Source organism: Homo sapiens, chromosome 1, assembly GCF_000001405.40.
Source record: "Homo sapiens chromosome 1, GRCh38.p14 Primary Assembly".
Classification (NCBI taxonomy): Eukaryota; Metazoa; Chordata; class Mammalia; order Primates; family Hominidae; genus Homo; species Homo sapiens.
This window is the reverse complement of record NC_000001.11, coordinates 221795820-222084177: the sequence shown is the minus strand read 5'-3', so window position 1 is coordinate 222084177 and position 288358 is coordinate 221795820. Positions and strand designations below refer to the sequence as shown.

The window sequence follows — 288358 nt, the reverse complement described above, 5'->3', positions numbered from 1 at the left end:
AAAAATGTTTTGGACTACATGTTGAAAAAACATATTGCATACTTAAGGATATAATCTCAGAATGACAAACACCAACACATATTCTCCTAAAATTACTTGAGGTTAAAGTGAGACAAACTAAAAATTTTCTTTAGGCATCTTAACAAAAAAAGAAAGTGATTTATAGGAAAAAATAATAGATTCTTATCAGATTTTTTCAACATCACTTTGTGCTAGAAGAAAATGAAATAACATAGTTAATATAATCAAAAAAGAAAATGTGAGTCCAACGCTTTGTATCTATCCAAACTTATTTTCGAGTATAAAGGGCATAGAAAAAATGTTATCAACATGAAAAAATTCAGGGAGTATTGTTCTTGTCTGGCATTCTTGGAGTACCTGCTAGAGAGCAGATTTCAGACAATCAAAATGTCTAGAAAAACATTAGCATAATTAATGGTGGTGAGCATTAAATATATATTTACTTATAGAATTTAGACTTAAGAAGGACTGAAAAGGGAGAGAGTATAATATGTAATGACTATATGCTCCTATAATGTAGAGATAGTAAAATATAAAAAATCAGGAGAAGATTGGAAGATGGTAATGCAGAAGATGTTTTGATTGTTTTAGTATTAGACTTGTTTTATTGGGACTTGTGAGTATTTAAAATGGGATGAAGCACATGAGTAACTATAGGCTAAGTTTATCATTCCATGTATTTATGAAAACCAGGAATCTTGATCTGGAAGAAAGGAGACACAGATGTTTTATCACAGAAGGAGTTAAAACAAAAGCCTACAGATATGTGTTTGTATATAGATAAATATATACACACATATGTATATATCTGTATATATTTATTAGTATATAAATATAAATATGAAATATCAGTATGGGTTCGTGAAGCACTTTATTTCTAAAAATGTAAGTATAAATGTAAACTTTCTAGCTTTGTCTACTGCAAAGGTCTAGAAACAATGACTAACCAAATAACACTGATCTCCCTTTGTGAAAGACTATAATCTTGATAGAAATCAGCGATTCTTGGAGATTCCATTTCTGGTGCAAGAAATGTACCAGATGAGCTCAAAACATCTTGTCATGCCAGATCACAGAGAAACTATTAAAGACTAATGGAGTTTGTGTTAAAAACACATAGGAGATAATTTTATGAAGCTTCCATTAGCCAAAATGAGAAAACTTGAATGACAGTAAGAATGATAACGTCAATTGATTAAGACTCAACAGTTATGTTTGAGTTCATGAATTCATAATAAAAATTTAACTCGTCATTTTTGAAGGATGATATAGGACAAATTTATCATCTTGAAAACTGCAGAGAAAAGGATGAAGCATTTTTCATGCTTTCCCTGCATGAAATATAACCTACTGGGAAATCAAAGAGTAGATGACAGGAAGGGTTTTATTATTATTAGAGTATTACAGCTAATAAATGGAAAAATTAATGATAGAATTAGGATATCACAATTTATGGATGTAGTCATGAACATCAAAGGCTTCTAACATCAGAAAAAAAAAACAACCAGAGAAAATGGGGCTTCCTGTTAAAAAACATACCACCACCACCTACATATTTGCCCAGAGAATTGAACATGAGTCTGACCCATTTTCCAGATCCAGCTGCCCATTTATATAAAATACTGAGGACAAAGGAACATATTGAACTGCACCATGGGTTATCAAAGAAAACAAGAGCTAGTCACTAGTTAAAGCAGTAAAATCGATTTATTCAGAAACTACTACAATCGAAAAACAAGACTGGTGTTGAGCTGAACTCAATTCTGAATACCAGAAGGAAAAGTGAGAATTTAAGCTCAAAGAGCAGGGTGAGGGGGCCAGTGGACGAAAAATAACTAAGAGGAGTTCTCCAGAGTAGGAGGATTCTAATGACTTCACAAGATTCTTGCCAAAGATAGGCAAGAGTGATTAGGTATTGTTACGGATTGAGTGTGTCCCCTTCAAAACTCATGATGAAATTGGATTCCCAATATGGTAGTGTTGGGAGTTGGGGCCTCGTGGAAGGTGTTTAGATGATGGAGGCATTGCTCTTATGAGTCACAGAAGTGAGTAGTTCTCACTCTCACAGGAATGGATTAGTTCCCCACGAAAGCAGGCTCTTATTAGCAAGCCCAGCCTCTCATGCATGTCTCTTTGCACACACCCATTTGTCTTTCTGCTTCTGTGCCATATTGACACAGCATGAGGCCCTCATCAGAAGTAGAGCATATGTTGGTGTCATGCTTTTGGACTTTTCAGCCACAAGAACCAAGAGATAAAGACATGTCTTTTCTTTATAAATTATCCAGTCTCAGGTATTCTGTTATAGCAACACAAAACAGGCTTAAACAGATATCAAGGATGGGGGATATGGAATTTAATCAGATATCAAGAGTGATCAAATATCAAGGATGGGGGAATTTTTGCTAAACTGATTCATCAGGACTCTTGCTGCAATTTGGACTGGCCAGGCCAAAGACAGGCCCAAGAACAAGGCCTAGTCAAAACGAGGGCTCAGAGGCGCCTATCTAAAGTTTGGTCAAGGAAGGAGTCTTAGCATATGCAAGCAGCTGTATCAAGGTGGTGGGAAACAGGTTAAAGGGCTTAGCCCTTTTAATAAGCTGTTACAAAGCACTAATTTGTAACATGAGAGTCTTAGAACAGCTTGTTTCCTTTTCTGAATGTAATTGCTCATCTCACCTCTAGTTTTATTATTCTCTCTAGACTACCAATGTATTGCAATGAAAGTGGTTTGTAGAGACCCTTAATAAATCAATACCAACAGATTTTCTTTACTGAAGAAAAGAAAGGGATGGAGGGAGACCTGTAGATTAAGAGAGTTAAATCATATAACACATTAAAAATAATAAATAGGCACTATTGAACTATTGAGACAAAGGATATACACATGGTCTAATGGTTGGGTAATATTTCCTAAAAAATATATCCAAGTCCTCACCACCTAGTACCTGCAGATGTGAAATTATGTAAAAATAGGGTCTTTGCAGATGTAATTAAGTTAAAGATCTTAGGATGGTATCATCCTGGATTTAGGCTGAGCCTTTAATCCAATTATAAGAGAAAGGAGAGTGAGATTTTAGACACATAAACACATAGGAAAAGACTATGTGAAGTCAGAGACAGAGATTGGAGGTAGAGACAGCTACACATCAAGAAATGCCAAAGATTGCCAGCACTCACCAGAGGCTGGGAAGTAGGCATGAAATGAATCTTCTCTTAGAGCCCCCAGAGGAACCAACTCTGCCAATGCCTTCATTTTGAATTTCTGGCCTCTAAAACTGAGAGGGAAAAAATTTCTGTAGTTTTAAGCCACCTACTTTATGATAAATTTGTTATTATAGCCCTAGAAAACCAACAGACATGGATATATCAAAAAATACGAGGAAGTGATTACCATGCAAATAATAATTATTCCCTGTCCAAAGAGGAGGCTGAGATTAGAATGAGGTACCTGAAGGTCTTCTGCGGAGGCTGAAAATTTCTGTTCTTGACCTGGATGGTGAAGGCAATGGTGTTCACTGTATAATTCTTGAGTTCCACAATTGTTTTATGTGATTTGCTGTTTCTGGGTCTTATCTTCCATACAAATGTTTTTAAAGTCCACATATAATCCTATGGCTCCACCCCATACAAAATTCCCAACATTTTTTTCTAGAAGAAAATTACATTTGTCTGATAATTTGTTCTTGACAAATCCATGTTAATTGCATCTTCTACCCTTTCTTTCCATTTTTGCCAATCAATATTTTGTCTTTTTAAAAATCCTCCCATTATCAAAAGCATCGTTACTGATTTTGTTTACCAGTTGTATATCCTCATCTACCTTCTTTAAAGAAGTGCCTTTTTACTGCTGGGTTTGATTGAAGCAATCAGCCTAGCAATGGGTATCATTGCTCTTTACTGATTTGAATACACTACTTTAAAAAGCAATCTTGAACCACTTCCCTCCCAAGTCCAATTTAGTTTTTTACCTTCCATCATAAATGATGCATACTCTATATCACAATTGACCTTTTAAAATACGCTATGAAAAGAGAGCCTAAAAATAGCATTAAGCATTTCCCCTTGGGTTTTTAATATTTTCTATTATTTGTTTTTCATTTTTCTACCTGTTGAGTATGGAAAATCCCTTTTGGTCCCCCCAGTCTCTTCTTTTGGGTGAAGAAGAAAGCAAAGGTTTCTCCATTGTCTTTGTGTATCTGATTAGATATACTGCTTATTGTTTGTCTATACCATAGCACTGAATCACAGTAAAAATCATATTCCATTTCCCAGGAACCCTACTGAACCTTAACAAGTAATTTTCCAGCTTATGACTTATTTGTTGGGCTTCTGAAATAAAAAATCTCTATGTATCATGGAGCTTCCTGTGCTTACTTACTAATATGCTGTACTTTTTTTCCCTTGGGAGGACTTTTGAGGATTGACTTAAATTGAAATGGAAAAGAGTAAGTAAAAACACAAATAATTCCAGGGCTAGATATATTACACAGGCTTGCAAACTGGCTTACCTTTGATTCCTGAAGCACCTTTCCTTGCCCACTTTCTATCCTCCTGCCCCTATCTCCTATCGCCATCAGTATTGGAGAGACACCAGATTGGGTTTGTTCTAAATTCTTGCTCTGAATTTCCTTTACTTGGCTGTGTAAAACTGAACAATTTGCTTCAACAATCTTGATCTCTGCTTTCTTGAATAAGTTTTTGTCAAAAAACTTTTTGTTCAAATTAACCTTCTTCAGAAAAGTCCTACAACTAAAATAGGTAAAAGCAGAAATATTCTCTCTCTCTCCCTCTCTCTCTCTCTCTCTCTCTGTGTGTGTGTGTGTGTGTGTGTGTGTGTGTGTGTGTGTGTGTGTGTGTGTGTTTATCATTTGAAAGTGGTGGGGAAAAGAGGCAAGGCCTGGCCAATAGCTTTTTTGGCCCATGGCCCTGGCACAGTATAGAGCCATTGCTTGGGCTGACTAATTTCTTGAGTTCCTGCTATTTGAGGACATCCATTTGTAAATTAGTTTTCAGGCTTAGTCATGGATATGAGTAGTGAAATACTAACTTAGAAAAATACTAGTGTGTTTTGGTTTTAAATATATTATTTTAGTATCTTAGAGTAATGTGTCATAAATACAGGAGCTAGGTTTATAGATAAGATGAAAGATCTTAATGTATTAAAAATATGTATCTATATATGTTCCATATAATGCCAATTTACAGACAACTTTTCAGAATGTGATGGTACAATTATGTGGTCCAAACTTCACCAGGAGGATCTCTTTGGCAGGGACACCATGCTTCATTGGCCAATCCCCAGCATTCCAGGATCAAAACTTGATTCTATCTTTGTACCCAGAATTAGGCTGAGGATTGTGAAGCCACCCTTTTAAGGGAGCACTGTAGAGCAAGAATGCAGATTTACTGATTTACAATGAGAAATATAACTTCCAGTCTAATTAGGCAGTCAAGCCAACTGGTCAACATATTCTCTTCTCTTTTGGAAAGTAATTTTTGATGAAGCCAAATTACCTTCACAAGATTGATTATCAAGCAGAGAATCTGAGTTGGATTTCTTTAAGAACTGGTGACATCAATTTATGATTGCTTGGCAAGCCCATCTCTCTATAAATGTATGTCTATAAGAGAACTGGTTCCAAACACTTTTAGTTATTAGACAAGATAGGACTGCCCATTATATAAGCAGGTAAAGACAGAGCTACTCTTGATTGAGGTTGGGGACCTGGAGTTCTGCCTGTTGGGCCCCTATCACATCAAGCATCCCCTGAGGCACCCCCAAAGAATTGCCTGAAATCTGAAGAGCCTTAGTTTGCCTTTGTTCCCTATTCAGGGCTCTTGGGCTTTCATTTCTCACACTACATGGAGATAATCTCTTAGTTAATGCATTTTTCTTCAGATTCATTAGGTTAGTTATAAGTTGTTTAAATGTTAATAGTGCTAGACTTTTCTGATCCTTTGGATTTGGGTATTATTATACAGCCTCTGTCTCATATTCACTATTTTTTTAGGATTAGATTCTGCTTTTTAAGGAAAGTTTCAGGTACCTAATATTATCCATTGCCTAGATATTCCTCCTCCTTACTTTGCTTTCAAAATATCATTTTGTACTCATAAGGGTGGTACCATATTCCATCCTTATGTAATGAAATACAAGGTAGACCATACCATCTGATTTCACAAATTCTTTTTCCTGGGACCTGATATTTACAGATACCATTTGCCAATTTTTCTATTTAGTTACTGGTACCTTCCCACCCTGTTATATAAAAGATCTGAATGATATCCCATGTGAGGGATATTAAAATTTTTTTGATATGTGGGATTACGGAAATAATTGACAAAACAAAAACAGAATATAACAAAACAGTGGAATAGAAGTCAAGAAACAAAATGTTAATCCTAAGTTTGCCACTAATTTTGCTTTGTATCATGAGAGTCTTAGAACTGCTTGTTTCCTTTTCTGAATGTAATTGCTCATCTCACCTCCAGTTTTATTATTCTCTCTAGACTACCAATGTATTGCAATGAAAGTGGTTTGTAGAGACCCTTAATAAATCAATACCAACAGATTATAATTTTTTTGTTAAACAAGTACTTCTTGAATTTCTTTCTTATGCCAGGCTCTAGGCTAGGTGCTATGTTGGTACTTAATTAGTCAGCTTAATTATAATAACAACCCCCAAATCTCAGTGGCTTCCAACAACAAGCATTTATTTTTCATTCATGTTATGTGGCAGCAGCAGGAGGTTGGCTGCTGTATCTGTGCTCCATATGCGTCCTCATTCCAGGACTCAGGTTAAAGGAGCTGGCCTTATTTGCCATACTTTTGGCAGAAAAAATGAGCAAGAGAGACAGAAAAAAAAATCCAGTGCTGGTTCAGTGATGGTTAATATGAGATAAATTGAACGTCCTTGATCCAAACTATTAACCACACAATGGATGGGTTTGATCACTTGGCAGGTGACAGTCCAATGACCACAACCAAGCGGATTTAACCAGGGGATTTTGTTACTTGCAACAATTAATAAGAGTAAAGAGGACTTAAATATTGAAAATATCTTTTAAAGCTTCGGCTTGGATGTGATATATATCATGTTAGCTTATAGTCCATTGGCTAAAACTTATCACTTAGCCCACCCACCATCACTGGAATGGAAAAATATGTCTCCTCCTTGTGGGAAGCATTGCGAATTCTATGGCAATGGCCGGGATATAAATTCCTCTTATAATGAAGGGATATAAATTCCTCTTATAATGAAGGGTAAAGGTGAATAATTGGGAAAAATAATATCATCTTTCCCAACTGCAAAATTATTCAGACAGCAATCCTGTCTGCTAGGTGCTTCTAGTCTAGTAGGGGGACTATGTAGGTCATATGGGATCTCTCTCTCTCTAGGCAATTCAATGGTAACCTACTTCTATCCAGAATCTAGTGGCTGTTTTGAAAACAATTGTTTCTATGCATTTATATAACCCATTCCTTTTCCAGATGTCTTCATGCTTTTCCGATAATTTAAAAAAAAATTTAGTGCTGCTGGGCAGAGAAATAATAATTGTGACCCAATGTTGTCAGTGAGAAACAAGGTAGAGGGGATTTTGAAGTTGCTCAAAATTGCTTGAGACTGATGCTGATATGAGAAGCTTCTTCTCTAGAGGTTTGCTGCTTGATCAGATATAATCCAAGGGGATTTAAGCATTGCTACATCTCAGAAAGAATAATGATTTTGGTGTTGAGTATATTTGGGTTGAAATTCCAACTATGCTACTTAATAGCTATGTGACCTTGAGCAAATTATTTAACCTTGTTGTGCATCAGTTTGCTTATGTATAGAATAAGAATAAGATGGCTGGGTGCGGTGGCTCACGCCTGTAATCCTAGCACTTTGGGAGGCCGAGGCGGGCAGATCACAAGGTCAGGAGATCGAGACCATCCTGGCCAACATAGTGAAACCCCATCTCTACTAAAAATACAAAAATTAGCCAGGCATGGTGGTGCATGGCTATAATCGCAGCTACTCGAGAGGCCGAGGCAGGAGAATCCCTTGAACCTGGGAGGCGGAGGTTGCAGTGAGCCGAGATCACGCCACAGCACTCTAGCCTGGCGACAGAGCAAGACTCCGTCTCAAAAAAAAAAAAAAAAAAAAAGAATAAGAATAAGAAATACTTCGCTATAAGATTATTGTGATGAACAGAGGAAATGATGGGAAATGATGTATATACAGTGTCTAGTTTAGAGCTTTGCTGTGGTGGACACATTTCATAATACTAATTACCTTTTCTTTTAGCAAAGACCTGCTATATGTAAGCAACTGGTTCTATGAGAGTTTCCTTCCCAGGATACAAAAAAAGGTGTTTTTCTTTCTGACTACACATTGTTTTTATGTCAGTGGAATTATTTGCTTTATAGAAACTGTGATTGATTATTCATTCCTTAAGGGCAGAGACCAATTCTGTTTTATGACACAGTTTTTAAATGCCTGTAAGTATAATCAGTTTAGTGGATCTGGGAGTAAAGATCACAAATAACTGGTTGAATGTTTTCAATATATGGAGGCTCTCCAGTTTACAGAAGTCATATTGAGAAATAAATAGTCAATGTGGTTTCAGATCCAGGGCTGCTGCACCAAGTCTAGGGGTACCTTCATGTACACTAGGATGAGAGAGCTGCCTTCAGGAGTATGCAGCACAGGAGATCCATCCAGACCTAGCTCACTCTATACCCTAATACCTTACTGGGTCTGTTTCTTACCTGCAAACTGGCAGTAGTAATAACTCTTTTGCCTACTTCCTTGGGTGATTAATCATGATAATACAGTCCATCCTCATTGTTTGTGGATTCTGTATTTGCAAATTTGCCTACTCACTAAAATGTGTTTGTAGCCCCAAATCAAGACTCACTGTGCTTTCTTGGTTATTCGCAGATATGTGCAGAGCTCTGAAAAATTGGAATTCCTGATGTGCACATTTCAGCTGAGGTCCCAACAAGGAGACCGTGTTTTCTTGTTTCAGCTCTCACACTATAAGCAAGTATCCTTTCCAGGGTCTATTTAGTGCCACGATTTTCATATTTTGGTGCTTTTTTATTGGTGATTTCACTGTTAAAATAGCCTCCAAGTGTACCGCTGAAGTGTAGTCTAGCATTCCTGAGCAATAGAAGTCTGTGATGTGCCTTATGGGAAAAATATCTGTGTCAGATAAGCTACTTTTGTAGCACTCTTGGGCTGTGAGTTCAGTGTTAGCGAACGAGCAATGTTTGTAAGTGGAAAAACACATAAGATAAGGTTATGTATTGACCAATTGATGAAAATATTGTTAACAGAGGCTCACAGGAACCTACCCTGTATTTCCCGTAGGAGTGATGGTTCAGTATTCACTAATTCAGTTTTTGTGGCAACTTTCTAGAACATAAACACCTACTGTGAATAACAAGAATCAACTGTATATATACCATCTTTATTGAGCAGTGTGTTTAAGAACTTTACATACCTTTTTCTCTTTTAACTATGAAAACAACCCAATGAGGTAGGTACAATAATTATTTCCATTTTACAGGTGAGAAAACTAGTTCAAAGAGGTTAAAAATCCTGACCTAATGTTATTCAGCAGACCAGGGAGCTAGGGCAAGGACACAGGTCATTTTGTAACCCAGGGTCGCTGGGTTTTTTTAATATTTACCCTGTGAAAAATTACCCACTTGTAACTTTTGCACCTTCAGTTGTTGTTTCAAAAAGTTCCAGGAAGAAGAGATGCCAGAGCTAGAGATAAACTTTGGCAAACTCTCCTCATTACCATTGCTAAAAACCTCCTCTGGGGGAAGCTTATTCACCATTTTTTATACCTACAACATATAGAGAAGCACGATCAGAGATTGCCCGTTCTGCCCTCACCCCACGTCTGCATATAGAAGCCTCGTGTTCACCGGTGTTCAGAGAGGCAGCACTCTGGAGAACTATCCCCAGTGTCTTCCTTACTTCTTATTAATTGTTGCAAGTAATAAAATCCCCTGGTTAAATCCTCCTTGGTTGTGGTCATTGGACTGTCACCTCCTAAGCAATCGAACCCATCCATGGTGTGGGTAACAGTTTTGCTCAAGGATGTTTAAGATATTTCATATTAACTGGCATTGAAAAAATCCCCAAACAATGCATAGTGGCTGTGAAGGTCCACCCAGCTTGGCCATCAGGATGATGGTGTTGCGATTCTATGACTAGAGTCATCTAGACCAGACAGACACTCGGGACTCAAATCATCTCTTAGTCCTTGAGTTGGAGAAGTTGAAATGCCAATGGCATGAGAGTCAGTCTGAGATCCAGTTGTAAAATGGCTGCCTTGTGAGGAAAAGGAATAAAGATAGGAAAGCACTCCTAATCCTGGCTTCAAGGGTTACTCATTTCCAGAGAATGTCCCTCCCTCCCACTTCCACCAGAGGCCTACCCATCCCAAGCTTTTCAAAAGCCACATGTTGTCAGCAATTTATAAATGTGAATAATGTGATTTATACTCCTTTGATTTAATATAATGATTAAGCTTCTTTGTACTCTGTTCCAATTCACTGAGAATGAAACAATACATTTTCTTTAAAATCCTTTGCCCTTTATTAGTAATTTTCTCCTTCCAAATTTGCTCAACTTTGGCAAATGAAAGAAAGATAAATTTTGCTTTGATTTGGTAGCACAGAGTGCAAAGGGGAATTAAAACATTACTTTAAAACTCAAGGGAATTGAACAGGGAACAGAAATTAAGTTAGTTGAAGCAAATTACCTTATGGTTGTAAATCAACAGAGGTTCAAATAGATGCAAGGAATTTATTACTGCTTCCAAATAATTATTTTTTTTTTCAATAACAGTGCTCAGCTGTATTCCTATGGGCATTTAGGCACTCCATAGACAACCTTTAATTAAATGGAGGGGGCTCCTCTGACTCTAAGTATAACTTGATCAGTTTATGATGGGCTGGGATTTGGGGATAATCACAACCTTTTCCTCTTCCTCCTAACCTGTGAGTGACCCAGGATTCACCCCCTAGTGAACATCTTGTTTAAGAAAATATTAAAGCAAAATGATGTAAAGAGAGGCTTTAGAAAAGCCCAATAAAAAGACTCAAAAAGTTTTATTACAAGGGATGCTTTGAAATGGAGACTGGGAGGATTTAATTGGTACCTGGAAAAGAAGAAATTGGAATAGTCCTCCAGAAGTAAGGCTTCCTGTACTGTAGCTTTTTGGCTCTAGGAGAAAGGGGAATGAAAGGATGGAAGGAGAGGGAGGGATTCTTCAGGGCTTGTATGCCTGTGCACAGTGAGGGTGCAGGACTGGATTTACCCAAAAAGGTGGAACACTTCTCCTTCTCTCTGTTCATTCCAGCCAGATATACCAGAGAGAAGCTGGACACAGCTACAGAAGATCTAGGTCTAGTCCCAGTTTTGTGAATCTGGGCAAAGCGTGTTAACTCTCTGACGTCCATTCCCTCGCCTGCAAGATGGGATTCGTGTTTTGTGCTTTGAATCTTTCAAAGGATTTTGGTGAGGATCAATTAAGACAACATGTGTAAAATACTTTGTGAAAATGTAAGATGTTTAAAAATGCAAGAATATCAAATATCCTAGGGAATTCCTGAACCTAGCTTTGTATCAGATTCATTCAGAATGAGCTTTAAATAAAAAATACATCTCATTTCACAGACTCCAGCCTCAAATCACAAGGGAGAGGGCCTGAAATCATAAAACAAAAACAAAACCAGAGCTATAGAAATAAAAGAATAAGAACATAGATGCGTGGCATGATGATGAAGATGATAAATTTAACCACTAAGATGCACTTTGAGTGAGAAATAGGCAAGGCCTCATTTTTGCTAATCCAGTGGAGTATGAATGGAACCTTGTCTATCTCGGGTTCTGAGTGGCAAGAAACCGTAGGTGATGCACTTTTTTTGGGGGGTCTGGGGGGACAGATCCTGGATATTGATGCTAGTTCTTCTTTCATGAAAGGGCAAGACGAGAAAATAAATGTTTTTAAGGACCTTCTGTGTACCAGAAATGGTGCTGGGTAATTTTCAAGCATTGAAGAGGCCCCCATGGACTCCCAGGCCACTGAACTAATGCCTGGTTGATCCCAGAGGGTGAGAGAAGCCTGGCTGGAATAGGGAATCTTTCTTTTTGAGCAGAGCTGGAGGTTCTATTAGGCAACAGCAGCTTTTTTTTAGTCAGGCCCCCTTCCCACACCTCTGTATTGAGCTGGTGCATCTGCCATCTTGCAAGGGCAGCTTAAATACTCCTCCGTCAGGGGAGTAACATGGTGCTTAATCAACTAATTCTGTTAAGAACTTGGAAGAGGAGACGAGGTATTGTATAGAAGTTTCTACAATCCCGAGGAGAAAAGGAAACAGAAATGTGTGGCCTCTGCTTTAGTGTGCAGATCAATGCCGAATTAGCATGAGTGGCCTTGCCAAGCACACCATCACAGCATGCAGAGCTGTGCTTGCAAATCGGCTTCCACTTAAATCTAAAGATCACAGCAGCTTAGAAATTTTTGGTTTCTACTTCTGCTCACTTATTCCTTAAGGATCACAGCTGACTGTTTCAAAGCAGCCGCAAACAACTGCCTATTCATTTGCTTATTCGGTCTGTGATAAGCTCATATTAGGCATCTCTCCAAAACCACTTCTATTGGGATCACATGGGTCACAGCAGGACACTTCAAAACAGTTCTCCAAGAACATTTAGAAACAGGTTGCAAATGCACATCGATTATTTCCAGTTGCTTTAAAAAACCAATGGGATTTTACACTCATTACCTTTTTTTTTTCCTTTTAATAAAGTAACTGCTGGTTGAAAAACATCCCTTGGTTAAAAAAACAGACTCAAAGTAAATTGCATATCCTTTCTTCAAGTCACAGACACATAGGAAATGCACCAATTGTAATGGTCAAAGTTGAAAAGCTAGGAGCTCCCGTGAGGGTACGAAAATCAAGGAACTATTTTAATGCAAAAGACAGTGGTGGTATAATGAACTATTAGGTCTTGCTTTGTGTCTTTGTAATCTCCCTGAGTCTCTCATAATTACCAGTATTCAAATATATGTAAACCTTGATGATGTGTCCCTTTTTATAATCTATCATTAGGTTAACATAGTTAATGATATATGGATTATGCTATGTAGGCCAATATATTCATTTTGTGATATTCACTGTCCAATTCAATTTTCTCCATTCGCTGTTTTTTTCTAACTGCCAGATATCCTCTGAATTCATTCCTGTCCCTCCATTCCCACCAATGCCTTCAATTCTCATTTCTCACTTGGAGTGTGGTTGCAGCCTCATAACTACTTTCTCCTTGTCTATTTTGCCTTGCCTTGAATCACCTCTTCATTTCTTACTACTCTTCTGGGCCTCTCCCCGCTGCTTGTAAGACTCTGATATTTCAGCTGTGCAGACAAGGTGGTGCGTGAACAAATCACTATCTGCATCTTAATTTTCAACCCCCAATTCTCTCCTTAAACAATAAACTACTTATAATTCTTACGTTTTTCATCCCTGCATTAAAGCTCTTTTCCTAAATCATCCATTCTCTCATGTTTTCATCCAGTTTTATAGGAAGAGTTTTCAGACCTTCCCTTTAGGACAACCACTCCACCAGTGTCCTGTCCTTCCCTTAAACCTTGATAGGTTTTGCTCTTGCGCATATTTCCCTTCTCTCCAGTGGTTTGCTCTTTATGTTGACTTATTCTGTTGCCAAGTAGGCACACAGTATCCTTACTCTTGGAGGCAATGGGTATCACTTCATTTAGCTTGCTGGCCTCTCTAGCCATTGTCCTTTGGTCTTTCTTGCACAGCCATCATCTCAAATGAGCGGTGTGTAGTGGTGTAGAGCTCGCCACCTAGTGTGTCTTGGCACCCTGATGTCTTACCAGTCAAGGTTTCAGAAGTCCCAAGATATTGGCACCTTCAGCCCTCAAGGTGACTAGAGAGCCACCAGGTTTGTCACACCTGGCCACAGACGTGCTTATCTACCCTGGTGTGCCATATAAAAATGATAATCTCCTATGTGTGCCATGAATGTGAAAAACTTAGGGAAGCCCATACAAATCCTTCCTCACTACTCACTTCATTCATAACCCTATTCCCTATCCTATTGAAAGGTGTTGGAACAACCTCCTGATGGAAGGATCCAAGGAACTATTTTGTCCTTCTTGAACTTTCTTCATCATTTCCTACATTGAAGTTATTCATCTTTTCTCTTGTCTTGGTGGCTGTGACTTTCTATTAAGTAGCTCCCTCATCTTCCTCCTTGACTATTCTAGCACATTATAGTTCATTGAGTTCCCCTTTGGTTCCTCTTCTGCGAGTGTGCTGTCTTTAAGTTCTCTTGCTATCACCTTTCTGTTCACTTTATTTCAGATATTTAATCTACCTTTCCTGGCTTCCATTATTTTCTCAGGTTGGTAACTGTCAAATCTATATTTCTAGTCCTGTCCTGTCTAAACTCCTCCTGGCTCTGCAATATTCCCCTTGTATTTCCAACATGATGCCCACCATCACTGCATACTCAGTATATTCAATGCTTAACCCAGTATTTAACCAGCTTCTCTGTCACTTGCACCATGGGTTCTTAGACATTTAACATTTTCCCCCTCTTGGATTGTGTAGACTTTATAAAACATGACTGACCATAACTCTTTCCTATGGGTCCCCATGTTGGCAATAAGACATTTCAACTCTCTCCACACGGCATTTAGTCCCACCATAAAGTGATTCTAATCTGTCTCCAGGCTCCTTTTCTGCCATTCCTCAACATGTACCCTTGCCCTATCCATACTGGACCATCAAATTTCTTTGAACATTTCCCACTTCTATGCCTCTGCTCATGATTCATCCTCTTTCTGGTATGCTCTACTCATCATGCTTTTAACTTCCTTTTGTAGCTGGAGTGGGTGCTGTGATGTGTTCCCTCTCTCAGGACTCAATTACTTATTCCCCCAGCTACAGGGAGTGTTGATGGCAGAAAAGTGGGAGATAAGCCATACTGTTAATGATTGACATGGGTTACAGAGAGCTCCAAGCCTAAGGCCACACTCCCCTTCCTGGAGGTAGCCCACATCCTATGACTGGCTGATTCTGGGTTACATAAGCCTGGCCTCCCTTACCCAATTAAAGACAACTGGGCCATTCCAGTTTCATAACTCACCCAAGGGTGAGTAGAGACCTTTATTGTGTCTGCACCTCAGCCCAAATTTCCATTCTACCAAATACTTCTTCCTTCACTCTCCTACAGGTATTGATCCTAAGAGCACTCCCCATTGAAGTTCCTGCATGCAGATGTCTATTTCAGAGTCTACTTCTTGGGAAACTCAGTCTGTAACAGCTGCCTTCCTTTAATTTTCTTGAACGTCTGACCTCAAGTAATCCACCCTCCTCGGCCTCCCAAAGTACTGGGATTACAGGCATGAGCCACCGCACCTGGCCCTTGTATTTTCTAATATGAATTATTGAGGTCTATTCTGAGCTGCTATAGTATTTTGTTTGTATGAGTAGACTAGGATTCATCCCATTAAAATAGAGTTTATTTTGGACTTCTGTCTTTGCACTTGATTACCATCTCCAGGAAGATACACCTTCCCAATATTCTCAACAATACTGGCTGAATTGGCATTTTCTCAGCAATGGACACCTGACTGTTGTTGGCTGAGGAGAAACATCCTTTGCAACAACTCCACTTTAGAAACAGGTTGCTTCTGTGCCCTACCCATAATCTTATTTATCTCATATATTAATCTGGTAGGCTGGATTACATGGTGATGACAACTCAAAAACTCAGTGTCCTCAGACAACAAAGGTTTATTTCTGACTCATACTACGTGCCTCCTGCGATTGAGCTAGGCATTTTGTTTGCTTTAGTCTCCTTCCGGGGTCAGGTGGAGAGAAAAGTCACTGTCTAAAACATTGCTAGTGTCTGCGGCTGAGGAAGAGGAACCTCTTAAGGGTCTCACCGCATCGATTAAATGCTCTGGCTCAGAGTGGTCACTTGGCCCTTTTGTTCACAAGTCATTGTTTGGAAGTAATCACATGGTCCCACCAAGTCATAAGAGGGCTAGAAGTATAGTCTGTGTGCCTAGAAGACGGAGAGCTGAAATGATTCAGTTAATAGCTCCAAGACCACCTCACGCCGCTAGAAAACCGTGCCCTCACACCAAGTGTGCTGGTTTCTGTGTCTTCCCTTGGTACTGAGAGCCTGATCATACAATGTGAGAGTTGCTACATCCACAGACATAGTTCCTGACTCCAGTCAGCCCTGGGGTCATCAAGAAGCCCAGAGCAGAAGTGCAGGAAGCAAAACCCTGGAGGAGGGTTGCTTTGCCTTGCACACTTTCGAAGGGAGAATCTGCCCTGAGTATAGACGTCTTCCTCTTGAAGAAAGGTAATGAGAATAGAATGAGTAAAGTAATCTGATTCTGAATGAAAATTTTGTTTCATCAAGGGATAAACCACTCTGTGAAAAGTCAGAATTTTGATGCACGTACATATCCACACATACTCACACATACGTATACATGAAGCACTTCTAAAATAGTATTTTTGAGTACAGAGTCAACTCATAGTGACCTAAGTAATCCAGCAAGGCCCTACAGAGAGCTATGTCAATGATAGACAATTAGCACAGCAATTTTTAAAATAATTAATTGTCCTTTTAAAGTAGTTGAAATTGGATTTTTAAAATTTGCCTCTTCAGACTAATTTATGTGTGCAAATTGCATTACTTCTAAAGAAAGGGCTTGTTAGCCAACATTTTGTAGGGTTGCATGCTTGAGTACTAAACCTGGTGTGTGGGTTTCCTTGATTTTTTCCACGCAAAATGTAATTTGCTGTATAAAAGGAATAAGACATTTTTTTCCTTATTCCCTAAAATATTTCTAGGCTGGGTGCAGAGGAAGAACAAATCCTGTATAATTGCTTTAAATAATTGTTTGAAAACCTGAATGGGGTTTCAGTCTGGAAATAGCTCCCATAAAGAATCAGAGAATTCCTGGACATTTATGTATATTTATATGTTTTAGACCAGCTCCATCCAATATAACTTTTGTGTTGTGGAATTGTTCTATATCTACACTGTCCAATGTGGTAACCACTAGCTTCATGTGTTTATTGAACACTTGAAATGTGCCTAGTACAACAGAAGAGATAAATTTTCAAATTTCATTTCATCTTAACTTATTTAAATTCAAATTTAAATGGCCACATGTGATTAGTGACTACTGTATTGGACAGTGTATCTTCAGACACTTGACCCAGAGCAACCTTGAGCCTGAGTGATCTGACAGCCTGGGAACGTTGCTTCCTGGCCTGGCTGTGGAGATGTTTGCCTGTCTGTGATGTAGACCTCACTCTACCCTGCTGTACCTCTCTTGCCTCTGCACACATGAAGGATCAGAAGTCCAAAAATGGCATGTGGCTTTTAAACATTTTTAGATTAGGTAACTTTGTGCAATTCCTTTAGGATTCCTTGGATTCTTAAAATTTGCTGGGCCCTGGGGTAGTGCACCTCAGTGTGAGGTGGTTTCACAGACAGAAAAGTCTTGCCAGGGATCCTAAGATCCCTCCTTGGACCTCCCTGCCCCCTACTTTTCCTGCCTTCCCAGGTCACAATCTCATTTCCTTTGGCTGTGATATTAGTTCTTTGCACTCTGGGAGATCTATTTTATTTAGGTTTCTTGACTAGACATTTTGGATGTATTTTAGGAAGGCAAATGGTCTTCTCCCCCTTGTCACATTTGGTGAAAATTAAAAGGACAGAAAATCATCAGGACTCTTAGAAAACATGAAAAGAGGTTAGATTCCATAGTAACCTTAATACTCCTTAATTTGGAGTCCTTAATACTCCAAATCACCCCAACTCCAGCTAGCAAAACTGAGACTTGGTGTTCTCCAATCCCCAGTGAGCTAGAGTTTAACCCACACAAATCTAGAAGACTCCTTTCCAGCAGATGGATCCTCAGCACATTTGCATTGAAGTCACTACACACAGAGTCAAGGTTTAAGTAATTCCAGGTGCTGGGAGAAGAAGATTAAAGACAAAGTCAGAGTTGGAAACATCCCACTCCTCACTGGCACCTCAGCACAGAGTGAATGTAATTTAATGTTGTGTTTAATTTAATTCGGTTCATGACTTTGAAATAATGTGTCTCATATTTAAAAATAAAAGTCATTACTACATAGTAATGTTACTGACTTTTATATAACTGTGTAAGAACATAAACATCAAAATGAATTTTCCTCTTCTAAATGGACAACTCAGGAGGGGAGCTGCTTATTTCAACAATAGTGCCCTTGCTAAGCCACTCTTAGATCTATCTTCTGGGTGTATAGTAAACACATCTTTTCAATACTCTTCAAAATATTAAATCAACTTCACTATTCGATGGTGGATTCTATCTGGAGGAGTGGCAGATGGTTATAAAGATTACATGGAATCACAGATAGATTTAACTTATTTTCTTTTTTTTATTTTTGAATACCCAAGATTCATTCAGAGTCACTTAGGTAAGAAAAGCTGGATGATAAAACTGGGTAGCACAACTTAGGCCAAAATCTTCATGTCATTTAATCTTCCCAGCAACCACACAACATAAGTGTAAAGGTGTTTCTGAAACACAAGGGGTTCTGTCTACGAACTGCTGCTCACCGTAAGGAAAGCCAATCACTGAGACAACAAGTATTGCCAAGGAAGAAGGCTTTAATCAGGTGCTGCAGCTGAGGAGATGGGAGATCAGTCTCAAATCCATCTCCCTGACTGACTAAACCAATGCATTTTGATGTTTATATTCTTACATGGTTATATAAATATATAAATGTTACTATGTAGCGCCTGATTGAAGCCTTCTTTAATACCTATTGTCTCAGCTTATATAGCAAGGAAGAAATGTCACCATGTGTGGGAAAACAGGAATTAGGGATGGGTAAGGAAGAGGAGTTGGTCAACAGAGAGCAAGTCCTTGGTTAGTCAACCATGACGGGTAGGAGGTCTGATGACTCATTGTCCAGATGCAGTGATCTGGTGAGTTTCAGCTCCTTAATACTGTCTGGGAACACTGATGGTTGGTTTCCTGAGAAATGAACTCAAATAAGGCAAATATAACCTCAAGTTTAAAACTGGGAGGATCAATTTCTATGTTTATTCAAAGAAACCATAAACATCAACTCTATGGGACTGATATGGTTTGGCTGTATCCCCACCCATATCTCATCTTGAATTCCCATGTGTTGTGGGAGGCACATGATGGGAGGTAATTGAATCATGGGGGCAGGTCTTTCCTGTGCTGTGCTCATGATAGTGAGTAAGCCTCACAAGGTCTGATGGCTTTATAAGGCTAAGTTTCCTAGCACAAGTTCTCTTTGCCTGCTGCAATCCATGTAAGATGTGACTTGTTCCTCCTTGCCTTCTGCCATGATTGTGAGGCCTCCACAGCCATGCGGAACTGTAAGTCCATTAAACCCTTTGTCCTGTATAATTTACCCAGTCTCATGTATGTCTTTATCAGCAGTGTGAAAATGGACTAATACAGTAAATTGGTACTGGGAGTGGGGTGCTGCTGAAAAGATATCCCAAAATGTGGAAGTGACTTTGGAATTGGATAACACACAAGGTTCGAACAGTTTGGAGGGCTCAGAAGACAGGAAAATATAGAAAAGTGTGGAACTCTCTAGAGACTTGTTGAATGTCTTTGACCAAAATGCTGATAATGATATGGACAATGAAATCCAGGCTGAGGTGGTCTTAGATGGAGATGAGCAACTTGTTGGGAACTGAAGCAGTGGTGACTCTTGTTATGTTTTAGAAAAGAGGCTGGCAGCATTTTGCCCCTGCCCTGGAGAATTGTGGAACTCTGAACTTGAGAGAGATGATTTAGGGTATCTGGTGGAAGAAATTTAAGCAGCAAAACATTCAAGAGTTTACTTGGGTGCTGTTAAAGGCACTCAGTTTTAAAAGGGACATAGAGCATAAAAGTTCAGAAAATTTGCAGCCTGACAATGTGATAGAAAAGAAAATTCCATTTTCTGGGGAGAGATTCAAACAGGCTGCAGAAGTTTGCATAAGTAACGAAGAGCCAAATGTTAATCACCAAGACAATGGGGAAAATGTCTCCAGGGCATGTCAGGGACCTTTGCAGCAGCCCCTGTCATTACAGGCACAGAGGTTTAGGAGGAAGAAATGGTTTTGTTGGCTGGGCCCAGGGTCCTTCTGCTGTGTGCAGTCTAGGGACTTGATGCCCTGCATCCCAGCTGCTCCAGCTGTGACTAAAAGGGGCCAAGGTACAGCTCAGGCTGTCGCTTCAGAGGGTGGAAACCCCAAGTCTTGGCAGCTTCCATGTGGTGTTGAGCCTGTGAGTGCACAGAAGTCAAGAATTGAGGTTTGGGAATGTCTGCTTAGATTTCAGAGGATGTATGGAAATGCCTGGATGCCCAGGCAGAAGTTTGCTGCAGGAGTGGGCCTTCATGGAGAACCTCTGCTAGGCAGCGCAGAAGGGAAATGTGGGGTCAGAGCCCCCACACAGAGTCCCTACTGGGGCACTGACTAGTGGGGCTGTAAGAAGAGGGCCACTGTCCTCCAGACCCCAGAATGGTAAATCCACTGGCAGCTTGCACTGTGGACCTGGAAAAGCCACATACACCCCCACTGTATCTAGGAAGTAACTAACCTGCTTTTAATTTTACAGGCTCATAGGTGGAAGGGACTTGCCTTGTCTCTGATGAGACTTTGGACTGTGGATTTTTAAATTAGGTGCTGAAATGGGTTAAGACTTTGGGGGACTTTGGGGAAGGTATGATTGGTTTTGAAATGTGAGGACATGAGATTTGGGAGGGGTCAGGGGTAGAATGACATGATTTGGCTGTGTCCCCACCCAGATCTCATCTTGAATTCCCATGTGTTGTGGGAGGGACATGGTGGGAGGTAATTGAATCATGGGGGCAGGTCCCCAGCCATGTGGAGCTATAAGTCCATTAAACGCTTTTTCCTTTTAAATTACCAAGTCTCATGTATGTCTTTATCAGCAGTGTGAAAGTGGACTAATACAAGGACAACTGGGTCAGTTTTAAAGGCAGAGAATCCACTCTCCCAGGTGCTAACCTAAGCAAGCTGAATGCTGATTGGGCCATGGTGCCAGCAGATGAGTCCCTGCATATGGAAATGGTTATTAAACATAGTGGTGCTGCTCTGCTTCTCCCTATAGGTGACAGGAAGGGTAAGAGGGCCTGGCACTTTTTTGCTGAGTTGGAAGCTTGGCTGCCTTGCTTTTCTCTTGTCTCTCTCTTGCACTCATACTGCTAAACCAGTTTCTGTCTTGCTACCTCAGGGCAGGCCTAGTCAAACCTGACCTGCAGACATCCTCTTCTGTTCAGTCTCTTTTCTTCATCTGGTTGGTAGAGGGTGAACAGATCCTGGGATGTGGCTTTGGACTTGGAATAGCAGAACAGGATGGGATAGTTCCCCCCTTAGGATGCCAACCTTGACTACATGATAAAACTCGCCTTATCAGATTCTTCTGGTTGAATTCAGAGGCATAGGTTGTGTTTACAGTAAAGTGTTCATTTGCTTCCCTTTGATGCTTTGTATGTGCAACTGTCTTGGGAAGTGGGGAGAAATTATCTTGTTCTGCTGTTAATAGCCCTTTAATCATGACATCGTTTCTAGTGGCATTGTCTTTGAGATTTTATAGAAGTATAAATGGATACTTAGAAAGGCTATGTGGCTTGCCTCAAGTCTTAGATTATGAACTGGGATTAGAATAGGGTCTACTGGAAGTGGTGGGCTAGAGCTGGCTGGCATCAGCTTCTGAGAACTTATTATCATCATTTCTTACAACTCCATGTGCAGTGATGTCATATTGATTTCTTGAGATGAGCCATGATTGGAGTATCTACACTGTGGAAATGGGAAAATGCTATAAATCAGAGCTCTCTTCCTCCCCACTGGAGAGCTGGTTGTTAAACATTTATCAGAAAAACAAAACAAAACAAATATTTACCAGCACACCACTGGGTCTATGTGACTCCAAAGTCCATATTATTTTCACTGTTTTGTGGTTGTTTATATGATTAACAACACTGGTATTGAAAGAGTTGGGTTTCTACCACTTAGCACATTTGGATTGCATGTGTTATTTGTGAGATTAGGGACTTGTTCCAGGGTAGGCCACGTAACTGACTTTGGTACAAAGACCAGGACCCAAAAGAAAAACACCTTAGTGTACACTGCCCTTTCGCACCCAGCCTCCCTGGCTCCATACATGTATGCTGCCTGTGAAGGGGATTAGATAAGTGTGGATAGCTCTGTGTGAACACATCCCCAACTTGTGCTCCACTAGTGGAGAGTTACGGGCAGTTAGAATTGCTCATTTCACATTAGTAAAACAATAGAACTCATTGTTGTACAGGAGGCAGATAGAGAGTATGAAAAGTATGAGAAGCAATCCAAGTTCAGGCCCTGCTTGCTAGTTAACTTAACTTTTCTGTGCTTCAGTGTCTGTATCTGAAATATGAAGACATTATCATCCTAGAAGTAAAGAACTGGAGTTAGTTTTATGAATTAAAAATACCTATCACAGTGGTTTTATTAGACACATAGTAAATGTTCAATTAACAATGGCTTTTAAATGCAGACTTGTCACCAAATAAATTCTCCTGTAGCTGATGCCTGAAGTTTATATATCTTGGCAATTTGTAATATATCTGTGTTTATCTGTTCTCCTGATTAGAAAACCCACTTCCAACAAGAACCACATCTGAGTGAAATTCTAACCCAGAACTTCATGTTATTTGTATTGGATAGCAGTAGGGTGGTGGGGACAAGGGGCTCTGGATTTCCATTCAAATTCCATCTGTGCTACAAGCTTATTATCTTTGGGTTTCTAAGTTTATTTTCTCCTATGTAAAATGGAAATAAATAACATCCTCTACCTCATAAACTATGAGTATTAGCTGAGACTTTTGTGAAAGTGCTCAGCACATTTCTTGATACATAGCTCAGTACAATGAATGTTTGCAGTTTTTGCTACCACTGTTATCACAGACTTTTAAAAGTCTGATGTGGTGATCCACACATGTTTCGAGACAGTCATATTTTAGAGGTCAGCCTGGCTGAAAGGAGAGCATTGAGAAGCGGGTCCAGGGAGGTCCTACTGCTCTGAGAACTCAAGAATTGTGCAGGTGAGCTGGTGTGAATGAAGACCCCAGCTTCCGACTTAATGACAAAGTTGGTTTATATGCAGTAATTTCATAAAATAAAGGAAGAAAAGCAAGTTTGACTCCATGTGGTGCAGGGAAGGGCTAGGATAAACAATGTGAAAATGCTGGGCCATTTGTTACTATTGATTTATGTTTTGGGTGATGGTGTGGTAATTGCTCTTGCTTTGTGTGCCTGTTTCCTAGAAGCTGTGATGCTAACAGGAGGTGGGAGAGTTCAATATGGATCAAGATAATTGAAAGCGAGTTTTGCACAGAGAGCCAAGTGGTATAGAGCAGCCTCCTTTGTGCTGTTTTCAGTGTGGGAATGTGCATTTGCTTATAATTTAATGAAAATGCCCATGAGGAAAAATGATGCAGTGCCAAATTTTTAGCCTCTTTGAAGAATTTCCTAAGTGTTAGAGACTTTGAAATTAGACTGAAAGGCTTACATAATCACTAATTTGGTTGCAAGGTTCTGCCCATTCCTGTAAAGCAGGCTACTGCTTTCTTTGACCCCTCTGTGACTTTAGCTGAAGGCAGATTTATCTGAATTTTTACTGGACAACTTCGAGTGTCCAGTAAAAATGCCAATTGGCCAATCCACAGATGTGACCAACCTTTCACAGAGGCTTCAAATGCTTCCTAAAAATAGCGATGCTATTGAGACTATACTGGAAATGAGAATATCACAGTTTAGTCAAAACTCTGCAACTATTTTATGATAAATTTACATTTATAAGTGTCCATTTCTTCATTCACAAACTGAAAGCATTGAGCACTAGGCCAATGGCAAGCCCCCTTCAAGTTCTGATTAAATATATGATTTGTCTCCCATAACAAAACACATATGCACATGTATTTAATTTCAAGGGATCTGAGTCTTTTAGAACCTTTGGTTAAATTATCATAAGAGTTTCTTGTAATTCTGAGATCAAGGGCCAATATATTTTCTTAGGAAAAATTTAATGATTCTTTTCATTTTCCCTAAGTTAGACAATCAAACAAATTAATTTCATGTTCTTGTTCTCACATCCTGCAAAATCTATTCCAATGGATGTTTGCTTTTATCTTCGAACATTTTCTCTGAAATTATTACTACTAAAGAATGAAGCATTGTACATTCTAATAGTGTTGTAAGTCTTGCCTCATAAAACAGTGAATTTTGAGTGAAGATGACATGTTGCATAATTTTGCTATGTCTATGCAAATGAATGGTATAAAACTTTTGTCTTGGGTAGAGGGTATTGTGCAGTACAGTCTGACTTGTAAATGTTGTTTAATACAGGGAACTTTGTATCTGCTTTGGGTGTTCTCCTCAGGGGACAAAAATGTCAATTTTCCTTTTTAGAAAGGAATCAGTTGGAGAAAATGATGTTTGTGAAAGTAAGATCCACTCATCACTGTCCTAGATTCATGTCCCTTTTAGATACAGATAGACCCTGGGCAGAATAACAGTGATTGGGCTGTTTCCTAATGCCCATGCTGCAGAATCCCTGTGTGATGGCTCCCCAGCACTTGGTCTCCCCGTTACTTGCAACAAAACTGCTCAGCTGTTCAGAGGATTTCTGCTGGGCCTTGTCACTCTCCTTGACCTCAGCTCACAGTAAGCTGCCTTCTAAGGAGCTTGCTTCAATGCAGGGGCACTGCTAGTTTTGTCAGGTCAGGTGTTAACACCTGGGAAAGGTCAGGCTACCATGAGGCTTTGTGTTTTAGTCCGAGGGATCTTACCACATGGTGGAATGCCGTGGGTGTTGGCTTAGGCGTGACCGACTCTTCCCTCTGGCCCCAGGCAGAAGGCCACATGCTTGGAGCAGAGCAGAGGACATTTCCCACTTCTACACTCCACATGGTTTTGGCCTTGCCGGAAGAGGTCACAAAGTGGCTTTGGAATTCACTCACACAACATGAGGGTACTTTGCACAGGTAGAGAATGGTAAGTATATTGCAGCTGAACTGGAACTGGAGTCAAGCCCCTAATGTCTTGTCACAACTTTATCTGGTCTTGCATTTTAGAATATTTGTGTTCCCATTGAGTCAAGGACAAAAACTGAAAATTAACAACTGCTTGAGGGTCTGGCTTCAGTTTGAGAAAGTGCAGAGCTTGGTGGCTCAGTCCCTTCAATCTCACATTTGTTAAACTGACGAACTGGTGTCCTGTCTAGGATTCTATATTTTCCTACATAAGTTAGGTGTATTTTCAGAGGAATCTGGAGCCTTTGTTGAAACTAGCAGTTTTCTTTTTTGTTTGTTTGTTTTTTAGGTTGAAATACACACTACCTGAAGCTGGATAACTCATGAACTCTGTTGACAATTATATTCTTTGTCTTTTTAATTAACTCATTTGGAGTTGGTGTCCTGAGGACCTAAGCCTAAGAATCTTCAAGATGGAAGAGTAGAGTGAACAATGAATGAGCCAGAGGGCTCTTGTCCTCTGTGTGCAGCTCTGGGCAGCCAGCAGGTGGATATGGGACTTGGCCTGCTGGAGGGGCCCTGGCAAGAGGAGCTGGCAGGAGCAGATGGCAAAGGTCAGTGACTCCACAGTCCTTTTCCCCTACTGCGTAAGAACCACACTAACATAAAAACAACGAGAGTAAAAAATCAAACAAAAAAGATTTCTGGAGGATATCAGAAAAAATATACAAGACAATAATAAGTTATCAATTAAAACAAATTAAGGCAAAAAAATTAAATATTGAAAAAGTAGGTCAGGTCCTGGGGTACAGGCTGGGGATCTTATTGCAGAAATTCAGATTATAAGGTAATTAAACCAGAGTACTATGATTGAGCCGACAGATTTGAGGACAGAAAATACAGACCTGGGTAAATGATTACCCCATTCCTTTTGCCTCTAGGGAGAAAATACACCAATTATTTAGAGGAAGCCAAGCTCTTCCTATTACTTGGCTCCTACAGAAGGTCTCCCCTGGGCTTCATGCACTGGGCATAGAGAGACTTAGTGGAAGGTGTTCCCTGTGGCATCTGCACATAAAAAAGAAGTGGGTTTACTAAGGCAATTAAAGAGTCCCTCTTGGAGGCCACAGCCCTGATGTGTTCCTGAATGACAATAAATTCTGTCGGGAGCACAGCAACATGGTGTCAGGGTGTAGGTCTCTGATGGCTTATCCAGTGCTAAAGAGAGTGTTAATGACACACTTCAGCCAATAACACTATCGTGTAAGTCTTAGAAATATTTACCTTCAAATTCAAATCTCATCTCTGCTGGCTCCTACCTTTGTGATTTGGGGGCTCTCTGTGATTCTCTAACCTCTCTGAGCCTGTTTCCTCATCTAAAAAATGGGATGATTGCCTCATGGGTTTGATTTGAAGATTACGAGAAACATGGACCCAAAGTGCTGTACATGGTGCCTGTCACATAAGACACAAGACACAAGACACACTACATCCCAATAAAAGCCTCTCATCCCACAAGAAGTCTGCTCCAGAAAAAGATGTAGCATGGTGATTTCCAACCTTGTTGAGTACAAGAAATCTTTTTGTCATCACATGTTTCTCAGACTCGCACATGACAGGAGTTTTACTTTCAGTACCACTCAGGGAGAAAATGAATGACTGTCACACTTCAAACTGAGTTTGTAATTGGTTAATCCTAAGAACATGCCCACGCACTTGCAAAGGCGTAATACTATGTGAGGGAGGTGTGTGATCCTCAGGCTTCTCAGCATCACCCAGGGCCCCACCAGGGCTCTGGGGCCCATGGCTTTACCAGGACCAGATGTGGTCCTTGTGGGTCATGTTGTTGGTCTATACCCCTTGCTTCTGCACTGGCCCCACTCCTCATCCAGAGCAGAGATTGAGGAGGAGGTAGGCCACATGCTCCTGGGAGCTGAAGCTCTACTTTCAGGAATTAAGGCTTAATAGGGTCAATGGGCATCTGAATATCCCCAGGGGGGATTCATCTACTTTATAAGCATATGTACTGGATTGAATAGTGTTTCCCCATCCCCAAAATTATGTCCACCCAGAACCTCAGAATATGACCTGATTTGGAAGTAGGGTCTCTGCAGATGTAAGTTAGTGAAATTCAGACGAGGTCATACTGGATTGGGGTGGGCCTTATAAGAAAACCATATAAAGACACAGAGAGACACAGAATGCCCTGTAAGGAGTGAGGCAGAGACTGGAAGGATGCATCTATCGGCCAAGAAACACCAAGGCTTGCCTGCAGCCACCACAAGTTAGGAGGGATGCACAGAATAGATTTTCTCTCAGAGGATCTAGAACGAACGACTTTGCCAATACCTTAATTTCAAACTTATGGCTCTCAGGACTGTGAGAGAAAAATGTCTGCTCTTTTAAGCCACTCTGTGGTATTTAGTTATGGCAGACCTAGCAGACTAATATACCATATATTCTCATTCTTTCATAGTCTTTATTGGTTGCTTTCCCCCTTATGACTAAAGTAATAAATATCAATCATAGAACTTTTATAAAATACAACTATGCAAAAAAAAATATATTATCTCTTACTCCACTGCCTGAAGGTAAGTGTTCTAAACATGTTGATCTTTCTTTGCCTGGACTTCTGTGTACAAATGTGTGTGTGAATTATCATTTTTTAAAAATTTACATGATCAATATGTGTGCTCCTGCATTTCACTTCTGAGAAGGTAAGAACAGAAAACACAAACACGTGTAACTCATTTCTTTTTAATATCTGCAGGTAACATTCATAACAACTTTGAATCTTTCCCTATACCAGAGAGAGTGGCCCACTTGGCAGGGAGGCCCTCGCATTTGTGATGGACGGATGCTGGCAGATGTCTAGTGAGTTTAGCACTTAGCTCTAGCTTCTGTTCAACTCCACAGTGCCCAGGAGATAAGACAAAATTGGTAGAATGTAAAATCCTTGACAGCCTCTGGGTTTTAGGACTTAGCATGTCTTTATCATCAAGTCTGTTTACAAAGAAAAGTCTTCTGAAGGTTTTCCCCATGGAATAGAGTTATTTCAAAACGGCATGTGGTGAAAAGTTACATGAGCTTCCAGCAGCCTTGTCCGCTCCTGACAGGTTACAGGGAGAAATTGTTCTTGGCAGCCCAGGTTAGCCCCTTGAAGTAAGCCTGTTAGGTCCCTGGCTCTGTCGCAGTGTTAGCTGTGTCTGCCACTGATGGCAGAGACAGCAGGAGCGAGACACTGAAGCAGAGTGCAAGTCCTTGGATGATGAGAGCGGCAAGGCTCAGCACCCGCCTTTCCTCGGACGTGAAGGGGTCTGTGTCCTTCCCTTAACATGGAGCCAAATGTCTAGTGTTGGCCTGAAGGAGCTCAAACTAGTGCAATAAAGGGGTATAGAGTCTCCAACTGTGAACCTGAAAATCTAGACAGGTCTTAGTTAATTTAGCAAGTTTATTTTGCCAAAGTTAAGGACATACACGCCTGTGACACAGCCTCAGGAGGTTCTGATGACATGTGCCCAAGGTGGTCGGGGCACAGCTCAGTTTTATACACTGTAGGGAAACACGAGACACCAGTCAATATGTGTAAGAGGTACATTGGTTCAGTCCAAAAAGGTAGGACAACTTGAGGCAAAGGCAGGACAACTCCAAGTGGTGCAAGGGCGCCCAGGTCACAGGTAGGTAAGAGAGAAATGGTTGCATTCTTTTGAGCTTCTGATGAGCCTATCCAAATGAAGCAATCAGATATGCATTTATCTCAGTGAGCAGAGGGGCGACTTTGAATAGAACGGGAGGCAGATTTGCCCTAAGCAGTTGGGCTTGAGTGATTTTGGGGCCTGAGATTTATTTGCCTTTAACACAACTTTCCACTACCTAAGGAGACCTCACTACCTGTTGATGTAGGAGCTGCGGACTAAACCTGTGTTTGTCTGGTAGCTAATTATCAGCACAGAGGTGGTGAGGCTGCAGTGCCTGACCACACCCAGCATGCCGAGGCGGTGGGCCTAAGGGTTTTCTTTCTCTCTCCCCCTACTCCCTGCCTCCCTCTTTCCCTTCCTTCCTTCTTGCTTCTGTTCAAGTAATTTGAATTATTTGCCAAAATATAAAACTTTGGAGATTTTGTGCCAAAGAAGGAGATGGATTCTTTGGTTTGTCTAGAAAAAGCAGAAAACTTGGCATCACTTGCCTGCTTTCCTGCATAGCAACTATGGGTCAAAGCTGAGTGGTGGCTCTGTCTAGCCTGGACCTGTGTTGTCCACCTCTCCATAGCCTCAGGCTCAGCCTCCCTCTATTATTGCCTGGGCCCTGGGGACATGCTGAGGGTGCCCTGCCTGCATGAACAGAACCTGCTGTGTTCCAAGTCATGTGATCACGTGCCTCCCCGGCACGCACAGAGGCCTGGAGGCCCTTGCTCTGGTTTCCTTCCATGAATGCATCTCACCCTGGGAGTCACACAAGCCGCCTGACCTCAGGTTCCTCATGTGGGCAAGAGGACTGGGCTAGATGGAGGTTTTCCGACTTTTCGTAGCCCAGGGCAATGCTGAGGACACCTTACTTAGAACTGGTGGCATAGCAGCTGCTGAGCACTGGCAGCCTTCTCCCCTAGATTCAGGCAAGAAGGGGGATGCATTGTCGGTAGGAAATTCAAAACTCTCCTAAAACTTACTGAAAGTCTGCCTGTTACTTTTGACCACTCAGTGACAAAATACCCTACCAAAAAATATTTTGCTGGTCTGAGTTCTCAACAATTTATGTGGCTGCTGCTGAGTTTTCATAATATATAAACTTAAACATAGCATGGCTTATTAATTATCCTTTAAAAAACGTTGTAATTTACATAGAGGTTTATTTGAAAAGCTCACAGTTAGGCAGCCACCCCGTCACACATGAATATTTCCCTGAACATGTTTGCTTGTCAATGAGTTTGTAATTGTTTAGAATCCTTCGCGTGCTCCTAGTGCAGCTCCTGTCTCCAGGTACTGCAGAACTACATTTTCCTGCACTTAAACAGTAGTTTCAAAATAAATAATAATTGCGCAATGGACAGAGAGAAGAAATAGAACTATGTTTGCATAAGTTGCCATTCTTTGTGACCACTTGGAATTTTTATTTGTTTAAAATTTTAAAACATTGAAACACTATAGACTGTAAGGTGTAATATCTATATATGTGTTTGTAACTGTCTACAGATATTCATGTGAGTTTAAACTATGAAATAACTTACTAAAATGGAATAGTATCTGCAAAACTTAAATTTATTCTTTTTAAAATATTACTGTTTTAAAACTGAAGAGCAAAGCTAGAAAACATAAACAGCATTACATCAGCAGTACAATTAGTCATCTAAATTGTGCTCTTTATAGACACTTGTTTTATTGAAATGTACTTATTAGTTACTAGAGAGTCATTTATATGACATATTATTATATTCCACTGCAACCAAAGAATCACATTTCAAAACTGTTAGGTAAGTATAAAACTTTTGAATAAATAGCTGTGCTTTTTCTCCCTTGTTGTACTGTAATATTTATTTTCTGTCATATTTTAATTTTATTTTCTTATTTAAGAGCATGATTTTCTATATATGAAATTGAATGAAAGCAAATTTTCTCTGTTTCCTTCTAAGTTATTAGTATTCTTTTCATTCATGATTGTTACTAAAAATGATGTGGCATAGAAGGGCAGGGTGTTAACAAATGACTTGTCAACGGAGCCAAATGCATGGGGTAGGGCTGCTGGGAAGCCCCGTGGTGAGGCAGGTGAGGCTGAACTGTTTGGGTAGGAACCAGGTGCTGGTGACCCCTGGACCTTCCCTTCCACACCTCCTTTGCAGCCCCAAGCTCTTCCTAGGAGCACAGGAAAGCATCCTGGCCCTTGGAGACATTCTGCAAATATTAGAGTCCCCTTCCAGATATGACCTGACTGCATCTGAGTCTTGCTACCTCTGCCCGCATCAAAACCACCATCACTCCTCTCCACAAAAATGTCCAGACTGGTTTTCTGCTTCCACTCTTGTTCCCCATGGCAGTTAGAGTAATGTTAAAAGTGCGTCACATTTGTTCACCTCCTGCCTCAACACCCTCAGATGGCTGCATCCCTTCACTCTGGGAGTAAACTCTAGCATCTTATCTTGGCTGCCAGCCTTCCTGCCTGTCTTGGGCATCTCACCTCTGCCCTGGGTTCTGTACTGTCACTGTAATGCACCAAGCTCACTTCTGTCTTAGGGCATGGCACTTCTCTTCCTTCTACCTGGACTGTTTTAACCCTAAGTCACAGTGTGACCCAGTCCTCAGCCCACTCAGATTGTGCTCCAATGTTCCCCTTCCCAGAGACATTACTGGCTAAACCAACCTGCGTTCCCCAACTCTCAGCTCTTGACTCTGCTGCAGTTTGCTTTACAACCCTTAGCATTACCCAGTGCTTCATTTATTTATGATTTCTTTACTGATTTATAGATTGACTCTCTCACCCACTAGAAACTGAGCATCAGACGGCAGGGGTCAGCTTTTTTCTTGGTCGCCTCCTTAATCTCAGATCCTAGAAAAGTGTCTGGTGCATTGTGGACACTCAGTAAAAACTTGTTAAACTATTGAATGAATGGATCTCAGAGGCTTCTTCTAGCTTCATGTTTCTAGAATCACCTATTAATCATCCACCATTCATGGGATATTATGTTAGGGGCTGGCAGTTTTCTGAAGAATTAAGAACGTGGTCTTCATTTCCAGGGAGCTTACAATATGAAGTGGGAGAGGCTCAGGATGGATGAGAGATCACAGCAGATTTAGCCATCATTAAATTACTAAACAGAACAACAAACCAAAGTAGCCTGAGGGTTAGGGTGAAGGAGGCCAAAAAGTGATCAACAGCTAAAGGAATAATTTGGTTGGTCCCCAGCCCAGTCCCTCTCAGGCTTACATTAATTGTCACCTGAAGTCCTGCTTATGTGTTATCTTGGTGAATGCTTTAAGGGCTCATGTCTGCTGATAGACTTTTTAATTGCTCCTTTTTTTTTTCTGGGATTCCTGTGTATGCCTATATAATTTGTATAAACATGAGAGTATTGGTATAAATAATAAGAGTAATACTTTCTGTTTACCCTGCTTTTATAATTTTCAAAACCTTTCATTATCTTTTTTTGAAATCCTCATTTGGTAGTTCTTTTTATCCTTATTTTACAAATGGGGACAGTGAAGTTCAGAGAGGTAAGCTTGTCATACAGCAGACAATCTTGGTTTCATTGTTGTTGTTGAGACAGGGTCTGGCTCCATTGCCCAGGATGGAGTGCAGTGGCGCTCCAGATCACAGCTCACCACAGCCTTGATCTCCTGGGCTCAAGCAATCCTCCTGCCTTAGCCTCCTGAGTAGCTGGGACTACTGGTACACACCACCATGCCTGGCTAATTTTTTATTTTTACTGTTTTTGGAGAGGTGGGGTTTCACCATGTGGCCCTGGCTAGTCTCCAACTCCTGAGCTCAGTCAACTCAACTGCCTTGGCCTCCCAAAGTGCTGAGATCACAGGCATGAGCCATCATGCCTAGCTCAGAATTGACAACCTTTTGAAGGTAAGGGAACTGTATTAGTCAGGGTTCTCTAGAGGAACAGAGCTAATAGGATAGATATACATATAAAGGGGAGTTTATTAAGCATTAACTCACATAATCACAAGGTCCCACAATAGGCCATCTGCAAGCTGAGGAGCAAGGAGAGCCAGTCCGAGTCCTAAAACTGAAGAACCTGGAGTCTGATGTTTGAGGGCAGGAAGCATCCACCACGGGAGAAAGATGTAGGCTGGGAAACTAGGCCAGTCTAGTCTTTTCATGTTCTTCTGCCTGCTTTATATTTTAGCCATGCTGGCAGCTGATTAGATGGTGCCCACCCAGATGGAGGGTGGGTCTGCCTTTCCCAGTTCACTGACTCAAGTGTTAATCTCCTTTGGCAACACCCTCACAGACACACCCAGGAACAATACTTTGCATCCTTCAATTCAATCAAGTTGACACTCAATATTAACCATCACAGGATCTAATGCAAGAAAAGTGTGTCTGGAACTGGTGGGTTCTTGGTCTCACTGACTTTAAGAATGGAGCCGCCGACCCTCGTGGTGAGTGTTACAGCTCTTAAGGTGGCACGTCTGGAGTTTGTTCCTTCTGATGTTCGGATGTGTTCAGAGTTTCTTCCTTCTGGTGGGTTCGTGGTCTCGCTGGCTCAGCAGTGAAGCTGCAGACCTTCACGGTGAGTGTTACAGCTCTTAAGGCGGCGCCTCTGGAGTTCGTTCCTCTCGGTGGGCTCGTGGTCTCGCTGGCTTCAGGAGTGAAGCTGCAGACCTTCGCGGTGAGTGTTACAGCTCATAAAAGCAGTGTGGACCCAAAGAGTGAGCAGTAAGCAAGATTTATTGCAAAGAGCGAAAGAACAAAGCTTCCACAGTGTGGAAGGGAACCCGAGCGGGTTGCCACTGCTGGCTCCGGCAGTCTGCTTTTATTCTCTTATCTGGCCCACCCACATCCTGCTGACTGGTAGAGCCCAGTGGTCTGTTTTGACAGGGCGCTGATTGGTGCGTTTACAATCCCTGAGCTAGACACAAAGGTTCTCCACATCCCCACCAGATTAGCTAGATACAGAGTGTCCACACAAAGGTTCTCCAAGCCCCCACCAGAGTAGCTAGATACAGAGTGTCGATTGGTGCATTCACAAACCCTGAGCTAGACACAGGGTACTGATTGGTGTGTTTACAAACCTTGAGCTAGATACAGAGTGCCGATTGGTGTATTTACAATCCCTGAGCTAGACTTAAAGGTTCTCCACCTCCCCAGCAGACTCAGGAACCCAGCTGGCTTCACCCAATGGATCCCGCACAGGGGCTGCAGGTGGAGCTGCCTGCCAGTCCCGTGCAGTGCGCCTGCACTCCTCAGCCCTCAGGTGGTCGATGGGACTGGGCTCCGTGGAGCAGGGGGCGGCGCTCATCAGGGAGGCTCCTGCCGCACAGGAGCCCACGGAGGCGGGGGAAGGCTCAGGCATGGCGGGCTGCAGGTCCCGAGCCCTGCCCCGTGGGAAGGCAGCTAAGGCCCGGCGAGAAATCGAGCGCAGCACGGGTGGGCTGGCACTGCTGGGGGACCCAGTACACCCTACGCAGCCGCTGGCCTGGGTGCTAAGCTCCTCATTGCCTGGGCCAGCAGGGCCGGACTGCTGCTCCGAGTGCGGGGCCCGCCAAGCCCACGCCCACCCGGAACTCCAGCTGGCCCTCAAGCGCTGTGCCAGCCCCGGTTCCCGCTCGCGCCTCTTCCTCCGCACCTCCCTGCAAGCTGAGGGAGCCGGCTCCGGTCTTGGCCAGCCCAGTAATGGGCTCCCACAGTGCAGCGGTGGGCTGAAGGGCTCCTCAAGTGCCGCCAAAGTGGGAGCCCAGGCAGAGGAGGCGCCGAGAGCGAGCGAGGGCTGTGAGGACTGCCAGCACGCTGTCACCTCTCAAAAGCACCCAGAAGGCAGTCGTAGACACTCCCTTGTCACTAACCACTTGCTGATCACTGGTGAGGAATTTACTTTCTTGAATCTTACTGACCTGGACTCTGAAAGAAGGAGTTTAACTAGAATCACTGATTCTCAAATGTGGGTGCACATCAGAATCACAGGGCCTTGGCCTTACCCTGCAGGTTCTGCTTCAGTAGGCCTGTGGTCAGGCACAGTAGTAAATATTTTTAGGAGATTCCGGGTGATTTGCTCAGCATCCAAGTCTATGCCTGTTGTCCTGGTGCTATCTCCGAAGAAAGCCCGCTTTCCTTCTGAAATGCTTCTGGGTTCATTTTCCTCAAGGTCCCTTTCCAATCTGACTCCTGCTCCTCTGAGAAGCAGAGAATTTCCCCAAGGTATGAGTAGTAGGAGGTGTATTTCTCTTCTCCTCCCAGGTGTGGTGGAATCTTTAGTGAATGGCAAGCAGCCAGCCACCGTCCCTTTAAGTAAAAACTCATTCTGTCACAGATAAGCCCCTCTGAGCAGGAGTTATACTAGTAAAGAGAACCATAAAGGCTATTACAAACCTTTGGGATTCCTCACTTTCACTTAAGCTAAACAGGATAAATCACTCCCTCCCCAGTAAGAACTCTTTCAGCCACTTTCCTGGCTGAAAATCACAAAATCAACATTTCCAAGTATCCTCTAATGTACTTCATTTTTCATTATTCTTGTTAGCTTGTCTGGTAGTAATATATTTGCATGACAATTAGTCTCGTTTCAATTAAACATTTGGGTAATTTTGCTGGGGCCATATGGCCACCAATATTGTTACAATTTTAAAAATAAAGGTCTCAAAATACATGAGTATACACACAACATACAGATAAACAGCATTTGACTTCACCTCTTCTCCTGCTTTTCAATATAACATTTTAAAAAAAATGAACAACAAATTACATTTTACCATTCAGCAGTTTCAATTAAGGCCATCACTGCAATATATTTTTCAGGAAGGAAAAAAAAAATAACCTTCACTTCGAGGGGCCCATAGTTCATTAGGATGAGTCAGAGAAACCACAGTATGAGCTTGCGATGGAAACGCTGCTGCTATTTGTTAATTATAACCATCACTCAATGCAGACAGTCAGGCAGAAAGACCACAGCAAATAGCCCCAGTTAGAAAATGACATGTTTGGTGAAAATTCCCCAAACAAGAGCCTTCCTCAGTGACCCAACTTCCTTATACCCCTTACTCTCTCAAAAACCAACTGGCTGGACAAAAATATGGGAAAAAATAACAAAAGGCTTGGTTTGCTTTCCAGAAGCCCATCCACGGACCAATTATCTTGAAGGCCCACATTGTCCAGCAGTGGTATGTGTGCCCCACTTCTTACAAAGGAGGACCTATGTGCATCCTGGAGGGAAACACTTTGTCCAGGCTGGTCTCCTAAGTGGAGCTCAGGGAATGAGCTATTTGTGTGTGTTCCTTTGGGAAATGGGGAAGGGGAGGTGAGATGGGTGTGAAGGAGCTTGAAAAAAATCTTTTTCATCTCTTCTCTTTCCCCATGACAAGCAAGGAGATAATGATCTACCTCTTGTCTTTTTCTGTTATGAAAACTATCTTCCTAGCCCCCGTGGTAGTAGGAAATGAAGCGGGATTTTTGATATCAGTTTAAGAGTGAAAGCATTAGTTATAAACTTGAGCTTCAGATATGTCAAAATCCTAGGTTTCATCAAGACAAGGAAGCTCAAGAGTACAAAAATTTCATCATCTTTCATAGAAAATCTCCGTGCTTTGGTAAAAATCAATAGTAATAAAAATAAAATTAAAATAATATAAATAACGATGATGAGGAAGAGGATGATAATATTGTCTCAGTGTTACCAGTAGGTTGAGTGGGAGGACTCACAAGCATATAATTATAAAAATAACTTTGCTTTTGTTTCTCCTAGTCCCTTTAAACTTGCTTGTTTGCAGACAGGCCTTCCTTTGTCCTCATATGAAAATGCAGAAAGACTTTCAGACCGTTCTGATCACTCTTAGGCAATTGCAAGCCCTCAAGCACTTATGTCATACACAAGCTCAATTCAGTAATTAACAATATCCAGTGCTAGCTAAAATGAACAAGACAGAAAATACCAAGCATTAACAAGGGTCTAAAGCAACTAGAACTCTCATCACTGCTGGTGGGGTTATAAATGTTACAGCCACGTTTGAAAATTGTTGGGCAGTATTTACTAATATACACACACATGCACACACACACATATAAATAGTTGTCTATGATCCTATTAACTCCAAGGTGCCTATGAGTCTATTAATCCCAGGGCCTATATACAGAAATGTGTACACAGATTTACCACATGCCATGTATTAACATTTTCACACTATATGTGATAACTCTAAACTGCAAACTACTAAAATTTCTATCAACAGTGGAATGGATAAATAAATTTATGTACAGTCATTCAAATGAATACTATACAGAGAAAGTGTAATATACAAGAACATGCAAAAATATGGATGACTCTCATAAACATAGTGTTGAAAGAAGCCAGACACAGAAGTGTACATATTATAAGATTCCATTTATATAAAAACTAAAAACAGGCAAAATGAATCTGTGCTGTTAGACAATTACTCTAGTAGTTATCACGTGGCAGAGGTGAGAGGAGAGTGACAGGAAGGGAGTGTGAAGGCAACTCGGTTGCTGGTGAGTTTCTCTTTATTGATGGTGGGGATTGTCACATGGGTGTGGTCTGCGAGCACTTGTGCTGTATGCTTGTGATATGTGTCCTTTTCTATATGTATATAATATTAAAATAAAACATTAAAAATGTTCATTCCTATGTGATAGTCAAAGCATTCAATTTCATTCAAAGTTAAGACTTATACCCTAACTCTAGCTAGGCCTATTATAGCGTATGGGCACTGTTTCTGACCCTCAGGGAGTTGGGAAGAGTTGGGAGCAAGGAAATGTAAGGAGAACTATTTTTTTTTTGAAACAGTCTTGCTCTGTCGCCCAGGCTGGAGTGCAGTGGCGCGATCTCGGCTCACTGCAAGCTCTGCCTTCTGGGTTCACGCCATTCTCCTGCCTCAGCCTCCCGAGTAGCTGGGACTACAAGCGGCCACCAACACGCCCGGCTAATTTTTTGTATTTTTAGTAGAGACGGGGTTTCACCATGTTAGTCAGGATGGTCTCGATCTCCTGACCTCGTGATCTGCCCGCCTTGGCCTCCCAAAGTGCTGGGATTACAGGCATGAGCCACCATGCCCGGCCAGGAGAACTATTAATAAAAAGCTCGACAGGCATGAAGCTGTTACAGCAAATGTGTTGATGTTCCTCCTAGGTCTCCACCCATTGAGTGCTGTGACTATTGGCTGTTAATGGCTTATAGTTCTCCCCCTCTTGGGAGAATTTGCCTTTGACCAAATGGAAGCCACCTTTTCTGAGTCATGGCCCTTCCCCTCCCTATTTAACTCCCCAACTTTCTCCCCAGCTGCTTCCTCGCCTTCCCCCACATTGCACTCAGCAGCCAATGACCAACTGACAGGGAGGTAAAAGCCTGGCCTCATTTCTCCAGGACAGACCAGAGCTTGCTGTGGGACGAGTCAGGGGCTAGCCTTGAACAGAGACCACATCCTTATTTTGCTTCTCTCCTTTTTATTCTGCTTTGCCGAGAGCACTCCCCCAGTAAACCACTTCACAAGAATCCCTATTTCAGACAATGCTCCCAGGAAGCCCAACCAAAGACAGCTGGCTCAGACCTCAGCAAGCTTGGGAACAGTTACAGTCTGGTGCTTTCTCCTGGTTTTCTTATAAGGCTTCTCTGCTCCCTGGTGGTCTTTTACCTTCAGACCCTCGGATGCTGTGATGCTTTCTGCTCTAGTGGTCACATATCTTCTCGTTAGCCCCTGGAAACCTCTGCCGACCATCCCAATGCCAGCTCCCCAACGTGGCCTACATCTGGTCCTTGAACACTCTGAGTGCATCATCTTAACAAACTCCAGGGGAGTAAGCTGCCTAACACCATCATCTCCCCCTTAGCAGGCCATCCCTCACGTTGTAAGGGTGAGAGAAGGGCACCAGTCCGCATCACTCCTCTACCTGCAAGGGGACATATCATAGACTCCTGAGTCATCCCCTGAGCCTTCTCCTAAGGGACTTGAGGGGAGGAACAGATGCCCTCCCATGCCACACTCTTTGAGGGTTGTGAGGTATTCATAGTGCAGGCTTCTCCAAAGAGAGGATCATGAAATGTGAAATCATTATTGGGTGGCTTTTTGGATATTTCTGTATCTGATATTTATTAAATCATGATACTTCAATTAAAACTTCCAACTTAGAATCCTGTTACATTGAAATATTTGAAGAGTGCATTAGCGTCCACCAGAAAAGGTATGTTTCCTCTGCATTACTCATTAGTCCCTGGATTATCTTGCTATTTTGCCTCTAGGTTTGAGACGGAGTCTTGCTCTGTCTCCAGGCTGGAGTGCAGTGGTGTGATCTCGGCTTACTGAAACCTCCACCTCCCAGGGTCAAGTGATTCTCCTGCCTCAGCCTCCCGAGTAGCTGGGAGTACAGGTGCCTGCCACCATGCCCAGCTAATTTTTGTATTTTTAGTAGAGATGGGGTTTCACCGTGTTGGCCAGGATGCTCTCTATCTCTTGACCTTGTGATCTGCCCGCCTCAGCCTCCCAAAGTGCTGGGATTACAGGCGTGAGCCACCGGGCCCCATCTCCTCTATAGTTTTTTTGTGGGGCCCATCAGAGACTGAATTCTCCACATGGTCTATGGGTGAAACAAAATCTGGAGGCTACTTCTCTAATTTGAGAGGACACCTGTAGATATGAGAGCCCACAATACTGTTCTTCCCATCTATGGCACCCGGGTTTTCCTCTCTCCCATTGTGTTACACATTTATCTGGTTCGACATGAAGCTCCTGAACCAGACTCTATTTCAAGATGCCAGGGAGCTTGCGGGTATGTGTAGTCCACTGGAAAGAGCCCTAATAATTCTGCCTTCAAGTCCCAGTCTAGCAAAGTCATTGGTCCTTACTTTCCTCAGCTTCAAATGAAGGAGTCATGCCTTGTAACTCCCAAGATCCTCTTCTATTCTGATATTCTGGCTTTCATTATCTTGAATTCCATTGTTAGATTGAATTGACCTGTCAGCTTAGAAACAATGATTGGCACAACATCCATATTCAGAGACAGCCTCAGTCTGACTGTCTGGTCTTTGTCGGCACAACGCGGTAGGCAAATCTCAACCTGTGAGTCTTCTTTTAGAGACCTTAAAACAATCTTGAAAAAAAAATAGCAATGATGTAAGTCCGAGAAGTAGGGCCCCTTTACAAATAGCAACGCTGTGGGTTCATACAAACAGATCTGATGTAGCTCCTATTTTAATTGAATCACCCACTTGGCAACTGAACAACAACAATAAACTGCTTGTTGCTGGCTTATGTCTCTGTCAGAAAAAAACAGTGTTCACTCTCAAAGGCTTCTGGGCCTTTGCTTTATTAAGAAACTTGATAAATATAGTTCAGTAAGTCTGTGGTCCATCTCAGATTTATAGCCAGCTTGCTAATCTAACCAGATAGGATCTCAGGGCAGAAAAACATATGCCTGGTTTTTGTTTTGATGAGACAAAACCCCCAAAATGGGAAGTCCATGTTCTCCTGACTCAGTCTCCCAGGTCTGAGTGCCTGCCCTGCTGTAGCTGGGCTGCCACCCCAGGCCTTCCCCCTCCTGCCCAGCCTGCGGCTGCTTCTGTCCTTCCTGCAGCTGCCCAGACCTTTGCTCATGTGTGCAACCTTTTCAGAGGCCTGTTGACAGGTTTGAAAATAAAGCAGGCGATGTAAAGAACACGCAAGTCATAGATATATGAAAATCAAGCAGTTTGGCTCTACGGAGCGGGATTAGTGAGGATCAGCTGTGCAGCCAGCCTGCTCCTGGGAGGGAGGCCGAGGAGGCTGCCTGAGGCTGGGGCGCTGGGGCACTCTCTGCCTCAGCTGTGCAGCTGCAGCTCTGGGCCATCTCTGTCTATTCTCAGACACTCCTAAGCTGTCCCAGAATGCCAGGGCACATAGGCTGCCAAATTGCCCAGGTGGGTCCAATAGTAGTTGATAATGTGGTGCTTGGGAAGGGACCTTTCCTGTCCCCACACGGTGAGGGGCAGGGCTTCTGCTGGGGCAAGAGACCTGAGACTGGAAGCTGAAGTGGGAAGGGCAGAGAGAAGACCCATTAGGGGCAAACAACCCTCAGGGGACACTGGTAGCTTTGCACAGTGTCAGACTGTACTTGTAGATATTGGGGGAAAGAGTAAAATAACTATGATCTGAGAGTGATACTCAGGAACTCTGATGTAAACGTGAGGTGATGATACTCACACCCTGGAGATGGGGCATCTGCTTCTCTTTCTATTTTCCTACTTTTTTTCTGCTGTTTATTCATATTGTTTTGCAAAATAATTATTCTGCATCCAAAAGTCCATGAGACAGCAACTTCTATTTCTTTATGCAAATACGTCAATACCTCTCTGGGAAAAATAAATAAAATAAAAGGTTCTGAGTATTGGGAACCATGCTCTGAAAAGTATCCCAATGATATGATAGGAACAGCATGAGTACCCTGCAGTGACAGCTGATTCACATGGGGGACTCACAGGCATCTCATTTTAAAAATGAACTGACTCTTCTGTAGACCCTGCAGCCTACCCACAACTTGGTGTCCTCACCTCCATCCCTGTCCCCGTGCTGTTGAGCTTGTTCCCTCCAGGTTCAGGGTGGCTGTCTGGTCCAGTCTGACCAAGCCCCCTTCTAGAATAGGCACTGGAATTTGAGAGATTACAGAAATGAGCTTGGGACCTTTAGACTTTTCACCAGATGGAAAATTTGCAAACATGTTTTTCTCTATAACCAGGTTGAGTGATCACACTGTCATTACTAGACTGCCAACTTCATCAAAATATTAATAATTGTCTTAAAAAGCTGATGAAACCAGAATAGTCTGAAAATAGGGATGGAAGATGATTCTCATGGAAAAGAGAAGGCTGAGTGGTCTGAGTGGTTACAATGTGAGCTCCAGTCTTAGAGAGTCCAGGAACTAGAGAGAGACACGGAATGTACACTGATGGAATCGAGAAAATGTCGCAAGTGAATGCAAAGACTAACCCAGAGAGGTTACTTGAGGACCTGCCTTTTCTCCCATAATATGTGCTATGATTCAGTCAAACTAAGCCACAAGATATTCCTTTAATTATCCTGTGCATTCCTCTCTTTGCTCAAATGTTCCCTTTTCCAGGAATAAAATTCCCACAGTACCATTAACCTCCAACATTTCTTGAGGAATTTCTTTGTGACAATGTACTGAAGGCTTGTGCGTCACATCAACTATCTCATTTAATCCTCGTAACCACGTTATGAAGTAGGTGTTAACATGAGCTCTGTCTTGCAGCTGCAGAAATTATGACGTAAAAGCTTAAGTAACTTGCCCAAGGTTAGGTTGGTAATAAGAGGCAGAGCTGGGGTTCCATCTTAGGCAGCCTATTCCTAGATGGTACATCTTTAACATCTATGTGCACCAGTAGAGAGAATGCTGCTGTTCTAAGGATCCTTGAAGGACCAGCTTGAATTCATGAGACTTTCTTCCCCCAGGATAAAGCGCTCCCTTGTTGGTGTCCCCACAGTCCAGGCTGGTGCTGATGCCGTCCTGCCGTCCTGCATCAGAGCCACTCATGCCCGTGTGCGCACTCTTTGTCGGGGTCTGACACCGTTGCATCGTATATCACCTGTGTTGTCATGGTCAGTGCTCAACAAATGCCCCTACTGATTCAAGTATATGAGCAAGTCAAATAAAAAAATAATATGGCCGGGCGCGGTGGCTCAAGCCTGTAATTCCAGCACTTTGTTAGGCCGAGGCGGGCGGATCACAAGGTCAGGAGATTGAGACCTTCCTGGCTAACACGGTGAAACCCTGTCTCTACTAAAAATACAAAAAATTAGCCGGACATGTTGGCGGGCGCCTGTAGTCCCGGTTACTTGGGAGGCTGAGGCAGGAGAATGGCCTGAACCCAGGAGGCAGAGCTTGCAGTGAGCTGAGATCGTGCCACTGCACTCCAGCCTGAGCGACAGAGTGAGACTCCATCTCAAAATAAATAAATAAATAAATAAATAATGTAATAATTTATTAGGCCTCTGCTGTAATAATTTATTAGGCTTCTGCATAAATTATTGCATTTTATCCATACAACATTTATGATTCTTATTTTTCAATGAGGAACCAGACTTAGGAAGATTAATAACTTGCCTGAAGTCACAGAGGTAGAGGGGCAGCGTAAAGATTCAGTTGCCAATTTGTCAGATTCCAAAGCTCTTTTACTGCACCATCTCGCCTTCCAAGCGTGGGAGAGTGGGGAGGGAATTATGTGTCAGTGTTGGGTGAGAATGGCTTGGTAGAACTTGGAGGTGAGCTTCTCATGAACAGGGCTTCCTGGGACCTCTTATCCTGTCTTACATGAGTCACCCCAAATTATTAGAAATCAAAGCATCAGTTGAGGAAAACCACACCAGCCCCCAGAAAGCTAATTGAGCCCCGTAGTCTCAAAGCAAGTCTAGTCACTGCTCTTGAAAAATGCAATTTAGCCATTCCTCCTTACTCCTTACAGCTGATCTCAAACACATGAAATATCATATGTAATTAGAGTCCATGAACATTCGTGTCACTTTGCACAATTAAAACTGTGTTCTGCTATTCCTGGGAAACATATTTTTAGTTTAAGCTGGGGTGTAATGAGATCTCTAAAAATAACACCGTGAAAGGTGAGGCTAAGTGTAGGGGTTGAGTTCACCCCAGTGCCGAGGCTATAAAACATTATTCATGGTCCATTTAAAGCTCTTGAGCCCTGGGCCAACTTTTTTGCTCAGACAGAAGTTTGGTTCATCCTATTTGGACCCAACTCACTTTCCATTGAAATGGCGGTGGCCTGAGTGAGAGGGACTTAGACTAGGCCATTAGAGGAATTTTACAGCAGCTGAGGCAGCTCAGGGCCACTTTCTCTCCGAGGGGCTCTGGTTACACTCAGGCTGAAAGGCTTGGATATCGAGTGTTGAGACCACCCCACAGCTCGCCAGCTTGCTGCCCTCTGGCATGATGGCTCCTTTCAGAATCAAGCTCCCCAGGTTTTGGCAAGCCTATGGCTACAGAAATAACAAATGATCTCCCAGCTTGGCAGTGGGAGGGTTCTGGCATGCCTGTAACCTCAGACACAGAATATGGCACCCAATAGCGTGCGGAAATGGTGATACAAGGCTCGTAACAGATGTGAGAAACTTCAAGATTTCAATAATTCAGGGCTTTGGAGGGGATATGATTTTCTTGGACAGAAAAGTGCCGTATTAAATGCACCACCCACAGTACTTTAAACGCACATACACACTCTCACACCACATGGAACACATCCGCGTGTGTGCCCATTGCCAGGGCTTCTGCTCCCTTGCTTAAGGTAGACCTGACATCAGCAGCAGATGGTCATTATCAAGTTTCTTATCTCATCCTTGTTGCCCCAAAACATAATTTCTCCTGCCCTTGGGGCTGTGCTAATGAGGCTGATGTTACAGGCTGGATTCTGTGGATACTCTAGTTGATTTCACTCTCTTTCCTGATCATGAATGTTGTTTGCTTCCTTGTTCTTCTGGTTCATCTGTTTATTTACATTCAGCTTCCACCAAATACAGATTTGGGGTGAGGTCAGAGATTCCATTCTATTTGCTGATTTATAAATTAATTTCTTTCTTTCGTTCTTTCTTTCTTTCTTTCTTTCTTTCTTTCTTTCTTTCTTTCTTTCTCTCTCTCTCTTTCTTTCTTCTTTCTTTCGTGTGTGTGTGTGTGTGTGTGTGTGTTTGTTAGCTTGTTTTTGATACAGGGTCTCACTCTGTCACCCAGGCTGGAGTGCAGTGGTGCAAACATGGCTCACTGCAGCTTCTGCCTCCTGGGCTCAAGCAACCCTCCTATCTCAGTCTCCTGAGTAGCTAGGACTACAGGTACATGCCACTATGCCTTGCTAATTTTTGTCTTTGTTGTTGTTGTTGTTGTTGTTTTGCCATGTTGCCCAGGCTGGTCTCGAACTCCTGGGCTCAAGCAATCCACCCACCTTGGCCTCCCACAGTGCTGGCCTTACAGGCGTGAGCCACTGTGCCTGGCCACAAATATCATCTTTCTTTAAGTGTAAACATGGTCCAGTACAAGCTAGTCCACTACAGGGAGAAGTGCCCAGACCCAAGTCTTTGTCGTTGATGCTAGCAGGGTTATTTTGGGGAGGTTAGCAGCAGAGACTGAACTAATCCTAATTCTGTGTATGCAGTCTCAGGCCAAAGGACAATACTGAGGACAGACTCTGTGACCTTTGTCATGCACAGGGCACGTGACCACACTTACAGTGCCTTGTTCAGAGGCAGGCAAGAGCCATTTTAAATTTTTGTTGTAACTTGAGTAAATGTAAAAAATTATTGTTATCATTATTATTTTGCTGTGCTAAGAGAATTGGGTAGTCCTTCTTGGAACTGAAGTGACCGACCACATATTTGGAAATGTGTGACTATTTGCTTCATCTTTCATTCCTAGGCTAAAATAGACTGTCTTCCCTTCCCTACCTAATTAGAGAAGTCATTCCCTAGTCACTGAATCCTTGACTTTAAAGGCAGCAGAGCATTTTTAGATGATCAAGTACATCTTCACCAATTTTATAATTGAGATCAAAACCCTGGTTGGAGAAATGACTTACTCAACATCTCCTGAGATTCAGTTCAGATTTGGAGATACTTAAAGACACAAGTTAACATTTCTTGAACCTTTCCTTTCAATTCCATCAAATAAGACCTGCCCTATATAGACTTTCAGTAGTTTATCTCTAGTGGTTTTTTTTTTTTTGTACCCCTTTCCTCCCTGGACAGCTCACTGAGTATACTCTACTCTCTTTCTTTCTCAACAGGCCCTTATCTAAAACAGTTATTAGGAAAGGACCAGACAAATGTACTCACATTCTGGCACAAATGACTGATCATAGTTGCTTCCTAATTTGTGTGTCTCATGGGGATTAGATTGTACTGAAAAGTGTTAAAATCTAGTGACAGAATTCACGGCAGCCTCAGGCCAATGGTAGGCATTTTGGGGAGGCGGTGGCTAAAATTACACCATGGCTTGGAAATTAGAAGGTCTGACTTAGACCTGTTGAAGACTTGTGGGATGCAAGATCTGGTAGAGGCCGTTAACTCGTGCAGTTTGCTAATAGGTGAGGAAAGTGAAATCCAGGGGAAGGAAACTGAAGTTTTCCCATGGGCAAGCAGCTGGTTAGTTAAGGGCAGGGCAGAGATGGGTCTCTAGGATTTACATTTAAAAAGTGGGCTTAACAAAATGATTTACCATTTGGCTGTTCATTTATTCATTCTTTTAAGAAATATATTTTTGTATGCCTACTCTATGTCCAGCAGGGTTTGGCATTAAATGATGAACAAAGAGACACTGGTCATGCCCTGTTGGGGCTTATAATCAATGGGGTGGTGACACAGAGGAAGAAAGACACACTCACCAGAAATAGATAATTACAAATTGTGATAAGCCCCTGTCTTGCTGAACTTATCACCAACATTTGACACAGTTGATTAGTCCCTCCCTCTTGAGATGCTTTATTTAGCTCTTGTGACACCACTCTCTTGATTTTCCTCCCACAGAGCAGGCTTCTCCTTGTCCTGCTTTTTAGCTGTTTCATTCTCATATCCTTAGCTTCTAAATATTGGAATGCCCCAGAAGCCACCCCAGTCTTCTCCTGTGAACTCCTAATTTGTATATCAAGCTGTATACTTGACTTCTCTACTAGGCTGTCTAACAGATACATGTTACATAACACATTCAGAATCACACTCCTCTTTTCCCATTCTCATCTCCAACCTTCTCCTCCCCCAGCCTGTTCATCTTAGGAAATATAAATGTACTCTTTCAGTGACTCATATCAAAATCTTGGAGTCATCTTTGATTATTTTCTTTCTCTGATACTCCATTTCCAGTACATATCTATAAGTCCTGTAGCTCTTACCTTCAAAATAGATCCAGAACACAACCATTTGTCAACCACTTTATAACCTCTATCACTCTGGTCCAAGATATCATCACTTCTCACCAGGAGTATTGGAAAAACCTGACTAATCTTCCTCTATTTGCACCAGCCTGAGTGGCCCCTTCCAAATGTTAGTTGGATTATTTTGCTGAAAACACTCATCTCACTCAGAATAGAAGCTCAAGTCCTGGCAGTGGCTGGCAAGACCCTACGAGACCCAGACCCCTGCCATCTGTTTCCAACTCCCATCACTCCCTCCCTCCCTCACTGGTCTTCCCGCTTTTCCTCAACCCTGTGGAGTCCACTTAGGCTCAGGGTCTTCTCGCTCACTGCTTCTTCCACAAACGCCCACACAGCTTGTTCCCACTCTCCCTGAAGGTCTCTGCTCATCCATTATGCTCTCAGTGTGGCCTTTTGAGTCCTCCCGTGAAATGACATTCCACCCAGGAATGCCCATCTCGCCTCGCTTTATTTGCTTTATTTTTCTTAGCACATTTCATCATGTAACATTGTCTGTATTTATTGGTTTGTTTCTTCCTTGTCTGCCTTACTCCCAGCCAGAATGTAGACTCCAGATACGCAGGAATTTTTGTCTGCTTCCTTCTCCTTGTGCCTAGAACAGTGCTCAGTAAATATTTGTTAAATGAATGAATGAACTGAAGCTGAGATCTGAAAAGTCTCAGTTAAAAGGCTAGTGGGAGCTGTCTGTAGAGAACCACCCCAGCAGAAATTACTATAGGTATAAAGAAAATAAGGGATAAAGCTGGGCCCTGAGAACCTAAAAAGAAGGGAGACAAATGGCCTGAAAGGAAGCAGAAGTTGGCAGAGACCGGCTTGTGCGGAATCTTGGAGCCATGATGGGGACTTTGGGTTTGAGCCTGGGTGAGAAGGAAGGCTATAGACAGGCTTTAAGCAGGGAGTCCTTTTAATGTGGAAGTTCCCATAGGTGCAACATCACAGTTCTTGACCTCAAGAAAATCAATGTCTATGAGGGGAGCCCACACAAACACACAGTTAACAGCATGAAGTGCCTGGCTGACCTGGGAATATATCCCTCTTCCTTGAGGGCGAGGAGAGGAATCAGAAATATTTTCTAGAGGTTTTAATATTTTCAAAGACATTATGTAAGAAAACAGTTTTAGGCTCATTGCAAAATTGTGAAGGTGGTTCAGAGAATTCTCATATACCTGCTTCCCCTACACATGCACAGTTCCCCTATTATCAACATCCTCCATGAGAATGGTGCATTTGTTACAAGTGATGAACCTACATTGATTCATCATTATTACCCAAAGTCCATAGCTTACACTGGGGTTCACGCTTGGTGTTGTACTATTTGGTGGGTTTAGACAAATGTATAATGGCATGTGTCTACCTTTATAGTATCATACAGAGTAGTTTCACTGTCCTAAGATTCCTCTGTGCTCTGCCTATTCATCCCTCCCTCCCCTATTGGCTGCCACTTATCTTTTACTGTCCCCGTAGTTTTCCCTTTTTGAGATTGTCATATAGGTGGACTCACATAATATATAATCCGTTTAGATTGACTTCTTTCATTTAGTAATATGCACTTAAATTTTCTCCATGTCTTTTCATGGCTTGAGAGCTCATTTCCTTTTAGCACTGAATAATATTCCATTTTTCTCCTATACCACAATTTATTTACTTATTCACCTGCAGAAATGGCATCTTAGTTGCTTCCAAGTTTTGTCAGTTATGAATAAAACTGTTATAAGCATCCATGTGCAGGTCCAACTTATGGGTGAATATAAGTTTTCATCTCCTTGGGGTAAATACTAAGGAGCATTATTGCTGGATCGTACAGTAAGAGTATGTAGTTTTGTAAGAAACTGACAAATTGTCTTCCAAAGTAGCTGTAGCATTTTGCATTCCCACCAGCAATAAATTAGAGTTCCTGTTGCTCCACATCCTTGTCAGCATTTGGTGTTGTCAGTGTTCTGGATTCTGGCCATTCTAATAGGTATGTAATGGTGTCTCAGTGATGTTTTAGTTTGCATTTCTCCAGTGACTTATGATGTTGAGCATCTTTTCATATCCTTGTTTGTCATCTTAATATCGTCTTTGGTGAGGTGTCTGTTCAGGTCTTTGATTCATTTTGTAATCATTTTTTTTTGTTTTCTTATTGTTGATTTCTTTGCATATTTTGGAAAATAGTCCTTTATCAGATATGTCATTTGCAAATATTTTCTCCTAATCTATGATTTCTCTTTTCATTCTGAGATTTTAATTTCCTGACCTGAATCTGTAAGGAGAAATAGATCAGGCGTGTGGTGCACGAGACAGAGAGAAAGCCAGAGAGAACCGTATGTGCAACAGTGCAAGCGTCTGCCATCTCAGAGAGTGGTGTGAGGCTTGAACTGCTAAATAAAAATGTGCTTTTCAAGGTTGAACCTAAGTCTGGCTGACTCCCAAGTCCATGTCTTTTCACTACACCATGCTGAGAAGTGGTTTTGAGGCCAAGTGGAAGGAGGCAGCTGGGGTAGGCTGGAGGACTTTCAGAGATCACAGGCTTGCTGGCTCCTGTCAGAACAGGAAAAGAGCATCCATGCTGACAGCTACATTTCACAGAAGAAGGAAATATGGCCCAGGGAGAGGAAACCACTTGTTCAAGATCACACAGCTTGTGAGAGGCAGGCTCCTCATCCAGTTTTGCAGGGGTGGTGTAAAAAAGCAAAAGAAAATGTCATTTTACATTGAACTGAATTGAGAAAATACTCATGAACTTCTTAGGGATGGAAAACATTTTGCAGTTAGTACCTATTTTTCCTACATTGTGTGTGTGTGTGTGAGTGCCCACACACATATCATACTTTTCCAAAGGAACTCATAAATGCCTCATCTTAGTTCTGCTTCTCTGGTTTGATCAATAAGAATTTTAAAGCAATTAATGCTTAATTCTCCTAACAACTAGTTTTTATTTTATCCAAAGTAAAACTTCCAAAAAAAATCTGTTTTATTAATAATAGAAATCATAGCAATAATATTAATCACTGTTACTATATGACAGCAGAAACCTGTCATCTTTTTATGCCCAATCCAAATGGCAACTGGAATAGAGTTAACATGAGTACTAGCACCACCCTAAATTCCCTGGTAGGTGGAATTTACTCTCCCCTGCAACCTCCACCACAGTTAAGTTGTGCTTACTGGCAGTCTGCAGTGCAATTTGGGAAACTTCTGTCAGCTATATACATTTTAAATACAATTCAGGCAATGCATAGACATAGCCAAAGTGGAGCTTGAAGTCAGCTGAAAGAAGTCTGAAGGAGGGGCTCTTCCATTAGGAATAGGCCTGTTTTGACCACCACAGAAATATACCTCTTCGGTCCTAGAGCTGAAAAGAATATTAAAGTTTCAATTAGACCATTCTGCGACTTCAGAGAGAACCATACTCAAGCCAACCCAAGCAAAATCCATCCTGATATTCTAGATCAAAGATCAACAAATATTTTCTGTAAAGCACCAGATAGTAAGTATTTTAGGCTTTCTGAGCCATAGGGTCTCTGTCATAACTACTCAATTCTATCCTTGTAGAAGAAAGCAGGCATAGACATTAGGCAAATGAATGGGCATGACAGTTTTCCAGTAAAACTTTATTTACAAAAACAGGTAGTAGGGCTGAATTTCACTTACAGGCAGTGGTTTGCCAACTCATGTTCTAAATCTCTAGAAGAGAAATTGCCTAAGCTTCTCTAGGAAGTGTTCAGCTTTTATGGCTGGACATTCTTCACTATGTCTAATTCATATCCCTTTGCATATCCTTTTGTATAATACAGATCCTTCTACTATAACCCGGGGAGATGGAGAACATCTGTTTGGGGCATCCTTTTGTTGGAACGACTAACTCTGCCGTAAGGAAAAGGATGAAAGATTAGCATAAAGTTTGCTAATCAGAGGACAGGCATTCATATCCTGGCTTCACTACTTGTTGTGTGATCTTAGACAAGTTGCTAAACCATTCTCTCTGCCTTAGATTTTTCATCTGCAAAATGGTTCTACTCATGATACTAAAATCATGGTGCCATTGTGAGCATTAAGTGAGATGATGCATTGCAAAGCACTTTAACCTAGTTCTTTAATAAATGTGAGATGGAAAGAAAAGGAGAAGTAGAGAAAGATAAAAAGTTAGATTACTCTGACATTGAAAAATGCAATTATTTGAGAACAGATAAAGTGGGAGACCCTATTTGGAGATTTTAGCAAAGAGAGCAAAGATAGTCATACATGTTGGGTTGAATAATAATGTATCTATCACACTATCTTTCACTACGTGTCATAGTCTATATCATTCTAAAATTATCTTGCCCATTTGTTACTTCCTTATTGCCTGTCTTTCTCCACTAGAATGTAAAATCCTAGAGGGATGGGCCGTATCTGTGTCATTCATTACTATACCCCCAGTACCTAGAAGAATCTTTGGCACATAGTAAGTATTCAATAAATAATTGTTCAATGGAAGAAAAAATGAATGGGAAGATTGTCTCTTCTGTGCAGTACCCAGCTTCAAGAAGAATCCAGTATAGTGACAAAGGAACCTGCTTCCAGTCAGCCATCATCATCAGAATGGATATCACCCTGATGGCAGACATCACCACCAGACCCTTGTTGTGTGGCTTCTGGACTTACCAAGGATTTCTGACAACTGTTACACTGAATTTTATCCCAGCTCCCTTATTTTTTGACTCAGTCCCTACTCCCAGATGCATAAAAGGAGGATAAAAAGTAGATCTTCTTTACAAGAACAAGTGGTGGCTTGTTAAATATAAAAAAACAACAAGGCATCACCTTTGTGAAATCCCCATATCCACCTAAGGGCTGGATGGAAAAACAGACAAACACCTATTTCTTTCTCTGCGGTTCATGGCTTCTCTGTGTTTCCCAGACTTCTGTTTGTATCCCATTGGAGGATAATGGTCCAAAGGGAATCATGTTATTCATCTAATCTGGCCATAACCCTGTATCTACCAGCAGTGTATATTACTCATGAAATACTCCCTAAACTACCTTTGTTACTTTCTTTGCTCTGTCTTCTTCCCTCTCTTCATTCCATTTTTAATGCATATTTATTGAGCAAATGATTATATACATAGCATAGTTCTAGGCATTTATCCTTCTTTAATAGGAAAAGAACAGTTATTATCTATAAGGCAATTTGAGAACATGTGTAAAGCAGCCCATCAGTAGTATAAACACTGAGAAGATGAAAAAATGACAAATGTGGAGGGGGAGGCCACAGACAGTGTGGTCAATTTCAGATGGGTTTCTAGCCAGTTCTTGGGAGGATGCCTTAGAAATCATTTAGTGAGAGAAGGAGGTAAGTGGGAGAAGAAGGGTGGGAGGTTAGATGAGAGGCAGCTACCAAAGTACACACAATGCAAATTGAACTCAGAGAGAAGAATAACATTCCAAAAATGTTTATTAAGTAGGGACTCTGTCTGTCAACACCATCCCAGGGCTCTAAAATAAATTAGGAGACCTGATTCCTTTCCTTAAATTGCTGATAATATGGTGTGGGTAGTTAAGCACACTTTTGCTAACAAACTGGAAACTCCACATGTTCTCCACAGTACATTTAACAAAAATGTTAGAAAGTCGTAAGATTTCTCCAGTGAACCATCATCTCCAAATTACTGACTTGAATTGCTTAAATACTAGTTTCTAATTTTGACACCTCAGCACCAGGCTTCTGATGCACAGTATTTTTCTTTAACGTGGATGGCTAATAGCAAGAGAGGGGTTGAAGGGGTTAACCTACTTCCAGCAACCCCATTAGTGAACTTGAAAAATGACAGTAGAGGATATTTTGGTTTTAGTTTATGGAGACGGTTTCCATAATGGCTTCCTAAATGCCACTCCCAGTATGTGGCCTCAGATGCATCCAGACAACTAATGAAAGGACTTGATGAGACATAAGACCTGTCACACAGCTCTTAGCATCACTCTGAGCTGGGCTATCTCCAAGCCCAGCTGCAGAGCTTGTCTGCTCAGCTTTTGGACCCCCTGCATGTGTCTAATCTTGAGCAAGATATATTTATCTCAATTGCTAAGAGATCTGGCACAGAGACAGAGCAAAGACCCAACATGTAGAGTTCAAGTGTTAATCCAAAGAGGTCAACTTTCTCACCCATACATTCTTAGAACTGCAGAGACATGTGTCCTTTTCCTTCCATCAGGCTGAGGTTTTTCACAAGTACATCAATTTGAAATTAGTAATATAGAATAAGTGAAACAATAAAAATAACTTTTTTTTTCTTTGACCAGATTCCGAGAGGTGGTGGTGGTAGTGGGGACAGAATAACATTTAATAAGGGCCTACTCCTCTCTGCCAGGGTATTACGCATACTATCAAACTAATTTCTCAAAGCATATATTTCAAAACAAAAAAGAAGAAAGCCCCTTCATTTTTATGTAAGAAAACAGAATCAGAAAGACTACCTTGACCAAGATCACAGCTAAAAAGAGGCAATAGAAGTATCTGAAATCTTTATAAGGGAGTATGAATTCTCAAAATAAGAGAGAATATTTATAAAGAGAATAGTATGTTTTCTCTGTATAAAATTCAATCTTTTCCCACTATATCACTCTGCTTTTCATCCATATTATCGAGTTATCATTAGAACAGATATAACACTTATTTTACATTGTGCTTAACAGGTTGATTTTCCTGATTTACTAACATTCAAGGTAATTTAAATATTATTCAAATTCTTTCAGATAATAGCAAAACAGGACACACTCCTCAACTCATTTTATAATTCCTGAACCAGACAATGATCATACAAAAAAGAGAAGTTACCATACAATCTAAATCATGTAGATGTAGAAATTCTTGACAAAGTATTTTAGCAAATGATGTATAATATAAGAAAATAATGTAACAAATAGCATAATTTATTATCTTATTGAATTATTCCAAAGAAAGCAAGTTTGCTCTAATATTAAGACTGTATGCTCATCTTATTAGATGAAGAAAATGCATTCAATAAAATTTAACATCCATTCATGAAAAGAAACTCTTAGCAAACTAAAAAGAAAAGGACAATTATTTTATCTCATGAAAGATAACCAACCAAAAACCTTCTGCAAACACATACTTGTGGGTTAAATATTGGAAGCATTTCCCTTAAAATCAGAAACAAGACAAGGATGCTTATGGAACAAAACTGTCATTAGTTGATAATAATATTTTTGTCCTACAAAAAATAGCCTCAGATGATCTAAAGACAAATTATTAGAATTAATAAAGGAGTGTAGCAGAGTTGCTGAATTTAAACTTAGTATTTTAAAAATTGAATTTGTAAATGCCATCAATAAGCATTTAGAAAATGCAATGATAAAATAAAGATACCATTCACATTGAAAAGCAAATAACCAAGAATAGCCAAAAAACACTCTTGGAAAGAACAGGGTGGAAAAACATGCCCTATGTGATATTTTTAAAGCCATGCTAATTAAGTCAGTGTACCTGCTGTACAGAGAGAAAAATAGACTGCTAGGCTAAAGAACTGGGAAACCTACCCCTGCATATATGAAACGTGGTATAAGATAGAGTCTGCACATTCGAGGAGAAATGGACCATGGTGATGGGACAATTGATTAACCCTATCAAAGAAATGAAATTAGATGCCTACCTCACACCATACATAAAAAAAAGTTCCACGATGACTAAGACTTAAGTGTAAGATGCTTAAATATTTAGAGGTGTAGAGGCAGAAAAGGTGAAAGACAGGTTAATAAGAGAAAAACATAACAAAATTATTTATTCAAAGTTTTATGTGACACGAGCCTTCAGAATTGAAGACCCAAAGACTTAGGGAAAACTGTTTTTATGCTTAGGTTGAATGAAGAATGGACAGCTATGTAGACATCTGAACAAAAAAATATGATCTAATCTTAATAAACTGGGGGTGGGGACCCAGCAAAGCCTGTCTGTACTGATTCTTCTTGGTCTCTCTGTGCAGCATTCCTTCTTTCTGGATATGGGGCAGGAGAAGACAGAACTGGCTACAGTGTTCACATTAGTTTCCAGGGCCATTTATACTTCCTTACACCCTTCCCTAGGAAGAGTGAGGTGTAAGTGAGGCCTGCATATCACAAATGGTATAAGAGATTGTAAGATTTAGTTTGCAATGATGTGAAAATGAATTTTTATTTTACTAGTCTTGTTTTACTTCAATTTATTTTAGAAAAAATAGTAGTAGTATATCAAACTACTGATTCACAATAATGATCTAAATTTCTTTAAAAATCTTAGGAAATTTTGCCATTGTTCCAAAAGCTGTGGCTTTCAGGAGATAGCTAAAGATGGGGACAAAGTTTTATCCATGTTTCCATCTCTAGAGCAAGAGTGGCAAATTCAAATGCCCAAAGGGAGCAGACAAATCACTTTGGGAAGTGAGGTGGTGGGGGGAAGGACTGGACAACCTGCCCAGCCTGTGCCCTGTCTGCATGAGGTAGAGCTATTCATCTCAAGCTGGGAGTGACCCTTGGACAATTCAAGACTGGTGCCAACCAGATGAATCTCTTCCCAGAAAAGTTAAAACTCAGATTTTATGTGAAACCTCACAGTTTTGAAACACTGGCAATGAATGCAAATATTTAAATGTAAACACTGCAGGTCTGCTGACCCATGTCCGCAAGCTGCTGAGGCCTGTGGCCCACGCATTTGCAGTTGCACTGTAGGGCACCCTGCACTTCATTGTGGACACCTCATAAGTCTTTGCTGAGACAATGAATGATGTCTTCTTAATCTCTCTGCCAATATCTGAGGAGACAGTCTGGGAAATTCATTAAAAAATGGCTGCAAATTCTTTTTTGTTCTTTCCGTAGAGAGACAGGGCCTATGTCCTCTCCCTTGTACTAGGTAAGCTCTGACTGCTTGACCAATTGACTGCGGCGGAAGTGACACTGTGCTGCCTAAAGAGAATGGAAGCTTCCACTTCCTGTCTTTTAGAATACTTGTTGTGAGGGGAACTAGTTCCGTGAAAAGTCCAACTTCCCTGACAATGCCTTCCTGGAAAGACCAGGTGCAGGTGCTCTAACTGGTAATCTCAGCTTAGCTCAGCCTCCCGGCCACCCCTGCCAAGGTGCCAGACATATGAATGATGCTGCCTTCGACTATCCAGAACAGCCCATCTGCCAGCTGAGGACTGCCATATGCACTTCATGCCTTGAAGAACAAAAGAATTGCCCAGCTGAGCTCTGTGTGAATTCCTGACTCACACAATTGTGAGGTATAATAAACCATTTGTTGTATTAAATGAGTGTTGAGGGGTTTGTTATGCATTCATAGATAACTAAATACTCTAAACTTCTTCATTTACCTTCTAATTTATCTAACTATGAATCACTATCAGCTGATGAACTTCATTATGGTTTGCTTTGAAGAAGGAAACAGAAGATGTCTTATAAATTCCATATGCATTATCTGCAGGAAAAAGTGATCTGGATAAATGTGGAAGAAAAAAACTGTCACCAAAGGGTACAATGTTTGAGGCTGAATTGAGAAACCAAAGCCCAAACCTTATATAGGATTGCTGTGTTAATAATTTGACCATGAAGAACATATTTAAGAAACTATGAGGTTATTTAATTACTTTTTAAAATTTATCCTCTCTAGAATAACCAGGGAGCTTGTCTGAATGAAAACACTTGGCTGTGGACTATAAGGTCTTCAGACACATGCATGGTCTGTGAGTGAGGAAAATCCAGATTTTGTGCAATAGGTCTAAAGTCACTATATAATCTGACTGTCATCCATCAAGAATATGGATGTACACTGGCGGCAGAGCTGGGAATAATGCTTTAGGGGCATCACAGTTCAGGATAGACTCTGGTCCCCCTGGAAAGGGTCAGATGCTTTATTCAAATAGAAGAGGCCATTTCTAGAAAAAGAATGTGAGAGGTTAGAAAATGGAGAAATCCCCCAGAAAGAAGAATAGGATGCCCAAGATAGAGGTCTGGAGGAATCTTGTTTGTGTAAAAATCAATGGAGCTCTGAGAAAAACAATGGTTGGCATTTTAAGGTACCAGTATTAAGAGGCCTGGAAGAATGAGGTTAAGACTTTTTACATGGTGTTTAAGCATTGGCATAAACTACAATGATAAAATCCAGCTCTATCATCTCAGTACTGTTCCAGATGGCCAGGATGGGCACTCACCTAGAAAATGAAGTAGCCAACTCCTGGACTCACTGAGGGACAAGGGTTGATCAGTGGTAAGAAGGGTTTTCTATAGGCACTGGAGGATGCCATTTACACTGTCTTTCACATCAATTTTCAGGGAACTCTTCCCAAGTCTGGACTGTAGAGAGCTGAGATTATGAGTGTAGCAAGATACTTTAAAACTATAATTAGGACTATAAGGAAGAGAAATGCAAAGTCCCTCTGGTAGGGAGCCTTGGGACAGATGTAGCAGCAGTGGAAAGAATACTTTAAAAAGCAAAAGCAACACTCAGTCAGTCACCTGCCAGGATCTACTGCCATGTTATCTACATCAGCAGGGACAGCAGCAGCTGCAGAAGAGGGCTGCCTGGAGGTGAGCAGAGACTGTGCTGTTGGTGGAGAGGGGAACTCAAAGCCTTCCAAGAACAAGTTAGATGCTCTGATTTCCAAGACCGCTTTCACAGACCTGCATCATCTCCTATGTGAAAGCCGCTGTCCTCAGTACCTGAGATATAGCATAAATGAGCAATACCGTTACCCTCAAGAGGCTGATAGTTTCATTTAAGGAAAGGTCACGTGTGTTATTTTGATGTTGCACAGTAAATATTGTGAGAAAGAAATATTCTGGAAGCTACAGGGACACAAAGGAGAGACACGTAACCCAGCTTGGGGTTTAGGTCAGGAGAGGATGGAAGAGAGAATGATCGGACTGAATTTCGAAAGACATTAGTAGGAGCTGGCTAAGCAATAGAGTCGCTAAGAGTGTTTCTGGCAGAGAACACAGTATTAGCAAAGCTACTGAGGTGTGAAATAGTGCCGCATGGGAGATGGAATACAAACTGTTTTCAGAGTGTAAAGTTCAAGGTGAGTGGAAGAAGCACAGTGGGAGAGGAGACGGTGATTCTGGGAGCATTTGGCTCCCAGGACCAGTAGGGAGTTCATTGCAGGTAGATCAGTAACATGGATGGATTTGTATTTTAGAGAAAACATTCTGATGGTAACGTGCATTGATTTGTGGGTGCAGACTAGGCAAAACTAAAAGAGAGAGACAAATAAGGAAGCTATTTTTCTGTCCCAGCAAGATTTAAAAAGACCCAAACAGGGACAAGTTAGTATGGGTAGAAAGAAGAAACAGATTAAAAATAGAATCAGAAGGTCAAGCTGGCCAGACTCATAATGGATTCAATTTATAGGAAAGGGGGAAGTCCGGTGAGACTCTTGGGTTTCTGAACTGGGCAACTGTGTGGATTGTGGTGCCATTCTTTGAGCTTGGAGATAGAGGAGGAGGAGCAGTCCTGGAGAAGCTTGGCAAAGTGTAGTTTTGTGTCAGCAATTACACTGGTGGAAGCTCAGAAATTTTTTAAAAAGATACCATTTTAAATGTTATTTTTAACCTCATTCATTTTTGCTCATTCAGGAAAGGCCTGCTAAAGCAAGGATTACACAATGTTATAATATATTTTAAAGGAGTAATAGATCTCTCTTTTAGGAACTTAGCCATACGTCCCAATGCCACGTACCTGAAACACACTAAGTTATGTGTTTTCATAACTTAGCAGAGGACCTGGAACACTACTCAGTGACAATAAATGCATTTTTTCTCTAGCCTGGGCATAACAAAATACTTCTGAACAGTAACGCCATAAAATCCAAGTATTAGAGCTCATAGGTTTGGAAATTATGAAGTGCTCATAAAATTTCCTCACTCAGTGTCTCTATTCACCTTTACTTTAGCCTAATAGGAAAAAAGAAAACATAGAAACAAAACCACAAAAAAGTATAAATTTGAAAGAAAAAGAGGCAAGCACATGCCCAGCAGTGAGAAATGACAACTAAAATAAAGGGAACAGTTTAAATCTAGAAAAAGCAACCCAGAAATGGGAATTCCAGGGCAGGGGCTAACAGCTGGAGGCCACAGTAAGCCTTGAACACAGAACCAAAATGGACATAGTGAGGACCCTGTATTATGAAGACATGGCAAATTGTGTTTCACATCCTTCTTCTGTTAAGATGGTGATTCCATCTTTACTTAAGACAGATTTTCATTAAAAACTGGGGGCTGGACACACCTATCTATCATGGCACCCAATAATCCCATCTGTGTGAAGCTGCTTCATTCAACTGCTTGGGTGGAAAGTAGGGTTGCCAGATAAAATATAGGACAGCCAGTTCATTTGAATTTCAGATAAACAAGTAATTTTTAAATAAAAAGATGTCCCAAATATTGCATCCTGCATTTTTATTTGTTGAATCTGGCAATCCTGAGGGACAGCAGCCTAACGTAAGTATTTTCTGAACCACAGGATCTTGCCCCTTTCCATCAGGAGGCAAAACACCACCAGGAAACAAAGCAAAACAAAACAAAACAGAACAATGAAAAAGCTGACTGGACTACAGTGACTTGATATAAAAAGTGACCTGGTATGAAAAACACTTAAGCAGTGACAATAGTGATTTGTTAGGTCCCTGAAATTTGACTTGGGAATCAGAAATCAGAAGGAGGTAAGAAGCAGCAAACACACACACACATGTACACACACACACACACGCACACACACACAGGTCACAAAGCAGCAACAGTCACAATGGGCTCTGAGTAAGTCAAAACTATGAACAAGGCAACGTGATGATGGACTAGAAACTATGAGCATTTATTCATTTCCTTATCCATTCACTCAAAAATTTATTGAGGTAGAGAAAGAATGCTGAGTACCAGGGAAAAGCATAAAATAGATGATGAATAGAGGCAGGGACAGAAGAAACAGCCTCAAAAGGCTGACTACTCTCAGTGAAAGGAGATTATGAAGGAACTCCTGTCAAGGGAGTGAGGGAACGGGTTCTGTTCTCTGTAATCACTAAGTTTCTTGCCTGCCTTAATATCTCTATGCCTTAATGTAAACCCTTTGCTTGAGGTGGGTGGGTTACTGTCTATTTCTTACAACAAAAGAGACTCATGGATGCCTAAGGATAAAACAAAACCAGTTTTAGTTCTGGAGGGAGAAAACCCTCCACAGTTGGAAAACAATTTCCCAGGGACAAATACAAGTCCTTCCTGAAGAGTGTGAGATAGCAAGGACTTCGATATGCTAGATTTTATGATTTGTTTGATGTTTAAAAAAATATTTGTAAGGCCAACCTTCTCCAGAGATGAGGCAAGAAATTGAAGTGCTATCTTCTTAATCAGATTCATTGAATCCACCCCCAGTGTGGGTCTTCAGATTGGCAATGTTTACTGGATGTGAGACTGGGCCCAGGGCATGCTGGAGTCCAACAGTTGGCCCAAAAGAATTCAGTGTGCTCGGGCCGGGCATGGTGGCTCACGCCTGTAATCCCAGCGCTTTGGGAGGCTGAGGCAGGCAGCTCACGAGGTCAGGAGATCGAGACTCTCCTGGCTAACATGGTGAAACCCCGTCTCTACTGAAAATACAAAAAATTAGCCAGGCGTGGTGGCGGGCATCTGTAGTCTCAACTACTGGGAAGGCTGAGGCAGGAGAATGGCGTGAACCCGGGAGGCGGAGCTTGCAGTGAGCCGAGATTGCACCACTGCACTCCAGCCTGGGCGACAGAACAAGACTCCATCTCCAAAAAAAAAAAAAAAAAGGGAATTCAGTGTGCTCGGACTTCTTTCTTATCTTCCTGCCCTCCTCCTTTTTCTGAGGGATTTTATAATTAGGAAATCGAGGCTACATTAGGATGCAGTGATGTTTTCTTTGTGCTTTCATCAGCAACATTTTAAGCTCTTAAATTTTATTTTGTTAGAGACACGACTATGAGGAAGGATGTTGAACTTTCCTGTTTTGGGTCTAAAGCTATCTAAGGGGCTTCTTTCATCTCTTTCATCTCCCACCTCCCTCCAAGAACTTGGCCATTCCAACCCAGGCAGCAGTGGTGAAAAAAGATCAAGAGGTTTTGATAAAGGAAAAAGTCCATCGCCCTTCTGCTTGGAAGATATAAACACACACCCAGGGAAGTCAAGGACAGACACTGTTGTAGTATACTGGCTTCTAAACATATCCTGCAGTTGCTTAGCGTGTGAAGAATAACCTCTTGAATGCATGAAGCATGCAAAGTAACTCATGAAAACTCAAATCAGGAAAAACTTTGGGTTTGCTTCATTTATGAAAATAATCAAATCGTGGAAACCACTTCCAGGTCGTTATGCCAAGGTTGCTATTTTACAATAGCAGCTGTAGTATCCCCCTATTGCTATCATTCTTCTCCCATCCCTGATGACATGGCCACTGCCTGCGGATGCCCAGTGGGCTGAGAAGCCAAGTGTGTTTGGCTCGTCTGCACATAGAGTCCTCACAAGGGGCATCTTACCTTCATCATCATCTTTTTTTTTTTTTTTTTTTTTTTTTGAGAAGGAGTTTCACTCTTGTCACCCAGGCTGGAGTGCAATGGTGCGATCTCAGCTCACTGCAACCTCTGCCTCCCGGGTTCAAGCGATTCTCCTGCCTCAACATCCCGAGTAGCTGGGATGCAAGATCTTTGAAGGTGTTTCTGTTAAAATTTCACCATGGCAATGTAAATTGATAGCTTATCTTCAGAGGTGCAGTCATCTCCTGGCCCACCAGACACGAATGCATATCTGATTGTTCCCTTGCCCCATTTTTCCATGTTATCTTATGTAAAATTCAGATTCTCCGCATTTTTCCTCTGCCCCATTTGTCTATGTCACCTTATGTAAAGAAATGCAGATTCACTGAGCCAGACAAAGGCATGAATGACTATTTTTCCCTACCCCACCTCTTACATAAAAATTGTGTACTTCTCAATATCCCACTCTTTCCCCTTTAAATTTGGAGCCCTCAAAATCATCTTCAGAGAAAGGCACAGGTGCAAGTCCTTAACTTTGCCTCCCAGGCACACATCCTTAACTTTGGCAAATATACCTCCTAAAATGATTGAGACTTGTCTCGACATTTTTCTCGATTGGCACATTTCATCCATTGATGGACTCTTAAGTTGATTCCATATGTTTGCCACTGTGAACAGTGGGCAGCCTCACTGCTGATCTTCCAGGATAGGCGAGGAGAAGGACAGCAACTCTTAGAAAAAACACAACAGACATTCACACTTAGAGAAGTTCAAAAGAAACTTTTTCCCAGGAAAGGAAAGCAGGAGAGTCTTTGGTTTATATGTTTACTTGGAATCAGAAGATACAGCTGTTCTGGCTGGGTGCGGTGGCTCATGCCTGTAATCCCAGCACTGTAGGAGGCTGAGATGGGCAGATCACCTGAGGTCAGGAGTTTGAGACCAGCCTGGCCAACATGGTGAAACCTGGTCTCTACTAAAAATACAAAAATCAGCCGGGCGTGGTGGCCCACACCTGTAGTTCCAGCTACTCGGGAGGCTGAGGCATGAGAATCGTGTGAACCTGGGAGGTGGAGGTTGCAGGGAGCCAAGATCGCACCACTGCACTCCAGCCTGAGCAACAGAGTGAGATACTGTCTCAAAATAAAAATAAAAAAAAAAAAAGGAAGAAAGAAAGAAAGAGAAGAAAAAAGAAGAAATAGCTGTTCTTAGGGAAGAAATACTGTGCTAAGTAAACTACCAGAAAGCAGAGGAGAGCTGAGGCCTCCATTCAATCATTGTCCCTCACACGGGAACCTGTGACAGCATCATGGGCCTCTTTGTGGGTGTGACTTTCTCCATAAGTGTTTGTTATTGCTGTGGATTTTGAGCTGGAAACTCCTGCCCTTTCCCCTCAAAGTGGTTCTATGTCATTAGTCTGTCTCCTACTGATGCAAAAGCTTGCCAGTATCATAGGCGAGTTGTATTTGATTTAAACATTATTAGGCTACTTTTTTTAATTTGGTAAAGTGACATTTTCCCATTTAGAGTGTTGGAAGTTTGAGTACTGAGTCAAGATCCCACAATTACTCAATCCCGTCTCTTCCCAGTCATTCAAATTCATTTTGGTGGTCCTGGAATCTACCACTACGGTGAAAACCACCCAGCTTCCTGACATCCTGATGGAGCTGATGTCATGAGTTTAGGAGACGGATGGAGCCAACTCTGGTCATGTCCAGTCAACCCTTTAATGACCGAATGCTGTGAACCCAAAGTACAAACTAATCCAAAAATTTTATCTAAAAAAATAGAGAGACTCTGAAAAAGAAACCAAACTAAGAAATTTATTTGCATTGTTTTGAAGTACAAACAAAAAATATAACTTCAATGATCTTAATTAATAAAACCAAAATTCCTAATCCTGGCTATAGGAGGTTAAAGGAGGCCTGAACTGATTGTGTGAGTTGGGCAGTAGAGCTTAGAGACATCATCTCTGCTCAAGGAGATTATTATGTCTCCTGCATCCTCCCAGACATGGAATAAGGAAAGTGAAGTCTGTTAGACAACAAACAAAAAAATGCCCTGACTCAAACTGTAATATACCCCCTCTACTAATCAAGAATAATCTCTAGTCTCCTTGGCAAGGCCTCCAGGAGTTGAACTGAGGGAGGATGGTGTCATGAAAAGCCCCAGAACTCAGCTGGTCAGAATAGGTATGAATCCTGCCTCTTCCACTAACAGGACTTTGCCCCTGAGCAAATCACTTAACCCCTTTGACCCTCTTTCTGTCATCTGTAAAATGAGGAGACTACTGAAAGGATTTACTTTACAGGTTGTCAGAATTTAATGACCATTATACTATTGGATAAGAAAAATAAAGTCAAAACCATACTGTTTGTAAGGCAATGTGCTAAAAGCTCCATTGTTTTTCCTATTTACTACTAAAGGAATGAAAGATCAGAGAAGTTAAGTGACATTTCCAAAGTCCCACAGCTAACAAGAGGCTTCGCTGGGATTCAAACTCAGCTCTGTAGGATGAAAAGCTCTAGCTTTAACAAACCTTGCACAGAACCCAGTACAAAATAGGTGCTCACTCCAGACTAGTCCATTCATCTTTTTGTCCATTTGCTCATTCAATTTTGTTCGACACCTATTTTGTGCCAGATTCTCATATGAACTGACAGTGCAATAATGAATAATGTATAGTTTGTGCCTTAAAATCATAGTCTGAGTGGGCTTCAGGCTGTGTGTTCTAGTGCAGAGAACACTGTGTTGGGGGTCAGGAATCAAGGTTACGGACATTAGTCCCTAGGATATGGAAGTGGCACAAAGGTGACCTTGCAAAACTTGGAGATAGAGATAACTCACTGGGATAGCAGGGAATCACTGATCTAGTCATTTGTGCCGGTGGAAGACTTGGCCAGGACTCTTGAAGGGTGGTTGCTTCTGTCCCTCTTGTTCCTTAGTCCTGGTGTGACAACAGCTGGCCAAACCTGGATAGCGATGGCAGTTTGTCTGCATCTGTTCATAAATCAATACCCTACCCCAGCCTTCAGTTTTACAAAGTAAGTCTGTCTCTGGAGTCCCACCATTTGTAATATGCATTTAGATTTCCTTGGTAGTTCTCAACTAGAAGGTATTTTGGCAATGGCTGAGGATGTCTTTGATTATCGTGAGTGGTAGAAGGTAGAGAGGGTGCCACTGGCATATAGAAGGTAGACACCAGGGATGCTGCTAAACATGCTACAGTGCACAGAGCAACCTCTTATAATAAATAATTATCTGTCCTCAGATATCAATGGTGTGAAGTTGAGAAAGTCTCACCTGCCTTTTCCTGTTTCTGGTCCTGGAGATCTGTAGGTGGCTTCTATGTCCATTTATCTCTGGGCTTTTTCCTTCTGCTTTGGGTCTGTTGATATGCTTATCTTGCCATTGAGCATGCTATGTCTTTCAGATTTAGATCTAAACTGTCATACTGTGTGTTAGGCAGTAATAATGGTATTACTTGATGTGAATAAATTTACACTCTGGTTTATATTTTTTCAACCTGTGAATTTGGTTAGCGTGGTCCTACCCTTTAGAGATGGATCCCCTTTCTCAAGCTGAACAATAAATAGGAGTTCCTGAGTCTGTAATGTTGAAGGCCATGCCCTGGATAATTGTGAATTCAGCAAGATCAATTCCATTCAAGAGTTAACCTCCTGGAGAATCAAGCCAACTTTTTTCAAGGGACGACCTACTTTCAACTCACTGCTGAGCACCATGTGCCTTAATGTGAAAAACCGCAGCTGGTTCTAAACCATGTTTACCAACAGCCCTTCCTTTGACTTTCAACAAGTAACATGTTTTTTGAGTTTTTAAAATCTTGTTACATGCAAAATAAAGGAATTGGGGACTAGATAATATCTGAACTCTAATATTCTGAATTCCAGATCTAAGTTGTGATTTATTTAATGCAGGTGCTAGTTATTTACAGTTTATTCCAGAATAACACAATTAATATCTAAGTATTTATGATAGAAGAACTTCCTATAGATTACTCTTGCCTTATCACGGTTTGCTTTTTAATGGACTGCGACCAAGAATAGGGTGGCAACATGGCATGTTTAATTTTGTAACCTCTAGCTCCTTATATAACTTATCTGAAAAATAGGAGTAATAAATAGCAGCCCCACTTCTTATGATTCTCTTAAGGATTGAATGAACACAAACGCACAGTAAGTGGTCAACTGATGTTAGTGTATAAGACTTCCAAAGTTATCCAGTGAATCTGTGAAAATATAGTTGGGCTGTTAGCCATCATGTAGATCAAAAAAGAATTCTGTGAATACCTTTTCGAATTTCCATTCAGTGTGGCTAACCAAAAAAAAGTCCAGAAAACAAAAACTACCCCCCCGCCACAACAACGACAACAACAGCAAATCTGAAAGACAAAAGGCAAAACAACCATGAAGGTTTGGGGCTAATAAGTGTCCAGGAAAGCAGAACAATTCCAAATAAGAATCTCTGATTTTCCACAACTGGGATATATCAACGCAAACCCTTACCTTGACTTGAAAAGAGTTTGCCATTTCTGCTTAGTGTGTGTTCCCATGCATAAATGGGAGTGCAATGTTTTGGCTGGGTTTAAGAACAAGAGCTTTAAGTTAATTCGCAAAGGGAAGTTTTAGTCCAATCTAAATCCAAATCCAAACACACAAACCCTATTTGCAAATTGGAATCTGAGTCAAATCCCTTTGAGGCTTGCATATCTCTAATTAGCAGAGATTTAGTCCCTGTGCCCAGCTACAAACAGCCAGAGTGAAGCATGCCATTGGCACGATAACGATTTGTCTGGAAAAAAATGAATTTTCTCTTGCAAGAAATGTATGTCTTCCCCCATTGCAGTTCAGTTACTTTGGAGAATATGGGAGGAAGAGAAGATATTTTAAATGGTGGAATAGGAATCTGAGAGAGGGGACATGCCTTTCATTAAGAGGATAATAAAAAAAAGAGATATTAGTTTAGTCAACTGTAACTTCTCCTAAAAATTATTGATGCAAAATTAGGTAGATTCTCACTAAAGGAGCCTAAGACAGTGAGGGAAGGAAAAGGTATTGCCCTTAAAAACAACAACAGCAACAACAACAACAACAACAAAACACACACACACACACACACACACACACACACACACACGGAAGACTGGCACTTTTAAGAAGTTAAAGATACAGGACTTTCATGTTCAATGTGGGTTAGGTTCTGGGGAAAGTTTATATCTGCAGAGAAATACCCTCTTTATACCAAATAGCCTTTGCATTATAACAAAACTCCACAAAATATAATGGCTTAAGACAATGGTTTATTATTTCTCCTGATTCTTTGAGTTGCTGGGGTTAGCTGGGTGGTTCTTCTGCTGTTGTCTGAGGTTGTCTGTGTGACTGTAATCATCTGGCAGTTTAATTGGGCCTGAAGAAGTTAAGATGGCCTCATTCGAATGTTTGGAGCTTAGGTACTGGTTGGCAGCTTGACTCTCTCTACATGGTTTTCATCATGTGGTAGTCTCTCTCAGGCTTCCTTACATAGTGATGGGAATTCCAAGAGGGAGAAAATGGAAGCTTCAAGGCCTCATATGTCTTATCCTCAAATGTCATACAATATCACATCTGCCACTTTCTATTGGTCAAAGCAAGTCATAGGGTCAACCCACATTCAAAGGGTCAGAAAATCATTTTCATCTCTTGATGGGAGGAGTGACAAAAATCACAATGCAAAGACGTATGGACACAACGGGACATGATATATTGGGGGCCATTATGAAAGCAATCTGCACACTCTCAACTCCAGGGTATAAAGCCAGGGGAAATTGTGTACATATTGTGGCATTACCACAGTGGAAAATGTTAGCCACATGACCCTAGCCAAGAAGGACATACTTGGCCTTGGCAGTAACTGACCTTTTGAAGTGTAGTAACCCCATTCCTTCTGCCAAACCCCAAAGCTCTGGATTGATCAGCTCTTCCTTGAGATTCTCGGTTCTTTCAGACTTACCTCTAGAACTACCCATGATTCTTTGGAGTAAACAAACTTAATGATCCCTTTTTGGCTTGAAAGTACATGACACAAATGCAGAAAGAAGCTTTGCCTTCTTCTTCCCCCAGTGACATTTCTTTTATTTCTTTATTACACACAATCTTCTGAAATATAACTTTGTCTGTCTCATTTTCCCCAAGGATATATTTTTGAGTAAAAACCAAAGAGCCCCACTGAATGGCATTCAGGCTGGGTGGGGCAGGCTGCACCAAGACAAACACTTACTCAGAAAAGACATACAGAATGGAGATACTGAGACCTCCTCTTCCCAGAAGGAAAATATGGGGAGATGAGCTATGTACATACAAGTTATTCTTTGCAAATTTAACAATCAGATAGTTTAGTCTCACTCTACCAGAGAAGAATAAATAACACTGGCAGAGAGGACCAGATGTTTCACATGAGTTGCATTCCCTCCACCTGGAAGGAAACATTAAAAAAGGAGACAAATTCTTTCAAACTTTGGCTCACTGAAGCTGTCTTGGAATACTATTGAATCATGTCACTATGATTAGCTTGTTCAAAACAAGGAAACTTGAAGAAGGTGCTCTAAATCAAGGGCAGATGGCAAAGACCTTGCACACCATTTAGGATGCACTAGTAGTGCTCTTTGAAACACCATTAATAAAGATTCTGAGACCATGTATTGGTTGAACATTACATTCATTTAGCAATGTCTGCCCTGGGTGCAGTAATGGGAATGGTGCCAAGTGTACCCATATTTACCAGCCATGGTACAGATTATAGAATACGTCCTCGTGTTGGCCTGGTACACTTGCCTACTAACTTTTCAAGGCTTAGCTCAACTGTTTGCCTACCCTCCAATCTAACTTTTCAGGATCACCATTCATACCTTTCCCCCCGATATCCATATACTTCATGTCTATTATACCACGTTACTTACATTATGTCATTATTTGTTTAAGCTGTATTCTTACTTAGTTTGGTATCCCCAGTGCCTAGCACCATGTTGGCACAATTGAGAACACAATACCAGCTTTTTGAATTTAATTGGGCCTCTTCCATAAACTTTGCATAATTCCATTTGGCTGGTGCATTTTGCAGACAGCTCTGGCAAGGCCATGAACATTAGCTTCAGTTTTTTCTGCAACAAAGTAGGTTCTTCTGGGAAGAATCACAAGTAAAATAGGATTAGAGGGGGTTCAGTCCATAGAGTTTGATGTGATACACAGAATACCGTGAGCCACAGTTCCAAAACTGAATAAAAAATAAAAACAGGATAGTTAAACCTAACCCTGAAGACCTGAGGAAGTTCCAGCTTAAACAGGAAGCAAGAAGATGTGGAGAAACTAGAACCTTGTATACTGTTGGTGGAAACGCAAAATGTTACAGCCACTTTGCTGAATTTTTTGTTGTTTTTTTCACTGGCGAGAGTCATAGTGTCTCAGCAGGTGCAGCCACTTTGGAAGATGGCATGGAGGTGCCCTTAAAAACTAAAAATACAGCCGAGCGTGGTGGCTCATACCTGTAATCTCAGCGCTTTGGGAGGCTGAAGTGGGAGGATTGCTTGAGGCCAATAGGTCAAGACCAGTGTGAGCAACACAGAAACACTCTATCTGTTTAAAAAAAAAAAAAAGAATTACCATAGGATCTATGATCCAGCAATCCCATTTCTGGGTATTTACCCAAAGGAATTAAAGTCAGGATCTTAGAAAGATATTAGCACTCATGTTCATTGCAACACCAGTCTAGTCACAATACCTAAGATGTGGAAACAACCTAAATGTCCGTTGATAGGTGAATGGATAAATACAATGTTGTACATACATAAAATGGCATATATATTCAGCCTTAAAAAAGAAGGAAACTCTGTAATATGCCACAACACAGATGAACCTTGAGGACATGATGTTAAGTGAAATAAGCCAGTCACAGAAAAATGAATAGTGCATGATTCCACTTATAAGAGGTGTCTAAAATAGTCAAATTCATAGAATCAAAAAGTAAAATAGTGGTTGCCAGGGGCTGGGGGGAGGGAAAATGGGAGTTACTAATTGACAGGCATGAAGTTTCAGTCAAGCGAGATAAATAAGCTCTATAGATCTGCTTTATAACATTGTACCAATGATTAATCACAGTATATTGTATACAATTTGTTAAGAGGGTAGATCTCATTTTAAGTGTTCTTATCACAAAAATAAAACAAAAGAAAATGGATGGACGCATCTTTTGGGCAGTAACATAGTGATGGGGCTATATTGACTGTAGTTTCCAAACCACTATGCAATTTTATCACATGGCATAGTGTCATATGATTAGCCTTCAGCAGTCTTTCAAAGTGCAAAGTGACAATTTCCTATAGTCAAACCATGTGTAGAGGAGAAAACAACGTTGTGTTGGAATCATGGAGCCTGGCTGTAGTTATAGTTCTGCCCCTTGATAGCTGTCACAATGGAAGGCTTGTCACAAAGGTGAGCAGCACAGGGCCTTTCTCTTTACCTGTAAAATGGAGAGGGTGATAATACCCCAAGTATCTCACAGGCTTTGTGGCAGTCATGGAACATTGTATAAGAAAGGAAGTCTCCAGGTCTACTGAGAACTATATGAAATTTGTATTTTTTTCTCATGAGCTAGTAATTATGGTGGTTTTTTTTTTTTTCAAATATTTGAGTGTTAAGAGTGTTTCCTTTTTTGGTTGTGAGCATATGACTCTGAAAGCAATTCAGTTCCAAATGGAGTATTTCGGTTTTGGAACAGCAGTATTGTCGTTTTCTCCTGTTCAGTATTGAAGCACTGGCTCTTCGTGCATATATTTGTAAGTTGTCATCCTGATCATGAAGAGATGACACTCAATGAAGAGAAAGAAAGCTGAGTAAGCCCGGGAAAGCTAACAGGGCTAAATATGTGTAAATTGGGCACCCCCTTTCTACACCTTGATTTTCCTTAGACTTTGTGCATTTCCCTCCAACCAGGATTAGTCTGTGTGAATGATTTTATTTGCAAACCTCTGCTAGGAACCCTTACCTGAACACTGGACCTGCTGGTTCTGATGGCCTGGTGAGATAGCTCAAGTTCCTGTGCACATGGAAATTAGCTACAAGGAGGTGAACATTTGGCATCTAGCAACTTTCTTCTGCAGTCTGAGTCTAGGGTGAGATTTGTAGTGTAACCGGATGAGGGGAAAACAGTGGATAGGACTAGCTTCTGTGTAAAGCTTTCTTGTTTATCCAGAATGCAAATATTTTTGTCTTGAGTTCTGCAGAGCAGTGCTTACCAAACTTAAATACACAGGGGAATCATCCAGGGGTCACCTTAAAAAGCACTGATTCTGATTCCATAGGTCTGTGACGCCACCTGAGACTTCTGTCTACATGATTCACAATCTCCATGACCATACTTGAAAGAGCAAGGCTATCTAGACAACAAGCTTTTTAAAAGAGCCTCTTCCATTCACAAAATTTTCTACAACCACACAACTCCAAACACCACAACCTTCTTCTTCCCTGGTAGATGCTAAGTCTGCTTGTAAGTTAGGGGTAGAAACCTGTCCAAAGCAAAATATATACCAGTATCTGCAATGCATTTTGTTTATTTGAATAGAAGGCAAATAAGAAGCACAGATGGGAGAACTGTCACTCACTGCTGAAATACAGAGTTCTCTAGCTAGACAGCTCAAGAAGGGATAAATAAATGGCCCCATCAAAAAACAAATGCCAGAATGCAACCTTTAAAGATGTCAGCCACGATTTATTCTGTTTTCTTATTCTTTATTTAATTAAGCACACCCAATCACTTGTTAGAATGAGAAATATTTATTTGGAAAGTTTGTATACAAGCCTCTGCTTCTCTATCAGTGGAACTTAACAATATTAGGTTGGTGCAAAAGTAATTGAGGTTTTTGCAATTAAAAGTAATGGCAAAAACCGCAATTACTTTTGCACCAACCTAAATTTAATTGCAAAAACCTCAATTACTTTTGCACCAACCTAAATAGTTTGTTTCATAAGTGTAAATGTTATTGACTCTGTCAGAAAACCTTTTACATTTTGGGGGGAATGGGGAAGTTGCTATATTTGTGTGATGCTGAAATAAACTGTTGGAAATGAAAAAAATAAAATTACACAAATAAGTTGGTTATTTGCCTCTATGTCAGTAAAGTAGTCTGACTGATTTTTTACTTTTTACTTTCAGCAAGAATTAACTTTTGGTTTTGGTATATGAATATCAAGCTTCACTCTCTCCCTTCTACCCTCAACACACAATAAAAATGGCACAATCATTGCCACTCCTTTTATTCCAAGAGTTGTTGTAAAATTTGGCAAAATCATGGAAGTACTTCCAAAAAAATTACTGTAGTCACCTAAGAATCACTTCAATTTCTTTATCTTCTTTATCATCAGCTGGGTTAGAAGCATTAACATTTTCATTAGCATCTATGTTTATCATCATCTTTGTTTATTTAATCTTTGACTTCCTTGCATCTTCACAGCAGAGAAATTCCAAAGCCAGTTTCTTGTATACTTCAGATGTGTTCCTGAAAATCTCTATGAATTAAACCATTTTCCACATTACTTTACAAGATCATGACAGATATCTGTAATTTGTTAAGAGATATCTGTAATGTTAAGTACTCCTTCTTTCTGACATTTAGATTAAAGATCCTCTGATTCTAATCTTATTATCAAGTAATTAATGATCTGTAAACCAATACTTATGTGTGTTGTGCCACTGCTGAAGGAGTGAAGGACACGCTATCCCAAAATATGCTGAATTGGTATATTGATTATTTTGAGTTAAAAACATTGAAGAAATTGTAGTTTCAGAAAGGGCAAGCTGACCTATCTCTTCCAGCAGACAGCAAGTCACAGAGATTCCTCTGGAAGGGGCCCCCTCCCTGTACTAGAGTGACAAAATAGTCCTTATCACAGAGATTGGGAACTGGGGGCTGCAATGAACTATAATAAACATATTTACTAAGGTAGCCCTTATCTTTCACTACTTCTCCACCCCTCATATATCTCCTAGTGAACCCTGAAGAAATTTACTGCCCTTAGCCAGATCCTCTTTGTCCTCTCAAGTTTATTGGTTTTTGTCTAAAAAGCATCTTGCTCTGGCCACTTCTTCGATTTTCACTCTTGTGAAGATCCCCATGTACATGTAAAACTAATAAAGTTTTTACGATTTTTTCTTATTAATCTACCTGATGTCAATTTGGCTCCTAGGTCAAGCCAAAGAGCCCACTAAGAGTTAAAAAGGGTTTGGAAGTGACCTCTGGCTCCCCTACACTGCCAAGCAACAAAATCCTGCAGAAAATCTTTTTGACATTTGAATCGTTACCTTGCAGTACTTTTTCAAAGTTTCCATTTTCAGATTCTGGGCCATCCTAAGATTTGTTGGTTTTAAAATGTGTCTGCAAATTCTTTGGTGTGTCTCCCCTAAAACATGTGGAGTCTAATTCCCTTCCCCTTAAGCATGGGTTCAGCTTTAGTGGCTCACTTCTGATAAATAGAATATACAAGGAGTGATGATGTGTGATTTATGAGACTAGGTCATCAACATCATAAGGCATCCTTCTCGTTCTCTCTCTCTCTCTCTCTGTCTCTCTCTCTCAGTTCACTCACTCTGGGAGACACTGGCTTCCCTGTTGTGAGGACACTCAAGCAGCCCTATTCAGAGGTCCATGTGGTAAGGTACGAAGGCCTCCTGTCAATTCTAGTGAGAAACCTAGGTTTCTTGCTAACAGCTATGTGAGTGAGCCATCTTGGAAGCAGATTCTCCCACCCCAGATGAGCCTTCGGATGACTGGAGTTCTGGCTGACATCTTGACTGCAATCTCATCAGAGACCTCAAGCCAAAATTACCCCACTTCCAAATTCCTGACCCTACAGAAACTGTGTGAGATAATATATGCTTATTGTTTAAGCCACTAAGTTGTTCTTTTGGTGGGGGGGATGGGTGATTTGTTATGCAACAACAGAAAACTAATACAGAAATTATACCTGCCATTATCAAAGAGGCCTCCAGTGAGGGTTGATGGTATCCTTGAATATTTAGGGAAACTAAGCATGTTAAGTGTAAATACAGAAACTGTCTTTGTCAAAACTAAATAAAGCAAGGGAAATGGAACTTGAGTGGCTGAAAATAAAGATTGAATGAAAACTCTCTAATTCCTTGATCAGAAGCCATGCATAATAAATGACCCACCATGTATTTAGGTCAGTGGCTCTTTCTGTCACTAACTATTACACATTTTTCTGCATTTCCCAGAACTGAGTGGGAGATGAGAAGGGAAGGAGGTTTGGAGATCACATTTAGAAGAAGAGTATGTGGGGTGGCTGTGACCACTCCTGCCATGTGGACTATAGTGCTTTTGTGATCCATTAACGTCACAAAATAGAAATGACACTATACACTTAATCACCACCTGTTCCTCATTTATACACTCAGGTCCACTGTGGTTTGAGTACATTGCTTTATTTGATTTACATTAGTTCACAAAGCAACAAACAGGAGAAACCTGTTATGAGGACAGAGGGTTCCTACTAAGCATTTTTTCTCTCCAGTGTCAGAAATGTCCAGTAGTGCAAATGGATCCTGCAGAGTTCAAGGAGAAGAGCTTTTCTTTTGGAAAGTCCTCTTGTGCACTCCATCTCTTTTCATTTGATGGGGCTCTGTGTTCCCCACATGTACTTTTTCAGAGGGGAGGCTGAAGCCCTGGCAAAGATTCAGAAATACTAACCAGCTCCTGTTTGAGTTCATTAGAGCGAAGTCAATTTTTCTTTTTTCATTATTTTCTTTTTCTCTTCTTCTTCCAGTGATGCAACTTGGACCAATTTCCTCAGAGCTAAACCTCTGGGACATATTATATAGATGGAGACATAGCGTTCTGGGTTTTTTTTTTTTTTTTTAATATTTTCAATGTTGAATCATAGACTATTAGAGCTAGAGAATGTCTTTGGAATCTCTTGATCTAGCGGTTTGGAAACTGAGTCACACAGAGCCCTGGGGTTCCTTAGGATTGCTCTGGGTCCAATCCAGTTTTATCTCTTTTCATATACTTGTGTTCTATCCGTATTAAACAAGAAGTTCTGAGGCCTCTGATTTAGTCTACTGCACTCACATTTAAGATGTTTGAACTGAAGTTAAGAGAGAGAAATTGATTTGTGCAGTCATATAATTTGTGATGGTTGGTTTGAGCTGAGCCTCCAGTCTGGAGTTTCAGACTGCCTGGAGGGTGGTCTTCAAACACACCATACCATTTTCCAAATAACAGGATAAATGTTACATATAGGGGTCTCAGCAGTAGAGCTGATTCTGAATGTGAAATGGAAGGACATGGCCCATTTTGGATGGCTTTCATCTCCTTCTTCTCCCCAGTGCATTGACTTACAAAATCGTTGAAAAGATACTTTATCTTGGCTAGATTTTTAGTTACTAGTGCCTTCTGGCATTTTACATATCTAGTCAAATCATTTTTTTTTCAGAAATTATACTGCAGATAGAAAGAACCCCTTTCTTAAAGTCATGGACACATTTAATATTCTAAGAATTTTGAATTATTAAAAATATCATACCCCTAGCTCCCCCAAAAAGCCTATCTTTACCTGGGTTGGATGTGGACAATGTAAAAGTGACACAGTAGGTGGCTCCCGTGAGCAAAAGTGAAACCATTTTAATTCACTATGCTCCTGCAGTTTCTCTAGAATAGATGAGAACACCTGTGGCTTTAGGAACTGGAGATCACTCAGGGGGCCTGCAGGGGCTGCTTATCAAAGGGAAACAGCATAAGGCATTAAATTCCCTCCAGTCCTGTCTATGGGAAACTCATCTGTAGAGGTCCTTTCTTTCTTTCTTTCTTTCTTTTTTTTCTTTTTTGGAGACGAAGTCTCACTCTGTCGCCCAGGCTGGAGTGCAATGGCGCGATCTCGGGTCACTGCAACCTCCCCCTCCCAGGTTCAAGCGATTCTCCTGCCTCAGCCCCCCAAGTAGCTGGGATTACAAGCGCCCGCCACCATACCCAGCTAATTTTTGTATTTTTTAGTAGAGATGGGGTTTCACCATGTTGGCAAGGCTGGTGTGGAACTCCTGACCTCGTGATCTGCCTGCCTCGGCCTCCCAAAGTGCTGGGATTACAGGCCTGAGCTACCGCACCCAGTTTTCTTTTTCTTTTTTTCTTTCTTTCTTTTCTTTTCTTTTCTTTTTTTTTTTTTTTTTTTTTTTTTTTGAGGAGTCCTGCTCTGTTGCCCAGGCTGTAGAGCAGTGGTGCAATCTCAGCTCACTGCAACCTCTGCCTCCCTCCCGGGTTTAAGCCATTCTCGTGCCTCAGCCTCTGAGTAGCTGGGGCTACAGGTGCCCACCACCACGCCTGGCTATTTTTTTGTATTTTTAGTAGAGATGGGGTTTTGCCATGTTGGCCAGACTGGTCTCGAACTCCTGGCTTCGAGTGATCCGCTCGTCTCGGGCTCCCAAAATGCTGGGATTATAGGCATGAGCCACCGCACCCGGCAGAGATTTTCAATGTAAAAACTTTCCACAAAGTTGTAAAGGAATCAATTTAATTACAAAGCAAACAATAAAATTATTTCTAATTTTTCCATGTGAAAAAACATTTCAAACTTTGGTTGTAGCTTGGGTCGTTTATGTTGTGAACTAGCCAGATAAAAGCAAGTGGTGTTTTCTGAATTTTTCTCAGTCCCCCCCCGTCTCTGGTTCCCTATTTCCCTGCCAGCAGATGACAATTCATTTTGATATTTGTAACCAACTGAAAACATTCCTTCTGTGAACCTAAGTTGGATAAATATGTCCACAGTGAAAGTATTTTTCACCTGATGAAAATGAAACCAAATTCCAGATAATATTTTCGTCTTTCTTAGTCTGTGAAAAGACTTTATCATGAAACTCTTGAATTACTTATCAGTATGTAAAATTGAGTCAAACTTATATTTTGACTGAGTACATCCCACAGTTCTTGAAATACTTCAGGATTCTTGTTTACTTGATCGAATTGATCGATGGCTAGCAACAGACCTGTAATCATGTATTTTAATGTGAATAAAGCTAATTAAATGTTTTTAAAAGTGGAATGGTATTTATTTAGAAATTTTATTACTAGGTACTCCAAATAAATTATTACAGATGATTTGCTTAGAAAGAAAAAGGGGCTAATCCCAACACTTTGCAAAGCCAAGGCAGGCAGATTGCTTGAGCCCAGGAGCTTGAGACAAGCCTGGGCAACATGGTGAAATCCTTTCTTTACAAAAAATACAAAAATTAGGTGGGCATGGTGGTATGCGCCTGTAGTCCCAGCAACTTAGGAGGGTGAGGTGAGAGGATCAGTTGAGCCTGGGAAACGGAGGCTGCACTGAGCTGAGATCATGCCACTACACTCTAGCCTGAGCAACAGAGTGAGACCCCGTCTAAAAAAAAAAAAAAAAGAAAATGAAAAGGAATGGAAAACAGCAGATTTTACAAAATATTATGCAACTAAGAAAATATTTATAGTTGCTACTATTTATTGAATACTTGTCATGTATTAGATTCTGTATTAACAATACCTAACATGTTAGTGATATGTTGCATATAATATATAGGATATTATTTAATTTTCCCAGTAGCTCTGTGAGGTAGATATTATTAGTGCCATTTTGTGCACGAGGAAACTGAGACTCACAGATGTGGGTCTCCTGAGGTCACACTGTGGAAAGGTACCCAACTCATCTTCAAACCTATATTTTTATCCATACTACTGTATTGCTTCTCTACTGCATGCATGTTGAGTATAATGTACCAGTAATCAAACTTCCTCATTTATTTTTAAAATCACTATCAGATGCATTTGAAATCCATGCAGTTCATGAAATAGGAAGTCTCCCTCTTTTAGTAAAAGAAAAGGGAGCATTTCTTGTTAGGATGGCAGTAAGACATCTGTACCTGATTAACTTCATTCTACTTTTCCACTGAAGCAGCCATGATAACTCAGATGCCAAGTGACAACAGCCAGAAATTAAAGCTATCAGTCAATTATTTGCTAATTTCTGGAAAGAATAACACATTAAGAAATACTCAATGGCAAAACAGGTCCTCAACTCAACTCAAATTACTCAAGGATGAGCAAACAGAAAGATAACAACATGAAACCAATAAAAATAGTCTGGTATTTCAACTGTCTATATTGTCCAAGAGAAATGCCAAGCAGACAACCTACAGAATGGGAGAAAATATTTGCAAACTATGCATATGACAAAGGTCTAATCACCAGAATCTATAAGGAACTTAAATAAATCAACAAAAATTATTTAAAAATGGCAGAAGATATGAACAGACACTTCTCAAAAGAAGACATATACACAGCCAACAAGCATATGAAAAAATGCTCAACATCAATACTCATTAGAGAAATTCAAATCAAAACAGTAAGATACTATCTCACACCAGTCAGAATGGCTATGATTAAAAAGTTAAAAAAAAACAAACAAACAACTGGCTGGGCACAGTGGCTCACCCCTCTAATCCCAGCATTTTGGGAGGCCAAGGCAGGAGGATTACTTGAGCCCAGAAGTTTGAGACCAGCCTGGGCAACACAGGGACTACATCGCTAGAAAAAAATTAAAAAATATTAGCTGGGTGTGGTGGTATGTGCCTATTGTCCTAGCTACTTGGGAGGCCGAGAGAGGAAGATTGCTGGAGCCCAAGAGGTTGAGGCTGCAATGAGCCATGATCAGGCCACTGCATGGCAGTCTGGGGGACAAAGTGAGACCCTGACTCAGAAAAACAAAATAAAACAAAACAAAACAAAAGCAGATGTTTGAAAAGTTGTGGAGAAAAGGGAACACATACACATCCTTCTGGGAATGTAAATTAGTTCAGCCACTGTGGAAATCAGTTTGTAGATTTCTCAAAGAACTCAAGACAGAACTACCATTTGACCCAGCAGTGTCATTCCAGATATATACCCAAAGGAATATAAATTGTTCTACTATAAAGACCCATGCATGCATATGTTCTTTGTAGCACAATTCACAACAGCAAAGACATGGAATCAACCTAGATACTCGTCAATGGTGGACTGGATAAAGAAAAGGTAGTACATATATACCATGGAATACTACACAGCCATAAACAACAACAAAATTATGTCCTTTGCAACAACATGGAAGAAGCTAGAGGCCATGATCTAAGTGAATTAACACAGGAACAGAAAACCAAATACTGCATGTTCTCACTTATAAGTGGGAGCTAAACATTGAGTACACATGGACATGAAGATGGCAACAATAGACACTGTAGCCTACTTGAAGGTGGAGGGTAGGTGGAACGTAAGGATTGAAAAACTGCCTATTGGCTCAATACCTGGGTGACAAAATCATTTGTACATCAAAGCCCAGCGACATGCAAATTACTCATGTAACAAACCTGCATAGGTACTCCCTGAATCTAAAATAAAAGTTAGAAGAAAAAAAAAAAAAACTAAAATAACATTTTCAGAAAAAAATAAAACAAATGAAGAAAAATAAACTAGATGATGTTCTCTGTGTATTTCTCAATAAATATGAGGAAGCACGGACTTATGGGACAAGAGTGGAGAGATGAGATAATAGTGGCTCTCTGGAATGCCAGTAGATATTTAAAAGGATTTTATGGGCACAATAAGAGAATTCTGGTAACTTATAAACAGAATTAAACAGAATTAAAATGTACCTTGAAGGTAATAAATAGGAGAACAGACACTACAGAAAACCAAGTCAATGACGTAGAAGGCAAACTACATCTTTCTATGAATGGTAAGGTAATAGGTTTAAAAACAGAGAGAGAAATTTGATACAGAGAACAGAAACCAATTTTAAACAGGCAATATTCAGAAGAAATAAACCAAGAGAAAAGAAGGAATAAGAAAAGATATACAGAAGAAAACTTTCCTGAGCTAAAATCGTCATCATCGTCATCACCATTACTACCATTGTTACTCCTAATGTCATCATCACCATCACCATCCATCATCATGATCATTTGAGCTGTGATCCAATGGGCTTAACCTCTTCCAGGATAAATTGCTGATAGAGTATCACATTCTTACACTTCTTCAGAAAGAATTTTAAAAGTGTACTTTAGCAAGGAAAAAAACTATGCTGCTCATAGGCTTCTCTTCATAATACTACATAAAAACTTCATAAGATAGTTTTTGAAATCTGGAGTTTTTATGGAATATGTTAACTCAAGAATTCTACAATTTTAACAAGATGTTGTTGTCTTACATGTTATTCATGTTTAAAGGCAAAATAAAGGCGTTTTTAATTAGGGAAGGATTTAAAAGAGAAATAGCATTCTTGTATCCTTTAGGAAAAATGCCTGAAGACAACTGTCAGCTGCCCAAAAGATGGGTGAAAAGCTTTTATCCAAGAGTGAACAAATTGAACTCTTAAAAAACTTAATGTAAACTGATAATATTGGACACAAAATGTTAATTCTAAATAATTGTTGTAATATGGTTTATAACTTGAATGGAAAGTAACATGATATGAAAAAGATACTTAACGTAAAAATTCAATCAAAATAAAATTTTGATTTTACAAATGTTATAAAAATTGGAAAATGGGAAGGAAGGCAGTAGAGTTTAAAGCACTCTAATTTATTTTATTACCTACGGAGTTATTGAAGGGTGCTTGATTTTTATATTAAAAAAAGTAATGGCAAAACTGCATTAAAATAGCAAAAACCGCAATTACTTTTGCACCAACCTAATAATTAAAAATGTGTAGTTTCAAATATATTTTTGAAAATTTGAGGTACAGAAGTAAAGACATAGATTAATTAAAAATGTCTTCAGTTGCAAGTACACAATAGCCAGCTAACAGCTTCAACCAATAGAAATTTATTTTTCTCTGATAAGAGGAATTCCAGAGGTAGATACTTGTTTATGTTGTTTCGGTAAGTAAATAATGGTGGAAGGTATAACTACAAGTCTTGGTCCTTCCTTCATGCTTACAAAGTGACTGCTATAGCTCCAGCAAGCTGACTGCATCCGGTAAGAAGAGAGAAAGGGCTGGCGTGGTAGCTCACGCCTGTAATCCCAGCACTTTGGAAGGCTGAGGCAGGCAGATCACTTGAGGTCAGGAGTTCAAGACCAGCCTGGCCAACATGGTGAAACCCCATCTCTACTAAAATACAAAAATTAGCCGGGCATGTGGTGGGCACCTGTAATCCCAGCTACTAGGGAGGCTGAGGCAGAGGAATTGCTTGAACTCTGGAGACAGGGGTTGCAGTGAGCCAAGATCGCACCACTGCGCTCTAGCCTGGGCGACAGAGCCAAACTCCTTCTCAAAAATAAATAAATAAATAAATAAAAATAAGGAAGCGGTCACTCCAGCGGACTTCTGCCTATACCTTACTGGCCAGAACTCTAGCACATGGCTCTGCCAGCTGATACTGTTACAGAGTGAGTATTGAATATTTGCTAAATGACTGCATGAATAAAACAAGGTGCCTAAAGTAAACTCAAGCATATATTTTAATAAGTTAAAGCCTCTAAAATCTACCTGAAAAACAAGAGACACCTAAGATTAGAGAACATAGAGAGGACATGGAAATGAATTGAAGTAAAATTGTTGTAGGAAAATTTACCACACCCCTCTTATACTTTGAAACATTAGATAGCCAAAAATCAAAGACAAAGATAGATTGACAATATAACTTAACAGAATTAAACTAATAAATACTATTTGACAAGAATGAGTTAATACATATCTATTAATAGATAGAATATACATTTAAAATGCTTACATACAGATTAAGTATGTGAAGAAAACCTCAAGAAATTTCAAAACACAGATGTAGCATAATTATATTTTCTAAAACTTTACATTTTCATCAGATATTAATAATTAAAATTTAAACAAAAACATTAAATCACATGATAGTTTCTTTTTTCAGTTTTAAGAGGCAGTATTTTGCTCTGTGTCCTAGAATGGAGCATAGCAGCATGATCAAAGCTCACTGCAGCCTCAAACTCTGGGTTGGGGCTCAAGTGATCTCACGTCAGCCTCTGGAGTAGCCGGGACCACAGGCATACATGCCACTATACCTGGCTAATTTTTTTTGTTTTTTTTTTCTGTAGAGATGAGATGAGAGTCTCTGTTGCTCAGGCTGGTCTTGAGCTTCTGGCTTCAAGTGATTTTTTGTATTGGACTCCAAAAGTGCTGGCATTATAGGTATGAGCCACAGTTACATGGAACGGTTACATGACAATTCTTTAAGATGTGTTAACCACTATGTTAAAGGAAAAGTAAAATTATTGCTAAAGATGATGAATCATATTAAGAGACTTACTTAGAAAATTATGATATGTGGCTAGGATTATACTTACAGTAACATATAGTACTTCATATGCTTTTATAATTAAGTAGAGAAGGGTGAAAATGACTGTTTTAAGTTGCAAAAAACAATAAAACTCATTTAATTAAAATAGAAATGGAAAGAAATAATAAAGATAAAAGCAGATATTAAATAGAGAACAGGGACAGAATAATTAGTGCTAATCAAAAAGTTCAAGGGCTAGCTTCTTTAGAAATACTTACAAAATAGAGGATAATAAAGGAAAAATGAAAGGGATATTCATAAATAAAACTGAGAAATCAGAAAGGGGTTATATAATGGATATGGTAGAGAAGAAAATTTTAGAGATTTATTTGTTTCACTACGGCAATAAGTTTGAAAATCTCTGTACTTTGGGATGAAAACATAATTGACTCTATGTGATTCAAAAAAATAAGTAGAAGACTATAAAATTAGCTTTTGAAGAAAATAAGTAAGATATCAATGCATTATTTCTACAAAGGTTCTTATTTTATTGGTATTTTTTCCATATTTTCAAGACATTGATAATTCATATGCTATGTAACTTTTCCAGATCATAGAAAATCATGGACAGATATTATGCTGGCTTCATGTTGGTATTCATATTTGAATGAGATAAAGCAAAATAGCATAGCTACAGAACTGAGATTTTCAGTGTGTTTCCCAACCACCTACGTTGAATTTTCTGGGAATATTTGTAAAAATGTCAGGTTCCTGGGTTCCACATCTCACCTTTTGAATCATTAAGGATGGAACCTGGGAATATGATATTAAATTCTTATTATCAATTTAATATTAAAAAGTACTTAGAAGCAAACAAACTTTAAAAATGTCAGAAAACTTTTGCTGATATTACATTTTAGTGGAGGTAATATAGAAGATTCAGACAGTGCAGAGAGTACACAATAAAACGTGTCCTTGACCTCCTTCCTTCTCACAATCTTATTATTATTTTATTTTTGAGACAGAGTCTCTCTCTTGTTGCCCAGGATGGAGTGCAATGGCATGATCTTGGCTCACTGCAACCTCCGACTCCCGAGTTCAGGCAATTCTCTCCTGCCTCAGCCTCCTGAGTAGCTGGGATTAGAGGCACCCACCACCACACCTGGCTAATGTTTTTGTATTTTTAGTACAGGCGGGGTTTCACCATATTGGCCAGGCTGGTCTCAAACTCCTGACCCTAGGTGATCCGCCTGCCTTGGCCTCCCAAAGTGCTGGGATTACATGGTAGCGTGAGCCACCGTGCCCGGCCTTACTACCTTATTCTTATACATATTTCCTAGGTAACAGTGTAGTATGAAGAATAAAAAAGATGCACATACTAGCATCTATATTTGTCCAACATTCAACATATCTACAAAAAGGGTCAGAATATGCTTACTCTTCTGCAATTTGCTTTCCTTCACTTAATAATTTATATTTGAAATTTTTCATATCAGTACACACAGATCTATCTATTCTTTTTCATAACAACATACTATCTATCAAATAAATATGCCTTAATTTATTCAATCGGTTTTCTATTAGTGGATATAACAGTTGTTTTGACTTAGTTTTGTACTTTCTATGTATATTTGGTGAATAAATCCATACTGTAAATTATTAGCTGCGGAATTGCTGGATCTAATGGACACAGATTTTAATTTGATAACTATTGCCAAACCCTTCTCTGGAAACAAGGAATAGGAATTCCCATTTCCCCATACTCTTGCCAGGACTGGGTATCATCGTCAAATGTTGGGAACTTTGCTATTTTTGATAGGCATAAAACAATACCTATTAGAGTTTTAATTGTAGGTCTTTAATTAACAAAGAGGTTGGGCATTGTTTCAAATTATATTGCTCATCTATAATTTTGTTTCTGTAAAATGCCTGTTCATAACCACTGTTCACTTTACTATTAGATTGTTTCTCTTTTCATAATTGATTTCTTGAGCACTTTGAAGAATATGAAATTGATCTCCTGTCAATTTGTTAACACATGACTATTTTTATTTTAACTATAGAGCATTACTTTCTATTAGAAAATTAAAATTGTTTGAGAATCAAATTCATCTTTCTCTTCTGTCATGGCTACTGGATTATGTAATCTTCATTTTAAAATTGCTCCCCAGATGATAACATCTGCTTTCACATTTGAGAGGAGTTAATCACTATAGACTGGTCTCAATTATAAATATGTACGTAAAAATCCATATTTTTATAAAGAATAAGTGAAACTTACCCACTACAATGAAATAAGGGATGTCGTAAAGTTTAAGAATGTTTTTAATATTAGGGAATCTATTAATATATTGCATCATAGCAATATTTCAAAGGAGACAAACATATGGTAATTTCAACAAATGTCAAAAAATATAGGATACGATGCAACATATTTCTTACAGATGAAAAAGAAACCTTTAGAAAACTAAGAATAGAATATTTCTATAGATGATTAAAAATAAGCATCATAAAACACCAGCCAGCATAATGCTTAATCGTGGAGCACTAGGGACAATCCCAATTAAAACTGGGAAGCTGACCAGAATTTCTGCCACTGCCATCATTATTTCACGTTCTTACCAATGAACATACTGTCCAGCACAATGTGGTATAAAATGGAAAGAGGATGCATGAATATTTTAAAAGAGGACAAAATTATCATTATTTGCAGATGACATAATTAAATACAAAGAAAAATCAAGATAATTCAACTGAAAAGCTCTTAGAATTAATGTAATTTCAGAAGTGAGGCAATAAAAAGTAAAATTATGAAAGGATTTTTTTTCTATAAGCAAATAATAATTAGGATAATTAGTAGGAAAAAAACTTTCATAGTTTCTTTCAGAATAACAACAAAAATCTAGGTCATTGCAATAACTCTAATGAAATACATGTGGAGCTTTTCTGAAGAAGTTTTAAAACTTACCTAGAGCTGTAAAAGTCAACATCAACAAAGAGATAGACTTATCATATTCTTAGATGAGATAAATACTTTGAAGATATTAATGGTCCCTGGATTAACTTTTAGGCATAGTATTATTTCAAGGGAAATCTCAATTTGGGGAGATAATTTGGTAAAATGATTCTGAAGTTCATCTCAAAGAGTAAACAGGTAGGAATAACAAAAAGTATTTTGCAAAAGAATAGTAATACTAAGGGAGAAGACTTAACTTACGAGATTTTTAAATGCTTAATGACGATTTTGCCATCAAAACAGCATATACATCAAGGTAAATTTCAAAATATATCCCATATAGGCCCACTGTCCTTTGTCTTAAATTCTTGGGGTTACATATGTTTGTGAATTTAAAATTTGAATTTCAGAAAGGTAATTTGGTTATATCCTAAATATTACTGAATACTTCATAGACCTCAGAACCCAGTGGGGTCAGGACCAGTACTACATAAACAAACATATTGATATTTCTGTAATGAAACTCAGTAGGACACATAAAAACTACAAACAGCCTCCAACTGATTCAAGTCATATTTTGTTCCCAAGTGAACGTTGGCACGAAACTCATGAAAAAGAAAAAAAAATGTGCTTTTTAGAACTTCGCTAATTTTGAAATTTTGGATTGCAGATCATGGGCCTTTATGTATGTCATAGGCTGTACTCCCTGGAAGCTGACTCTGATATGGAGATTAGGTTGTAGGACTTTGTATTAGTCAGTTCTCATGCGGCTATGAAGAAATATCCGAGACTGGGTAATTTATAAAGAAAAGAGGTTTAATTGACTCACAGTTCTGCCTGGCTGGGGAGGCCTCAGGAAACTTACAATCATGGCAGAAAGCACCTCTTTACGGGGTGGCAGGAGAGAGAATGAGTGAAGAGTGAAGTGGGGGAAAAGCCCTTTATAAAACCATCGGATAGCATGAGAACTTACTCACTATCATGAGGACAGCATGGGGGAACTGCCCCCATGATCTAATCACTTCCCGTGAGGTCCCTCCCTCAACATATAGGGATTATAATTTGGATTACAATGCAAGAGGAGATTTGAGTTGGGACACACAGCCAGACCATATCAGACATTCATTAGGGAGTGTGCTTGGGGTGAGCATGGAAGGAGAGGACAGAAGTGAAATTGAGCACAGAGATAAGTTGAGCTGTGATTCAGTCCCAAGAAAGGCTGCAGCCACACACCACATAGGGAGCTGTGGGGCTTAGAAGGTCATTTAGATTCTTTTTCAGGCAGATTTTTTTTTTTTTTTCTGCAGAGTCAATCCCCAAAGAACTGGCAGCTGAGAGCTGTCTTCTAGCTGCTGGAGAAACAAAGTCCTTCATTCCTGAAAGGGAGTTTGGGGTATAGGCCAAGACACCCATGATGTGTGTGGGGATCTAATACATGATAAGGAAAACCACACACAAATGGATTAGTCAGCAAACAGTTTGGGGAATGATCGCCAGTTAAATCTTCACCTCGTGCTACATGTAAAATAAACACAAGATGAATTATCAAGTTAATTACAAAAAATAAAACATCTCAAAATACAAATAAATATTCTCCTGTCTTCAAAGTGGAGAAGGAATTATAAACAAAAAGCATGGAAGAAATTACAAGGTAAAAGCAAAGATTTGAATACAAGTAAATTTAAGGGGTTCTTTTTTGTTTTTTGTTTTTGTTTTTGTTTTTTCAGATGGAGTCCCACTCTGTTGCCCAGGCTGGAGTACAGTGGTGAGATCTTGGCTCACTGCAACCTCTGCTTCCCGGGTTCAAGCAATTCTCCTGCTTCAGACTCCTGAGTATCTGGTATTACAGGCACACATACCATGCCTGGTTAATTTTTTTGTACTTCTAGGACAGACAGGGTTTGGCTATGTTGGTCAGGCTGGTCTTGAACTCCTGACCTCAAGTGATGTGCCTGCCTTGGCCTCCCAAAGTGCTGGGCTTACAGGCGTGAGCCACCGTGCCCAGCCTAAAACTTTTTAATGTTGAAATCATTAGCAAAATTAAAAGACAGAAAACATGTAGAAAAAATTTGCAGCATAGATAGCAAAGGATTAATATACATATGCATGTATATATATATCTCATATAAATCTCATGAAAGCTCATATAAATAAATAAGAATATTTCACTAGGAAAGAAAAATGGGCAAAGATTATAAATAGAGCATTCTATAAACATACACAGAGTTTTCAACCACACAAAATAAACTCAAGAAAATTTCAATAAAACTTTGTTATCACTTTTTTTTTGCATATATAAAGTTCCAAACATTATAAAACATGACAGGTTTTGGCCAGGTGCAGTGGCTCACTCCTGTAATGCCAGCACTTTGGGAGGCCAGGGTGGGTGGATCACTTGAACTCAGGAGTTGGAGGCCAGCCTGGGCAACATGGCAAAACTCTGTCTCTATGAAAAATACAAAAATTAGCTGGGTGTGTTGGCAAGCGCCTGTAGTCCCAGCTACTTGGGAGGCAGAGGTGGGAGTATGGCTTGAGCCCAAGAGGTAGAAGCTGCAGTGAGTCATGATTGCTCCACTGTACTCCAGCCTGGGTGACACAGTGAGACTGTCTCAAAAATAAATAAATAAATAAATAAATAAAATAAAACATGACAGTTCTTACTGTTGTGACAGCCAGTAGAAGTATAAATTGTTGCCACTTATCTAGAAAACTATTTGACAATTTATTTAAGAAACTTAAAAATCTTTGTATACCTTTATCCTGAAATTCTTTTTGTAAGGAATCTGCTGAGGAAAAACACAGCAGTTCAAAGAACTATTCACGCAAGAGGGTTTTCATTGCTACATTATATAAGATAAGCAAAGGGTTAGAAACACTCTCTCAATAACAAAGAAATGCTTAATAAATTGTTGTACACAGATGTAATTAAATTATTATGGAGACATTAACATATAACATTAAAAAAACTAAATGACAAGAACATGCTTACAAAATTGTTAGAAAATGTAAGATATGAAACTATATACAATGACATCTATCTTATCTCTATTTATCAGAAAGACAATACAAATAATATGCCAAAGCATTAATAGTGCTTATCTCTGGCTGGGTGTTACAGTATAACAAGTCTACATTTTCTTTTGTATACTTCTACTATATTTTCCAAATACAACCATGTAACAAACATGGTAGCAAAAGGTAACAAACATGTTACCTTTATAATAAAAGAGAAATCAAAGTTTATCTAGGCCAGGAGTGGTGGCTCATGCCTATAATCCCAGCATTTTGGGAGGCTGATGTGGGAGGATCACTTGAGGCCAGGAGTTCAAGGCCAGCTTGGGCAAAATAGTGAGATCCTTCTGCTACCAAAAATAAAAATAAAATATTATAAAATAAAACATGCAGAATTGTGTGATCTGTAGTCTTATACAGTAATGTTCAACCTTTTATGAACAGAACAAGCTTTGTATAATATCTTTTTTTTTTTTTTTTTTTGAGACCAAATCTCTGTCACCCAGGCTGGAGTGCAATGGCACGATCTAGGCTCACTGCAACCTTTGCCTCCTGGGTTCAAGTGATTCTCTGGCTTCAGCCTCTCAAGTAGCTGGGAATACAGGTGCCCCCCCCGCCCCCACCACACCTGGCTAATTTTTGTATTTTCAGTAGAGACGGGGTTTTACCATGTTGGCCAGGCTGGTCTCGAACTCTCCTGATCTCAAGTGATCTGCCCACCTCAGCCTCCCACAAGCTTTGTATAATATCTTGACTCAGCTCAAATTTACATTTAAACTCACCTGAGACACCCATGCCACATGTCTCCACCAACTGATAAGGGGTAATTGAGCATGAGGGGCTTGTTAGAGACCAGATTGCTAGTGGAGTGGGCAGGGAGCATAGCAGGACATGAGTCCTAGGGAAATGGTCACAAATAGCCCTGAAGCATCCTCTTACCCATTTTCATTCCAGAAAAGCTGGCCTGGCCAGGCTGCAGAATCAGAGGTGCATATGGGCACACAGTGGCTCCCCTATCTGTGAGGTCTAATTCCATCTGGTAAATGTCCAAGGGGGTTTCCTTAGTGCAGAGCCACCTGTAGGGTGAATCAAGGTGACAGCAGAGCCCAGAGGAGGGGCCATGCCCTCGTCACTGCTGGCTGAGCCACTCTTGACCCAAGGTACTGTGACCCTTCTTGGTTCTGAGTCCCTCAGTCTCCTAAAATCTCTAGCAATTATCTTTTCTTTTCTTACTGCAGCCTCCACTCCTGTCCCTGGGCATGTCCTAAACACTGGCCATTGTAGTATTAATCGCACAAACCAAGCAAGTCTAATTTACAAAACAAGCCATTGCTTAGTGGAGGAGACTCGGCCAATGTGCACATCGCAGCATCAGTCCCTATTTTTCACAAACTAACCCAGTTAACCCAGTTAACTTCTCTCTGCCCATCCTGCTAACTAGATAATGGATACTCAGTGAGTGCAGCCCTAACTAAACATTAGATTGTTAGTCAGACTGGAATGTTCCTCCGTCACATACTTGAACAGTGTTTTCAGTTTGGGGTTATCCACATGATCCATTTCTCATTATCACGGACGACAAAGACCCAACTGTGTTCATCAGCATATGAACATTACTCACACACACTCATTTCATAAGCAAGAAAACACAGAGAAAGGAGAAAAAAAAAGATTAAAATAAGTGCAGTAAGGAGTGGGAGGCTTGGAGAATGAATCAAATAAGAGATTGTTATAACTGGAAGAGACCTTAAAGGGAAGTCTGTTCTTCTAAACCCATCATTTTATAGTTTCTTTGTTTTTGTAATAAAAAGACAAAGCAAATGAGGCTAAGCCAGAGATCTAGTAAGTGGCAGAGAAGGAACCAGAACTCTTCTGACTCTTCTAGGTTATCTAACTCTTAGTGAGCTGTGCATTAACCTTGTCGCCCGTCTAAGTAATGGGAGGAAGAATAGGTACTGGTTGAGAGTCAAGTTGAGAAGTGAGTTCTTTGATAGAGGTGAAGATGAGGCCAGTTACTTGGGTCTCAAACTGAACAGGAAACACCATCATTTCCATTTTCTGATCACTTTTAGAGTCAGTGCAACTCTAAAAGTCAGTGCAACTCTAGGAAGTGGGTGTACCATCTCACTCTTTCCACATCCTCTTGGCCTCCCTTTGGACTCCATGGGGCTGTAGGATGGTGCTGTGTTGATCTGCACCTCAGTGAAAACACCTCTCTGCCATCAACTTCCAGTTTGTCCCTACAGCTTTCCTGACTCCACAGTGGGCTACCTGGATTTAAGCCCTGCCTTCCCTGAGGTCTGCTGTGCTGGAAACTCTCCTGAGCATCATGACTCAAACCATGCAGCCTAAAAGGACCAGTATATGAGTCAGCTGATTCTCTTCCCCTTTCAGGCAAGCAGTTGATGTCTTAGAACCCTGTTCTTTTTCTAACTAGCATTAGAGGCCTGGTTAAGCGAGAACAGCTCTTTCTTCTGTTAAGAGGATATATATTCGGGAGGGTCCGGAGACATTTGAATCAAGACTCCCTAGTTCCTTCCCAAAGGAGATAAGAATCCCCATTGGGCCTTGAAGCTTTGAGGACCAGGTCTGTTTCTGAAGCATTCTTGTAAAAAGGTACAAACCTTCAGGTCTAGTTTAAATTCATTTCTATTATGTAGCCCCAAAGATCTTGGCTCAGGGGTTACTTTAGACCTCCCGATAGCTCTCAGAATTCCAAGCATATGCCCTATGGGCTTTCCTAGGTCTTCTCCATGTACTGAAATGTCAAAGACAGGGAAGCAAGAGCTTGGCTCATGTCCTCATCATCTCTCTTCTGGGCTACTGCTGTCATTTTTTCACTGGTCTCCTTTCCCCAGTATCATTTCATGAGTGCCTGCAAATGAGTAAATGAATGAACACAATCTCACTCTTTTCTAATTCATCCTTTCCACCAGGGGTCTCCAATCCCTGGGCCATGGACCAGTATCAGTCTATGGCCTGTTAGGAACCAGGCCTCACAGTAGCAGGTGAGAGACAGGCAATCAAGCAAAATTTCATCTGTATTTACAGCTGCTCCTCATCACTGGCATTACCACCTGAGCTCCACCTCCTGTGAGATCAGTGTTGGCATTGGATTCTAATAGAAGCATGAACCCTATTGTGAACTGTGCATGCAAGGGATCTAGGTTGTGTGCTCCTTATGAGACTGTAATGACTGAGGATCTGTCACTGTCTCCCATCACCCCTAGATGGGACCTTGTAGTGCAGAAAAACAGGCTCAGGGCTCCCACTGATTATACATTATGATGAGTTGTAAAATTATTTCATTATATATTACAAGGTAATAATAATAGAAATAAAGTGGACAATAAATGTAATACACTTCATTCATCCCTCCAATCCGGTCTGTGGAAAAATTGTCTTCCACAAACCTGTCCCTGATGTCGAAAATGTTGGGGACCACTGCTTTACACTGTTGTTAAAGAAGCAGCTTTAAAGGGCAAAAATCAAGTCAAGTTGCTCCCATTTCCATAGCTCCTCAGTCCCTAGAGCACAGCAGCCCAGAAGAGCATCTAGAACATTTGGAGTTACCTGTCTTCCAACCTTATGTCCTGAGACTGCCTGTGTCTGCCTTTACGTTGTGACCACTAGTGTAATCCAAACTCTCTGATTTTGTTCTTTTAGCTCCTTCTACTCGGAGAAACTTCCCCTTCACTAATGGGAGACATCTTTGTGATTGTTTAGGGTCCAGGTAAAATTTCACATCTCGAAGAGGGAATGCTATAGAATCCAATACACCTTGGCCTGATCACTGCCCCATCATGTGCTAACTCTGTGGACACAAGGGAATGTATTACTCTCTTCATGCCCAACTTTGCTTAGCTTTATATTGTGGAAAACAATATCTACCTCTTAAGATTAATGTAAGGATTGTTAAAAAATGAACTTAGGCATATTAACATTCTAATGAGTTTGAGCATTCAGCATTTCATGACCTGGGCAGCATTAGACCACAAGTGGTTTGGCACTCCACTGAAGGGGTGCGAAGGGGATACTTTTATACGGTGTTTGTGAAAGAAAGACAGAGGAAGCATTTGATTGGTTAAAATGGAAAGTCCCTAGTTAGAGATTAGTTGGTGGTTTCTGATTGGTAAAGTCCCTAGTTAGAAGCTACTTGGTGATTTCTGATAGGATAAGCTTAAGCTTTGTTTCACTGTTTACATTGAGTTGGGTTTTGGTTTGCTTAGGAAGAGACCCAGGGTGCTGGAGTTTCTGCAGCCTACTGGCCTCCTATTAAGCATTTTCATAGGATAAATACATTTATGTACATAAAGCAACTAGCTTTGTACTTGGCAAAATAGGTGAATAAGCCATTTAATTTTTTATCCCAATAAGCCATAGTTTCCTTTTTCTTCCTTTTTATTCTTTGAAGCCCTTTTCAAACTCTCAGTGGGGGTTAACTCTCCTCTGTGCTGCCATTCTCCAAGGAGCCATTTCTCTTGCTAGATGGTATGCTTCACAGGCCGGTACCTTGTCTTATCTTTTGTATTCCCAGTTCTAGCTCAGTCTCTAGCCCAAGGCAAGTAAGAACTCCATTAAAAAACTGAAATAGTAAATAGCTGATGCATGGGAGCCTCTCCATGGGAAGGTGGAAAAGACAGTGCAGGTGGAATTGTGATCTCCTAGTAGGAAACAAAAGCTATTTTCTATTTACTTCCAAAAGACTTCACTACTCAGCACTATAGAACCTTGGGGTGTCAAAGAGCTGGCAGCAGAGTCAGAGATAATCAGAGCTTTAAACTCAGAGTGGGGCAGGCTCTGGCCCAAGACCTCAAGATGGTAACAGCCAGGCCGAGACTGCTTATATTCAGACACCTGGGCCATGACTCTCCTGCACCTGCCTTCTCCTTACCCCACATCTCAGGGGAAATGAGATGTAGGCCCAGCAGGAATGCTTAAAATTTTTTTATTTTCCCAAATGTTACCAATCTCTAAGTCTCCAGATGGGTCAGGATGGGATCTTGACCTGCCTAACTGGCTGGACAGAATCATTGTATAAAGCTTGTGAGAAGGTGGAGAAAGAATGTGCATCTCTAGATTCCATATTTATATGATCAGATAGCTCCCCACCTCCAAGTGCTTCTCAAACACTAAGTTCTCTGTCCTCAGAAGCACCCTGCTAAGAAGGGGTTATCTGTCCTTTTTTTAACAAGAGGGAACCCAAGTCTCAGAAAAGTTAAGCCATTTCCCTAGATGCCTCCGTGAGTCAGTAGGGAGGCTTTAAATAGAACCTACCATTCCTTCCACACCCACTTCCTACCCATTAGACCACACTCTCTTTTGAGCACAGGAATGTAAGCCCTGCACATACCTTCTAAGGACAAAATGTGCCCTTTAGAATTAGCTACATGATTCCAGAATGAAAGGCATGAATAAGGGAGGAAGGGGAGTGAGAACCAGGAAGATGAAAGTGACTTTTTTCCCTTCTCTACTTAAACTATATATTTATAGGAAGCCTAAGTGTCAGGGGAAGGTGAGAGAATCCTGGGATTGTATATTTAAGTGGTTTCCCACATGAGCCAAGGCCACACATTTGCAGTCGCCATATGACATTGGTATTGGTGGCAGTAATGCTTGCATAACTAGCAATTGCTGATAAGGTGAGCTCAGTGTTTCTGATCCTATTGAATAACTTCTGATTCTCACAGAGAAGACCAGAAAGACAATGTCCTATTTAATAACAGTACTGGAAAGTTATTGTCAACATATTTTTACAACTGAGAAAACCAAGCCTCTCAGGGGGGCAAATAAATTGCTTGGGTCACTCAACTGATCAGCAGCTAAACTAGAAATGAAAGTTAGCAGAGGTTGGCCCCCATGTCCATTCTTTCCTCACCATCAGTGGTTCTCAAAGTGTGGTCTCTGGACCAGCAGCCTTTATATCACCTGGGAATTTGTTAGAAAAGCAAAGTCGTGGGCTCTAACTCAGATTTAGAAATAGAACCTTGAGGATTGGGGTTCAGCGATCAGTTTCAACAAGCCTTCCAAAGGCTTCCGGTGCAAGCTTAAGTTGGAGAAGCACTGCTCTCCACCATGGTGTCTTGGGAAGCAGGAACATCAGAATGGAGGTTAGCATGGATGAGGGTGGCAGGAAGAGGGGCAGGGATCAGCCTGGGCAGAACAGTGTGTCACCAGCAAAGAGAGGGCAGGTGCAGATGAGCCCCTTCCCTGCTATACTGTGGGAAACAGCAGCAACTAAAGAGCATCACAATGAAGGTGCAATGGAGGGCCCCTGAGGGAGCCCTGGTGGGAGGGCATTAAAATAGAGCAGTGGCAAAAACTTCCTTAATATTATGCTGACCAGCCCTGCAAATATCATAGAAGCTAATAGGAAGCAGAGAAAGGGGAAAGAATAAAAAAACAGAGGGAGGATTAAAGCAAAGCAGGGAAAGAAGAAAGAAAACACGGTATTGAGAGTAGCAAAATATTAATGGGTAACATAATGGGTAATCTGGAAGCCTCTTGTGGACTGAATGCTCCTGCCCTGCATGGAAGAGTTCTGGATTACTTTAACTTTCTGCTTCTAAACAAACTGGGGGTAGGTAGAGATGGCTTTGCTGATATTCTTTTACTGGTTCTCTCTGCTGCCTGGGGAGTCTCATGAATCAAAGTCTCAAAGAATTGAACTCTTTTTCCAAAGACTTACATCCAGACCTCTCAACAGAATTATTGAATTAGAACCTTCGTGTTTTAGGAATGGGTAGAGGAAAGGTCAACTATGTTTAGTTTAGCAAAGCTTTCAAAGTGATTCAACACCATCTTTCACTACCATTACACACAAATACACACCCTATATACATATATCACTACTATTTTTATCTTTAAAAACTAAACAAACCACAACTAGAAGCTCCCTGCCAAAAACCCAAGAAGACCTCTCACCCTTCAATTTATACTTCTGTAGAATCCCAGACCTGTGGGGGTAAGAGGGAAGAGAAGCACCACCATGCACCCTGGTGCTGAGCACCTGCAGACCCGATTCTCCACAGCATACCCAGGGCTTGGCCATCCCCTTTGGTCTGGAGGTGCTGCCTGGTGCTTTGTAGCCTCCCAGACTTTTTTCTACAATTGCTCTGAAACTCAGATATTTTTCACCAAAATTGGCTGGACCAATTTTTTTTTTTCATTTTTGAGGGGCTTTTGGATGTTTTGTCCTGGGTTTCCAAGCTGGTGTGTGTGCATGTGTGTGTGTGTGTGAACATCTCTCAGAGAGCCCCTCCCCACACCCACCTGTTCATTGTCACAGTGACGGTGGAATCTGTGCTCTCTAGGAGTGCTATTGCCAGATGAGGTGGAGGGCAGGTGGTAGGTGTTTAGAATGGGCTTCTCTGTTACCAAGACAAGAGCAAGACCTCTAAAACTGTTTTGTTCCTCTACCTTCCCTTTAACTTTCCCTATTACTTCTGGGAGAAAGAGTAGAATTAGATCATAACCAAGATAGTTAAAAGGTGGATCTTCTAGCTAACAGCTTTTGAGTACATGCTACTACATGATAAAAACCTTGTTGAGCACATTATACACATTCTTTGATTGAAACTTTTCAGTGACCACCATCTGAGATAGGGGCTGTTATCCCATTGTACAGAGGAGAAAACTGAGGCTAGGTACATTAATTACCAACAGTCACACATCCAATAAATTGTGAAGTATAGACTTGAACCCAACCTGGGCCTACTGGCAGCTTAGGCACTTTTTAATTAGCATGACACAATGATATAGTTTATAATTTCCAGGGCATTTTCTAATGCATTGTCTTTTGGGTTTGAGGCAGTTTTTGACACTCAAATAGGCTTCTCTCTTACTGAAGAAGGGAAGACAGGAGGAAGGGAAAGAAATCAATATTTGCTGAGCCTGGGTCAGAAGATTTCATTTAAGTCTGTTCATTTAATTATCATGACAATCCTTTAACTTGAGTAATATTATTTCTATTTTTACAAAAGATGGTCCAGAATTTCAGGGGAGGTAACGTCTTAGCTTAAGTGTTCAAGGCAGATCTGTGGCAGAGTTGATCCTGAAACCCTGATCTGCCTCATCCAAAGCCCAGCAGCCCACGTTTCACTTTCATGTGATAAAGGTTTTTATGTAAGCACCGGACATTGATCATTTATCTCTTTGATGTGACATTTCCTGTGGTCCCAGACACTTCTTTGGGATTCTATAGGATGTCAATTCCTGGACCTAGGGAACTAAAATGTATGCCAAGGCAAAGTAAACAGAGGGTATTGTATTTTTGTTTTAAACTGTGAAGATACCACCAGGTATCCACTTGAAACACTGCTGTGGGCCTCAGTAAGTGTTCAGAGGATGGCTCAGGAATCAGGTTGTATTAATATCTCTTTTTTATCAAGACAAAAATGAAAGTCGAATCTGAGCATTCAGTCTCATCTGGAATGTTTTCTTCTTCTCTAAATATTTTAAATCAGAAAGTTTCAAATTCTTTAGTTCATGATGCTATAGTCTCACACACACGTACATACACACACACCCCTACACACAGGGCCCTAAAAAGCAAGGTCATCTCAACGCAAATCCATACCGTCTTTAGAGATCCAATGTGACAGATGTCATGGTGACTCATACCCATGAATCACTTATCTTAGCTCATTGAGGAATGGCATGACACAGCCCACATGACAGGGCCCATTTGTTCTTTTTGGTAAATCCCTAAAATTCTGAACAGCTGCTTTATTCCTTACATGTTCAATCATGATAATAGGAAGAAAAAAAAAGTGACTAGTGTGTATTTTGGCTGGTGGTTAAATAGTGCATCGTAGTCCTTTAGCCCTCCGTCCACTCTTAGAACATATCTTGCTTTTCCAGGTTCAGGGCTTGTTCCTCATCACCTCTTGCCTTTCCCTTGGGCAACATCAATGTCTGTGTGCATAACCCATCTAACACTGGGTTTCACAGGTATTTAAACTCCTCAACTCTGAAGTTCTTCAGCTCCATTTGTACCAGATAAGCAAACCCATAGCTACACCCTCAAAGCTGTCATGAACCAGAATGACTTAACTTCTGAGAGCTTAAAGTCTTTGATAATTTTCTGCTCATACAGCTCTCACATTCCCTTATTCCCTAAAATTATTCTTTGATTGAATCAAGACCTCCATTTTCTCACTCAAAATAACCCAGCCCTTTTCTGGTTTCTTCCTCCATGGTAGATACTATGCCCCATTAGCAATCAAAACTGCTCTTGTCAAGGCCATCTATGACATCCATGTATCCAAACCCAAGGGTCGGTTTTTAGTTGCGACCATACTTGACTTTCACTAGCATTTGTCACTACTGATCTCTCTCTCCTCTTGGAAATATTTTCTTGGTTTCACTTCTAAGACACCACACCTTCTTGATTATTTTCCTATTTACTCGTCAACATCTTTAGTCCCCTTTGCTGGATTTTCTTCTTCTCTCAACCTCTTAATGTCAGAGTGTCCTAGAACGCAGAGCCAGTCCCTCTTCTCTTCATTATCTGTACCCATTCCCTAGATGACAGCATCCAATCTGATGGCTTTAAAATCCATCTATATTCTGAGAACCCCTCAAGTGCAGCTACAGCCTGGATCTCAACCGTGAACTCCAGACTCTAACATCCAACTGCTTAGCCCACATCTCCAATTGGATGTCTAATCAACGTCTTTAACTTAGTAAGTCCAGACTCTAATTCAAGACTTTTGCTAGTCAAAACAGACTCTAAAAAATAAATAGGCCACAATCTCAAGCCACAGATTGAGAAATATATTCATAACACATATATCTGACAAATGATGTGCATTTAGAATATATAAATCACTCATAACTCAGTAATAAAAAGATTAAAATCCAATTAAAATGACAGGCATTCACAAAAGAAAAAAACATGGCCAATAAGTAATGAAAAGTGCTCTACATCATTAATAATGAGGGAAATGCAAGTATTTTCCCACAGCTGGTGTCTTGTCTCTTCATTTTTTAAATAAGTGTTTCACACAGAGCAAGTTTTAAATTTTGGTAAACTCTTGTTTATCTTTTTCAATGTTTTAACTATTTGGTTAGTACTTTTTGTATGCACCATTACACCTAAGAACCCACTTGCAGAATTTTTTGCTTCCTTTTCTGCTATTTGTGAGATCTGCTTGTTTGGAAGTTTTAGGACCTAGAGAGAAAACATTTCCACCAGGGGATACAACAATAATTCCAATAAATTGGAAGATGAGGTTGCCACGTGGCCACTTTAGGATCCTTGTGCCACTGAACCAACAGGCAGAAAAAGAGGTCATCCTACTGGCTGAAAGAACTGGTCCCAATTTACCAAGGGAAACAGGCCACTGCTCACAGCAGAGGCAAGGAGAATTCTCCTGGGTACCTTTTAATACCATTATGCACAGTAGTAAAGGTTAATGAAAAGCTATAGCAAAAAAAAAAAAAAAAAAACAACAACAAAAAGGCAGAAAAAGCAGAACAACAAGTGAGCCCTTAAAGAATGAAGGTTTGGATCACTCTACCAGGTAAAGAACCCCAAACAGCTGAAGTTCTGACTGAGAAAGATGAAAATATAAAATGGATTATGGAAAAATAAAATCATAGATATCAATTGTGAATAGCATTTTAACCATAGATGTCAATTATGAATAGCATCTTAACCAATTATAGAAATGAAGACCGTGGTCACTTTGCATATTTATCTTATTGTATGTACAAGGGACTTCCAAATTTGTGGAAAAATAAAATTAACAAGTAAAAACATAAAATATAAACTTTATTTTTCAATATGAGTTCCGTTAAGTTCAAGTCACTTTTATAAACAATGACATCAGCCATTTGGTTCATTCATAAAGAACTGAGGGTCTTGGGAATTTAACTATGTCAGTGCAATCTTTTTCATATTATCAACTGAAGAAAAATTTTTTTAAGATTAGGAAATCTTAAATAGCTATATACTTTAACTTAAGGTAAAAAGTTTCTTAAGATTAGGAAACAAAAAGAAGTTAGAAGGAACCAAACCAGGACTGTAAGGTGGATGCCTAATGATTTCTCATGGAAAATCTCACAGAATTGCCCTTGTTTGATGAGAAAAATGAGTAGGAACATTGTCATGGTGAAGAAGGACTCTCTGGTGAAACTTTCCTGGGTGTTTTTCTGCTAAAGCTTTGACGGACTTTCTCAAAATACTCTCATAATTAGTAGATGTTATTGTTTTTTGGCCCTCCAGAAAGTCAACGAGTAAAACACCTTGAACATCACCAAAAAACTTTGCCATGACCTTTGCTCATTGCTCATCTGCTTTTGCTGTGACTTGACCATTTCCACCTCTTGGCAGTCATTGCTTTGATTATGCTTTGATTATGTCTTTGGGATCATATTGTAAAGTCATGTTTCATCTCCTGTTACAGTTCTTCAAGGAAATGCTACAGGATCTTGATCCCACTTGTTTAAAATTTCAATTGAAAGTTCTGCTGTTATTTGCAGCTAACCTGGGTACAACAGTTTTGGTACTCATTGAGTGGAAAGTTTGCTCAATTTTAATTTTTCACTCAGAATTGTGTAAGGTGAACCAGCTGTCTACATTGTTGGCTATTGTCAGTGCTGTTAATTGTCAGTCTTCCTCCGTTAGGGCATGAACAAGATTAATTTTTTCCTTCCAAATTGATGTAGATGGTCTGCCGTTGCAGGCTTCATCTTCAACATCATCTTGTTTCTTCTTAAAATAAGTTATCCATTTTTAAACTGCTGATTCATTTGGGGTATTGTCCCAATAAACTTTTTATAAAGCGTCACTAATTTCATCGTTCTTCTACCCAAACTTCATCATAAATTTGATGTTTGTTCTTGCTTCAATTTTAGCAGAATTCATGTTGCAATATAGGAGTCCTTTTCAAATGGATGCCTTATCCTTCTCAGTGCTTCAAATTAGATTCTGTTCAGGCATGTTATAACAAGTTAGCACGAGTTTACTTTTGTGCCGAAAATGTTTGAAATCCACACATCTATTTTTATATATATAAAAAATACACATTTTCCGTGAACTTTTTGAAGACCCCTCATATAAGCTAACATTTTCTTCTTCTTATTTTTATTTTACATATAAGTTCTTGTGGGTTAATTTTATAAATTTATTTTTAGGTAACAGAGACTGTGACAGGATTTTAGAAATATTTAATATATAGCCAATGATGAAAATAATGACAACTGAGACTGTGCATCTCCTCACTGTAAAGCAAAGCTGAGGACTTCTTTACATTTTAAGACAGCTGTATCTTTTTAGGTGAAATATAGAGTTGTTTCATTGTTGCACAGAAGTGTAAATATGTATAGAAGGGTATACGTAGAGACTGTGGAGCCAAATACTTTACTGTGCCAGTTGTCAGCTTATTTTCTTTCAGCTCCAACTCCATCCTTCATTCACTATTCTGTGGATAATGCAGCTGGACCCTGCAAATATTTCTTCTAAGTCAGCTGACATAATGTTAAGCTTTGTCAGTAGAAGTTATTGGTGGAATACTGCAGGAGGAAGGGGATTCTCTTTCTGATTACAGTGTGTTTGTTTCATCAACCTCCTTCAGCATACCTGGTTTCTCCAGCACCCAGTTCTAGCAGCCCAGGAGCTTCTCCAGAACTTGGTTCCTACAATACAGGTAGCTTTTCTAGTATACAGATTTCACTGCAAATGGCAGCCAGCAGCACCTAGCAGCCAGAAGCTTTCCTTGACACCTCTTCAGGCAGCTTTGTAGCAAAGTATTGCCAGCAAGATGCATCCTGCAGACAGTTTCCTGAGTTTGGAATTCCCTACTCTTTACCTCCAAACATTCCTATCCTTTAATTCCCACCACAAAAGTCACCTCCACAAAGTGTTTCCTGATCCTTCCAGTTAGAGTTCATTGCCTTCTTTTCTGAATGGCCACACCTTTTTCATGTATGTTCACTTTCTAGTCTATGTCATACTTATTTGTGTACTTATCTGCTTGAGCACAGTAAAAACTGAGAATTTAGCAGAATTATTTGGAAATGGCTGGCAACCACTAAATATTGGTTAATGAATGAATCAGTTAATATGGAATGATGCTGTGTTGGCACAATAAAGGAGTAGCTCTGAACACAGAGGGACTTTTTCGAAATAGTGAGATATATGAGGACTGGAATAATACAAGAAGTTTTCCTGGAGGAAGGATATATGGGATTTGGAGAGGCAGAGGGGAGGGAGGGCTGGGATATGATCCCTGGTGTAGACACAGCATGAGCAAAGGCATGGAGGTGGTGTGGTAGAGAGTTGTCATGTGTTCCAGGGACAAGGAGGAGACTGGCTTAGCTGGAGTGAATGTTGGGGATAGTGAAAGTTTAGATATGGAGGAAGTGTACACCTTGGAGGATGATGTGGAATGTTTTATGAGCTGAATAATCCAAACCTTCCCTAGCTGCTCACATATTTTACCTGAAGTGTGCATTCTTTACATCACACACACACACACACACACACACACACACACACACACACACGGAAGGAAAAGGAAGAAGGGATTGCCACTACTTTACCTACCATTCTCCCATTTCAGGGTAGGGAAAATTTCATAAAATGGATTATCTCTCAGGTTCTTCCAGATGGATGTGGTCAAAGGCAGATGCTGTGTTTACAGGTCTCACTGAATGATGATGCAAATGTCTCGGACCCTCTTGCAAAGGTCTTTATTCAGGGAGAGAGTTCAAGAATATTGGTTGTGGTCTTCAAACAAAATTTGTAAAATTTTTGCTTATTGTATGAGAAAAATATAACTGTAAAGCCATCCAAGCCAGTAACTGGGGTCACCTTTTTCCACGCATGCATGCAAAGCTGGCTCAAGACTGACCCACATTGTCCTATGCTATGACATCAGGACGGTGGGGTCATCAGTTGGCTCATTCCCTAGTATCAGCAGATGGATAGAGGATGGAAGGTAATAACATTGTCACATTTGCTTTATCTTATGTGAGATACACACAAATTGAAACAGATGTCTCCTAGGATCTTACAGGCCATAACAGACCCTTCTCTAATTGGTCATACATTGTTTGTAAAATTATATTCAATATCTAACCCTGAACATAATGCCTGTGACTTCCTTTTATTTTCCAAGGGCAGATTCTTATAAGAAAATTCTGTGGAAAATCATCTCCCAACATTGGCAATACCTGCTTCCCCCCTTTCCTCACCCTCTCAAAATGTGAAAATCATAAACATCTTTAGGATATCCCTTTAGGGAGACTGCCTTTAGAAGTTGAGGAGTCCAGAATCAATTATTAGATCACTGGTTTTCAAATTTGTCAGATTACAGAGAACCTGAGAGTCATGTTAGTATTAAGGATTACTAATGTGGGTACTTTTAGTTCCTTATGAAGTGTAAAAATTTTCTCAGCTGAAAATATGACTATAGTATTCATATATTTATCTAGTAGGAAACTATACACATATTTTTATTAACAAAATAAATAGCTATGATGACAGTGGCAAAAATCCCAAGCTGCCCAACTAGATATGATTAATGACTTCCGAGCTTTTCAATTAATTTCAAATATATATATATATATATATATATATATATATATTCTTATAATGTTATCTGCCAGGAGCTGCCACCAATCAAACAATGGCAAGTGTAGAAGGCTAAATAAATAAAAGTAGGAGAAAAGCCTAAAATTGAAAAGAAATTAGCCGTCAATTTAATTTTTCTATGATTTAGAAAAAGGCTACCATTACTTTATTTTATCAACAGAATACTTCTGCTCCGGGGAAGACAAACATTCCACGGGAGACAAATCTAAGAACCTCTGGAGTATGCAATAGTTATCACAATTTCTTCATTACACTAATTTCAGAATAAATGTGGTATATTAAAGACAGATTAATTTGGCAGCAGTGTTCAAGATGAATAGGAGTTGGTGCAAAAAAATAAGTCATGGTGCATAGGAAGCCATTGCAGTGTCTAAGTGTGAGGGAATAGCTTCTGGATGAGGTAGGTGACAGCCCAAGTGGGGGAAAATGTGTGTAAGAATCATCACAAAAACAGAAATGTGAGGACTTGAAGAGTCATTCAGTATAATAGATGATGAAAATGATGGTCAAGTTTCTAGTCTGAGTAAGCAAGAAATGAACTAAAAATAAGTAATTTGGGAGAGGAAATTTGAGGAATTAAAGTGAATGCATTCAAAAATACTTTTTATTTGAAGCGATGGTGTTAAAACTAAATATAAAACTATAAAAATATAGTAATGTTTAACAACCGCATAAAAAGATGCTCAACATCACAAAGCATTAGGGAAATGCAAATCAAAACCACAGTGAGACTGCTTCATACTCATTAGGATTGCTACTATTAAAAAAAAAAAAAAAAGAAAGAAAGAAAGAAAAAGAAAACAAGTGCCAGCAGGGATGTAGAAAATAGGAACCCTTGCGCACTGTTGGTGGAAATGCAAAATGGCACAGCTTCTACAGGAAAGAGTATGACCATTCCCCAAAACATTAAATGTTGAATTACCATATAATTCAGCAATTCCACTTCTGGGTATATACCCAAAATAATTGAAAGTAGGGTCTCAAAGAGATTAGTTTTATTTTTAGTTTTTCAGTTAGGGTCTCATTGTGTCACCCAGGCTGGAGTGTAGTGGTGTGACCTCTTCCGGTCAAACTATCCTCCCACCTCAGCCTTCCTAGTAATTGCGATATGCCAACATGCCAAGCTATTTATTATTATTATTATTATTATTTGTAGAGATAGGGTCTCACTTTGTTGCCTAGGCTGGTCTCAAACTCCTGTGCTCAAGGAATCCTTCTGCCTCCCAAATTGCTAGGATTGCAGGTGTGAGCCACTGCACCTGGCTCTCAAAAGGTTTGTACACCTGTGTTCATAACAGCATTATTTGCAACAGTCAAAAGATGGAAGCAACCCAAATATCCAATGAAGATGAATGAACAAACAAAATGTGGTCTATACATACAGATAGAATATTATTCAGCCTTAAAAAGGAAGGAAATTCTGACACATGCTACAACAAGGATCAACCTTAAGGACATTATGCTTAGTGAAATATGTCAGTTACAAAAAGACAAAAGTTATGTAAACTGGCTTACATGAGGTACCTAGAGTAGTCAAATTCGTAGAAACAGAAAGGAGAATGGTGGTTGCCAAAGGCTTGGAGTTGGGGGGGGAGAATAGGAAATTGTTATTTTCTTAGTATGGAGTTTCAGATTTGCAACATGAAAAAGTTCTGGAGCTTTGTTTCTCACCAATGTAAATATACTTAACACTACTGAACTGTACACTTAAAAATGGTTAAGATGGGCCAGGCATGGTGACTCATGCCTGTAATCCCAGCACTTTGGGAGGCCAAGGCAGGAGGATTGCGAGGTCAAGAGATCGAGACCATCCTGGCCAACATGGTGAAACCCCATCTCTACTAAAAAATACAAAAATTAGCTGGGCATGGTGGCACGTGCCTATAGTCCCAGCTACTCGGGAGACTGAGGCAGGAGAATCACTTGAACCTAGGAGGCAGATGTTGCAGTGAGCTGAGATCACACCACTGCACTACAGCCTGGTGACAGAGTGAGACTCCGTCTCAAAAAAAAAAAAAAAAAAAAAGGTTAAGATGGTAAATTTTATGTTATGTGTAGTTTATCACAGTTAAAAAAGTAAAAATACAATACTGTAGTGTTGTGAAAGGAAGGAAAAATTATACTTAAGGTTAGCAAAGGGTTTTAGATGAAGGGATTGAAGGCTTATTGATACCTAGGGCTCTATTTTATGAAGCAGCCACCTGGTGGCAGGAATTTTAGAAGGAATATCTCTAAACTTCATTAAAACCTTTTAAGGTAGGTATTATTTTACTCATTTTAAAAGATGGGACAGGTGACACTCAGAGAGACTAAATAACTTGACTAGAACCCACAGCTGGCCAATGATAACACCAAGTTTGGGCTCCATAGGATATGGTGTCTCAGGGTACCATGTGGTCTCTACTGAAGGAAAAAAAGAGCTGAAGCCTGAGCTCAGAAAAGCTACAAAAATGTATAGGCACAGGAGGGAGACAAAAGTCAGAAAATATTTAGCAGAAAAGTTAGGTTAGGGAGAGAGAGAGGCTGGGGAGCAGAAAAGTGCAAGGTAGTAGGAGTCTGAGAAAGAATTCTGGGGAAGCAATTTTGGTCTGTATCTGCCTATTTTCATGTAATTTCTTATCATACTACCTTTGTACTTAATTACTCCAATTTTGTTGAGAAAAGCAAGCTAGATGAGCCTCATTTGCTTTAATTCTTCTTTACTATGTTGTTGACTGTTTTGAAGGCATGTTTTAAAAAATCACTCTGTGCTGCTTTCTATTTAATTCTTTATTTGATTGTTTGATCCCACTGGAAATACTCACTGTAGGTGTCACTCAGAATATGTTCTCACTGAATTATCTGCTGGACTACCTTAGAAAAAAACAAATTTACCCAAGTTGGATTCTGCATCTCCCTTTCCCATGACCTGCCCCTTCCATTACCCAATAAGCGTATGCGCATATACTTAACCACCCACACTCCCAACCACACATACACACACACACACACACACACGCCATGATGTATCAGATGTCTCCATGTCTATTACTCTTTAGTAATAAAGGACATCAATTCTTCCAAACCCTTGGCTTTCATTTAGAGATTTCAATTGTTATATAGTAGATATTGAATAAGATGCCATCATCATCATAGGTGTCAGGCCTCTGAGCCCAAGCCAAGCCATCGCATCCCCTGTGACTTGCATGTATACGCCCAGATGGCCTGAAGTAACTGAAGAATCACAAAAGAAGTGAATACGCCCTGCCCCCACCTTAACTGATGACATTCCACCACAAAAGAAGTGTAAATGGTCGGTCCTTGCCTTAAGTGATGACATTACCTTGAAGTCCTTTTCCTAGCTCATCCTGGCTCAAAAAGCACCCCCACTGAGCACCTTGCGACCCCCACTCCTGCCCACCAGAGAACAAACCCCCTTTAACTATAATTTTCCTTTACCTACCCAAATCCTATAAAACGGCCCCACCCTTATCTCGCTTCACTGACTCTCTTTTCGGACTCAGCCCGCCTGCACCCAGGTGAAATAAACAGCCATGTTGCTCACACAAAGCCTGTTTGGTGGTCTCTTCACACAGATGCACATGAAATTTGGTGCCGTGACTCGGATTGGGGGACCTCCCTTGGGAGATCAATCCCCTGTACTCCTGTTCTTTGCTCCGTGAGAAAGATCCACCTATGACCCTCAGGTCCTCAGACCGACTAGCCCAAGGAACATCTCACCAATTTTAAATCAGGTAAGCAGCCTCTTCTTACTCTCTTCTCCAACCTCTCTCACTGTCCCTCAACCACTTTATCCTTTCCACTCTTCAATCTCTCCCTTCTCTTAATTTCAATTCCTTTCATTTTCTGGGAGAGACAAAGGAGACACGTTTTATCCGTGGACCCAAAACTCTGGCGCGGGTCACGGACTGGGAAGGCAGCCTTCCCTTGGTGTTTAATCATTGCAGGGACACCTCTCTGATTATACACCCATGTTTCAAGGGTGTCAGACCACGCAGGGACGCCTGCCTTGGTCCTTCACCCTTAGCGGCAAGTCCCGCTTTTCTGGGGAAGGGGCAAGTACCCCAGCCCCTTCTCTCCATGTCTCTACCCCTTCTCTGCTTTTCTGGGAGAGGGGCAAGTACCCTCAACCCATTCTCCTTCACCCTTACTGGCAAGTCCCACTTTTCTAGGAGGGGGGCAAGTACCCCTCAACCCCTTCTCCTTCACCCTTAGCGGCAAGTCCTGCTTTTCTATGGGGCAAGAACCACCAATCCCTTATTTCCATGCCCCAACCTCTTATCTCTGTGCCCCAATCCCTTATTCCTGTGCCCCAACCTATCTCTGCACCCCAATCCCTTATTTCCGTGCCCCAACCTCTTATATCTTTGTACCCCAATCCCTTATTTCCACACCCTGACCTCTTATCTCTGCACCCCAACCCCTTTTCCCACTTTTCTGGAAGGTAAGAACCCCCAAACCCTTCCCTCCATTTCTCTACTCTCTCTTTTCTCTAGGCTTGCTTCCTTCACTATGGGAACCTTCCACCCTCCATTCCTCCTCCTACTCCCTTGGCCTGTGTTCTCAAAAACTTAAAACCTCTTCAACTCACACCTGACCTAAAACCTAAATGCCTTATTTTCTTCTGCAATACCGCTTGACCCCAATACAAACTCGACAGTAGTTCCAAATAGCCAGAAAATGGCACTTTGAATTTTTCAATCCTGCAAAATCTAAATAATTCTTGTAAAATAGGCAAACGGTCTGAGGTGCCTGACGTCCAGGCATTCTTTTACACATCAGTCCCTTCCTAGCCTCTGTGCCCAGTGCAACTCATCCCAAATCTTCCTTCTTTCCCTCCCGCCTGTCCCCTCAGTACCAACCCCAAGCATCGCTGAGTCTTTCTAATCTTCCTTTTCTACAGACCCATCTGACCTCTCCCTTCCTCCCCAGGCTGCTCCTCGCCAGGCCGAGCTAGGTCCCAATTCTTCCTCAGCCTCTGCTCCTCCACCCTACAATCTTTTTATCACCTCCCCTCCTCACACCTGGTCCGGCTTACAGTTTCGTTCCGTGACTAGCCCTCCCCCACCTGCCCAGCAATTTACTCTTAAAAAGGTGGCTGGAGCCAAAGGCATAGTCAAGGTTAATGCTCCTTTTTCTTTATCCCAAATCAGAAGCGTTTAGGCTCTTTTTCATCAAATATAAAAACCCAGCCCAGTTCATGGCTCGTTTGGCAGCAACCCTGAGACACTTTACAGCCCTAGACCCTAAAAGGTCAAAAGGCCATCTTATTCTCAAAATACATTTTATTACCCAATCTGCTCCCGACATTAAATAAAACTCCAAAAATTGGAATCTGGCCCTCAAACCCCACAACAGGACTTAATTAACCTCACCTTCAAGGTGTACAATAACTGAAAAAAGTTGCAATTCCTTGCCTCCACTGTGAGACAAACCCCAGCCACATCTCCAGCACACAAGAACTTCCAAACGCCTGAACCGCAGTGGCCAGGCGTTCCTCCAGAACCTCCTCCCACAGGAGCTTGCTACACATGCCGGAAATCTGGCCACTGGGCCAAGGAATGCCCGCAGCCCGGGATTCCTCCTAAGCCGCGTCCCATCTGTGCGGGACCCCACTGAAAATCGGACTGTTCAACTCACCTGGCAGCCACTCCCAGAGCCCCTGGAACTCTAGCCCAAGGCTCTCTGACTGACTCCTTCCCAGATCTTCTCGGCTTAGCAGCTGAAGACTGACACTGCACGATCGCCTCGGAAGCCCCCTAGACCATTCACGGACGCCGAGCTTCGCGTAACTCTCACAGCGGAAGGTAAGCCTGTCCCCTTCTTAATCAATACGGAGGCTACCCACTCCACGTTACCTTCTTTTCAAGGGCCTGTTTCCTTTGCCTTCATAACTGTTGTGGGTGTTGACGGCCAGGCTTCTAAACCTCTTAAAACTCCCCAACTCTGGTGCCAACTTAGACAATACTCTTTTAAGCACTCCTTTTTAGTTATCCCCACCTGCCCAGTTCCCTTATTAGGCTGAGACACTTTAAATTATCTGCTTCCCTGACTATTCCTGGACTACAGCTATATCTCATTGCCGCCCTTCTTCCCAATCCAAATCCTCTTTGCATCTGTCCTCCTCTTGTATCCCCCCACCTTAACCCACAAGTATAAGATACCTCTACTCCCTCTTTGGCGACGGATCATGCACCCCTTACCATCTCATTAAAACCTAATCACCCTTACCCCACTCAACGCCAATATCCCATCCCGCAGCACGCTTTAAAAAGATTAAAGCCTGTTATCACTCGCCTGCTACAGCATGGCCTTTTAAAGCCTATAAACTCTCCTTACAATTCCCCCATTTTACCTGTCCTAAAACCAGACAAGGCTTACAAGTTAGTTCAGGATCTGCACCTTATCAACCAAATTGTTTTGCCTATCCACCCTGTGGTGCCCAACCCCATACACTCTTTTGTTCTCAATACCTTCCTCCACAACTCACTATTCCGTGCCTGATCTTAAAGATGCTTTTTTCACTATTCCCCTGCACCCCTCGTCCCAGCCTCTCTTTGCTTTCACTTAGACTGACCCTGACACCCATTAGGCTCAGCAAATTACCTAGGCCATACTGCTGCAAACCTTCACAGATAGACCCCATTACTTCAATCAAGCCCAAATTTCATCCTCGTCTGTTACCTATTTCAGCATAATTCTCATAAAAACATACATGCTTTCCCTGCTGATCATGTCCGATTAATCTCCCAAACCTCAATCCCTTACAAAACAACAACTCCTTTCCTTCCTAGGCATAGTTAGTGCGGTCAGAATTCTTACACAAGAGCCAGGACCACACCCTGTAGCCTTTCTGTGCAAACAACTTGACCTTACTGTTTTATCCTAGCCCTCATGTCTGCGTGCAGCGGCTGCCACGCTTTAATACTTTTAGAGGCCCTCAAAATCACAAACTATGCTCAACTCACTCTCTACAGTTCACGTAACTTCCAAAATCTATTTTCTTCCTCATACCTAATGCATATACTTTCTGCTCCCCAGCTCCTTCAGCTGTACTCACTCTTTGTTGAGTCTCCCACAATTACCATTGTTCCTGGCCCGGACTTCAATCCAGCCTCCCACATTATTCCTGATACTACACCTGACCCCCATGACTGTATCTCTCTGATCCACCTGACATTCACCCCATTTCCCCAAATTTCCTTCTTTCTTGTTCCTCACCCTGATCACGCTTGATTTATTGCTGGCGGTTCAACCAGGCCTAATCGCCACACACCAGCAAAGGCAGGCTATGCTATAGTACAAGCCACTAGCCCACCTCTTAGAACCTCTCATTTCCTTTCCATCATGGAAATCTATCCTCAAGGAAATAACTTCTCAGTGTTCCATCTGCTGTTCTACTACTCCTCAGGGATTATTCAGGCCCCCTCCCTTCCCTACACATCAATCTGGCGGATTTGCCCCCACCCAGGACTGGCAAATTAGCTTTACTCAACATGCCCGAGTCAGGAAACTAAAATACCTCTTAGTCTAAATAGACACTTTCACTGAATAAGTAAGGGCCTTTCCTACAGGGTCTGAGAAGGCCACCGCAATCATTTCTTCCCTTCTGTCAGACATAATTCCTCAGTTTAGCCTTCCCACCTCAATACAGTCTGATAACAGATGAGCCTTTATTAGTCAAATCAGCCAAGCAGTTTTTCAGGCTCTTAGTATTCAGTGAAACTTTTATACCACTTATGGTCCTCTGTCTTCAAGAAAAGTAGAATGGACTAAAAGTCTTTTAAAAACACACCTCACTGAGCTCAGCCACCAACTTAAAAAGGACTGGACAATACTTTTACCACTTTCCCTTCTCAGAATTCAGGCCTGTCCTTGGAATGCTACAGGGTACAGCCCATTTAAGCTCCTGTATAGATGCTCCTTTTTATTAGGCCCCAGTCTCATTCCAGACACCAGACCAACTTAGACTGTGCCCCCCACCAAAAAAAAACTTGTCATCCCTACTATTTTCTGTCTAGTCATACTCCTATTCACCGTTCTCAGCTACTCATACATGCCCTGCTCTTGTTTACACTGCCGGTTTACACTGTTTTTCCAAGCCATCACAGCTGATATCTCCTCCTGCTATCCCCAAACTGCCACTCTTAATTCTTGAAGTAAATAAATAATCTTTGCTGGCAGGACTTTGCCGAATCTCCTTAAGCACTCTCTAATCAGATATCCTGAGTCATCCCAATTCTTAGACCTTTTATACCTGTTTTTCTCCTTCTCTTATTCCATTTAGTTTTTCAATTCATACAAAACCGTATCCAGGCCATCACCAATCATTCTATACGACAAATGTTTCTTCTAACATCCCCACAATATCACCCCTTACCACAAGACCTCCCTTCAGCTTAATCTCTCCCACTCTAGGTTCCCACGCCGCCCCTAATCCCGCTTGAAGCAGCCCTGAGAAACATCGCCCATTCTCTCTCCATACCACCCCCCAAAAATTTTCACCGCCCCAAAACTTCAACACTATTTTGTTTTATTTTTCTTATTAATATAAGAAGGCAGGAATGTCAGGCCTCTGAGCCCAAGCCAAGCCATCACATCCCCTGTGACTTGCACGTATATGCCCAGATGACCTGAAGTAACTGAAGAATCACAAAAGAAGTGAATAGGCCCTGCCCTACCTTAACTGATGACATTCCACCACAAAAGACGTGTAAATGGCCGATCCTTGCCTTAACTGATGACATTACCTTGTGAAAGTCCTTTTCCTGGCTCATCCTGGCTCAAAAAGCACCCCCACTGAGCACCTTGCGACCCCCACTCCTGCCCACCAGAGAACAAACCCCCTTTGACTATAATTTTCCTTTACCTACCCAAATCCTATAAAACGGCCCCACCCTTATCTCCCTTCACTGACTCTCTTTTCGGACTCAGCCCGCCTGCACCCAGGTGAAATAAACAGCCATGTTGCTCACACACAGCCTATTTGGTGGTCTCTTCACACAGACGCGCATGAAAATAGGTACTAGTAAAAATGAAAAGATGCTGCCAATTATAATTATGACATCATCAAGAGGTGTTAAAATATAAGCACTTCGTATGTAAAGTCAGTGAAATATGCTTGTATAAAACTTTACTGTAATAACAAATATATTAAAATACGTTCACCAATTGCTTAATATAGATTCACAGATGGACTAAAAGATCCAACATTGTATTTTGCATTCAAAGAGAGGAGCTCCAGTTTTGCTCTATGCCACAAACCACCCCCTCTCTGCTCTCCTCTCCTCTCCAACCAATGCTTCCTGGCCCTCCACAAAAACTTGGAGAGGCCAGCTGTAGGTGGGAGACGATCTACAGGGTGTTGACGAAAAGAGTAGAACTCTGTAAAGTATTTGAAGAGGTTTATTCTCAGCCAAATATGAATGACCATGGACTGAGACACAGCCCTCAGGAGGTCCTGAGAACCTGTGCCCAAGGTAGTCTGGGCGCAGCTTGTTTGTATACATTTTAGAGAGGCATGAGACATCAATCAAATACATTTAAGAAATGCATTGGTTTGGTCCATCAAGGTGGAAGAGCTCAAAGGTGGGGGGCCTCCAGGCTATAGGTGAATTTACATATTTTCTGGTTGAGGATTGAGTTTGTCTGAAGACCTGGGATAGATAGAAAGGGAATGTTCTGGTTAAGATAAAGACTGTGGAGACCAAAGTCTTTTTGAAGTGTTATAGTGGCTGTCCTTAGAGACAATAGGTGACAAATGTTTCCTATTCAGATTTTAGTTAATCTCTTTAGGATTGGGAGAGTCTGGAAGAAAAAGATGTAGCTATGTCAATAGAGATTCTTTACAGATGCAAATTTTCCCCTACAAAGAAAAGTTTTGCAGGGCCATTTCAAAATATGGCAAAGAAACATGTTTTGGGGTAAAATATTTTGATTTTATCTTTGTCTCCTAATGTTATGCCAGAGTCAGGTTGGAAAGTAAATCATTATATACGGGGTTAAATAAAACTCATCTAATGAGAATTTATGATTTGTAGGGCATGACTCCCCAGACCCCTTAGATAGGAATTTGGGCAAGACAAAAAAAAATCAGAGTTTAGTCCTCAAGGGCTAGAGATCACTTACCTTACTCTCACCATCCTGGTTTAGATCAGTGATTTCCAGCTACCCACGTAGATTTCCAGAAACATTTACTTAATTCTTCCATAGCACCCTGAACATTTTAGCTCTTTTCTTGCCTGATCATAAACATTTCTGACCCCCTCATCCATGTTAATTTGTGTTGTTAATTTATTTTTCGCTTAAGAAGATAAATTTTACTTTAGATTCAGATGTTGAATGGAGGCACAGAGCCCTGATACTCCCATTATAAGCCTTTTCTCATTTACAAATGACCTCATTTACAAGTTTCATTTATAAATTACAAGTTTTTTTTTATAAATTTCCTCCTTTATAAGTTTCTTGCGCATCCGTGTGAAGAGACCACCAAACAGGCTTTGTGTGAGCAACATGGCTGTTTATTTCACCTGGGTGCAGATGGGCTGAGTCCGAAAAGAGTCAGCGAAGGGAGATAAGGGTGGGGCCGTTTTATAGGATTTGGGAAGGTAATGGAAAATTACAGTCAAAGGGGGTTTGTTCTCTGGTGGGCAGGGGCGGGGGTCACAAGCTGATCAGTGGGGGAGCTTCTGAGCCAGGAGAAGGAAATTCACAGGGTTAATCACTCAGTTAAGGTGGGGCAGGAACAAATCACAATGGTGGAATGTCATCAGTTAAGGCGGGGCAGGGCCTTTTCACTTCTTTTGTGATTCTTCAGTAACTTCAGGCCATCTAGGTGCATACGTGCATACGTGCAAGTCACAGGGGATGTGATGGCTTGGCTTGGGTTCAGAGGCCTGACATTCCTGCCTTCTTATATTAATAAGAAAAATAAAACAAAATAGTGTTGAAGTGTTGGGGCGGCGAAAATTTTTTGGGGGTGGTATGGAGAGAGAATGGGCGATGTTTCTCAGGGCTGCTTCAAGCGGGATTAGGGGCAGCGTGGGAACCTAGAGTGGGAGAGATTAAGCTGAAGGGAGGTCTTGTGGTAAGGGTTGATATTGTGGGTTGTTAGAAGAAACATTTGTCATATAGAGTGATGGGTGATGGCCTGGATACGGTTTTGTATGAATTGAAAAACTAAATGGAATAAGAGAAGGAGAAAAACAGGTATAAAAAGACTAAGAATTGGGAGGACCTAGGACATCTAATTAGAGAGTGCCTAAGGAGGTTCAGCATAGTCCTGCCAGCAAAGATTATTTATTTACTTCAAGAGTTAAGAGTGGCAGTTTGGGGATAGCAGGAGGAGATATCAGCTGTGATGGCTTGGAGAAACAGTGTAAACCGGCAGTGTAAACAAGAGCAGGGCATGTATGAGTAGTTGAGAACAGTGAATAGGAGTATGACTAGATAGAAGATAGTACGGATGACAAGTTATTTGGGGGCACAGTCTAAGTTGGTCTGGTGTCTGGAATGAGACTGGGGCCTAATAAAAAGGAGCATCTATACAGGAGCTTAAATGGGCTGTAGCCTGCAGCATTCCAAGGACAGGCTGAATTCTGAGAAGGGAAAGTGGTAAAAGTATTGTCCAGTCCTTTTTAAGTTGGTGGCTGAGCTTGGTGAGGTGTGTTTTTAATAGACCATTAGTCTGTCACTGAATACTAAGAGCCTGAGAAAATGCTTGGCTGATTTGATTAATAAAGACTGGTCTGTTATCAGACTGTGTAGAGGTGGGAAGGCTAAACTGAGGAATTATGTCTGACAGAAGGGAAGAAAGGATTGCGGTGGCCTTCTCAGACCCTGTAGGAAAGGCCTCTACCTAACTAGTGAAAGTGTCTACTTAGAATAAGAGGTATTTTAGTTTTTGTGACTCGGGGCATGTTGAGTAAAGCTAATTTGCCAGTCCTGGGTGGGGGCAAATCCTCCAGATTGATGTGTAGAGAAGGTAGTGGGCCTGAATAATCATTGAGGAGTAGTAGAATAGCAGATGGAACACTGAGAAGTTATTTCCTTGAGGATAGATTTCTACAATGGAAAGGAAATGAAAGGTTCTAAGAGGCGGGCTAGTGGCTTCTACTATAGCATAGCCTGCCTTTGCTGGTGTGTGGCGATTAGGCCTGGTGGAACCGCCATCAATAAATCAAGCGTGATCAGGGTGAGAAACAGGGAAGAAGGAAATGTGGGGAAATGGGATGAACATCAGGTGGATCAGAGAGATACAGTCATGGGGGTCAGGTGTGGTATCTAGAATAATGTGGGAGGCCGGATTGAAGTCTGGGCCAGGAACAATGGTAATTGTGGGACTTAACAAAATGTGAGTACAGCTGAAGGAGCCAGGGAGCAGAAAGTATATGAGTCAGGTATGAGGAAGAAAATAGATTTTGGAAGTTATGAGAACTGTAGAGAGTGAGTTGAGCATAGTCTGTGATTTTGAGGGCCTCTAAAATTATGAAAGCAGTGGCAGCTGCTGCACACAGACATGAGGGCTAGGCTAAAACAGTAAGGTCAAGTTGTTTGGACAGAAAGGCTACAGGGTGTGGTCCTGGCTCTTGTGTAAGAATTCTGACCGCACTAACCATGCCTAGGAAGGAAAGGAGTTGTTGTTTTGTAAGGGATTGAGGTTTGGGAGATTAATCGGACAAGATCAGCAGGGAGAGCAAGTGTGTTTTTACGAGAATTATGCCGAGATAGGTAACAGATGAGGATGAAATTTGGGCTTGACTGAAATGGGGTCTGTCTGTGAAGCCTTGCGGCAGTACAGCCCAGGTAATTGCTGAGCCTAATGGGTGTCAGGGTCAGTCTAAGTGAAAGCAAAGAGAGGCTGGGATGAAGGGTGCAAAGGAATAGTAAAGTAAGCATGTTTGAGATCCAGAACAGAATAATGGGTAGTAGAGGGAGGTATTGAGGATAGGAGAGTGTATGGGTTTGGCACCACGGGGTGGATAGGCAAAACAATTTGGTTGATAAGGTGCAGATCCTGAACTAACTTGTAAGGTTTATCTGGTTTTAGGACAGGTAAAATGGGGGAATGGTAAGGAGAGTTTATAGGCTTTAAAAGGTCATGCTATAGCAGGCGAGTGATAACAGGCTTTAATCCTTTTAAAGCGTGCTGCGGGATGGGATCTTGACATTGAGGGGGTAAGAATGATTAGGTTTTAATGAGATGGTAAGGGGTGCATGATCGGTCACCAAGGAGGGAGTAGAGGTATCTTATACTTGTGGGTTAAGGTGGGGGAATACAAGAGGAGGACGCAAAGGAGGATTTGGATTGGGAAGAAGGGTGGCAATGAGATGTAGCTGTAGTCCAGGAATAGTCAGGGAAGCAGATAATTTAAAGTGTCTCAGCCTAATAAGGGAACTGGGCAGGTGGGGATAACTAAAAAGGAGTGCTTAAAAGAGTATTGTCTAAGTTGGCACCAGAGTTGGGGAGTTTTAAGAGGTTTAGAAGCCTGGCTGTCAATACCCACAACAGTTATGGAAGCAAGGGAAACAGGCCCTTGAAAAGAAGGTGATGTGGAGTGGGTAGCCTCCGTATTGATTAAGAAGGGGACGGACTTACCCTCCACTGTGAGAGTTAACTAAAGCTCGGCGTCCGTGATGGTCTACGGGGTTTCTGAGGCGATCGGGCAGTGTCAGTCTTCAGCCGCTAAGCCAAGAAGGAGTCAGTCAGAGAGCCTTGGGCCAGAGTTCCACGGGCTCTGGGAGTGGCTGCCAGGTGAGATGAACAGTCCGATTTTCAGTGGGGTCCCGCACAGATGGGACACGGCTTAGGAAGAATCCTGGGCTCCAGGCATTCCTTGGCCTGGTGGTCAGATTTCTGGCACTTGTAGCAAACTCCTGGGGGAGGAGGTTTTGGAGGAACCCCTGGCCACTGCGGTTTAGGTGTTTGGAAGTTCTTGTGTGCTGGAGATGTGGCTGGGGTTTGTCTCACAGTGGAGGCAAGGAATTGCAACTTTTTTCTGTTATTGTACACCTTGAAAGTGAGGTTAATTAAGTCCTGTTGTGGGGTTTGAGGGCCAGATTCCAATTTTTGGAGTTTTATTTAATGTCAGGAGCAGATTGGGTAATAAAATGTATATTGAGAATAAGACGGCCTTTTGACCTTTTAGGGTCTAGGGCTGTAAAGCATCTCAGGGTTGCTGCCGAATGAGCCATGAACTGGGCTCGGTTTTTATATTTGATGAAAAAGAGCCTAAATGCTTCTGATTTGGGATAAAGAAAAAGGTGCATTAACCTTGACTATGCCTTTGGCTCCAGCCACCTTTTTAAGAGTAAATTGCTAGGCAGGTGGGGGAGGGGTAGTCACTGAATGAAACTGTAAGCCGGAGCAGGTGTGAGGAGGGGAGGTGATAAAAAGATTATAGGGTGGAAGAGCGGAGGCTGAGGAAGAATTAGGACCTAGTTCGGCCTGGCGAGGAGGGGAGAGGTCAGATGGGTCTGTAGAAAAGGAAGATTAGAAAGACTCAGCGACGCTTGGGGTTGGCACTGAGGGGACAGGCGGGAGGGAAAGAAGGAAGATTTGGGACGAGTTGCACTGGGCACAGAGACTAGGAAGGGACTGATGTGTTAAAGAATGCCTGGACATAAGGCACCTCAGACCATTTGCCCATTTTACGACAAGAATTATTTAGACCTTGTAGGATGGAAAAATTGAAAGCGCCATTTTCTGGCTATTTGTAACTACTGTCAAGTTTGTACTGGGGTCAAGTGGCATTGCGGAAGAAAATAAGATGCTTAGATTTTAGGTCAGGTGAGAGTTGAAGAGGTTTTAAGTTCTTAAGAATACAGGCTAAGGGAGAAGAAGGAGGAATGGAAGGTGGAAGGTTGCCCATAGTGAAGGAGGCAAGCCCAGAGAAAAGAGTAGAGACACAGAGAAGGGGTGGGGGGTTCTTGCTCTCCAGAAAAGCAGAGAAAGGGTTGGGGCACGGAAATAAGGGATTGGGACACAGAGATAAGAGGTCAGGGTGCAGAAATAAGGGATTGGGGCACAGAGATAAGAGGTCGGCGTGTGGAAAGAAGGGATTGGGCGTTCTTGCCCCTTAGAAAAGTGGGACTTACCGCTAAGGGTGAAGGAGAAGGGGTTGACGGGTACTTGCCCCTCCCCCAGAAAAGCGGGACTTGCTGCTAAGGGTGAAGGAGAAGGGGTTGAGGGGTTCTTGCCCCTGCCCCAGAAAATCAGAGAAGGGGTAGAGACATGGAGAGAAGGGGTTGGGGTACTTGCCCTTCCCCCAGAAAAGCGGGACTTGCCGCTAAGGGTGAAGGACTAAGGCAGGCGTCCCTGCATGGTCTGACACCTTTGAAACGTTGGTGAACAATCAGAGAGGTGTCCCTGCAATGATTAAACACTAAGGGAAGGCTGCCTTCCCAGTCCGTGACCGGCTCCGGAGTTTTGGGTCCACGGATAAAACGTGTCTCCTTTGTCTCTACCAGAAAATGAAAGGAATTGAAATTAACAGAAGGGAGAGATTGAAGTGTGGCACCAAGATTGAAAGGAGAAAGAGGTTGAGGGATAGTGAGGGAAGTTGGAGAAGAGAGTAAAAAGAGGCCGCTTACCAGATTTGAAATTGGTGAGATGTTTCTTGGGCTAGTCGGTCTGAGGACCTGAGGTCGTAGGTGGATCTTTCTCACGGAGCAAAGAGCAGGAGGACAGGGGATTGATTTCCTGAGGCAGGTCCCCCGATCCGAGTCACCACACCAAATTTCATGCACATCTGTGTGAAGAGACCACCAAACAGGCTTTGTGTGAGCAACATGGCTGTTTATTTCACCTGGGTGCAGGTGGGCTGAGTCCGAAAAGAGAGTCAATGAAGGGAGATAGGGGTGGGGCCGTTTTATAGGATTTGGGAAGGTAATGGAAAATTACAGTCAAAGGGGGTTTGTTCTCTGGTGGGCAGGGGCGGGGGAGTGGGGGCACAAGCTGCTCAGTGGGGGAGCTTCTGAGCCAGGAGAAGGAAATTCACAGCGTTAATCACTCAGTTAAGGTGGGGCAGGAACAAATCACAATGGTGGAATGTCATCAGTTAAGGTCGGGCAGGGTCTTTCACTTCTTTTGTGATTCTTCAGTTACTTCAGGCCATCTGGGCACAAGTCACAGGGGATGCGATGGCTTGGCTTGGGCTCAGAGGCCTGACAATAAGTTGTCTCATTGTAAAATAAGGTTAATAATAAATAATAATAATAATTCACATTGTAATTACAAGCATTCAATGAAATGGTGCATATAAAGCGCTTAGCACAGTGCTAGGTGCATGTGGCTAACACTCAATTAGTGGTAGAGATGATTAATAATATTGTTACCCTGAAAGTAACAGAACTAAACAGAAAACTGGGGGAACATTTTCAGGGCATTCATGCTTGTGATATCTCCTTCACTTGTGTAAAATATGAAGACGTTTCCTCTGTGTTCCTGAACTGTTGGGGTTTTGTTTTCTGTGCCCCAATAGGAATATTGCCTATTTCTCAGTGTTGTGCAGATTTTAAAAGATAACACAGGCAAAGAGCCTGACAAAGAATAGGTGCTCAGAACACATTATTTTATCCTTATTTCCTCATTGGATTTACCCTTTGAGCTGCCTGCTCAAATCATGGTGTTGACAAAATGAGTCAAACTCTGTAAAATATTTCAAGAGTTTTATTCTGAGCCAAATATGAGTTTCCATGGCCCATGAAAGAGCCGTAAGAGATCTTGAGAACCTGTGCCAAAGGTAGTCAGGCTACAGCTTGGTTTTATACATTTTAGGGAGACACAATACATTAGATGTCGATCTAATTTATTAATTAATATACATTAGATGTCGATCACTACTTTTAAGATGACATGGGTTGTGTCTGGAAAGGTGGACAAATCAAAGGTGTGGGGGGACTTCCAGGTCTTAGGTGGATTCAAAGATTTTCTGATTGGCAATTGGTTGAGTTTATCAAAAGGCCTGGAATCAATAGAAGGGAGTGACTGAGTTAAGATAAGGGGTTGAGGAGACCAAGGTTTTTATTATGCAGATGAAACCTCTAGGTAGCAGGCTTCAGAGATAATAGTAAATGTTTCTTATAAGACTTAAAAAGGTGCCAGACTCTTAATTCTCTCCTGGATCAGGAAAAAGACCTGGAAAGGGAAGGGGATTCTCTATAGAATGTGGATTTTTCCCACAAGAAACAACTTTGCAGGGTCATTTCAAAATATGTCAAAGAAATATATTTTGGGGTAAAATACTTCTATTTATTTCAGGGCCTGCCATCTGTCATGTTGATATCTTACTGCTACAAAGAGTCTGTTTTGTCAATCTTAAAGTTGCTGTTTGAATGTAAATACTGGTCAGATGTGCCTGAATTCCACAGGGAGGAAAGTGTAATGTGACATGCCTGACCACCTATTCCCATCATGGCCTGAACTAGTGTTTCAGGTTTAGTGTTTTAGAAGGCCCTTGGCTGAGAGAAGGGGGTCCATTCAGTTGGTTGAGGGACTTAGAATTTTGTTTTTGGTTTAATGATGGCAATTTGATTTTTTTTTTTTTTTTTTTTTTTTGAGACGGAGTCTCGCTCTGTCGCCCAGGCTGGAGTGCAGTGGCGCGATCTCGGCTCACTGCAAGCTCCGCCTCCCGGGTTCACGCCATTCTCCTGCCTCAGCCTCCCAAGTAGCTGGGACTACAGGCGCCCGCTACCACGCCCGGCTAATTTTTTTTTTGTATTTTTAGTAGAGATGGGGTTTCACCGTGTTAGCCAGGATGGTCTCGATCTCCTGACCTCGTGATCCGCCCGCCTCGGCCTCCCAAAGTGCTGGGATTACAGGCGTGAGCCACCGCGCCCGGCCGGCAATTTGATTTCTATGTCCTAATTTGTTCTCTGAGATAGGGTTTCCACTTGGCTTCTTAATAAGATTCATTTAGTAGTCTCTAATTTGGTTGGAGACATTTCTTTCATTTTAATTCTCAGGAGCATTCTTTCTAGACTATTGGGTATCTCAAATGGCTTAAAATGTCAGGTTTGGGCCACAGTAATGTATTCTCTGTTTTTTTTAATCAGAAAGTGGATGACACGTGTGTGCATGTCAGCAAACTCTCATTATTAAAAAGTTCCCTCTGTCCTTTAGTCTTTGACTGTCATGAGCAAGGAGACCTTTGGCCAGGGTAATAAAGATGACTAATGATGGGGCTCAGGACATACTACCCCAAATATGCCTTTTTGGCCTAAGGATTATTTTGAGCTATTTTGGGAAATAGCAAACACAGAGAAGCTTTGAAAACAAATTAGTTTTGAAAACAGTTATGATTTCATAAGATAAATTTACATCTGTAAAGAAAACCTCCATTGTAAGGGTGTCTCCTTTCTGCATCAGAAAGAAAAGAAGAACTAATTCCCTAGAGAAGGCATCAACTTAAATCTAGTTATCAAATATTATGCTTCTTTAACGGTGCTTTTCCTGGCCAACTTTTCTTTTTCTTTTTTTTTTTTTTTTTTTTTGAGACAGAGTCTTACTCTGTCACCCAGGCCAGAATGCAGTGGCATGATCTTGGCCCACTGCAACCTCTGCCTCCTGGGTTCAAGCAATTCTCCTGCCTCAGCCTCCTGAATAGCTGGGATTACCGGCAACCACCACCACGCCTGGCTAATTTTTGTATTTTTAGTAGAGATGGAGTTTCAACATGTTGGCCAGACTGGTCTCGAACTCCTGACCTTGTGATCTGCCTGCCTCAGCCTCTCAAAGTGCCGAGATTACAGGTGTGAGCCACCATGCCCAGCCATGGCCAACATTTCTTAATTGCATCATTCCCCTCAGCCTTCTCTCTTTGTTTCAGAGAAGGATAGTACTTAAGGGTGAGGTCTAGGATAATTCTTTGAGATCTGCTGCAGAGATTTACTCATTTCTCTGGGTTGTCTCCCATAGGTACACATTTTATCAGAATTCTGTTTGTTTTTCTCTTGTTAATTTGTCTTTTTTACAGAGAAGCTCAGAAAAAACTCATCAAGGTGAAAGAGAAAATTTATTGTTTTCTCCCCTACACTTTCTGGAACTTGGGCTCTGAGGCTGCTCTGGCTTAATCGGTCAAGCATCTGGGTCCTGGGTCTGAGTTCAAATCCTGATCCTTCTTGCTGTGCAAGCTTGGGAGAACGATCTCACCAACCTTGCACAGGTACTGCCCGTTTAAGATGTAGACCATAGTCCCTTTATTACAGGACCTTGTATGGATTAAATGAGTTACTGGGTGAAAAGCGCTGAGAAGAGTGCCTGTCACAGAGTAACTGCTGTTATTGCAAGTAAAGAATCAGAACTATGCTAAATTCACAGTCAGCCTGGGAAAAATGTCAAAAGGAGTGCACATGAATGGTCAATGGACCAAAGACCCTTAGATTTGATAAAGATATGAGCTTTGTGTCTTATTTCCTAATGTTAAGTAAAAATTATGAAAGGCTATTGTTTTGTATTAGGCCCCAACAGACCAGACTAAAAATCAAAATGGAGTCACCCATGCCAAAGTTCCATATCACCAAACTGAAAATAAGTTGTTATTTCATCTTCCCCAAAATCAGGACAGAGCAGTAACAGCCAATGTTCCAAGCAGACCAGTTTCCGTCTTTAATGAGCAGGATAACGAAGTTCCCTCTGTTTTAATCCTTACAACAAAAGTAACCCGACGTAACCTGATGCTAACAAATCTGTTATTTCTCTATTGTTCTGTTTCCTTGTTCTCACCTTGTAAGGGAGGTAACTTTCAAAGGACGAGTCCACATTTTGTTCTTTGCTTCTGGTTTCTTCAACCCCCTCTGTCTATAAAATGAATCCCCTCTGCTCAACTCTTTGGGACACTTATTCTATTTTATGGAATGAGACATTGCCCAATCCTAGAATTGCAATAAAGCTAGTCGAGATCTTCAAACTAAACGTGTAATTTTGTCCTTTGGCAAATCTGGTGACCACAAAGGAAACTGAAGGAGACTGCTGAAAACCCTGAGACCTTCTGAGAAACATAGGAAAAATGCTGTAGTCCCTTTTGGAGGGGCGGGGGTGAAGGGGTTCCTCTGTCTTTCTCATGGAGCTCCAGGAGTCATAAGTAAGTTCCTCTCAGGTTGGAGCTCTGTTGTCTTTTGCATTTGAGCTCCCTAATATCTTTGGCCTTTGGGGTACAAAGGGTTAGTTTATATAGTGAAAGAGCACTTGACTGTGTGTTACCAAGGGTTGCTTTGTGCTGTGGCAGGGCACATGACCTTTCGGTTTGTGGTGACTGATGAGTCACTGGCAAAAAAGCTGCAGTTTTTAAGGTAACTGATGGCAGTTACAATAAGTAGTTATTACTGAAGGGGGGCTCTTTATTTTTTTCTCTTCTTATATGCTGAGGTCTTATAGCTAAAGCCATGTCAGCTCTAAGAGACCCAAGATCATACATAAAAATGGGATCCTTAATTTATAAATATCTGAGTACTTCGCCTTCTGGTGTACTTGCCTTTTTCATGTCTAGGAGCTATGACCTTGGAAGCTGCAAATATTTACAAAAGTGGCAAAATCTTACTAAAGATAATTCAGAATTACAGGGCCATTATATGGAACATTCCAGATGAATAAGGCTGTTCATTTGACAAGCATACTTAAATCTCAAGTCTCTCAAATTTAGCAGAGAGAATGTCATTCTAATTATTAATAGCATTCAGAAGCCTCAAAGAGACAGAATTCTAACTTTTTTTAAATTAATTGTGAAGAACTAATAAAAAGCTAAAAAGGCTGGGTGCAGTGGCTCATGCCTGTAATCCCAGCACTTTGGGAGGCCGAGGTGGGCGGATCACGAGGTCAGGAGTTTGAGACAAGCCTGGCCAATATGGTGAAACCCTGTCTCTACTAAAAATACAAAAATTAGCTGGGCATAGTGACATGCGCCTGTAGTCCCTGCTACTCAGGAGGCTGAGGCAGGAGAATCACTTGAACTCGGGAGGCAGAGGTTGCAGTGAGCCAAGATCGCACCCCTTCACTCTGGCCTGGGCGACAGAGCGAGACGCCATCACACACATACAAAAAAGCTAAAAATGCAAGATATCATCCACATCAAGAACAGTAAAACTGACAGAATTCCTACTGCTCCTCTCTATCCCACTTTGCCTGAGTATTTAGTCTACTAACTCTCAGTCTGACTTGGCTTTCTCCTCTGAAAACAAAACAAAACAAAACAAAATAAAACCACAATTAAACAGTTTGCTTAAAGCCACTCAAAAATTCAGGAAATAATCCCAGAGTGACTTACACTCCCTAGGTGATAATAGAACTCAGCGCCATAGTTAAAAATTTTGCTAAATCTAGGGAAGGCCTTCAAAAGGTTTCTGAAGAATTCAAGGTCTTAATTGAAATTTATGACCTCAAGATATTTGATCTTTACCAATTAATTCACATACTAGTGAAAACTGGTGAAGCCCAGAAATGGATAAAAGAGGCAGAATGGTATTACTGGACAAGCTCCTACCTGGTCCATGTATAGGCCTAACAAAACCTGAAAAATCACAATTGAGCATTTGAAAGCCATTTCCAATGTGTTTCAGCTCCACGCCAACCAACAACCTAGAATGGCCTTTGGGTCTACCCCAGAGCACTTCTTCAACAAGCAACCCCTAAAACAGCAGTTGCTATTGGTGCAAACAACCAGGACATTGGAAAAGAGGCTACTCCCAAAATTTCAAGGAAAGTCCCTAAAAACAGCCTTTTCACTCCCTGATAATTTCCATGTTAACTATCAGGATTGATGGGCCTTAGAGGGAGCTGCTCTAACCTTCTACCGGTTGTTATCCAATCTAGGTAGACACCAGAGCCACTATTTCCATTTTCAACCCCACTATTATAGGACAACCACTCCTTTGGATAAAGAAGAAAATTTATATTGTAGGGAATATGAAATCAAGTTCTATTCTTGAATCCAGGCATAGAAAATGCCTTTTTGCCATGTTAGTTACAGGGCTTCATCCTGAAGTCAGTAATCTAACTAACAAGTAAGATAAATTCAAAAGACTACCTATCAACTATATGGTCCAAAAAATTCAACTTTTGACATTTGACTGGCTATTTTGAAACTTTTTGTAAAAGATATTTATCTCTATAATGAAAACCTCCATTTGTAAGGGCCTGTCCCTCTATTCACCTAAACCCCTAAAAACTTTACAATGGTGAAGACATGGGTATAAAGTTTACATAATAAACCTTACCTTTAAGGTGCTTTTCCTGGCCATTTTGTCTCAACTGGACCTATATCTATGCTGTTCTTTGTCTGGGGAAGTAATGGTGTTGAGATCTAAGTTCTGTGCCTTTGAGATATAAATTTTCTACTTTGTTTTACCTAAGAGTCGTGTCTTCGAAAGTGCAAATTTAGGGTTGCCTAATTATTATTTAGGGCAATGAAACAGATGATTGGGAGATTTATGGTATAAAATGGAGAGAGAAACTATTTTAACATTGAGAAATAAATAATCTTATAAAAGCTATAAGACCTGCTTCTGTCTGTGTGTCTATATGTTCATATGGGTTATGTGTATGTGATATTTCTCTCTGAAAATATATTAACGAGCTGTAATTAATAGCTTAAAGGAAAAAGTAAGCACTTTAAAATATTTTATCAGAAAAGTAGAAATTAACTCAGATGCCTTTTAGTGCATGTGACTTGGGTAAATCTGACTAGTTTAATATTTTTGCTTTAACAAAAACAGCTGTGTCTTCTGATCAATAAAATAGCCATGTATTTAACTTTAGGGTACTTGCTTAGGTGGCTACTGCCTAACATTTGCACACTGTAAAAATAGTTAAAAGGGAAATAACTTGAGATGATGGCTAGTTTTCTTCAATGTCTCCTACAATTTTTATAAACAGTTCAAACATAAGTTTTAAAGATGAGTAAATTAGATGAATGTGAATGAGGTAAAAGTTTACATATAAGCTTTTTCAATGATTATGGGCGGGGTGTGATTGCACTTTGGGAGACCATAGCAGGAAGATTGCTTGAGCCCAGGAGTTTGAGACCAGCCTGGGCAACATAGTGAGACCATTCTCTACAAAAAAATTAAAAATTATTTGGGCATGGTGGTGAACATCTGTGGTCCTAGTTACTTGAGAGGCTGAGATGGGAGATCACTTAGGCCTGGGAGTTTGAGGCTGCAGTGAGCTGTGATCACCCCATTGAACTCCAGCCTGGGTAACATAGCAAGACCCCATCTCAGATTAAAAAAAAAAAAGGTCATGTTTTATAAAACTTCTCCCTTTAAAAATCGTCTTAAGAATCCCTTTTGTGGATAAATGAAATCTTAAATGTATGTTATATTGAATTAAGTAGTAAATATTCATTAAATGTCTGAGTCATTTCCAAAATAAGGTTAAATACTGAAACGTTAATTGTTAACAGAAGTTTATTTTTGGTTCCTTAAATTTATAAAATGACAAATTATATTTGAGCCTGATAGTAAATGTCACACATGTCTGTATAGAAGACCACCTAAAACACGCTTTGTGTGAGCAACAAGGCTGTTTATCCACTTGAGTGTAAATGGGCTGAGTCTGAAAAGAGAGTCAGCAAAGGGAGATACCAGAGGGACAGCTTTATAGGACTTGGGTAGGCAGTGGAAAGTTACAGTTGAAGGTGGTTATCTCTAGTCAGCAGGGGAGGGGGTCACAAGGTGCATGGTGGGGAGATCATGAAACCCATTGTCCAGGAGAAGAATGTCATAACGTCAATTCATCAGTTAGGGTAGAGCAGGAACAAGTCATAATGGTGGAATGTTGTAGGGTTGGTTAATCAGCAAAGGCAGAAACTGGCTGTTTCACTTCTTTTGTGGTTTTTTGGCTGCTCCAGACTTCTTGGCTCCTGCAGGCCATCTGGATGTATATGTGTAGGTCACAGGGGTTACAGTGGCTTAACTCCGGCTCAAAGGGTTGACATTCTTGTCTTGTATTTATAAAATAAAAAGTCATAAGGAAAGATAAATAATATAAGTTCCTTCTGGGTTTTTTTGGAGGGGGGTAGAGGCGATGTTTCTCAGGGCTGCTTCAGGCATGACCAGGGACTGCTTGTGGACACCTTAAAGAAAATTTAATTTTATAATGAGTTAGTCCAGTAAGTTTTGGGTCTAGAGCACATTTTTATGTGGCTACCAAGGTGCCAGTTAGCATATTTTTGAGACTGGAACTGCCCTAATAAAATAAGTTCGCTAAAAATAGTAATCAGGCATATTAGCTTTAATGTAGGTGGTGATAAGTTTTTAGGCCAGGGGAGGAACAAAGTTTTTTTCTTTTTTTTATATATATATTATACTTTAAGTTCTAGGGTACATGTGCACAATGTGCACGTTTGTTACATAGGTGTACATGCGCCATGTTGGTTTGCTGTGCCATGTTGGTTTGCTGCACCCCGGGTCCAAGTTCTCATTGTTCAATTCCCACCTATGAGTGAGGACATGCGGTGTTTGGTTTTCTGTCCTTGTGATAGTTTGCTGAGAATGATGATTTCCAGCTTCATCCATGTCCTTGCAAAGGACATGAACTCATCCTTTTTTATGGCTGCATAGTATTCCATGGTGTGTATATGTGCCACATTTTCTTAATCCAGTCTATCATTGATGGACATTTGGGTTGGTTCCAAGTCTTTGCTATTGTGAATAGTTCTTCAATAAACATGTGTGTGTATGTATCTTTACAGTAGCATGATTTATAATACTTTGTGCATATCCCCAGTAATGGGATTGCTGGGTCAAATGTTATTTCTAGTTCTAGATCCTTCAGGAATTGTCACACTGTCTTCCACAATGGTTGAACTAGTTTACCTCCCACCAACAGTGTAAAAGCGTTCCTATTTCTTCACATCCTCTCCACCATCTGTTGTTTCCTGATTTTTTAATGATCGCCATTCTAACTGGTGTGAGATGGTATCTCATTGTGGTTTTGATTTGCATTTCTTTGATGACCAGTGATGATGAGCATTTTTTCATGTGTCTGTTGGCTGCATAAATGTCTTCTTTTGAGAAGTGTCTGCTCATATCCTTTGCCCACTTTCTGATGGGGTTGTTTTTTTTTTTCTGGTAAAATTTGTTTAAGTTATTTGTAGATTCTGGATATTAGCCCTTTGTCAGATGGGTAGATTGCAAAATTTTTCTCCCATTCTGTAGGTTTCCTGTTCACTCTGATGGTAGTTTCTTTCGCTGTGCAGAAGCTCTTTAGTTCAATTAGATTCCATTTGTCTATTTTGGCTTTTGTTGCCATTGCTTTTGGTGTTTTAGTCATGAAGTCCTTGCCCATGTCTGTGTCCTGATTGGTATTGTCTAGGTTTTCTTCTAGGGTTTTTATGGTTTTAGGTCTAACATTTAAGTCTTTAATCCATCTTTAATTAATTTTTGTATAAGGTGTAGGGAAGAGATCCAGTTTCAGCTTTCTACATATGGCTAGCCAGTTTTCCCAGCACCATTTATTAAATAGGGAATCCTTTCCTCATTTCTTGTTTTTGTCAGGTTTGTCAAAGATCAGATGGTGGTAGATGTGTAGTGTTATTTCCGAGGCCTCTCTTCTGTTCCATTGGTCTATCTCTCTGTTTTGGTACAAGTACCATGCTGTTTTGGTTACTGTAGCCTTGTAGTATAGTTTGAAGTCAGGTAGTGTGATGCCTCCAGCTTTGTTCTTTTTGCTTAGGATTATCTTGGCAATGTGGGCTCTTTTTTGGTTCCATATGAACTTTAAAGTAGTTTTTTCCAATTCTGTGAAGAAAGTCGTTGGTAGCTTGATGGGGATGGCATTAATCCTATAAATTACCTTGGGCAGTATGGCCATTTTCATGATATTGATTCTTCCTATCCATGAGGATGGAATGTTTTTCCATTTGTTTTTGTTTTCTTTTATTTCATCGAGCAGTGGTTTGTAGTTCTCCTTGAAAAGGTCCTTCACATCCCTTGTAAGTTGGATTCCTAGGTATTTTATTCTCTTTGTAGCAACTGTGAATGGGAGTTCTCTCATGATTTGGCTCTCTGTTTGTCTGTTATTGGTGTATAAGAATGCTTGTGATTTTTGCACATTGATTTTGTATCCTGAGACTTTGCTGAAGTTGCTTATCAGCTTAAGGAGATTTCAGGTTGAGACAATGGGATTTTCTAAATATACAATCACATCATCTGCAAGCAGGGACAATTTGACTTCCTCTTTTCCTAATTGAATACCCTTTATTTCTTTCTCTTGCCTGATCGTCCTGGCCAGAACTTCCAACAATATAGAAGTGGTGACAGAGGGCATCCCTGTCTTGTGCCAGTTTTCAAAGGGAATGCTTCCAGTTTTTGCCCATTCAGTATGATACTAGCTGTGGGTTTGTCATAAATAGCTCTTATTATTTTGAGATATGTTCCATCAATACCTAGTATATTGAGAGTGTTTAGCATGAAGAGCTGTTGAATTTTGTCAAAGGCCTTTTCTGCGTCTATTGAGATAATCATGTGTTTTTTTGTCATTGATTCTGTTTATGTGATGGATTAGGTTTATTGATGTGCATATGTTGAACCAGCCTTGCATCCCAGGGATGAAGCCAACTTGATCGTGGTAGATAAGCTTTTTGATGTGCTGCTGGATTCGGTTTGCCAGTATTTTATTGGGGATTTTTGCATCGATGTTCGTCAGGGCTATTGGTCTAAAATCCTCTTTTTTTGTTGTGTCTCTGCCAGGCTTTGTTATCAGGATGATGCTGGTCTCATAAAATGAGTTAGGGAAGATTCCCTCTTATTCTATTGATTGGAATAGTTTCAGAAGGAATGGTACCAGCTCCTCTTTTCACCTCTGGTAGAATTCGGCTCTGAATCCGTCTGGTCCTGGACTTTTTTTGGTTGGTAGGCTGTTAATTATTGCCTCAATTTCAGAACATGTTATTGGTCTATTCAGAGATTCAACTTCTTCCTGATTTAGTCTTAGGAGGTTGTATGTGTCCAGGAATTTATCCATTTCTTCTAGGTTTTCCAGTTTATTTGCATAGAGGTGTTTCAAGTATTCTCTGATGGTAGTTTGTATTTCTGTGGTATTGGTGGTGATATCCCCTTTATCATTTTTTATTGCATCTATTTGATTCTTCTCTCTTTTCTTCTTTATTAGTCTGGCTAGTGGTCTATCAATTTTGTTGATCTTTTAAAAAAAACAGCTCCTGGATTCATTGATTTTTTGAAGGTTTTTGTGTGTGTCTATCTCCTTCAGTTCTGCTCTGATCTTCGTTCTCCTTGCGTTCTGCTAGCTTTTGAATTTGTTTGCTCTTGCTTCTCTAGTTATTTTAGTTGTGATGTTAGGGCATCAGCTTTAGATATTTCCTGCTTTCTCTTGTGGGCATTTAGTGCTATAAATTTCCCTCTACACACTGCTTTAAATGTGTCCCAGAAATTCTGGTACATTGTGTCTTTGTTCTCATTGGTTTCAAATAACTTATTTATTGCTGCCTTCATTTCATTATTTACCCAGTAGTTCAGGAGTAGGTTGTTCAGTTTCCACGCAGTTGTGTGGTTTTGAGTGAGTTTCTTAATCCTGAGTTCCAATTTGATTGCACTGTGGCCCGAGAGACAGTTTGTTGTGATTTCTGTTCTTTTACATTTGCTGAGGAGTACTTTACTTCCAACTGTGTGGTCGATTTTGGAATAAGTGTGATGTGGTCCTGAGAAGAATGTATATTCTGTTGATTTGGGATGGAGAGTTCTGTAGATGTCTATTAGGTCAGCTTGGTGCAGAGCTGAGTTCAAGTTCTGGATATCCTTGTTAACCTTCTGTCTTGTTGATCTGTCTAATATTGACTGCGGGGTGTTAAAGTCTCCCATTATTACTGTGTGGGAGTCTAAGTCTCTTTGTAGGTCTCTGAGGACTTGCTTTATGAATCTGGGTGCTCCTGTATTGGATGCATATATATTTAGGTAGTTAGCTCTTCTTGTTGAATTGATCCTTTTACCGTTATGTAATGTCCTTGTCTCTTTTGATCTTTGTTGGTTTAAAGTATGTTTATCAGCGACTAGGATTGCAACTCCTACTTTTTTATGCTTTCCATTTGCTTTGTAGATCTTCCTCCATCCCTTTATTTTGAGCCTATGTATGTCTCTGAACGTGAAATCGGTCTCCTGAATACAGCCCACTGATGGGTCTTGACTCTTTATCCAATTTGCCAGTTTGTGTCTTTTAATTGGAGCATTTAGCCCATTTACATTTAAGGTTAATATTGTTATGTGTGAATTCGATCCTGTCATTATGATGTTAGCCGGTTATTTTGCTCGTTAGCTGATGCAGTTTCTTCCTAGCATAGATGGTCTTTACAATTTGGCATGTGTTTGCAGTGGCTGGTACTGGTTGTTCCTTTCCACGTTTAGTGCTTCCTTCAGGAGCTCCTGTAAGGCAGGCCTGGTGGTGACAAAATCTCTTAGCATGTGCTTGTCTGTAAAGGATTTTATTTCTCCTTCACTTATGAAGCTTAGTTTGGCTGGATATGAAATTCTGGGTTGAAAATTCTTTTCTTTAACAATGTTGAATATTGACCCTCTCTCTCTTCTGGCTTGTAGAGTTTCTGCCGAGAGATCAGCTGTTAGTCTGATGGGCTTCCCTTTGTGGGTAACCCAACCTTTCTCTCTGGCTGCCCTTAACATTTTTTTCCTTCATTTCAACTTTGGTGAATCTGACAATTATGTGTCTTGGGATTGTTCTTCTCGAGGAGTATCTTTTTGGTGTTCTCTGTATTTCCTGAATTTGAATGTTGGCCTGCTTTGCTAGGTTGGGGAAGTCCCCCTGGACAGTATCCTCAAGAGTGTTTTCCAACTTGGTTCCATTCTCCCTGTCACTTTCAGGTACACCAATCAAATGCAGATTTGGTCTTTTCACATAGTCCCACATTTCTTGGAGGCTTTGTTCATTTCTTTTTACTCTTTTTTCTCTAAACTTCTCCTCTGGCTTTATTTCATTCATTTGATCTTCCATCACTGATACCCTTTCTTCCACTTGATCGAATCAGCTATTGAAGCTTGTGCATGTATGACATAGTTCTCGTGCCATGGTTTTCAGCTCCATCAGTTCATTTAAGGTCTTCTCTATGCTGTTTATTCTAGTTAGCCATTCACCTAATCTTTTTTCAAGGTTTTTAACCTCCTTATGATGGGTTCGAACAAAACAGGAAGTTTGTTATTACTGACCTTCTGAAGCCTACTTCTGTCAGCTTGTCAAAATCATTCTCTGTCCAGCTTTGTTCCATTGTTGGCAAGAAGCTGCGATCCTTTGGAGGAGAAGAGACGCTCTGATTTTTAGAATTTTCAGCATTTCTGCTCTGGTTTCTACCCATCTTTGTGGTTTTATTTACCTTTGGTCTTTGATGTTGGTGACCTACAGAAGGAGTTTTGGTGTGGAAGTCCTTTTTGTTGATGTTGATGCTATTCCTTTCTGTTTGTTAGTTTTCCTTCTAAGAGTCAGGTCCCTCAGCTGCAGGTCTGTTGGAGTTTGCTGGAGGTCGACTCCAGACACTGTTTGCCTGGGTATCACCAGTGGAGGCTCAGTTGGAAATGCAGAAATCACTGTCTTCTGTGTTGATTATGCTGGGAGCTGCAGACCGGAGCTGTTCCTGTTCAGCCATCTTAGGAATAATGTTTTACATACCAAAGCTTTTTGTCCCCATTTCCCATCATATGAATAGGATTTCCTGTTGTCAAGCCAATGATCTGTTATATCACCCTTTTCCCATAGGTGCGAGTGGCGGTCTGAATGGAGAAGTTCAATAGCTCTGATTGCAGATCCTATGCAGGAGAGATAATAAGTAAAATAATCTTTGTCTCCTGGATTAAGCTGCGGCTGGCAAAGGGAGAAATGTCCCAAGCCTTCTAACAACCAACGGCATACTCTATGTTGTCCTGGATGCTGGTCTGGTGGCTGAATATGTGGAACTGGCCCCGTATACCCATACTGTTGTCTATTTCTATAAGTGTAGGCTTGAGGACACCATGGGCAATAGTTACTATTGGGGTTTCAATAAAGAGTGAATAGAGCTGGAGGAGTCGATGGGCAGAAAATAAGTGTGAAAGGTGCATGGAGGATATTAACACTTGAAGGTTTTGAGAACTGTAGAGGGTAAGTGGAGCATAGCTTGTGATTTTGAAGGCCTCTAGAAGTATTAAAGTGGCAGCTACCACCACTTGTAGATATGAGGGCCAGTCTAGAACTGTGAGGTCAAGTTGTTTGGATAGAAAGGCTATAGGTTTTGGGCCTGGCTCCTGTGTGAGACCTCCAGCAGCACAACCTTGTATTTCAGCTGTGTGTAAGGAAAAAGGTTGGGATGAGCTGGGGGAGCTGTTTCTAAGGCCTTTTTGAGAGAATGAATGAAAGAATGAGGAAAGGACTTAGGGTCTTTGGGATCAGCTAAATTGCCTTTAGTGAGCTTGTAAAGTGGTTTGGTTAGGATGGCAAAGCCTGGTATCCAGAGTTGGAAGTATCCAACAATGCCTAAGAAGGAAAGGAATTGTTGCTTGGTGGTAGGGATTGGGGTCTGGGAGATTAACTGAACGTGGTCTGCAGGAAGAGCACATGTATGTTGATGGAGGACTATGCCAAGATATGTAACACTAGGGGAAGAAATTTGAGCCTTAGAGATGGATACTCAGTACCCCTTCAAGTAGAGATGCTGAAGAAGTAGGATAGTGTCCTGCTGGGAGGATTGGTAAGAGGGGCTGCAAAGAAGAAGGTCATCAACATATTGAATAAGGTGGGAGGTAGATGGGCAAAAAGATAGTAAGTCATGAGAGAGAGCCTGACCAAAGTGATATGGGCTGTCCCTAAAACCTTGGGGTAGGACAGTCCAGGTGAGTTGCTGGGACTGGTGGGTGTCAGGGTCAGTCCAAGTAAAGATGAAAAAAGGTTGGGAGGAGGGATGTAAAGGAATAGTAAAGAAGGTGTCTTAGAGGTCAATAACTGAATAATGAGTTGTGGAAGCAGGTATTGAAGACAGGAGAGTGTAAAGGTTTAGCACTATAGGATGGATGGGAATGACGATTTGATTAATAAGGTGAAGATCCTGAAACAACCTGTAAGACTTGTCTGGTTTTTGGACAGGTAGGATAGAGGAGTTGTAAGGAGAATTTGTAGGCTTTAAAAGGCCATGTTGTAACAGGTGAGTGATAATAGGCTTCAGTCCTCTTAGAGCCTGCTGTGGGATGGGACACTGGCAATGAGCAGGGTAAAGGTGATTAGGTTTTAATGGAATGGTAAGGGGTGCATAGTCAGTTGCCAAAGAAGGAGTAGAGGTATCCCATACTTGTGGATTAAGGTGGGGAGACACAAGGGGAGGATGCAAAAGAGGCCTTAAATTGAGCAAAAAGGCAGCAATGAAGTGTGGCTGTAGCCCAGGAATAGTCAGGGAAGCAGATAATTTGGTTAAAATGTCTCAGCCTAATAAGAGAAGTAGGCAGGTGGGGATAATTTAAAAAGAGTGTATAAAAGAATATTGTCCAAGTTGACACCAGAGTGGGGGAGCTTTAAGAGGTTTAGAAGACTGGCTGTCAATAACCAAAACAGTTATGGGGGCAAGGGAAACAGGCCCTTTAAAAGAAGGTAATTTGAAGTGGGTAGCCCCCATATCGATTAAAAAGGGTTACCCTCCACTGTAAGAGCTACCTGAAGCTCAGTGTCCGTGATAGTCCAGGGGGCTTCCGAGGTGGTCAGGCAGTGTCAGTCTTCAGCCACTAAGCTGAGGAGATCTGGGAAGGAGTCAGCCAGAGAACCTGAGGTTTTTGTTCCAGCATGTCTAGGAGAGGCTGTAATCCTAGTTGGACAGTCTGACTTCTAGTGGGGTCCCACACAGACAGGACAAGGCTTAGGAGGAATCCTAGGCTGCGGGCATTCCGAGGCCCTGTGGCTGAGTTTTTGGCATTTGAAGCAAGGTCCATGAGGAGATTTTAAAGAAGTGCCTGGAGGCTGTGGTTTGGTTGTTCTGAAGTTTTTGTGTGCTGAAGGCATGGCCGGGGTTTGTCTTACAGTGGAGGCAAGCAGTTGCAGCTCTGAAATACATTGCTGCTTTGCTGACTCTTCTCTATTGTTGAACACCTTTAAGGCATGGTTAATTAAGTCTTTTTATGGGGTTTGAGGGCTGGAATCTAGTTTTTGGAGTTTTTTCCTAATGTCGGGAGCAGACTGGGTAATAAAATGCATATTAAGAATGAGACAGCCTTCTGGGCCTTCTGGGTCCAGAGCTGTAAAACGTCTAAGGGTAGCTGCCAAGTGGGCCATGAACTGGGCTGGGTTTTCATCCTTACCTTGGGTGGCTTCTTTAAGCTTGTCATAATTAACAGCTTTTTATGCTGCCTTTTTGAGCCCTTCAACTAGGCGAGAGACCATACAATCTCACCTAGCTGTACCTCTGGAGCCTGTTTGGTATTCCCATTAGGGATCCTCTCAGGGAACTGCCCTGGTGCCTTCTTGGAGGCCTGGCTCATGACTCCAGCAGTTGTCAGCATGAGATTGGGCTAGGTTATAAACTCTTTCTCACTCATCTGGGAAGAGGGTAGAGGTCAGAATGATGTTTAAGTCACTCCAGATTAAACTGTAGGACTGAGTTAAATATTGGAATTCATATATGTATTTAGTGGGGTCTGATGAGAAAGAGCCCAAATGCTGACTGATTTGGGAAAGGTCTGATAGAGAAAAAGGTACATGAACCCTTACTATGCCCTCAGCTCCAGCCACCTCTCTAAGAGGAAATTGTTGGGCAGGTGGGCGAGAGCTAGTCATGGAATGAAACTGTAAGCTGAACCGAGTGTGAGGAGGGGAGATGATAGAAGAATTATAAGGTGGGGGAGCAGAGGTTGAGGAAGAATTGGAACTTGATTCAGCATGTTGAGGAGTGGCCTTGGGAGGGGGAGAAAGGTCAGAGGGGTCTGAAGAAAAGAAGGATTCAGAGGACTCTGAGGTTGGGGTAGAGACTGAAGAAATGGACAGGAGAGAAAGAAGAAAGATTTAGGGTGAGTCGCATTGGGGTCAGAGGCTAAGGAGGGAACAAAGTGTAAAAAACGCTTGGACGTAAGACATCTCAGACCATTTACCCAATTTTCAACAAAAATTATCTAGGTCTTACAGGATGGAGAAATCAAAAGTGCCATTTTCTGGCCATTTGAAACCACTGTTGAGTTTGTACTGGGGCCAAGCAGTATTGCAGAAGAAAAAAAGATGTTTGGGTTTTAGGTCAGGTGTTAGTTGAAGAGGTTTTGAATTTTTAAGAACACAGGCTAAGGGGGAAGAGGGAGGAATGGTGGGTGGAAGGTTGCCCATAGTGAAGGAGGTAAATTTGAAGAGAAAGGTAAAGACAGAGAAGGGGAGGTGGGCAGCTACCAGGCTTTCAGTAGGCGTCCCTGACTGAGTCCTAGGCTGCAATGTGGGTGAGCAACCAAAGCAGCTGTCCCTGCAATCGGCTTGCCACCAGGGGAGTGTGGGTGAATGATCAAGGCAGGCGTCCCCACAGTGATCAGACACCAATGGAATGTGGGTCAGTGATCAAAGCAGTTGTCCCTGCAATGATCAGACACCAAGGGAAGACTGTCTTCCCGGGTCCGTGACTGACATTGGAGTTTTTGAATCCACAGAAAAAATGTGTCTCCCTTGTCTCTACTAGAGAGGAAAAGGAGCTGAAATTGAAAGGAGAGAGAAATTGAAGGGTAGCAAGAGAGGCTGGAGAAGAGAGTATAAAGGACCAGTTACCTGATTTGAAATTGGTGAGATGCTCCTTGGGCTGGTCTGAGGACCCGAGGTCATAGGTGGATCTCCTCATGGAGAGAGGGCAAGGACATGGGACAGGTCTCCAGAAGGAGTCCCCCTGTCCTGGGTTTTGGCACCAAGTGTCATGCATGTCCATATAGAAGACCACCTAAACAGGCTTTTTTGTGAGCAACAAGGCTGTTTATTCACTTGGGCGCAAGTGGGCTGAGTCCAAAAAGAGAGTCAGCGAAGGGAAGATAGGAGAGGGACAGCTTTACAGGACTTGGGTAGGCAGTGGAAAGTTACAGTTGAAGGTGTCTGTTGTCTAGCAGGGGAGGGGGTCATAAGGTGCACGGTGGGGAGATCATGAGACCCATTGTCCAGGAGAAGAATGTCATAACCTCGATTGATCAGTTAGGGTAGGGCAGGAACAAGTCATAATGGTGGAATGTTGTAGGTTTGGTTAATCAGTTAAGGCAGAAACTGGCTGTTTCAATTCTTTTGTGGTTTTTCGGCTGCTCCAGACTTGTTGTCTCCTGCAGGCCATCTGGATGTATACTTGCAGGTCACAGGGGTTACAATGGCTTAGCTCCGGCTTAGAGGCCTGACAGTAAATATTGCTGTTTTACATTAATTAATTTTTCTATGAGGAAGCATATATTACTAAAACCTACAAAATGTATTTTGCAAAATCTTGTAGATGACAGTTCAAAATCTTTTTAGATTTTCACTAAAAAGGCTACTAAGAGTTACAAATTTTAATTAATATATGTAATTCTGTATGCAAAGTACACAAAAAAGTAAGATATGTTTTGGTGATAAAAAATTTAAAAAAAACTTAAAGATATATTTTTTGTTGGAAAAAGTAATTTTGCTTAATTTTGAGGTTATTTAAAGGTTATTTCAAAATATAAATATAAGAAGGAAATAAAAAGGCACAAATAAACCAGTAAGTAGAAGAAAGAGATGCAAAAAGTTATGTATGAGGGTATATTTTAGGAAAAAAATGAAAAGTGAAAGAGGGTAATTTTTTTGTATGAGAGAAGTTTGTGTGGTCAAAATAATAAGAAAAAAAGAGAAGCAAGTTTTTGTCCTAAGGTAGAATGATTTGTTGTCCCAATAGGATAAGAAAAAGAAATAGAGGACAAAACTGAAAGTCTAAGCAAATTGTAGAAGGTTTGTGAAGAATGAATCTTATAAAAAAATCTTGTGTGATTAAGTTGACTTAAATTAAGATGGATTCCCAAGGCCGAACAAGATGGCAAAGTAGAAGGCTCAACTGATTGTCCTTCCACAAGGACAAGTAAACAACTATCTACACAGAAAAAACACCTTCATTAGAATCAAAAGTCAAGTGAGCAGTATCACTGAAAGAGGCAACGAAGAGATAGAAAAAACAGTCGGTAATTGCTGACGTCACTCCCTTCCACCTGCAGCAGCAGTGTGGTGCGGAGAGCCTCTCAGGGTACTGGGAGAGGTAGGATACAACAATTGTGAGGCGTTGAACTCAGTTTCTGTCTTGTTAGAGCAGAAAGTAAAACTGGGCCAAACCTAGCTGTCACCTCCCCATGGAGGGAACATTTAAGCCAGCTCTAGCCAAACTGGAATCATGGATCCCAGTGGTGAGAACTTGAGTGTCTGCAAACCTCACCACAGAGGGCTACAGCACTGGGTCTCCAAGTAAACTTGAAAGGCAACCTAGGCCATAAGGAAAGTAACTCTTAGGCAAGCCCTAGTGCTAAACTAGGCCCAGAGACAATGGACAAGGGGTGAACATGACATACTGAGACACCAGTTGGGGCAATCTAGGGACTGCTGGCCTCATCCCTCCCCTCCCCAAGGCTGCACAGCTCAAGGCTTCAAAAGAGATCCCTTCCTTTCACCTGAGGAGAGAAGAGGAAAGAGATGGGGAGGACTTTGCCTTACATCTTGGAAACCAGTTCAACCACAGCAGGGTAGGGCACCAGATAGAGTCATGAGGCCCCTGTTTTAGGGCCTTGCTGCCAGATGACATTTCTAGACACAACCTAGCCAGAAGGGGACCTGCTGCCTTGAAGGAAAGTATCTAGTCCTGGCAGCAGCATTCATCACCTGCTAACTGAAGAGCCCTTGAGCCCTGAATAACCAGCAGCAATACCCAGGTACTACACCAAAAGCCTTAAGTGAGCCTCTGAGACTTGCTGGCTTCAGGTGAGACTCAGCACATTCCCAGCTTTGGTGGCTACAGGGAAAAACCCCTTCTGCTTGAGAAAAGCAAAGGAAAATATAAAGGGGACTTTGTCTTACACCTTAGGTACCATGATGGCAATGGGGGCAGAAAACCAAGCAAGATCTTAGGGTCCCTGATTCCAGAACTGGACTCTTGGATGGCATTTCTGGACCTGCTCTGGGATAGAAGGGAGACAACTTCCCTGAAGAATGAGTCCCATGCCAGGCAGCATTCACCACAAGCTGGCTGAAGAGCCCTTGGGCCTTACAGGACCATTGGCTGGTAGTCTGGTAGTACTCCTTGTGGCCTGGGGTGGCACTGGTTACAGGGTGCAGCTCCTCTGCCTTCGGAAAGAAGCAGGAAGAGTGGGAAGGACTGCATCTTTTAGTATGAGTGCTGGCTCAGCCATAATAAAATAGAGCACCAGGTAGATTTCTAAGGTATTTGACTCTTGTCTCTGACTCTCAGACAGCACCTGTGAAACTACCTTGGGCCTGGGGGAACTTGCTGCCCTGAAGGTGAGGATACAGGCATGGCTGACATTGTCACCTGCTGATTGTAGGGCCTCAGGGCTTTAAGCAAACATAGGCAGTAGCCAGGGAATGGTTATAGCAGGCCTTGGGTTTCAGGTCTGACCTATTGCAGTCACAGTGGTGGTGGCCACAGGGGTGCTTGTGACACTTCATTCCCAGCTTTATGTGGCTCAGAATAGAGAGAAGACTCCATTTGTTTGGGAGAAAGTAGGAGAAGAGAACAAGAGTCTCTATCTGGTAATACAGAGAATTCTTCCAGATCTGGTCTAAGACCATCAAGATGGTACCTCTACAAGCCTGGAAGAACCACAGTGATACTGGGCTTGGGGTGCCCCATAAATCAGATACAGCTTAGATCACAATACCAAAGTCCTTTCAAATATCTGGAAAACCTTTGTAAGAAGGATGGCTACAAACAAGTGTAGATAGTAAGACTACAATAAATACCTAATTCCTGAATGCCCAGACACTAAAGAACATCTGTTAGCATCAACATCATCCACGAAAACATGACCTTACCAAATGAACTAAATAAGACACCAGGGACCAATCCTGGAGAAACAGATATGTGACCTTTCAGGTAGAGATTTCAAAATAGCTGTGTCAAGGTAATGCAAAGAAATTCAAGATCACAAAAAGGAGTTCAGAATTCTATCAGATACATTTAACAAAGAGATTGAAATAATTAGAATCAGGCCAAAATTCTGGAGCTGAAAAATGCAATTGGCATACTGAAGAATACATCAGAATCCTTTTATAGGAGAATTGATCAAGGAGAAGAAAAGGATCCTAAAAGCAGCAAGAGAAAAAAACCAAATAATATACAACGGAACTCCAATAGTCTGGCTGCCAAAAGTCTGACAGCAGATTTTTCAGTGGAAACCATACAGGCCAGGAGAGAATAGCCTGACATATTTAAAGTGCTAAAGAAAAAAACTTTTACCCTAGAATAATAGTATATCCAGTGAAAATGTCCTTCAAACATGAAGGATAAATATTTTCCCAGACAAACAAAAGCTGAAGGATTTCATCAACACCAGACCTGTTCTATTTTTCTCTGATATAAATATAGTGACTTCTGCTCTTTTTTGGTTTCCATTTGCATGGAATATCTTTTTCCATCCCTTTATTTTCAGTCTATGTGTATCTTTACAGGTGAAGTACGTTTCTTGTAGGCAACAAATCTATGGATCTTGTTTTTTCATCCATTCAGCCTATGTCTTTTGATTAGAGAGTTTAGTCCATTTACATTCAATGTTATTATTGATAAGTAGGAACTCACTCCTGTGATTTTGTTATTTGTTTTCTGGTTATTTCGTGGTCTTCTCTTCCTTCTTTCTTTCCTTTCTGTCTTCCTCTAGAGAAGGTGATTTTCTCTGGTGATATGATTTAACTTCTTGCTTATTATTTTTTTTGTGTGTCCATTGTATGGTTTTTGGTTTGAGGTTGCCATGAGGCTTACAAATACTCTTATAATCCATTATTTTAATATGATAACAACTTTACATTATTTGCATAAACAAACAAGCAAAAAGAAAATGAATAAAAACTCTACACCTTACTTTTGTCCCGCTGCTTTTTAACTTTTTATTGTTTCTATTTATATCTTGTTGTACTGATTAGGTCTTGACAAAATACACTGATGCAAAGTGACCAGTGATTGTATTTTAATCAAGCATTTTCAACCTTTGATATTTTTAACAAACTTCCCAAAATCAAATTCTAAAATTAAGAATTTTTGACCTCAAATTAACTATTAGACATTCTAGAAAAACCCCTAAATGTCCAAAAGAGAGACTTTAAGCCAATTAGGCTCCGTCAATTATGTTAAATTATATAGAAAACATTATCAAAGAAGAAATAACATTTATGCTTATTTGAGTTATATTTGTATGGCTGTTATTAATATGTTTTCCGAATTTGTATATTTGTAGATATCAATTATGTTATCAATCTTGTTTGGTTATTATGTTAACATGTTGTATGCCACAGAACTAAACAAATTCCTTTGTCAATTGCATTATTATTATAACAAATTCTTATCAGGCTGTTAACCATAGCCAGTTGAAGTTATGTTGTCCTTAATTAATTGCTTTATTCCAGTGGCTTTCTGAAAGCTTTTTGCAAGTAATTCTAATTCTCAGATGTGTGCCTTTAAGGAGGTTTATAGAAAGAATGGAAAGAACACTAACAAGTACAGGTATCTGACTGCTTTGAGATACCACTGGACTGAGTAACAATTTTGAGAACTTTAATGAAGAAACAAATGAATTCGTGAAACTGTTAACGAAGATCAAACACAGCAAGAATTAATTACATGAGACTGAATGAACTGATGAGGAAGAATTATGGGTTTTTACAACTTTTTAATTTAAAACATTGCTAGCTCTCTCAATGTTTTGCTTTCCAGACTTAAGGAAAGTATTGTTTTTTTTCTTTTAAACTATCAATGGCTTATAGCAGTTTGGTAAATAATACTTTTCCAAATAAAAATGAGACATTTGCTTTTCTTTCTTACCCAGTCCCTCCAATGTGCAATGGCATGATCTTGGCTCATTTCAACCTCTGCCTCCCGGGTTAAAGCAATTCTCCTGACTCAGCCTCCCAAGTAGCTGGGATTACAGGCATGCACCACCACACCCAACTAATTTTTTGTTATCTTTGGTAGAGACGGGGTTTCACCATGTTGGCCAGACTGGTCTCAAACTTCTGACCTCATGATTTGCCCACTTCAGCCTCCCAAAGTGCTGGGATTACAGGCATGAGCCACCATGCCTGGCCCCCTCAAAATTTTTTTAAATTATTTGTGAATGTTCTTATTATGATGGCAATATGGCTATTTATATAAGTTCACAAAAATTTCCTCTCTTTATAAGAGGATGCAATTGGAAACATTGGTTATATCATAGAGGCTTTGACTGGAATGTCATATTTGAAAATGTACATAAAATGCCTAGCTTTAAGTGTTCCCACCATTACAGTGAGTGAACAAAAAGTTGTCACTTTCTGGCAGGCCCAGGAACCTCAAGATATTAGATACTTCAGGCAAGGTCTGATCTGCTTTGGTTTGGCTTCCTAGTGTCAAGAGATTTTTAAAAGTCTAATTTGAGATTCCTTGTCAAAATTTCCAGCAAAGAAAATTTAAAAGGAAACTATGTGATTATGCATGCTGCACTTAGGTGAATAAATAGGCCAAGTTTAATGAAACTAAACTTAATTTGCAAACAAATTAGTCTTACTCTGATTATCTTTTATAGAAATGGTAGTGACTATAGAGAGAAAAATTACATTTTAGAAGAAAACTGTGTTACATCTGTTATTCAATTGTAGCCAAGTTCATTGCTTTCAAGTTTTTATTTTCTGCCTGTAGACTGAATTTGATTCTGAATTCTAGTTTCCTCTAATATCTGGCTATGATTCTCCAACTAAGAACAAAAACTACTCTGTTCATAAAGCCCATAAGGCCAACTTAATAAATTTCAAGAGGCAAAGCTCATGCCTGATGTATGGGCCACACAGAGAATTCACCAAAATGCCTGATGCCATAATCAGAAACATACAAACTGCAAACCAGGAGAAGTTGCTGACTTCATGCAGTGGAGAGCTTTTCCCAAGACTGTCAGAACAGGACTCCATGATATGAGACTTTTAACCCTCTTAATTTTCCCTTGTTTATGCCTATCTCTTTCAGTTGGCAGGATAATGCTGTAGTTAAACTTTGACAATCATTAGCTTCTACAGGTAACCTGCAAATTGCCCCTCCCTACTTTAACCAAGTCATGCAATGCTAGATAAAAGAATTGATGCGTACTGGCTAGATAGGGAGAAATCTGTGCAATTGCTAACATTTCTTGTTGTACAGGAAAAAAATATATGGGTAATTTTGAGACCCAATTACAAAAATTAACAAACAGGTTATTTGGTTAAAATGGGTCCACCCCTCATCTGGCTCATTCTTTGATCTATTCATTTTTAGTTGGTTTGATTTACTGGTACCCTAGCTAAGAAGCATATCTCAAAATCTTGATAGTATTCTCCAGATAGTCGTAATACTAGTCTCCCTGGTGCATTGTGTCCTCTAAAAAATTTTTAAATGTTTGCACAGCCCATCAGTCAAACATCAGATGGCCTCTCTTCTATTGGAATGACAAAAACTCAAGGAAATACATGATCATGAGTACATCATAACCTATGAATGATGTGTTGAGACCAGAAACCTTGAATGATAGTAACTGAGAGTAGTGCTAATGCCTTTAGTTTTGTTCACACTGTCACGTAGGTGAAAGCTCGACCAGAAGGGGGAAATTGTTTGACACTATGCAGCTGTAGACTAGCTGGCTGCCTCCATCCACTGGAACAGAGTCTCTGGGTTTCAAGAAAACGTGGCAGATAGGGATGTTTGGGAACTATCAGACAGGAATGACTTGCCTCGGGAGTGATTTGCTTTCTGAAGTTAGTGTTGCAGGTAAAACAGGGAGTGAATTGCCTCCTGAGGTTAGTGTTGCAGGTAAAACAGGGATGGAGGTTGTGGGTTCTCACACGCGCTTGCTCGGTAGTATGTGGTGCCTTGGCTCCAGGCAGATGACTAAGAGTTCAAGGGGTAAGTTTGCCCATGCTCTGCTACTGAGGTCCTGATTTGCTCTTGGGTGGTGTTTTCTCTCATGGTTGACAAGATTGAGGGTCCCACTCCCTCTCTAATCAAGCCATTCATATTACATTAATTAATTAATTAATTTTGAGACATGGCCTTGCTCTGTCACCTAGGAGTGCAGTGGTACAATCACAGCTCACTGCAGCCTTGACCTCCTGACCTCTTACCTCAGCCTCCTGAGTAGCTGGGGCAACTGGTGTGCAGCTGTGCTATGCCTGGCTAATTTTTGCATTTTTCATAGAGATGGGGTATTGCCATGTTGACCAGGCTGGTCTCAAACTCCTGGACTCGAGCAATTCTCCTGCCTTGGCCTCCCAAAGCATTGGGACCATGAGTATGAGCCACTGCACCTGGCTACCATTCCTATTTAATAAAGAAGGATAGCATTTTCACCGGAATTTTGCTCAGAATTGAACCACATGCTGAAATTCATTTTGGGCTGGGCTTAGGGCGTGTGCTCAAAATATGTTTTACTTTAGGATGGGTCCTGCTCTGGAGAACCCCACATCTTCCAGCATCATGATTCTAACTGTAGGAATGCCAACTTCAGAAATACTGAGAACATATTTTGATTTCTGGCTAAATGTCATGATAGTGAGGACTTGTGAGGAGTAAACCAAATAAGCCACAAGTAGAAAGCTTGATATACTTCACTCTTTCCTTGGCCTTGCCCTTATTAAGCAATTAAATATGTGTTTATACACCTAGTCTATCAACGGACAGTGGGGAGCAACTCCAGAAGCCTGGAGAAAAAAAATATTGTTCGACCATTATATTAACATGACTTATTGACATCAGTTATCTGTAATAAGGCATATGGGATTTTGTGAGGATTGAAGGAGAATTTTTTCTTGTTATCTTCTTTAATCCTGTATTTTCCCTTGTATTATGCAGTCCTTATTTATTAAAGACTGTAGGAAGAGACTATGAGGAAATGTCATTGTTGAGATGAAGGGGCAAGTGTGTATTTTATAGATGGTGATGTGGTAAAGGAGATCTACTCATAAATAAAAGCAGTATTTTATGAAAAGAAAGTCATAGCAGTGTGCTGGCAGGCAGACTCTACAGATGGGGAGGGGACTGGGAACTGGACCAAGGCTAAGTGGCAATCTGGTTGACAACAGAGAAGAGTCTGGGGGGAAGCAACTAGCTCTCGTAGTGGTTTATGACATCAGTCACCACCAGCAGGGGCTGCCAGCTGGTGCAATACCAGGGACCCAAGCAGGTGGGTGAAGCCAATAATGAGAAAGCATGCAGGAGACACTTGCAAATTCAGACCACAGGCTGGCAGCTCTTGGGTAGTGAAGCCTGGCCACTGGGCTGATATTCAGAACAAGAATTTAGAAGGTAGAATTAACACCTGAAACTGAAGCATGTGGAAGCATTTGGCGAAAGAATTGCTGTTTGAAAAGAGGCTAAACTGCAGCTGGAAACTTGGCATGGAAGCCCAAAAGCCCTGGGTCTCAAGTCTGTGTAACGTGGAGGTGGGCTGAGATGATTTCAACACCTTCTGCTTCAAATTCCCATTTGCTGGTAACTAGGAAGGCTGTGCTATGGGAAGGTTGAAGAGGACAGCTGCAGGTGACAAGAGGTGGGGCCAGTACGGATTATGGTGGAAATCTATGTTTACCATTAAACAGAGGCTGGAACTAGTTAACTCTGAGGAAAAGTCAGGAAGTAACCACACACTTAGTCTGCATAGTTGTTGCGTTCAGATTGTTTTGGAGTGAACATAAGGCACCAAGATTTAGTGAATGAAAGATGAGACAAAGAGTCAAAATGCTGGAACTTAACAGACTCATTTCTATCAGTGGTCTTGGCATGGACAAGGCACTGAATCTCTCTAAGAGGCAGTGTCATTATCTATAAAAGTGTATCTGCCTTGTTGTCCTCAATTCCCCAAACATTAATCTGTGCCAAATGTGATGCTAGGGACAAAGATGAGGAATGAGTGGCCCCTACCTTGGGGAGGCCACAGTCTTCCAGTCTCCCAAGAGACAGCAGGAGAAATAGAAAAGGATGAGGCATTGACACGTACTGTGTTCCAGACTCGGTGCTTCACACATGTGATCTCATTTAAATATTTTATAAAGTGATCGGGCAGGTATTATTATTTCCTCTCTCAAGGATGAAGCGATGAAGGCTCAAAGAAGGATTCCAAGGTCATCATTTGGGTAAATGGGGAAGCCATGTCTTGAGCCCAGGTATGTCATCCCTTAAATCCCAGGATTTTCCCAACATCCCCCACTGTTCAGGAGAGAGAGAGATGGGTAAAAAACTCACCTTATATGTTTGAAGGCCAGCATCGATTGGAACCCAGGGAGGAGGCAGAAATGTTTTTTCTGAGTTTAAAAAATGTTGACATATGGGGGAAGATGAAAAAGGGCATTTAGGAAATTCAGGTAGTATGATTTGTGTGACAGTGGATTTTCTTCAGCTGCAGACAGAATCTGAGGGTGTGAAATTGCAAAGGTAACCTTCTCATCCTATATAGCCTTTCCCACTAAGGAGTCTGGGCACATGCAAGCTGTGTGCAAAAGCATCATCTATCCCTGGGGAGATGAAAGGGTGGCCTTAATGGGACAGGAGGAAAATCAATAATGTATCACTTTGGAGCAAGGAGCTGGGTGACCAAGCACAAAATGTCAGCAGCCTGACAAGGCAAAGGCAGCCTTGGCCTGGGGCAACTGATATTGATTGTAATAAGCCCAAAACAATTAGCTTATGAATCTGCCTCCCAACTACTTTGCGTTCCTTCTCAAAATACGTACTTTTAGATCCACAATGAACCATTGCCCCCTGGAAGGCTGGTTCTGCTATTTGGAAGGACATGAAGAGTCATGCCACATGGCTGTTAGCTCCTCATCACACAGGGTTTGGCAAAAGGAAGAAGGGGTTTTAGAATGTCTGAGGCCTACAGGATCACAGGCAGGGTCATACAAATGACAAACAACATTGTACTGGCATTGAACTTAAATTCTAGAGTCCTGAGTGTTAGTTCTAGAGAAGTCATTAATTTGACGTGTAACTTTGAGAAAGTCACTTTACCTCTCTGGGCCTGTTTCCTTGCCTTTAAAATGAAAGGAATAAGCTAAAAATGTTCTTTATATGGCTTGTTTTGGTAGATGCATACTTTTGGGGTGTGTTTGTGTGTCTGCGTTTGCATGTGTGTTCTCTCTGAGGGATCACAACTAAGAATCGTTGACTCTATCCCTCCTTGGCTCATAGAATGTCCCTTGCACAATTTTGTGCGTAGGAATGTGCTGGATGCCTGAGATACAATATACACGTGATAGTTAATGTTATGTGCCAATTTGGTTGGGTAACAAGTGCACAGATATTTGGTCAAACATTATTCTAAGTGTGTCTGTGAGGGTGTTTCTGGATGAGATTAGCACTGGAATCAGTAGACTGAGTGAAGTAGATGGGCTCCCTGTGTGGGTGGGCCACATCCAATCACTTTAAGTCCTGATGAGAACATAAAAGTTGACCCCTTTTTGAGTAAAAGGGAACTCCTACTTGACTGCCTTCTGGCTGGGACGTTATTTCTTTTTTCAGCCTTCGTACTGGCACTGCAACATTGAACATTCTAATTCTCAGACCTTCAAACTCAGACTGAAACTATACCATTGGCTTTTCTCCAGCTTGCTAACTGCAGATTTGGGGACTTTTCAGCCTCCAAAATCATGTGAGCCAACTCGTTATAGTAAATCACCTCTCTCTTTCTATGTGTATATAGATACACACACGTATATGTGTGTGTGTGTGTGTATGTGTCTGTATGTGCACATGTGTATTTTATTGGTTCTATTCCTCTGGAGAACCCCGATTAATACAATAAATAAGGCAACATGTCAAGAAGTGTGTTCCCTACTTGCTTCTTGGTCTGCTGCTCTCAGAACCTTCTGTGGAACAGGAGATGGAATTTTGCCATAAACAGTGGTTCCTAAACTTTGTTGCACATAAGCGTCAGCTGGGGAGTTTAAAAAATCTCAATGCCAAGATTACACCCCAGATCAACGCAGTCAGAATGTCTGGGGTGGGGCCCAGGCATCAGTATAGTTTAAAGATTCCCAGGTCATTCAAATGTTCAACAAAGCTTGGGCACCACTGCCTTGAAATAAAATTTGAAGGTCTGATGCAACTTTTAATGATTTCAGATATACAATTGAACTTTGACTAAAATATCACGGGAAAAGCTTCATCCTTCCATATATTGAAGTGACTTCAAATAATGATAATTACCATGGATTGAGCACCTGTTATATGCCAGGCTTTAATGTAAGACTTTGAACACATTAGGCCCTTAGTACCATTTCATAGATGAATTAACCGGGACTCAAGGAGATTAAATGACTTTTCTGAATCTACAAACATAGGAAGAATTGGGATTGGAACCAGGTCTGTCAGGAATAAAAGGGTATGATCATAATCACCCACTGTGTCATGGTGGGCTAACCCTCCAGGTCAGGGACCCAGGCTTCACTTCACAGTTTCAGGAATAGAAATGCGGTATTAGGATCAGCTTAGTCCAGTTCCTCCATGAAGCATACCATTACTGCTGTGAAACTTAGATTTCTCCCTTCTCATCTTGAATCTATAAATTAGGTCTGATTCATATGTTTTATAATATTGGGTAATTATGTGATGTTGTCTTTACAGCAAGCTTGGGTCTTCCTTGGGATAGGGGACTGTCTCATTTTTCTCTGATATCCTCCTTTGATTCCTGGAATAGTGACGAATACATAGTAGGTGCTCACTAAATACTTGCAAATTAATTTCTATATAAGCTTATGGCGGGGAGTCTTCTCAACATTTAGCCATGGAGGGCAGGTAAAGTAGGCTTATGGGATTGGAAAAGGGAGGTGTAATGTGGTTGGGAAGAACAGTAATATTTGTGGACATGTTACTGCCTATTGCTGAGTTCCACTTTGCCATAGGCCTTCCCAGGTACCATCACTTGGGCTTTTTCGTAGCCCAGCAGGGTCTCCATCCTCAGCTCTCCTGCAACTGAGGTATGTGTCCGGTTGTTGCAGTCTCTCTCTCTCTTTCTCTCTCTCTCTCTCTCTCTCGATGAGGTCTTGCTCTCTAAACTAGGCTGGAGTGCTATGGTATGATCATATCTCACTGTTCCCCAGTTGTTGCTCTTAAATATTTAGGGCAAATGACATTTAGGTTTGGCACCATAAAGATTTTCATACTTGGAGAACTGGTGACAGCCAGAAATACGTCATTGGGATGACAGATATTCCACCATTCTTTTTTAAAGGAAAAAATTCAGCATCATCTTATCATGGTTGGGACTCTTGTTTAGATCATTGTTCACCTGTTTTGCTTTTTACTTTTTTGGTAGGTGCATATATGGGGTACATGAAATATTTTGATACAGGCATACAAAGCATAAGAATTTCATCAGGGAAAATGGGGTATCCATCACCTTAAGCATTTATCCTTTCCTTATGTTACATACATACCAGTTATACTCTTTTAGTTATTTTAAAATGTACAATAAATTATTGCTGGGTGTAGTCACCCTGTTGTGCTATCACAATATAGATAATGTTTATATTATCTATATACTATACTATTTATTTATACTATACTATTTATACTAACTATATACTATATTATATTTACACTACCTAACTATATTTTTGTACCCATTAACCATCCCCACTTTACCACCCTTTCACCCTTCCCAGCCTCTGGTAGCCATCATTCCCCTCTCTAGCTCCATGAAGTTCAACTGTTTTAATTTTTAACTCCTACAAATGAGTGAGAACTTGTGAAGTTTGTCTTTCTGTGCCTGGCTTATTTCACTTAACATAATGACCTCCAATTCCAATCATGTTGTTGCAAATGACAGGATCTCATTCTTTTTCATGGCTGAATAGTAAGTACTCTGTTCTGTATATGTACCACATTTTTTAATCCCTTCATCAGTTGATGGACACTTAGGTTGCTTCCAAATCTTGGCTACTGTGAATAGCGCTGCAATAAACATGAGACTGCAGATATCTCTTTGGAATACTGATTTCCTTTCTTTTGGGTATATACCTAGCAGTGGATTGTATGGTAGTTTTAGTTTTAGTTTTTTTGGGAACCTCCATACTGTTCTCCATAGTGGCTGTACTAATTTACATTCCCACCAGCAGTGTACAAGAGTTCTCTTTTCTAAACATCCTTGCCAGCATTCTTTATTGCCTATCTTTTGGTTAAAAGCCAGTTTAACTGGGGTGAGGTGATATCTTATTATAGTTCTGCTTTGTATTTTTCCAGTGATCAATAATGTTGAGCACACCTTTATATAACTGTTTGACATTTATGTCTTCTTTTAAGAGATATCCATTCAGATATTTTGCCCATTTAAAAAATGTTTTCCTATTGAGTTGTTTAAGCTCCTCATATACACTAGTTATTAGTCTTTTGTCAGATGGATAGCTTGCAAATATTTTCTCCTATTTTGTATGTTGTCTCTTCACTTTATTAATTGTTTTCCTTTGCTGTGAAGAAGCTTTTTAACTTGTGGTCAATCCATTTGTCCGTTTTTGCTTTGTCTGCCTGTGCTTGTGGGGTATTACTCAAGAAATCTTTGCCCAGACTAATATCCTGGAGAATTTCCCTAAGTTTTCTTTTAGTAGTTTTATAGTTCTAGATCTTAGATCTAAGTATTTAATTCATTTTGATTTGATTTTTGTATATGACAAGAGATAGGAATCTAGTTTCATTTTTCTGCATACAGATATCCAGTTTTCCCAACACCATTTATTAAAGAGGCTTTTTTCCCAGTGTATGTTCTTGACACCTTTGTCAAAAATGAGTTCACTGTGGGTATGTGGATTTGTTTCTGGGTTCTCTATTCTGTTCCAGTGTTCTATGTATCTGTTTTTATGCCAGTACCATGCTGTTTTGGTTAGTATAGCTCTGTAGTATAATTTAAAGCCAGGTAATGTGATTTCTCCAGTATTTATTTATTTATTTATTTATTTATTTATTTATTTATTTATTTATGCTCAGAATGGCTTTGGCTTTTTTTGGGTCTGTTATGGTTTTATATAAATTTCAGGATTATTTTCTGTTTCTGTGGAGAATGTCATTGGTATTTTGACAGGAATTGCATTGATTCTGTAGGTTGCTTTGGGTGGCACAGATATTTCCATCCGTAACCGTGGAATACCTTTCCTTTTTTTTGTGTGTCCTCTCAATTTCTTGCCTCAATGTTTCATAGTTTTTATTTTATTTGTAGCTATTATAAATGGGATTACTTTATTGATTTCTTTTTCAGACTGCTTGCTGTTGCCACATGGAAATACACCTGATTTTTGTATGTTGATTTTGTATCCTGCAATACTACTAAATTTCTTTATCAGTTCTAATATTTTTTGGGTGGAGTCCAAATAAATGAGCATATCATCTGCAAACAAAGATAATTTGACTTCTTCCTTTTAAATTTGGATGCCCTCTATTTCTTTCTCTTGTCTGATAGCTCCAGCTGGGACTTCCAGTACTATGTTGAATAACAGTGTGAAAGCGGGCATCCTTGTTGTGTTCCAGATCTTAGAAGAAAGGATTTTAGTTTTACCTATTCAGTATGCTACTAACTGTGGGTCTGTAGTATATGACTTTTATTGTGTTAAGGTATGTTTCTTCTATACTCAGTTTTTGTTTTAGGGTTTTTATCATGTAGGGATGTGGAATTTTATCAGATACTTTTTCAGCATCAGTTGAAATGATCATATGGTTTTTGTCTTTCATTCTTTTGGTATAATGCCTCACCTTGATTCACTTGCATATATTGAATCATCCTTGCATTCCTAGGATAAATCTTACTTGGTCATGATGGAATGATCTTTTTCATGTATTGCTGTATTCAGTTTGATAGTATTTTGTTGAGAATTTTTGCATCAATATTCATCAGAGATATTGACCTGTAGTTTTCTTTTTTTTATGTTTTTATCTGGTTTTTGTATCAGGGCAATACTGAACTTGTAGAATGAGTTTGGAAGTATTCCCTCCTTCTCTTATTTTCAGAATAGTTCAAGTAGGATTGGTATTAGTTTTTCTTTAAATATTTGGTAAAATTCATCAGGTCCCCAGCTTTTCTTTTACTTATAATTGGCCTATTCAAGTTTTGGATTTCTTCATGGTTCATTCTTGGTAGTTTTACGTGTCTAGGAATTTATTCATTTCTTCTACAGGTTTTCCAGAGCCATGGCATATAGTTGTTCACATTAGCCTCTAATGAACCTTTGAATTTCTGCAGTATCAGTTGTTGTGTCTTCTTTTTCATCTCTGATTTATTTGGGTCTTCTCTCTTTTTTCCTTAGACTTGCTAAAGATTTGTCAATTTTGCTTATCTTCTCAAAAACTAACTTTTCATTTTATTGATCTTTTGTATTTTTTGTTTCAGTCTCATTTCTGCTCTGATTTTTATTATTCCCTTTCATCTATTAATTTTGGATTTGGCTTGCTATTGCTTTTCTAGTTTTTTAAGATGCATCATTAGGTTGTTTACTTTTTTATTGTAAAATATTGTTTTTACTTTTTTATTATAGGCACTTATTGTTATAAACTTTCCTCTTAGTACGGTTTCCTGCATCCTATAGATTTTGGTATTATATATATTATATATTGTGTTTCCATTTCCATTTGACTCAATAAAATTTTCTTTTTTTTAATTATGAAAATCTATTTTTGAAAATTGTGACTAGAAGGTAAGGTACAAGTGGGGATTTAAAAAAATATAGTTTACTTTAAGTTCCAGGATACATGTGCCGAATGTGCAGGTTTGCTACGTAAGTATACATGCGCCGTGGTGGTTTGCTGTACCTACTGACCTGTCCTCTAAGTTCTGTCCCTTCGACCCCACCCCCCAACAAGCCCTGGCGTGTGTTGTTCCCCTCCCTGTGTCTATGTGTTCTCATTGTTCAACTCCCAATTATGGATAAGAACATGCATTGTTTGGTTTTATGTTCCTGAGTTAGTTTGCTGAGGATGATGGCTTCCAGTTTCATCCATGTCCCTCAAAGGACATGACCTCATTCCTTTTTATGTCTGCATAGTATTCCATGGTGTATATGTACCACATTTTCTTTATCCAGTCTGTCATTGATGGGCATTGTTCAATAAAATTTTCAATTTCTTTCTTAATGACTTCTTGACCCACTGGTCATTCAGGAACATATTGTGTAATTTCCATGTGTTACTATAGTTTCCAAAGTTTCTCTTGTTATTGATTTCTAGTTTTACTTCATTGTGGTCACAGAAAGTATTTAATATAATTAATTTTTTTTTGTTTTAAGGCTAGTTTTGTGGCCTAACATATGGTTTATCCTTTGCAGTGATTCATGTGCTGAGGAGAAGAATGTGTATTCTGCAGCACTTGGATGAAATGTTCTGTAAATATCTGATAGGTCCATTTGGTCTATAGTACAGATTAAGTCTGATGTTTCTTTGTTGATTTTCTTTCAGAATGATCTGTCCAATACTGGAAGTAGAGTGTTGAAGTCTCTAGCTATTATTGTATTAGGGTCTATTTCTCTCTTTAGCTCTAATAACTTTTGTTTTATATATCTGAGTGCTCCACTGTTGAGTGCATATATATTTACAATTATTATATCCTATTGCTGAATTGACCCTTTTACCACTATAAAATGACCTTTGTCTCTTTTTATGGGTTTTGTCTTGAAATCTGTTTTGTCTGACATAAGCAGAGCTAGTCTTGCTCTTTTTTGGTTTTCCATGGAATATCTTTCTCTATCTTTTTATTTTCACTCTATGTGTGCCTTTATAGTTGAAGTGTGTTTCTTGTAATTAACAGATCATCAATCCATTCTATGTCTTTTTATTGGAGAGTTTAGTCCCTTTATATTCAATGTTATTATTGATAAGTAGGGATTTACTCCTGCCCTTTGTTATTTGTTTTCTCATTGTCTTTCTCTTCCTTCTTTTCTTTCTTCTTGTCTTTTTTTAGTGAAGGTAGTTTTATCTGGTGCTAAGTTTTAATTTTTTGCTTTTTGTTTTTTATATATTTGTAACAGGTTTTTTTTTAAATTTGAGTTTTCCATGAGGATGGCAAATAACATCTTATCTTGCAAATAACAACATTATTTCAAATTGATGACAAGTTAACACTGATTGCAAAAGTGAAATAATAAGCAAAGGGAAAACTAACACAAACTTTACACTTTAATTTTTTCTCCCTGCTTTTTAACTTTTTGTTGTTTCCATCTATATCTTGCTATACTATCTATTCCTTGAAAATTTGTTGTAGTTATTATTTTCAATAGGTTCATCTTTTAGTTTTTCTACTCAAGATATAAGTAGTTTGTACACCACAATTCTGGTGTTATAATAGTCTGTATTTGTCTCTGTACTTACTATTACCAATGAGTTTTGTACCTTCAGATAATTTCTTATTGGTCATTAATGTCCTTTCCTTTCAGATTGAAGAACTCCCTTTGGCATTTCCTGTAGGACAGGTCTGGTATTGATGAAATTCCTCGGTTTTTGTTTGTCTGGGAAAGTATTTCTCCTTGATGTTTGAAGAATATTTTTGCTGGATATACTATTCTAGGATAAAAGTTTTATTCTTTCAGCACTTTAAATGTGTCATGCCACTCTCTTCTGGCCTGTAAAATTTCCACTGAGAAGTCTGCTGTTAGATATATTGGAGCTCCATTTTGTGTTGCTTTTTCTCTCTTGCTGCTTTTTCAGATCCTTTCTTTATTCTTGACCTTTGAGAGTTTGATTATTGGGTGTCTTGAGGTAGTCCTATTTGGATTAAGTCTGCTTGGTTTTCTATAGCCTTCGTGTAGCTGGATATTGATATCTTTCTCTAGGTTTGGGAAGTTATCTGTTATTATCCCTCCAAATAAAATTTCTACCCTTACTTCTCTTTACTTCTTCTTTATTGCCAATAACTCTTAGATTTGCCTTTCTGAGACTATTTTCTAGATCATGTAAGCATGCTTCATTCTTTGTTTTGCTTTTGTCTTCTCTGACTGTATTTTTTAATGGTGTGTCTTCATGTTCATTATTTCTTTTCTTTCATTAATTCTGCTGTTGAGAGACTCTGATGCATTCTTCCTCATGTCAATTGAATTTTTCAGCTCCACAATTTCTGATTAATTTTTTAAAATCACTTCAATCTGTTTGTTAAATTTATCTCATAGGATTCTGAATTCCTTCTCTGTGGTATCTTGAATTTCTCTGAGCTTCCTCAAAACAGCTATTTTGAATTCCCTGTCTGAAAGGTCACATATTTCTGTCATTCAGGGATTGGTTGCTAGTGCCTTATTTAGTACATTTTGTGAGGTCATGTTTTCCTGGATGGTCTTGATGCTTGTGGATGTTTGTCCATGTCTAGGCATTGAAGAGTTGGGTTTTTATTGTAGTCTTTACACTTCAGGCTTGTTTGTATCTGTCCTTTTTGGTAAAGCTTCCTAGGTATTCAAGGGGAATTGAGTGTTGTGATCTAAATCTTTGGTCATTGCTGCCCTATCTGCATTATAAGGCACCCCAAGCCTAGCAATGCTGTGTCTCTTGCACACTTGTAGAGGTACCACCTTGGTGGTCTTGAGTAAGATCTGGGATAATTCTCTGGATTACTAGGCAAAGACTCTTGTTCTCCTCTTTTACTTTCCCCCAAATCAACAGAGTCTCCGTCTCCATACTAAGCTGCCTGGAGCTGGCAGGGAGGATAACCAAGCACTTGTGTGGCCATCGCCACTGGGATTGTGCTGTGTCAAACCTGAAATCAGCGCAACACTGAGTCTCACCCAAGGCTGTGGCAACCACTGCCTGGCTACTGCCAATGTTCATGCAAGGTCCAAGTGCTCTTCAGTCAGCAGGTGGCAAATCCATCCAATGTTGTGTCCTTCCCTTCAGGGTAGTATGCTCCCCTGTGGCCCAGGGCAGGTCCAGAAATGCTGTCCAGGAGCCTGGTCTTGGAGTGGGGAAACATGGGAATCTATCTGGTGTTCTATTTTACTGTGACTTAGCTGGCACCCAAGACACAAGACAAAGTTGTTCCCACTCTTTCCTCACCTTTCCTCATGCAGAAGGAGTCTTTCCCCCAGGCCACCACCACCTCAGGCCCATGGCAAGTACTGTTTGGCACTGCCAATATTCACTCAATACCCGTGGGCTCTTCAGTCAGCTTGTGGTGAATGCTGTAAGTCTTGGGTCTTTTCCATCAGGGCAATGCGCTCCCTTCTGTCCCAGAAAGGTCCATAAATGCCATCTAAAATGCAAGGCTTGGAATCATGGACTCCAGGAGCCCAGTTGGTGCACTACCTCACTGTGGCTGCACTGGCGCCCAAGCTGCAAGACAAAGTCCCCTTTACTCTTCCCTCTCCTTTTCTCAAGCAGAAGGAGTCTCTCCCTATGGCCACCACAGTGTAAAACGCACTGGATCACACCTGAAGCCTGCACGCCCCGGGTCTCACCCAAGGCCTCACGCAAGTACTGCCTGGGTACCACTTATTCAAGGTACCCACTTATTCTTTAGTTAGCAGGTGATAAATCCTGCCAAAACTGGGTTCTTCCCTTCAATGCAGTGGGTTTCTTTCTGGCCCAGGGTATGTCTACAGGTGTTGTCTAGTGCCTGGAATAGGGACCCCAGGACTCTGCCTGGTACCCTATTCTGCTGTGGCTGAGCTGGCATTCAAGTTACAAGACAAAGTCTTCTTTACCCTCTCCTCTCCTCCGCAGAAGGAAGGAGTCTCTCTGGGGCAGAAGATCTGCCGCCTGGGGTTGGAGAAGGGGTGACAAAAGCACTCGCTTGGCCACTCCAGCTTGTGTTTCACTAGATCATGTGCACCCCAAGTCCACTGCTTCCAGTCCAGCACAACACCAGGACTTGCCCAGAAATTGCAGTCCATGTGGCCTAGACTGCTTTTTAAGTTTATTTAGGACCCCAGAGTGCTTTAACACCCAGAGGTGGGGCTAGCCAGAACTCAGGTTCTTATCCCTGGGATGGATGATTCCTTTCTGGGTAGGGCTGGTCTAAATGCTCCCTCTTTGAGCACTGGCTAAATTTTGCCCTGTGTTGCTTTCTGCTGTGACAGGGAAGCATGAAGTTCCAAAGCAAAATTCCATAATCACTGCATTCTCTCTCCCCTAAGTGCACAGATTATCTCACTGCACTGTGCAGCGGCTGCTGGGGGATGGGAAAGGAGGGGTGTCAGCAATTCAAGACTTTCTTTCCTATATCTTTCAGTGCCTCTTTCAGGGTTATAAAGTTAAAACCATGTACTGTGATCACTCACCTGATTTTTGGTTCTTATGAAGGTGCTTCCTTGTGTGGATAGTTGTTCAATTTGGTGTTCCTGCAGTGGGGGATGATCACTGGAGGGTTCTATTTGCCCATCTTGCTCCACCTCCTCTATCGCATTCTCTTTTTTTATTGAGTGGCCCTTGGCTATATTCATAGTACCATTTGGCAAAAGGAGCCCCAGCACCTGGGAGACCAGAGGCCACTGCTCTTCTCTATCATCTGCATATGGCACTTGGCAGGGACCATTTTAGTGTTCACTGTCATAGCATCTGTACCTATAAAAGTCAAACAATCATGCTACATTGTATTAAAAAACCAACCAGTATGAAATCCCTGATTTTTCCAAACACATGTGTTATAGAAATCAAAGATGACATTAATATCTCTGTCAGAACAAGGTTTAGTTGTGCAGGCAAAGAAAGTGATCATCCTGGAGCAAGTGAATGCAAACCTGCTGCTGCTGCAGGCTCCTTGGGGATCTTTTCCATTTTTGCTTCTATGAATCTTTAGGATGGTTGAGAAGATTTGTAGTGGAAAGAAAAAGGCTTTCAGGATTTGCAGTTCCAGCACTGAAACTCTTTCCCCACATTTAGATGTCTTCGATATTTCTTTTGTCAGGTAGGGAGTGTGTGAGGCTGTGTGTATTGGTGTGTATATATGAATTGGTGTGTGAGTGTGTGTGATGTGACGATGTGCATGATTGGGTGTGTGTGTCTATGTCCTGTGTGTGTGTTTGTGGATTTAGTTAAACATTCATGCCTCGTAACAAAGTGTCTCTTCCTTCACCTTCCACTTACTTGCTTCAGGCATGATGGGTTATTTAACAGATTAAATGATTTTACTTTGATTCTTATAAATGTATTCGATTATGTTTCAGCCCCCATGGGTTCAGAGTCCTTTCTTCATTCTAGTCATTTGCACCATTCCTGCATTTTTGGCTCACTTTACTGGAAAGAGCAGAGATATAATCACGGTAGTCAAGTTTAACTGCAAATTCGTTTCCCCTTGAACTTTGAGAGGAAAAGAGAGATAAAGATCCCTGGAGAGTGAGGGTCGGATTTACTAATCTTCATCTGTACTCTGCCTGTATCATGGAGAGCATCCATCTTGGCAGTAATAATGCATGCTGTTGTACTTATTGTCTAAATGCTGATGGGCCCCAAGGAAACAAGAACTCTGTACCATTGACTGGGCCAAGTTTAGCTGATACACGGTGAATACTCAGTAAATGTTGGCTAAATGAATGGAGTGGAGTGGAAGAGAGAGGGCTCCTTTGAAACAGTTTTATATATAATGTAAAAAATAAGCTCAAGAACCATTGTTTCATTCAACAAAAATGAAGACATTAAAACTAAAATATGGTCATTGTTATTTTTTCTAAAACTCCATTTTCTTTATATATTCCAAACTTCTTTAACAAAGAAGCTATAAAATAGCTTTGTCATGATACCATCATCTCATAAAAATAAAAACATGATTGGGTTAAATGGCATTTTTTTTCTTTTTTTTCTTTCATGTTTTAAGCAAAACAAATGGCCTGGGCTCTGAAGGAGGGGGAGCTGCTCAGGGTCCACACTGTGTTGACAAAGCTTCCTTCCTGGGCTTTAGAAACAGGAAGAGATGTGCTCTGTGCTCCTTTGGGTGCTGGGACTGGATCTTATACCAGCTTACCTAACCATCAGCTCTCAGTGCTAGAGAAAGGACAGTCAATGAGATTTGAAATAGTAGCAACAAGCACTCTTTTTTTTTTTTTTTCGAGACAGGGTGACATCCTGTCACCCAGGATGGAATACAATGGCACAATCAGAGCTCACTGCTACCTCCAACTTCTGGGCTCAAGAGATTCTCCCACCTCAGCCTCCTGAGTAGCTAGACTACAGACATGTACCACCATGCCTGGATAATTTTTTAAACTTTTTGTAGAGATGAGGTCTCGCTATGTTGCTTAGATTGCTCTTGGACTCCTGAACTCAAGCAATCCTTCTGTCTCAGCCTCTCAAAATGCTGGGGTTACAGGAATGAGTCACTTGCCCAGCCAATAACAAGCACTCTTGAGTGGGGCAGATCTATTCGCCCCAACTCAATTCATTGAGTGATTAATTTGTTGAATTAGGTCTTTGAGAGGAAATGAGAGATAAAGATTATTATTATTCATTGACTTACTGATTATGTTGTTTCTATTAACTACTTTATAATTCACAGTAGTTTTTTTGTTTTATCATCATACAGTATATTTTAGGTTTTCCTGTTCTTTGGGCCTATGCCTGCTGAGAATAACAATTTCCTGTGCCTTTTGAATTTTGAGCTGGATTCTATCATGAGATATATGATTAGGTGTTTTACAAATGGTAGAGTGGGTTTATTTCTTCTGTTGCATTTTCAACATACCTAACTGCCCTTTTAAATTTCCCTTAATTCACATAACTGCTTTTTTGAATGAGAGAAGAAAGAATGAAGTCACAGAGAATTTGTGGGGAGTTGTGTTTGGTTTGGGCCACATGTAGGTGTCTGTTGCCCATGGTATGTGTTGTGGTTCTCTGCCCACCCCCACCATACCCATGTGTGCACACACACAAACACATATACTCATATCCATGTATGTCAGTCCCTTCTCTATTCACATGTAAGTCCCTTCCAAAAAGCACATGATTTTCTTTGTGAATCCTGGAAATCAAACAATCTCAGCTTCTGGTTGATTTTCATGTGACAACTTAAATTTTTTTAAAAAAAGAAAGCCCATATATCTGTTTATAAAACATGGAACATTCAAAAATGGCTCAGATGTTAAAATTAAAACAAAACATAAGTAAAATTGACCTTCAACTTGGCTAGACTGGAAAAAACATGAATAAAAAAGAAGTGGTAGCAAAGAGCTAACTGGACTGAGAATGGTGAGTGTATATTGGATTTGGTAGACAAGCCCTGAGATTCTTTATATACTACATTAATACCTCTGAATACTTGCATTCCCATTCTGAGGTTTTGAATGGATTTACCTTGTGCTGTAATTTAGATTTGAGGGGTACATGCCTAGAGCCTCACCATGTGCAAATGGCTAAGGTAGGCTAAGGTTGGAAATTGCTAAGCAAGTAGAAGTAGCAGCTTCTTCCTTCAGGGAGCCAGAAGCCAGTCACCTGCTTAAAGGGTGCAGTGGCTACTCTCATATTCAGAGTAAAAGGTAACGCTGGCTTAGGAAGGTGTGCATGATCCACAGCCTGCACCAATTCCTCGGTCTCTTCCTGTATGACACTCCCTTCTGCCTTGCATTCTCTGGCTGCCTGGCTTTTTCTCATCTCTCCAACAGGCCAGGTTCTTCCTACCTCATGACCTTACACTGGCTATTTCCCCCACTTGGAAAGCACTCACCCCAGATCTCTGCCAGGCTGCTCTTTCTTATCCTTCTGGCCTTAGGTTAACAGTCGCCTCTTCAAAACGAACTTCTTTGACCTCCAGCTCCTCACGAGCCCCTAACACTCTCTTTATTTTCATCATAGTACTCCTCCATGACATTAAAAATGGTTTTTAAGCTCAGTAACATCAGGGACCTCATCTCCCTGCTTAGCTGTATCCTTGCCACGTAGAAGAGTTCCTGACTCAGAGCAGCTCAATAAATGTTTCTTGCATGAATTATTGAAACCACACTTTATTCCTCAGAAGCACGGACATCTCATTTTTCTCAGCACTCTGTCAAAAGAGGCCATGTTATATGTTTTATTAATTTATTTTTCTTTTAATTTGGGTTATAGTGAGTTTGCCACATAAACGTTTTGAATTCTTATGTATTCAAATTTAGCCTTCATGGTTTCTTGTTTTGGTGGCATGATGAGAAAATATTTCCATTTCAGAATTATAAAAATATCCACTTAAATTTTCTTCTAGTGTTTTCCTGTGCTTGATTTATATTTAAATATTTAATCCATCTGAATTTATTTTAGAATAAGATACATGGTAAGAATCTAAATTACATTTTATTCAAACTGCTAGCCAGTTGACCCAACATGATTTATTGTATAATTTAGCATTTTCCTACTGATTTAAAATCACAACTTAACCATATGCTAAATTCTTCTATCTGTGTCTGTCTCATGGATCTGCCAGTCTTGTTCTGCCCCAGAACCAGATTTCAGTTATTGTAGCTTCATTATAGCCCAGCTTCTTACGTGATAGAATAAGTGTCTCTTCTTCTAATCTCCACCATTATTGTCTTTTTATATATTTTTCCTGAGATTAACTTTAGAATTATTTTATCAATTTAAAACAAAGTGTTAGTGAGATTTATTGGGATTGCCTTAATGGAATGTGTTATTATATATTATTATTTTTAGACTTGCTCATCTAAGAATTTGGCATGTTTCTTAATTGTTTGCAAACCTTTTGTGTGTTCATTACTTTATTTTTATTTTCTTCTTATATTTGATGATCTCTGGAGAATAAAACACCTTTAAAATTTTCCACTCAGTCCTAGTTCCATATGTTTTCCATGGTTTGCTTTAAAGTGTGTCTCTCTTTCTAACCTACCCATTTTCTTTTGGAGTCAGGTAAAGTGAGAGTCACAGATAATGTTCTGAAGGTGTTGAGAGACTTCCTGTTTGAAAAAAATTACAAGAGTCTTCCATGATTGTCAAGGTTGTGGAAAGCAAAGATGAGCTTGCCGTGACCCAGCCCTCAGGTCAACAATAATCCACAGAAGGTCAAGTGTTTATCATCTCCTCTCATTTTATTTAAAATTTTTTTTTTTTTTTTTTTTATAGAGACAGGGTCTTGCTATGTTGCCTAGGCTGATCTTAAACTCCTGGCATCAAGTGATCCACCTTGGCCTCCCAAAGCATTGGGATTACAAGCTTATGTTAATTTTCTTGAAGCAGGTGATTTCTTTGTCACTCTTGAGTTTGCTAACATAAGAAAAACATTCATTTTGAACTCACCTTTCAGGCCAGGGCACGGTGGCTCATGCCTGTAATCCCAACACTTTGGGAGGCAGAGGCAGGTGGATCACTTGAGGTCAGGAGTTCAAGATCAGCCTGGCCAACATTTCTCTACTAAAAATACAAAACATAAAAAATAAAAATTAGCTGGGCCTGGTGGTATGCACCTATAATCTAAGCTACTCAGGAGGCTGAGGCAGGAGAATCTCCTGAACCTGGGAGATGGAGGTTGCAGTGAGCTGAGATCGTGCCACTGCACTCCAGCCTGGGCTATAGAGTAAGACTCTGTCAAAAAACAAAAAAAAAAAATGAATTCACTTTTCAGATGCACCAAAGGCTTGACTCTGGGGGACATAAATGATGTTGACACCTCATCAGAAAATTTCAGTGAAAATATGGCATGGGGATAAACAAAAGCAAATGAGGTTAAGCTCTGTGGGTAAGAGCTCAGGCTCTGGACTTGTGGCCTGTCTTGTTGTTATTTCTGGCTCTGTCATTTACCAGCTTGTCCTGGGCCAGGTGCTTTACCTTTCTATCCCTCAGTGGCTTCACCTGTCAAAGGGGAACAATAATTGTCCTTCCTGCATGGTGTGCTGGGAAGATTACACGGGATATTCCCTGTATGTGCTTAGAACCATGTCTCATTCCATACATGATGATCAGCATTTGAGTCACTCATTCAGTTGTTATGCTAGCCTGGGAGATCCTTATGATCAAGGAGTATTCTCCTGCGTCTTATCAATGCCAATTTGGTTGGTGAGAAAACAAAATTGGTTCCTAGCCAGGGCCACTGTTTGTGTGGAGTTTGCACATTTTCCTGTGGCTTTGTGAGTTTCATTGGGTACTCTGATTTCCTCCCACATCTCAGCGCTGCGCCTGCTAAGTTCCTTGGGGTATCTCAATGGTCCCAGTGTGAGTGAGCGTGGTTGCGTGTGTGCCTGTGTTCTGTGATGGAATGGTGGCCTGGCCATGGTGGGTTTTTGCCTTGCATCCTGAGTGCTGGGATAGGCTCCAACCACCTGCAACCCTGAGCTGAAATAAGTGCGTAAATGATTATCTTGTTTTCATTAATCTCTCTTTAATGTATGTATAGCTCACATTTATTTCAATGTTTAATATTAGAAGTGTTTTGGCCTTTATTTAGAAGTTTGGTGATGTTTTTGTGACAAGAAATATGCCTTAAGAACTGAACTCTTGTTTATATTAATTCTCCTATGGTAAAATTGGTTTTATTTTATGTTGTTCTATTTAAAGTAGCAGTTTCTAGGAGCCTATCTATGACATTAGTTGAGGATTTATTGTATTTACTCATGCATTGTTTATCAGTGACAGATCACTTTGTATCTTCTTCCTTTGGTCTTTTGTTTCTGTCTCTGCTGGCTCTTCCTACCTTCCTCCCTTGAATATTCTCCATAGCCATCACCCACTATGGACTGCACATTGTCCAGCTACCACCCTGTCTCATTACTGCCCAGCTCCATGGACTTATAAACCCACTCCTGTCTGCTGTTATCCCTCTACACCATTGAATTTCCTTTTACTGAAGTCCCTAATAATTAATAAATGGTCAAACCCAATGGATCACTTTCAGTCCTTTCTTATCTTACTTTGTCTGTGTGAATTTACACTAGATCACAAACTCCATGAGGGAAAAGATATTGTCTTATTCACTGTTGAATTGCCAGTGCTTAGAATAGTCTCTGCCTATAATAGATACTCAATAAATATTTGTTGAATGAATAAGATTATAAATATTATTTACACTCAGTCAGCCATTCCCTTCTTAAAACATTCTTTCTGTCTTCATCCATAGAAACATCATATTCTTACTTTCTTCTGGAAATTTCTTAGTTTCCTTCCTTTCTTTGTATATCCCTCAAATGTTAGTATTCTTCAGAGTTCAGCTCTTACCCCCCTCTCTTCTCTTAAAAGCTTCTTGGGGGACTTCTTATATCTATGTCTTCAAACATCATATATATACGTGTGTGTGTGTGTGTGTGTGTGTGTGTGTGCATTCTGATTACTTCCACATCTTCATCTCTACTCAAATTAATTTTAATATCTTTAGACAATGTAGTCAATTACCTGTAGAATGATTTGATATTTCTCTGGCGTTTAAAAATATATATCCAGGGCTGGGAGCGGTGGCTCATGCCTGTAATCCCAGCACTTGGGGAAGCCAAGGCAGGCAGATCACCTGAGGTCGGGAGTTCGAGACCAGCCTGACCAACATGGAGAAACCCCATCTCTACTAAAAATACAAAATTAGCTGGGCGTGGTGGTGCATGCCTGTAGTCCCAACTGCTCAGGAGGCTGAGGCAGAAGAATCGCTTGAACCCGGGAGGCAGAGGTTGTGGTGAGCCGAGATCACGACATTGTACTCCAGCCTGGGCAACAAGAGCAAAACTCCGACTCAAAAAAAAAAAAAACAAAAAACTATATATATATATATATATATATATGTATATATATATATATATACATACACACACATATATATATATATACATATATATATACACATATATATACACATATATATACATATATATGTATACATATATATACATATATATATATATGTATCTCCAAAACGAAACTTTTATTTTTTTCAGAGCTTTATGTAGAAAATGTGAAATGAAAAATAATTAGTTGGAAGCCAAAATATCACCATAATTGCTTAGAAATGCTAAATTGGAGGGCACTATTTTGTGTGAGTGACAGATGAGCCCCAGAATTATACAGACCTACTTCTTCAGTTCTGAACCGAACAAGTTGAGCATGGAATATATTTAGTTGCAGAGAAACCACATTCTCTTTTTTACAGGTGTTATACAATCCTACACCAATATGACTGTGGAGCTGCTGAAGGTTAAGAAGCTGTCTCCACCGTATGTTCTTAAGTAATCATGAACTAGCTTGAGAACATTTGGTGGTGGCTCATTCTTGAGTTTGAGAGCAAAACAACTAAACCCCAAGATTAGTTATGCCATCATTCTCTTCTTAAGGATATACAATGGAGTTTGGGGCAGCTAATACACTGTTGACAATTTTGACATTAACAATTTACTTCCCTAGTTTTCTGAGATACACGTGGATCTCAACTCTTTTGAAGTTTAAAAACAGCAAGTATTGTACCTTCCCTGAAGTCTAAAACAATGGCAGAAAGAAAATTTTATTTTTTCTATAATAGAATCCTTACCACAGCTGTGCTTACTAAGGACTCTGTGGCCTGCCAGCATCTGCTCAGTCTCTGCATGGGTCACACATGTGTACTTAGGCCATTTGCTAATTTAATGTCAAGCTATAGCCACCAGCACCTCAAAAATCCTCTCCTGAGATGCCCATGCCTTTGCAGAGACCCTGTTCTTCTACACCTGTCCCTAGGAGCAGCCTCTGCTAATGCAGACAGAGCTGGAGGCTGAGAATTGTCTTTATGAATGATAAAGAATAATTTGGATAATATGACTTTTGTGTCAAAGGAGCTTGCAGGCACAACCTCAGAACTAGGAGAATTTACCTTGTGGATCAAGGCTGTGCCAGGCCACGGCAGGCCTTCCCACATGGAGGGGGTACCCAAGAGGAGAAGCACAGGTCCCTTGTTTACCACGTCAGGCTGGCTTTTTAAAGGAGAAGGATGGAGTTGCTTAGATGGACATGCCTGGCTTATTTTCCCAAAACTATCCATAGGAAATTCACTCTACTTTTCTAGGCGAGGAGTAAGGGGTAAAGCAAGAGGCTTGGTATGTTTAGAATAAATCTCTCTGAAGCAAAATTAGGAGAGTGGGGAACAAGCATTTCCCTCTAACGCTGTGCTTCTTCTAAGAGGTGGTTAAAGTATGACCATCCACTCAATCACCTGTGACCATCCACCTCAGCACTATAGCTGTGTCACTAAGCACTATAGCCATTAGGCACATGTGGCTACTGAGATCTTAAAATGTGGCTACTACAAATTTAGCTATGTTATAATTGTAAAATATACCCTGGATTTTTATTACAAAAATGCAATATATCTCATATATATATATATATATATATATATATATATATATTTTTTTTTTTTTTTTTTTTTTTTTAGGTGGAGTCTCGCACTGTCATCCTGGCTGGAATGCAGTGGTGCAAGCCGACTCACTGCAACCTCTGCCTCTTGGGTTCAAGTGATTCTCCTGCTTCAGCCTCCTGATTTGCTGGGATTGCAGGTACCCACCACCACGCTCAGCTAATTTTTTGTATTTTTAGTAGAGACTGGGTTTCACTCTGTTGGCTAGGCTGGTCTCGAACTCCTGATCTCATGATCTGGCTGTCTTGGCCTCCCAAAGTGTTAGGATTACAGGCGTGAGTCACTGCACCTGGCCTCATTAATATTTTTATATTGATTGCATGTTGAAATGTGTATTAGCCAGGGTTCTCTAGAGGAACAGAACTGATAGGATACATGTACATATGAAATGGAGTTTATTAAGGGTTATTGACTCACATGGTCACAAGGTGAAATCCCACAATAGGCTTCTGCAAGCTGAGGAGCAAGGAAGCCAGTCTGAGTCCCAAAACCTCGAAAGTAGGGAAGCCAACAGTGCAGGCTTCAGTCTGCAGCCGAAGGCCTGAGAGCCTCTGGCAAACCACTTGTGTAAGTCCAAGAGTCCAAAAACTGAAGAACTTGGAGTCTGATGTTCAAGGGCAGGAAGCATCCAGCATGTGAGATAGATGAAGGCTGGAAGATTCAGTCAGTCTGGTCTTTCCACGTTCTTCTGCCTGCTTTTATCCTACTGCACTGGCAGCTGATTATATTGTGCCTACCCAGTTGAAGGTGGATCTGCCTCTCCCAGCCCACTGACTCAAATGTTCATCTCCTTTGGCAACACCCTCACAGACACACCCAGGAACAATACTTTGCATCCTTCAATCCAATCAAGTTGACACTCAATATTAACTATCACAAAATGAAAATACTTTGGATATATAAGGTTAAATAAAAAATAATATTAACATAAATGTCACCTATTACATACGTGGCTTGCATTGGACAGCACTGTTGTAAACCAATGGTTCTTCAACTAAAATGAGGAATCTATTGCAGATTGATACTTTCATAAAATTCAAATTAAAATATCTTTCTATAAAACATTGTAAACCTTTACTCTGGATCCTGTACTTATTTTATTGCCCGCTGTTAAAAAAGAGTTTGGTTCTGACTCTCATCTGAAGAGCTTACTAAGAAGTATGAGTAGAAATAGTTCTAGATGTCTCTTCCTTTCATAGGACCCATAAGTAATAAAGTCCTATCAGTTCTTCCTCCTGTGTATCCTATGTGCATCCTCTCCTCTTCATTCCCATTGCATCTTCCTTGGAGAGACCTTTATTTCCTTCCAGGATTATTGTGAGTGACTACTAAAAACTCTCATTGCCTGCACTCTCATAATCCCTTTATTTAAAACCCTGCAACTACTCCTCATGCCTCCTGGTCAAAGTACAAAATTCTCCTGGGACCCTCAAGCCACAGATGAATTGACCCCTGCCTGCTGGTTCAGGCCACCTTTCCCCGATTCCACACTAGAGTAGCAGCCAGCAATTCCTGATCTCAACCATGTCATCCTCTATAGAAAACACGATCTCATGTAATCCTTGGAAGAACCTGAAATGCTGGCAATATTTTTCCTATGTTACCGATTTTTAAAACCAAAGATCAGTCTAGCAGAGTAAATTGTTCAAAAATACTCAGGTAGTAAGGAGCAGCGTTAGAATTTGAACTTGGGTCTGTCTAATTCAAAAGGCTATGTCCCTTCCACATGACATGGTGCTGCTTGGAGTTCCTCTAGCCCCCTCTTGTTTCTGGCTTTAGCACATGCTATTCTCTCAGTTCTCCGTCTTCTACTTCTGATCCATTTAGGCTTTTCTTGTAATACCTGAGCTAATCTTCAACCACCACCTGGTGCGTTTCTTGAGACCTCCTGACCCCCAAAGCCTAGCTTCTTCTGGGACCCTTTCAGCTCCTTCATAACACTAAACACACCACTTGGTAGTTGAAGGTCTTATTTATTTCCCCTTGTGATTCCTCCTGATGCAGAAACCATCCTCTATGCTTAGCACTATGTCTGTTATGGGAGATGCTTAATAATTAATTCATTCATCTTTTCATGTATCCAACTAATAATTATTAAGACAGACAAAGGCCCTGTCTTCATGGAGCCTACCTTGTAGTGAAGGGAAATTGAAAGAATAAACTGAAAATTTAAAAATGCATGTGTGTGTGTGTGTGTGTGTGTCTGTGTGTGTGTGTGTGTGTGTGTGTTCTGCTTGCTTGTTCTTCCTCTAGGTGTTTTAGTGCACCACTTACCCTAATGATATTCACCAAGGGTGCTCAATTTGTACTGCTCCAGCCAGCTGCTGTGTGCCAGCGCAGCCATCTGCTTTCTCCCGTTGCCATCCCCAGGCGGGCAGCCTGTCAGACAGGGGCATGGTCGTTCCTTCTTTTCCCATTTGTTCAGTGTCTCTGGATTCAATTTTCTCCTTTTCATTTGGGGAATGTCTCAGGCGTGCCCAGGAAATGTCCTTCCAGCTCCTCTCCATCACCCTGTCATATGTCAGATGTGCTCAGCAAAATTGTCTATGCTCTTGAGGACAGGCTGCTCGTGGACCATGGAGCCTCAGCCTCATTCTCTGCATCAGCCAGACTTGGCATAAGCCATGACCTGTTTCAGCCTCAGTTTTCTTGTCTGTAAAATGAGAAGATTAAACTATTCTAAAGTTGATGCTTGGCATGCTTTTCTCTTCCCAGGAGTCTTGTGTAAAAACTAAACAGATACAACAGATTTACTCCTCCGTCAGCAATATTTACTGAACACCACTATGTTCCAGGCATTGTCTTGGGTGCTGATTATGAAGCAATGAACACAGCAGTCTTGATTCTCTTGAGGCTTATGCCCTGGCTGGAGGAAGCAGATGGACAAGTGAATGCATGGTTATGTCAGGTGGTGATGAGAATGTCAGAGTACTATACCCAAGGTAAAGTGGGTGGGGAGTGTCAATGGAGAAGTGGATGGAGGCTATTTCATGTGAAACAGATAAGGTGACCTTTGAGCAGAGACCTGAAGGAAATGAGCACTACTTGGAAATCTACCCCACTAGTCGTATAGAGTCCCCAACCATATGCCCTGCTACTCATGCCATACATCTCTCCCCCGTCAGTCTATTATTTCAAGCTTATGATATACATGGACATTCTTTTTCTCAGGAAAGCTCTCAGAATGACAGAAAAGTCCAGCGGTTATGCTCAACACTCTTCAACATCCCCAACTCCACTGCACACCTGCTCTTTCTTTGTTCCTTGTCTTGCACAGAGAGGAGAATGACTGGTAACCAGGAGTAGCCCAAACTCACGTCACAGCCTGCTGGGACCAGGGGAAGGAGGTGCCTTCACACAGAACAACCCCTTCTTGTAAACATTCTCCCCCACCATTCAGAACATTTGAGCAGTTGTTTATAGGAGATAAATATTGACACAGAAGACTGCAGAGAAGATTTGCAACGTGCTTCATGGGGCAAATGGGTATGGTGGGCTGTCTGTCCCCTCAACCCTTCTCAGCTAAGCCCACCTACTCGTGGTGCTGTCTACTTCAGGAAAATCACTAAGTGACTCATGTGTCCTCATACTTACCTTTCAGACCATGTCCCACCCCTGAGGAGTTTTTCAGAGAAGGATGGTAAAGTGAATGGAACTTCTTATCATTGACTGTTTTCACTACTCCTTCTCATTAACCTATATGGAGCTTCAGTGCCATTCATAATGTTCACGGTGATCTTAGCACAGCCTTTCATTTGGTGAGGCTACTAGTTATAGTTACTTTTTAATTCCTCAGTAGTTCAATGGCAGAGAGTTAAGCTTTGACAGGTTCCCCATCTGCTTCCTCTGTGTGCCCCCACACTAAGAACCCCAAATAAAACTGAGCAAGATAGAGCCATGTTAGGTAGAAAGAAACAGCCCGGAGTCTTTCATTCATTTTGACAACTCTTTGACTAAACTAATACTAGATCAATTTATTAGTTTAGCCACTAGTGGGCTTGGGGCACACAATTTACCTGCATTGAAGAGAAGCTACAGACTTAAGGCATCTTGGTCTCCCATAGGTAAAAAAAAAACCACACACACACACACACACACACACACACACACACACACAAATATTGAATGAGATTCTTTTGCCCACCCCCAAATCATTTTTCAGAGTAATTGTTTCAGGTCCATTTTATTTTCCTCTGCAGAGCAAACCAGTGAAAAAATGGCCTTCGCACTCCTGAGAGACCTTTCACCGGGCTTTCTACTTTTGAATTCTCTCCATAGCTGGTTTCCTCTTAGGCCTCGATAGAGCAGGTGAATATAAATGATTGTTCAGCTGAGGAGGGAGGGGACATTTCATTTTCCTGTTGTAACTGAGGAGAGGAGAGGAGAAGAGGTGATGTGCAATGTAAAGAATCGGGTTTAAGCTAAGGTCCTTGAAAACAGTGGGAGCTAGAAATCAATTAAAGAAAGAAGCAAATAGTGACATTAGCCAATATTCATTGGGTCCTTAGTGCATGCTGGGTATGCAGTAAGGATACTACATTTTAAATGTAAAATAGAGCACGTAAACCGTGACCCATTCACAGGATACTGTGAACACTGTGCATGCACTATTCAATTTCCCCCATCACAATTCTCTGAAGTAAAGACAACTGTTACCCCCAGTTTATAGATGAAGAAATGGAGACAGCAAGAGATTAAACAACTTGCACACAGTCATGTGCTTAGCAAGCAGAGCAGCTGGGGAGGAACCTAGCTGGTTCCAGGGCTCCTGTACCTCACCTCTGTGTAGTACCTCTTTGCTGAATGGTTTGCTATGTTTTGGGGATGCCTGCCAAAAAAGAACAGTTCCTGATGGCTCAATTTTCATTGCAGTCCCTGAATCACACAGGTATGCTGACTACGTCTTTTCCTGGTACAAACCATCATGGGGGAAACACACAGCAAGAAGCATCTTCAGGTCACAAGATAGGTAATACCATCTACCTGAATTTTTTCAAAAGCAGCAGAATATTTAGTTTTCTATTTCAGTGGCTTCTAACAGAGATCATTGTTTGCACAAGATTAAATGTCTGCAGTGGTCGTCTTATCTCAGTGTGTGATATGGGAAGATGGTATATGTGGCAAGGTTTGCTTAGGTCACCCTTGTAGAAAGTGGCCTCAGTATGATTCAGAGGTGATTGGAATCTGGGAAGGATCTTAGAGTAGGAGATGGATTTGTCTCCCCAGGTTTTATGGCTACAATGAGGCAATAAGTATATTTTGTTGGGGAGAGAAATAAAACAAGAAAACTTCCGGATTTGTAGATTAAAGCTGTGGGTTTTCAAAAATTCACTGTAAGCTCTGACATGAGGTTGACAATTTCCTATTCTCTGTTGCTGGCTTCTTCTGTGATAAAAATTCAGGATTGGAAAAGGTATTACTAAATATTGGAGAGAGATATTAAAGAAATATCTTTAATAAAGAAACCTATACACGGTTGATACTTTCTGCAAGAATTGAAGAGATATTTTTTAAAAGCACAGATTTAACAAGAAGGTGAGCACCTAAGTACTGGGCATGTGTAGAAATAATGTGTGTCTTGGTTAAAAATCAAAGCCAGAGATTTCTGTAACCGTGATGGGTAAGAACTATAAAACCTACCATTTAAACTTAAAATCTATTTGATATATAATTAAAATTAAAAATGTTAATATTTATTTAGGGAAGATAGTCCCTTTGTTCTAGGACCAGTTGAAATACACCAATTGGTTACCAATTGTTCCTCAAGTTTTGAGGCAAAGTTCAAGTGTCATTAATCTAAATCAAAATATTTAAGATTGAAAAATAAATGTCCTGCTTGGTAACATAGGTAGTGTAAATTGTTGTGCATGGCTGGGTCAAAACTGTATTGATTTTCTTTCATGCTCTAGAATTTTTAAGAGGAAAGGAAATGGGGAGCATACAGTTTTGGGGGACTCTATGTGAGTTTAGAGTACCCTGTGCTGAAAACTATGGTGTGTCCTTACAGAGTCAGTTCTTACAGGTATTTTGGCTAGAGTAGTTACTTATAGGAACTGAGTATTGACACAGAAGACTTTAGAAAGGACTCACCAACATGCTGTTCTCCATTCACTGGTGTAGAGAACTGTCCTGAGTTCATCACAGCTATTCCCAATGGAATGGTTTTTGTCCTAATGGTAGGGTTATATCAGATAGAATGACCAAGCTTTTGGAAAGTGTACTGATGTTGTGATATCATATTCTGATAAGATTGTTCTTCTGAGGCCAAAGAATGAGGCCATGCTTCTTGGGGGATTCCCTAGAAGGGTGTGTGGGGGTGGGAGACTCATCATCACTCATCCTGGGTGGAGGCAGATATGAAGGAAATAAGAACTTGAATGATGAAAATTACACAGTGAAGTGGACATTTTTCCTGCCTGGTGTAGGGGGGTCTCAAGAGGTAATGTGAAGGTGAGACACAGATATATTTAGTGGCCCTGTAAAAAGAGGATGATCTAGTCCTGCCATGCACTCATTTATCTTATTTTCAAGAGGTACATATGGAGTGATTACTACATGCCAGGTACAGGAAAACAACACTGAAAAAGTAGACACAGCTTCTATCCTTGGAAAGCTTATTGTCTAGGAGAGGGAGATAAGTATTAAATGGCTTTTTAAAAATCAATTTTATTTGTCTATTTATTATTTCTAATTGTGGTCAAATACACATAAGTTTTTACCATCTTAACCATTTTTACACGTCCATAGTGGCATTAAGTACATTCACATGGTTGTGCAATCATCACCACCATCCATCTCCAGAGCTCTTTTCAGCTTGCTGAACTGAAACTCCATACCTGTCAAACAAGAACCCCCATCTTCCTGTCTTCACAGCACCTGACAGCCAGCATTCTACTTCCTATCTCTATGAATTTGACTACTCTACATATCTCATACAAGTAGAATCTTCTATTTGTCCTTTTGTCATGAGCTTATTTCACTTAGCATAATGTCTTCAAAGTTAATCCAGGTTGTGCATGTGTCAAAATCCCCTTCCTTTCTAAGGCTAAGTAATATTCTGTTGTATGAATCCACCACATGTTATTTATTCATTTATTTGTTGATGGACACTTGGGTTGCTTCCACCTTCTGGCTATTGTGAATCATGCTGCTATGAACATACAGGTGTTCAAAGGTGTTTGAGTCCCTGATTCTACTTCTTTTGGGTGACAAATCGCTTTTTAAACATGAAAAATAAAAGCACAACTATGAAATGTGAAATGAAAGATCACTGAGCAGTGACGGTAACACAGGGTGCCTTGACCTGATTAGGCAGTGAGAGGCTTATTGGGGTACATTCCTGGAGGAAATGACACTTGAGACAAGGCCAAGATTGGTGTCGCGTGAACCAGGGGAAGGGGAAGAAGCAAGAGCCTTCTAGGTTTCTGCAGGAGCAAGCCAGAGACCTAAAAGAGCACACGACTCAGAACCTCGAGGAATTCTATGTGTGGATGGATCAGGAGGAAGGTTAAGACTCCTTAGGACCCGTGTCTGTGGGCTTTAGGAAAAGTAAAGAGTGCGAATATTTGTAAGTCTCAATTTGCCAGTCTATTTTCATTTCTTTATCTTTGACATTCAAAACAAAATCTTTTTTAAAAAGTGGACCTTGTCCCAGGTTTGCTGTGGAGAGCATTAAGGAAAGCACTTGCAGGGAGACAAGAGCCTCCAAATGAGCAGAGATGGAGACCAGACCAGTGGCAGTCCCACAGGGACCTTGGTGATGGAGGGGTAATGTGGTGCTTGACCTTGATGAAGGGGCCACTGCAGAAGAATCCTGAGGCCCCTGGGGGCCTCTGAGAATAACTTGAGTAGCCCTGGAAAAGCGCCCTCATTTTCCGTCATGGGTGGATAACACTTGGCAAGTTGGTACAGATGCACATTGCATCCCTTTCCAGGTTGATTCATTTATTATAGGGTGAGGTACATGCTTTTGTGGCCAACAGAAGGTGGAATTGCTCACATTCCATAATCTATAGCACTTAATACCAAAGGAAAACATATGTAACAGTTTGCTTCTCTTATTACAAATTTCAAGGCTATCAGTCCATATATTCTAAATAGTGGACATATTCTCTTGGTTCTTAGCCTCAAGCAATTGACTTTTGGACCAATATGTTTTAAAAATCATTGGTTTGCAGCCTTAAAACACTGCCTCAGTAACAAAGCATGAGCCCCTTTGGCTTTGGCCACTGAGAAACTCAGAATCAAATTCAGTGACCATTGGCGGAAATCAGCCCCTCTCAGTTACAGGGGCTTTCTTTGCTTCTGTTTCCTTTCGGTTTCAGCTCTAACTTACAACTAACTCCTCGGATTTACATACATTGTGACGTTTCAAGTACTGTGGAAACAGATCAGGCTCACATAGCAAAATAATTCTTATTATCTGTACTAGTAGAAAATTTCAGCTACTGACACTCATTGGATAGCCTAATATTTTCCCTAAATGTTTCAATTCTTCTCTTTAATTGGAAGCAGAAAATCTTAGCTGAGCCCTGGATGCCTGCAGGATGTAAGTAGGACATTTTTAGTAAAATTGGTATGCTAAGATTATAAACATAGAGAACATTTCTAGATTACCTCAAGAATCACAAAAACCAAGTTAATAGTACACCACCTTATTGATGGGAAAACACGGATCATATTTAAGTTTGGGGCTGTCAGAGGAGTCAACTATAGTGGTAGATCTATGGGTTTAACAGTCATATATGTTCATAGGAATGATGAGCTTAATTTTCTGCTGTTGGTAGTGTGTGTGTGTGTTATAGGTGCACAACATGCTCACACCCACATAATCAGTTATCACTTAATCAATTAACTATTGGGGCAAGCTAGTCAAATTTAGTGGTATGCTGGAAGCAGCAGTAGTGGCAGCTGCATTTTGATCTGTGCATCCTCGCCCAAGGAAAGGAATTTACAGCCAATATTGGTGCATTAAAATCATCAGACACTGTAACATTAGTTGGCTTTGTGGTAACCTTATAAAGGAAAGGCAACCAGCGCTAAAAAGGTTTTTAAAGTATCTATTTGCAGTCCCCCTCCACTTTCTTAACCATTACCTGGTAAAATCCCTTTTTCTGCCGACACTGTTTATCAGATTATGTATCCTATAAAAGTAAAACACTGCCCTTGCCTGGTGAGAATATATTCTGTTCATAATCCTGGTAAGTTTACATAAGTGGATGCATAAACTATGTTCTGCACACTACAAGTGATTTGAATGCATACGGGATGAGGTAAAGAAAGGCTTTGTTTTCCTACTTAACATACTATTGGGAATCTTGGAGTGGAGAGCAATGAAGCAAATTATTACATCCATGAATCTCAGAGAGGTCATGGGGACTCAAGGGAGTGAATCATCTCATTTATTCAGCAGTGCGGAGTTACAAACATCTCGATATCGCGATTGTTCACGTAACTGAAGGTCGTTTCTGTGAATGCCAAAACTTTCAAATTTCTTACCTTTCTGAAATAATTTCTAAAGGTATGCATTGCAGACCTCCTTATCTTCTTAAGTGTTTGCAGACATTTGTGACATTTTAGAAACTTATGATTATTGTTTGGGGTAAATGCCTACTGATATCACTTTTACGTATAGCAGCTGCTTCAGGGGTGGACATGGGCTGCCGTATTTGCCCTGGGGTGCCATTCTCTCCAGTCACAACTGGTGGAACTAGAAATGTGTACCTGAATCAGTCCAATCCGACAAATTTTTTTTTTTTTTTTGAGAATTCAGATTTGAGGTACAAAGACACTTAGGTAAGGAGATGCAAGGTGAAAACTGTGTTAAGTCTTTCAAGGCTGCAGTCACACCAGGGCCAGACAATGCCATATGCAAGCTGAACAGAAAGCACGGGTAAGCAGAAGAGCAGATTATGTAGACAAGAGATGGTGCACAAACAAAGAGGCCGCCTTCAGGCAGGGTAACAGGGCCACGTGACCCAAAACTGAAGGACTTCCGTACAAAGAACTGCCTCTAGGGTTTTGTCTTGTTTTGTTTACCATCAAAGAGAATTGATGAAATTGTCAGGCACTTGGGAACTCCCTGACATCCACTTCATCTGCTACTTTATTTCAGGCTCCTTTCCTTCCCTGAAACTATTCACTGGGTTCCTAACACAGTCCCCACGTTCTCTAACTTGGCCTTTGTGTATGCTTGCTATTCCTTCTGCCTGAAAATTTCTTTTCTTCCTCTTAGCATGTTCCCTGTGTGCAATTCTGCTAATGCTTCAAGACCCAGATAAAATAACATTTTCTTTAACAAGTCTTCCTTGGATCATCAAGCCAAGGGAAACTCTCCCTCTCTTGAAACAATAGCATTCTAGGTCAACCTCTGCCATCATTGCTGCCGCCCTCTATCTGGTATTAGAACAATCCACACACATTCATTTCCTCTGTTAATTCATTACTCTCCTCTGTGAACAAGATCTCTTTCTGATTGTCAATGGACTCTCCAATACTAGTGCCTTGCACAGAACACAGCACAAAGTAGCTGTCCATTAAATTATGTATTTTTTTTAGGAGACAGGGTCTCACTATATTGCCCACACTAGACTCAAACTCCGGGGCTCTGGGGACCCTCCGGCCTCAGCCTCCAAGGTAGCTGGCACTATGGGCTCCTGCCACTATTTCTATTACAATGAATGAAAGAATGAAGATCTAATCAGCTACAAGAATTCAGGATTGGTGTTTTTGATTTATACTAAATCTTGCCATAATTGGATAAAATCATGTGCTCAGATATTCCTTTCTTTCCCACAGCTACCCATCTTTGAAATAAACTATATGTGTTTGTCAAGCCATAGGGGTAACCATTTTCCCTTTAATCTTATAATAAAAAATGAAAAAATCCTAGCATCATCTGATTTTTGAGCTGGAGCTGTCTTGCTGTTTCCAGGGTAATCAAGTGGGTCCCGAAGGAGCTGAACACATGGTTTAGAAGCTCCCCAGGGCTGGGGCTGAGTCCAGAGCAGGAACAGGTCATGACGAAAATCTGTGCTGGGTGACTTAGCAGTTATTTCCCATTGATCATTCAGAGCTCTGTTGATGAAAGGAGCCAAATAAAACACTTTTGAAGTGGTAGCATTGCAAAGAGGGGGTGAAGACTGAATAACTTTGATTTGCCCCGTCTCTTATTTGATTAAAAAAGCTGGAAAGGAGGGAACAGGAAAAAAGGAAAAAAAATAATTATCCCAAGCTCCCGAGCCAATGACGTCCTTGCTCTCCCTGTGCACTAAGTGCAGCAAAGTGCATAGCGAATGCATAAGCAGGAATTTTTAATATGCGTGATATAATTAAGTGGTGTTGGTTCACTGATTTCCTAGCATTATTCTGCACATCTCTCTCAAAGGAGCTATCCCAGTGAAATGAGATTTTAATAAAAAGAAGCTGTATGGTATATTGTTGAACATTCAGGACACTTCTGCCTTTCCCGGTGATGCTGGGCTGAGAACACAATCCTATTTGAAAATATGATGTTTACATACAAATATAATATGCCAGAGCAAAATAATATAATTTCTCCCCACAATCAACTGAACACATGTACTTTATTAAGCTGCCCTTTTGGAGGACGTTTTTTCCCCTAGATGGGCCCTGTTTATTTGTTTAGGTTATTTTCTCCAGCTGTTGCATCGGAGCTTTGTGTAATTACCTTGTGCCCCCAAGGTGAATTGTTCTTGAAAACTTAGCATCAATAATTTAGTTGGTGCTATGGTTTGGATAGAGTTTGTATGGTCCCACCAAGCCTCATGTTGAAATTTATCCCCAGTGTTGGCGATGGGGCCTGGTGGGAGGTGTTTGGATCATGGGGGTAGATCCCTCATGACGGGCTTGGTGCTATCCTCAAGGTAGTGAGTGAGTTCTCAGTCTATTCCCATGAGAGTGTTCCCTCAGTTGCTGGCTGTTAAAATGAGCCTGGCTCCTTTCCTCTCTCTTGCTTCCTCTCTTGTCATGTGATCTATACACACCAGCTTCTCTTTGCCTTCTGCCATGAATGGAAGCAGCCTGAGGCCCTTACCAGAAGCAGATGCTAGCACCATGGTTCTTGTACAGCCTGCAAGCCTGCAAAACAAATCTCTTTTCTTTTCTTTTTTTTTTTTTTTTTTTTTGAGACAATGTCTTGCCCGGTAACCCAGGTTGGAGTGTAGTGGTGTGATCATGGCTCACTGCAGCCTCAACCTTCCAGCCTCAAGTTATCCTCCCACCCCAGCCAACTGAGTAGGTGGGACCACAGGTTTGTGCCATCACACCTGGCTAATTAAAAAAAAAAATTTTTTGTGGAGACAGGGTCTCACTATGTTGCCCAGGATGGTCTTGAGCTCCTGGGCTCAAGCAACCCTCCCACCTTGGTCCCTAAAAGCACTGGGATTACAGGTGCAAGCGACCACGCCCAGCTAAACCTCTTTTTTTGATAAATTACCCATCCTCAAGTAATCTCTTATAGTAACATAAATGGACTAAGACAGCTGGATTCAGGGTAGTTCCCCGCAGCCTGCTCTTTGATGCTTGCAAATCTCCATGGATGCAGTTTTCACAAATTTAACTCACATACACTGCTATTGAAACCAATCTTATTCATTTGACATTAATATGGATCCTTACAGTGAGGCAGATATCAGAATGATTTTCAATTTCCACTCTCTTCCTTTCCTGACTAAAGGCCAAGACTAGAAATTCCTTGGCTGTAAGGGTGTAAGCTGTTGCTAGTCTCCTTGTTAAGTAACACTGTGCAGTGTAATGCTGGTCTTTGAATAGCTCAGCAGTCTTTATAGATGTTACGTAGATTGATGCTCACCTAGATATTGGAGAGGGGCAAAAAAGCCAAATATCTTTCTGTTAAGCGAAAGTGCACTTGCTCCTCCCTCCAGCAGCCTCACCAAGTTATGGAGGCCTTTGATGCATCAACTTCCATACGCCCAGCCCTCCCCATCCTAAACCAAGTCAAGAAACTCTGTGTATCTCTCTCTCTCTGTCTCTCTCTCTCTCTCTCTCTCTCACTCTGTGTGGGTGTGTATTGAGAGAGAGATCGTAAAGACAAAGAGAGTGAATGACGTTTTTGCTTGAGAGCTCCAAAACAAGGAGGTTAGGTCACTGGTAAATTCTTACAAGCCATAAGCCATGTAGACTACTAGAAAGAGCTCAGAGCCTGGAGATTTGAATTTTAGTCCTTTTCTGTTTTCAATGCATTTAACTGTCAGGATTTTCCTTTACCTCTTTTTTACCTGTCCATGGGAATAAAGAGAGGATTTTTGTTGTTGTTATATATGGATGTGCTGGGTAGTAACAGGGAAAAGCTGGTTTAGGGAGAAAGAATACCTTCAGAGTGTGCTAAGCAGGGAAGTGGAAGCTTGGGGGGTGAGAGGGAGCACATCGGCAAGCACAGAGAGTGGGGCTAGGGGAGACACAGGAGACAAGAAGAATGAGGGTGGACTCTGACGAGGGTGGAAACTGAAGCCAAGCAATGCTGAGTGATGAAAGAACACTGCCCAATATGTGTAGTAGATTTCAAAATGGAATTGTTGGTCCTACCATGGAATTGTACATCCTTCCCTTGGGTTATGAATCTCCTTCTGAATGACTATTGTATTGGAGATGCTCCCGTCTCAGATCCCTAAAGCCTGATAGGATCTAGAACCAGACCAAAGAGGGAGTGGAGCAGGGAGCTGTGATTAGAGCTAGTCAGGCCCCCTGGACTTGATAGTAGCTGTCTCTACTCACAGTGCAGGGAACAGCTAATGGGAGAGGATGATGGACATCCCAGCACAATTCCCAACATGTCTCATTGAGTGCATGAGTGAGGGATTTCACGTAACGAGATTCAGGGTAGGGCTCCAGCTGTCAGAAGTGGCTGAGGGTGATGGTGGCCAAAACACCAAGGCAGGCTCAGTGTTTGGAGGTGAGTGGTGAATATTAGAAATCAAGACCCAGGCAGAAATATAGTCTAGAAACTAGAGCCCCAGAGAGGCTTGAAGGTGTGATTTGAAGAAATATAGTAGGTGAGTTTATTTAAATATTTTAGTATTATTATTATTGTGTTTATCATCTAAATCTCCCCACTAGAATATAAGTGCCACAAAGGCAGGGTTTTTTTGTGTGTTGTTAATTGCTATATTCCCAGTGACGGTGGTGGTGGGCCGTTTGGAGTGGCCACTGCCATTGCACCAGCTGCAGCAGGGAGGTGTGGGTGGTGGTGGCAGGAGTGACTGCAGGGGCAGAAATGACAGCAGTAGGTCCACTGTGCCCTGCATCCCTGAGGCAGCCAACTGTGCCACCTGCTAGCAGGGGAGCAGTGTGATTGGGCATGAAGGGGTGGGCAGAAAAGGGCCCAGCAAGGACCTAGAGCCCCCCTTCAGGCTATGAGGAAGTGTGGCCAGAGTGCACACTCCACAGAGCAGGTGGGACCCCTGCCCTCTCAGGTGCAGGACCCAGGCGTTCACTGCACTCTGCACCCTCGGGGACTGAGGAAGGCCCCCTCACTTGCCCAACAGACTCAGGGGTGTCTGCCTCCACTTCTTGGCCTCTCCCAGCTCCCAGCACCTGCTCTGATCTTGGAGCAGGGTTGGAGTTGAGCCTGGGTGCTGTCACAGCCTGGCCAGATATGCACACACGTGGGGCAGCACTGACACACCAGCCCCCAGTCGCCTTGGTCCCCTCCAGACTTTGGGTGCTAACAAGCTCAGTGGGGAAGCTGAGGGGGTGCTGACGGCAGCTCATCACTGGGCTGCAGGTGCCCCTTGGTACAAACAGCCTGGGCACCATGGGTGGTGGCAGGAGGCAGAGAGGCTCCTGGGCAGAAGGGGGAGGGTCCTCAGTGAGTCCCCACCTTCAGGCCACGGAGGGCCTGAAGGTTGGGGGCTGGGCTGCCAGTCCCACGGACCAGAGTGGGAACTTGTGGTGCCTTTTCTGGGCCCACCCATGGCTGCCTATTGACCAATCGGCACTCACTTCCTCCCCACTGAGGCCCATAAAAGCCCCGGTTGAGCCAGAACTCGACAGAGGACAGGAAGACCAGCTGCAGAGAGGAGCCACCTTCTCTGCTAGGAGCTGAACACCTGATGGGACATCCTGGCTGCAGAAAGGAGCTGCCCCATGTGGGTCTTCTCTGAGCTGTTCTATCACTCAATAAAGCTCCTTTTCATCGTGCTCACCCTCCTCTGTCTGCGTACCTCATTCTTCCTGGTCATAAGACAAGAATCTGGGACCTGCAGAATGGTGAGGCTAAAAGAGCTGTAACCCAAACAGGGCTGAAACATGCTCCTTGCTCACCACATTGAAGGTGAGGAGAAGGGGAGATGAGCTGTGGCCCTTCAGGAAGCCCAGACCTGGGAGCTCCCCGAGCCAGGGCTGTGACTCCCTCATTGGGGCCCTGTGGTTCCTGGCATCTCCAAGCTTCCAGGTGTCACTGCATTCCCCAGAGTCAGCCAAGGAAGCTGCTTGCAGTGCACCTGGTCTAGCCACAGCCTCACAGAGAGCCGGTGCTCATGCCGGCACCTGGAGCTGCCTGCCCCCAGCAGCAGCCAGCATGTCTGACTGTGCAGTGGCCAGACCCCACAGTTGCTCATACACCCCTCGCTGCTCCATGCCTGACTTGCAGTCTCCCTTGGAGGCATGGGATCCAAGCTGGTAGCATGAGCTAAGCACAGCCTGCCAGGCCAAGTAGGTGGAATGAGCCCAGTGGGCCCGAGCAAAACGTGGGCAAAGGTACCATTGACCACAGGTTTCCGGCCAGAAAAGCAGCACCCCAAAGATCCCATAATACCAATACATGGAATGTGCCTGGCACCTAGGAGGTCCTCTATAAATATTTGTTGAATAACTGAATCCAGATTGTCCTGGGAGATGGGCATGGGTGTGTGGTATGTGGCAGGGGGGTGTCTGAGTGTTTTCATGAAGAACCATGGGCCTCTGTGGTGTGGGGTCCCTCAGTGGCTGGCACGCCATGTTGGGGTCATTCACACAACATTTTCAGCCATGGCGTTACCCTTCATTAAATCAGTATCATTGGCCAGACGGAGGGTTGATGCATGGTCACTGTGGCTTACAGACAGGCCTTTGAATCAGTAACTGCTAAGCAAAAGCAGCCAAAATTCAGGTTAGAGGTCAAAGGAGTAATTTAGGGCCAAAAAGTTTTCATTTTAGTTTGCTTCCAGTTTTCTATCAGTGAGTAACATGGTAGCTTAACGTCAATAACCAGGAGGGAGAAGGGAGAGATGTAACTACAGCCTGGTGGATTTCCACTCTGGATAATCTGCTTCTTAAATAGACCAGGAGATGAATGTGACGTACCCAGTTCCATTTTGTCTGTCTCCTGTTTAAGAGTGGGCGAAGGGTACTCATAGGGACAGCTTTGGGGCTAAGCTAATTAATTTTCTACGTTCCAAAATCTTAAGACTCAAAAAGACCTTAGCAGACACTTAAGAGGAGGGTGGTTGCAGGAACCCTGGACCTAGACCCTGTCCTGACTCTTATTCCTAATCTACCCTGGGAGAGATCAGCTAAACTTGCCAGTCCTCCATTTTGTTGTCTTTAGAGTGGGGATAACTAGTTTCTCTTACAGTTTGTTGTGAGGATCAGAGAGGACAACTCCTGTGGAATTCTTATGGGATTGTGAAGGATTATCAATACTTATACATCCCAAGTTGAATTAATCAGCAGCAAATGTATTTAAATCAATATTTTTCTGGCTTTAGTATTGGGACTATGTATGCATGTGATGTAGATGAAGTAAACCCCCAAACTCTTTCACCTGAAACATTCAGATAATTGCATTATTAGCATTATTACTTGGTAGTGGGGTGAGGAAGGGGGAGGCGGTTTCGTGGACTGTATGTAGCCCCAGTGTGAGTACTGTATTCTGAGGCAGTGTCATGGATTCCTGAGGGAGGTCGGGGAATTGTTCCTGGCCATCTCTTAAAGTTAGAATAACAGTGACTGTCACCTTCACAATATCAGTAATTGTTATTTCTATTTACTATTAAAGGCACTTTATGACTTTATTTTTAGTTTTGAGACAGGGTCTTGCTGTGTCAGCCAGGCTGGAGTACCGTGGTACAATCATGGCTCACTGCAGCCTCAGCCTCCCAGGCTCAAGCCATCCTCCTCTCTTGGCCTCCTGGCCTGCCTTGACCTACCAATGAGTGCCACCACACCTGGCTAGTTTTTAACTTTTTTGTAGCGATGAGGTCTCACTGTGTTGCCCAGGTGGGTCTCAAACTTCTGGTCTCAACTCATCTTCCTGCCTCAGCCTCCCAAAGTGCTGGGATTGGGTATGAGCCACTGTGCTTGGCCCAGCACTTTATTATTTATTTATTTATTTATTTGAGATGGAGTTTCACTCTTGTTGCCCAGGCTGGAGTGCAATGGCTTGATCTAGGCTCACCACAACCTCCACCTCCTCGGTTCAAGCGATTCTCCTGCCTCAGCCTCCCGAGTAGCTGGGATTACAGGCGTACACCACCACACCCTAATTTTGTATTTTTAGTAGAGACGGGGTTTCTCCCTGTTGGTCAGGCTGGTCTCAAACTCCTCACCTCAAGTGATCCACCTGCCTCGGCCTCCCAAAGTGCTGGGATTACAGGTGTGAACCACCGTGCCCGGCCCAACACTTTATTTTTTAAAGCAAAACTTACACCCTGAAGTTACTCTGGTAGATTCCCCAGAGAGAGCTTTTCTCCTTACTGTGCAGCGAGACTCCCAAGCGACCATGGAGCTCCCGCTTAATAGAAATCCACTTAATAGAGGCCCACAGTGATCAATTTATGAATGATCACCAACTCACCCTCCTCACACAAGAGGTTGGGCATGTCTCTGCTCCCAGCTGTTCTGCTGTGGCTATGAGCTGGAGTTCCCCACTCCTCCTGTGTCACACTATTTTTAAAGTTGTTGCTATTTTGGATAAGACTGTTGATATTTTCTTAGAAAAGTTACCATTTTTTTTTTCTTTCCTTAAATAAGGAAATACAGTACTCACAGTAGGGGTACATACTGTCCACAAAACCACCTCCCCTTTCCTCACTCCACTATCAAGTAATAATGCTAATAATGCAATTATCTGAATGTTTCAGGTGAAAGAGTTTGGTGGCATAATTTCTTTCCTTAAATAAGTGCCATTTAATTACAGTCAGGGTCCAGAACTTTCCCCAGGGTAACCTCTCCCTGAGAGTCACAAAGGAAATCAGTGGATAAACAAGATTTGTTTCTGTACCGTCCAAATGCCCCGAAGATGGATTCTTGCGTCTTTTCTAATCTCTGTCCTGTGGCACATATTTAAAACCTAAATCTCTCCCTCTGCTTTCCTGTCACACACAAACATGTATGATCTCATGGCAAGTTTTAGAGACAGGACAGGTATAGTCATAACCACTGGACACATGAGGGAACTGAGTCTCTAAGTGTCGAATGAACTTTTCCAAGTTACACAGCTAGTAAGCAAAGTGGGGGATTGAACTTCAGGTGTTACGGTTTGGTGGTGGTCATTGTGGCCTTTGCAGTGTGTATTTTGACTGCACCACATGATATCAGGAGGTGGCATAGCTAAGAAGTTACAACTGCAGGAATCTGGAGATGGCCTAGTTGTGACTTAGGGCATGTAATCAATCTCTCTGCCTCAGTTTCCTCACCTGTATGTGAGGATAATAATAGTCTAAAACAGGACACAACATGTAAAATGCCTAAAACAGGATAGAACACATTTAAAGCATGTAGCAATTATTAGTATTTCAATGTTTTCTCAATCTTTTCTCCCATTTAAATGTCTTTACTTTTAAATTAAATTTTTTATTTTATTTCATTTATATCTATTAAAGTTTTGATTTTGATTTTCTAAATTGTAATGGATTCATATGGATTGAAAATCCAAATTACCAAAATGTATACTCTGCAAATTTCCTCTTTTACTCCTGTTTTCTATCCTCCTAGCCTCAAAGCAGCAGCGACTGTTACTAATTTCTTTTTGTGTGTCCACCCAGGGATTTTCTTTGTATATACGCAGGGAAATATGAATTCTTATTCTCCGGACCCACAGACTTTTACATGAACTGTAGCATACTCTACATGTGGTTTTTTGTCTTTATTTTCTTTCTTAATACTAATCTTGAAGTTGTTTACATAGCCATATATGTAGAACTTTCTCATTCTTTTAAGTTTAATTTTACAACTACATTGTGTTCCATTGTATGAATGGAGTATAATTTAACCAGTGCCTTCCTGATGGACAGTTACGCTATGCCAAATCTTTTACTATAACATACTGTGATGTAATTAATGAATTTGCATGTGTCATGTTGCATGAGTGTATCTGTAAGACAAATTAAGTGTCATTTTATTCAATGGCTGTGTTTACTTCTAATTTTGTTAGAAACCATTAACCAAATTGCCTTCTATAAGATTATATTAATTTATACTCCTGCCCACAATGAATAGAAGTACAAGAGTGGCTGTTCCCCACAGCTTCATCAACGCAGGGACAATTACGTATATTAGAATTTTAAATTAAATTAGGAAAACGTATCTTGAATGGTGAGTTTTCTTAAAAACAAGGTTGAATACTCATTGTCATCTGTTTTTCTGTCACTAGGGAATGTTTTAAATGCCTTACATATACTTTACGTATGCTTTACATATACAAAGTGCTTACATGTTCCTTATATTTATTCCTAGAAACTTTACGACTTTTTGTTGCTAATGTAAATGGAATCTTCCATTATTTTCTCTAATTTGTTGGTGTTTGCATATACGAAAGCCATTGATTTCTACATATTAATTTTGTCCTCTGTAACCTCACTGACTTCTCTCATGTGTATAATGCTTTTTCAGTTGAATCTCTTAGAATTTTTAGATATAGAGTTACGCCTGAAAATAGTGATAATTTTACTTTCATCTTTCTATGTTTTACCCTTGTCTTGTGTACTTTCATTGACTAGTAATTTGTTTTTATTCCTGCATTAAAGGAAATATTCTAGTATTTTCCATTAAGCATGATGCTGGCCATTGGGCTCCCGCTCTGCCTCCTGCTCTATATAAATACACACACACACACACACACACACACACTCATGTACATACATGTATACACACACACATTTTTCTGACACACGTGTATATGTATATGTCTTTTTCTGTTCCTATCTTGATGACTTTTACCAATTCAATTTTTTGTGTAGTGTTGAATATCTTTTCTGCATCTGAGATGATCATTTGGCTGTTCTCTTTAAATCTATGCTTATGGTAACTTTTATTAAAATATTTCCTAATTTTAAACTATCCTGGAACAAATTCCACTTGGTCATAGTATATGATCCTTTAATGTGGTACTTATTTCAGTTGGTGGTATTGTTAATATTGATGATTTTTGTATCAAATTAATAGTTATCACTTTTTGTGTACTGTTGGTTTTTGTTGTCAATGTTATGCTCAATTCTTTTAACGAATTTGGAAAGTTTAAAATTTATGTCAAATTTATTTACATAGAATTGAACAGGTAACTCTTTTGTGATTCCTTCATTTTCATCAGTTTCTGCAATTATTTCCCACATACTAATTTTGTATTCTGTTTTTATGAGCTAATTTTTTTCTTGATTAAGCAATCTATTGATAACTAGTTTTTGATTTTTGCTTTTTTTGGTATGTTTATTTTTTTCTAAGATCCAGCTTTTGGATTTATTTCTTGGTTCTGCTATCTCATTAATTTCTGCTTTTATCTTTATTAATTCCTCCCTTCTGTTTCCCTTCAGGGTATTTGTTTGTTCTTTTTCTAACTTCTTACGTTGAAGATGACATTTATTTTCATTCTTGCTTGCTTTCTTATATATTTAAAGGTAACATTTTATAATTTAAGGGTATACATTACATTTTACACAATTTAAGGATAAGAACATCCTCACTTTGAATGCATAGCATGTTACACCAAACGTCTGTTCCCTGACCCTTTTCTCCTTAGCATCTTCTGCAGTGCCTGTCATGGTAACAGGCACACGTACATTCTCAATAATTATATGAATTGATAAACACACAGTAAACAGATCCATGACAGAGGTGCTCCCTCTCCTTGCCCTTCTGCCCTGCAATACAAGTGTTGTTGCATCATATTTATTAGTATGCCCATGGGCTTTTGCGTTAGCAGAGGCATGAGAGTGCTTTAGCCAAAATGATTCCCTCCTTGGCCAAGAGTCCTGAAGATTTGCTGCTTGATTTTTGCAAGGGAAATATATTTTGATAAATGATTTGAGTTGGCACCAGTGATTCCAGAGTCGTTGCTTAAGGCTACAGGGTTTAGATCCATCTGCAGATATGTGCAATCAAAACCACAGTGTGTGTTTACACAGGATCTATTTTGGTCCTTAGACAGACTATGTCTTTTGCTCTCTTATTCCAGAGAGGCAGTAGGAATAACATCAGGGACACAGGAAAAAACTGAAATTCAAAATTTCTTGCCGAAAGTTTTTTATCTTCTGTCAGTGATGGAAAGGACCAAGTTGTGTGTAATCTGTAATCTTTTCCACATTGAATGCTTTCATTTTAAATAATGTGTGTATCTATGCATGTGTTTGTGTATGTATGTATGTGTGTGTAAAATCACCTCTGAGCATAATTTACATAAAATTCACCAATTTTCAGTGTACAATTCAATGAGATTTGACAACTACATACAGTTATGTCAGTGCCATGAGTATCATGGTGCAAAACATTTCCATCACCCCAAAGAGATCTGTTATGAACTTTGGAATCATACAATTCCCCATACCCTGGCAACCATTGAAACATCTTCCTTCTATCACTAAGGTTTGACTTTTGCAAAGAATCCCATATAAATGGAATCATATAGTATGGAACATTTTGTGGCTCTCTTCTTTCACTTGGCATAATTTTTTCGAGACTCATCCATGTTGTTGTATCTATCAGTAGTTTATTTTCATTTTTATTGCTAAGAAGTATTCCATTCTATGGAGATACCAGTTTATATAAACATTCACCAGTTGATGCATATTTGGAATCTTTATAGTTCTTGGAATTAAAAATAAAGCTACTATATAAATTCACATTAGAATCTTTTTGTGGACATATGTTTTAATTACTCTTGGGTAAATGTCTAGAAGTAGAGCTGTGGATCATATGTGTACATTAACGTCACAAAAAAATTATTTTCTAAAGTGGCTGTACCATTTTATGTTACCACTGGCAAACAAAGTGTGTTCCAGTTCTTCTACATCCTCAACAATACTTAATATTTGCCTTTCTAGTGGGAATAAAATGGTATCTCCTTGTGGATTTAATTTGCCTTTCTTTAATAAATAATGGTGATGGGGATCTTTTTACATGCTTGCCGTTTGTATATCTTCCTTGGTGTAGTATGTCTTCAAATCTTTTGCCAATTTTTAAATTGGGTTGTTTGCCATATTATTATTGAATTGTAGGAATCCTTTTACATTCTGGGTATAAGCTTTTAATTAGATACATGTTTTGCAAATGTTTTCTCAATCTGTACCTTGCCTTTTCATTTCATTTTGTGTCTTTTAAAAAGCAAAAGATTTTGATTTTGACACAGTTCAATCTATGAATGTTTTATAGTGTACACTTTATGTATTTTATTTATGAAGTCTTTGACCAACCTAAGTACATGAAAATTTTCTCCTCTATTTTCTTCTAGAGTTTATATAGTTTCAACTTTATATTTAGGTTGTGATCCATTTTGAGTTAATTTTTGTATATTTTTGAGGTAAGGGTTAAGGTTCATCACTTCCATGTGTGGATATTTTAATTGTTCCAGCATCATTTGTTATAAAGAATATCCATTTGCACCCCTGTTGAAAATCAATAATTATATGTGTTGAATTTGTTTTGATTGCATAAATAATTATGTTGTCTACAATAGAGATACATTTTCTTCTTTATAATCTTTATGTTTTTATTTATTTTTCTTGCCATATTAAACTGGCCAGGACTTCCAATACAAAGTTGCATTTTGTTGACATCAGACGTTCTTGGCTTATTCCTAAATGTAAGGGGGAAACCTTCTTAACAAAGAATGAATTTGTTGTAAAACAATCACTACAGTGAAGCTAACTAACATATTAATTACCTTATCTAGATACTTTGTGTGTGTGTGTGTAGAACACTTGAGATCTACTCTCTCAGAAAATTTCGAGAGCGCAATACATTATTCTTAACCATAGTCACTCATGTCTTTTCTTATAAGTGTGCTAATCCCATCATGAGGGCTACTTCCTCATGGCCTAATCACCTCGCAAAGGCCCCCATCTTCTAATACCATCATATTTGAGATTAGCATTTCAACATATGAATTTTGGGGAAACACAACTAGTCCATAGCCCTTCCTGCCAATGTGGTGAGAGGTAGCTTCAAAGCTAAAATAGCTTTTCCCAAACATGCCTCAGCCTTGGTTTTCCTTTTACTTTATATTTTTCTTTAAATAATTTCAACTTTCATTTTAGATTCAGAGTCTACATGTGCAGGTTTATTACATGAGTAAATTGCATGATGCAGAGGTTTGGGGTACCATTGATCACATCACCCAGGTAGTGAGCATAGTACCCAATAGTAATTCAGGCCCTGCTCCATTCCCTCCCTTCTCTCTCTAATAGTCCCCAGAGTCTGTTGTTGACATCTTTATGTCCATGAGTTTCCATTGTTCGGCTCCCGCTTATAAACGAGAACATGTGGTATTTGGTTTTCTGTTCCTGCATTCATTTGCTTAGGATAATGGCCTCCACCTGTACCCATGCTGCTGCAAAGGACATGATTTGCTTCTTTTTATGGCTGCACAGTATTCCATGGTGTATATGTACCACATTTTCTTTATGCAGTCCACCACTGATGGACACCTAGATTGATTCCATGTCTTTGCTATGGTGAATAGTGCTTGCAATGTACACATAAGTGCATATGTGTTTTTGGTAGAATGATTTTTTTTTCTCTTGGATATATAGCCAGTAATGTGATTGCTGGGTTGAATGGTAGCTCTGTTTTAAGTTCTTTCAGAAATCTCCAAGTTGCTTTCCACGGTAGCTAAACTAGTTTATATTCTACCAACAGTGTACAAGCATTCTCTTTTCTTCTTAGTCCTGCCAGCATCTGTTGTTTTTGACTTTTTAATCATAGCCATTCTGACTGATATGAGATGAAATCTCATTGTGGATTTAATTTGTATTTCTCTGGTAAGTGATGTTGAACATGTTTTCATATGCTTCTTGGCCACTTGTGTGTTTTCTTTTGAAAAATGTCTGTTCATGTCTTTTGCCCACTTTTAAATTTTTTTTTTTGTTCTTTATAGATTCTGAATATTAGGTCTTTGTTGGATGCATAGTTTGTGAATACTTTCTCCCATTCCGTAGGTTGTCTGTTTACTCTGTTACTTCCTTTTGCTGTGCAGAATCTCCTTAATGTAATTAGTTCTCAGTTGTCAATTTTTGTTTTTGCTACAATTGCTTTTGAGGACTTAGCCATACATTATTTCCCAAGATTAATGCCCAGAATGGTGTTTTCTAGGTTTTCTTCTAGGATGCTTATAGTTTGAGGTCTTATATTTAAGTCTTTAATCCATCTGGAGTTAATTTTTATATATGATGAAAGGTAGGGGTCGAGTTTTATTCTTCTGCCTATGGCTAGCCAGCTGTCATAGAACCATTTATTGAATAGGGGAGTCCTTTCCTCATTGCTTATTTTTGCTGATGTCATCAAAGATCAGGCAAAGGTGTGCTGCAGGTATGCAACTTTATTTCTGGGTTCTCTATTCTGTTCCATTGGTCTATGTGTTTTTTGTTTGTTTGTTTTGTTGTTTTTGCTTTTTTGAGATGGAGTCTCACTCTGTTGCCCAGGCTGGAGTGCAGCGGCACCATCTCGGCTCACTGTAAGCTCCATCCCCTGGGTTCAAGCGATTCTCCTGCCTCAGCCTCCCCAGTAGCTGGGATTACAAGTGCCCACCATAACGCCTGGCTAATTTTTGTGTTTTTAGTGGAGATGGGGTTTCATCACATTGGCGGGGCTGGTCTCGAACTCCTGACCTCAAGCGATCTGCCCACCTTGGCCTCCCAAAGTGCTGGGATTAAAGGTGTGAGCCACCGCACCCAGCCTATAAGTTTGTTTTTGTACCAGTACCATGCTGTTTGGGTTATTATAGTCTTATAGGTTGAAATCAGATAATGTGATGCCTCCGGCTTTGTGTTTGTATAGGATTGCTTTGGCTATTTGGGCTCTTTTTCGGTTCCATATGAATTTTAGAATAGTTTTTTTTTTTTCTAATTCTGTGGAAAATGCCATTGGTAGTTTGACAGGAATAGCATTGAATCTGTAGATTGCTTTAGACAGTATAGCCATTTAATGATACTGATTCTTCCAATCCATGAGCATGGAATATTTTTCCATTTGTTCATGTCACGTATGATTTCTTTCATCAGTGTTTTGTAGTTCTCCTTGTGGAGATCTTTCACCTCCTTGGTTAGATGTATTCCTAGGTATTTTAATTTTTTGTGGGTATTGTAAATGGGATTGTGTCCTTGACTTGGCTCTCAACTTGGACATTATTGGTGTATAGAAATGCTACTGATTTTTGTACATTGATGTGTATCCTGAAACCTTCCTAAAGTTTATCAGTTCTAGGAGCCTTTTGGTGGTGTCTTTGGGGTTTTCTAGGTATAGAATCATATCAGCTGTGAAGAGAGAGAGTTTGACTCCCTGAAGAGGCATCCCTATTTGGATGCCTTTTATTTCTTTCTCTTGCCTGATTGGCCTGGCTAGCACTTCTAAATACTATGTTGAATAGGAGTGGTGAGAGTGGACATCTGTGTCTTGCTTCAGTTCTCAAGAGAAATACTTTCAGCTTTTCCCATTCAGTATAATGTTGGCTGTAGGTTTGCCATAGACAGCTCTGATTATTTTGAGGTATGCTCCTTCAATGCCTAGTTTGTTGAGGGGATTTCCTTTTAGAAAACTCAGAAACAGGTCCTGAGGCTGAAATCTTTGTCCCAGAGGTTCCCCCCACCCCACCCCTTCCTAATATCTTGTGACCCAAAGCTTCCTCACAGCTGGAACTAATGCTGCTATAAATGCCTAACTTCTGAGGCAGTTTAGATATAAAGAAATAATTTCACAGAAGTTACTAATGTGGAGGTTGTCACACTCAAGCTGAGAAGTCTCACACAACTGGAAATGTGTAGCTGATTCCCAGAGGCTTTGATACTGTTTGGGGCAGTCTCTAAGGCTAACCAGACCATTTGGATGTGCAGGATAAAATACCTCCTAGCTTAATAGAATGGACAGAACCTTGTTAGACTTCAGCAGGAATTTGGTCCTTCAACATGAGGAGCTTTCTCAGTTGGGCAGTGTGATGGTTAATTAGGAAGGCAGAGGTAATTACGGAGCTGACTTATTGGAATAGCAGCTGCTAAATGACAGATTTCTTGTTCATCAAGCATCCTGAAGGTGGTGTCTTGGTATTTAGCTTCTTCTTATGTGGATAAACAGAGACTAATATCTGGGGACACTACCTTGCCCACAATCTTGTTCCATCCTTTTTGGGATCTTATTTAATGTACAATGTTCAGTGGTTTAAGGTGAGAGCAGATCCATTCACTGGGCCTCATATACTTGAAGTTGTATGATTGTCAAACTTTCTGTCTGCTGGCAAGGCAGAGAGGGATAAGAGAAAGCTGATGAAAATATCATAATTCTGATTCAATTAGTCAGTCAGCCTGGTCAACAGAAAGATGCCTACAGATTTTAATTGGCCTCGGGGGAGGAGAACAGAATGTTCTAAGATGTCCTTGTTCACCCTGATATTGCATTATCTGGGCCACAGGGCAGCTGCAATCTTTCCCCCAGGGCTCAGGATGTCTGCCTAGAAATAAACTTCAAATTTAGTGTTAACCTTTTTACCACCATGTTGCTTCAAAACAGATATTCTTCAGTGGAGTTAGCTTTAGAGATGTAAAATCTGTCCCATTTCTAAGTAGGTCAATATTATTCCTAGAATACTAACCCCAGAGGACACTGATGTTGGGGGATGAGCAGTTCTATCTAAGCAGGGGGGTCAGAAATTTGGGTCTGTGTTCTCCTGCTAATTTCACCCATAATTCCAGAAACCAGTGCTTTCACTTCTCCATGCCTTGGAATCTCTGTCAATGAAACAGGAATGGCTGTGCTCTCTTGAAAAAATAATCTGCTTTGAAGTCATAAAATCCAAAGTACCAACCCTCACTTGTTCTAGGGGATGAAGGTGAAAAGGTTTCGTGATCAAATGACACTGTCATATTTTAAGAGCTTCTTTTCTACGTACATTTTCAAATCATGAAATTCATATGCTGTGTTAGGGTAAGCTAAGTTTTGCTGTGGCAATAAACTCCCAAATCCCAAAGGCTATTCCTCACTTTCCGAACAGTCTGATGCAGGTCAGGCTGCTCTCCTTGGTGGCTACCCTTCAACAGTGATGAGACATTTAGGCTGTTTCTATCTTGCACCTTTGCTGTTTCAGAGTTCTTTGTTTCCAGGCATAGTGGCAAGAGAGAGGGCATGTATGGAACTCACCACCCTTCTTTCCTACCTCAGACAGAAAGTGCCAAGCATTACTTTACTCACACACCTGCCTGTGAACCAGAGTTAGTCACATAACCCCATCATAAATACAAGGGAGGCTGAGAAGCATGAGGGAGCTTGTGGAATATTTGGGGAGTGCTGGTGTTTGTGCTACATATTCTAGGAGTGTTATTATTGTTTTATGTCCAACCCAGGCAAGGATTCAAAATGAAGAAACATTTATTCAACAAACTTACCAAGTACTACCAACTAGAGATATAAAGATAAATGAGACCCAGGTCCAGCCCAAATAATTCATAGCTGGGAGATGGGCATGGGGAAAGATGCAAACAAGGAAATTATTGGGAAATTCATAATTGCTTAGAGGTAAAAATGAAATGTGTGGGAAGACAGAGTAGGTAAGGCTCTACAAAAGAACTGACTTGAAAGATGGTCCTTAGGTTCTGGAAGGAGGACTAGGAGTTTACCAGATGGTGATGTTGGGGTGGATGGATTCCATAAGAAGGAAAAAGGAGCTTAGGGTCAGACTTCCTTTGTTTTCAAAGTCAACATGGGAGGCCCCTGCAGTCCACTGCACTAGGCCTGTGCTTCTTAAAAAAAAGTAAAAGTGAGTAGATGCTGAAGCCTCAATTTTACAGTTTCCAAATGAATAGTAAGAATAAAAAGGCTTGAAAAAGAAAGTAGATAAAATAAAGTCTTTGGAAACAGTAAGAGAAAGGCCTCGCAAATCATTCCCTGCCAGGCTGGCTCAGTAAAATTTTGGGTGGCACAAGTGGCCCTATCTGCTATCAAATTCAATTATTTTGCCAGCAAAGCTCTAAGAATGGTGATAGCTGCTTTTGCTGGAGGGTTTCTCTTATTCATTATTTACAACCCCATCATCCTGGAAAACTGATATTTTGGCCTAAAAAATTAGGATCCAAGGCCAAAAACATTATTTCCAGAAAATGACAGGACATATAGTAAAAACTTCTGGATGGTACAAGCTCCCCAAGGGCTTGGATGTCCACTTTTTGATATGGGGCCTTCTAGAAAAGGTTATTGGCCATAATACCTTACATTTGCATGGTATTTGAAAGATTGCAAAGCATTTTTAAGTATCCATTAAGTGAGTTAATTAAAAAAAAAAGAGAGACCAGTATTGAGAAGGGCATGGGAAACTGGTAGTTTTTTGCATTATTAGGAGAATAATGCATTATTAGGAGAATTGCTGCCCCCTTTTTGGAGAACATTTTGGCAATGCCTACTTTTTAACCTAGCAATCACACTTCTAGGATTTATCCTTGAACTATGTTTGCACTAAATCAAAAGCCCAACATGAGTTCATTTGCAGTATTTGAAATTTAAAAAGGTAGGGAGAAAACTTACTATCTATGAAGTGGGAATATCCAAATAATTCATTATGTACTAGAACTATAAAATGCTATACATCTTGAAAAATGAGAAAAATCTGATGCCTTGACATGGAAAGATGTCCATGAGGCTGCTTAATAAAAGTTCCAAGCACATGTGTGTGTGTGCTTGGCTTGCCCAAGCCCTGCACCTCCTAAATGACAGCACCGGATTCAAATCTAAATAATCTCAATTTAGGTCCTGGATGCTTTGCACTTTATTTCACTTCCAGCACCCATGGGGTAGGATCTGGACATGAATGAGACTTCCTACCAACCAGCTCCAGGAAGTTGGGAAAAAATAGAAAAATCCCGTGGAAATAACTCTTGGTTAAGAAGAATAAGATTTGGGCTTCAAGCTCTGCTCTTTCACTGTCAGCTGTGTGACATGCCACAATCTCTTTGCCTCTCTGGAAACCACCATTCTTCACCTTCCTCATCCCTACCTCCTCCACTTCCCTCTGTGCTGTTCTATATGGGGGAGCTGGAGCCACAGGTGGTTCCTGAACCCTTGAAATGTGTCCAGGATGACTGAAAATCTGAAAGTTTAATTTGATTTTCATTTGAATGAATTTAAAGTTTATTTAGCCACATAGGGCTATTGGGATGGTTCTGGGTAGTACAGGGCAGAGTGATTCTTAGGAGACACCCCAGCAACCCGAGAATCATTACATAACAGGGAAGAGTTATTTGATCACACTGTGTGAAGGCAGATTTTTTAAACGTTGGTTGAGAAGCACTATGTGCAACATAAAGTTAAAACTATTCAGTGTGGCAATCACCAAGATGCCACATTTCTAGACCGGTTCCAGCCATACCAACATATTCATCAGGCTCCTAAGCCCATCCTCCTTCTCACACTGTTCCCTCTGCGTTAAATGCTGGCTCCCATCCTCCTTCTCACACTGTTCCCTCTGCGTTAAATGCTGGCTCCCATCCTCCTTACCTGGATCCTACCCATCCTTCCAGGCACAGGTGAAGGTACCTTGTTGGTGAAACCCTCTTTGACCTCCACATTCACTCTTCAACTCGCCAGTGAGGTGAATCACCCTCTCCCAGCATGGGTTACATTCACCTCATTACAGCACGGTTGTGGATCCAGGTCTAACATGGAGACAGACAGTGTAACGCGGCATGCGGAATTCTCTGATGGAGACAGATCCAGGGTGCTCTGGAGACCCAGAGAAGGGGCTCGTCAAGCTAGGTTCGAGGGAGTGGGTTCTCAGAAAAACAGATGTGAAGACAGAATGTGTGCAAGAACATTTTGTTAGGGGAAACACCTGTGAGATAAAATAGCCCAGGAGCGTGGAGAGGCTGAAAGGGCCATCAGACCACATCACAAACGCATGATGGATTTTAGAGCCCCGTCTGCGCTGAGTTAATTATGGTCCCTGATGTTGCTCCCCGATGTCGGAGATCTGAGAAGTGCAATTATAGCCGCCACAGAGGGTGATGCTCTAAGTAGAAATACCTGTGAAATCACTTTGTGTGTGATTAAGCCTCTACAAATAACCGTTGTTTTTATCGTAGACCTCTAGGAACAATTATAATAGTAACATCAGGGGAATGCCTCAGAGTTAGCTAGAAGGCCAGCAGATGGAAATTAACCAATTAAACTACAGATGTTGTTGGTGAAATGGTGTAAAATATGGTAACTTTAATTTTGCTATCAAAAACTCGATCTTGCTGAATTTAGTTCTTGGATTTGGTGACTGGTGAGGTTGTGGAAATGCCTTTTCTTCCAGGTATTTAAGATTGAGAACAATCAAGTAACAAGTGTTAAGTATCCACATGTGCTTCTCAGAGAGTGCCATGAGGAATTAGAACTATAAGGGAAGCGAGTGCTTTTGAGGAATGTATTATGCTCTTGGAGAGATGAGACCAGTGTTTATAAACAACAGAAACATCAACAAACAATACTAGGTAGGTACAGCTTTGTAATCTGAAGAGATTATCCTGTTCAGGACAAAGGAAATAGAATCTTATTCTTGATGAGGAATCAGCCAGAACCCACCCTAAGACTCTGCTATATCACATCTCTATTCAGGGTTAAGTAATTGACCCACTCCAGAAATGACGAAAACAAAATAAAGGTGAGAGTGAAGTCAGTGAGATGAAATGAATGGAAATCTGAAATGAAAATGTTATCATTAGGTGGCTGAGTAGGATCTTCCTTGGGGTTCTGGAAGCAAAGCTCCACCTGTCACTTGAGCTTCTCAAATAAACTTATGTTTCACGCTGAGTTCCTGAGCCACTGATCTGAGCATTACTCACTCTGTCCCTCATGTTTCCCAGGTGAGAGGTAGTTTCTATGCTCTCCCAACCATAGATGCGGCTAATCAACAGGCCCCATCTCCAGCCCCAGCCTCAGATTCCCTTTTTGGGCAGAGGGAGGCTTGGGCTGAGTCATCCCAGGGATAAACGCTGTAGTCACTCTAGGGAGGTGTCCCCGGCTGCCCCTGCTGGAGGGCAAACAAGTGAGTAACCCAGCCAGTGTCACATGGTCCTGGAATGGGGCTGGCTTGTGCCTCTGCCAGGTCCATGGCAATGAAGGAGTTTGCTCACAACACACACACACACCCTGACCCCTCTCTTGAGCGGGAGTGAAAGTCTGTGTGGGGGCGAGAGGTGTTGTAGATTTAACAACTGAACGTGCATAAGGAAAGCTTATGACCCAGTGGACAGGCAATGGATGCTGATCTAAGAGAATTCCTAGAGAAGAAAGTTCCTAGAGGAACGCTGCCTAGGAAACTCCCCCCAACCCACCCCTTCCCACATATTTCCTGGCCCTTGTCAACACACCTCCTGTGGCCGACAGGAGATGCCAGCAGCTTGCTCACCCAGGACAGAGAAGGAGAGACAGACAGAGCAATCCTTAAGATGCAGGATGATGCAAAGGCTAAAAGCCACAGTCAGAATCCAAGTCAGGAACTCAGGTGGCCAAAATTCTTCCCCTTGGGATGAGTCAGAGTGGCTAAAGTTTTGGGGAGCTGCACAGCAGATGTAGCCTCCTGTGTGCAATCTTACCCCAAGGGAATTTTATTTCAGGCCCCTTGTACTAACAATGGTGAGATATGGATATTTGTCGTAGGCTTTAGAATATTCCTTCAACTTGATCTTCCATGTCACTACTTTGAGTCTCAAATATGTATGTGAATCTCCTAAATTCTCATATTCTTTTTATTCCTCCCTCCTTCCCTCTCTTTCACACCCCCTTCTCCCCCTTTTTCTCTCCCCCTCTCTTTCCCTACCCCTTTTCCAAATTGACATCAGTCCCATTCGTTCAGGCACTCCATTTCTTTAGGGTCATCATTTTAGGTGGTCTGCTTGTTCTTTCTCCCTCTGTCTACTCCACCTTCAGTGCACTGCTATTCTTCTTGGTCTGTTTAGGAGCTTGGGTCCAGGATGTGGGGTTGTCTAAGCAACAGCCCATCAGCAGTTGGTAGAAGGTGTGGAGGTTGCCTGTCTCAGTGGTCTGTGTGTAGAAGCATGCAGGTTGCCAGCTCCAATAGTAAGCCATTCTGTTGCCTAATGTTAGCTATAAAGGCTAATGCTCTCCCAATCTTGGGGGTAGGGAGAACACTACCAGTAGCTTCTGAATCTGAGAATGGTGATCAATTCTAATAACTTGTGTATGTGTGAACTTTGACTTTCTGAACTCTCTCCTTTCTTTAGCCAATTTTTTTCAGCATTTTTTGTGTGCAAGACACTCCTATCTATTCTTGTAACAGCCTAGCAACATAGACCAATGCAGGGAATACTCTGCTCATTTTACAGTTGGGCAGACTGAGCTCTAGGCAGTTAATTACCTAGATTCTTGGTAATGGAATATAATTTACAGATTTGATCTTTTGGTCCATCACCACCAGAGACTCTTCTAGAACAGGTAAGATATACAAAAGTTTATATATAACAAGGTGCATATATATATACATATGCATATATATGAAGATATATGTATATATATGTATATAAACTAGCACAGGGAATTCTGGTTTAGGTGCTAGAAAACCTGGGTTTCAAATTCAACTCAGCCCTAACTAATTCTAGGGCCTAACAATCATCTCATTTATGTGAGCATCAGCTTCGCAAAAAATAAAGTGATCAACTTAGATAATTCCCAGAGTGTCTCTAAACTCCATCTTTTCAAAAGTTAAAATTCCTAGAACTAAGAAAGTGGTTTCAGAATGAAGGTTCTGGGCCTCTCCATCTGGCCTGACTGTGGTATGACTTGGAGCACTCTCCTGCATAGCTTCTGGCTGATAGTCCTGGTAAAGTAGCAGGACTATTTTTCCAGGTTGATCTCTCCAGGTAGATACAACAGAAACATCCTGAAGTGTCCTAAATTGAGCATGTCCATGGGTCCCCAAATTTCCCACAAAACCTCTTCCCTGGCCTACAGAAGATCTTCTAGAGTGAAGAGGTCTTTTGGCATTGTGCTTGATGTTTTTACTACCTGGGATGTTGAGTTACTAGTGTTCCATGACTTGATGTTCACCTACCTGAGCAGGTCACTCGTTAGCACTCATTAGAACATTGACACAGATCAATTAATGAAATTGGTGCAACGCCACCTATTTAAGTGAATACTTTTTCAGAGGAAATTGGACTCAAATAGTGGAGTGAAGAGGAAAAAGGCTAGAGGGGGGTGTGTAAAGAGACTCCGGCAAGCTCCGTGGAGTGGGGTGGCTAAAGATAATGTGGGCCAGAAGAAAGGCTTCACTGCACTCATGCTGCCTGCAGGAGTTTGGATTGTGTCCAAGCAGATCAGTTTCAGTAGTGGCTAAAATCTTGGGCCTGGAGGAGATTCTTGGAAATTTCTTAGCTCAGTGCTCTTGTCCTAGACAAGAAGTTGCCTGTGTCATCTAGAAGAGAAAATTATGTTATCTGTCACTTATTGAATGTCTGCTATGTGCCAGATATTATTTCTAAACCTCACAAGTATCCTGAAAAATAGGTATAATGTATTTGTTTTATGTGAGAACCACAGGATCAGGGGGCGATACTTTCCCAAAGCCACTCAGCAGGGGTGAAGGTTTCTCAGACCTTGAAGTTGGTGTCTTTTCTGCTCTGCCAGAAGCCCATGGGTAGCCATATTAGCCTTACAGACTTCCAAGGAATGGTGGTAATGTTTCCCACTGACTCTTCAGACAGCCAGTAATACTGATATCAAGGAAGAAACTCGCACTAGATTGAAAGCTCCTCCTACCCCACACAAGTTATTCCTTTTTTTAAATTACGTCCACAGTAAAGATAAAGCCCAACTGATTAGCATTCTTTCTGTGATTCCACTTCAAAAAGATATTCTTCTAGGTCCTCGTTTTGTGGACATAGACCTTTGGCTTTAATTGATGGTAATTATGTTTCTGGTGCTGTTGTTGAACTGTGGGTTCTTGGGTGAATCTGGACAATGACAGTGAGTGGTCTCTCTTGGTGAAAGTCCAGCCCACCCATGGAGGCTCACCAGCGCCTCTACATTGTCTCCCCAATCTCTTCTGTCTCACATGCTGTTTCGTACATATTTATTATAAGGCTTGCAATACTTTACTTTGTACCATATGTGATGATTTATTTTGTGTCAATTTAAGTGGGCCATGAAGTACTCAGATTAAGCATTGTCTCTTGGTGCGTCTGTGAGGATGTGTCTAGATGAGATTTGTATTTCAATGAAAACATTTAGTAAAGTAGATGGATTTCCCAATGTGGCTGGGCATCGTGCAATTTGTTATGGACTTAAGTAGAACAAAAGGTAGATGGAAGAGGAATTCACCCCTTTTATTCCTGCCTCTGTGTTTGAGCTGGGACATTTCATATCCTCTTCTTTCACCGTGAGACTGTGATTTACATCATTGGCTCTCCTGGTCCTCAGGCCTTCTAAGACTGAATTACATCACCAGCTTTCCTGGGTCTCCAGCTTGCAGATGGCACACTGTGGGACTTCTTAGCCTGCAGAATCATGTAAGCCAATTCCCTACGTGCGTGTGTGTGTGTGTGTGTGTGTGTGTGTGTGTGTGTGTGTCCTCTTGGTTCTGTTCCTCTGGAGAATCCTAATACATATAGTAATTTATCTACTAGACTAATTGCCATTATTAGGTAGAGAATGAGTCTTCCTAATGTAACAAGGTAATTTGCAGCAAGATTAATGGTCTGTGTTGTTCTTGCTGATGTATGTTTTCCCCGCTTTACATTCTAAGAAGAGACCCAAACCTTTGTATGCATTGTCTTGACTGAGTAGTTATTAGTGGCTTTTGTGGTAGAGGGCCCAAAGCAGATGTTGCCAGACTCCCAGAAGATGACCTCTAAGGAGTTTTCTGACAGCAAATCTCATCTGTACAAATTAGAGGAAAATTTTTCAGAGCACAGGGGATCTAACATTTGAAATGAATAGAATATTCTTGCATGAGAAGGGAAGTGCTTTTCTTGAGAAGAGGTAGGGTTCTATAGTTTCTGTTAAGTAGTGGGACCTAGCACCTGGCTTCCATAAGAGATCCTGAAGGGAGGTCAGGCTCTCAGATGGAAATGGTTTCTTGGTCACTTTGGGAGGTTGGTCACTATCTGAGCAGACATTCCTGTTCCCTAATTTGGCAGATGACAGCAGAGCTATTCACCTTCAAAGGACAATAAGCAGGTCATCAATAACCAGTGTGGACTAAAGGCCAAAGGCCCTTTCTAGAAACCTGGACTAGGTAAGGCCTCCAAGATTCTTACATGGCTCTAAAAGAAAAAACAGCCTTCCTAAACATGTCATGGTAAACATTATGCTTTTGCAGTTACCTTGACCAGTGAGAGTTTAAAAGCAGATTGAATTTTTCTTAAAACAAATAAGAGTTTTACTCTACCTTAGATGAGAGTAATAAAGTACAGTGTCATATCTAACACCCTCATCTTCCCTTATCCTACCTTGACCACCATACTGACTCTCTGGTTCATAATGGCTGCTTAATATATCTTTTGGGTTACTGTTTCAGGGATCCCAAGACCAACTTGAGTTCCATGATTCACTAGAAGGACTCATTATATTCACAGCTAAGGTTTATTATAGGAGCAGGAGAAGGATATGCATTGGGTAGAGTCTACAGAGGTCAGACATAGGCTTCTGAATCCTTGACCATGTGGGGCTACACAAAACATGCTTTTTCTCTAGAAATAAATTACAGGTGCATGTGCAGAGTGTCTCTGTCTAGGGAAGTCCATTCTAGTTTCAGGGACTGAGGCTTTTAGTGGGGGCTGGTCATGTAGGCACATACTTGTATGTGACCAGTCATAGTAATCAAAACTCAGGACCCAATGTGAAACCAGGTCCATCATAAATCTTGGTAAACAACAATGACAAATCTTGACACGTACAGCATGCCCCCTTCTCCAGGCATACACAATATGAAAACGCCAGGGGCTAGCCAAGTGTGAATCATGATTCTAGGCCCTCTAGGGACATGCAATGACTGAGCACCCAGCTCTTCTATGTTAATTCTTTCCTCATAGTTTCATAGTAAACATGTGAAATTTATAAAGATATATAAAGAGAATTATAAAATCACCAAATATTTAAATACCACAATCTCACTAGCTGTCTTTCTGTTCGAGGTCATTTTACATGCACAAACACATACACACATATACAATTTTTAAAATTACTTCATTGCATACCGATTAACCTTAGAGAACAACAAAGTTTCATTGAGATGTGTTGCTGACATCAAACATGCCACCTCAGTCCCTAGGGGACCCTCACAGCTGTATTTATTACCCTCCCAAGTGTGTTCTTGGAACTTTATACTTTTATCCTACATCTTAGCACTTTGCATAATCAGTGCCCACATATTGATGCTTCCCCTTATCCAGAAGGGGAGTTTCTTGACTACCTAGACTACATATTACTCGTAGATATAATCTCAGTGCCTGGCCTATGACCTGAGAGCTACTGGATAGTCAACAAATGATTTTCAAATGAATGAATGAGTGAATGAATAAATTTTTGTCTGCCAACTTCCAACCTCCAATTAAGATTCCTTCCTCAGTAAAATGTCTTCTACCTATTATGCTACCTTTGCTTTTCAACCAGAACTGAATATTACATATAAAATCTCCAGGCTTTACTGCAGTGTTATGTTGAAGTCTTCTCCCAGGCATTTTACAGTTGGTAGGAGAGATACTATATCTTTGCATAGCATTAGGTCGGGAAGATTTAGTCTCAGCCACCTTTTCACATGCCTGGAATGTGATAAGTCTGCATAAAATTCAGACCCCAATTTCAAGCATAGTTCCCCACGACCCTATCTCCCCCACATTTTATCCTCACTTCAGTGGGCAGGTGATGGCAAGGGTTTTGATACTTCCCTTCTCCCCACCCCATTTTTTATTTTTTTTGACTTTGGCTTTTTAAAACTTTGACTGTTTTCTAACATTCCTTTTTCCTGTTTCCTGTTTCCTGTTTTTCCTGTTTCCTATAATGTAAATATTTTTTATTTTTCAGTGAAGCACCCATTGATTGCCCCTTACTCTAGGGATTTACAGCTTTGTGCTTGTCGTGGCCACTGCTCCCAAAGTGACTATAATCCGGAGGATCCCCACGACCCTTCAGAGCAGGCAAGACACCAGCACCAGAAACTCTGAAAACCTAAAAGTCAAGAACAATGCTTTTGCATTTTCCTGTCCCTTCTAAAATTTCATTTTTAAGTGGTGAGATCTCTTTAAGAAGAGGTTTCAAAAATAATGTAAAAAGTATTGCTTGCAAGATTTGAAAATAAGCCAATTCAACAAATCCAAAATAAAAAGCTAAAAAAAAGAACAAGTTTATTTTCTGTTCATTTGGCATGAGGGGGAGATAAGGCAATATACTTTTAGTCTCAGAGTATCATGAACTTGGCCCTATTTCATAGGCCCTGACTAAAATATATTCAAAGTATGCTTACAATTCGCCCCTAAATTTCAAGGCAGAATAGAACAGTCTGTGGGTCTATTTTCATTTTTTAAATTTTTTTTTGAAAAAAAAGAAGAAAGGACAACAGATAATAGAATCCATATTAACTTAAGAAGTTTATTTTGTAAATATATCTCCCCACCATCACCATCTCACCACACCCAAACCCCTAATATATTCCAACACATTGCATTCAAATCTCAGCCTTTCTAAACCAAGACCAGTTTTAATTGGGTAAACATATTTCTTTTTATTTTATCCAACATATAACCTTTCCTAAATGAAGATTCTTTACACATAATGATCTCATATTTTTTTCTGTCTAAATCTTGGACTTCCAAGAAATAGAATCACAAAGACTCCTCTTGCCTATTTTAACCTGCTCAATATACAGATATCCAGTGGAGTGGATCATAGTAGCCTTTCTTGCCAGAAAACTGCCTGAGTCATTATCATTTTATTATTTATGAAAAATTTACTTTGTGTCCAGCACGGGCTGGAGGCAGCATAATGGAGTAGGTGGATGGGCATTTGAATCCCACAGATCTGGGTTTGTGTTCCAGTTTTGCAATTTACTAGTATTTTTAAAGTTGGCCAAGATACTTAGTTTCTATGAGCTCCAGCCTCTTTCTTTGTAAAATGGATACAATAATAATAATTTTACCAATTGAGGTAAGAATTAAAATAAGAAAATGTATGTAAACCTCTTAGCCCAGTTCCTGGTTCCACTAAGATTTAGTCAATAATTGTTATTACTATGATAAGGATGAAATGAATTTCAAGGGATGATGTATGATTCCCACTTTGAAAACACTATTCTTATCTCATTCAGGAGTTGAGACCAACATTCACAAAGCATGAAGAACACTAAAGGATAATACTGAAACAAATGCTAAGTTATTTAATTTGGTCTGTATGGATTAAAAGGTTTGTTAATAGGATTGGGGACTCAAGCATACCAATACTGAAGATTTTTGTGGACATGAAATACACAATTAGGCTAATTACATTAATTAAAAATAAACTTATTATAAACTACAAATTAAATACAAAAAGCTTTCATGTATTTTTTATTCTAGTTTGTGTATTTCTGAATTCTTGGACAGCTAACAAAAGCATGATAGCTTTATAGGGGGATGTTATTGTAAACAATCAGGGTGTTTCCCTGACTGGTGAAAGCTCACTGCATATTTTGAGGTTACGTGTTGGTTAGTGCTGAGGGCATTGGCAGGTTGATGGACTAAAAAGTTGCTTTTTTGAACAGTTTTCTTGCTGGTCTAAGTCAGTGTTACGCTGTTGGTCATAGCTTCCAAGGAAGGATCACAGAGAAGAGGCAAAAGTGCAAGCCAGCCTGCAACCCGTAATCAAGACACATTCCTAAATTCAGGCTCTCTTTTCAAAGTGAATTTTTGTTGGGTGAGGATTCAGGGAACATATTCATCAAATGCTCCAAGCACAATGTCACCCTCCCCATAATTTTAGAGTAAACAAAACCTCAATGAGTGGCAGGTATGAAATATTGTAGACAGGGTCAAGACCATTTCAGAGGCTCTCGCAGCCCCTCATGTACTCACCACAATAAAAGGAGTTGTGGCTGGCCCCTGCCTGACAGGGAGGTCACTGCCTTGAGACACGGGACCAAAGTTCAGGACAAGACTTAGTGATTGCAGCATGGTCAGGCACACAAGCTCTGCTCCCCTATCAGGCTTCGACTTGGACTTCAGTGGAGGGCTAAGCTGCTCTCCATCCCCCTACCCTATTATCTGACTATGAATTGGAACATAGATATTCACTGTCTCTGGGAAGAAATTTAGAGTTAGAGACTTTTGGGTTAGGAGACATCTTAAAGATGATCCAATCCAAGAAACTTTCTGAAGCTTGAGTTCCTTCTGTTCCATCTTCCCAAGCAGTTGATCAGCCTTTGTGTGAGAACAGCTGCTCATGGGAAACAGATGCTTCTCCAGAGGCAGACATTTCTATCTCAGGATTATTCTTGTAGATATTGATTCACTTTCAGATTAGAAAGTTCTTGGAGAGTGACTGTGCCCTATTTACCTTTGTCAGCCCAACATCTAGTATAGAATCTGGCACATAGTAAGTGCTTATTGAATGATAATAGCTAACAGTTATTGTGTGCTTAGTATATGCCAAACCCTATACCAATAGCCATCCCTGCATTGACTCATTTAATTCTCAAAATAGCCCTTTGTGATAAGTATTATTTTTAATCTCTATTTTAACAGAATTGAACGAAAAGAGACTCAGAGACTAAACGAATTGCCTAAGATCACATGCTAGCTAATGACAATGTAGGGATTTAATGCAAGTGTGTAGCTTTGAGCTTGCCTGCTTAATTGCTATTTTAGATAGATGAAAAAAATAAATTAATAAATGAGAAAAATCAGCACACTTGTAATTTCTGCCATTGATCTTTAGTTTCTCTTTGTGGCTAGCTGAGTCAAATTCTTCTTCTATATGACATGAGTCATGTTTAAAGACAGCCTCTGGTTATCTTTCCCTTCTTCCCTTTTTCAGGCTACACATCATTGTTCATATGTTCCTCATATGAATGGTTTCAGGTACCTTCATCCTCCAAATACCTTATATGGACTCAATAAATCAATTTCCTTAAAAGTATTTTTTGGCTATTAATATTGCATCTTTTACTGGGGTAATAAAGTTCTGCCCTGATTACCTCCAGCACAAATGCCTGGCTTCTCTGCAGATGCTGTAGTAATGAGCCCCAATGCCCTCCTTCACCTCATGGCCCTGGACCCAGAGTTCTGTCTGGTCAGCATGGATTCTCATAGACAATTACATCTCTAATAACTCTCATATACTTTGTATACTCTCCATGGTGCATTTATATGTAGGTATGTGTATTTATATGTATTAGATGCTAATAAGATATAGATAGATATATCAGTGTATAATTGATATCTCTCTCTCTCTCTCTCTCTATATATATATATATATATATATAGCCCAACATCTCTCTGTCTCTCTCTCTCTCTCTATATATATATATATATGGATAACTCTAATAAGATAACTATATATATACTTATTATATATTATAATATATCTTATTAGAGTTATCTTATTACAGCCTCTCCTAAGGTAGGTGGATGTAAACACCCTAACTCATGCTACATGACTTACAATGGAGACACAACCAATCCATGACAGATCAGGAGCCTGAATGAGGACTGGCTCCCAGTTTCTGGCCCCTTGTTTAGGGCTCTTTCTGTTGCACCACACAGCTTTGTAATCTAGATGTCTAGAAAGCTACTTTCCACTCTTAGCCCTGCAGCCTACTCAGTTACTGATTTAACATGAAGGGACTCAGAGCTAAGTTATAAATAAGACTCATGTTGGCCCCAGGAAGGAAGGAAGGAAGGAGATAAAGTGGTCTGCCAAACTGCCATTCCTCACGAGACCCCAGCCAGCACACCGCATCTTAACAGCCCCTGGTTTCTCAGGGTAGAGCTCTTCTTTCCCTTGCCCTCCTCTCTTCTTTCCTAATGGGTGCTGCAGTCAGGTACTTTTATATTTATATGGATGCATTTCTATTACTTTTGTATTTACACTGATGCATCTATACTACCACATCTTTCTCATGCCGCCTAAATCTCCTATGAAGCTAAAAGGAGAAAGATGTCTGGAGAAAGCATGCTCTGCATATCCACAGCAGAGGCAAACATTTCAGTGAGCATTCACCAGTCAGGGAAATACCCTGATTGTTTACAATAACATCCCCCTATAAAGCTATCATCCATACAGCAGGCCCTGCAAGCTTCCATGCCGACAGAGTGGGTTAATGAATGGAGCAGTCCAGGTGTAAGCAATGGATGGAGGAAGGTGGGGACTGTGCCACATTGAAAGATTCATGTCCCATCCCAGAGGCAGCTGTTCACTCCAGCTAGGTGTTTCTGCCAGACCTTCTGACTTGTCAAAAGCAGCCAGAAATCTAGGTTTCATAGAAAATTTCCCAAATGTTAAATGTCTGTCATGAATTCAATTAAACACAATAAATGCACCATGTGAGACGTGTGAGTCTCCCAGCTCTCAGTCTGTAGCCTCTGCAATACAGAGACTCTTACTGACACAACAGAGGCTGCTATTCCATTGTACAGATGAGGAACTAAAGCCACAAGAGTTTAAGTGTGTTGCCCACTGGCACAATTGGTACGTGGCAGAACCAGGTTTTGTCTCACTGGAGATCCCAGCTCTTTCCACCAGGTTGTATTGATTCCCTCACAAAGAAGGGCATCAGAGGCCGGGCGCGGTGGCTCACACCTGTAATCCCAGCACTTTGGGAGGTCGAGGTGGGTGGATTGCAAGGTTAGGAGATCGAGACCATCCTGGCCAACATGGTGAACCCCCATCTGTACTACAAATACAAAAATTAGCTGGGCATGCTAGTGCGTGCCTGTAATCCCAGGTACTCAGTAGGCTGAGGCAAGAGAATCCCTTGAACCAGGGAGTCGGAGGTTGCAGCGAGTCGATGTCACGCCACTGCACTCAAGCCTGGTGACAGAGGGAGACTCAGTCTCAAAAAAAAAAAAAAAAAAAAGGAGGGCATTGGAACAAGACACTCAACAAACCAAATGAGGTCTTGACACACGAGTCCTAAAAATAAGCGACATGTCCACAAGTAACTGCCTCCCAGAAATGCCTTGTTTTGGTTGGGCCTTGGCGTCCTCATTTGCTAAGCAAGGCAGCAGGACTATAGAATGGCAAAGACTTTTAGAACCAGATAGCAAGTCTTGGAGCAGAGGCTTTGCCTACTTTGTGAGGTACAGTGTCCCTGGAACCCAGCACAGTGTGTGGTATATAAAAGACCCTCAGAAAATACTTCCTGTCTGAATGACAATTTTATAAAATACATTATAAAGTACCCCCAATGTTGAAAAGAGGTTCATCCATTCCTTCATTTAAATCACAGGGAGGTACTGAGTACCCTATATGGATGTAGTAATGTTCTGTTGGCTCCATGAAACTGCTTAAATGAATCATACCTATGTAAAGAGGAGAATAATAATAAGAGCTAAGCTTTGCGATGCTTATTTTGCATAACCCAGTACTATTCCAAGCAGGTTGCATACAGTAATTTAGTTAATCCTTATAATACCCTATTGAAGTAGGTGTGATTCCTATCCCCATTTTATAGAGGAGAAGGCTGAGGTGAACAGAAGTTAAGAAATGAATGTAAGGTCACATAGCTATAGTAGTTTAGCAGAGCTGGATTTTAACCTAGACTGTCTCACTCCAGAGTCCACACTCCTAACCAAGTGCTACACACTAGTCAAGAAAGAAATGGTATTTATTAAATCCTCTGTGCACCAGGTACTGACCTAGCTAGGCTCATCTGTAAAACAGTAGCTATTTATTCCTTATAATAATCCAGTAGGTTAATACTTTTATCCTCATCTTCTTATCAAACAATATAAGCAACTTACTCAGAGTCACCGAGCTAGCAAACTGTAATAAGAGCTGGAAATGATGGCAGAGCATTTCCAGAAAAAAAAGAAAAAAAAAAAAGCCGGGGGCAGGGAGGGGGACAGCAGAGGAGAGGGGCAAGGGCAGGGAGAGTTTCAGGAGCGAGATGGTGCTTCCAGATGGGAGAGAGAAAAGCCCGTTCTCTGCTCCCATTGTCACCTTCAGCTTCCTGTGGCCTCGGCCCATGGGCAGGGTCATTGTTGAAGGCTTGACCCTCTCTCTGTGGCCCAGAGGGCAGCAGTGGCCAGTTCTGTGTCCTGCACCTCAAGCCCCTTACTTGTTTGTGCTTCTAGTAGATTATCTGGGTCAGATTCAACATGGCTTATCAAAGGCTCATTTCAGAATTATCTGGCATTTCAGTGACAACACTGATGAGCTTGAATTCCTAACACAAGGGTGGATTTTCTGTGAGATACACTTCCATAGAACTTGAGGACTGCTGCTTCCTCAAGGGGGAGGAGGCGCCACAGGAGTCTGGTCTTTGAAGTCCTGCTGACTGCAGGTTTGGGGCAGAGAGGAAATGGAGTTCACCATCTTTGTGGCAGAGGAGCACATGGCCCAGGAGCCTGGCCTGGGCTTGTGCAGTCTTCGGTGTGGATGGTAAGTGGCAGTGGCAGGGCTGTCTCTCAGAATTAAGCTGTGTGAGTGCCCCAGAGGCTGTGGCTTAGGATGGGGTGCCCTTGGTCAATAAATGAAACAGAAAGCATTGCTCTCTGTGTCCCTCTGACGCTCTGACTTGGTTGATTTTTCCAGAAACAAATCCAAACTACTACCAAAACCTACATGCAAATGGTTATCTCAATCCTAATACTAAATGCAAAAGTCATTTTGTCTAAATACTGACCAGATGTGTGACAAACTTATTTTAATGAAGGGCCTTGTGACTCACAAAGCAATAATGCATGGGTTCTGCTGTTTTAAATTACCTTTTGATGGTTTGAAAAATCCATGAGTTGTTCTAGTGGGAAGCCCACAGTGGAACATTGGAATCTCAGTTCATGGTATGATTTTTCAGACAGAGCTCTCCTGCCCTTGGAGACCACCACTCAGGGGCTTAGCAAGGCGACACTCTGCCCTACATTCTGTCCTTTTTTTTTTTCTTTTTCTTTTTCTTTTTTTTTTTTGCAGTCCTCCTCATGTCCTATGCTTTCTGTCCACTCTTCCTACCACGAAACTGGTCCAGGCCTTGTCCTCGTGTACCTGCACCCTCAGGTTAACCTCCTAACGAGATTCCCTGCTCTCCATTTCACTGTCACTCCAAGAACTGCTGCCACACAGCTCCTCCCTGCCTGCCTTCCTACCCTGTCTATGTCCTTCCATTCTGCCTTCCTGTTTCTTGTTTTTATTTTTCTTTCTTCCTGATGGATGCCCCAAACTCTGTGCCAGTTATTCTGTGGGGGTTTTCAAAATGAAGAAGAGTGAGTTTCTGCGTCCAAAAGGCTTACAGAGAAAAGGGGAAGAAGGACATGTAAACCACTAAGTGTGATGTAAACGCTGAAAATTCTGCTATATGCCAGAAATGTATACAAGGTTAAGGTGGCAAACTCAAAGAAGAGAGTGGCTAGTTATATTTAGGGCAGATGGTCATGAGAGACTTTATGGTGGAGGTAGTATTTGAGTTGAGTCTTTACAAAGCTATATGGGTAAGAGAGAAGACAGAAAAGGACATTCCATGCGGAGGAGGGCCTGAGATTTATAGGGACTTTTCACCTAACAGGACTTGAGGATAAGATGGTGAGAGATAGGACCAGAGAGTCAGAACAGGGCTAGATGATGTAGGATCTTATATGACATACTAAAGGCCTTTAGGCTTAGGCCTCAGGTGCCAGAAAAGGATTTTATGAGGGGAAAGTATATGTCAGTTTTTATTTTGATAGATTACTACACCTGTAGGTTGGAAGGTACCTGAAAAGAATAAGGCGGACAGTGGATTTAAGACTATTAGTCCTGTACCCCAGTGGTCCATGTGAGAAATGACCAAGTCCTGAGTTAAGAAGGTAGCTGTGGATTTCGAGAGAAGGGACTGGATAAGGGAGGTGAAGAAAAGCAGAATCAGGCCAGGCGTGGTGGCTCATGCCTATAATCCCAGCATTTTGGGAGGTCGAGGTGGGCGGATCACCTGAGGTCAGGAGTTCAAGACCAGCCTGGTCAACATGGGGAAACCCCGTCTCTACTAAAAATACAAAAATTAGCCAGGCATGGTGGTGCAAGCCTGTAGTCCCAGCTACTCGGGAGGCTGAGGCAGGAAAATTGCTTGACCCCAGGAGGCAGAGGTCGCAGTGAGCCAAGATCACGCCACTGCACTCCTGCCTGGGTGACAGAGCAAGACTCTGTCTCCAAAAAAACAAAACAAAACAAAACAAAACAAAACACCAGAATCAACAGAACCCAGGCTGTGATTGGCATTAATACATAAAACAAAGAAAAGAGAGGAACTGAGGTCAACTTCAAGGTTTCTGGTTTAATAAATGCCACCAGCATCCACTCAGCCATGGGAGGTAAACAAACAAGAGAGGAAAAACAGATTGAAGGAAAGAGAGTCATGGATGGATAGAACCCGAGGGCCTCAGCAGACACTGAGGCAGACATGTCCAGCAGGCAATTAGCAAAACAGAAAAGATACTCTGGTGAGCTCTGACCTCTAGCCATAGATTGAGAATCCTGGTTCAAAAGTTGTGTTGAAACAAGGAGAGTGATTGAGATCCCCAATGAAGAGCATAAAGAAAAGGTGAAAAGGGCCAAAGAAAACCTAAGGAATGCCACCCTTTAAAGAGGCAGTAGAGAAAGAGAAATCTGCAAATAAGACTGGGAGGAAAACCCAGAATGAACTCTGGCATGCAAGCAAACAGTGAGTTTTAATAATAATTGATGAAATGATCAAAAAAAGTCACAAAACTGAGAAATCATGGAAAATGAAGGCAGATTTTTTTACACCCTCTGCTCTTATCATTTTCAAAGTTCTTAGAACACTTAGAACATCAGTCAAGGTCAATTATGATTGATACCGATTATATTGCCCAAAAGTATTCTTCAGTTTTTTCTTAGGCTGTTTTTCACAATGGTGCCTGACTCTTGGGGTCCTTACTCACCCTCCTCTCTTCTGATGAAATCCCAGTCTTCTTTCAAAGTCCACTCAAAAATTATCTTTCTTGAAGTCACCCATGACTGAAACGTCTCCCCATCAGATCTTCAGTGACTCTTTTCAGAAATTGCCATTAGGCAAAGAACTGCCAGGATCTTTACTAGCAATGGTAGTTCTTCCTCCCAAAAATGTGGAAAGGCTTTGAGATAAAAGCACTTATCTTTACACCTGCAATGACTAGGACAAGAAAATGTCACTGCCAGCAGTTGATGCTTCACCAGCGTGTTGTAATATATGATGTGCATTTTACATGTGGACTCTCATTTAAATTCTTAAAACATATCCGTTAGGTCAGATAACATCATCTCACTTTGCACTGGAGGAAACCAAGTTCAGATAGGATATATACCATTGAATGACAAGAGGTTAATAAATATTGATGATGATAAAGAAAAATTATTTCTCAGCAGCAAGTACTAAAACTTTGTAACTGAGAAGATGTATTCCTTTTCTATTGCTGCTATAAAAAAATTATTGGACTGGGTGTGGTGGCTCACGCCTGTAATCCCAGCACTTTAGGAGGCTGAGGTGGGTGGATCACGTGAGGTCAGGAGATCAAGACCAGCCTGGCCAACATGGTGAAACCCCATCTCCACTAAAAATACAAAAAATTGGCCAGGAATGGTGATGTGTGCCTGTAGTCCCAGCTACTCCAGAGGCTGAGGCAGGAGAATTGCTTGAACCCTGGAGGTGGAGGTTGCAGTGAGCCGAGTTCACACCACTGCGCTCCAGCCTGGGCAACAAGAGCGAAACTCCAGCTCAAAAAAAAATATATATATATATATTAGTGCAGACGCGGTGGTTTAAAACATGTATGGTAGATACACCTGACAGCAATCAGTTAACTTAGGCATCCCCTGTATGGCAGGCACACCTGTTGGATGACAGACACACCTGATAGCAATAACTTAAGAAATGAGGGTTGCCACGTGGAGGTGGCCAGGGGAGGGTGCTAACTGAAAGTGCTATATAAACCGCATTCTTTTTTGTAAGCAGCTTTGGTTCTACCATTCAGTTTGCCACCACTGGACTGTCCCTGTATGTAGGTTCCCCTAAATAAAACCCTATGTCTCGTTTGCTGGCTCCAGGTCTCTTCCTCAGCCTCTTGAAACTGTTGCCATCTCTATTAAAGTTAATAGGGATCTGGCCTGACAAACAACACAAATTTATCTTACAGTTGTTAGGTTAGAGGCCCGACACAGGTCTAGGTGGCAAACATCAAGTCGTCACAGGGCTGTGCCCCTTTCTGGAGGCTCTAGTGAAGAATCTGTCTCCTTACCTTTTCTGGCTCCTAGAGGCCACCTATATTCCTTGGCTCATGACTTTCTTCCTTCATCTTCAAGGCCAGCATTGTCACTATTCTTTGAGCATTCCTCTGTAGTCATATCTGCCTGTGACCACAGCTGGGAAAGATTCTTTTTTTTTTGAGACAGAGTCTCACTCTGTTGCCAGGCTGGAGTGCAGTGGCGAGATCTGGGCTTACTGCAACCTCCACCTCCCAGGTTCAAGCGTTTCTCCTGCCTCAGCCTCCCAAGTAGCTGGGACTATAGGCACGCACCACCATGCCCAGCTAATTTTTGTATTTGTAGTAGAGACGGGGTTTCACCATGTTGGCCAGGATGGTCTCGATCTCCTGACCTCGTGATCCACCCACCTCGGCCTCCGTAAGTGCTGGGAATACAGGCGTGAGCCACTGCACCTGGCCGTTTCTCTTCTTTTAAGGACCAGTGTGATTAGATCGTGCCGACCCAGGTAATCAAGTATAATCTCCTCATCTCCAGGTCTTTAACTCAATCACAATTCTAAAGTCCCTTTTCCTATGTAAGGAAATGTATTCACTGGTTCCAGAGATAAGGATATGGACATCTTTGGGAGGCTGTTATTCTGCCTACCACAGAAGACTTTTCCTGGGCTTTATTTAATTCTTAAGATTGAAAAAAAAATGCAGGACAAAATAATGTCACTTTTTCCAGATCTCAGGTACCTTATATTAAGAAGTGAAATATTTTTATATTTTATATAGTTGTTTAGATACATTTTAATGAAAGCTGGGAACCAGTGAGGACATTGTAACATTGTGCTCAAATGTCTCCCAAGTCTACAGGCCAGATGTGACATATGGCTTAAGTGCCAGACCCATATTTCCAAATGTCTTCATCTGACTATGAGCTTACGAATCCAAACTATGTTTAAAGAGCTGCAAATAAATCTCAAACACAGCAGGTCCAAAACCGAATGCATCATTCCCCGGTCCTATTCTCTTTCCCCATTTCCAAATCCCAGTTAGCAGTGTCATCATTCCCTCAGTCCTCTAAACATTATGATTAACCTGAGCTCCTCTTCATCTCACACAGCTCATGGACCAATAAACCCTACCATTTCTACTTTAGGTCTGTATCTGGAATTTGGTGTTTCTCCCATTCCCAGTTATTATTAAAGATCTTCATTTTATACCTGAATTTTTTCAGTAGGATCCTAACTTATTTCTCTTCTCCAGTTTATTCTTTTTAGCCATGCCTTCCCTGTGCTACCAGCATTAACTTTCCAGAAAGATAAATCTTATCATATCTCCTGTTTTCTGAAGAACCTTCTGCAAGTCCTCGTAACTTACACAAAAGTATATACAGAAAACAATTAAAAAGCATACTCCAAAGAAAATAGGGGAGGGGGAGAAAATGCCGCTCTTCTTTTCAACCCATGTATCTGTCACAAGTGCAGTGTGACTATAATCCCTGCAGATCTTTATGTCCTTGCCCAGAAAAAGACAAACTGTCTCATAATGGTAAGTCTGAAACTCGGACAAATGTGTCATTTTCTACTAGCTCTTCTACAGGCACAGAGCCACACAGAATTGCAGACCCATAAACACCCCAGATTTTTGGATTACAAAAACAGCAAATATATGTAAATCAGCAGTACCAAATTTCTACAGAGGGAATAACTCTCCCCTAGCCCTTAATTATGAGCCCACACAAGAAAAAGGAGGGCATCCCAGGGCTTGTTTATCCTGGCTCCCACATGCAAAGGAAGTATGCAAAGCCAATAATGACTAATGTCCTCAAATATTACTTATTACTCATATAGCATAATCACAATAAATACTCAGAGGCCCACACACTATTTGTTTGTTTTGCTGTTTGAACCACAATTTAATGTCTACTCAGTGTGGCATCTCCATAAAAGAACTATTAGCTTACTGAGCTAAACTATATTTAAAGAGCAGTCAATTCTATGGATTCTTTGCTCTTAATTTGCAGCTAAGTTCCAATTAAACCTGTGTTGTATTTAATCAAGTTAAATTGCAGAGACTGTTGAGTTAGAAATAAATTTAAAATGACTGTCTGGAAGCAGTTAGACGGTGACTTCACCGATACTGATTAGAGAAGGATGTAGAGATACTTGTAATTATAGGGCATAAATCAATACTCTTTCCATGAGAAGGTACCACTATGTATGTCTAGACAACATGTATTTATTGAAGGCTCACTGCCTGGGCATTGTGGAAATCTCTAAAAATATATACGACACAGTTGATGCCAATAAGAATTGAGACTGAAGAGAGTACCCTTGCTGAGGGATATACCAATGATGCCAGAGACAGCTTAGGTAATTCCCATTGCCATAATGATCAGTTGCCTAAGAGTAAACCAGGTTGCTTGATAATTGATCTTATTTCCATCATGTAAGAGATAACAACACTTGCCCCTTTTCACCTTTATAAGTCAGTTATACAATGGCTAACACCCATAGAATGCCAAATGTGTTCCAGCACTGTTTGAAAGACTATATACATATAAATGTATTTAGTCTTCACAACATCCCTCGAAAGTAGCTATTGTTATTCTCATTTTGCAGATGAAGAAACCAAGGTACAGATAGTTTAAGTTATATGTTTAAGGTCACACAGCACTTCCATTGGTGGAGATAGCTTTATGAACTGCCCATATCTTGTTATACAATGCTGATTATTAGAGAATTCTTCCTATGTTGAGTTCAAGTTTCCCTTTAACTTCTACCCAGCTGGTCATGGTTCTGTCCTCTAGATACAAACAAAATAGATGTAACTGTTTCTCTCTATGTCAGCCCTTCTATATTTGAAGACGGTGGTTGTATCTCCTCTCTAGTCTTCTTTATTCTAGACTAAGAAACCCCAATTCTTGAAACCATTTCAAATCTATCTAGTTTGGAGAGATCATCACTCTGCTATTATCTGAGTGATGGACACTTGGCTCTCGTTGTGCAAACAACCAGAAAGTAGCCCTAGTTAGCATTAAACAGACCATTCCCCAGCTATAAAATGGAGGGCAAAAGGGTCATTTTTATAGATAACATTTCTTTCCCTACTTACCCCATAGTTGAATTACCAAGACCCATAAACACATTATCATATTTAATAAAAATAGTGTATATTATGGCTTATTACCTACCAGTCACTACTCTATGATTTATGTTTGAATTTACCTAATTATCACAACAAATATACGAATTAGATACTATTTTTATTTCTGTTCTGATGAAGAAACAGGGCATGGAGAAGTTATGATTTGATCCGATATTCTACCCCATATGACCACAATGAATAGCTATTCATAAGGGATAATACCAGAGAATTACCATAGTGACTTGAATAAGGACATATTTAAGGAACTAATAGAGTATGGTCTTTAATAGGCTCTTAAACTTTGCCTTCTGTGTCAAAGCGACATCTTGCTTTATGAATATCTCACAATTCTTGGATTTTAAGTTGTGCATAGCAAGAATGAAGCACCTCCTCAGACTCAGATGAGACCAACCACTCATGAGCCACTAGTCAATTTCCACCATCCTGGCTGATCAGAATCTGCCCCAGTGATGGGCCATGGTTCAGCTAGAGAATGAGCCCTAGGTCAGTGGGGAACAAGCTGTCAGCCAGGAACAGTATTGTAATGTGGGTATGAAATGTTTGCCTTTGCCTCTAGGCTTCCTCAAGTCTGTTTCACGATAGCAACAGTGGCATTTTGTTGCTGCAAGACATTCAATATCCTGGAAACAGTATGTATATATGTGTGTGCATGTGTGTATAAAAGTCTGGCCTTTGTAGTTACAGTGTCTATTTCACCCACAATGATAGGCTTTTAAGGTGAAAACATTCCTGTAGGTTGGCACAATTCTGACCTCATAACATGATAGTACAGGGAGAAAGAGGGAGACTAGAATTCTAAAGACAAGTCCTTGGAATAAAAAGTGAGCAAGGAGAGTTTTGGAGGTGATTAAGAAAATGAAGTTAAGGGTAGGAGGAGTATGGAGAGAGAGAAGAGAAGGAGACAAAATTGGACAATCCTAGAACCATAGAAAAGGGTGGTTAAATAAAACCCAGGTCCTAAAAACACAAAATGTCAGGGTCCTAAACACACAGCAAAACTCCAGTGCCCACAAGGCATATGGCATGATCATGGGGTGGGTTAGATAAAAACTACAGATGATGGCAAACATGCAACGTGGCTGAAAGAGGATGCAGAGGTGACTCCCCTGCCAGTAGAATGGTAAGCCCAGGATTCCAGCCTATTATCTCTATTGGTTTTAGGTGAACGCCTGCTATTTAAACTAGTGGGGAAAGAAGTTTTCACATGGTATCAAGCAAGTGCCTGCCAGGTGACATGATGGGTTTTTTCAGGCAAGGTAGAACAGTAGTAAACATGTGTCCCAATGATTCCACTCCAATATGGCCTTTACCCCCGGGTGCATGCATCTTCCCATTTTCCTTTTTCTGTGGCTCTCATTGTTCTCTTCCCTGTCACCCAAGAAGAGATGCTCCTCGTGGGGATGTCACATCATAGACATCTTCATTGTCTACCAAAAATGGGAAAGCCACCCTTTCCTCCTGAACTGTGCCTCTTAGCATTATCTCCATTGCTTATTCTAGATGGATGCCATTGGTGTTGGGTGACTCCAAATGCCATGGCAATACATTTCCAGGCAAGACAAGCATATCCCACTTTGCCTGGAGGCATCTGATCTTTCCATGCATCGAGCACTCAGCAGAGCCTCACTATGCAAGAGGGAATTGCATCTGTTTCTTTTCATGGCCACACAAAGCCAGGCAATCATTCCATCTCAGGGCCCAAGCTGGCCAGCTGATAGGAGAATTGAGAATGAGCTGGGATCTGCTCCCTGAATCATCCTTCAGCTGTCTGCACAACCTCAGAGGCAGACCTGACCTGTTTTCATGACAAACCATGATGTTAGAAGGGAAATCCAGCTGGGTGAGTCAGTCCCAGGTGGGCTCCTTAGCAGCATCTGGAGGCTTCATCCTCTGGGCTGCACATGGAGCACGCTCGGTCTGGAAGTCATTAGGAGAACATAAGCCCAGAAAACTCTGATGTCATCTTTAAAAGTGCGAAAAGCTGACCCTAACACAACTCTCCCAAACTATACGCTTCTGGTTGACCCAAATTTTCCAGCCTATGCACTAATCTTTTCACCATGGCCGTATTTGGAATCGTCTGTGTGGCGCCAAAACACACTAATGAGATGCTGCTAAGCTCAACTCCAGCCATATCCAGCTGTTTGTTGTAGCCTCCAGGTAACCTTTACCAGCTTATTTCTATGTAAGCTGGGGTTACAGGGCCAGCTCTTTTCTACATCCTTGACACAAAATGGATGCTAACTATGGGCATCAAGAGAGGCCTCTGGGATGTGGTCAGCAGGTCCCCTCTATGTGTGGGCAGGAGCTACCAAGCATGTGCCCACACCTGAGTTCAGACTGCTGCATGTTCCATCCATCTGCTGGCTCTTCCTTTTGGCAGGAGACTCACTGGAGCCTCAGCACTCTCCATGGGAGGCCCACTGGCCCATCTGCCTTGGTGACATTGATCTTGCTGTATTGACCATCCCAGGGTTGAGGGACAAATAGAACCTGGCAATCATCTTTTCAAAGTTGGCAATTTGAGGTTACTGAGTAAGTTCAAAGCAATGCTAGCAAGTTTGCTGCAAAGGGAAAGGGAAATCTGCTTTTTCTTTTCTTTTCTTCCTTCCTTTTGTTTAATACAGATTTTCAGGCTCTGTCTTTGCCCTACTGATTTAGTTTTAATAAATTCTTAACTATTTAGTTTTAATAAACAGATTAGTAACCACTGGTCTAAAATGGTCTGAAATGTTTTTCTTAGTTTTGATCTAGTTGTAAGCTTATGAATATGATTGCAGGTACAAACTCGGGTCTATAATTCTCTGATTGCTTTATTCCCTTGGCTGGGTTGACATTCTTCTTTCCGTTTGCCTCTTTGTAATGATTCAGGCATGAGAAAAAGTTGTGCTTTCATTGCTGTTGCACTTTTGCAGGCTAAGCATGCATAGAGGAGGTGACCAAGTGTCTGCACTTGTGCTTTCTCATTTGTAAAAGCAAGCTCCTAGAGCTCACCTCAGACCATGATGTATCCACAGAAGTTTTTACTGAAACAGTGTAAGAGAAAATATTGGTGATCAGTAAGTTCCAGAAATTGAGAATTTATTAAGAATATTATGGCACATCCCTCAATGCAATACTTTGCAGCTTTAAAATTATATTTGTAAATTTTGCATACATAAGCTCTTTGCATGGTAAACATCTATAGTAGAATATTAGCTGAAAAATGGTGTACAACATTTTATGCATCATATCTAAACTACTTAAAATATGCATGAAAATATATTGAAAATAGACTCACTAAAATATTAACAGTGGTTTTCTGTGAGTGGAAGGGTTTTTTTATATTTTAATATAATTTTTTAGATTAAAAAATTCTATAATGACTGTATTAGTAACTGATATTAAAGTGTCAAAGGCTATTCAACAAGTTTTACATGGATATTATGGGAATAAAATGAGATAAATGGAAAGCAGCTCAAAATATGTGGGTGAGCATTGTTGTTTTTGTGGCAATTCAACTTTAGGGAAAACAGTAAGGAAGTTTTAATTGAAAAGTTATCCAACAACAGATTACACTTTCTTCATTGATGGGTGATAGTTGCATGCCAAGTTTGCACATCACCCAGCTCTTCTTCAAACAATGATGTCAGTTCTTAGAGCACTTTAATATAGAATAATAATCTGTACCTCAGAGGTGAGGTATGCTATATCTCAAGGCCCTGACATCCATCGGGTTATTTCACATTGTCCAAAATCACTCCTAGGTAAGTGCACAGGTATTTTGCCCCATGAATGTGTACCATGGCCTGACTCACTCTCCCTCCTAGGTGCAGCCCTGACTTTGGTTATCACCCCTCAGCTCTTTGGGCAGTAGAGAAACTGGGTGTTGGATTAGCTGTGAGTGTCGCACAGTCCTCAGAGCTCTCCTCAGCACTGGTGTGAACCTGTCATGGGCACGGCCACTTTGGGAGATGACATTTGCCCAGGCCAGATGCTCAGGTCTAATCTCGCTTCCTCTTCTTTCATGTCTCTCAAGGAGTGTAATCCCACTTGCTAAATATAAACTGTATCATCTTAAAATACATATCCTCTTTAGCCAGCATTTTTATTTTTCTCCCAGATGATATTACCAAAGTTTCTATTAATAAAGATAAGGCCAAGTGGCTGAACAAGGCTCTCTACCTCTCTACCAAAGGAGGCACCAGGCCTCAATGTGGGTAGATGTGAGCTGCCCCTTTACTTTTCTCTGGGAATGGCCCACGAGACTCTGTCAGGTGGCCCTAGCCATCTAAGACCACACATGCCTGCTTCTTCTTCTTCTTGTATTGCAACCAGCCTTGACCCTCAGCACTGCACCTGGAGAGAAGAATCCTTGAAAGATGTACTGAGCAAGGTGGGATGAGTAGGAACACCACAAACTTGGCTAGACCCCAGCTATCTAGCATAGCTGTTGGCTACAATTTCTGGTCTTTACCATCAAATGTCACACTAACCCTTCCTAACACCAAAAAATGCTGGAGCAACCTAATGGCCCATACTATCCTGTGTCCTCACTCTGGCAGTGGCCTAGGGAACACCAGGAAGAACTTGATACTCATCCTCACTGATCTCTGCCGACACCATCCAAGAACGTCTAATAAACCCTACTTACTCCAATCCTAATAATAGCCACATCACATTGAGAGCTTACTATGGGCCAGGCATTTCCAACACATATGACTAATTTTTCACAACAACCCATTAAGGTAGCCATTATTCTTTTTAACAGATTCAGAGACCAAGGCTCAGAGAGATGAAGTAACTAGCCCAAGTCTGTCGCTCAACAAGGTAGAATATGGATTCAAACACAAACCCACTAGAATCTAATTTTCCTAAGCCATTTCACTTTTTCCAAATTCCAGTGTACTGTTTGCAAGCATTTTAAAGACAATTTGATAACTTTCCATGTTCCAAGGGCAGAGGAGGCAGATCAAGGATGTGCTACACTTACTCAACCCAGGCTCACTCTACACAACCTTAGCGAGCAGGACTCAATTTGCAGTCATCCCTTACGAAATTGAGATGGAGCACAATGTTACCTGAGCTTCCCCAGTGAGGATTATCCTTTTTGGGACTTAGAATATTAAGCATATTTCTTATAAGGGGAATTGAGGCTGTCTAGTATCATTCTATACCAAGGTTTATGAAGTTTGAAGGAATTTGGTTCTAATATTAACGGCTCGAGGTACCTCTGGCCAGAAAGGATGACAAATATAGAAATATCTTTCCTAAGATAACACATGGCCAAAGCATGTAAGTCTATAGAAAGAAAAGCCTCTACCAAAAGACTGAATAGTTGATGGCTCACAAAAACTGCACAAGAAATGGTAGAGCTGATTGTTATTCCAGGACTCGGGCCGCAGTTTGTCACTGCACTTCCATTGCCCAAAAACGAAGTTTAATGGATGTGGAATTATCTTAGTCTAGTTACATAAAGTATGGGGGTTGGGGAAGCAATTGAGGTGACTTTGAGGGTATCAGTGTTGCGCTGAGCTCCCTCAGGACTCTGCCTGGTATCCTAACTGGTACTGCCATTTAGATTCAAATGGAAAGGCTGGAGTAGGAGGATCAAGTTAAGTGTGACGGGAGGGCTAGGAAGGGCTCAGGGTCACAGGTTCTCCTGGGTCCCTGTTTGTTCAGGACAATCTGATAAAGGCAGGTCTCTCTAGAAGCCCAAAGATGGTACTCCAAGCTGTTCTGCAGATCAGCAGCCAAGGAACTCAACTAGCAGCCTTGACTCTGCTTTCAGGAAAAGCATTTTTTACAACACCTGTCTTTCCCTTCCTCTATCCTTGTATGTTTTGATGTATGTTGTCCGAATACAACTCAAACAACATACTGTGAGTTGAGGCCTAAATATCAAGATAAAAATAAGAGGATTCAAAAGGATATAGTCCCTAAGCCCTGGAAAAGGTTACAATCTCAGGGCATAAGACAATTTTTTAGAGAAATAAAACAAAGTATGTGATGCGGCAAGGTTTCAAAAGAGGAAGAAGTAATATTCTTGCAGAAGTCTGATTCTTATATATAATAACTCAATGTATGGTTAAAAAAAAAAGCATTACAGTTCAATGGAAAAATGTGAGATTCTCCACTCTCCATATACAGTAGCATAAAAACTATAAGCATTTTGGAAAAAAAATAGTACAGACATACAAAAAGTAAATTAGAACTGGAAAAAAGTGAATTAACTATTAAAAAGAAAACCACAGAAAAATGAGAAGACAATAGTAGAAATAAGTCATCTAAAACCTCGAGAGGTAAGAACTTTTTCAGAATAGAAGCAATGAAAGGAGTCTCAAAGCAATCTGGTCAATCACAGATTTGAGTCCTTTAACATTGAAAATTACTGTGTGCTTAAAATCTCCACTAAAACATAACCCAAATGAAAAGGGTTTCTCCAACTTCTTCAGAAAAAAACTGCAGCAAGGCAGACTGGCGAAGATTAATATCTTTATTCATCTACACAGCAATTTTACAGTCAAATCCTTTGAGGAGGGCTGGAATCACCGCAAATAAGGAATTTGGCATAGAGTAGCAAACTCACCAAGGAGAGAAAAGAGTTCATGGGAGGGTAGGGGCCAGACTCACGGACTCCTTGCTCAGGCACTGGACTTTTCCTGCTTTTTCTACTTTTTTTTTTTTTTTTTTTTTTTTTTTTTTTTTTTTTTTTGAGACGGAGTCTCGCTCTGTCGCCCAGGCTGGAGTGCAGTGGCGGGATCTCGGCTCACTGCAAGCTCCGCCTCCCGGGTTCACGCCATTCTCCTGCCTCAGCCTCCCAAGCAGCTGGGACTACAGGCGCCCGCCACTACGCCCGGCTAATTTTTTGTATTTTTAGTAGAGACGGGGTTTCACCGTTTTAGCCGGGATGGTCTCGATCTCCTGACCTCGTGATCCGCCCGCCTCGGCCTCCCAGAGTGCTGGGATTACAGGCGTGAGCCACCGCGCCCGGCCGCTTTTTCTACTTTTAATCATCTACCAGTAGCCCCACATGAGTTTCTTTCAGCTGGGAATGATAAACTATTCACCTTCTCCATATAAGAAGGAAGAACCATAGCTCAGGTGGAATTAAGTCTGAGAAAAACGTGAACATATTTTTAGAAAAGACTCGAATTTTAAAGAAGTGGTTATTTGTCCCGAAGAAAGTAGATCTCATTTATCAAGAAGAATTGAAAGAAGAAGCATAGACTGAAAAAATCCACATACAGCTATTCTTTTCCATGTAGGTATTCTAAAATACAATGCTTAAAAACAGGTAAATCAATGACTGATTAAAATCAGAGTGCTAATAATTGTAAAGCAGGAACTTTTATTTAAATCCTCAAAATGTGTTAGCATTTAGTTTGGATAATAAGAAAATGATTATACAATTATTTATTTGTTTATTTATTTATTTATTTATTCATTCATTCATTTTTGAGACAGAGTCTTGCCCTGTCGCCCAGGCTGGAGTCCCCTGGCATGATCTTGGCTCACTGCAACCTCCGCCTCCCAGGTGCAAGCAATTCTCCTGTCTCAGCCTCCCGAGTAGCTGGGACTACAGGTACCCGCCACCACGCCCAGATAATTTTTGTATTTTTAGTAGAGACAGGTTTTCACTGTATCAGTCAGGCTGGTCTCAAACTCCTGACCTCAGGTGATCCAGCTACCTCGGCCTTCCAAAGTGCAGGGATTACAGGAGTGAGCCACTGCAACTGGCCTATAGAAATATTTTGAAGTATTTCGAAGAAAGATACAATATATTCAAGGCATTATTATTTTTGTACATACACACATCTATATATAAATTTTGAGATAGAGTCTAGCTTTGTCACCCAAGCTGTAGTGCAGTGGCACAATCTCGGCTCACTGCAGCCTCCACCTCCCGGGTTCAAGTGACTCTCCTTCCTCAGCCTCCTGAATAGCTGGGACTACAGGCACGTGCCACTGCACCTGGCTAATTTTTGTATTTTTTGTAGAGATGGGGTTTTGCCATGTTGCCCTGGCTCGTCTATGAACTCCTGACCTCAGGTGAGCCACACCCCCTCAGCTTCCCGAAGTGCTGGGATTATAGGCGTGAGCCACTGCGGCGGGCCTACATACATATATGTGTGTGTGTGTGTGTGTGTGTATGTATATATACGTATATGTATCTATAAGTGTGTGTGTATGTATGTGTGTGTGTGTGTATGTGTGTGTGTGTGTACATATATATATATATACATACATATAACCTTGATGCTAATGTTTTCCTATTCTGTGATTACTTTCAAGTTCCTAAATATTGGACTGAGGTTATTTGTGTTTTTAATGCCTGGGCTACATGTAGACACACGTAGGTCATAATAGTCTGTGATGTATGCATTATCCTGGGGGAAGAGTGCAGGGTAACGAGATGAGTTATACAATTCACAGTCTGGTAGATAATGACTGTCAGACAGAGAAAAAAATGTAGCATTCAAAATCAATAATTAGATCATTTCATATTTTTAGAGGGGTCATCTTTTACAGAAAAACAATATAAATTGTTTTCCAACTCACAAAGGACAAAAAAATGAGACCCTTGGGAAATGAATTCTTCACAATGCAGCTCTCTAATTGATCTGTTTGGAATTCTTTCTTGTACCATGTTGATGCATGCTAATTGGGAGGTGTTTCTAAGTAGAATCAGCTTGGATCACAATTGATTGGATGCGGTATAGCTGGCCTGCCAGATCTGGGAGGAAAGTGTGTATGAAAGCTCTAGCTTTACAAGTCCCACTAAGAGAGCATTCATTTGGATGAGGCAGAACACAAATCTAGAGCTCCAGGGATGACACAGCCCTTGGCAACCTTTCAGAAGTGACACACCATGTCTTCATTTACTCCCTCCTTACATCCTTACAGAATGGGGCAATGGATAGTGGTAGAACTTTGCCCACAAGCACTGCCCATTAGGAAGTGGCTTTTCTCAGCCCTATTTTCCATGTTCAAAATATGCCTTATAGAAAGGTGGACTGAATAACCACTGATTTAACACACTAACTCCAGACAGCTGATGGTACACCTACACCATTCTAGCTTTGTCCTGCTGGGCCATGATTTCTTTTTTCTTTTCTTCTCTTCTTTCTTTCCTTCCTTCCTTTTTAAAATTTGTAAAATTTTATTGATTTATGTATTTATTTTTTATAGAGACAGGGTCTTGCCATGTTGCCCAGGCTACTCTCAAACTCCTGGGCTCAAGCAATCTGCCTGCCTCAGCTTCCCAAAGTGCTGAGCTAACAGGCATGCACCACCATGCCCAGCCCCTTCTTTCTTTCCTTCTTCTTCCTCCCTCTCTTTTCGCTGCCTACCTCCCTCCCTTCCTCCCTTCCTTCCTTCCTTCCTTTTCTCCCTTCTCTCTTTCTTTCTTTCCCATTTTAAGAAGTATGTAAAATTCAAAATGTTTCAGGAGGAGGGATTAGATGTACTGCACTTAAATTTATTTTATACCTTACAACAGTATTGCTAATTTGTAAGTACAAACATCCAGTTAAAAAAAAAAGAATGTTTCTCAGGCCAGGCACCTGAAAATAGGGACTAATAAGATCATCATAAAGGAGAAAAAGGAAAAAAGAGGAAAATGACCAGCCAGGCCACATTTTATAGGTCTTGTCTTTTTTTCTTGGATAAAACAGAGGGCCAACCCCTGATTTGGAGGTACTAAGTGCTTTCTCTATTAGACTAACTATGCACCGTTGTTGTCTACAATCTATATTTATTAACTGCAAAAGAGATGTGCCATGAGGATAATTTTGTGTCCCCAGAAATTTAACTGCTGAATTTGGTAGCATCGTAGCCTCATATTAAACAGGCAGTATAGTGCACACCCTCTGCCCCCACCCCAACTCCCTTCTTTATCTGGTATTTTCTTCCAAAAACTATTATTCGGTAATATCCAAAGGACATGTCTTGATATTAAATGTAAATAAGTACTTTCAGAAGCATATAGTGTATTTAATGACATTTAATAAGTTCTGGAATAGAACATTTCTTTGGCATTGTGGCATCATTGAAATGAATGAATGGTGACAAACCGTGACTCTGTGTATAACTGGGTAATTCAGTGTAGAATTGTCTATTTTTTTCCCCAGAGGAATGTGTCGCTTTTGAATCTAAAATTGACTTTAAATTTCCAGTTACTGAGAGTTTTGCTGAGAGACTAGGGTTATGCAGAGATTGTGCAAAACAAGTTTACTATATAAAAAAGATAATTACCTGTTTACCAAGACCCAATTTTGGATTATTTTCATGGGAATTCACTGATTCTTGGGTAGGGGAAGGTGAGATTGTTATAGTTTTAATTAAACTACACATTTACTTTTTCAACAATTGTTTTTAACTGAAAACCTACTATGTGCTGTACAAAGCACAGGAATTGTAGCATAAGTAGCAGAGGAATTTTCCCTCAAAGAACTTGCAAACTAGCAGGTGGCAGACAGTAATAAAAGCTGATACAGAGAAACAAGCAAAGCAGAATGAGCAATTGCGTAAAGCTGAGTCCTGGAAGGCTGCCTGTAGGGGGCAGTATGTGGTCTGGCCTTAAGGACAAACGGAATTTTCACCGGAGAAGACTGTGGCGGGGGCTTTTCAGGAGGAATGAATAGGAAGAGTACAGGAGGCTGTATAGCAGCAGGTGGCTTTGTTTGGTTGGAAAACACTCCAAGTGAAAAGGCATTGTGAAGAATGGAAGAGCTACTGAGAAACCAGCCTATGGAGTTTGGCTGTCTCTCCTAGTCACAAATAAGGAGCTGTTACTGGTTTTTGTCAAAAGAACAGGATGATCACATCTGTGCCTTAGGACACTTTAGATGGGGCAGAACAGGTACAGGGGATGTGGTGGGGGAAGAAATGACTCGATTTCAAACAAATCAAATAAATTACTTTGATGTTTATATGGTGTCTTAGTTCATTTTTTGCTACTTGATACCTGATACTAGGTAACTTATAATGACAAGAAATATATGGTCTCACAATTCTGGAGGCTGGGAAGTCCAAGTTTAAGGGGTCATCTTCTTGCTGTGTCATCCCATGATTGAAATTGTCATCCCATGATGGAAGGCAAATGGGCAAGAGGGAGCAGGATGGGGTGAAACTTGCCCTTTCATACAGCACCAGTCCCACCTCTGAGAGTGCAGCTCTCAGGGCTTAATCACCTCTTAAAGGTCCCACCTCTTAATACTGGTGCAATAGCAACTAAATTTCCACATGAGTTTTGGAGGAGACAAACATTCAAACCATAGCAGATGGATTCAATTCCAGCTTATTAAAGAGTAATGTATGGTGAAGAAATGCAAAAAAAAAAAAAAAAATTAAGAGGTCTGAGGTCTACCCCTAGCTTTGCTACTAATTCATTTTGCGTCAGGATGAGTCACTTTACGTCACTGATCCTTAATGTTCTCATCTGTTTAGGAGAGGGAGGTGTGTGGGTTACTCTATTACTAAGGTGATTTGAATGATCATGTATCATAACTACATCCATCATTTCCTTCTTTGGTATTTTTATCTCAAAATTTGCAAACTGATTTAAACAGGATATTTAGGGTTATTTATTTTTTTTTTTGGCCACATTCAAAAACAATCTGTCTTTCTTGAGATGGCTACAGAGCATTTACCTGTCAGATTTCCTCTCATTCCATCTTAAAATTTGTCACTTAAATATTTTATCAAGGAAAAAGAGAAGACAATGATCTACTGCCATCATGTCTCTATAATTTATACTCTCTAAACTTTAGAGTCTACATACTTCTATGTGCTGGGAAACTGTTCTTAAGAATAACTAGTAGCTTTGGAAAGTGGAGAGGTGTGGCATGAGGGACACCTGGTCAAAAGTAGAAGAGTGAGATAACTTGTTTTTTTGTCCATTACTTGCTTGGATAAGCCTCTGCCTACAATTTGATTTAATCATGGCTGTACTGTTAAAGGGCAATGCGCATTTTCTAAAAGAAGCCTTCAAGGACGCCTTTGATTGCTTTTTCAAGATGGAGAAATGTTACCACGATGAAAATTATGCAGGGCAAATATACATGAATAAAAGTGTTATAATGGAAGTGACTTCTATAAAATACTCAGTGCTTAGAAAGAAAGAAATGAGAATTCTGTCAATCAATCAAGTGACTACATATTTGGAAATGTCTGTAGGAGATTCCGTGTTTGTTTTTTTTAAAACTTTTGGTCCAGATGTTTATGTATGGTTTCTACATTTTATTATTTGATCTCCATTTTATGTTTATTTTATATAGAGATCTTTTTTCACCAACTCATATAGTCTACTAAGAAAAGCAATCCTTTCTGGACTAGCGGGAATTTGACACAAAGACAGAACCATTGAATGCAGTGATTCTCAACTTCTTATACTCTACCATCTTAACCAAGAGCTTGTCAGTGCAGTCTGCAACCATGCTTTTTCACAGTCAGATGTTTTCAATTTATCTTCCAATATGATGTTGACTCAAACATTTGGCAGATTTATAATTTCTCCATTCTCCCCTGCCACTCATTCTCAAGATTTACATTTTCTCATTTAGCAGTTGTAACAGCGCTTCACCCTTTCTATAAATCTTCATGAAGTTTCTAAACCCAGTGCCATGCAAATTGAGAATTACTACCTAACATTATCTTCTGAAGAACTGAGCATTACATTTTATAGTTCTGTGTTAATTAAGCCTCTGCCTGAGGGAATGAGCAGGTATGTTTCCACTTTTTTAACTTACAATGCACACAGACTAATTCTCCCCACTGAGGAACTTAGTTGGGACAAGCAAGGTCTCCTCATCCCAAGTCTTGCCTGGGATCCCTGACTTTGGCCTGAAGGCAGGAGCAATAGCTCCCTGACATTCCATTTTTGCCTTCTTCCATTCCTGTGGCTGTGGTATGGGTAGAACCCATTTCTGCCTCTGCCTCTGTGAGGGTAGAAGCTTCCTGGCCTGTCATCCTTACCCCTTCCATGACTTCTTCTCCATCCCCATTCAGCCACTGGGAACCTCACCTACCTCTGAGCTCCTCTAGCACAGATGCCCAGCATTTAATCATACTCTGCATTGTCCCTGCTTCATGAATGTTGGGTCTGATGTTGACTATTAAACTATCAAACTCCCAAAGATGGAGAGTATGTCCATATTATATTAGAGTTATTCCATTACGTATCTCAGCACTTTTTACAATGATGGTCACAGATAGATAAACCCTAAATACATGAAGGTAGAATTGCTCAACAAATTAAAAAAAAAAGAAAGCAGGAATAACTTCACTATTCACACACCTGCTGCCAAATCCACCCTCTCTGGAACTGTTCCTAACACACCGAAATGGAGGGGTTTGGAGCTGTGTTCAAGTTCCTTGGAAGAGGCTCGTAATGTATGTGCGTGTGTCTGTGTGTGTGTATGTGTATGCGCACGTTTGTTTGTCTGTGTGTGTGTGTGTGCATGTTTGAGGTTAGTCTTAGGGGTGTCTTTGCGTAAGGTACATGCTTAGAAAAATGATCTGTGATTATCTGGCACATTATGTCTATATTTAGGGGATGTAGACTCCTTATGAGTCTTTTTGTAAAGAGAGGCCTGACAACCCTACAGCATCTCTCAAAGCAAAAGCATCCCTGTGGTTGGTCACCAACTATTATGTGACCTTGAGCACATTTCTGTCTCTTCATCTATGAAGAGACAAGTTCTCATCTGAAAGTTTAAAAAGTGGACCGACTGACTCCATGTTTCCTTCTAAATTTGGGTCCTGAGTACTAGGTTGTTGCTACTGTTGTCTCCACCCTTCTTCAGAAATTTAGCAAAATGCACATGTCATGTTGGCAGCATCGCCCAAGTTCCACTCTGATGTCCAAGGGCAGAGTGGAGCAGCACACCCTGGAGCTGCCTAGGTGTTCTTGGCTGCCGCTTCCCCCTTTTTCCCTCCTTCTTCCTGCAGATAGAAGATGATAGTGCCCATTCTCTGTGTTCACACATTGCTTGTTGACCTCTGCTCCTCCTGTGTCATAAACATAAGCTTCAAAGCTGAACAGCCCTTACCCCATCTTGTCTCCTCGGGAACATGTAGTGTCCAAGGAGGTGATGCAGGAGAGGCTTCTGTGTCCTGGTGGAATGGCAGGACTAGCTATGATCCTGAACCACAAGCACCTGGATGAGACCTTGGGTCTTGTTTCTGCCTTTCCTAAGCAGAAATTCAACTAACATTTAATGACGATCCTCAAATGTCGTAAGTTATACTTGGCAAGCACAGGAATATATGAGAAGCAAATCTATCTTACAGAAACCCACAACATGGTTACAGAGTGAGACAAGGCAATGTGAAAATGTGGGGTACATGGAGGTCTACACCGGACACTCACCTCTGGAGAACTGGCATCATGTTTGACAGACTCTGTGGGAGACCACAACATAGAGTTTGAGACCAAAAATCAGGCCTATGAAAATGGGACTCAGATCCTTGAAAGAAGAAGATAGAAGATGACACTAATCTCAGATAATCACTATGTAAGACAACTCACCTTGAAGCTGTCTCTGTGTAGGACCTGACATGGCTTTCAGCAAACAGACTGAAAGACTGGTTTTGGTTGGGACCCTGGTTGGTGCCATATGAATTATGAATTTAACCCATTTAACCCAGTCTAGAAAGCTTGTCCTGAGATCCCGAAGACAGATTTCTAAGAAGATGAGAGTGTGGCCACACTCTGGTGAATCTTTTACCTGAATTATAACCTAGTTGGGAAATAGCCCTCTCCTGCATCAGCTATAATTTTGCAGGAGTGGAACTCAAGCAGAAGTCATTAATGCAGCTCATGATCACTGAGATAGGCAGTGGAGCAGAAATGGGTTTCACCAGTGAAAACTTCCCATGGTGTGGCAGAAACTCCAGTGCCCCAGGCTACATCCCTTACCCTTCCCACTTTCCCACTTTAGTGAATAAGGGACACTTTCCAACCATCAACCCTTGCCTGAGAGCTTTGTTTGTTTGTTTGTTTGTTTGTTTGTTTTGAGACAGAGTCTCGTTCTGTCACCCAGGCTAGAATGCAGTGATACAGTCTCAGCTCACTGCAACCTACGCCTCCCAGGTTCAAGCAATTCTTGTGCCTCAGCCTCCAGAGTGGCTGGGATTACAGGCATGTGCCACCACACCCAGCTAATTTTTGTATTTTCAGTAGAGACAGGATTTCACCACGTTGGCCAGGCTGGTCATGAATTCCTGACCTCAGGTGATCTGCCTGCCTCAGCCTCCCAAAGTTCTGGGGTTACAGGCATAAGCCACCATGCCCAGCCTGTTTGAGAGCTTTTGACTGGTTTGTCCACTGGTGCAGCAGGCCAGAAATGCCAGGGAATTAATTTCTATTTCACAAGAGCTCTCAACCCATACTGATGGGGTTAGGGTGTCAATACCCTCCTTTCCCACCTCTCTGGTTGTGTCCTCTGAAATGCACGTTTCATGGAGTTCTCCTAGATTTCCCCAGAAGGACTAAACTTCAGTTGCACACAATGGTAATTTGCTTCTTGGTAATATATCTTTACTGACTGCCTTAGTTTCCCTGTCTCACATTCCGTGCCCCCCACACCAGCATTTCCTGTGATTGTCTCCCAACTAAACTACTTGTACCCTAATCTTTGTCTCAGCATCTCCTTCTGCAGCGAGTGGAAGAAACTCAAGACAAATCCTCAGTAAAAAGTTGTGAGATACCTGGAAGCAGGTGGGCACAAGAATGGATCATACCTTAAAGCCATGGGATGCCCAGTGATTGTGGGTTGGAGACTCCGCACTGTAAATGACTTCTGTTACCGCCATGATTTTCACCTTTGTCACTGCTTCCCCTTCCATTGGAAGGCGTGACCTGGAGAAGCAAGGGTGCCAGAAAGTGTACACAGGTTATTATGGAACTGTCAGAGGGGATGAGGTAGGACAGGAAGAAGCAGCTATCTTGGTTGTATGCCTGCTGCATGCTTGGCTGGACTGGCTGGGGAGAGAAAGTGAGGTGGATTCTTAGTACAGTAGCATTTCTCTACTAGTATGTCCCTGTCACAGCTGTGATTTTTTTTTACCTGTACAGCAAACCTGTTTACAGGACAGGGTTGGCAGTTTCTTCCACCCCAGACTTTCCTAAAGCTTCCACATCCCTTTAGCTTGGAGGCTTCTGTCTGGGGATGTGGGTCCTCAGAGCCATGAACCCCCCTAGATAAAAATCTTGGCATTTGGCTTTCTCAGCTCTTCCTCTCCCAGTGTTCTCCTCTTGGGACTTTCAGTTCTGTACTTGGCTTGGATATTTCTTATATGAGTTATGCTATAAAAATAAACTGGTGATGAAAACAATAAGAAATGCAGACTAAAAACATGGCAAAATCAAATTGGTCCACTTTTTCTGTTTAGAATTCTCCTAAATCTTAGGTAAGGAAAATTGTTAATAACCTTCTCTTCAGTAGCTTCCATGATGCCACACCCCCAGGTCTCCTCACCAGCTGTGGGTAACCTCTCCTTCAGTTGGTTACTCTTTCATTCCTATAGGTCTTTGCTTTTCTTTCTAAGGCAGAAAACCCTGACAAGTGTGTTTGGGCAACTCCCCCCTGCCCCAGTCTGCTGGGGCTCTCAATTCCACATGGCCTGCATGCCGCTCCTAAACCTGGTTGATTGTAGGCAGGACGTCTGAGATCCAGTCATCACTCTGTGCTACCACCCTGGAAGGTTGGGCCTCATGTTCCACGTCAAATTACTGCCCTCACTGCCTGGCTACTGAGGACACAGCTTTCATATTCTGGTTAATTAGGGTTGAACGGAATTCATAAAACAGCAGGTATGGGGGCTGAAATCCAAGAAGAGCAAGGGAGGTCAGTCAAAATTGATGTATTAACACTGCTGCTTCCAAACAAAATAGGTTTCATCAGTACTACTTCCTGGATCTGCAGCCTTCAACAACAACTTGAGGTGGAAGGGTTAGTTGGCATTCTGCACCTGGCTTACCAACTGAAAATTGAACATAACTTTGTTTAAAAAAAAATAGAGGGAAAAAATGTTTATTTTTGAGCATTATCATTATCCTTAAAGATGTCAGAAATGTGGGCTTATCTAGCTCTTTTGTCTGCGACACCCTAGGGTCATAACAACAGATAAGATCTCATGTTTTCTCATTCTGTCCCGAGGGAGGCAAAGAACTGTCTGATTAGGGTATTTTATAGGTGTGTTGCCAGTCGTGCAGAACAACCGAGCCACTCACCAATGTCACATAGCCAAGTTAGTAGTTCCACTGAGGGAAAATATAAACAAAGAATATTGTGAGACTTTTACATTTCCATGACTTAGATTCTTTGAGTACCATGCTTTTAGGGTCATTGAATTGGATTCTTCGGTTGTGAATAACAATTATTTTCTAGAGCAATGATAACCAATTAGAAATTTATATAGAGATTTAAAAATATTTTTACTGTCAATATTAATCCATTATTTTAAATAATATGTTATTTCTGGATTATGGTTATTAGTAAATTGCTGTTGTTTGAATGTTTGTGCCCCGCCTCCAGATTCATATGTTAAAATACTAACTTCTAAGGTGATGATATCAGGAAGTGGAGCCTTAGGAAGTAATTAGCTCATGAGGGGAGAGCCCTTGTGAATGGGATTGTGCTCTTACCAAAAAAAGACCCCAGAGAGACCCTTGTTACTTCCACCATGTGCAGACATAGCAAGATGACGTCATCTCTGAGGAATCAGGGCTCACCAGGCATTGACTCTGCCAGCATCTTGAATTTGGACTTCCAGCCTTTAGCACTGAGTGAAATAATTTTCTGTTGTTTATAAGCCACCCAATTTATGGTATTTTGTTATAGCAGCCCAAATGGACTAAGACAGTAATTATAAATATGTAAGAACATATTTGAACTTTTACAAGTGTATGTGAATTTCACTGACCTGGAATTGTATACCAAGGACCTAGGGCATTAATATAACAGTATCTTATGACTGTAGAATTTTTTCAAATGACAAAGTGCTTTTGCATACATTTCACATTCAAATACATTGTATTATTTTAATTGTGTAAAGACAAATAGTAAAGGATAGAGTGATAAAGCCAACCTGTTGGTAACAGGTAAAACCAGGTCTCTTTCTGTAGCCCTCCTTCTGTATCTCATCACCCACTCTAGTACTTGACGTTAAGAAATTTCTCATTCAACCAACCTGAGGATTCTTCACACTCATAGAAACTGGATTCCTGTTATTTGCAATTGTTTCTAGGACCAGAAATGAGTACATATTTTAGTTGTTAAAGTTGGTCCAAATGTCTACCATTTATGCCTGGTTTACTTGTCTCCATACTAGTAAGGCTCATACAGAACTTGATAACTGTTAACAGCACTGTCTCCCAGCTTGGCAGTACTCTCTGAAATAATAAGGAAAAGAAATGTAGTAAGGCTTTAGTTATCAAGCACCTGAAATCAGGCCCCAAACCAAACCAGCTGGTTTTTCAGTCAAAACATGATCACACCTGTCAGCAATTTTCAACACTTCATATTTTCAAAGGTAAGAAAAATATATTTTCAACTCTCAGTCCAATAGTCACAGAGGTAGGCTGATGGAAGTATAGCAACATAATTAAACACTTGCGGTAGATGAGGTTAAAAATAGTCATTCATAATTTTTAGACCCTGACTCAAAATTCACACCCATTTATGACATCCTTCTGGATTAACTGTGTACATTCAGAACACATGTGTTTAGCCCTCTACTCTTGATTGGTGCTTTAATCCACATTATATTCCTTTGCCCTGGCTCATGATCTACTTCCAATTGTTCCAGAGTTATTTCACTCTCAGTCATCTCTTGGAAGGCTAGAATCACATCTTTAAATTTTTTTCAATCTTCCCTCCTCCCAGAAAAAGGAAATACTGAAAACGGATAAGCAGAATCTGCAGTTAGAAAATGTGGGTTAAAGTCCCAAGTTGACCATTCACTAGCAGAGAGAAGGTGGGCTCTTGTTATTTAGCTTTTCTTTAAAGAGCCTTGTCTTTAAAATAATAATAATATATTCCTCCCTTACAGCCTAGTTGTAAAGATTAAATGAGATGGTGTATGTAAAACACTCAATCTCATGCCCAGAGCCTTACAGATCTCGTGTAAGGGTCATTTGTTTGTTGCAAGACTACTCATATACCTTGCACTTGGTAGACACTTGGCACATAAATGTTCACCCCACATGTGCACCCTGGGCTTAGGCATCTGCAGACATGGTTTCTTGGTCACTTATGGCCTTTCTCTTAACTAAGGAAGAACTGCTTTGAACCACTTCAGAATAAGAGCCGTCTTCCTTCTTGTAATTCAGTTGCTTTACAAGTGGGTCATCTATCTACTGGCTTCTGAAGGCATTTGATCTTCTCAAGAGAATGTGATCATGTCAATGAAGTAAGAAAGAAGCCACTGCTGCCCAAATGGCAGCCCACCCAAGACTCCATCTTTTTAATTACTAGGTGGCTTGCTGGTATAATTGCCCAGTAATTGCCTGAACTTGTGTAGCAACAAAGTGTGTTTATAAGTTATCAGCCATGCAATAAATGTCCCACTCATTCACACTGGCCAGGGTTTTGAAGGTTTGAATGCCACTTGCCTTGATACGGGGCTCAAAGTGCTTGATACATTTATCTTCAGTGCCTTCTTGAAATATGTTTCTTCTTGTTTTCTTTCTGTGGGCATTCTAATCATGGCCTAAAGTCATTTACTTGCTTCTCTGTTCTATAAATCCCAAGTAAGCTTTACTTCAGCAAGTATGTAAAACAGTTCGCTAACATACTGAGGTTTATTCATCTATTTCTTAATAGTGTATTCATTAGAATAGACCAAAGCTAAACAGAAAGAAGAGTAGACAGTGCTGAGTAGGCAATGCCTGCTTGTGTTTCTGTGACTTTAACATGACTATATGTTAGAGACATTGTTGGGATGTATCATTAGGGCTAGACATAAGAAAGTTGTTAAGTAAAGACTAGTCAGAATGAAACATGTCAGAATTTTTCACTCTTTATGCACTTAAGTATGGTTGTTAGAATGACTTATTTCTGATAATAAATTGTTTTTCGCCAGTAGAAGCCATTGACGTTGGGGGCATCAAAATGTGTGTTTGAAATTGAACATTAACAGCACCTAGTCCTTATGATCAAGTTAAACTTTTGGGGATGTGAAATGTATAATGTAGTAGAAAGTTTGGAGAAATATTTTGAGTCTAGGCTCTCCCATTTGCAATTTCTGTGACAATTTACTTCAATTAATTATGTCCTAGCTTCTTCATCTAGGAAATGATGAGTTTGGAAAAGATTGGTGATTTCCATAGAAAAATATCTGTGAAGCCCTGGAGCTCACATTGGGCAAAGTTCTGGTCCCTCCCTATGGGTCTCAATAAGTAGAAAGGGACCTACTTTTATCTGTCTGGCATACTGGCTTTCAAATTCATTTTTTGTAAAGTATCTGCTAAGTTGTATTGAAGTACCACTGGACTAGATGATCACATTGTCACTCTGAGTTCTCACCTTCTTCAGAACTAAACTTTCACTCTAGAATGTTTAAGATTGTGAGACTCTTGGTTTGCTCCCTATATGCACCCTGAGAGAAGGCAGATTCATCCTTCCCTGGGTGCAGCTCCATCAAGGTCAGCTTGGGCATACTGGATGGTCTGGTCGCTGGAAGCCTTGAAGCTTAGCTTTCTGGTTGCTACCCTTGGTTCCTATATATCATGGTCAGGACCTAAAAACAGTCCTCAGGGGCTGAGTAACTTCAGCCTAATGCATGTGCACAAATGGCAGCAGAGTGGGCAACCACTGAGTTGTCTAGGAACCAAAGAAGCTGGAGGACCCATAGCCCTCCCCTCTCCCAGAAGGTAGCATCATTTACTTAGATACCAGTTCTAACGATACCACCTCCCTCCCTGGAAGGGAGGAAGAAGGCAGAGCTATCTGAAAGCCCAGCATTTGCCCACGGCTAAACATTCATTAAAGAGGCTGTATAAATGATTAGATGCAACTAGGCTTGAAATTGGTGGGGCTCTAAATTATTCCCCCACTCCAATCAGTCAGTGAACCCTCAGGAAAGAACCCATCATTTTTACAGACAAAACAAAGAGTGTGTCTCCTGTGTGTGCACATTTGAGTCATGTTGAGAATTAAATTTGTGAGCTCACTGTATTTAGAAACTGTTAGAGCATTTTGCTGACGACCATCTATTCTCTGGAGTTTGAAGGACTCCTTTGAGTTGTTCAGGCCTATGCTTCCTGTGTGTCTTCACCTCCATAGCAGAAAGCACTTTCTCTTGCTTTTTCCCACTCTAGGAGTGAGATTGATTTTCAGCATGTATGTTTTATTTGGGCCCCTAAAGGGTAACATTACCCGAGAGGCTCCTTTTGCATGGATGTCGTTGTGCCTCCCTTACGCATGTGTATTGGCTGCATGGGGGATTTGCTCACTCTGGCCTGTGAACAAGACAGCAATGGGTCATTCTCCTCCAAGCAACAGCACAAACTAGACTGAGCATGACGGGTCATTCTCCTTCTTTGGGAACTGGATGTCCTGCCAAGAGCGGAAGAGAGCTCCCCACACACAGGTATCCCACCACACTGTGCCTGGCTCCCTGCCCCCTCCCCTCACCTCTTCCCAAGAACATGTCCACAGTTACCTTGGTGCCAGCAGGGGCCTTGTTCTTCGACACAGCCACGGCGTTCCTCACAGGTTAATGCGATTGTAAACATTGAGTCACTGCCAGAGAGCTTAAATGCTGAAGGAACAGCGAGTGGTGAAAAGATGACCTCACAGCCTGTGGCTGCCAAGTGGAGGCATCAGACATTGCTTCTGGCAGGCAACACGGCAGAGACAAACGGTATAGAGGGGCTTTTGAACAATGATCTCCCCAAGAAAGAGCCACCCTCTCCTGTGTGCCCCAAATGGTTAGGCTGCAGGTGGTGGTCATCATGAAAGCCACAAGGGCCAGATCTCCACCCCAGGCAGGATGACTGCAGGGAGAACTGAATCCCCTCCTTGTCCCCTCTGAGTGTTTATACTTGGAGAGAAATTGCATTTGCTAAGTTGTGTTGCATTGGTGGGTGAGGGTGGGCAGGGAGCAAACTTTTGTAAAATGTACTCAGGGATTTCTTTGAAGTATCCTAAAGGACTGCCTTTAAAAAGATGCATGTGGTAAAACTAAATAAATAAATAAATAAAGAGGTAGTAAAAGATCTTGTCATGGAGTTTGCCTACTACCAGAGGAAGATAAAGCTTAGTGGTGATGTCTCTATTATTGTCTGTACAATTACAAAGCGATTACATTACACACTAGGTGCTCAACCTGTGTTATGATGAGTAGAGGGCAGTAGACAGAAAGGCGAGACAGGGAGTACAAAGGGATTTTTGCCTTCAAGGTGCTCAGAATCTATAATAGTTCCAGAGAAGTAACTAGCTCATAAACAACCAAGTAACATGGTACGGTTCTCATTATCACACAGGCTGAAAACCCAGGAAGTGTTCAAAAAGGATGTGGAGGGATAAGAGCTGGATTTCAAAGAATGGCTGGATGTATGTGTGTGTACATATGTACATGTGTGTACGTGTGTGTCTGTCTGTGTATGCATGGTGTGTAATGCTTTCAGTGTGAACATGGTTAGCTACTTAGGATTGCTGGGGACACTGGCTCTGACCGGCTACAATCTAGCATAAGTGGAAGAAAGTATAATAAACCAAATGTCATAAACAAAGTATAATTTAAAAGCTCTGTTTTTCAAATAAAGTTCTCCAATCAAAGTTTTGAAAGCAGAAATACTTTCTTCCCATAACCTCTAAGTGCTTTGTTTTTATTATTATACTTACCTGGTTTATGATGAAGGGAAGATTTCTGCATTTGGGTCATGTCTTACATATTAGTAACTATAGCTTGGGCTTTTTTTTCCTGCAACCGGACTTAGAAAAAAATAAACAGGGGGAAAATATATACATCTGCTGGTTGGGAGGTTTTTCTCTTTCTTCTCCTTCTTCCTGAGCCCCAGGCTTCTCTCTCTACTCTCTCTTCCTCTGGAGGAGTTAGTGTGCAATTTAAAAAATCATCTGAACTACCTTCCTTTCTTCATTGGCTGGCTTTTCTTCCAGTGTCTCTGATCGCCCTGCCTTTCAGGCCCCAGGCCCCTCCAAGCTGCATGGCTGGGGGTTCCTGGAGTGCTCTACAGCCCAGGATCTATGCACAGTCTTTGTACTTACGCGGAAAAAAAGAAAAAGAATTGAGACCCACTGTCTTATGAGGTAGATGTGGTTAGGGATGGAGATGGGCAGAATCAAGGACCATGCTTTGTGTGTGTGTGTGTGTGTGTGTGTGTGTGTGTGTGTAAATCTCCATTTCCTTTTCTCCCTCATCTCAAATCCAGAATTATTTCTTGCCCTTACTGAACCATATAATCCTAATTTTACAATAAAACTATTTGCCTTAAATAGTTGTCTCTTACTCTAGACTTAATCCCATCCCCAAAGTAGGGGAAAGTAGGGAAAATTGCTTTTCCTGCATAATTTGTAACTAGGAGCACACACACACACACACACACACACACACACACACACTTTTTCAGATGTTTTAATACAGTGAATGCCACTGCCTATTGAGAATTCAGGGAATTTTTTTTATATATCAGTCTAAAAGTAAAGTATTTTATTGGGTGATGAACTTAATTCTTAGGTCCAGCTTCCTTTATTCTCATTACCCTGTTCACTATCTCTTTCTCACTTTTTCCAGAATCATTGACATTGCAAGGAAGTAATGATATGTGGAACCCCCCAAAGAGCATACTCTTTTTTTTTTTTTTTTTTTTTGAGACAGAGTCTTGCTCTGTCACCCAGGCTGGAGTGCAGTGGTGTGATCTCGGCTCACTGCAAGCTCCACCTCCCAGGTTCACACCATTCTCCTGCCTCAGCCTCCCGAGTAGCTAGGACTACAGGTGCCTGCCACCACACACAGCTAATTTTTTTTGTATTTTTAGTAGAGATGGAGTTTCACCATGTTAGCCAGCATGGTCTTAATTTCCTGACCTCGTGATCTGCCTGCCTCTGCCTCCCAAAGTGCTGGGATTACAGGCGTGAGCCACTGCACCTGGCCGTGTACACTCTTATGACTGCAGAAACTCCTTACTTTTTATCTAACATAGAGTAAAATTAACAGAGGCATGAAACTAAGACTTGAAAGTAAAGAGTATTCTAAAAATCAGTGTCTAATTTACTTTATGGATTGGTTTGTCTTTTACGCTCCTCAGTTTTTTTCTTCTTATAGTTGGATTGTGCATGTCAGCTTGTCTCTCCAATACTATCACTTCAGTCATTGCCTAGAGTCTTTTATAGATTGTTGGTGTTGCTATGGGTATTGGTGTTGCTATGGGTATTGGTGTTGCTATTGTTATTAGTGTTGCTATTATTACTATTGTTATTATTATCCATTTAAAGATGAGAAGAACCAAGACTCAAACTTTAATTATTTTTTTACAACTTTTCTCACCTCAAATGGTGTTAAGAGGAAAAATGCCAGTGTAAGACAGAGAAAGAGAAAAAGACTAGATGAAGTCTAAAAAATATGGCAAGTAAATATATCCAGAATTATAGTACAAACACCAGGAATTCTGCTGTTGTGATTTTGCAGTTTGCAAAGTGTGCTGTAGCCCAGGAGCTTCCTGCCAGTGATATTTAGCAGTGACCTTCTCTGCTTGGGGGAAAGAGACAGGGGTCTCCTAGAATTTTACCTGCTGTTAATCCTGGGAAGCATTAACTTGTCTCTAAAAATATTTTATTTTCTATGAAAACTGTTTTGCAATGTTTGCACACACTTTTTATTTAAATTTTTTCTTATGCAGACACACTGGTAACTGATACCAAGTATGGGTAATCTACGGCAAAGAAAGGAGAGACAGGTAACACCAGGAAAGGCACACTGTCTGGAGGGGGCTGGGGCAAACTTTATTTGCTAAAAAGATTTAAAAATGTTTTACATTAGTTTTCAAGCTATCAGAAAATTAAATGCAAATATAGATTTCAATGCATGCTTAATTGTTATATACAAACTTTTATGCGATAAAATGTTTTTCTTCTGAATTAGTTCTGGCAGGATTTGGAGAGCACAGGTTTCTAGCTTGACTTATAGTGAGGGATGTGTAAAAGACAGCAGAGGAGGTAAGGATGTAGGGACAAGAGGCGCCAGATGCAGGGAACACTTCAGTGCCTGAGTAAAGAGATGGGACCTACGGGCTGCCTTTATGGAACATATAACTAAACAGCAGCAGGTCAAGTGTCATCAATAGAGATCCCTATATCAGGGTCCTGTCTATACCACCAAGTCATTTCTGCAGAGTCAGACATCAATGGAACCTTTAGAGATGAAATATTTTAAGTACAAGAACACAATTCACTATTGAAAAGATTCCCTTGATAGAGAAAAGAATCCTTACTAAAACGATACTATCTCATTCAATGTACTGGCCCAAGAGGCTCAGATTTGTGAGTGTATCAGTGGAAGGGCCTTGTAGTCTTGAATAGACTTTCTAGAAACCATAAAACTGAGCTTGTGGGCTGGTGATCCACCATCATAATCAATCCATCAATCTTCATGGTGCCAGCACTGTGCTCTGGGTGTTGAAGTTTCCCCAAATATGCCAGGCATCTGCCTGCCTTAGGACTTGACTCTGACTTTCCTTTCTGCCTGGAACACTCTGCTTCTGGGTATTCACTCCTCACTCCCTTGACCCCCAACTTAAATCTTTTCCCTAGTCTGGTTGACTTGGATTAACTTACTTTAAATTGCAACCATCCTGTGGCCTGCAATCCAGATCCTTCTTACTCTGCTCTACTCCTTCCTCTTCCCAAAGCACTTAACACCCTCTAAAATACGACACACTTTACTCACTTACTATGCTTATTGTTTACTGTTGTCTCTTAGGAATCCGGGCTTTGTTTAGTTGGTTCATTGACATATCCTCAGCATTGGGATCAGTGCCCAGCACATTGTAGATCCTCAATAAATATTTCTGGAGTGGAGGAATCAATGCCTGGTTTCTAGAGTTTCTGCAGTTAACACAAAATCTTTATAATGTTTCATTTTCCAGCTCATCCTTTGGGTGCCACACCCATGATGCTGCATGATGGACGTGTGTTCATGACTTGCAGCTGCTCCCTCATGGGGTAGCATAAAGATGCATAGGACTTAGGGTCCAGTTCCAGCCTTGCCGACTGTGTGGTCTTGGGCCTCAGTTTCCTCATCACTACAATAAATTCCTTAGAGGGTTTCTGAGAGGAAGAATGAGGTGACATAAGTGAAAGTATTTGTACACCATAAAATAGGATACAGCTGTTTTCCTGTTGAGAAATACACAGAACTTTGGGCTGCAGTTTTCACTGTTCATAAAATTTTCTGGCCTGGCTTGCTCATTCACTTCTCAGCTAGTTGTCAGTCATCATTGGAGTGGACCTCCACTGATGATCTGCTATGTGACTAGAACTCTCCTAGGCAATTACACATATTATCTCCTCACTTAACAAATCTACCTTTGTTACCCCACTTTACAGGTGAAAGAGAGAAGACTCATGAATTGTCAAAGCCACCTGGGTAGTGAATGTCAGGGCTGAGACCCAGATCCTCGACTGTCTGACATGATCGTATTCTTTCGTACTGCCTGTTTCACTGCTCTCTCTCCATAGCAACATGTCCCATCCCTCTCCCTACTCCAGTCTCCTACCCAGTCCCCCACTCTCTCACACTCACACACATATGTACATATACACCCTGCCCCATGACCTGGAGCAATGTGTATCTTGAAGAATCAGCAACCCTCAGCACTCAGATCACTGCCCAGCCTCAGCATCTCAGCTCATCTTGTCTTTTGTTTGTTTGTTTGTTTTGTTTTTTCACTTTAACCTCATTAAGGGTCAGCAAAGGATCACTTAAATTTTGAGTTATGCTCTGTCACATATTATGGGGTAAAGGTTGCATCATAATAATATTTTGGAGAGTCTTAGAGACCTCTGGACTATCCCATGTGAATTATGAGGTCATAGTACATATCCTGCAGGCTTTCAACCTTGACCAGAGGTTTTCATAATGAATGCAGCATCCCTGGGGAGTGATCTGAAGCTGGCGAGGCAATGAGAACACCCTGGCAGGGCAGCTGAGCTGGGTGGATCCTTGTTCTGTCACCAAGCCTTTAAGTCATATGCTGACATGTTACAGTCCTGCCTGGGACCCTGCCCACAAATACTTAAGATACACGGTGAGCTCACAGTCTGCTTGTCTGAGGTGGGAGAAATCATCTGTTCCATTCTTAAATTCCTCCTTTCTCTTTCTTTCCCCAGACTTTGGGAATCACCCAACTGATGGAAAGAACCAGGAAAGGGGTCAGGATCTGCACCTTGGCAAACTTTGAAGAACACCCAATTTGATGAATGAAAACTCCTCACTTGTGCTCTGGTGGTGTTTTAGGACAATGGGCCCCTCCTGGGTAATAGTTATTGATGCAGTCTCTATCAGTAACCACCCCAAGTTTGAGATCCTTTACAAGGGAAGGTCATATTTCCAAAACTGAAACCTTGACCAAGTATCCCAGAGAGATAGGAAGGAGATACCACTCAAGTGTGTCATGGGCCTGTCCCAGGGCCTGGGAGTCAGCAGTTGGTGGCCTGGGATCCAAGGGTTAACAGCATGACCTGTTCTGGCTGGCACCAGTCACATGGTGTGCCCAACCTCACTGTTATTATCTGTTTCGGGTGAGTCACTGAGAACACAGACAGGAAAGACCCATGAACTTAGCTAGTTTCGCCCCAGGGTGTGAGACTCCACACAACTGAGTCTGGGCCACTGGCAGTGACTCATGGCGGGCCTCATGGGATTGCTGACGCAAGGTTGGAAGGGCACGTGGTTCTTCCCCCCACCGCTGGGTAGAATCCCCGCCAAAACATCCAGGCTGGAAATCCATCTTGGTCCTTGGGGAGAGAGAAAATAAAAAAGAATCATTTCTGATACTATAGCAAAGTATACAGGTGGATTTGGCAGGTCCAACTGACGAGTCTTCCACATTCTGAAAGAATTGGCTTTCTCACAATGTTAGAGTCTCTAGGAGTACTGGGGAGTGCAAATTCAACTGTTATAACTGGCATATGCAGAGAAAACGGCCCTCCTATCTCTTTTCTATGACTTGTGATGTCTTCCTCCTACTCCTGACCATCCTCTTTGGGCCCCTGGGGGTTCCTGGCTGATTTAGCCTCACCTGAGCTCTTGGTGTCACTAGAGACAATCAGTGTGGCTGTGAGTCCCATTCATTCACTTCCTGACCAGGCTATCACTCTGCCCTGTTCTACCTTTGCTGTTGGAGTTCAGGACAGGCTGCTCCAAAATATGGCCCCTTGGCATTTTAGAAAACAGCAGAAGCAGTAAGGACACTCTCTGACCTCCTCTTGCCCTTCTCCCCTAAAGCAGACTATCAAACCTAGACAGAATTTTCTGACCACCTGAAAGAGACCACAAGATCCTCATTCAAGAGGTGCCTTCAGGCCGGGTGCAGTGGCTCATGCCTGTAATCCCAGCGCTTTGGGAGGCCGAGGTGGGCAGATCATGAGGTCAGGAGATCGAGACCATCCTGGCTAACAAGGTGAAACCCCTGTCTCTACTAAAAACACAAAAAATTAGCCAGGCGTGGTGGCACACACCTGTAGTCCCAGCTACTTGGGAGGCTGAGGCAGGAGAATCACTTGAACCCGGGAGGCAGAGGTTGAAGTGAGCTGAGATCACACCACTGCACTCCAGCCTGGGTGACAGAAAGAGACTCAGTCTCAAAAAAAAAAAAAGGTGCCATCTCTATACCTAGAGGAAAGGAACATCCTTATCCTCAAAGACACAGAGGCCAGGAAGAATCTGAACAAGGAGGTCTTGCTAAGTTCCCCCAAGGTTGTTACCATCAGATCACACCTTTTTGTCCTCCAATCATATTTCTCCATGACTATCCACTCTTCATCAACCCAAGCATAAAAATAAACAAGCTTCTCTCTTTCTTTGGGTCTTCGTTTCCAAAGGCTTCCATCCACATAAAACTTACATTAATACATTTGTATACCTTTCTCTTGTAAATCTGTCTTTCGTAAGGGGCACCTTACCCATGAACCTAGCGATGGATGTGCAAAGAAAAGGAACCTTTCCTCCCCTCCACCGGTGAGCTGGACTCTCAGCCACATTTAGGTCCTGACTCAGGCACACAGGGACCCAGGGAACCTCACGAGAGTTAAATCTCAAGAACTCCCATTCTGCTGCCCACCTGCTATACACAAATGGGGTCTCAAAATGGGGAACAAAGTCAAGAGCCACTATCTGCCCTTGGTGTTTCTTTTATTTATCATCATTTTCTCTTCTTGATGAATTTCTATTGCCATTCATTCAAAAGACCTATTAAGTACCTGCTATTTGACAGGCTTAACTGTGACCTCATCCAGGAAGTTTTCCAAAAACTTCCTGAAATGTCTCTTCCTGCTCTGTCTTTCCAGGGCACTTTATTCCTACCTCCTATTCTGCCTCTCACATATATTGCAGGGATCTGTCACTCCCCTGTTCTGTAGACCTCCCATGTTCCTGCTCGAAAGGAGAAGCAGTCTTATTCAGCTTCTCGCCACCAGCGCTTGACACTCTGAATGTCTGTTGATAAAAAATGAATAACGAAAGGAAACAGAGGCGCAAACTTAAGTATAGAAACTCTTCATACTCAGAGAGGCAGCATGGTTTTGTGGTTCAGGGCACAGGCTCTGAAGTCAGACCGCCTTGGTTTTAATCCTGGCTGTAAGATTTAGCAGGAGTATGAGCCTAGGCAAGTTATTTAACTGCCGTGTGCCTCACCTTCCACATTTGAAAAGCGGCAATAATAAGTACCTGCCTCATAGTGTGCTCGTGTGGATTAAATAAAATAATCTATAGTAAGCATTCAGAATAATGACAGGTATGTAGTAAATGCTCAGTAAATGTAAACTATTACTGTTTGTTCTTCCCCAGTGGATTTGAGTCTTTATGGTGAAATGCGTATGCACTTAGATGAACAAATGGATGGATTTAGGGTGTGATTTGAGTTCCATTTTCAGTTAAAAACAGAGGGGAAAAGTCAATGGATTTTATGCTTTGCCGTCAGACTTCCCCAGGTAGATGGGAGATACATCTAATTTGTATTCTCTTTGCTTTACATGGAATCTAATGCAACAAGAAGGATGAAGGGGCATAGCAAAGTGTAGCTGTGTGTAACAAAGAAAATATAGTTGGAGGGCAAAATTTGTCATCAAAGAAGGAAAAAAGTATGCATTTTTCTTACTGAAAAAAAATGCATAGTTTTTTCGTTGTTTGCTTCAGCAGTACATATGCTAAAATGGGAATGATACAGAGAAGATTAGCATTGGCCCCTGTGCAAGGATGACATGCAAATTAGTGAAGTGTTCCATATTTTAAAAAAATCATGAAGGTAGGATTTGGGACCAGTTCCACAATATGAACTGCTAAAAACCCATAAGATAAATGGTTACTTTTAGGGAGCTGGCAGCAATCCCTGGTCTGAAAACATGTAATTTGAGACAATTTAGTTAATCTTGAATTTGAACAAGCTCCTCAATAAACTCTTTAAAAAGTGTCAAATGAGCTTTCTCTAAGGATTCCCCCAACACTCACCTTTGGTCTGGTAGCTCTCACTGGTGTCTCACCTCTCTGTTCAATGTCACAACTTTGCTAGAAAGTATAGTGGTGCCCCCTTATCCATGGGGAATATATTCTAAGACACCCCAGTGGATGCCTAAAACTGCTGATAGTACCAAACTCTTTATGTGCTATGTGTTTTCCTATACATGTATATATATGATAAAGTTTAGTTTATAAATTAGGTGTACTAAGAGATTAACAACAATAAACTAGAATAGTTGTAACAATATACTGCAATAAAAGCTATGGAAATGTGGTCTTTCTCTCTCTTTCAAAATATCTTGTTGTACTGTTCTGCAGGGTAGTTAAAACTGCAGAAATCAAAACTGTGGATAAGGAAGGACTACTGTAGTCACAGACTCTTCCAGAAACAGTCAGATGAAGTCTTGAAAAAGTGCCCATGAACATGGGAACCACTTGTAGCAGATCATGGAGACCACAGAAAGTTAAAACACACAAAATGCTGCCTCCAGTTCCCAGAGCACTGAAAAGAAGAGTCTCACGCTAGGTTGGGGAGTTAGGGAAAACGTGCTAAGCAAAATGAGGCAGAAAAACACACACACACACACACACACACACACACACACACACAAACACACACACACGGGAAGGTGACCAAAAGTGCAGGGCAGCATGAGGGGAATTTGGAGCACACCAGGGAAGTGAAGTACAGACTTGCTCACACTCCTGCAACTCCCTCACCCTCTTTTCCTGGATCTCTGGCTTTCCCTGGATTTCCCGTAATAGGATCTTCCATTTTCACCTCTTCTTTTACTCCCCTTCACCCTCTGTCTCATTTACTTATGAACTGAAACTGGCCTTCATCGGCTGGAGACAAGAAAGATGTTTAGCCCAGTGGTTCTCAAGGTTTGCTGTGGGGGAGTCAGAGGCTGGGCAGTCTCCATTTGTCCTGCAGAGCCACTCACGGTCCTTCTCACCATGCCCCATGCCCTAGGGGGCTGCCTCCTGTGTAGCAAAACTACAGGCTCTCTTGCCTCTGGCTTCTGGTTTGCAGAAGATTGGCAAAGTGAGGTTGGTGTCCTTATACCCCTATTGGGCCATCAAGCACTGGCTGAGTCCCTCCATGGCAAAATTCCAAGCACATCCTATCTTATGGCCCTTCCCACAGTCCCTCTGCTCCAGATTCCAGTAACCCATTTGCCGCGCGTGCCCCTGCATAGCTGCACCTAGGCTGTTAACAGCGCACAGCACTTGTGACTTCTCCTTACCCCGACTACCTCTCTGAAATGGTCCCTTTATTAAACCCTCCTAAAATTATCCTAATTTGAGTGTGTCATCAGTTTCCTTCAGGGGCACTGACACAACAGGGAGCTTGTCTAAACTTCAGATTCCTGGGTATTGACTGCAGAAATTCTGAATAAATAGGAGGTCCTGAGGGGATCTACATTTTTAGCAGGTGCCTAATTCTGATGCTGGTGGTCCAGGGATGATTTTGAGAGAGATTTGCCTACACCTTAACTGTTACAGTGGACACAGTTCAGATTGAGTCAAATAGTGAGAATAACGCAGCCCTCATAGTTCCCATTGTTCCATTGTCTCTCCTGAGAAGTCCACATTTCTGGGTGGGATCATTGTGAGCCAAGTTGGGAAAGGCAGGGAGATTTCTGAACCAAGCCCTGGAATCTGTGGGAGGGCTCTGGTAGCCAGAAAAGTAGAATTACAGAGCATCAGAGTATGTGACATAGAGTTTCTCAACACCTCATCGATTTATGCTGGCACAGTTTACCTATAGCCGAGGGCCCCTGAAGTTTATTTGTATTGATTGCAACATCACTCACAGAATGGGGAGATGTAATAGATGGCATATGCTCGAACATGAAGTTGAAGAGTGGGATCTATGCAAGCCAGCCATGCATGCCACTGGTCTCCCCAATGGTTGTTACTAACACAGTGTGAAAAGGAGGCACTTGGCCAAAGAGAAAAGAATCAGAAAATGAACTGGTGTTAGGGAAACAACAAGCACCAATCAGGCATGCAGAGAAAACCCAAAACCTACTTGCATCTTGAAGTCCTATGGACAGAAGCCTGTCCTGTTTTGCAAGTATCAGGTGTATTCCTGGAAGATGACTATTTCAGGTATTTGGAGTAATACTTGTTTAGGTAACAGGGCAGACAGCAGAGGTGGTTGAAGAAGAACAATGCCTCTTCTGGGAACTGCAACCTCCTGCTGTTTGTCTGTTTCCCTTCTTAGCATAGTAACTCAGAAGGTAGAGGGGCCAGCTCAGATTCTCCTTCACAAGGACATGCTGTAGATGTCAGGCCCCACCACTAGTGCCTGCCTTGAAGGTCTTCAAGCAAGAATCTGGTCATAGACATCCCCTTAAAGAAAATCTAATTTAAATCCTCTGCTATTGCTAAATGATGTGCCAGAAGAGATTACCCAAATAAACTAATTTGCAATGACTTGAATGAAGTACACGTTCCCCTGGCATTCTGCTTCCCACCATAGCACGCCTAGGTGTGATATGCTATTAATCCCTTGGTAGCTCTAGAAGAAGAAGATGGGCTGTAGTATCTAAACCCTGGATTCAAATCTTGGCTCTGTCACCTGCTTTGGAAGGGTTATTTAACTATTCTGATTATTTGTTTCTTAACAAAACTGAAAAAGTCTGGGAACCTCATAAGAAGATGAAATATTTCATCGTATTGATGTATCTAATCATAACACAGCAGCTGTTATAAAGGTGTCAAATGAGAGTGGTCATTCTTCTTACTCTTCTAGATGCTCCAGTGAAGCCCCATATCACCTTTTTCCTTCCTGTTTGCCATAGCTCCAGGTAAGAGACACTGTAGTCAAAATGACAATTTTGATTTCAATCTTGAAATGTGCAGCCTAAATATAAAGCTCATCTATTTGGTTTGAGGTTCAGAGACCTGAGCAATTCATTCTGAGAGATCCAGGTTCTAAAGTAACTTGATCCCTGCACAGGAAACAGTCTCAACAATGACCTTGTCATCTCCCATTCATTCTAATTTCCTGGGCACCAAAGACTTCTACTACCTCAGTGGAGAGTCAGATCAGAAGCTATAGACTCCATCCACTAAAACTCAATGGCCCTCTCCCAGCCTGCCCCCTGTCTCAGGTGAATCCAGGCAGCCTGTGAGAAGATGAAACTCCCCTGCATGAATTTTTTTGGTGAGAAGTTTTAAAATCACTAATTCAATCTATTTACTTGGGTGTTGTGCCATGTGTAACACTTAGAATCATCCCTGGTGCTCTCCTCTTATGTATTTCCTGCATGAATATGAAAACATCCTGAATCTACTGAACTTAATCCCTCAAACCTGCCATTTCACCAATGACCTACCCTAAATCACTAGCTGGGCCCATTTGACACTCATGAGCCTAGATTATTTTTCACCTAACTCTACTAGCAAAGAACTTGTGTCCTGTGACTAGCTATTGGCATTGACATTCCTCCATCCATCCATAGTAATATACATATTATTGGGTTCACTAACACTACATGTTAGTGCCCTCTTAAATCTGGAAGTACTTGGGTGAGTATGAGGAAATTTGGTCTATTGAAAGAAGCATTGAAGTGTTGGATTGAGGATTAAGCACTTGACCTTGGTAGCCTATATCTGTCCCCAAATAGCCAGTGTCCCTGTGGAAGGTAGACTCCATCCAACTCCAAACCAAGCCCCTGGAAATGCATCCCTTGTTCTTATTGGTGGTAACAGGCACCTCCTTGAACCTCTCCCCAGCCTGGCCTCTCAAAGCACCAAACAAACCTGAAATTGTCTCAGGGGAGCCCCTGTCTCTCTGACACCAGGGTATTAAGAAATTGGACAGAAGCCCCACTAAGCAGAGTCAAATGTAACTCTCAGCCTAAACCTGATAGTCTCTTTCTTCCCACCCAGATACAAGGTACCTTGACAACAATCCTTTAAAAATCAAATAAAGTCCCCCTTGTTCTGTGTTGATTTTTAAATTTTCACAGATTTCTCCTTTTGCTAAAGCCAAATGTAGCTGCACAACTGCTTTTACGTTCTTTGCAAAAAAGCTATTATATTAAAAAGAAAATGAGAACGCTAGGCTGTGCTGCCCAGTGGCTCCTAATGCCTGCATTACACAGACAGAAAACTGGGATTGGATCCTGCCCATTTTTCCTAAGGGGATGATGGTATAGAATCTGTTTAGTCAAGAGCAGAGGGTAAGAGAGGATAACATTTTTCTCCAAACAAAGGAAGGGCATGTATCCGCCAAAGGTTCCTGCAGCCAGGCCTAGGAATATCACCAGTGACCTGGCTTGCTTCCAGTGGGCCTGTTTGGTTTTGTCCTAGCATAGAACATAAACAGCATCCCATAGTCTAGGACAGCCAGAGGCTAAAGTGCCTGAGAGATTCTCAACCCTTTCTGTAACTATACATTTATTTTAAGTTCACTCCATGGACCTCCTCTAAACCCATAATTTTAACCTGAGTATCTTTTCTACTCGTTTTGTAGGTTTATATGTCACTGCTGTTTTATGCTACAAAGTTAATTTTCCTTTAATTCTCTTTATGTCATGATGAATTACTTACATTTAGGATCACTGTGTTTTTCTTTCTTTAGACAGAGACAGAGCACCTTAAGTAGTTATTCATAACATTGGGACCAAACTTTGGTAGTTTTCCTTTCTGACATCACAACTTGGTTCAGATTAACAAAGCAGTGGTCCCTGCCTCAGAAAGATGATTAAATTCCCAATGACAGCAAAGTTCACACAAAGCAGGTCTAACAAGAAGCCACAGTGTCTAGCGGCAGCCTGCAGTTATATGTGACAGGAAGCAAGGAGAGGGCTGGAAACTCCAGCTGGAGCAGTGCCTGACATGCCTTTACAGCCAGAAGTCTTTCATGTTTATTGATGCTAAGGAAACAATTATAATTAGTTATGGCTAACTAGGCAACATGAAATACCTTTCCATTTATTCTTAATTCTGTTTCTGCTCTTACTACCACCACCACTACCATTGATAGAAACTCTATGGAAAGAGGAAGAAGGGAGAGTCTGTGGGTAGAGGGAGGGATGGAGGATATTGGGCAGGTTGGAGCTAATGAAGGTAGTCTGAGGAACATCACACTATCAACAGTCTGTTCAGAAGGGAAAGTGATGACAACAGTGAGGACCTTTGTGGAGTGCTTGCTCTATGCTGGGCCCTGTTGTAGGTTCATTACCTGTATTATTTCACTAAATCTTCACTACAACACTATCAGGTAGGAACCATTATGATCCCTTAGAGTAAATGGATTGCTGCCACATTGCATGTAAAAGGGTGATGTTACATATACAAAGTAATATTGCATACAGATTGAAATCACATGTAAATTAAGATTGATATTGCATGTATGCAGATCATAGGTAGAAGGATGCATTGGAATCAAGGCCGTTTGTCAAGATGGCAGCACTCATTGGAAACTCTTCTTTCCTAGGGGTTACTATTTAAACCAGTGGCCTAGTTTAGAAAGTAACTTTGTGCCTCTTGGAAAAGGAGTTGGGAACAAAAGGAACTAGTTGCTCGTAGGAAAAAAGCAAACACAGAGAGGTTCTGAGATCTGCCCAGAAGGGGATCTGAAATCAAGACTAAGTGTGTAGTCCTTCACGAAGCAGCAGGCAAGGCTCATCTTAGGAGGAAGAAGAGGAAGCCATCATCTATGTGTCACAGGTGCTGAGGTGTAGGAGACCCCAACCCTCCAATCATCTTCCCTATTTAATTTGCTAATAATGCGTCAACATAGTAGACCCTGGCACACATTAGGAACTCAATAAATGTTACTTTTCTTATTTATTGGGTAAGATCCAAGTGCTTTATCCGTGAAGTACACCTTTCTGTAAATTTAGTTATACTGTCCATTCTCAAGAATTGATTTTAGGGCTGGGCACGGTGGCTCATGCCTCTAATAACAGCATTTTGGGAAGCCAAGGCTAGGAGTTTGGGACCAGCCTGGGCAACATAGTGAGACCTCATCTCTAAAAATGTTTAAAAAGTAGCTGGGCGTGGTGGTGGGTGCCCATAGTCCTAGCTACTAGGGAGGCTGAGATGGGAGGATCCCTTGAGCCCAAGAGCTTGAGGCTGCAGTGAGTTATAATTGCAAAACTGCACTGCAGCCTGAGTGACAGAACAAGACTCCAACTCACACACACACAACAAAGTTTTTGCTAAACAGAAGAGAGATTTTGGGGATATCTGGCAATAAAAGGAGAAAATACTCCAGGGGAGATGGATATGGGAAGGACAGAGTGGGACACCTAAGAGAAGCCCCACATGATTTTCCCAATATTGCCTGGGCAGCCCTAGGAGCTGAGGGATGGGACAAGGAGATACCAGCAGCCTGCAGAAAGCTGCAGAGCTGAACTTGCACACACACCATCCACGGACACCTGAATGCAGCCCATGTTTATGCCATAGCATGTGCTCTCTCTTATAAGCCTCATGCACCCGCTATGTTCCTTTAGCAGGAAAGCCATAGATTATTTTTCCAGTGAGTGGCCATTTGGAGGGAGATGTGCAGGTATTCGGTTTACAACCTCTCCCTGCTTGTTGCACAGCATAGGAAGGTGTGGAATGTATGATGGCACAAATAGTAGAACCTCCTCAAAATACTCTGAAACCTTCATCCTTTGCAAACCCAGAGGCTCCTTCCATCCTCCACTATTCTCTTTCAAAAGTCAATTATTTTAATCATAGCAAAGCTTTCTTGACCCCATATGTGTCCCAACAACCAAATGACAGTCTCAACAACATTTACCTGTTAGCTATGGATTCTAGTCTAAAAGGACTCATGTTGCTTTCATCTTCCTAGATCCAGTGCCTGGCACAGTGAAATAATTCAAAAATGTTTGTTGAACCCTTCGGTGATTTTACTATGTGCAGAAATGTATATCAAAATATTCATTGAAACATCTCAGCCCTGGATCTAAGAGTGGGTTAGGTGTAGGAAGAAAGGGTAGTGTACCAAAAAAAAAAAAGTAATATATGGTTTCTGTCTTCTAGAAGTTAAAAGCACATATTCAAAAGACAGGTAAGTAGCAACAGGCATGGTATGGTTAAACACTAAAATTAGTCATTTACATATTATCTGTTTTTCTCATACCCTCACTGTGCATTAGAAGCTTTGTAAAAACTACAGATGCCTGCAGTTCACACACAGAGATTCTGATTAGGTCTGTCTAGTCAGAGTCTACATTTTTAAACAGTCCACAGGCGATTCACATGCGTATCCAGGATATGAATCACTGTAACAAGTGCTAGAGAACAGAATTAAAACAGCTACCAGCAAGAACCAGAGTGGGGGGAGGAGTCTCACGGCACGATTGGAACCTCTTTTGAACCCTGAATCATACAGAGAATTTGGATTGTAGGGATGGAGAGGGGAGAGCCTTCTGGTTGGGAGGAAGAATTGAAGACATTGTGAACAAAGGAGGTTGAAAATTAGGGAGAATTAGGGAGCTATTGTTTAAAGGATACTGAATTCCAGATAGGAGGAATAAGTTTAAGAGATCTATTGTACAACATGGTGGCTAACCACAATGTATTGTGTACTTGAAAATTACTGAGTAGGTTTTAAGTGTTTTTGCCACAGGAAATGATGTGTGTGAGGTAAAATGTATGTTAATTAGCTTCATTTCCCCGTTCTATAATGTATATATGTTGTACCCCATACATGTATATTGTTTTTTATTTGTCAATGAAAAAAGCAAATTAAAAATGCCAATGTTAATTTAAAAAAAAGAGTTGAAAGTCAAATGGATACCTATTTGCTTAGTGGCAACCACATCTCAGAGTAAGGTGCAGAGGTGCCCATGTGAAGATGGGCACTGGTTGAGGTAGCACCACCTGCCTACCTGATGGCAGAAAGAATATCCTTAATGACCAAAGGAAGGCCACAGAGGGAAGGTAGGCTTTGGCCATGTGAAACCAAAGAAAATGGCTGAGGTGACTCAATCAATCTAGAGATTTATTCTGCCAAGGTTGAGGACGCACCCAGGAAAAAGGAACACCTGTGATTTGTGCTTTTTCCAAAGAGGGTTTGGGGTCTTCAACGTTTAAAGGGGAAAGAGTAAGCAGTTGGGGAAAGAGGAAAGAAAAAATAAAAAGGGAAGAATACATAAAAGAGGCAAGCAATGGCATTCTTTTGAAGCTAGATCCGTGTTCACTGAATCCACATTTTAAATGTGAAAAGAGGGGACAGAGGAATAGTCAACTATGCATTGGCTCCAGCTCAATGAATCTGCATTTTTAGGTAAAATAAAGTAAACATAGAGTAAAGGAAGCATTCAAATATGTATTTGTCTCAGGTGAGCAGAGGGATGACTTCTAATCCTGTCTTTGTTCTGTACCTATGAAGATAAGCTGTTGATTTACATTATCAGGGTGAAATTCAACAGAACTCTGTTTTAGGGTAAAGATCTTGGGGTGCACAGAGAATTTTCTTGTGAGTGAATTGTGAGGGAGGGCCCCTGGGGAGGCCTGTAACCTTCTACCTTTGTAGCTATCTATTTAGGAACAAAATGAAAGGCAGTTTTGGGTGACTCAAGCTTTTTTTTTCCCCTTTGGCATAGTGAGTTTGGGGTCCTGAAATTTTATCTTCTTTTCACAGCCATAGCCTGGGAAGTAGGACCCCTTTCTTTGTACCTGCAAAACAGCTGTGGATGGCTACAAAAATGGTCTTGAAAAAATGTTGAGATAGACAAAGAAACACATGCATTCCCAATCACAGATTTCATTATTAACTCTATCTCAAGAAAGGTGCTTGAGTTTGAGGTCCCACATTCTTGGAATGGTGACTACTGGGAGCTTCACCTTAAGGGTTGAGGATGTGTTTCCTTGGCTTCCCTCAATTCCCAGATTATCAAGTTTCTTTCTTTCAGTGACTCAGTGACAAAAGTCTTTTGCCTTTCTACTTCCTTTCTAGGGAGTAATAAAGAAGAGGGGTATGAGTGGGACTCAGGGATAAATGGAGGTAGAGAGGAGGTTCAAGAGATGAACCAAAAACATCTTAAATAAAAAATGCTCCCAGCAGAGGGTCAGGGGTGGATGTGCCTGATTCTGAATGCAAGTCAAATATGCATTTGTCTCAGGTGAGCAGAGGGATGACTTCTATCTCTGTCTTTGTTCTGCACCTATGAAGATAAACTGTTGAATATAAGATGTTCCTACCTGTTCTAGGGCAAGACAAGATAGTTAAAAAAAAAAAAAAAGAGGTGATGGTAGATGCTACCCCAAATGGAAAGGTGAGGGGTTATTGATGGCACACACCAAATTTAGTAAGCTCACTTATGACACCCAGTAAGGACTGTTTCATTGCATGAAGCACTTTTTGTGCAGGTGTAGGGACAGATCAGAAGATTCTGGAAAAGGCAGATCACCAAAGAACTCAAGATGTACTGATATTTTGCCAGTTTCCTTCATCAACAACTTGTCTTCTTTACCAACTAAGGGCAAACAAAGAGAACAAACTAAAAAAAAAAAAAAAAGAAAAGAAAAGAATTAAATAATTAAACAAAGAACTTAAATAAGAAGGTAAGACCCCCCCCCCAAATCTCCCAAGATAGTGAGAAATGTATTTGCGTCATGTCTGCCTAACAATGAGCTATTATTAGGATGGTAGAAAATAGCAGCAAGTAAGGACTACAGATTTCACCCAGAGGCAGAGCAGACAAAAGAGACAACAGTTTCCTGGGAAAGGAAGATGATTCCAGTTTAATTCATCCAACAAAACTCTTCCAAGAATGAGACCAGAAACCCTAACTGCATCTTGGAGGGAGCTGGAGGCTTTCCCATCACAATGAGGCCAACTGCTACCATGGGTGCCAGTGCCAGAGCCACTGTCTGCAGGCACTATCATGTCTGTGTGGGCCAAGGAGCAATCTAAATTAAGATGATCATCTAGGTCCTCAGGCCCTCAGGGTGAGTACATATTGCAGCAGTTTCAGCCTGTTTCATGCCCTCCATCTGCAGATCTACAATGTCTATAGCCAGATTCACTGACCCCCAACCCCTCAACTTCAGATCTCAATCCCCAGAACAATGTGGGCTTAAGACAGGAAATATTGAAGCGGGTTTAGCACTTCCTCCTCCTCCCCCAACAGCAGTGGCATCCTGGTGTTGAGTCATTCTCCAGATTAGGTTGAACCAGCTGACCACTGGGCTCCCTGTGTGTCACCTGAGTCACCCTCACTCTTGATTTGGCCTAGGGGTCCTCAGTGGGCTTCCGCCCCCACCCCTGGGTTGCAACTCTCTAGTCGAATAACATTCCCACTGTAATTACAAAACTCCTATACCCAAACTTCTTCCTGGGAAACACTGAAGAGTGTTGCACTTTTCCTTCTTTCTTTCTCTCTTTCTTCCTTCCTCCCTCCCTCCCTCTCTTTTCTTTCTTTCTTTCTTTCTTTCTTTCTTTCTTTCTTTCTTTCTTTCTTTCTTTCTTTCTTTCTTTCTTTCCTTCTTTCTTTCTTTCTCTTTCTTTCTCTCTCTCTCTTTCTTTCTTTTCCTTTTTCCTTCCTTCCTTCCTTCTTTCTTTCTTTCTTCCTTTCTTTCTTTCTTTCTTTCTTTTCTTTCTTTCTCTTTCTTTCTTCTTTCTTTCTTTCCTTCAAAATGGAGTTTCACTCTGTCACCCAGGCTTGAGTGCAATGGCGCCATCTCGGCTCACTGCAACCTCTGCCTCCCAGGTTGAAGCGATTCTCCTGCCTCAGCCTCCTGAGTAGCTGGGATTACAGACGTGCACCACCATGCTCAGCTAATTTTTGTATTTTTAGTAGAGACAGGGTTTCACCATGTTGGTCAGTCTGGTCTCGAACTCTTGACCTCGTGATCCACCCACCTCGGCCTCCCAAAGTGCTGGGATTACAGGCATGAGCCACCGCGCCCAGCCATGAGTTGCACTTTTCGACCTTGGTTCTCATCTCATCCTTGGTTCAACCATCTTGTCTTGCTCTTGATTTTCCTGAAATGGGAGAGTTCCCTGACCCCCCTCACAGAACATGCAACAGGGGTGTGGCTTGTCTGTTCAGCTGCCTTACCTCCCTTATAGGAGTGGGAGCATGCAGACGGGCAGGTGCAAGAGCCAGGACAAGCACTTTTGGGCTCAGGCTCCATGGTAGCATCTAGGGGTGGGTGCCTGCAACTCCCAAAGCCCAGGTGGGTGTGTTACAGTGCTCTTTTAGCTCTGCTGTCTGCAGATGGCTTAAGTGTTAACCAGCTCAGTGCCCTCTTGGTACCTGAGTCCTTGTTCAGTATCCAGGACGAATTAGGTCACATGGACGAATTGAAGGTTGGCAAATGCAGGGGACTTTGTTGTCAGATGGAGATGGCTCTCAGCTGGAGGGATGGGGAGCTGAAGAGGGGATGAAGTAGGAAGAATGATCTTCACCTGGAGTTTGGCTGTCCTGCAGCCAGTCTCCTCTCCAACCATCCCCAGATGAACTCCTCTTGATGTTCAGATATTCCTTCTTTTCTCTCCTTCTCTGCCAGGCCCACTTTTCTGCCTCTGCTCATCTACTTGTGGAGCATGGGATTTGGGGTTTATATGGGTATGAGATAGTGGGGCATGGTGGGCCAGAAGGCAACATTTGGGTGCAAAAAGAGAAATGCCTGTTTCTATTTAGGGCCATGGGTTTCCAGGCTTGAGGGTGGGGCCTTTGCCAGGGAACTGCCTTCTTCTACCCAGTATTTCCCTGTCTCTTGTCCATATCAGTACCTCTCTCCTTATCTGAGGTTAAGATCAGGGGAGTCTTTAGCTCTGTATCTTAGTTTAGTGTTGGGGTCTGGATTTCTGGGGAACAAATCTGCCAGAGGCTGGCACCCTGCCCTGAATTCCAAAAATTACCTGCCCCCAATTTTCAGTGGGCCCTGCTCATGTTTTGGCATAATTTGCAATTCCACTTGGAGCACCTGGTGCCAGCTACTTAGCTGAATCGCTATGTGGAAGGCTGAACTCCTTGCACCTGTGCCTTCTCCAACCTCTCCTGTTAGCTTGGCCTGTCCCACTCTGAAGGGCATGTCTAGTGCCAAGTCTCAGTCCCTTTCCTGCCTACACTGTCCTGCTCCCAACAAACCTCCACACCTCCTGATAAATCCTGGCACAAGAGAAGAATGTATGGGAAAGTGTCAGCCTCAGAACTTCTTGGGAATTGAGAGTGAGGGAGTTGCTGGGGAGGAGGGCTGGTCCCAGATCCTAATGCCCACCTTGCTTCTCCTTGAGGATTCTGGTTGATAAAAGATACACATATTGTTAAATGAGGATTGCAACATTAGTTCTGTTTGACTTTCTGTAACAATTAGAAGACTAGAGAATATAGCTGGGTTTCTGACCTCCCACTCAGAATTATAGAGAGCCAAGTCTTCCCTACAAGGTGGACTTATCCACCCAGTCCCAGGCTGAGAAGCTGGAGATCAGTCCTCCCTGCTCTGAGGTGGTCCCACCAAGGGGTTGACCCACAGAGACTGACCCATTGCTCTGAAATAAAGGCTAGTTCAAGAAGAATCAGGAAATGGGGGAGCATGTAGGAGAAGTGAGTGACCTTGAGTTTTTACCCTGCCCAGTAGAGGAATAGCCAGTGTGTCTGATAACCAAAGTCATTCTTCTCTCTTTGGAGTGGGAAAGGTATAGGAATGAGGTAGGTCCTGAAAATTCCCACTCCATCCCTTCCCCCAAATGAAGAAGGTGTTGATGGAAGCACCTTCCTTTCTGAGTTGTGGAGGAGATGATTCAGCTGAGCCAAATGACATGTGAACAATAGAAACAGTTCTACCTCCCATGAACTGTTGGCTTGCTGTCTTCTTCATGAGTCAGTTTTAGCAGAGTGTGGCCAAGAAAATCCCCATGATGGAGACTGGGTAAACAGTCAACCTCTGTGGGTCACCTCCCTTCCATCCTCTACTCAGTGCAAGTCAAAGCTGCCCATCACTGGGCACTGGGCAGTCAGGGGACTCCTGATGACTGACTCAGAGCAGAGTGACGTAGTGACAATCAGGCACAGAAAATCAAGTTCCACAGAAGCCTGACAAATGAGCGCTTTTCTCTGCTCTCAAATCCTTTTCAGTGAGGAAGCTTTCTCCAGCATTCAGGTGGCACCTAATGCTCCATCCTGAGACCACAGAGATAACTAAGATGTGCCAAAGTTTTTGAGGAGAAGGTGACATCGATGCTCTGTATCTCAGTTCAGAGGCTAACTGTATGTGTCACAAGTAGCATCTGTGGATAAGTGGTGGAGAACTTGGGAAAAGACAAACATCTTGGGAAAAGAAAACCCTTCCCTTGCAGCCACACACCAGAGACTATTCACAAGAGTCATCTTCAGTAGTGGGCAATTTCTCACACATCTGCACAGTTTATGGCTAACCTTGGAAATAAGCAACTAGGCTGGCTGAGTTCCAGTTCAAGAGCAATCAGGTAGGGCATGCAGCCTCAAAGACAATTTCCTTTATGATCCTTGTCTTGATTCTTGATGAAATGGGAACTTTAAAAAAGCTACTATAGGTGTAAGGAGATCTGACTTCATTTTTTACCTTTGAGAAGTTATTTCCTGTAATCATCCAAAGCTTGCCTGGTATCTCTCATTCCTGGATGCCAGTTTCAGCTTTATGCAGTGGAGTGCTTCTTTCTACTTTCTGCCTCCTTCCTATGGTGTAGTCTTCAAAATGAATCTCTGCTCTTCAGTGGTTTCTCTCGTCCCGTGGTTCTCACTCAAAGCGTGGTCCCTGGACCAGCAGCATCAGCATCACCTGAAAGTTTGCTAGAAATGCAAATTCTCAAGCCAACCCAAGACCTACTGAATCAGAAACTCTCGGGGTAGAGTTCAATAATCTGTGTTAACAAGCCCTCCAGGGGGATTCCAATGCATGCTAAATTTGAAAGCCACTCTTCTGGGGCAAATGATCCTTTTGATTAACTCCTACCACTGATATGCTGGGCCAGAGACCAAATGATGATCCAATTCTGTTAAATATTTAATCAATAAACAATTAATATTTAAGTTATTTTTGGAGGCTGCTCTGATCACTGGAATCCATGGCTAAAGCCAAGTTGTCTGAAAACTTATTTGTCACAAGCCCTCACAGTTACATTTTATCTTCTTCATGTACTCTAGATTCTATAAAGTAATTTGGTATCCTTGGCATAGTTTTCTTTGTCAAATAACTCTCTGCTGCTATAATAAGATCTACTGAGAGAGGCATCAAATGCTTTGTTAACGATCTATTCCATTCACACTAATGAAACCTCCATTGTCCACCAAAATTGGAATGGTGTCAAAGAGTCATCAAGTTTTCCTGAAAGGTTTTTTTGTTCCCCTTACGTGCCACCCAGGGCTTACCTATTTATACCCTATGAGCTCAGTTTGATTAGCTTTCAATGCGTTGTCTCACAAGTGATATTAGATGAATGAAAGGGTTGTTTCCTTTAGGCTCCATCATCAATGAGTTTCTTCCTGTGTTAGAGACCTCAAGTAACTTTAATGTGTCTTCAGGCAAAAGATGTCAGGAAAAACCTGGCAGGAAGGGGAAAACTGTGACTTGTCCCACACTTTTGTGTATCTTCCTACCTATACCTTCTGGTTCCTGACTTGGCTTGACTTGGAATTGCACTCCTTTTCCAAATGAAAACTGGTTATTAAAGCCCTTTTGCATGAATTTCTGTTAGCAGCCCACTTCCCAGGGTTGTCTCTCTCTCTCTGCCTCCAAATCTCAGATAAAATCTGATACCATACTCACCTCATGATTCTATTTCAGCCAAATTTGATTATTCTGGCTTAGCTTTCTCAAACTTCAGTGTATATCTGAATCAACTGGAGGCCTTGCTACTACACAGATTGCTGGGCTCCACTCCCAGAGTTTCTAATTCAGTAGATGTTAGATGGGCCCAAGAATTTGCATTTCTAAAAAGTTCACAGGTCAGGCTAATGCTGCTGGTCCAAGGACCACAATTTGAGAACCCCTGCTGTACACTGGCACACGGCAATACCTGCATTCTTTCTGATTATTGCAGTCCTGATGCCCTTCCGTTCTTATTGCAGTGTTTCATGTCTTCCTCTGTTTCATTCATTCCCTTTAGAGCATCGTATTTCTTGCAGGTTGCCAGGCAACTGTGATCTATTGCTTGGGCAAGAAAAGGTAATACAAACCTCACCATTTTCCCATAACTTTTATTTGGTACAGTGGAGTGACCTGGCTCCAGGAAAACAACTTACTTCTTTGCTAAAAGTAAAGTCCTTGGAGGGTGTTAAAGCCACACAGTATCTTTTAGAAACTTAATGTAACCCATGGTATTTACTGATAGACACCCAGACATATGTAATAGGATTATAGATCAGCCTCGTTTAAGATAAAGTTTGCTGGGGGAGATCAAAATTACTCCCTGTGGGACCTAAATTAGGTACAAAGCAATTAACTTTAAGCAACCAAAAAATTGGTTCTATAAAAATTCCATTTCAAATCAGCTCTAAACTACAAGCTCATTACCAGGTACCTTCACTACATAAGAGACAAACAAGTCTCTGGAGATGGAAAATGCGAACTAAATTTTGAGACACCTCATTGAATATAAAAATTGATGAAGTCTTAGATCTAATCTCTTATAAGGGTCAGCTATTTCTACAGACTTTCTGACCTTTCGAATCACTTCCACACCCAGAAAGACAAATCTTCTCATTCCTGAAAACAGATACGTTTATGTTTCAATTCCATTGATGGTTCAGTTGGTGCAATATTAAATACACTTGATTTCATTCCATTTCTTTTTGAGTGTGAGAATTTTAAACAACTTTTATTGAGAGCCAACACATCAGCTCAATAGACCTTTATTTTCACAATGTGTTTCTTTGCTTGGCATATGGTAAGAACTTTATAAGTGTTTGTCAATTAAACATTAATAGATAATTAATTGTTGAATGAATAAATTAATGAAAGTTGTTGACTTAATATATGATTATGAAATTAATGTAAGTGCTTTAAAAATTAGAAAATACAGAAAAATAAAAAGAAATAAAATAGTCATCCATAATCTCACAACCTGAAGCTAACTACTATTAATTTTTGAAACATTTTTCCCATCACATATGCCTATGTGTGTATGTAGGTATATATAATTATTACCATATTGTATATAAAATGTGACATTTTGTGAAATTTACTTTTATACTAGAAATTTGTAGCAACATAGATGGAGCTGGAGGCCATTACTCTAAGAGACTTAATACAAGAACAGAAAACCAAATACTGCATGTTCTCACTTATAAGTGAAAGCTAAACATTGAGTGCACATGAACATAAAGAAGGGAACAACAGACACTGGGAATGGGACCGTTAGTTGGGGGAGGGAGGAAGGGGGTCATAGACTGGAGAACCACCTATGGTTACTATGCTTACTACCGGGGTAATGGGATAGTCGAGACCCCAAGCCTCACCATCATGCTATTTATCCATGTAACAAACCTGCATGGATATCCTTTAATCTACAATAAAAATGGAAAAAATTTTTAAGTCACATTTTGTTAATTTACTTTTTTTTTTTTTTTTTTTTTTTGAGGCAGAGATTTGCTATTGTTGCCCAGACTGGAGTGCAATGGCACAATCTTGGGTCACTGCAACCTTTGCCTCCTGGGTTCAAGCAATTCTCCTGCCTCAGCCTCCCAAGTAGCTGGGATTACAGGTGCCCACTACCATGCCCAGCTAATTTTTGTATTTTTAGTAGAGATGGGGCTTCACCATGATGACCAGGCTGGTCTCAAACTCTTGACCTCAGGCGATCCACCCACCTCGGCCTCCCAAAGTGCTGGGATTACAGGCGTGAGCCACCATGCCCAGCCTTGTTAATTTACTTTGATAATGAAAATTTCCTGAAATCATTAGCAATTCACTGAAAACATCATTTTGATGGTCATGTAATATTCCAGTGAATGAATATTCTCAATTTAATACTTCTACTATTACTGGATATTAGGGTATATCTAATATTATTTCTATGTGCCTAGATAAATATGTTTCTAGAAAAATATTTTATGATTAGAATTTCTTAAAATAAAATCATTGGATGAAAAGATAGAAATATTTTTAAAGCTCTTGATACCTATTGCCAAATTGTTTTTCAGAAAGGTTGTACCTGCCTACAAGATTATCAACACCATGTGAGAACATCCACTTTGCTGAACTCTTTCTCACATATCACCTTTAGAGATGTTACATGGTATGCTTTTAATTATCATTTAATCCTTTGCTAGTTAGATTAAACATGGCAAGTTTCACTAACCGTTAGTACTTCCTTTTTATGTGAAATGTCTGTTCATGTTCTTTGTCCATTTTTCAATAGCATCTTAGAATATTTATTGTTCACTTGCATATGCTCTTTATACATTAAAGATATCAACCCATCATATATCGTCTCCTATTCTGTCAATTGACTTTTAACGTTATTAATGATTTTTTAAATATATAAATAAATTTTGTTCTATATGTTTTTCCCATAGCTTTTAAACCTAGAATGTATTTCCTCAGCCATAGACTAGATAATGAAACTCTATTTTTAAATAAAGATTTCTAAATTGGTTTACATGTTAAAATTAGCATTTTAATTTTTCTAAGAAAATATTTGGCATAAGAAGTAAAAACTTTGCTTTCCCAAAGAGACTAAATAAAACAAACCACACTTCTCCATTTATGATTAATATATATTAAGTGTATATATGTATGTAATTTATATACAGATATATATATAAATATGTGTGAATATGTGTACATATATACATGCATATATTCATATAATTGTACATCTGTACACAACGTATGTATATATACACACATACGTACATACATATGTGTATATATTTATACACACACACATACTTCTAGTACGATGTTGTCCCTTTTCACTGAATTATTTATCACCTTCTGCAATTGCATTACAGTTTTAATTATTATAGCTTTACAGTATGTTTTAATAACTAAAGCAAACACCCTCATTATGTCACTTTCTAAAGTATTCTTGGCTATGCTTATCTATTCATGTTTTCTCAGCTATTTTCAGACTGATTTAGTTGTTTTACCTCAAAAATTTCAATAGAATTGCATTAAAATATGTTTTAAATATTCACATTTCATACTGGGGTATACAATAAATCCATCCATTTATTTAGAACTTCTTTTATATTTCTCAGTAAAGTTTCACAGCTTTTTAATATATATCTTATCTATTTCAGGAAATATGTATCCCTTGTTGCCTTATATTTTTATCCTTATTGAGAATAGCATCTTTTCTCCTTGTAACCATTTAGTTGATTTTCAATGGCATACCAAAAAAAACCATATTAATATTAATGTATTTACTTGGTATTCAGTGACTCCACTGAAGTTCTTTCTTAATTACACTTTTATCCAGTGATTTTCTTGCATTTTCTTTGCAAACATAGAAAAAAATGATATAATTAACACCATTATGCTTGCCAGCAAACTTTAGCAAGTCTTAACTTTTTTCCGTATTTGCCTCTAATGCTTTTTTTAAATAAAACCATAGATGAAACGTTATTGACATATTTGAAAAGTCTGCATACCCCTCCCTAACAGTAGTCCCTTCTCCTTTTTTCTCAGAGATGTCTATGAGCCCAAAGTTACTTTCTAGGCTCATAGCCCTCCCTTTTATGGGTTTATACATATTACTTACATGTTAGTAAAAACTATCTGATTATTATGTTTTAAAATATTATGAAATTATATTATTGCATATATATTATTTGCAGTTTTTCTCAATAAAATACTGTAATATTTATTCATGTTGATATAGTGGTTCTCTTTTAGTGATTTTCATAGTTGTATTGCATTTGATTGTGTGAATATGCAACAATGTGTTTATCCATTTTTCTTCTGATAGGCCTTTGCTATTGACAGTGCTTCCATTCCCACATGTGTGGCCTTATGCAAATGTGCAAGAGTTTCTTTAAGACGTATGTGGGTATGCTCACCTTCCACATTATTAAATATTGCCAACTTGCTCTCTGCAGTCTTTGTACCAATGCAAGCACCCTCCAGATAGCTATCTGAGCAAGCTCTCCTTCCATATCAAACCCTGCATGAGGTACAATAAGACTTTTATTTGTCAATCTGAAGGGTGTGGAGTGATCTCTTATTTTGTTTTAATATGCTTTTACAACAGGCTTTTTTTGTTAAGGGCCAGGTTTGTTCTTTGAGTTTCTTTGGGTTTGTTGTTGTGTGTTTTTCAACCAACCATTCAAGAATGTAAAAACACGTTCCTTGCTCTCTGGCTCTGCCAAAACAACTTGTGGGTTAGATTTGGCCTGCAGGCCATAGTTTGCACACCCCTTTCTTTGTGAAAACCAGTGAAGTTGAGCATTTTTTCAGAGGATTATTGACCATTTTCCTCTTTTTAATTGAAACACAAATTTTGCCCATTTTTGTATTGGGTGATATGTCTTTTCTTATGGATTTGTGGGAGGTCTTTGCAAATTCTGAATATGAGTCTTTTCTCAGTTATATGTATTGTCAATATCTCTTCCATCCTTTGGCTTGGTTTTTCAATTACAGCACAATCTTCACTAGAAGTCATTTCTTGGGGTTTCTAAGTAGAATTTTGACCCTCTACAAATAATATATCCTCTCCTTTTACATACACAGTCATTCCTCTTATTTTTATTTCAAGCCTCATTACATTGGCCACAATGTTCACAGCAATTTAAAATAGTGATGATTATCTATGGTTACCATGTTTTATTTTTGATATTTTAAAATATATGTTGATCATGTGAGTTAATATGGTTGTTTCTGAGTAAGAACAGAATCAGGCTTTTTGTGCCTTCCATTACAGTAGTCCTCAATCCTTTCAAGCCATGGACTCTCTCTCTGTAGCAAAAGACATTTTTGCATTTTCTGCTAAGCCAATGGGCATTTGCCATTATGTAAATAAAATCCGTGTGCTTTATACTGGATGGTTAGCTCATCTTCAAGCTCAGTGGTGACGAGTCACTAGTAGAAAATGCAGTTTGTAAAGAAACACATTCTTGTAGGTCATGAGTGAATGAGTGAATGCATTAACACGTGAAATGAATAACAAGAAGACCTCAAACAGAGAACAGAGCACAGGCATACCTGGGAGATATTGCAGGCTCAGTTCCAGGACACAGCAATAAACTGAATCACAGAGATTTGGTTTCCCAGTGCATATAAAAGTTATGTTTAAGCTATAGTGTAGTCTGTTAAGTGTGCAAAAGCATTATGTCTAAAAACAACTCACATGATATAACTAAAAATACTTATTGCTGAACAATACTAACAATTATCTCAGCCTTCAGCCAGTCATAACCTTTTTGCTGGTGGAGAGTATTGCCTCAATGTTGATGGATAGTGACAGATCAAAATGGTAGTTACTAAAAGTTGAAGTGGCTGCGGCAAATTATTAAAATAAAGCAACAATGAAGTTTGGTACATTCATTGACTCTTCCTTTCAGGAAAAAACTTTCTGTAGCAGGTGATGCTGTTTGATAGCATTTCACTTACAGTGGAACTTCATTCAAAATTGAAGTCAATCCTCTCACACCCTGCTGCTGCTGCTTTAATAACCAAGTTAATTTAATATTCTAAATCCTTTATTGTCATTTTAACAATGTTCACAATGTCTTCTCTAGAAGTAGATTCCATATCAGGAGACCACTTTCTTTTGCTCATCCATAAGAAGCAACTCTTCGTCTGTTCAAGTTTGAGTTGAGATTGCAGCAATTCAATCTCCTCTTCAGGCTCTAGTTCTTCTAACTCTAGTTCTCTTGGTATTTCTACCATACCTATAGTCACTTTTTCCATTAAAATCTTGGACTCCTTAAAGTCGTTCATGAAGATTGGAATCAAATTTTTCCAAACTCCTGTTAATCTATGTATTTTTACCTCTTCCCATGAATTATGAATGTTCTTGATGGCATGTAGAATGGTGAATTCTTTCCAGAAGATTTTCAACTTACATTACCAGAGCCATCAGAGAAATCACTATCTATGGCAGCTATAGCCTTACAAAAATGTATTTCTTAAATAATAAGACTTGAAAGTCAAAATTACCCCTTGATCCATTGGCTGCAGATAGATGTTGTGTTAGCAGGCACGAAAACATTAATCTCCTTGTATATTTCCATCAGAACTCTTGCATGACTAGGTGCTTTGTTAGTGAACAGTAATATTTTGAAAGGAATCTTTTTTTGTTCTGAGCAGTAGGTCTCACAATAGGCTTAAATATTGAGTAAGCCATGCTATAAATACATATGCTGTCATCCAGCCTTTGTTGTTCCACTTATAGAGCACAGGCAGAGTAGACTACCATAATTCTTAGGGCCCTACAATTTTTGGAGTGGTAAGTGAGCATTGGTTTCAAATTAAAATCATCAGCTGCATTAGCCTCTAATAAGAGAGCCAGCCTGTCCTTTGAAGCCAGGCATTGACTTTTCCTCTCTAGCTATGAAAGTCCCTGATGTCATCTTCTTCCAAAATAAGGCTGTTTTGTCCACACTGAAAATCTATTCTTTGGTGTAGCCACCTTCATCAATGATCTTAGCTGGATCTGGATAACTTGCTGCAGCTTCTCCATCAGCATTTGCTGCTTCACCTTGCACTTTTTTTGTTTTGTTTTGTTTTTGAGATGGAATCTTGCTCAGTCTCCCAGGCTGGCGTGTGATGGCATGACACCTTGCACTTTATGTTATGGAGATGGCTTCTTTCCTTAAACCTCAGGAAGCAAACTCTGCTAGCTTCCAACTTCTCTTTTCCAACCTTCCTCACCTTTCTCATAGAATTAAAGATAGTTAGGGCTCATAGAATTGAAGGGAGTTAGGACTTTGCTCTGGAATAGGCTTTGGCTTAAGGAAATGTAGTAGCTGGTTTGCTCTATTCAGATTGCTTAAACTTTCTCCATAACAGCAATAAGCTGTTTTGCTTTCTTATTTTCTTTGTGTGTTCACTGAAATAACACTTTTCATTTCCTTCAAGAACTTTTATTTGCATTCACAACTTGGCTAACTGGCAAGGGCCTACCTTCAGGACTCTCTCAGCTTTTGACATGCCTTTCTCACTAAGCTTCATCATTTGTAGCTTTTCATTTAAAGTGAGGGACATGCCACTCTTCCTTCCACTTCTTTCCCTTTGCTTCCTTTCACTCTTCCTTTCACCTAGAGACCATTGTAGGGTTATTAATTACCCTAATTTCAATATTGTTGTCTGTGGGAATGGAGAGGCCAGAGGAGAAGGAATGACCAGTCAGTGGATAAGCAAGTATACATACAACATTTATGGATTAAGTTTGCCATCTTATATGGACTCACTTCATGGTGTCCTGAAACAGTCAATAGTAACATGAAAGATCACTGATTACAGATCACTATAACAACAGATATAATAATGAAAAAGCTTGAAATATTGTAAGAATTACCAACATGTAACACATAGACACAAAGTGAGCATATACTGTTGGAAAAATGGCACGAATAGATGTGCGTAACTCAGGATTGCTACTAGCCTTCAATCTGTAAAAAAAAAAAAAAAAAAAAAAAAAAAAAAAAAAAAAGCAATATCTACAAAGCACAATAAAGCAAAGCACAATGAACCAAAGCACAAACAAGGTACTACATTTAGAAGGAGGCTTATAGGGCTGAGGTTCATAAAATATGAAAGAATATTTTATAAAATCAAAATCAAATAAGTGATATACAATGATAAGTTATTATTTAAGTTAGCTGCAACCATGATCACCATACTGTCAATATCTCCATGGGAAACTTCTAGCTGCCAGGTATTTTAAAGCTCTCTTGAACTTCTCCATGGGTACAATTGTGAGAAAAATTGGGATCAGGTTGTTTATTGTTTTGCATTTGGCAGGTTTTCCAAAACTACTTGAGTCTGAGAACCATGTTATTCATCTTTATGTTTTTCATGTGAATTACATAAGAATGACCCGTGGTACTAGCTTGACAAATGTTTAGAAATTGAAATCATTGAAGTGGGAGAATTTCTAAAGAATCCTGGGCTCAAAAATGATTCACTCAGACAGGGAAATACAAAGGGAATCATGTTACTTCTTCAAACAGATAAGAGAGGCTCTACCAACAGATGCACTGTGCTACCTGTGTTTCCAGAATCTGTTGGTAAAGCCTCTCTTATCTGGGACCTAGAAAGAGTGAAGAAGGGGATAGTAGAACTCAAGTTGCAATTCCCAAAAACATACTTTGCAAATCACAAACTGAAGAAGCAGACACCACTACTTACTGTATGGGGGCAGGTGGGGAAAAGTGTCCTTGTTTTTGAAAGGTGACTTCATTCCAGCTTTATTACTTCTTGTAACTCTACTGTTTAATAAGAAATAATACAATGAATTATAATAGCTCTCTCTGGAGACTATCTTCAGCCTAAATATATTGCTACATTCTAATGACAGTCACTTGAGATCCATTCTGGAAAGACAAGACACACATCCAGTGCTCCTGTTCCTGCTCCTGCTCCCACCCCCACCCTCACCCCCATCACCTCATGAACACCTTTCCTGGAATCTACACAGAGACCTCGTCAAGATTTAACCACCTCATACACCTTTCCCCCGGACATTTTTTACCCCCTAAATGTTCCCCGAATGCTCTTTGAGTAGGCTTTCTCTGTCCTTTGTCTCTGCTTCTACCCTGATATTGATGAAAGGGACCACCTCGTAAGATGCATGTTGGCTGGACAGCTCCAGCTCCCTGGGAACCTCACAATGAAGAGAGGGTTTGACTCCATAATATTATTACAACTGTTATTCACCTGCAGCGCACAGAAGCCAGGGAGGTGTGCTGGGACCTCAGGAGCTGGTGACAAGTAGGTAATCATGTCATTAGTTTAAGTTTCAAAAGCCTGAAGACACAAATATACTGCCTATCTGGTGGCTCAGGCCATCAGTGTCATAGCAGGCCTGTTACAGATAAAAGAAACTCGTGACACCATGTCTGTCAAGCTGGAGAAAATGGGTATAGAGGGACAGCTACACCAGATAAGGAAGCACGTGGAGGGGGGCACATAGCAATTTTTCTCCAGGGGGAGACTTTCCTAAGAAATACCGCCATAAGAGGAGAGAATATTGGAAAAGTGTGACATACAAAGCACCTGAAATGATTCCCAAAATATGGGACAAGTGATAATGAAAAAAGAATAGAGTCATTATTCTCTGACCCTGGGCCATAAAGCCCTGTGATTTTCCAACTCTCTCTGCTTTGGGAACCAGAAACTGGAGAGGCGATGGATTATACTGCGACATTGACCTCTTTCAAATATTCAAAACAAAATCCCCGCTTTTTCTTTCAGAGAACAGGCTGGGTCAGGGCATCTGTATTTAATTGTGTCCACCCTCTTCTCTGTTTAGGTGACCAACTGTCATTAACTTTGGATGTTTTTCCTGGAGGAGGAGAATGTGCAGGAATGAGAAGAAAATACCATCAGAATCATGTGGACCCACATTCATCCCTTACTTCACCCCTTCTGGGAAGGAACCCAGCAGGCTCAAAGATATGGAAAATGCCACCAGAAAAACAGTACCTGGGACAGAGGGTAGAGATTCCTATGGCAGGAATGAGACTACTTTTAATCTTTCTTCCGTCATCTCAGCTTTTAAATTTCTCCCTAGAGAACATTTGGGTAGTAAGATTCAGAGGTGCATGTTAGGGTGTCAGGTGCACCCTGTGTCCTGGAAGTAGATGGTACAGGCTCCTTTGTCTGGAGGCAAAGCGGGGCCAGAGTGGGCAGGGTCAGTTTCAAGGCTTTGGGAAAGCAGTGGTCTGGCAGTACTCTTCTGGCTCTTGGAAGCAGGAATGCAAACTTGATTCAGGCTGGGAGCAAACACCTGTTTCATCTTTCAGGAATATCAGGAGTATAGCAGCAGGTGACAGGGTACTTTGCAGAACCAGCAGAGGGGTGTCACCTCACACCCCAGGGAGCCATAGTGTCCCAGTGTGGAGGCAGAAAGGTAGAAAGGGGTCATTGGAGTAGCTTAGAGTAATCTTGTGAGCTTTAGGCTTAAATCAGCTGACTGAGCAGGGTCTTCTCTTCCACTGTTCAGGATGAGGCTATGCCTGGGGTCAAAAAGAAAAAGCCTCCAACTATTTTACATTGGCAGCTATGAGGATGGAAAAAATAGTAGTGATGGTGTTTGTTTTTTCATTAACAGGTTAACCTGACCATTGTGGGAATGTCATTAAATATTTTTCTAAGATATAATTTTTACTGACTAATGCTTGTGCCATTACTTAAACCATTACCTTAAATTGTTTTCTAATATAAATAATTCTGAGATGAGCACCTATGAATATATATTTTCTCCCATCACTGAAGTGAGATTGCTGAATCAAACGATGGAAGGTTTTGAAGACTCTGGATACAGTTTTCTAAGTTCCTTTCTAGAAAATTGTGTTAACAAACGCTCCCAAGAGCAAGGCAGAAGAAGACTGATAAATTTGTTCTTGTGACTTTCTCAGGATGTGGACTTTGGAGAAGTAATACCTGCTGATCCTGGACTTCTGAGAATGGGTGTTTATGGGATAAGATGGGAAGGTTTTCCAGCCTCCTTTAGGGAGGTCATTACCTTCAAATGAAAAATTGAGGTCACACTAGATATACATACACATAGAAAGTACAATGAGGAAATGAACTTCAAGTAGGAAATCAAGCAGGAAATAAGTCAATGATGGACTAATCTCTCAAAGTAAGTTGTTCTGGGAGCTCTGAGAGAAGGCATAAGGGGTGTGTATCCAGCACCTGATGCCAAGACAAGCTTTGCTCAGATGAAGACAACACACAGCCTTTCCACTCCTTTTGGGTTGATTGTGTCCCATTTCTTCATTATTCTTTTCTTCATTTAACATTAATTGAGCACATGGTGTCAAGCACTGTAAAACAAAAGGGGGTGCAAAAGTGAGGAGTTCTCAGTTCAGTGTGTCTTTGAGTAAAGACGGGACTAGGAGTAGATCCCAGATGTGCTAACAACAGTTCCAGTATGATACCGTATCTCTGGAGATCAAAGCAATTATCCCAGCATAAATTTAGGAAAGACTTCTGAGATGAGGACACTTGAAAGCAGTGGAGGCCAAATCATCTTTGATCACAAGGAGAAAAAGAGAGAGGGCATTCCAGAAAAGCACATGCTAAAGCATGGAGAAGTCAATGAGTCCCACATGTTTGTGATTGTGGCAACATAGATCATGGTAAAGGTGGGGGCAAGAGGACAAAAAAGGTCAGAGGCACAGTGACAAGAAGTGAGGCTGTAAAATAAGTCAGTTTCTATTGCAAAGTCTTTGTATTCCATTCAAAGGGCTTCAGCCTGTCCTACAGGAATGAGGAAGCCAGGGAATGTCTTAATAGATGCCATTTATATAAACCCATATTTCTGGTATAACTGGTGGCAGAGGAAATGGGCTGGAAAAGATGAGAGCCTGGAATGGGAAATGACTAAAGTCATGACATAAAGACATCGACATGCATAGATTTTGTGGTTAAACACATTTTTTAAACAGAGGCAGAAAGAAGAAAGTGTATGGCAGAAATGACCAGAGACCGCAGATGAGCTCATGGTGGACAGTGATGAAGTTTGAAGCCAGGGTAGCTGTCATTGCAGAGAATGAAACATGGCCAAGAACTTCCTAAATATTAGACTAATGTCATTATTTTTTCCTTACCTATGACAGCTGATGAGCCAGTGTGATCTATGATCTTTCTGGGTATTTTATTAAGTTTTCATCACTGTGCTGCCTTTGCAATCCACTAGCCTCAGGGAACATTTGAGACTTGAATTTGAAAATGACATTCACAAAATTAGATATTCTTCATGTGTGTGTGGTGTGTGTGTGTGTGTGTGTGTGTGTGTGTGTGTGTGTGTCCTTTTTTTTTCTTTTCCTAGCTCCAAACTGTCTTCAAAGGGTTATAAAGAATGGGGTCTTTGAGTCCTTTAACCTTTAGCTATGAGATAGCTAATTTTTGTTCCCCAAGCAAACATGTCAGAAATGACTCCCTGTTTCTTTATTATTTGCAAATATATGTTCTTTTATTCCACCCCCTTTCCCCTTGGGAATGAAGGGCCTCCTTGGATGGGCCTTAGGCCCAGGCTCTCAGAAAGTTAAGAAGGCTTTGGAGGGTGTTCTGAGGGCAGATAAATGGACAAAATAATGGTGCAAGGAGACCGTGTTGGAGAAAATTCAGTTAGGCAAGAAGCACCGAGGAGTTCGACCCGGGAGGAAGTCCAGTGAGAGCTCTGGCAATGTGAAACCAGGAAGTGACCTTTAGTTAATCAAGTACCGAAGATGAGAGGGCAGACATAAGACTCAGACAAAAAAAAAGTGATAAAAATCATTCTGAAAAGGGAAATTCTAGTTCTTTGTTCTCTCTTCTTATCATATAATTTCTCAGGCTCTCTCTGTATCGCCGGAGGAACATGAAAAATTTAATTAATGACTCGAACATTTTCATGTAGGCAGAGGTTTGGTTTCCTGTAGATAAGACATCTGGTTAATCAAGTGAACTTTCTCCTTTTCATCCGTGTTATGACACTTGTATATTATGTGGCCACATGGTATTTACTAGCTCACTTCCATCTCTATAATTTGCTTTGCTCCGTGTTATTTGATCTGGACCAGCAACTTTAAGACATCATGTCTACCTCATCAGCTATGTCTGCTCCCAACCAAAACCAACTGTGGGCCTCTGACACCTTCATATTGTTCGTAGCTTGAGACTCTAGCCCCTCCCTCTAGCCAGCCTTATGCTTTCTTCCTGCTTTAAATTCTTGCTTTCAACCTTGCCCACAATTGGGATTTTGCTGTAGGTCACACTAAGACCACAACTCATGATGTGCTGTTCAATGAGCAGAGTTTCCTGTGGTCTCCCAGATGACACTTGAGCATGTCTCACCATGCCATGGATGATTTCCCAAATCCAAGTCGGGGACATTTCTAGAACCTCATGACATAGGCAGACCCCCTACTGCTGGCTCTTCCAATTGTAAACATGTAAGTCATGCCACAACCCACTTAGCAAATATCTCAGTGGCCTCAGGGCTGTGCCCTTGAATGGATTACACTGCTCTTGGATGTTCCATAGGATAAAAAAATCACAAGAGAAAAAGAAAAAGTCTGGAGACTTGGAGAACAAAATGCCATAGAAACAAGTCTCTTCACATCAGGAGCTCTATAGCTGAAATCTGCTTCCTTCAACTCCCAACCCAATGCCCTATCCTCAGCTGCCAATCCAGCAAGAACACATTTGTACAAATGTGATGTGGGCTCACTCCTTGGGTGGAACTTGCTAGAAATCTCAAGCAGTGAACAGTTTCTGAAAGCTTAAGAATACCCATTTTAACTTTACCTCAAAAAGGTTAAATGATAGAGTAACACGGACAGAGAACAGACTCTAGGAAATGTGCAAGAAGTAAGCTCTCTTTCTGTTTTATTCAGATATGAGTTTTCATTTCACCAGCCCCCAGTGGATCTGATCCAATGACCTAGAGATTCATGAGGCTGAAATTACCTTGGTGAACAACATGATCTTTCTAGGATTCCAGGCATTCCTGGTACTAAAAATCCTCCTAAGCTATTGACAATTTTTTTTTAATTGTGGGTAAAATACACACAACATACAACTCAACAATTTAACTATTTTTAAATATACAGTTCTGTGGCATTAAGTAATTTCACACTATTGTGTGACCATCACTGTCATTCATTTCCAGAACTTTTCTATCTTCCCTCTAATTCTCCATTTCCTTCTCACCTCTCAGCCCCTGCCCACCATCCTGCTTTCTGTCTCTATCAGTTTGACTACTCTGGGTACCTCACAGAAATGGAATCATATAGAATTTGTCCTTTTGTGACTGGTTGATTTCACTGATAATTCTTAACTATTATAACATTTTCCTCAGTCAACTTGTTTTTATGTCACATAGATCCAGATATACTCTTGGTGTTACTGAGGGTCCAAACATCCCTTTTCAACAATGTAGTACATCAGTAAATAATCAAGTATTTATTGAATTCCTACTATATGTTTAGCCATAAAAAAATAAGAATTTTGAAGAATAGTCATTATCCCTCCCCTTAAGAAAATTCTAATTTTGTAGATGTGGAGGCAAAGTGAATGCAATAAAATAGTAGTAAACAGCATATATGCACATGTATGCAGACAAACACACACCTATTCACATGTAGACATCTGACCTCATTACTTTTATGTGGTCATGATGATGATACAGAATTATCTCTGTACAGGCGATACAGAGATAATTCTAAAAAATCTAATCTATCTTGGGTAAGTCCAAGAGCATCTTGGGACACAATACTTAGCAAATTGGCTTTTGGGAATTCTTTACTTGGGTCAGTGGTTTGGGGGAAACCTTTCACTTATTTTGTAGGAGGTTAGTGGTCTCGCTGTATTATCCAAGTTGGTCTTAAACTCCTGGCCTCAAGCAATCCTCCCACCTCAGCCTCCCAAAGCACTGGGATTACAGGCATGAACCATCATGCCTGGAAAATTTTCATTAAAAAAAATCTAAATAAATATTAACTATCCAGGGATTTTTTTTGAAACAAATGGGAAGTAGGAACTTAGCTCACACATCTCTCTCTCGATGTGCCTATTCACTTTAGATATTTCACTGAATCCTGCTAAAAAGCAGTCAGCTATTTGCCATCTGTACAGAACAGCTGCAATTTCCTTCCTATCCAAGCACAACATTTTATTATAGAGAAATTGGCATATTGTTTTTGCCATGTGCTTTTTACATATTCCTCCCCATGGCTAGACTAATCAGGGAAGAAATATCTTCATGTCCCAGCTCCTAGCTAGGTCAGGTGAATACAAGTGACATCATGTGTATCCTCTTCACCAAGTTAGCATTAAGTTGCCTTGCCAAACCCTTGAAGCTTCTTATGTGAGACATCTGTGCCCAATGTTATTTATGAATAGGAGCAAAATGTATAAATATCCATGGGACTTCCTGTTAAATGTACCACATTGAATGCAAATATTTATCTCTGCTGCTTCTGAAACTTTATTAAAATGAGAGTAGAAAAAATAGAAGGATACAAATCAACAAGGAGGAAGAGAACAAGAAAGATGATCCCACCAAATAAGAAATGCCAACAAAATTTTGGAATCTGGAAATAGACGAATGACTGGTAATTATTTATCAGAGCCCAGAAAGAATATTGAGGAGGGAGGCACAAGAAATGAGTTAATGTCAATTTCAGAACCCTGTAAACATTTAGAAATTTGGAGGCAGTAGGTACTCTGAAGTTAGAGGAAGTATGGGGCTTAAAATAGGATTCGTTAAAAAATCTGTGTAAAGAAGAGTTAGATTTCCAATCCTCTTTCTATCTCTGACCACCAGTCAATTAACCCTTCTTCACCTAGGCAGGAGAATGGAGGCTCTTCTTCGGGGAAATTTAACCTGGAAGGCTCTACTTGAGCACCTAGTCACGGAAGATAGTGGGGGAAATGCCAGGCTGGAAATAGGGACAATTAAGTGACAATTATGGTGAGCCCCCTGGTTCCCAGAATACTCACTGCCAATCTTATACTCCCCCAGAAAATGATTAGAAGATTGCTCCTTGTAGAAAGAGATACATGGGCCCAGCATGCTTGCAGATACTGGTATGTGTGGTTCTCTCATAAAATGACTGTATCTATCTTGTCACTCTATGATAAAGCCAGCTGAACCAAAAATCCCCAACTCCCACCCTATAAACATTCTTAGAGATCTTAAATCCATTTTTACTCTCTGTCTCTCCTCAGAATTTGTTTTATTATACACACAGTATTATGTTTATTTTAAGTAATCTGAAAATTATATAAAATCATGAAGAAGAAAATATCAACTGTATTTCCATCTTTTATAAACAATAATGGTTACATATATCATCTAGGTGTTTTCTATATATGTATATTTCATAAATATTTTCAATAGATCTCTATTTTGATACAATCTTCTATCACATTTTTTGACTTAATAATGTATCATTAACATCTTTACTTGTCACTAAATATATTGCAATAACATTTTTCCCTATAGCTGAAGCGTATTTCTTAGGTGGGTATAACTATAATTTATCTTGTTAGTCCCTTGATGTTAGACATTTGTATTGTGTCCATTCTTCAGTATCCTAAACAACACTGAAATAAACATAGATCTCTGCAAACATGATTATTTCTTTAAGATTATTAGAAGTAGAATTGCTGGCTCCAAGGGCACACTATTTTTCAAAGCTTCACTGAATTTAGCTTAATTGTTCTCCTGAACATCTTTCTCAATTTATAGTTCTATCAGCAATGTATGAGAGTATCCTTTTCCCATCCTTGCCAATATTTGGAATCATCACTAAAGAACACCCCCAAAAAACAGACAAACAAAAATCCTTAACAATTTGATGCTAAATATGACATCCTATTGTTTACATGTATACTTTATCACTATTGTAACATTTTGAAATGTTGCTAACTACTGATATTTTGAAAATTGGTTATCTATAGCATTTATTTATTTTTATTGGGACAGTTGTCCTTTCTTATTGATGTCTTCATGACTTTTAGATATGTAAACATGGACCATTATTGTATCATATATAAGAAATATTTTCTCTGTTTGGTAATTTTTCTTTTTAACTTTGTTTCTGGTTCTAGTCTTATTTTTAGTGACTCACTCTTGAATATAAAGAGAGAACCAAGAATCATCAGACATGTGGAGAAATGATGTAACATGAAAAGTAATATCAAAACAAAGAAACAAAAAAAGGAAGAAATTGAGAAATGCAATGGACTGAATGTTTATCTCTCCCCAAATTCATATGTCAAAATCCTAACCCCAATATGATGGTGTTAGGAGGCGGGGCCTTTGGGAAGTAATTAGATCATGAGGGTAGATCCTTCATAAGTGGAATTAGTGCCCTTATAAAAGAAACCCCAGAGAGCTCTCTCCTCCTTTTTCTGCTATGTGAGGATACAAGAAGATGGCATTCTCCAACCCAGAAGAGGGTTCTTGCCAGAACCTGGCCATGCTGACAGATTGATCTAGGACTTTCACCTCCAGAACTATGAGAAATTAATTTCTGTTGTTTGTAAGCCACTTAGTGTATGCTACTTTGCTATAGCAGCCTGAACAAAGACAGAAAGAAACTAAGAAGATGAAAGACAGGAATAAAATCTCATGAAATTATGAAATTATGGGTCTCAGAGTTAAAAGATAGTGTATTAATGAAGAAAGAGATGCTATAAAAAACAGAGAATATGATATAGAGAAGATAAGAACATGAAAAATTCTATACCGTACATTCAAGAGAGCAGTTGAAAGATTATGCTAATAAAAGCATACCAGAAAGCGGAAGAAAAAGAAAAATAGAAGAGAAAAAGCAGAAAATTTAACTAATAGGAGTTCCAGAAAGAGAGAACAGAGAAGGCAGAGGGGAGTTAATTATCAAAGAAACACACACACACAGAAATTTCATGAGATTGAAAGGCTTTGCCAAGAACTCTGACATAAGAAGCACACCTGTTTTTTGATTAAGTACATATTATCAGCTTTAAGACAACAGTCAGTAGATAAGTAATTGCTTTGCAATGGAAAAAATATCACTTTAGGCTAACGCCTGTTGAACCAACTACACTACTCCAGAGGCTGAGACAAGACGATTGCTTGAGTCCAGGAGTTCGAGGCTACAGTTAGCCATGAAAGTGCCACTGCACTCTAGCTGGGTGACACAGTAAGACCCTATCTCTAAATAAATAAAAATAAATCACTTGGTTTTTCTTAACTAGATTATGAAACTCTGTGTCTGGAAGCTGTGGAGTTAGGGGCTCAGAAGATAGGACAATGTTCTTCATTCATTGCCTTCATCTATATCAAACATTTCCTATTCTCTCTTTCTTCTCACATTGAGCCCCACCTTCATCCTAACTAATCCAATCATTGTATCTGAAGAACTATGTTTCTTACCAGTCGTGATAAAAAACAATGCTCCACAAGTTTAAAACAAAGACAACATGTGATTGGAAAAAATGATGAATTTCTTTTTCTTCCTCTTTGTTTTGTTTTCATAGATTACTATTAATATAGAAAGCAAGGCTGGGCACCATGGTTTATGCCTATAATCCCAACACTTTGAGAGGCCAAGGCAGGCAGATCGCTTGAGCCTAAGAGTTCGAGACCAGCCTGAGCAACATGGCGAAACTCAGTGTCTACAAAAAATTAGCTGGGCATGGTGGCACGCACCAGTAGTCCCAGCTACTTGGGAGGTTGAGGTGGGAGGATCACCTGAGCCTAGGAGGTTGAGGCTTCAATGAACCATGATCTCACAGAGTGCAGCCTGGGTGACAAAGCAGGACTTTGTCTCAAAAAAAACATATATATATATATATATATATATATAAACTATATTTTAATGTTACGAGCAAATAATGTGCATTCTTTTTACCCTAGGGATATAAAAAAGTGTAAAATAAGAGAAGCGAGTGATTAGCCAAGGGGAGTAGGTTTGTGTACATTTTTCAAGATAAATGGAATGCTGGTACACTAAATAGTATCTACAAACTATTGTAAACTGAAATGTTTATAGTATAATTTGTAAGATTAAGCAAACATTAGTTGAATACAAAAATAGCAAACAACAATTAGAACTGCTTTGAGAAATCTACTGCCAATAAAGCTTTTTTTTTTAAGTCTGTGGAATGGCAGATTGATAATGGTTTTATTTAGTGAGGACATATCAACCATGCTATGCCATTTTCCTTAGAAAAACCCATATCTGCTGAAGCTTATTAACTCATTCAATCATTGTGTATCACCTAATAATAGACAAACTGATTTGAAAGAAACTTGATGTAATTATGGCAATTTTTCTAGATCAAAAAATAGAAAAAATCGGCGGGGCACGGTGTCTCACACCTGTAATCCCAGCACTTTGGGAGACTGAGGCAGGAGGATCACTTGAGGCCAGGAGTTCGTGAACAGCCTGGCTGACATGGTGAAACCCCGTCTCTACTAAAAATACAAAAATTAGCCAGATGTGGTGGCACGTGCCTGTAATCTCAGCTACTCTGGAGGCTGAGGTAGGAAAATCACTTGAACACGGGAGGCGGAGGCTGCAGTGAGCTGAGATTGTGCCACTGTATTCCAACCTGTCAAAAAAAAAAAAAAAACCCAAAAGAAATAGTCACTTAATGACACTTTACATGTCTAATAAACAATAAGACTTAGCTAATATTGCAGACACATTTCTTTAAATCTAAAGCACTAAATGGAATCACCACTGTATTGTTTGAGTATATCAATAGATCATTAAAAAACTGCTGGTATGCACATTTGGCCTTTATCATTGAAGATCAATAAAACCGCTGAAATGGCTTTCTTTCTTCTTTTTTTTGACCTTTTTAGCCAGACTGTAATTGGGCTTGTCACCTGACTCTCAGGTGAAAATAATCATAAATCAGATTCATCAAATAATGTTAAAGAATAGCTCACACCAACAGAGCTAGGAAAACCAGTCCCTGCCAGTCACCATCCAGCTCCTTGGGAATTTGAGGGCTGGTTATCTCAGAGATGTTATATCAACTATTCTTTGCTTTTGTCCCCCATGGAGCCAGACCCGATAATGCTTTGAAAGAAGTGCAGAGAACACAGAAAAGAGTCAGTAGAAAGGAGATTACAGGGTGAGGGGAAAAGAATACAAGCAGCTTGTGTCTGTTAAAACAAATCACCCAAGTGAGTCATCTCTCCTGAATCACTTCTCCCTTCTGGGATGAGGCTCTGTGAGTACCTGGCTCCAGAACCCAGAGAGGATTTACAGCCAGGCAAATACTAACTGAGGCTATGTTGGAACCTGTGTCACCCAATCTCCTAATTACAGGTGTCTGTGGTTAAAATTTGGAGCTCACCAATTTGGAAGATGTTATGAGTCTAAGTTCTGTAATAGCTGAGTCAGGTTTGATACCAGGCAGCCCTACCACCTAAACACATTATATTCTGAATTCAAATGGACCCCATTTACTTTCCCCATGCCAACACCTTTTCCCCAGCCCCACCCTACTGCTACCTCCTGATGACTTCTGTCTTCTCTTCCTGCCCTCTATTTGGCCTAGTGAAGGGAGCATAGGTCTGTATACATTGTTAGCATTCCTTTAAGAAGCAAATCCTGAAAACAAGAAGAAATAAAGGGGTATGTCTATTTTCTTTAAACATTTGGATTGAGTAAAAGGGAAGCAAAGTTCTTAAGTTATTATAAACTTAAAATATTTGAACTCTGTGCTGGATGCTTTACTTTTACAATATATTTAATTAAAACAACCATACTTCATAGCACGAATGCTAGCCCGGAAAACTGAGACTAAGGTAGGTTGAGCTGTGGCCCAAAGTCACAAAGCCCACTTGTGAGTGAGAAGGAAATTGTGAATCCAGGTCTGCCTGCCTGAAAAGCTGGCCCACACAATCCCAGACTCTGAGCTTTAACAAACATGTGGCTGATGAGAGCCATGAGGACAAATTGCGTGGCTATTATTATGCACTGTGCACAATAAATGAGGTAATGCATTTGAAAGGGCTGTGTAACTATAAAGTACTCTACAAATGTTATTACCATTATTATGGTTATATTTATTACCTTCTTTGCTGGGGGTGAGACTGCACACATTATAGAATAGATGACTATTCTGAATCACCAGTCCCCAGTGACGCACAGTTAAGGTTGTGGTGAGCCACCTCTCAGCAGAACAGAGATACACTCCACAGTGCACAGTACAATTTCTTGAAGGTAAGTGTGAGCTTTGTGTAAATCAGCGGTCCTCAACCTTTTTTGCACCAGGAACCAGTTTTGTGGCAGACAATTTTTCCCTGGTGGGGCTGGTGAGGGATGGTTTTGGATGAAACTGTTTTCACCTCAGATCATCAGTCACTAGTTAGACTCTCTTAAGGAGTGTGCAACCTAGATCCCTCACGTGTGCAGTTCATAATAGGGTCCATGCTCCTATGAGAATCTAATGCCTCCACTGATCTGACAAGAGGCAGAGCTCAGGCAGTAATGCTCTTGCTAGCCCGCAGTTCACCTCCTGGTGTGCAGCTGGGTTCCTAACAGACCACAGACAGGTACTAGTCCACTAGCCTGGTGGTTGGGAACCCCGATGTAAACCACAATACTTATCTTTATCTCTTGCATCTTTGATTTTCTCTTCTGTCTCTTAGTTACAGGAGGGCCAGTGAATTTGATTCATAGTCTAGAGTAATTCATCAGCTTGAGGGCTGAGTGCCATCAAAGTATATGATAGTTTATGGTAAAATATTATTTTAAAAGTTTAATATTTTTAATCTAAAAGCAGCTTTTAAGTATCATTAAGAAAAATGAAACCATCTTAATAGATATATGATTGGATAAATCAGTGTGGTGCTATATACTATGAAATGCATATGTGCAGACACCAAAAATTATTCAGGATTTATTGACAAGTGGAAAAAATCTAATTGCAAAATTAAAAGTGTAGTATGATTTTGTTATCATACTTTACGAATGTGAGTCTACAAATATGTTAAAAAAGGTGACTGGAAAGATGCACAGCACATTTTTAGGTATGGTTACCTTAGGAAGGGAGTAGAAATACAGGGAGAGAAAAGAAATACAACCTTTTCACTATATTTCTGTATGTTTGAGTCATGCACAAGATCAATAAGTGTATTATTTGTAAAATAAAATAGCAGTGAATTAAGTCGTACTGTGATTAGTTTTCAAAAATCTAATTAAAATAGGTGCTGTTTTATTGTGAAAATTGGCAAAATATTTGCAAACAGAAGGAACTATATTATAAAAGAAACAATTTTGTTTAAAAAGTCCATAACTGGATGTGAGATTTTATAATAAAAATTTCCAAGCACCTAGCTTGAATGAATAAACAAATAAATAAATAAATAAAATGCTTGAAGGCAGATTATAATGAAATTTCAAATTAACACCACCAATAAAGGGAAAATTCTAAAGCTTTCAGAGAGAGAAAAAGAAAAGGATAACACATGTGAAACCTGGAATTAAAATGGCATTGAACTACTTAAAGCAACACTAGAAGTTAAAAGACAGTGCAGCAATATCTTCAAAGTTCTAAAGGATTTCAACCTAAAATATTATACCCAGCCAAAGTATACATCAACTGTGATGGTGATGGAAAAATAAAGACATTTTTAAGACGTGCCAAGCCTCAAAATTCTACTTCTCATTCTCCTTTCTTCATGAAGCTTTTGAAGAATGTGCTTCATTTAATGAAAGAGTGAACCAAAAGAGAGCAGGGCATGACAACTGGAAAAATAGGGGACACAGAACACAAGAGAGGTGAGGAGACTATCCAAGATTATTGCAATCATAAGTATCTGGACAATAGACGTAACCTGGTCCAGAAAGCAACTGGTGAAACTAGAACAGGATAATAAAAGGGCTCCAAGAAGGATGTCTTTATTAAAGTAAAATGTTGCATATGCAAAAAATTAAATTTAATCATAGCATGCTACTTGTCTCAGCAGTAAAGAATATTTTTATAATCATGGTGCCAGTGTTGATTTTACCAAAAATTATAATTTTATTCTGGTGAGAGAATTGTGAGAGGGTATATGGAAGTTGTTGGGATAGGCATGCTAAATCCTCATCCCCCATCATATGAAGTCACTAACTTTGGTGACAAAACTGACAAAAATGAGAGTAAGTATATAAGCACATAATTTTGAAATATGGAAGCAAAGAGATAAACAAAGAGTTAAAAAATATCTGTCATTAGAAGTTGGGCCCTGAAGAAAAGAAGGAAGGGCAAGTATTTCCTGTCTTATCTCAAGAGTTTTGTAGCTATCTTTTAACTTTTAAAATATGTACTAGCATTAGTTTGGTAAAAATAAATGTTTAAAATCAACTAGAATTACAAACAAACAAAGATGTCTAACAATGAACTTTATCTCTTTGAATACAATAGGATATTAAATCATCTTTTAAAAAATCAGTGTTTAAATCATTTTTAATGACAAAAAATCCTCATGAGAATATAAATTTTTAAAAATTGGGGTACAAAATATATTTGGCACGTAATCCTATGCTAAAAAAACTAGAAAGAAATGCATATATAAGCTGTTATTAGCTCTTGGGATGGAATTATAAGTGGTTATTATTTTATTTTCTATACTTTTCTATATTTCTAAGTTTTTACACAGTAAATATATATTACTTTTATGAAAGAAAAAGAGTTAACTATTTGTTTTAAGCACATGGTGTTTCATCATCAAGAAAATGCCTCTTCTTCTATAATTCTGCCAAGGACCAAACTAAAGAAATTAGTTTAAAGTGCAGGAGGGGAGATTCCAATTAAGTACATGTATACAAGTGTGTTATTAAATTGTGAAACTGACTACCTGGGGAAGTCACACAAAATATTTTAAGTCAAGATTAACCACCATCTTGGAATATTAGTACTTGAAGGAAACACCAAGATGACCAATTCCAAGGCAATTCTCCACAGATGAGAAAATTGAACCTTGAAGAGTTTAGATAGCTGGCCTAAGGTCATAAAGCTATTAAGAGGAAGAGGCATGGTTGGAATGCCAGTCTCTTAATAGCTTTGTGACCAGTGCCATGTTTTTCCCACTCTTATGATGTGTCTGAACTCCATAAAGTGCTCAACATAATTTAAAGGTCTGGGATGGATTTACATAAACCCCAGTTCCTCAGGTCTGTTTCTTCTCTTGTTTCTACCCTAGTTCTTTTTATTCTTTCTCTTATGGCCTCTCTACAGAATATTATAAAATAAAAACATAAGATATCATCTAAGGTGTGCATATTTGCCTTATTGTATACCTATGTTTTGCAGAAATATATCTTCTCTTTGGTTAACATCTTTCCCAAACAACCACTGCAAGCCTCTGCAAGCAGATGGTCCTCAGCAAATACAGTTGACCAAGGTTCTCTTTATATGTACATCTCATGCTTCTTTGAAAAATCAAATTCAACTAAGCCAGTTTTAATTTTGTTTTGCTTTATTCTGTTTAGATAACTACATTTAAGCAAAATTTATACTGAGGTGTTTTCTATGTAACCTGTTATTTTGGTGGAACACAATCAGGTTTTTAGGTTTGGAAACTGGCTTGGGTTTGGAAAAGAATGTTAAAACTGGTGACTGATAAAATGACATTTGATCCAACCAATGGTTGGGAGAATTCATGAACAAAGTGCCACATAAATGAATTTTCTTGATTTCAATCCATTAGTTTGATCTCTGGGAGTCCTACTCAAAGATTTGGACTGGTGTGGAAGTAGAAGAAGCAAGAGTTTCCTTAATGGTGACAGAGTAACATCACATTAAAAGATAAATGCATTGGTTCCTGAAAAGCACACACCAAAAACTGCATGGCCCTTCCTCTTTCTCCCACTCCATCCTCCCTGTCTTCATTCATTAGTAAACAGCCATTTAGTTAATGTCTGCTATGCCAGACACAGTGATGGATTTTGGCAACAACAAAGCAAACACTGTGTATGCAGGAGGATGACTCCCTTGTTCTCAAGGTACCTACATTTCTTTAGTTCATGCCTACCAATAGTTGGTGCACAACAATGGTAAATTGTGATAATGGTTTCCTGCTTTTTAAATATATATGTATCTCTATATGCACAAGGGATCTTCAAAATGTTCATGGGAAATGTGTATTATGAAGAAACTATGCATGGATTTTAAGATTTTTTGTACCAAAGTGAACCTGTACGAACTTGTTATAACATGTCTGAATAGAATCCAATTTGAGGCACTAACAAGAATAAAACCTCAATTTGAAAACAGCCCCTAACAGAGCAGCATGAATTCTGCTAAAATTTAAGCAAGAAAAAAAGATCAAATTGATGTTAAAACTTGGGTGGAAAAATAGTAAAATCACTGATGCTTTACAAAAAGCTTACAGAGGCATAAGTAGTTTACAAATAAATAACTTGTTTTAATAAAGGATGAGACAATGTTGAAGATAAAGCCCATAGCAGCAGACCATCCACATTGATTTGTGAGAAAAACATTAATCTTATTTGTGCCCTAATTGAAAAGGACCAATGATTAATAGCACAAATAGTCAACACCATAGATATCTCAATTGGTTCAGCTCACAGAATTTTGACTTAAAAATTAAAGCTGAGCAATCATTTTACTTGATGGGTGCCAAAGCTGTTGCACCAAGATCAGCTGCAGACAAGAGTAGAGCTTTGGATGCAAATTTTAAACAAGTGGGATCAAGATCCTGAAGCATTTCTTTGAAGAATTGTAACTGGAGATAGAACATGGCTTTATCAGTACGAGCCAGATGAGAAAGCACAATGAAAGCAATGGCTACCAAGCGGTGGAAGTGATCCAGTCAAAAGCTGACCAGTCAAGAGCAAAGCTTATAGCAAAAGTTTTGGGGGATGCTCGAGGCATTTTGCTTGTTGACTTTCTGGTGGGACAAAGAATGACAACATCTGCTTATTATGAGAGTGCTTTGAGAAGCCAGCCAAAGCTTTAGCAGAAAAATGCCCAGGAAAGTTTACTAGAGAGTCCTTCTTCACCACAACAATATTCCTGCTTGTTTCTCTCATCAAACAAGGACAATTTTGTGAAAGTTTCAACGGAAAATCATTAGGCATCCCACTTTCAGTTCTGATTTGGTTCCTTCTGACTTCTTTTTGTTTCCTAACCTTAGAAAATCTTTAAAGGGCACCCATTTTTCTCCAGTTAATAATGTAAAAAATACTGCATTGATGTGATTAAATTCCCAGGGCCCTCAGTTCTCTAGGGGTGGACTAAATGGCTGGTATCATCACTTACAATTATGTCTTGAATTTGATAGAATTTATGTTGAGAAATAAAGATCGTATACTTTATATTTATCTTTTAATTCCATTTTCCATGAACTTTTTCAAGTTCTCTCATATATATATATACATGTGTATATGTGACTACACATATATATAACTTTATATATATGTATGTATGTATAACTATTGTATTAAAACACAAGCAAAAAGCCATACATATAAGAATAAAGTCATAACAATCAGGTGAACAGAGTGCAGTTGTCAAGGCTTTTGGGAACAGGGTTGGGGTCATAGAGTTAGTGGCAGGGAAGGGAGCAAGGGGGAGAGAGGGGTGTTTAAAGTGTCTTAATATTTTGACAAGGCAAAGGTGACTTAATAAAACATAATTTTTTTTTCCGGGAAGTACAAAGAACCAAAATACAGTTTGTATAACTTTATTCTAAAAATGAA

The 288358-nt window shown here is 40.7% G+C and overlaps 5 long non-coding RNA genes and 1 pseudogene across 5 annotated transcripts, besides 21 other annotated features; 4 read left to right on the top strand and 2 right to left on the bottom strand.

Moving 5' to 3' along the window:
* Positions 1–24784: 24784 nt before the first annotated feature.
* On the top strand, positions 24785–42474 carry LINC01705 (long intergenic non-protein coding RNA 1705). The gene is made up of 3 exons (XR_001738485.2): positions 24785–25172; positions 25500–25764; positions 42256–42474. It is a non-coding gene; the product is annotated as a long intergenic non-protein coding RNA 1705 (long non-coding RNA).
* Positions 34475–34723: a silencer, noted in NCBI's record as "fragment chr1:222222797-222223045 (GRCh37/hg19 assembly coordinates)". NCBI's record gives its function as "represses an EF-1alpha promoter that drives an FKBP-Casp9 reporter gene in an ReSE screen in phorbol 12-myristate 13-acetate-treated (for megakaryocytic differentiation) K562 erythroleukemia cells {active_cell/tissue: K562(+PMA)}" and the evidence as "EXISTENCE:reporter gene assay evidence [ECO:0000049][PMID:32094911]".
* Positions 74648–75180: an enhancer, noted in NCBI's record as "NANOG-H3K4me1 hESC enhancer chr1:222182340-222182872 (GRCh37/hg19 assembly coordinates)". NCBI's record gives its function as "activates a minimal SCP1, AML or CMV promoter by ChIP-STARR-seq in primed H9 embryonic stem cells {active_cell/tissue: H9 hESC(primed)}" and the evidence as "EXISTENCE:reporter gene assay evidence [ECO:0000049][PMID:30033119]".
* Positions 91690–91739: an enhancer, noted in NCBI's record as "active region_2574". NCBI's record gives its function as "activates an Ori minimal core promoter by ATAC-STARR-seq in GM12878 lymphoblastoid cells {active_cell/tissue: GM12878}" and the evidence as "EXISTENCE:reporter gene assay evidence [ECO:0000049][PMID:35858748]".
* On the bottom strand, positions 99214–117768 carry LINC02474 (long intergenic non-protein coding RNA 2474). Its single transcript, NR_149071.1, has 3 exons — positions 117676–117768; positions 101035–101178; positions 99214–99417 (listed from the first exon to the last, which is right to left on the bottom strand). It is a non-coding gene; the product is annotated as a long intergenic non-protein coding RNA 2474 (long non-coding RNA).
* Positions 104901–105643: an enhancer, noted in NCBI's record as "OCT4-NANOG-H3K27ac hESC enhancer chr1:222151877-222152619 (GRCh37/hg19 assembly coordinates)". NCBI's record gives its function as "activates a minimal SCP1, AML or CMV promoter by ChIP-STARR-seq in naive and primed H9 embryonic stem cells {active_cell/tissue: H9 hESC(naive and primed)}" and the evidence as "EXISTENCE:reporter gene assay evidence [ECO:0000049][PMID:30033119]".
* On the top strand, positions 105658–170533 carry LINC02257 (long intergenic non-protein coding RNA 2257). The gene is made up of 4 exons (NR_149057.1): positions 105658–105818; positions 165466–165586; positions 169647–169755; positions 170320–170533. It is a non-coding gene; the product is annotated as a long intergenic non-protein coding RNA 2257 (long non-coding RNA).
* Positions 105672–108746: a mobile genetic element, noted in NCBI's record as "direction; reverse".
* Positions 105672–111100: a biological region, named in NCBI's record as "1q41 HERV-mediated proximal recombination region". NCBI's record gives its function as "recombination_partner: LOC107325942".
* Positions 106900–106952: a non allelic homologous recombination region, noted in NCBI's record as "sub-region 2, recombines with sub-region 2' within the 1q41-q42 HERV-mediated distal recombination region". NCBI's record gives the evidence for it as "EXISTENCE:nucleotide sequencing assay evidence [ECO:0000219][PMID:25246103]".
* Positions 106955–107114: a non allelic homologous recombination region, noted in NCBI's record as "sub-region 1, recombines with sub-region 1' within the 1q41-q42 HERV-mediated distal recombination region". NCBI's record gives the evidence for it as "EXISTENCE:nucleotide sequencing assay evidence [ECO:0000219][PMID:25246103]".
* Positions 110117–110729: an enhancer, noted in NCBI's record as "OCT4-NANOG-H3K27ac hESC enhancer chr1:222146791-222147403 (GRCh37/hg19 assembly coordinates)". NCBI's record gives its function as "activates a minimal SCP1, AML or CMV promoter by ChIP-STARR-seq in naive H9 embryonic stem cells {active_cell/tissue: H9 hESC(naive)}" and the evidence as "EXISTENCE:reporter gene assay evidence [ECO:0000049][PMID:30033119]".
* Positions 110650–111100: a mobile genetic element, noted in NCBI's record as "direction; reverse". NCBI's record gives its function as "suggested as a possible recombination region in PMID:20951845".
* Positions 110730–111341: an enhancer, noted in NCBI's record as "OCT4-NANOG-H3K27ac hESC enhancer chr1:222146179-222146790 (GRCh37/hg19 assembly coordinates)". NCBI's record gives its function as "activates a minimal SCP1, AML or CMV promoter by ChIP-STARR-seq in naive H9 embryonic stem cells {active_cell/tissue: H9 hESC(naive)}" and the evidence as "EXISTENCE:reporter gene assay evidence [ECO:0000049][PMID:30033119]".
* Positions 111342–111954: an enhancer, noted in NCBI's record as "NANOG-H3K27ac hESC enhancer chr1:222145566-222146178 (GRCh37/hg19 assembly coordinates)". NCBI's record gives its function as "activates a minimal SCP1, AML or CMV promoter by ChIP-STARR-seq in naive and primed H9 embryonic stem cells {active_cell/tissue: H9 hESC(naive and primed)}" and the evidence as "EXISTENCE:reporter gene assay evidence [ECO:0000049][PMID:30033119]".
* Positions 111955–112566: an enhancer, noted in NCBI's record as "NANOG-H3K27ac hESC enhancer chr1:222144954-222145565 (GRCh37/hg19 assembly coordinates)". NCBI's record gives its function as "activates a minimal SCP1, AML or CMV promoter by ChIP-STARR-seq in primed H9 embryonic stem cells {active_cell/tissue: H9 hESC(primed)}" and the evidence as "EXISTENCE:reporter gene assay evidence [ECO:0000049][PMID:30033119]".
* Positions 112567–113179: an enhancer, noted in NCBI's record as "OCT4-NANOG-H3K27ac hESC enhancer chr1:222144341-222144953 (GRCh37/hg19 assembly coordinates)". NCBI's record gives its function as "activates a minimal SCP1, AML or CMV promoter by ChIP-STARR-seq in naive and primed H9 embryonic stem cells {active_cell/tissue: H9 hESC(naive and primed)}" and the evidence as "EXISTENCE:reporter gene assay evidence [ECO:0000049][PMID:30033119]".
* Positions 118082–118694: an enhancer, noted in NCBI's record as "NANOG-H3K27ac hESC enhancer chr1:222138826-222139438 (GRCh37/hg19 assembly coordinates)". NCBI's record gives its function as "activates a minimal SCP1, AML or CMV promoter by ChIP-STARR-seq in naive H9 embryonic stem cells {active_cell/tissue: H9 hESC(naive)}" and the evidence as "EXISTENCE:reporter gene assay evidence [ECO:0000049][PMID:30033119]".
* Positions 144509–144688: an enhancer, noted in NCBI's record as "active region_2573". NCBI's record gives its function as "activates an Ori minimal core promoter by ATAC-STARR-seq in GM12878 lymphoblastoid cells {active_cell/tissue: GM12878}" and the evidence as "EXISTENCE:reporter gene assay evidence [ECO:0000049][PMID:35858748]".
* Positions 165826–238249, bottom strand: LOC124904517 (uncharacterized). Its single transcript, XR_007066885.1, has 3 exons — positions 238038–238249; positions 232113–232230; positions 165826–168100 (listed from the first exon to the last, which is right to left on the bottom strand). It is a non-coding gene; the product is annotated as an uncharacterized LOC124904517 (long non-coding RNA).
* Positions 226789–227674: an enhancer, noted in NCBI's record as "NANOG hESC enhancer chr1:222029846-222030731 (GRCh37/hg19 assembly coordinates)". NCBI's record gives its function as "activates a minimal SCP1, AML or CMV promoter by ChIP-STARR-seq in naive and primed H9 embryonic stem cells {active_cell/tissue: H9 hESC(naive and primed)}" and the evidence as "EXISTENCE:reporter gene assay evidence [ECO:0000049][PMID:30033119]".
* Positions 238250–243511: 5262 nt separating the features above from the next.
* On the top strand, positions 243512–256512 carry LINC01655 (long intergenic non-protein coding RNA 1655). Its single transcript, NR_125989.1, has 4 exons — positions 243512–243642; positions 243725–243870; positions 249832–249886; positions 256422–256512. It is a non-coding gene; the product is annotated as a long intergenic non-protein coding RNA 1655 (long non-coding RNA).
* Positions 243628–244827: an enhancer, noted in NCBI's record as "P300/CBP strongly-dependent group 1 enhancer chr1:222012693-222013892 (GRCh37/hg19 assembly coordinates)". NCBI's record gives its function as "activates an origin of replication core promoter dependent on BRD2, BRD4, P300/CBP, MED14 and CDK7 cofactors, with strong dependence on P300/CBP, by STARR-seq in HCT116 cells {active_cell/tissue: HCT116}" and the evidence as "EXISTENCE:reporter gene assay evidence [ECO:0000049][PMID:35650434]".
* Positions 244312–244361: an enhancer, noted in NCBI's record as "active region_2572". NCBI's record gives its function as "activates an Ori minimal core promoter by ATAC-STARR-seq in GM12878 lymphoblastoid cells {active_cell/tissue: GM12878}" and the evidence as "EXISTENCE:reporter gene assay evidence [ECO:0000049][PMID:35858748]".
* Positions 244732–244811: an enhancer, noted in NCBI's record as "active region_2571". NCBI's record gives its function as "activates an Ori minimal core promoter by ATAC-STARR-seq in GM12878 lymphoblastoid cells {active_cell/tissue: GM12878}" and the evidence as "EXISTENCE:reporter gene assay evidence [ECO:0000049][PMID:35858748]".
* On the top strand, positions 246741–246844 carry RNU6-403P (RNA, U6 small nuclear 403, pseudogene; annotated as a pseudogene).
* Positions 247773–247979: a silencer, noted in NCBI's record as "fragment chr1:222009541-222009747 (GRCh37/hg19 assembly coordinates)". NCBI's record gives its function as "represses an EF-1alpha promoter that drives an FKBP-Casp9 reporter gene in an ReSE screen in K562 erythroleukemia cells {active_cell/tissue: K562}" and the evidence as "EXISTENCE:reporter gene assay evidence [ECO:0000049][PMID:32094911]".
* Positions 256513–288358: the final 31846 nt, after the last annotated feature.